At 46.3% G+C, this 288358-nt stretch overlaps 1 protein-coding gene across 9 annotated transcripts; it reads right to left on the reverse strand.

Moving 5' to 3' along the window:
- Positions 1 to 22592: 22592 nt before the first annotated feature.
- Positions 22593 to 140984, reverse strand: fgfr3 (fibroblast growth factor receptor 3). 9 transcript variants are annotated; one of them, XM_033034526.1, is made up of 18 exons: positions 140163 to 140951; positions 111909 to 112144; positions 89727 to 89999; positions 78214 to 78273; positions 62442 to 62611; positions 58362 to 58485; positions 57313 to 57503; positions 50041 to 50191; positions 45827 to 46014; positions 43485 to 43633; positions 42726 to 42847; positions 41383 to 41493; positions 39876 to 40066; positions 38431 to 38553; positions 36648 to 36718; positions 35913 to 36050; positions 35643 to 35796; positions 22593 to 25220 (listed from the first exon to the last, which is right to left on the reverse strand). In XM_033034526.1, exons 2-18 carry the CDS (start codon positions 112078 to 112080, stop codon positions 25056 to 25058), a joined length of 2553 nt encoding a protein of 850 aa, XP_032890417.1. In that variant the 5' UTR covers positions 112081 to 112144; positions 140163 to 140951; the 3' UTR covers positions 22593 to 25055. The 9 variants fall into 9 exon arrangements, with proteins under 9 accessions (XP_032890417.1, XP_032890423.1, XP_032890411.1 ...); XM_033034532.1 differs by having other exon boundaries at positions 43485 to 43630; positions 140152 to 140951; XM_033034520.1 differs by having other exon boundaries at positions 140152 to 140951.
- Positions 140985 to 288358: the final 147374 nt, after the last annotated feature.

Consider the following 288358-nt stretch of genomic DNA (forward strand, 5'->3'; position numbering starts at 1 on the left):
GGAGGTGTTGCATTGCTTATCAGGGAAGATATTACAGCAGTGCTTTGGCAGGATAGATTAGAGGGCTCGTCTAGGGAGGCTATTTGGGTGGAACTGAGAAATGGGAAAGGGGTAGCAACACTTATAGGGGTGTATTATAGACCGCCAAATGGGGAGCGAGAATTGGAAGAGCAAATATGTAAGGAGATTGCAGATATTAGTAGTAAGCACAAGGTAGTGATTGTGGGAGATTTCAATTTTCCACACATAGACTGGGAAACACATTCTGTAAATGGGCTGGATGGGTTGGAGTTTGTAAAATGTGTGCAGGATAGTTTTTTGCAACAATACATAGAAGTACCTACTAGAGAAGGGGCGGTACTGGACCTCCTGTTAGGAAATGAGATGGGTCAGGTGGCAGAGGTATGCGTTGGGGAACAGTTCGGGTCCAGTGATCACAATACCATTAGTTTCAATATAATTATGGAGCGGGACAAAACTGGACCTAGGGTTGAGATTTTTGATTGGAGAAAGGCTAACTTTGAGGAGATGCGAAAGGATTTAAAAGGAGTAAATTGGGACAGTTTGTTTTATGGGAAAGATGTGGAAGAGAAATGGAGTACATTTAAAGGTGAAATTTTAAGAGTACAGAATCTTTATGTCCCTGTTCGGTTGAAAGGAAATCGTAAAAATTGTAAAGAGCCATGGTTTTCAAGGGAAATTGGACACTTGGTTCGGAAAAAGAGGGATAACTACAATAGTTATAGGCAGCATGGAGTAAATGAGGTGCTTGAGGAGTATAAAGAATGTAAAAAGAATCTTAAGAAAGAAATTAGAAAAGCTAAAAGAAGATATGAGGTTGCTTTGGCAAGTAAGGTAAAAGTAAATCCGAAGGGTTTCTACCGCTATATTAATAGCAAAAGGATAACGAGGGATAAAATTGGTCCATTAGAGAGTCAGAGTGGCCAACTATCTGCAGAGCCAAAAGAGATGGGGGAGATATTGAACAGTTTCTTTTCATCGGTATTCACCAAGGAGAAGGATATTGAATTATGTGAAGTAAGGGAAACAAGTAGAGTAGCTATGGAAACTATGAGGATCAAAGAAGAGGAAGTACTGACACTTTTGAGAAATATAAAAGTGGATAAGTCTCCAGGTCCGGACAGGATATTCCCTAGGACATTGAGGGAAGTTAGTGTAGAAATAGCAGGGGCTATGGCAGAAATATTTCAAATGTCATTAGAAACGGGAATAGTGCCGGAGGATTGGCGTACTGCGCATGTTGTTCCATTGTTTAAAAAGGGGTCTAAGAGTAAACCTAGCAATTATAGACCTATTAGTTTGACGTCAGTGGTGGGCAAATTAATGGAAAGAATACTTAGAGAATATATATAAGCATCTGGATAAACAGGGTCTGATTAGGAACAGTCAACATGGATTTGTGCCTGGAAGGTCATGTTTAACTAATCTTCTTGAATTTTTTGAAGATGTTACTCGGGAAATTGATGAGGGTAAAGCAGTGGATGTTGTGTATATGGACTTCAGTAAGGCCTTTGACAAGGTTCCTCATGGAAGGTTGGTTAAGAAGGTTCAATGGTTGGGTATTAATGGTGGAGTAGCAAGATGGATTCAACAGTGGCTGAATGGGAGATGCCAGAGAGTAATGGTGGATGGTTGTTTGTCAGGTTGGAGGCCAGTGACGAGTGGGGTGCCACAGGGATCTGTGTTGGGTCCACTGTTGTTTGTCATGTACATCAATGATCTGGACGATGGTGTGGTAAATTGGATTAGTAAGTATGCAGATGATACTAAGATAGGTGGGGTTGCGGGTAATGAAGAAGAGTTTCAAAGTCTACAGAGAGATTTATGCCAGTTGGAAGAGTGGGCTGAAAGATGGCAGATGGAGTTTAATGCTGATAAGTGTGAGGTGCTACATCTTGGCAGGACAAATCAAAATAGGACGTACATGGTAAATGGTAGGGAATTGAAGAATGTAGGTGAACAGAGGGATCTGGGAATAACTGTGCACAGTTCCATGAAAGTGGAATCTCATGTAGATAGGGTGGTAAAGAAAGCTTTTGGTGTGCTGGCCTTTATAAATCAGAGCATTGAGTATAGAAGTTGGGATGTAATGTTAAAATTGTACAAGGCATTGGTGAGGCCAATTCTGGAGTATGGTGTACAATTTTGGTCGCCTAATTATAGGAAGGATGTCAACAAAATAGAGAGAGTACAGAGGAGATTTACTAGAATGTTGCCTGGGTTTCAGCAACTAAGTTACAGAGAAAGGTTGAACAAGTTAGGGCTTTATTCTTTGGAGCGCAGAAGGTTAAGGGGGGACTTGATAGAGGTTTTTAAAATGATGAGAGGGATAGACAGAGTTGACGTGGAAAAGCTTTTCCCACTGAGAGTAGGGAAGATTCAAACAAGGGGACATGACTTGAGAATTAAGGGACTGAAGTTTAGGGGTAACATGAGGGGGAACTTCTTTACTCAGAGAGTGGTAGCTGTGTGGAATGAGCTTCCAGTGAAGGTGGTGGAGGCAGGTTCGTTTTTATCATTTAAAAATAAATTGGATAGTTATATGGATGGGAAAGGAATGGAGGGTTATGGTCTGAGCGCAGGTATATGGGACTAGGGGAGATTATGTGTTCGGCACGGACTAGAGGGGTCGAGATGGCCTGTTTCCGTGCTGTAATTGTTATATGGTTATTATATGGTTAAAATGTTTTTTGAGGCTAACGATAGCCCTGAAATCTCTGCCTCGCTTCTTTGGGAAACATTTAAAGCATTTGTACGAGGAGCATTAATTTCTTCCAAATCATTTTTTAATAAAGAGAATAGGGCCAAACAAAAGAAACTGGAAATGGAAATAAAGCAATTAGACACAGAAAATGCAGCAGCACCATCCACGATAAAACACAATAAAATTGCAGTATTGAAATATAAATTAAACAAGATTTAGTCAGACCAAGTTATAAAACTTTATCAACATACAAAACAATTAAATTTTGAATTTGGTGACAAACCACAAAAACTATTAGCGCGTCAACTTCGCAAATTGGACGGGGAAAAAACAATATACAAAATTAGAACAGATAAGGGAGAAACATTAACATTGCCTAAAGATATTAATGATAGATTTCTACAATACTATCAAAAATTGTATTCATCTAAAATAACAGAACAATCAACGGGAATGGAAACATTTTTACAGAATTGTAAGTTTGCGGGTCTAGATCAGAAAGAGAGAGAATTGCTAGGGGCTGAAATTACGATAAAAGACATTGAAGAATCAATAAAGTCCTTAAAAAACGGAAAGTCGGCAGGACCCGATGGTCTAAATTCGGAATTTTATAAAAAAATTTATGACTTGCTTTCCCCACGCCTACAGACAATGTACAAATATGCTTATACTCAACTGAAACTCCCAGAAACTCTAAATGAATCAACAATCATACTTATACCAAAAACGGACAAGGATCTTGAAGACCCAGGTTCATACAGAGCTATAGCCCTCTTAAATACTGATCAGAAAATATTAACTAAGATTCTATCTAATAGATTGAGCTTAGTGATCAGTAAATTAATACATCCTGACCAAACAGGGTTTATCCCCAAACGGTATTCATTTTTTAATCTGAGAAGATTATTTAATATTATATACTCCAATAGAATCCCCAACGCAGAGCTAGCAATTATCTCGTTAGATGCTGAAAAAGCATTTGACCAGGTAGAATGGCCATATTTATTTTCGGTGATGGAAACATTTCAACTAGGAGAGAAGTACTGTACATGGGTTAAATTGTTATATTCTAACCCAACAGCTAGAATATTAACAAACAAAATGTTATCAACTAAATTTAATCTCTCTAGAGGCTGTAGACAAGGATGCTCACTATCCCCACTATTATTTGCTCTTGCAATCGAACCCCTAGCAGAAAGCGTTAGAAACCATCCAGGAATATTTGGATACAATACTAGAGACACAAGGAATAAAATCTCCTTATATGCAGATGATATACTAATATATATTACAAAATTAGAAACTAGTATTCCAAACCTATTAAATCTAATAACTCAATTTGGTCAGTTTTCGGGATATAGAATCAATTGGAATAAAAGTGAAATCATGCCAATAACAAAATTCAATTTACATACAATACAACAATCCCCTTTTAAAATTGTTAAAGATAAATTTAAATACTTAGGAATCTATGTAACTAAGACATATACCTCTTTATTTAAACTAAATTTCCCACCCTTAATGAATAAACTACATAAGAATATTCAATACTGGAAAACACTCCCCATTTCAATGCTTGGGAGAATTACTGCTATAAAAATGATTTTTTTACCGCAACTACTGTACCTACTTCAATTAATTCCGATATATATCCCAAAAACTTTTTTCAAAAAAGTCGACTCCATTGTTACAAGTTTTGTCTGGGATTATAAGAATCATAGAATAAGTCAAAAACATTTATGTAAATCAAAGATAAATGGAGGTCTGGCTTTGCCAAATTTCTTATTTTATTTTTGGGCAGTCCATATTAAAAACATGAATTTTTGGCTGGAAGAAATGGACCAACAACCAGATTGGCTAATGATGGAAAAGGAAGACTGTCTACCTTTTGAAATTGGACCGATCATATTTGCCCCCACAAAACAGCACAAAAAAACCTATAAAGAAAACCCCATAATACATAGTGGAATACGAATTTGGAAACAAATAAAAAAAGATTTAAAATTGAATAATATACCACTCTGCCTTCCCATTGTAAATAATCCTTTGTTCAAATCATCCTTTATGGACAAAGGTTTCACACAATGGAAAAATCATGGAATCAAAAATATAGGACATCTTTATGGGAAAGGTACTTTTCTTTCATTTCAAGAGCTACAACTGAATTATGGACTGCACTCAAATAATTTTTTCAGATATCTACAAATTAGAGATTATGTTAAATCTAATACACAAGTTTACAGGAATAGGGAATCAGAAATTCTTGATGAGTGTCTGAACAAGCATCCTAATACTGAAAAACTAATAGCTTATATTTATAACACCCTACTAAATAACGAGGTACCACCGACCGAACCACATAGATACAAATGGGAAATTGAAATAGGTCATCCTATCACGAAAGATATGTGGGACGAAAGTTTACAACAAATACATCAATGTTCATTAAATGCCAGACATACTTTAATACAATTCAAGGTCTTACATAGACTACACTTCTCTAAAATAAAACTAAATAGAATCTTCCCACAAATCTCTCCTATTTGTGATAAATGTCTACATTTAGAGGCTAATTTAACACATACGTTTGCAAACTGTATAAAACTTAAACATTTCTGGACAGATATTTTTGAAATAACTTCAAAAGTTATTAATACAAAACTGGACCCAGACACAAAATTAATAATACTTGGAATATCAGAACAAAGCCTAACACTCACAACAAACCAAAGAAACTTCCTCAATTACAGTATAATAACCGGAAAAAAATTAATATTAAAATTTTGGAAAGGCCCTACAACCCCCACAATCAAAATGTGGATTACGGAAATGTCGGAGACCCTATACTTAGAAAGAATTAGACTTGTCTTAATGGACAAACAAGATCTTTTCCATAAAATTTGGGCTCCATTCATTAACTATCTGAAGGGATAGACTGGCACAGCACGAGGACCCAGCTGAAACTTGAACTCAGGAACAGATGAAAAACTATACTCTATACTTTATAACCTACGAACCTATCTCCATTGATGTATCACAGGTAACCCATTCCACCTCCATTGTTTTTCTGTTGTGTTTTTTTTTGCTTTCTTTTTTATTTGTAACTTTCTACCCTCTCTTTTTCTCGCTTTCTATAAAAAATAAAAATACTAGAAGCAGAAGTAATTGATAATGGAAAATTTTAATAATGTATGACTGATGTATATGAAAAGTTGTATACTACATTGTATAATATGTCTACTTCTAATAAATACATTTAAAAAAAACCAAAAAAAAAACCAAATTGATAAATACTACGGTGATGGCTTATATTAACCATATGGGTGGCGTAAAATCATTATCATGCGACAAATTGGTCAACATGATTTGGCAATGGTGTGTCGAAAGACATATTTGGCTATCAGCTACTTACCTACCAGGTAAGCTAAACACCCATGCCATAAGAAAATTAAACGCCTGGGTTGCAAGTTTGAACAGACCTTACCTGGAACTGGGATTGTCCAAACAAACCATCACCACCATGTCGGCATCCCTTCGAACATCCACCAAGAGGCAGTACTTAACCAGCATCAAAAAAGGGAGAAGTACTGCCAGGAAACAGGGACAACATACGCAACAGCTACAGCCACCAACATACTGGAGTTCCTGGCCTATCTACACCACGATGTAGGGATCAGCTACAGTGCCATCAACACAGCGCAGAGTTCTCTTTCTGCTTATCTCAAACCAGCGCCAGGACAACAGGCGATGGGATCCCATCCACTGGTGGTAAAACTGATGAAGGGCATTTACAATATCAAGCCCTAAGCCCAGGTATACCCATATTTGGGATATCAGTGTGGTCCTGACATATCGCAGGGAATGGCCACCAGCCAGATCCCCCGGCCTCGAGCAAGCTACACTAAAGACGCTCATGTTGATGGCACTTGTATCCGCTCAGAGGGTCCAGTCACTACACCTATTGCGACTGGACAACATGATCACAGCTCCAGACCAGATCTGTCGTTATCCAGCGACTGGTCAAACAGAGCAGACCAGGAACACCTAATCCAGTCGTGGCTTACCCACCAGAACCACGGTTATGTGCCATGACCCACCTACTATCCTACATAGACACAACCAGAATATTTGAGGGAGATGAAAAGCCTTGTGGGTCAGTCACAAAAACCTTATGGTGGGGTACGAGCCAAACCATTGCGAGATGGCTCAAGCAGGTGCTAGAAACTGCTGGGATAAACACTAACATGTACAAATTTTATTCCACCAGGGTAGCATCCATGTCGACGGCTAAAGAATGGACATGCCTATAGACCACATCCTGGCTACAGCAGGATGGTGGGAAGGGAAAAGACCGTTCAGAAATTTTATAATAAGCCGTTGGCAAAACCTGGTTTATTTGCAGTAAAGATTTACGAACTGCAAATATTTAATTTAAGCCCAGGGGAGCAACTTAATTCTTTGTTGTTATTGTTTAAAAAATACCATTGTGTTTTTCTACAAATAGACTCATTGGTTCATTACGATAACACTTCCTCCCTCAAGAACTTCGGCAGTGAGTGAAATGAAACTGTTACACGGTTTGAAATCACAGAGCTTTGAAATCTTCACGTAGTCACTCACGTGACTCCGAAGTAAAATAGTAAGATTAAACGAGAACTTACCAGTTTGAAGTTTGATCTGTATTTTATGAGGAGTTACGATGAGGGTATTACGTGCCCTCCGCGCCCACCCTCATTATATGGATCAAACTAATAAATTGATGTCTCCTTATCTTTACTATGTTTACTTCAAAATAACTGTGTCTATCTGTGATTCCACACCGCTGCTTGGAAGTATGCCGCGCCTGCGCACTGAGCGGGTTCTTCACGTAATCCCTCATCGTAACTCCTCATAAAATACAGATCAAACTTCAAACTGGTAAGTTCTCGTTTAATCTTACTATTATTTGTCGTTAACAATTGATGGATCAAATTCCTGAATGGCTTGACTTTAACTCTCGGGCTACTTCTGCTAACAGAAATAATATCTTTCCATCCATTCTATCCATTTCTATTGATATCTTGGAAACTGAAATGATACTTAATCATCCGAGTGCAGAGGAATACATCTATGGGTTCTGTATATCCTTGGGGTCCAAGTATCATTTATTTCATACCGTAGAAGGGTGTTGACCTGAAACACCTATTCCTGTCCCCAGAGATGCTGCCTGACCTGCTGAGTTACTCCAGCACTTTGAGTCTCTCATTTATTTTATCCAATGCACCAAACCTTCCACTGAACATTATATAATCATGGAGTAACATAGCATGGAAACAGGCACTTCAGCCCACTGAGCCTATCTCATCTATCACGCACCGATTTGCATTGATCCTACACTAATCCAATTTTATTTTTCCCAAATGCCAATCAAGATCTCTCAGATCCTATACTCATCCACACAACAGGGTCAGTTTACAGGAGCCAATTCACCAACCAATCTATAAGTGTTCAGTAAACCCGGAGCACCTGGAGGAAACCCACACTGTTACAGGGAGAACGTGCAAACTCTGCACAGATAGCACTAAAGCCGGTGTTGTGAGGCAACAACTCAGTTAGCGCCTCCACTTTGCTGTACATGGTGTCCAGAACTGGTCTTAGCCCGATGGCTTCAGATTGGCCTCAATGAGAGACCGTGTGGATGTGGCATGTCTTATTTTCCCTCACACCCCAGTTCTCCAGATATAATAAGGCCTATTATTCCATTGATCCTCTGATTCATTTTTGTATACAAGAGCATAAGGTCATAAAGAATATTAGAATTAAGCCATTCGTCCCATCAAGTCTATTCTGCCATTCAATCATGGCTGATCTATCTCTCCCTCCTAACCCCATTCTCCTGCCTTCTCCCCATAACATCTGACATTCGTACTAATCAAGAATCTATCTATCACTGCCTTAAAAATATCCACTGACTTGGTCTCAACAGCCTTCTGTGGCAAAGAATTCCACCCTCTGACTAAAGAAATTCCTCCTCATCTCCTTCCTTTAATTCTGAGGCTTTGATGTCTAGTCCTAGACTCTCCCACTAGTGGAAACATCTTCTCCATACGTCAGTGGCAGCACGGTGGCGCAGAGGTAGAGTTGCTGCCTTACAGCGCCAGAGACCCAGGTTCGATCCTGACCTCGGGCACTGTCTGTACGGAGTTTGCACTTTCTCTCTGTGGCAGCATGGGTTTTCTCCAAGGGCTGCGGTTTCCTCCCACATTCCAACGTTGTGCAGGTTTGTAGATTAATTGGCTTCTGTAAATTGTCCCTGGCGTGTAGGATAGAACTAATGTACGGGTGGGTGATCGCTGGTCGACGTGGACTCGGTGGGCCAAAGAGCCAGTTTATAAGCTGTATCTCTAAAACTAATTATATAATAATCTAACTATTATATCCGCAACATTATAATGATCCACCTCCATGAGTCTCCAGGTCTGTAGGTCATCAATACTGCGAGCTGATCATTATTTAGAACGTTTTATCCATCTTGTTTCCAAAGTGGATGACCTAACCTTTGCTTACATTGAAATCCAGTTCAGCATATCCTGCCCTTTCCTGACAGCCATATTGTCAGTGTTAGGCCCAGTGCAAATTGGAGGAACTGCACCTCATATATCGCTTGGGCAGCTTACACCCCAGCGGTATGAACATTGATTTCTCTAACTTCAGGTAACCCTTGCTTTCCCTCTCTCTCGTCCCTCCCCCACCCTAGTTCACGGATTAGTTTCAGTGTACTTCTGATTAATTTAGCTGAGGGGAAGGTGACAATCAGATTGTATGCCTCCTTGTCACCTTCCCCTCAGCTAACAATGAACCATTTTACATCTCCGTACCCTCATCTGCTTTGATCTGGCATTTTCACACCTTACCCTTCCATATCTCTAGCTTCCCGCTCCCCTGACTTTCAGTCTGAAGAAGGGTCTCGACCCATTCCTTCTCTCCAGAGATGCTGCCTGTCCCGCTGAGTTACTCCAGCATTTTGTGTCTATCTTTGGTATAAACCAACGTCTGCAGTTCCTTCCTGCAGCCTATCCATTTAACTGATCTTGGCACAAATCAACTCCTACCTCGACAAAAACCTGGACCCACTGCAGTTCGCGTACCGCCACAACAGATCAACGGTGGATGCGATCTCACTGGCTCTCCACCCCACTCTGGACCACTTGGACAACAAGAACTCATATGTCAGGCTGTTATTCATTGACTACAGCTCGGCATTCAACACAATCATCCCCTCCAAGCTGGTTACCAAACTCGCAGAACTGGGTCTCTGCGCATCCCTCTGCAATTGGATCCTCGACTTCCTCATTCACAGACCACAGTCTGTCCGTATTGGTGGAAATGTGTCATCCTCGATAACAATCAGCACAGGGGCGCCTCAAGACTGCGTGCTCAGCCCCCTGCTGTACTCACTCTATACCCATGACTGCGTAGCCGGACAGAATGCGAACTCCATCATCAAATTGTATCCATCAACTTCCATTCCGGACAGCTCTATACTGTTGACAGCTGCGGCTCACCTGCAGTCTGTCTGTTTTTACTTTTTATGTTGATTTTTTTGTCCTGTTTTAATTACATTTTAGTTTATTAGGCTGTGTATGTGTGTGTGGGGGGGGGGGGGGGGGGGGTGAAACATGTTTTTTTGTCTCTTCCTTCGGGGGAATGCGACTCTTTTTGTCGTATCCCCCTTTTCTGCCTCCGTCTGCGCTGAGGCCTAATGGCGGAGCTGGCGGCCTCCGACTGAGACCGACCTCGAGGCTCCGGAGGCAGAGCCAGGACTTACCAACGCGAGGCTGGCCGACCTCGGGCTGTGGCGGCGTTCCGGCGTTCCAATGGTGGTGGCCCGGCTTCGGGGCTTTGGGGCTGCAGCGGTGTTCCGGCGGCGGCGACCTGAATTCGGGGCTCGACCGCGGGCCCAGTGGACGACATCGTCGGGAGCTCGCAGGTCACAGGTTGGTGACCTGTTTTTCCGGAGCTCCCGCAACTACACTTGCGTCCGCTGGACTTTAGGGCGGCAACTTCGGCAGCTTCGACCACCCCGGGCCACTGAGCTTGAACCGGCCCGTTCGCGGAGCTCGGTTGAGCCGCGAGACTTACCTTCCATCATCCGGCGGTGTCACAACATTGGAGGCCTGGATCGCTTCAACGCAGAGGGAGAACAAGGAGGGAAGAGACTGAGACTTTAAGACTTTTGCCTCCATCACAGTGAGGATGTGCTTGGTGAACTCACTGTGGTGGATGTTAATTTGTGTTTATTGTGTGTTTTGTTATTTATTACTGCAGGCAACGAAATTTTGTCTGAATGACAATAAAGGAATCTAATCTAATCAAGTTCGCCGATGACACCACTGTTGTGGGACGTATCACTGATGGGGACGAGTCAGAGTATAGAAGCGAGATCGACCGATTGACCAAATGGTGCCAGCATAACAACCTGGCCCTCAACACCAGCAAAACCAAGGAACTGATTGCGGACTTAGGAAGGGGTAGGATGGGGACCCACAGTCCTGTTTATATCAACGGGATGATGGTGGAAAGGGTCAAGAACTTCAAATTCCTGGGCGTGCATATTTCCAAAGATCTCTCTTGGTCCCAGAACACTGATGCAATCATAAAAAAGCACATAAGCACCTCTACTTCCTGAAAAGATTACGGAGAGTCAGTATGTCAAGGAGGACTCTCTCGAACATCTACAGGAGCACAGTAGAGAGCATGTTGACTAGTTGCATCGTGGCTTGTTACGCAACTTGAGCGTCCAGGAGCAGAAAAGGCTGCAAAAAGTTGTAACCACTGCCCAGTCCATCATCGTCTCTGACCTCCCTACCATCTAGGGGATCTATCACAGTCGCTGCCTCAAAAAGGCTGCCAACATCATCAAGGACCCACACCATCCTGGCCACACACTCATCTCTCCGCTACAATTAGGTAGAAGGTACAGGAGCCTGAAATCTGCAACATCCAGATTCAGGAACAGTTTCTTCCCACAGTCATCAGGCTATTAAACACAACTTAAACTATGAACTATAACAACCTATTGCACTTTATCTGTTTACTGATGTGTGTGTATATATATATTCTATGGTATATGGACACACTGATCTGATGTGTATTTATGACCACAATATTCTGTTGTGCTGCAGCAATGCAAGAATTTCATTGTCTTATCTGGGACACATGACAATAAACTTTCTTGACTTGACTTGATTAATTCATTAATCACTCTTTAGAAGTTAATACATTCATCCATACAGCCTACGGTACTGGTATCCTGAGACGGTTATGGGCCTGTCCAACTTACGTGGCCTTGGCACGCAAATTACGCGACCTTGTGGCCGCGTTGAGGCGCACGGGCATCATATGGCCGCGCGGGGCCAGTCCCACTTAGAAGCGCAGAGGGGTATGTAGATGTGTGTGACATCGCGCGGGGCTCTGAAATTTTTGTAGTGAACAAAATCGGCCTGTCGCGGAACTGATGGCCAAAGTGGGACAGGTCCAAGACCCTGGCGCGACGCAACGTCTCACCTCCAACAGCAGCAGAAGCAGGCAAACGATCGTCGAACTCGGCCTGGGGCTCACGGCCATTGCGGATCCGGATCCGCCCCCACTTCAACTCCCAGAGCGGGGCCAAGAAAATTGAAGATAGACACAAAATGCAGGAGTAACTCAGCGGGACCGGCAGCATCTCTGGAGAGAAGCAATGGGTGACGTTTCGGGTCACGACCCTTCTTTTCAGACTGAAGAAGAGTCTTGACACGAAACGTCACCCATTCCTTATCTCCAGAGATGCTGCCGGTCCCGCTGAGCTACTCCAGCTTTGTGTCCATCTACAAATGACTTCACGCGCTCCAGACGGCTGTGCGGTCGAATGAAATCGCGTGCGACCTTCGCGGGACCGTCGCGGCTCAACGCGACCACGAGGTTGCGTAATTTGCTTGCCAAGGACACGTAAGTGGGACAGGCCCTTAACACTTGGTTTTAGCTAAGTGACATGGTGTCTCACTCACTAAGGCATCTGTGAATTTTACTTCGGAGTCACGTGAGTGACTACGTGAAGAACCCGCTCAGTGCGCAGGCGCGGCATTACGCCAGCAGTGCAACAGCGGCTGCCACGGGAGCTAGGCTGTCCCGTTACAGCATGAACCGGACCGTCAGGTGAGTATCCTGAGGTCGGGTTTTCTTTACAGGTGAGCCTTTTTCTGCTTGTGTTTTACAGGCAGAGAAAAAGTCTCTGGATAAAACTGTCCCCCGTTTTCCCGTTGGGGAGGGGGGCAGCAACGGCGGTAGGAGCGTTACCCGGTGTTCCGTAATTCCCCGACACCGTGCCGAGGCCAGCCCGCTAGTACCTGAAGCAGCGGGCTGGACGCATAGCCACTCGAGAGGCATCCGGCAGGTGTTTCCCGATGTCAGACGGGACGTCTCTCCACCCGCACGGGGGGAGAGAGAGCCGCCTGAGCCGCTGGAGCGGCTCACGGAGCAGGTGCCTGCGAGACGCGCTACTTGAGGGGCGCTCTCGCTACACAAGGCACAAAAGCTCCAGAAGAACCTGTCCCCCGCTCGACTCCAGCGGAAGATCGTTCCATTGCAAGGGGGACAGCAACAGGCGGTAGGAACAAATACCGGTCGCCCCGCTATCCCCATCACCACGCCGAGCCCAGTCCCGCTAGTGCCTGAACTGCGGGCTGGATGTCTAGCCATCCGAACAGGCATCCGGCCGGTGGCGTCCGATTCGTCGGACGGGGACATGTCTCAACCTAAATGGAGGAGAGACAGCCGCCTGAGCTGCATCCAACAGCAATTGGAGCAGCTCCAGCGAGATGCGCAGAAAGAGCGCTCTCGCGGAGGGAGGTCAGGCACCCCCTCCACAGTGCCTCATGCACTGCCCTTTGCTCCCTCATTACTGGAGGCTAGCATTGGTGACCAGGGCTGGGCTGGTCTGGAACAGGGGCAGGCGGACGAATTCGGGAGTATGCCAGGGGTGCAGGAACATGAAGAGCTGTTGGGTGTGATGGACCGCTTGTAGCAACCCCACGGGCTGGAGCACCGCTGGAACCAAGAATGGCGGCCAGCATCAACCATTACTGGAAAAGGTGCTCGCTGAGGTGCTGAAACAACACAGCACCAGAAAACGGTGAGGCCCTCAAAGTAAAAAGTGTCAACAGCCAAATCTGGGGGCATGTGGGTCACACATCCAGACCCAAGAACTCAAGCTACAGCGGATCCTAAGGCTCCTGACGTCAGCCATCACAGCCTTTGCTCGTTCCGTGGAGACCACGGAGATGGATACCTGCCAGCAGGATGTGCTGGCATTAATGTGTACCACACAATTTGAGATCAACAATCTACGGAGGGAAACATAAGACCTGCCCTCAATCCCAAATTTGCTGGCTTGTGTAAAGCCCCAGCTGCGGAGACGGACGCGCTGCTATTTGGGAAAGATTTCAATAAAAACTGAAGGAGATGCAGGAAGCATCAAAAACCTTCGGCCTAATGAGGGCAGGCCCCGGGACGAGCAAACCAAGACCTCCGATACCCAAGTGGCAGCACCCCACGGCATCCACCAGTCGACGTCCGCAATATGGGACTGGTGAACGCTTGGGGTCCGCACATTATCCCCAAAGATCTTTCAGATCAGGGCCCGCAGCGGACCCTCTGGAAAATGCGCCTCCCCCCAACATCGCCAGCACGTCAGAACAAAATCTTCAGGAAAATGAAGAAACAGAATCGCCAATAACCATGGAGGTAGGTGGGTCTGGTCGCTACCAGCATATAGAGAATAAGGGTGCTTTATTAACAAGGGGGAGAATACACTTGTTTAAAGAAGCATGGGGTATAGTCACGAGTGACAAGTATATACTCAACAACATTACAGGATATAAAATACAATTCATGTCAGAAAAAACGCCGCCAGTTCAACAATGGCCCCAAAGGGTATTTCTCCCTCCGTCAAAGAGAAACGTGAGGGACAAGCTGAACTGGTGAGACTTATCACAAAGGGGGTCATCGAAAAGACCAAACATGAACCTTTGGAAATTGTATCGAATATATTCACTAAAACCAAAAAAGATGGTGTCTGTCGCATCATCATTGACTTAACATCACTAAACAAATTTGTTAAGTATATACATTTCAAAATGGAGACATATGTTACTGCCAAACAACTGAATTCCAAAGGACACTTCATGGCAAGCATTTATCTTAAAGATGCTTACTATCTAGTACCCATATACAAGGATCATCGCAGATACCTAAAATTTATCTGGATGGTACAAAGCATTGCCCTATGGGCGAACTTCAGCCCAAGATTATTCACCAAAATATTGAACCCAGCCATGGCAATACTAAGAAAACAAAAACATATTGTCATGGCATATCTGGAGGATATTCTCATAGTAGGTAAAACGATGGAATTGGCTGTGGCAGCAGTATCAGCTACAAAACAGCTCCTCGAAACTCTGGGGTTCATCCTACATCCAGATAAATCTAAGTTGAAGCCATCCACTACCATGGACTACCTGGGCTTCACAATTAACTCAGTCCATATGACTGTTACCTTGCCAAAGGCAAAAATGGTTGAATTAACACAATCATGCAACAAATTAATGGTCAACGAACGACCAACTATTCGACAAGTAGCAAGAGTAATTGGGGAAATGGTAGCAGCATTTCCGGCTACACAATTCGGACCTTTGCACTATCAAAAAATTTACAGAGAGCAAAGGTACGGGCAATAAAACGACATACAGGTCACTATGATCGTGTCATGAACTTACCCACTGAAGCAATATCAGAGCTACAGTGGTGGGCAGAAAACGTTTGGCATAGTTTCAGCCCTATCTTTATCACTAACCCTGCTTTAGTTATTCAAACAGATGCCAGTGCTCAAGGCTGGGGAGCGACTAACTCCATATCCAGCACAAGTGGTAGATGGACTAAACTAGAGTCATCATTACTACTTACACTGGGCATTAACTATCTAGAGATGTTGGGCGCCTTTTATGGTTTAAAAGCATATGTATCTAATATGCAGCACTTGCATGTTCGGTTACAAATTGATAAATACTACGGTGATGGCTTATATTAACCATATGGGTGGCATAAAATCATTATCATGCGACAAATTGGTCAACATGATTTGGCAATGGTATGTCGAAAGACATATTTGGCTATCAGCTACTTACCTACCAGGTAAGCTAAACACCCATGCCATGAGAAAATTAAACGTCTGGGTTGCAAGTTTGAACAGACCTTACCTGGAACTGGGATTGTCCAAACAAACCATCACCACCATGTCGGCATCCCTTCGAACATCCACCAAGAGGCAGTACTTAACCAGCATCAAAAAAGGGAGAAGTACTTCCAGGAAACATGGACAACATACGCAACAGCTACAGCCACCAACATACTGGAGTTCCTGGCCATCTACACCACGATGTAGGGATCAGCTACAGTGCCATCAACACAGCGCAGTGCTCTTTCTGCTTATCTCAAACCAGCGGCAGGACAACAGGCGATGGGATCCCATCCACTGGTGGTAAAACTGATGAAGGGCATTTACAATATCAAGCCCTAAACCCAGGTATACCCATATTTGGGATATCAGTGTGGTCCTGACATATCTCAGGGAATGGCCACCAGCCAGATCCCCCGGCCTCGAGCAAGCTACACTAAAGACGCTTAGGTTGATGGCACTTGTATCCGCTCAGAGGGTCCAGTCACTACACCTATTGCGACTGGACAACATGATCACAGCTCCAGACCAGATCTGTCGTTATCCAGCGACTGGTCAAACAGAGCAGACCAGGAACACCTAATCCAGTCGTGGCTTACCCACCAGAACCACGGTTATGTGCCATGACCTACCTACTATCCTACATAGACACAACCAGAATATTCGAGGGAGATGAAAAGCCTTGTGGGTCAGTCACAAAAACCTTATGGTGGGGTACGAGCCAAACCATTGCGAGATGGCTCAAGCAGGTGCTAGAAACTGCTGGGATAAACACTAACATGTACAAATTTTATTCCACCAGGGCAGCATCCATGTCGACGGCTAAAGAATGGACATGCCTATACACCACATCCTGGCTACAGCAGGATGGTGGGAAGGGAAAAGACCGTTCAGAAATTTTATAATAAGCCGTTGGCAAAACCTGGTTTATTTGCAGTAAAGATTTACGAACTGCAAATATTTAATTTAAGCCCAGGGGAGCAACTTAATTCTTTGTTGTTATTGTTTAAAAAATACCATTGTGTTTTTCTACAAATAGACTCATTGGTTCATTACGATAACACTTCCTCCCTCAAGAACTTCGGCAGTGAGTGAAATGAAACTGTTACACGGTTTGAAATCACAGAGCTTTGAAATCTTCACGTAGTCACTCACGTGACTCCGAAGTAAAATAGTAAGATTAAACGAGAACTTACCAGTTTGAAGTTTGATCTGTATTTTATGAGGAGTTACGATGAGGGATTACGTGCCCTCCGCTCCCACCCTCATTATATGGATCAAACTAATAAATTGATGTCTCCTTATCTTTACTATGTTTACTTCAAAATAACTGTGTCTATCTGTGATTCCACACCGCTGCTTGGAAGTATGCCGCGCCTGCGCACTGAGCGGGTTCTTCACGTAATCCCTCATCGTAACTCCTCATAAAATACAGATCAAACTTCAAACTGGTAAGTTCTCATTTAATCTTACTATTTTACATCTTACATCTGTCTTTGTTTGACTGAAATTCAGAAAATATTGGCCCATTCTCCTCATTCTCTCCTTGTAAGTTCATTAGTGAGGAATAGCCCATTGCTGATACGGAAAATACATATGTGTTTTACAATATACAAACACTTTCAATAAGACTATAGTCTTTGAGTGTAAAACACATGACTGATTTCAGAAACCTGCTTCTGTTAAACCTCCATTCCATAGAGAAACAGAAGATTGTTTGTCTCTGAACAGTCGCAACTTATTTTTTTAATTTAACACAGTCGCTCTCAATACCTGGATATAGTTCCTCTTCAACCAACACCTGCAAGATTCACCTCAAGGTGAAACCTATTCTGTTTAAAAAGGACATGTACTTGGCATATATGGAATTAAAGTCAAATATTTACATATATCACAAAGAAAAATATTTAACACCTTCTGCTTGACCTTTATACTATGTTTCTTCAACTTAATCACCCACATTATTTACCAGTCCTGTCACCAAAGAGCATTTCTGCTCACTTGTCAGCTCATTTTTCAGCAAACACGTTTGAAAAGGGGACCCATTGCCACACAGACTAAGTTCATGAATGGCCTCCACACATATCTACCCTTTAAAGTGCAATACCTACGTGATAAGGAAGTCACACGGAGACAGGAAATGGAGGTCAGAGCATTTCCCAGACAGGGTCAGGGATAGCCACTGGGACACCAGTTTAAAGCTGGCTACGTTACACCTAATCCCATGGGCTGACGATACCTTCGAAATGAAAACTGCATCTTGTTCGTTTTCTTGCCTCATCTCCAGAGGTTCCTGATTCTTTCTTCTTTGGGGTGAAGTGTGCAGGTGGTCTCCAGTCCTGAGCTTTGACAGTGGCTCGAATTAATTTAGAAACATAGAAACGTAGAAAATAGGTGCAGGAGTAGGTCATTCGGCCCTTCGAGCCTGCACCGCCATTCAATATGATCATTGCTGATCATCCAACTCAGTATCCCGTTCCTGCTTTTTCCCCATATCCCTTGGTTCCATTAGCCCTAAGAGCTAAATCGAATCCTCTCTTGAAAACAGTTTAGTTTAGTTAAATTTAGAGCTATAGCGTGGAAACAGGCCCTTTGGCCCAACAAGTCTACGCCGACCATTGCTCACGCATACACTAGTTCTATCCTACACACTTGGGACAATTTGCAGAAGCCAATTAACCTACAAACCTGTGTTGGAAGGAACTGCAGATGCTGGTTTACACCGAAGATTAGCTAAAAATGCTGGAGTAACTCAGCGGGACAAGCAACACCTCTAGAGAAAAGGAATAGGTGAACCTACAAACCTGCCTGTCTTTGGAGTGTAGGAGGGAACCGGAGCACCTGGAGAAAACCCACGCAGGTCACAGGGAGAACATGCAAACTCTGTACAGGCAGCACCCGTAGTCAGGATTGAACCCGGGTCCCTGGCGCTCTAAAGCAGCAACTCTACCGCTGAGCCACTGTGCTGCCTTAATTGGGGAGGGAGAGGGAGGGTTTGGGGGGTGAGGGTAGTAGAAGTCCACGTACAACTTGCACACAGAGAGAGATATGCATGTATATCATCCTAAACTGCCTGCAATCTGTGCACGGCAAGCTCTGGGAAGTGGCATTTCGACTGGATTTAGGAATGTGGGGGGATGGAAAAGAAGGACTGCAGAGGTGATTTACCAGAATGATGTGCAGGAAGGAACTGCAGATGCTGGTTTATATTGAAAAAAGACACAAAAAGCTGGAGTAACTCAGCGGGTTAGGCAGCATCTCTGGAGAAACGGAATAGGTGATCTTTCAGGTCTTTCAGAGGGTAACTAGAGGTATTAAAAGGATCAGAACAAACCAGAGACAGCACCGATGACCAACGAAGGGTCGAGCCCACAATGGTCCATTGTTGGCTGAGGAAGAGGTGATAACGAAGGGATATATGGATGTGCACAATAGAACTAGCAGAATGACTATGGTGGGGGAGGGGGCGGAGAGAGAGGGAATGCAAGGGTTACTTGAAGTTAGAGCAATCAATGTTCATACCGCTGGGGTGTAAGTTGCCCAAGTGAAATATGAGGTGCTGTTCCTCCAATTTGCGTGTGGCCTCACTCTGACAGTGGGAGGCCCAGGACAGAAAGGTCAGTCAAGGGGATTTTAAATGTTTGGCAAATGATTGGCAATGGGGGCATTGTAAATGTTAAAGTGGGGAGAAGGATGAACTTAGCCACAGCAATAGTCGGTGGTGCTTTTGGATAGAGTAATGTTGGAGAAAATCACCACTAGCATGTGACCATATGAATGCAGTGCCCATTTGTAAGGAACAATATTAACAATTTTAATCGTTTATTTTGATGAGGCAATAGAAATGTGCTCATACTATGTCATACTCATACTAATTTAGAAGATTGATGGGGGATCTTATAGAAACTTACAAAATTCTTAAGGGGTTGGACAGGCTAGATGCAGGAAGATTGTTCCCGATGTTGGGGAAGTCCAGAACAAGGGGTCACAGTTTAAAGATAAGGGGGAAATCTTTTAGGACCGAGATGAGAAAAACATTTTTCACACAGAGAGTGGTGAATCTCTGGAATTCTCTGCCACAGAAGGTAGTTGAGGCCAGTTCATTGGCTATATTTAAGAGGGAGTTAGATGTGGCCCTTGTGGCTAAAGGGATCAGGTGGTATGGAGAGAAGGCAGGTACAGGATACTGAGTTGGATGATCAGCCATGATCATATTGAATGGCGGTGCAGGCTCGAAGGGCCGAATGGCCTACTCCTGCACCTATTTTCTATGTTCTATGTTCTATGTCCTCTCGTCTGAAGAAGGGTCTCGACCCGAAATGCCACCCATTCGTTCTCTCCAGGGATGCTGCCTGCCCCGCTGAGTTACTCCAGCTTTTTGTGTCTATCTTTGGTTTTTCTACCTTGGGAAAAGGGTTCTGAAGGTCGACTGTATCGATGCATCTCATATACTTCTATCAGCTCATCCCTCAACCTCCGTCATTCCAGAGAAAACAATGCAAACTCTCTCTGTAGACCACACCCTCTAATCCAGGAATCATCCTGGTAAAGGTGACGTTTCGGGTCGGAATCCTTTCAATATGAAACGTCACCTATTCCTTTTCTCCTGAGAAGCTGCCTGTCCTGCTGAGTTAAGGGCCTGTCCCACTGTACGAGGTAATTCAAGTTCTCCCGAGTTCTCCCCCGATTCAAGCTCGTGTAATGTACGTAGTGGGTACGTAGGGGCCCGTCTGAGTAAAAAGTAACAATTTTTTTCATCACGAGTATTTTTTTACTCGTGGACACTTTTCAGTGTTGAAAAAACGTCACGAGTTACCGGATTTCCCGAGCATCTACCGTTACCCGTACGAGCCGCTACGTGACATCCATGAGCTCCTTCGTCCCCTTTGCCCTCTCATTTTCACACCATACCTTTCCATATCTCTGTGTCCCACTCCCCTGACTCTCAGTCTGAAGAAGGGTCTCGGCACGAAAAGTCACCCATTGCTTCTATCGCGAGATGCTGCCTGACCCGCTGAGTTACTCCAGTATTTTGTGTCTATCCCCGGCGAATTAGTGTTTTGCATTTAGTTCATAAATTCGTCATAGGAGTAGAATTAGGCTATTCAGCCCATCAGGGAAACAGTCCTTTCGATCCAACTTGTCAATGCCGACCAAAGTGCCCTATCCACTGGCCCTTGTTTGGTCCCTATGATATCCCTCTAAACCTTTCCTATCCATATTCCTGTCCAAATATTGTTTATAGTACCTGCCTCATCTACATATTCTGGCAGCTCGTTCAATATACCCACCACCTTCCATTAACCATTCCTCAGCCTACATGCCCAATTGATCAAGGTACTGCTGTCATTTTTGATATCCTCCTTCGCTACAACCCACTTGAGTGTCACCTGCAAACTTCCTAATCATGCCTTGTACGTTCTCATTCAAATCATTGATATAGATCACAAACAGCAATGGGACCTGCACTGATCCCTGAGGCACGCCTTTAGTCCACAGGCCTTCAGTTCAAGAAACCAACCTTCGACCATAACCTTCTGCTTCCTTCCTTGAAGCTAAACTTCTATCCAGTCGGCTAACTCATGCCAGGATCGCATGTCATCTAACCTTCAATTGCAGACTACAATGTCGAACCTTACTCTCCACACACTCTCCAAGTCCTGTGAAGGTCATAAAGAATAGGACTAGCATTAGGCCATTCGGCCCATCATGACTTCTTGACTCTTCTAATCAGTGCCTCAACCAATGAAGGCAAGCATAAAATATGCCTTCTCTACCACTTTATATACCTGCATTGCCATTTTCAGGGAATTATGGACGGACCCCAATATCCCTCTGTACATCAATGCTGTTAAGGGTTTTGCCCGTAGATGTTTCCTTACATTTGACCTCCCAAAGAGCAACACCTCACACTTGCTCGGAATAAACTCTATCTGCCATTTCTCTGCCCATTTCCGCAGCTGATTTATATCATTACAGTCCACGACCCCAGCAATCTTGGTGTTATCTGCAAACATACTAACCAACCCATCTACATTTCCATCCAAGCGATTTGTATATATATATATATATCACAAGAGGTCCCAGCACAGATCCCAAAGGGAATACAGCCCTTTGTCTTCTACCAGTAAGCCAGTTTTGAATCTATAGGACCAAGTTACTGTTAATCCTGTGCATCTTACTCTTCTGGATCAGCCTACCATGGGAGACTTTATCAAATGCTTTGCTAAATTCCATGTAGACAACATTGATCATCTTTGTCACCTCCTCAAGTTAGTAAGACACGACATGCTGTGTACAAAAACCATGCCGACTCTCCCTAATGAACCCATTCTTCTCCAAATGGGAGTAAATCCTATCACGAAGTATCCTTTCCAATAGATCTGCAGTGAGGGTGGAGTGGATTGGTTCCCCAACCACTGATGTGAGGGCTTCAGAATGGATTTGATGCCTTTTAAAAATACAAACCTGCTTCCAACCCTTGTTTAGGGACTGAACTTTCTCCTGAAGTTCATTGGCTGCAATGTACAGTGCTCATAACCAGTAGTGGCACTGTAGAAAACTATAAGGCACATCAATAACAAGGTATCGGAAGGAAAGGAATGGACACTCTTGCATTTTAAAACAATATCTTTTTATTTTTGTGGAATGGAACAGTTCCATGTTAATAACAAAGCTTCGTAAAGGCAGACAGATATTGTTCAGTGCTAGTTATTATTTAATTCCAACAAGACCACCTGTGGCCTTTTACAGGCTTCAGACGGGCAAATTGGCTTAAGGGGTTGTTCCTTGTATTGGGAGCTCACCTCCGACCACCGTGAGTGTGGAATGAGACAGGCAATGGTCCAATTGAACCTGGAACATAAATCAAGAACCTCGCCTATTGCCAGTATTGCTTGACATCATTAAACCTACAGAAAGGGAACTGAATATCAAATGTTAAGTTCGGTCGAAGCTACATATGTATATTTTGTAAAAAACTCAATAAATTAGATATATATCTAAGTTCTTTTTTTTTGTAAATCATGCACAAATTTCAAATATTGGAAAAGTATTTTTATGCATTAGGGTACCTGGAATGTTCACATCAACAGCAATCGGTAAGAAAATAATGAAGTGTCTTCTCATTTTTACACCAAAATTACACCACTATAAATCTCCTACATCTGTATTAAAGAGTTAACAGATAACTTCAATCTATTAAATTAACTTTTCTACTGAATAAGAGCTTGATGGTCAAAAGAAAGATTAAAGGCGACAAGCAGAATTTTGAGTTGATTTCAATAGGATTCCCCAGCCTCATTTCCTATTTGCAATTTAGCTGCAGAATCCTATTTAAAATCAAACTGAACTTTATGTCCAATTCTGGATTACACAGTGTTATTCTGCTTCACAGACAACTGCCAGCTACACATTTGGCCATCTGTTTCAGCTCTTTGTGTTTTGGCCTTTTAACAAAATGGGGTTTTACCTCAAATGAGTTCTCTGCAAAATTGCAGGTAACATTTAAATTGCACCAGGTGAGTTGTGCTTGTGGCACGGACTTGCATAAAGTGAATGGAGCGACCGGGAGAAGGCAGGAGAATGGGGTTAGGAGGGGGGAGATAGGTCAGCCATGATTGAATGGCAGAGTAGACTTGATGGGCCAAATGGCCTAATTCTGCTCCTATCGCTTATGACGCTATGAACTGTATTCTGTGTCTTGGTGCCAGTAAGCCAGGGGAAGGGATAAGAATGAAAGGGATTACGCTAACCCAATGTGCTTTATAACATTGTGCGATGTGCTGCTTGAGCGCGCCGCACTTGATTCACAATCTGACGTTTTCCCAGGTGTGACCAGCACCTGAACCCGACCCTGCATTTGTGGCCGAGCTGGATAACGTTGTCTTGGAAACAACCCAGCTTCAGGCGACCGAAGTTTGTCACTGTGTCCCGCTGCGATGGGGCACGCTGCTAGAATGGCACCCTTAGCCATAGCCGCAAAACCCAGTGTTCTTTCACTGGGCCAATACTGTTGTGGCATCTCCGGGCAAGGCACAGTACCCATACAGCAGGCCCACTGTGATCACACACACGCAGTACCCTTGCTCTCTTGTGCTCTCATCAAAGGCAAAGCACAAACCTCCACTGGTTAAGAAAAGTCAAGATAATTCTCGGATCTGATTACCGAACATTGGGGGAAAAAAATCATTGCAATCTAAAATAAGAAGACAGTGTTCATTTTACACAATGTTGCTATTTTTTTTCCTCATTAACCTTAATGTCTAATCAATGGGTAATAAATTAAAAATTATAAACATGTATAACCAAAAATTAAAGAACCTAGGTAACTAAAGCTGTGTACAGTAATTAGTAAATAAGCTATATACTTATAAATCTCTTAACCAAAATGATATGTTAAAGTCTATGAACAACTTTACAAATATACAATATGCTAATCAGATTGCAAATAATTATTGATTTTTGAACTATTTTACCCCTCGTCTGCTACAGAATGAGTTTTCTTTAATAACTTCCGATTTAATACTGAATATCCTAGACTGCAATGATTTTAGGATTTTGCTTCCTCATTCATACTTGTAATTATGCTTGTTTTTTTCCCCCCCCTAATCATAAGTATACAACAGTTTTTTTTAAAACATTATCATACAATATTCATATTTATATATTTACAACTCTTCTGAAAACTGCAGCTTCACACAAATAAAAGTATTTAAATGCTCTCTTGTAAAGAAAAATAATTGTCTTTTGTGTTACTTCCTTTTCTTATCACGAGTTAGGCACAGAATGGTTGCTATAGCAGTCACAATACCAGAGGTCATAGGTTATCACCTCCAGATCGCTTTTTTTATTGCAGAACTTTCCATTTCGGGTTTTCCACATCACAAAGTCTCTTCTTGCCAAGCAGTACATTTTTTTTTTGTTTGTTTTTCGATGAGTACAGCACTTGAGAGATAAAGGCTCAAAAATGGTGGGAAGTTAAAATTGCGGGAACGAGATCCCGGCAGCTGGTTCAGTGTATTTCCTTCAGTGTGAGTTCTCCATAGTTCAGCACTCTGGACTCTTCTGTTCTCTCTCTCATGTCCTGATGGCACCGTTGCACTGCTGGTGTTTTGGGAGGCACGGCTCATCAGGCAGAGCGTCATGGGCAAAGACCGAGTCGTCCCCGGAAGAACAGGTACTGTGGGTGTCTTGGCAAGCTGGCGAATACTGCTCAAAAGGTGCTGACAGATCAAGGTACTCCTGGAATACAAAGGACAAGAAAATCGTTACAACAATGAAATGTACGAGAGTCAGGGGTTACATGGGGAGAAGGCAGGAGAATGGGCTTAAGAATGAGGGACCGATCAGCCATGATTGAATGGCGGAGCGGACGTGAAGGGCCGAATGGCCTAATTCTACACCTATCACTTATGACCTAATCTCTGCGCCTTGGAGTGCATGTGGCTTGATCTCCTGCCTCTGAGATAGAAGGTGCAGAGGCAATTTCTTCCCAGCTGTTATCAGGCATTTCATTCATCCTACCACAACCAAAGAGAGCAGTCCTGAACTACTATCTACCTCATTGGTGACCCTCGGACTACCTTTGCTGGCTTCACCTTGCACTAAAAGTTATTCCCTTATCATGTACCTGTACATAGTGAATGGCTCGACGGTAATCACTTATTGTCTTTCCGCTGACTGGTTAGCACGCAACAAAAGCTTTTCACTGTACCTCGGTACACGTGACAGTAAACTAAACTGAAAACTGAAGGTTGACAGGACAGGACTGCACCCGAGGTCTAGGAACAAAATCAAGGCTGATACAACACTGTGTTACTGAATGTGGATGGTGTATTGTGGAGACACCAACACAAAGTTAGTTTCGTGCCCATAAACAGGCAGGTTGCGTAGTCAAATTACCAGACTCTATCATTTAACAACTCAAGGAATGACAGACCTGCACTTTCTCTTTTTAATCCAGACACTCTGATACGAGTCTTACCAATTTAGATTAATGATAGTAATTACAGGAGTACAGCCGTTCTCCACCATCAGTGCATGGCGTGTACCTTTGGACAATGAGCTGTACAATGAACATTCAGTGAGTTCTGTAATATATTTTCCACAGGCACCAGTTTGAACAGTGACAATGATTTGCATTGTACAAAATCAGGAAATTGCTTTAAAAAAAAACTAAAGCTGAAGCAAATCCCCCAAGGTAACCACTTACTTTCCAAATTACAGCAATTAATGGATTCCTTATGAGAACCATAATGTTAAAGAGTTAAGTGTGCTGACTATAGTTCTCACATTTTATTGCTGTGTGTACGCTCTCCTCTCCAGCCCTCCCTCCCCACCGCCACCCCCCCCGTCACATGATAGGGGGCAACAGCATCGTAAAAAGACAGCGCCTCTGGCTGCAAACGGAGCGAGCACTTCCCCTTTCCCGCGAGATGGCAGTGAAAATCTGACCGCCTTTCAGCTCCGGACTTGGCAACATTCCATCTCGGTTTCTGAGGTCGCAGGTTAACTATCCAGTCGAGGGCAGGTTATTGGGCAGGAGGGACACTGCATAAATCCCGGCGATAATGTTTTATGATCGCTAGCCCGGAGATTTGGTACTGTCGATCATTTTCAATAATTATCTGTCAAGAATTTGAACAGCACACTAAATCAGCCTGGCCTGTTGAATGCCCCTCTGTGTGTGTGTGTGTGTGTGAGAACCATTTTTTAAAATTACGATTTACAGTAGACAATGTGTCGGGTGTACTGAGGTGAAGGTCTGTGCACAGATTTAAAACGACTGCAAATGTTGGAATCCGATAGGAGCAAAAAGCTGGATCTCTGCAGCAGGTCCAAGGATGGCGGCCAAGAGGGAAGAGATCAAAGTTTGGCTCCGTCTCTGCTATGGCAGCAGTCAGAGGCCGAGCAACCCGCGGTGAGAAAATAGCTCACACCCTCCCAAACCTCTCCATCATCTACAAGGCCAAGCCAGGAGTATAAGACAAAGTGCTGGAGCAACTCAGCAGATCAGGCAGTATCTCTGGAGGGAATAGATAGTTCATAGGTGATAGGAGCAGAATTAGGCCATTCAGCCCATCAAGTCTACTCCGCGAGAGATAGATTATGGCTGATCTATCTCTCCCTCCTAACCCCATTCTCCTGCATTCTCCCCGTACTAATCAAGAATCTATCTATCTCTGCCTTAAACATATCCATTGACTTGGCCACCACAGCCTTCTGTGGCAATGAATTCCACAGATTCACCACCCTGTGACGAAATAAATTGCTTTCCTAAAGGAACGTCCTTTAATTATGAGGTTATGACCTCTGGTCCTGGACTCTTTCACTATTGGGAATATCCTCTCCACATCCACTCTATCCAGGCCTAACACTACTCGCTAAGTTTCAATGAGGTCCACATCGGGAACACCAGATGCAGTAGATGAGGTTAGAGGAGGTGCACGTGCAGGTGAACCTCTGTCTCACCTGGAAGGACTGCTGGGGGTCTCTGGATGGAGGTGAGGGAGGAGGTGTAGGAACAGGCGTTACATCTCCCGTGGTTGCAGGGGAAAGCACCTGGGGAATGGGGAGCGAACAAAAGGGTTGTGGAGGGAGCAGTCTCCAAAGGAAAGAGGAGAAGGGGTGGAGATGGGAAGATGCGAGTGTTGGTGGGACCATGTTGAAGGCGGCTGCAGTGTCTGGGAATGATGTGTTGGATGCGGACGCTGGTCAGATGTCAGCAGAATGATGGGGTCATCATGGCCTGGGTGAGCATAGCTCCCTAGAAGGGTATCTCCGTCGGTCCAGGACAAAGCAGCCAACAACGGCCCTAACCATTCATTAACTCAACCACTTAACTCAACGCACGGTGCTTATACTGTGTACAATCTGCAAGATGATCACGAGAATGATCCCAGGATTGGATCTGAAGAAGGGTCTCGACCCGAAACATCACCTATTCCTTTGCTCCATAGATGCTGCTTCACCCGCTGAGTTTCTCCAGCATTTTTGTCTACCCAGGATTGGAACATATGATGAGTATTTGACGTCACTGGGCCTGTACTAGCTGGAGTTTAGAAGAATGAGTGGGGGGGGGGGGGTCCTCATTGAAACGTACTGAATAGTGAAAGGTTTGGATAGAGTGGATGTGGAGAGGATGTTTCACTAGTGGGAGAGTCTAGGACCAGAGAGCATAGCCTCCGAATAAAAGGATGTACCTTCAGGAAGGAGATGGGGAGGGATTTCTTTAGACAGAGGGTGGTGAATCTGTGGAATACATTGCCACGGTCGGCTGTCGGTGGGTATTTCTAAGGCAGAGATTGGCAGATTCTTGATTACTCAGGGGTTATGGGGAGAAGACAGGAGAATGGGGTGGAGAGGGAAAGATAGATCGGCCATGATTGAATGGCGAAGTGGACTTGATGGGCCGAATGGTCTAATTCTGCTCCTAGCACATGAAAAACGCAGGCACTGGGCTGGGTCCGAGACCTCCCCAACCAGCAGTTGGACTGCAGTGGTGCAGAAAGGTAACTCGGGCTGTTTCAGGGATAATGACTGATGGGGAGTGAAAGCTGGCCGTTCCAGCATCAGCCAGATTCTGACCAATGAGTAGAAAACAAAGGGGGTCACCCTGTGGCCCATGCACCATTTTAACATTCAATTAACATTTAACAACACTATAACATTCTATTCTGCACTCTGGTGCCGAAGAGATTTACGAGGATGTTTGCAGGACTCGAGTGGCCTGAGCTATTGGGGGAGGTTGAGCAGGCTACGACCCTATTCCTTGCAGCGCCAGAGGATGAGGGGTGATCATACAATGGTGTACAAAATCATGAGAGGAATAGATCGGGAGTAGGGAAATCGAAAGTCAGGAGACATAGGTTTAAGGTGGGGGTGGGGGAAAGATTTAATAGGAACCTGAAGGGTAACCTTTTCACACAAAGGGTGGTGGGTGTATGGAACGAGGTGCCGGGGGAGGTAGTTGCGGCTGGGACTATCTCAGCGTTTAAGAAATATTAAGATGGATTTAGAGGGATATGGGCCAAATGCAGGCAGGTGGGACTAGTGTAGATGGGACAAGTTGGTCGGTGTGAGCAATTTGGGCTGAAGGGCCCGTTTCCACGCTGTATCACTCTATGGTATGTTTCCCTTTGCACTGCCTGTTGTACTTGTGTACCACTTGATTGTACTCTTATAGCATGAAGTGACTGGATAGCAGGCAAACAAAAGTTTAACTGTCTCTCGAAACATGCAACAATACTAATAAACAAGCCAAAAATTAACATGTACTGATGGACAACATCCAGGTCTTCTCTTACGAGCAGCTCATTGTAGCTGCCCCGTTTCCACAATTTACCAAACATCCACGTATATTCTGGCAATGGCCATCAGATGCGATTATACGGAGAGGTTTATACACAAGGCAGCTCGGATCAGTTTACAGAGGTAGTGACACGGTGTGTGGAGGGAAAGCTGTGCTCCTCTGAACTGTAATAAAACCCTGCGGAGTATTGATTTGTTGGCAGCTTTCCCGCAGTTTCCTGCACCAGGTTTACTGGGCTGGGTGCTATTGTGCTCTGGGGGGTAGTCTGCTGCCGTCTCCGTGCAGCAGAGGTCACCACAGGTCGATGGCGGCCACTCTCCTGATGTTTCAATGAGTTCATCTGGTGTGCAGCTGGGCTGAGCGAGTGAGTGAGTGGAGCCCGGGTCCTGTCACATTCAAATCCCAAGCTCTGCCGATTCCCTTGGCCTGGCTGGAAGTGCAGGAGCTGGAAACAGAAGCATCCCACCCCTGTCTGGTGCCCTGGGCTGGAGGTTCAACCATATGCAGTGGAGGGGGGGGGGGGGGGGGGGGGGGGCTGAGGTGGCTTAATGGGTTACTCCTGCTGTTGTAGTGAGGGCTCCAGGACATCCCAGTCAGATGTGAACCACTAACCAAGTGAGATGGGCGGGCAGCAGTAGAGTTGCTGCTTTACTGCGCCAGAGACCCAGGTTCGATCCCGACTATGGGCGCTGTCTGTACGGAGTTTGTGCGTTCTCCCTGTGACCGCGTAGGTTTTCTCCAGGTGTTGCGGTTTCCTCCCGCATCCCAAAGACGTACACAAAAGGGATGTAATGCTGAGGCTCTATAAGGCGCTGGTCAGACCGCATTGCGAGTATTGTGAGCAATTTTGGGCACCATATCTGAGGAAGGATGTGCTGACATTGGAGAGGGTCCAGAGGAGGTTTACTAGAATGATCCCAGGAATGATTGGGTTAACATATGGTCAGCGTTTGACGGCACTGGGCCTGTAGTCGCTGGAGTTTAGAAGATCTTCGGTTTCCTCCCACACTCCAAAGACCTGCAGGTTTGTAGGTTAATTGGCTTGGTTTAAGTGTAAATTGTCCCTAGTGCGTGTAGGATAGTGTTAAGGAGCGGGGATCGCTGGTGGACCTGTTTCCGCGCTGTGTCTCTAAGCTACAACGTGAGAGGCATTGGGACAGGCTGGTAAACAGGCGGGTAATAGAGGGATATGAACCTTGTGTAGGCAGACGGAATTAACTTATTTTAGAATAATGGCTGGCACAGACAAGGTGGGCTGAAGGGCCTGTTCCTGCTGTTTGTTCCATGTTCTACAGTGGGTGTCAGGAAGCACCCATTAACACAGCTGGAAGTGGAAATCTACAACAGTGGAGGAGCTCTGGAGAGGCAAGGTGGAGGAGGATGGTGGCCAACGGCTGCTAGCCAGCAGCCGTCCGTTTTAAATCCGTTTTTTTAATAGTTTTTAGTGAGTCCTGTTTTTTTGTTTGTAGGGGATATGGTCTTTTAATGTGGGGGGTAGGTGTATCTTTATTTCTAGGTCCCTACCTGGTCGGTGTGGCAGCTTTTTCTCCGGGCTGCCCGTCGACCCGTCCTCGTGGCCTACCTGCGGGCTTGGAGCACCGTTTCCTGGCGGGGACAGCCCAGCACCTCCGCCTCGGCGGCGGCACAGCGTTGGAGCGCTGAAGCGGGCGACGCCTTGCCTGGGTCGCCGCGCTGGAGCGACGCGCTAGAGCTCTGGCGAGCTGGACCGCCGAGAGCAACATCTCTGGGCTGCGGGTCTGCGGAGCGGAGAGGCGGCAGTGCGGAGAGGTGGCGCCGACTTTATCATCGGGAGCCTGGGAGCTCCAAACCGGCGCGGCCTTGTCGGCTTCGGCAGCCGCGGGCTCCAACCAGGAAGCGGCCGTTCCAGGTGGCTCAGCTGCCGAGAGGACTCTCCCGACGCCGGGGCAAGACCACCCGGTGAGAACGGCCAGGAACATCGGGCCTCCGTAGAGGCAATTGCGGTGGCCCCAATAGGCCTGACTTTGGGGTGAACATGGGGTGGGGACTGGACATTGTGCCTTCCTCCACAGTGCTATCCATTGTGGGGGGATGATTTTTTTGTCTAATTGTAGTCCTGTAGGTCTGTGTCCAAGATGGCTGCCGTGAAGAGAGAGTGGACGCTGGCGCGCTTTGGCTGCCGCTGCTCTCTCTTCACACTGTGTTTTTGATTTTCTGTTTTTGGATTGAATTCTGTTTTAAATTTTTGTCTCTGTGATGTATTTTTTACCTGTTCTATTCCGATTATATGTTTTTATTCCGATTACTATGTAAGGTGTGCTTGAGATGTCTGAAAGGCGCCCATTAAATAAAATTTATTATTATTATTATTATTTGTTAAGACACAAAAAGCTGCAGTAGCTCAGCGGGAGGGGCAGGGAGCATCTTATTCAGACCAGTGAATTGACCCCTAGTCTGAAGAAGGGTCTCGACCCGAAACGTCAACCATTCCTTCTCTCCAGAGATGCAGCCTGCCCCTCTCGCTGAGTTACTGCATTTTTTTGTGTCTGTCTTCCGGTTAAACCAGCATCTGCAGTTCCTTCCTACACAGCACTGACCTTTAATGAACTCCGAGCCGTGAATTTGTTGGATGAGAGATTTATGGAGAGCAGGAGAAGGTTGAGGTGTGTGTTACAATTGCCAGGTTAGTTATAGAGTGCTACAGCACGGAAACAGGCCCTTCGGGCCAACTTCCTCATGCCATCTATACTAGAAACACCTGCCTGTGTATGGCCCATATCCCTCTAAACCTTTCCTATCCATGTGCCTGTCCAAATGTATTTTAAATGTTGTTATAGTACCAGCCTAAACTACCCTCTCTGGCAGCTCGTTCCATACACCCACCACCCTCTGAGTAAAGATGTTGCCCCTCAGGTTTCCACCTTTCCCCCTCCCACTTCATGTCGTCTGCTTCTTGATTCCCCTGCTCTGGGCAAACGACTCAGGGTTGGGGAAGCAAAACTCAGATCATGGGATCAAATCACCAAAACAGTATTCTGGTTGCAGGTCAGATAATCACTTCAATGCTGAAGTTGGTAGATTTCGAGTTCAGGGATACCACGTTGAACCAGGCTCTTCGGCCCACCGAGCCCACGCTGACCACGGCCACCTGCACACAAGTTCTATCTTATCCCACTTTATGTATCCACTCCCAACACACCAGGGGCAATTTACCAAAGCCAATTAACCTACAAACTCGCACGCCTTTGGAGTGTGGGAGGAAACCTGAAGAAAACCCATGCGGTCACAGGGATAACATGCAAACTCCGCACAGACAGCACCCGTAGTCAGAATCGAACCTGGATCTCTGGCTCTCATCAGAAGCTCGACCGCAGCGCAACCAAACCAGCAGATATTTATTTGGAAAGATGCGCAGGTTTAAAAAAAAATTTTAGTTTAGTTTAGTTGACGTGTACCGAGGTACAGTGAAAAGTAATTTGTTGTGTGCTAACCATTCAACGGAAAGGCTATACATGATTACAACTGATCTGTGCGCAGTGTACAGATAAAGGGAATAAGAAATGCTGCTTAGTTTAATTTAGATACAGCGCTGAAACAGGTCATTCGGCCCACCGAGTCCGCGCCGACCAGCGATCCCTGCATATTAACACTATCCTACACGCACTGGGCACAATTTGTACATTAACCAAGCCAATTAACCTACAAACCTCTATGTCTTTGGAGTGTGGGAGGAAACCGAAGATCTCAGAGAAAAACCCACGAAGGTAACGGGGAGAACGTACAAACTCAGCACAGACAGGACCCGTAGTCGGGATCGAACCCGGGTCTCCGGCGCTGCACCGCTGCGCCACCGTGACTGCTGTTGGAGTAGGGGTTTTTAAAGAGTGGAGTGATTGCAGATCCACTCTGGGACAAGCACGCAGAATCGCCGGGCTTTTGGCCGCCATCTTCAATACAATAGTGGGTGGCACGGTGGCGCAGCGGCAGAGTTGCTGCCTTTCAGCACCGGAGACCTGGGTTAGATCCCGGAGACGAGCGCTGTTTGTACGTTCTCCCCGTGACCGCGCGGGTTTTCACTGAGATCTTCGGTTTCCTCCCACTGCACTCCAAAGTCACACAGGTTGATAGGATAATTGACTGGGTTCAAGTATAAAGTGTCCCTAATGTGTGTAGGATAGTGTTCATGTGCAGGGATCGCTGGTCGGTACGCACACGGTGGGCCGAAGGGCCTGTTTCCGTGCTGTATCTCTAAACTAAACATCAGAATGCATCTAGGAATATTAGCAGAGTATTATCAGGGGTCTGAGGTGGTTTTAATGGGTTGCTCCTGTTCCAGGCGTGAAGTTCCGGGAACAGGAACTAGCAGATGTGAAACCACTACCCCAGTGAGAAGTCAACAGCTTCAGGGGAGGGTGATGACACAAGCAGACAGGAAGCAGAGGAGCACATTTAACCCAGTCCTTTCACCGATGGACCCAAGCTGACCTTGTGAGGCTCAGTGCAGAGGAGGTCTAACGGGCAGCACGGTGGCGCAGCGGTAGAGTTGCTGCCTTACAGCGCCAGAGACCCGGGTTCCATTCTGACTACGGGCGCTGTCTGTATGGAGTTTGTACATTCTCCCTGTGACCTGCGTGGGTTTTCTCCGGGATCTCCCGTTTCCCCCAACACTCCAGGTTTGTAGGTTAATTGGCTTCAATACAAAATTGTAAATTGCCTCCAGTGTGTGTAGGATAGTGCTAGTGTGCAGGGGTCATTGGGGGTCGGCGCAGACTCACTGGGCCGAACAGCCTGTTTACGCGCTGTATCTCTAAACTAAACTAAGCTGCCTCAAGCTGTAAAGAGAACTGCTTTAGAGACAGGAGCTGGCCATTCCACTCCTGCTGCTCCACCAGTAAATGACAGCTTCATTTCTGTAGCACCCATGACATGCTCAACCTGCAAGGTTAATCTGACCCTACGTAAGGAGTTATTAGGTCATTGGAAGCTTGAGCACCTGGTGGATGTCACAGCCGGTAGAGCTGCTGCCTCATAGCGCCAGAGACCCAGGTTCGATCCTGTCCCCGGTTTGATGTCTGTGTGGAGTTTGCACGTTCTCCCTGTGACCACGTGGCTTTCCTTCAGGTGCTTTGGTTTCCTCCCACGTCCCAAAATGTCTGGAGCATGTTTGTGGGTTGATTGGCCTCTATAAATTACCCCCTAGTGTGTCGGGAGTGGATGCTTCATTTAAGACCCTCAGACTATCTTTGATCGGACTTTATCTTGCTCTAAACATTATTCCCATTATGTCCTTTATCATGTATCCGTACCCTATGGATGGCTCGATTGTAATCATGTATTGGGGCCACAGTTTAAGAATAAGGGCTAAGCCATTTAGAACGGAGATGAGGAAAAACTTTTTCACACAGTTGTGAGTCTGTGGAATTCTCTGCCTCAGAAGGCGGTGGAGGCCAGTTCTCTGGAAACTTTCAAGAGAGTTAGATGGAGCTCTTAAAGATAGCGGAGTTAGGGGATATGGGGAGAAGGCAGGAATGAGGTACTGATTGTGGATGATCAGTCATGATTACATTGAATGGCGGTGCTGGCTCGAAGGGCCGAATGGCCTCCTCCTGCACCTATTGTCTATTGTATTGTCTTTCCGCTAACATTTTTAGCACGTAGCAAAAGCTTTTCACGCGACAATAAAACGAAACTGAAACTCAAGTGGATGACATAGAACTAGTGTGAACAGATGACAAAAGGTTGACACGGGCCAAGGGCTGTATCTTGGAAGAGAAAGTAGAAAAGCGAGGTACAAGGCAGAGGGGTTTTGGCACAACAGATGTCCACAGCTTTCAGATTGTTGCAGCTGAGAGCGAGGATGAAGCTTTTAAAATCAGGGTTGGAATTTGAGGAGCCTAGATGCAAGTCTAGTGCAAGGGTTCCAGGAGGTTAAAGGAGAATGAAGAGGTGAGACAACAGAGATTCGGGTAAACAAGATAGATAAGAGGGGGGACCACAGTGAAACTTACTGAATAGTGAAAGGTCTGGATAGAGTGAGTGTGGAGAGGATGTTTCCACTAGTGGGAGAGTCTAGGACCTTCTACATTCCAAAGACGCACAGGTTTGTAGATTAATTGGCTTTGGTAAAAAATTGTAAATTGTCCCTAGCGTGTAGGATAGTGTTAGCGTACGGGGTGATCGCTGGTCAGTGTGGACTCAGTGGACTGTTTCTGCGCTGTGTTTCTAAAGTAAAGTTAGATACAGTAAAGAATCTTGGCTGTTTTGTCAGTAGCTGGAATCTAAGGAGTACACAGTACTCTGATACATGTGTGATCGATCCGAGTTTGAATCTGAATTGTGGATATTGCAATGCTACTGAATCGTCTAAAACTCACTGTAGTTAATGTCCAGCCACCCTCCCAGTTCCTGTAAGGTGAACTGACCTCAGTCGACGTGACAGTGAGGACCCGGTCGAGATCCTCGACCAGCTGTTTGAACATTGGCCTCTGTGATGGGATTGCGTGCCAGCACTCTCGCATTATCATATACCTGAAAGGAAGATGACAAAGCAATAATTAAACCAAGTGTCTTCAATACAAGACTGCCTTAGATATCTGGCCACATCAGGCAACAATACGAGGAGGTGGGAGGGTGACGTTGCTTACAGCTCGTGCGTGCAATTGGCGGGCTTGTCCATTCGATGGCCTTCCTTCAGCAACTTGAAGAGCTCCTCCACGGGGATGCCAGGGTAGGGTGATCCCCCCAGCGTGAAGATCTCCCACAGCAGCACACCGTACGACCAGCTGCAAGGGCAGGACACAGAATGGAGATCTCATTCACTGACGGCCTTTTCAAAAACCACCCCATTCTTCCGGTGCTGCCACCCGCGTCTAACATAGTTATCAACAGCGTGACTTCGTTGAATTAACCCCCCCCCCCCCCTTTTTTTCCCCCTTCCCTTCCGGCTGGAAGTAAGTTGCTGATCCCCTCAATGGCAGCAAACGCCAGCACAGGCCAGCGCTGGAATGAAAACGGCCAGTTAATCAGATCACTGACAGGCCCCTTTCTAACCAGCCACTATTCTGCCAATCCTCTGGAGCAGAACTAATGACTTTGTTTTCTCTCTGCATTCTTTCTCCCTACTTAGGAAGCGAGTCAGAGTTCTGCTGTCGCCGGCCCCTTGTTTAGAATCTCGGCTCCTGGCAGAGTTGAGAGAGTGTGTAGGGAGGAACTGCAGGTGCTGGTTTAAGCCAAAGGTAGACACGAAAAGCTGGAGTAACCCAGCGGGACGGGCAGCTTCTCTGGGGAGAAGGAATGGGTGGACGTTTCAGGTCGAGACCCCTTCTTCAGACTCAACGTAAGAGTTGAGAGATGGCCACGGCACAACGGGTCGTACTTACACGTCACTCTGGTGGGTGTAGACCCTGTCGAACAAGGCCTCCGGTGCCATCCACTTCACTGGCAGCCGACCCTGTGGGCAACAAGCAGGAGAAAGTGAGGTTCATCCCATCTTCAACGTTCAAAAACCAATCCCAATAACCATCTACATATCACACACACATCCCACTGCTTCTACATCTGGCAATACACAGTTCACATTATTCCCTTCGTCATGTGGATGGCGGTTATAATCATGTCATGTTTAGTTCAGTTTAGAGATAGAGTGTGGAAACAGGCCCCTTTGGCACACTGAGTCCACACCCACCCATGATCACCCGTACACTAGTTCTATCTACACACACACACACACACACATAGGGACAATTTTACAGAAGCCAATTCACCTGCAAACCTGCACGGCTTTGGAACGTGGGAGGTAACCGGAGCATACAGAGAAAACCCACGTGGTCACAGGGAGAACGTACAAACCTTGTACAGACAACACCCAAGGTCTGGATCAAACCTGGGTCTCTGGTGCTGTAATGGGCCTGTCCCACTTAGGTGATTTTCCAGTGGACTGTCAGCGACTGACAAGTTGCCAGCAGTCGCCTGAAAAACCGGCAACTGGAACGGTGACTGTCAGAGTGGAACACACATACACACACACATCGCTTTTTTCACCAGCCTGTTATGCAGGCGGGGTACAGGGCAAGTGGGGGGAGCGCTATCTGAGTGAAATTCACACGGTGCAAAGCCAAGGTGAAACAGACACACACCGCGATGAACTGGAAGGTTGGCGCTGTAAAAAGATGGCTAAATCACAGTGTACGGTAAGTCCTTTAAAAGGGGGGGGGGGGAGAAGGAGTGGAGAAAACTTTAAAGAAGCCAGAGATACACGGCTGTGAAGCTCGGCGGACATTTAACATTACCGGTCGGTTATCCTTGGTTCTGAAAGCTAATGCTTACGTTTTTTCCCCCCAATTAGCCAATGAAATTCACCGGTCAGCACCGGCTACAACCTACGAGAACCTCTGAGAACCTTCGACCTCCTTGCGACCCACCTACGGTACGAGAATTCTCACTGCTCCCCACGGCGGCGACATTTTAGTCGCCACTAATGTTTCAACATGTTGAAAAATTCACGGCGACCATAATGAGGCCGCGACTAGTTCCCAGAATGCAGGAACTCCTCACGACCGTGAAGGCGACTCCCAGGCAACCACCCGCGAACATGTGGAGACCATGTGGCGACTGCATAGTCTCCTGTAGTCCCCTAAAAGGTCGCCTAAGTGGGACAGGCCCATTAGGCAGCAACTCTACTGCTGCGCCACTGTGCCGCCCTTGTTTGGGAGGGGGGGGGGGGGGAACGGGTTACGGAATCTCTTTAATTGGTCACCCTGTGGGTTGGGCTCTGGCTAATTTACTTCTTGAGTTGACGAGTTTAGTTTATTGTCACGTGCGTCGAGGTAGTGAAAAGCTTTGTTGATGCGTGCTAACCAGCCAGCGGGAAGACAGTATATGATTACAATCGAGCCGCCTACAGTGTACAGATACACGATGAAGGGAATAACATGAATAACGTTTATTCCCTCATGTCCAGCCTTCGCCACGAACCACAGCAGAGAGTGGAGATCGAGGAACGTCATGTCCACCCCTCCCCCGTGCATGGTGATCGTAGCCTGCGCCCCAAAGCCATCGACTGGAGTTCAGGCTGAAGGTCCCCGGAGAGCTGCTCGCTCGCTCCCTGCTGCGCCCCTGAACCCCCCCTCCCCCACCGCCTGCCCGAGATGCCCAGACACTTACGTTGGTCGTTTTCTTGTAGTAGTCGATGTTGTGCACGTCCCTGGCCAGGCCAAAGTCAGCAATCTTCATCACGTTGTCCTCGGTCACCAGCACGTTCCTGGCTGCCAGGTCTCGGTGGATGCACTGGCCGGGAACAAAACACATCGGGACAATTAAACCCCTGGCCAGAGGACGGGTGCAAACCCCATCAGGACAATGATACCATTGGGCGGAGGGAACAACTCGGCCTTTTCTATCGCTATTCCCCATTCCGTCAAATAATGTGGCAATGATTATTAATATTCTGCTATATTCACCAGATTACTTGATCTTTCAGAGGGTATTTAATGCGGTTCCACGTTCAAAGTTACTGCAGCAAATACAAGACTGGTTTTGGTATTGGTATAAGTAAGGTATTGGCATTGCTTGACGCAGTTGGTGAATGTGGCGCCATTTAAATGTTTACAATGAAAGACACAAAGTGCTGGAGTAACTCAACGGGCCAGGCAGCAACTCTGGAGAACATGTGTTCATGGCAACTCCACATAGACAGTGTCTGAAGTCAGGATCGAACCCGGGACTCATGAAGCGTTCTCCAGAGATGCAGCCTGACCTGTCGAGTTACTCCAGCATTTGGAGTCCTTGCTGTGTGGCAGTAGCTCTACCACTGTGCTGCCCTGTGGGTCACCTTTGATTGAAGTCAAATTAAACCATCTCCCAGCAAAACTGTTTAGAGAGACTTTAGAGAGACAATGTGGAATCAGGCCCTTCGGCCCACCGTGTCTGTGCTGACCAGCGATCACTCTGTACACTCGCACCATCACCAGGGACAAGCATTACAATGTTACCGTGCCAATTAACCTACAAACCCGTATGTCTTTGGAGCGTGAGAGGAAACCGAAGCTCCCGGGTAAAACCCACGTGGTCACAAGGCGAATGTACAAACTCCGTACAGGCAAGCACCCTCAGTCAGTATTGAACCCGGATTCTTGGGGCTGTGAGACAGCAACTCCACCAGCTGCACCACTGTACCATTCTGTGGATCACCTTTGGTTAAAGTCTAATTGATCCATCCCCCAGCAGGAGTAACTCAGCGGGACAGGCAGCATCCCAGGAGAGAAGGAATGGGTGATGTTTCGGGTCAGGACCCTTTTTCTGCTTATTTATTCATGTGTGTATATATTTATATAACAGACACACTGATCTGTTCTGTATTCATGCCTACTATATTCTGTTGTGCTGAAGCAAAGTAAGAATTTCATTGTCCTATCTGGGACAATAAACTCTCTTGAATCTTGAATCAATCTGAAGGGTCTTGACTAAACGTCACCCATTCCTTCTATCCAGAGTCCCGCTGAGTTACTCCAGCATTTTGAGTCTACCTTTGATTTAAACCAGCATTTGCATTTCTTTCCTACGCATATACTGGTGCACAGATGAAGCCTGCAGTAACACACGGGGCTCACCTTTTGGGAGGCCAGGTACTCCATACCGCGTGCCACCTGGTAGGCACATGACACGAGATCCTTGAAGGTTAACTGCTCATCGGGCACCTTGCAGGTGTCGAAGGAGTAATCCATGCCCGGGGGTCTCCGGGCTTTCAGGTATTCCCGCAGGTTGCCCTTCGATGCAAATTCAACAATGACGTAGAGTGGACCTGGAGCAGAAGGAAAGGCCACAAACTGCGTCACGGGAGGTGTGAGCGGAGGGACAAAGTCCATCGCTAGCTCCAAACCCCGCCAGCCCTCAGGGTCGGTGGGCATCACAATGTGGTTCTTTGCTGACAGAGAGGATTGTGGGAGGGAACGACCAGGAATGAAGAGCCAAAGCAGATCGCAAGCTCGGCTGCAGAAGCCAGACTGGGCCAATATTCTCCAGCACCCAGATTGATAGCTGATCTGGGGATATGGGGAGCTGGGGGTGTGGAGACTAGTGATTGAGAAGCTGGGATGTGAGGAAACGACCAGCCATGATCGCAATCACAGAAACATAGAAACATAGACAATAGGTGCAGGAGGAGGCCATTCGGCCCTTCGAGCCAGCACCGCCATTCATTGCGATCATGGCTGATCGTCCCCAATCAATAACCCGTGCCTGCCTTCTCCCCATATCCCTTGACTCCACTAGCCCCTAGAGCTCTATCTAACTCTCTCTTAAACCCATCCAGTGACTTGGCCTCCACTGCCCACTGTGGCAGGGAATTCCACAAATTCACAACTCTCTTGGTGAAAAAATATTTTCTCACCTCAGTCTTAAATGGCCTCCCCTTTATTCTAAGACTGTGGCCCCTGGTTCTGGACTCGCCCATCATTGGGAACATTTTTCCTGCATCTAGCTTGTCCAGTCCTTTTATAATCGTATATGTTTCTATAAGGTTCCTCCTCATCCTTCTAAACTCCAGTGAATACAAGCCTAGTCTTTTCAATCTTTCCTCATATGACAGGCCCACCATCCCAGGGATCAATCTCGTGAACCTACTGCCTCAATCACAAGGATTTCCGTCCTCAAATTAGGAGACCAAAACTGTACGCAATACTCCAGATGTGGTCTCACCAGAGCCCTATACAACTGCAGAAGAACCTCTTTACTCCTATACTGAAATCCCCTTGTTATGAAGGCCAACATTCCATTAGTGGGAGTGGGAGGGTGGTGGGAGGTGAGAGCACTGGGAGCTGGGGGGTGGGGGTGGGGGGCTGGTGTGTGCGGGCACCTGTGTGGGGAGCTGATGTTTGCAGAGCTGAGGAGTGGGGTGTTGGTAATTTGTGTTGTGGTGGGGAGAATGGGATCTAGCATATGAGCTGTGGTGTGGAGGCCTGAACTACGAGCAGCTGGGTAAAGGGAGTTGGGTTATTGGGAGCAGGGCTGTAGGTCCTGGGCTGCTGGGTGATAGCGTGCTTGGGTTGGGGGTACTGGGAGCTGGGTGTGCAGACACCTTCCGAGACCCACTCTGAAGATATGACCCCGCATACTCACCATCCTGTGTGCAGGCTCCCAGTAAATTAATAATATTTTTATGTTTCCCAATCATCTTCATCATTTCCATTTCCGAGACCAGGTCAGACAAGTCTTTATCAGTCGCGTCGTCTGCAAGGACAAAACATTAAATAGACACAAAAAGCTGGAGTAAGTCAGCGGGACAGGCAGCATCTCTGTAGAGAAGGAATGGGTGACGTTTTGGGTCGAGACCCTTCTTCAGACTAGTCAGGGAAAAGGGAAACGAGAGATATAGAAGAAGATGTAGAGAGATGGAAAACATTTCTGCTTAAGGAGCACTGAAGTGGGCAGAGGGAGAACATCATTTTATTTTATTTTATTTTATTTAACCAGGAGAAATCTCATAGGTCCAGATGCATTGCTGGACACTGTTTGCAGGTTCTATCTTTATATGTTCTAGGAACATATTAGGCCATTCAGTCCATCAAGTCCACTCCGCCATTCAATCATGGCTCATCTATCTTTCCCTCTCAACCCCATTCTCCTGCCTTCTCCCCATAACCCCTGACACCCGTACTAATCAAGAATCCGTCAATCCTCCTGTTTGCATGCGTCCTCACTCTGGCAATAGAGGAGCTTTCTTAGATTACAGTCTGATCTTTAAACCAGTTTACTGCTCAGCAAAATGAGCCAAAAGCCTGGCCACTCATATAAACTGTCTCAGTAAACTATTTCTATACACTTTGCACTTAATCCGGGATTGTGTTTATGTATATTAATACGTCATACGGAATAGGAGTAAAATTAGGCCAATAGGCCCATCAAGTCTACTCCACCGGTACACAAAATTGCTGGGGAAACTCAGCGGGTGCAGCAGCATCTATGGAGCGAAGGAAATAGGCGACGTTTCGGGCCGAAACCCTTCATTGTCTCACATACAGAGGTATGTGAGACAACTCCACCATTCATTAATGGCTGACCTACCTCTCCCCCCTAACCCCATTCTCCTGCCTTCTCCCCATAACCTCTAACCCTGTACTAATCCAGAATCTATCTATTTCTCCCTTAAAAATATCCACTGACTAGGCCTCCTGAGCCTTCTGTGGCAAACGTCACTGTAACTAAAGGTCAATGTAACTAAAGGATTTCACTGTACCTCTGTACGTGAGACAATGAAGAACCATTGAACCAGGCGGTCACTCTTAGGCTTCTAGTGTTTAGGTTTATTATTGTCATGTGTATCGAGGTACACATTATTTTATTTGTGTGCTATCCAGGCAAATTAGATAGGATATACATCAATATAATCAAGCCAGAATCAAATACAAAAGGTGAAGAGACAGATACCAGAGTGGAGAATATCGTTTCTCAGTATATCTTACCTTTTAGCATTTTCACTGCGACAGTGGCTGGCTTGTTTGCTTTGTCTTTCTCGATGCCGATGGCCTCAGCCATTACGACCTGCCCGAAGCAGCCCTCACCCAGGGGTTTCCCCATAGTCAGCCTAACGAAGAGAAAAGATTAGTTTAGCCTATTGTCACGTGTAGCCGAGGTACAGTGAAAAACTTGTGTTGCACGCTAACCAGTCAGCGGAAAGACCATACGTATATTACAATCGAGCCGTTCAAAGTGTACAGAGATATAGGAGAAGGGAATAACGTTTAGTGCAAGATAAAGCCAGAAAAGTCTAATCAAAGACAGTCCAAGGATCTCCAATGAGGTTTAGTATTAGCTTAGAGATGCAGTGCGGAAACAGGCCCTTCGGCCCACTGAGTCTACACCGACCAGCGATCCCCGCACATTAACACTATCCTACACCCACTAATGACAATTTACATTTGTACCAAGCCGATTAACGTCTTTGGAGTGTGGGAGAAAGCTAAAGATCCCGGAGAAAGCCCACACAAGTCACGGGGAGAACGTACAAACTCCGTACCGACAGGCACCCGTAGTCAGGATGGAACCCGGGTCTCCAGTGCTGTGAGGCAGCAACTCTACCGCTGCTAGGTAGATAGTAGTTTAGGACTGCTCTCTAGTTGTGGTAGGATGGTTCTGTTGCCTGATAGCAGCTGGGAAGAGTTTGAAACAGAGATAGCAGAAGGGGTAGTCGTGGGTAGACACAGCCCGCCACTGGAGGTTACCTTGGCCGCTGGAACTCCCACTTGGGGTCGGCAGGGAGCTCCAACTCAGACACGTTGGCCAACATGGGGGAATCACTGGAGGACAGGCGGGCGATTCTCACCAACGGCGTGTTGGAATTCATGGAGGAATTCGACTCCAAGGACACCTGCTTGAATGAAAAATTATTCAAATTTGTTACCGAGCACCATATGTTGCTGTGAAGTCTGAATGTAAACAGTTTGAGGATGCAGACAACATCAAAGGCTGTCAAACATACTGTGCGGCTTGTTTTCATTCCTTATATTATTCTATTCCTTGCGTTGTCACTTGGAATTCTACCAATACGGGATTCCATCAGGGACAGAGATAAAAGGCCGACGCAGGAAGCCAGGTTATATGTATTGTTTTACAGAATAACCCATCATTGTTATTCAGTGCAGATTCTGTCTCTCTGAAACAGTGGCCTCGTGCCCTGGTTATCTCCAGCTGCCAAACATATCAACCAGCAGGTAGACAAAATTGCTGAAGAAACTCAGCGGGTGCGGTAGCATCTATTGAGCGAAGGAAATAGTAGGCAACGTTTAGGGCCGAAACCCTTCTTCAGACAACGCTCAACCCGAAACGTTGCCTATTTCCTTCACTCCATAGATGCTGCCACACCCGCTGAGTTTCTCCATCAATTTTGTCTACCTTCGATTTTCCATCATCTGCAGTTCCTTCTTGAACATATCAACCAGCAGGCTGGGACAGTAAAGAGGGTACTGGTATCATAGAGTCGTACAGTGTGGAAACAGGCCCGGCCCAACTTGCCAACATGTCCCAGCTACACTAGTCCCACCTGCCTGCGCTTGGTCCATATCCCTCCAAACCTGTCCTATCCATGTACCTGTAACTGTTTCTTAAATGTTGGGATAGTCCCGGCCTCAACTACCTCCTCTGGCAGCTTGTTCCATACACCCTACCACCCTTTGTGTGAGGGTCACACAGCACGGAAACAGGCCCTTCGGCTCAATATGCCCATGCCGACCAGATGCCCCATCTACGCTAGTCTCATTTGCCCGCATTTGGCCCATAACCCCTCGTAACCTGAACCGTTCCTCTCCATAAACCTCCCCTATCTTCAACGCACGTGATATATCCAGCACGTAATCAATCAGACTGCTGCATCTCTGCCCAACAGACAGGTGCATGGAGGTAAAGCAGGGCCCAGAAGCTTGATAAAGTGAGTACAGTGGACTGTTGGACATCTTCTACTGCCCTTGGTAGCCCAGGCATGATTACTACATGTCAGCTGGGGGCTGCCTCTAGCTTCATGCTCCCTCTGATAAAGTGCAGCAAAACCTCAAGAGTGTAAGATCATAAGTGGCAGGAGCAGAATTTGGCCATTCGGCCCATCAAATCCCCTCCACCATTCAATCATGGCTGATCTATCTTTCCCTCTGAAACCCATTCTCCTGCCTTCTCCCATTACCCCTGACACCCTTAAAAATCTAGAATCCATCTTTCACTGCCTTAACAATATTCATTGACTTGGCCTGGATAGCAACCAAGTGGTCACAGGAGTGGAAGGCAACCTCATCTCCATTACACAGCTACATCTCTTCACCAGATAAAAGCTGTCCAGGATCTGACCTCCCCAGGGGAGCATGGGTGAAGCTCAACAGACTTGGTACTGGAGTTGGGCGTTTCAATGCCAGCATGTGGAGATGGGGACTCTGCCAGAGCCCAGCCTGTGAATGCGGAGCAGAACAACAGACAGCCAACCATGTCATCTCTGGGTGCCCGCTCTACCACCCACCAAATGGAGCTCAGGGCCTGGCAGACATTGACCCAGAGACAACAACCTGGCTGCTCAACACCCGGCTTGAGATCTAACTACTCCTTTGCTTTATTTATATTTCATTCGCAAGAAGAAGAAGATTTGGCCTCCACCACCATAGTCATGGAGCTGTGGCAATGAATTCCACGGATTCACCACCGTCTCCAACTAAAGAAATTCCTCCTCATCTCCTTCCTATAAGAACATCCTTTAATTCCGAGGCTATGGCCTCTGGTCCTAGACTCTCCCACTACTGGAAACATCCTCTCCACATCCACCCTATTCAGGCCTTTCACTATTCGGTAAGTTCAATGAGGTACCCCTTCATCCTTCTAAACTCCAGTGAGTACAGGCCCAGTGCCGTCAAACGCTCATCATATCTTAACCCACTCATTCTCAATACCGAAAACAGAAAATGCTGGAAAAAACTCAGCAGGTCAGGCAATGAGATACAGTTCATGTTTAATGTCCTCCCGACTCAGTTCACCTTTAATTGCCCCGTGCTACAATACGTTCTAAACTCTTGTATCTACTTTCTGTTACCTGTCTCTTCAGTGGGAACTTGGAGAGTTTCTGCACCGGAGGTGGGTTGAGGGTTTTCTTAGAGGACGTTCTCATTCTGCACATGATCACTATAATAACAGTCAGAATGATAAGGACACAACCCGTCACGTAGATGAGGACGTCTGCATAGACCGAGCCAGAGTCGTCCTCCTTGACCAAGTCTTCAACTGCAGGGAGAACATGGTGAGAAACAAGTTACAAGACCACACCATGGACCTTCTGTGCATCAACTCGTCGATGCCCAGGCACGAAAATCTCATTTACTCAGTGTATCATTGCACTGCACACACAAGGGATTTTATTATACAAAATAACATTTAAAAAAACAATAAAAGATAATTACAGCCCAAAATACAATTGCTCCTGCGGTCATAACCAAAGGGATTTACTCTAAATATTGTCAAGAGACTTTAAAAAAACCACTCTTCTGGGACTGGATCTTCAGTCATCTGCTCCCTGCTCTCTTATTTTGGTTTTAATTCCTTGGGATTGTGGAAGAGAGGGTGTGGTTTGCCTGGGGTAAGAGCAGAGACATTGGTGCTTGTTATCCACTAGTCATAAGGTGGTAAGAGTGGCAGTGGAAGAACTTGACTTGAGGGCATCATGGCTGCCTTGCGACACTGCCCTTATCGAACAGACAGACATTACACAAGGCACGTGGCACAGCGATGGTTGTCTGGAATGCAGGGAATGGGCCTCAAGGAAAGGTTGGACAGACTTGGATTGTTTTCACTGGAAATGTTGCTTCTACTAGTGGAGGAGGAGCAAGGGGGTGAGGGGGTACTTCACCGAATAGTGAAAGGCTTGGATAGAGTGGATGTGGAGAGGACGTTTACACTAGTGGGAGATTCCAGGACCAGAGGGCACAGCCTCAGAATAAAAGAACGAACCTTTAGAAAGGAGATGAGGAGGAATTTCTTTAAGTCAGAGGGTGGTGAATCTGTGGAATTCATTGCCGCAGACGGCTGTGGAGATCGTCAATGAATATTTTAAAGGCGGAGATTGACAGATTCTTGATTAGTACGGGTGTCAGGGCTTATGGGGTGAAGGCAGGAGATTGGGGTTGAGAGTGAAAGATAGATCAGCCATGATTGAATGGCGGCGTAGACTTGATGGGTCGAATGGCCTAATTCTGCTCCTAAAACTTATGAAAGCCGGAGGTTAAGGGGAGACCTGAAAGAAGTATATATATTTGTGAGAGGCATAGATATGGTAGACAGAGGTTTTTTTCCCCCTAGGGTGGAAATGTTAAAGACTAGAAGGCTTAGTTTTAAGGTGCGAGAGGCAAGGATTGGTGTAGATGGCCATGGCAAGTTTTCTTTCACACAGAAGGTAGTGGGAGTCTGGAACGCGATGACTAAGGTGCTGGTGGAGGCAGATGTGATAATGGCGTTTAAGAGGCTTTTAGATAGATGTACAGATATGCAGGGAATGGAGGGATATGGATCACATTTCCCTTCTTTAGACAGAGGTTAATCCGTAGAACTCATTGCCACACAGGGCTGTGGTGGTCAAGTCAGTGGATATTTTCAAGGCTGTGATAGACAAATTCTTGATTAGAACGGGTGCCAAGGGTTATGGGGAGAAGGCAGGAAAATGGGATTCGGAGGCAGAGATCAGCCGTGATTGAATGGTGGGGTGGACTCGGTGGGCCGAATGGCCTAATTCTACTCCTATGACTTGTGAACATGCAGGCGTAGGAGATTCACAGAGAGTGGTGAGTCTGTGGAATTCTCTGCCTCAGAGTGCAGTAGAGGCGGGTTCTCTGGATGCTTTCAAGAGAGAGCTAGATAGGGCTCTTAAAAATAGCGGAGTCAGGGGATATGGGGAGAAGGCAGGAACTGATTGGGGATGATCAGCCATGATCACATTGAATGGCGGTGCTGGCTCGAAGGGCCGAATGGTCTACTCCTGCACCTATTGTCTATTATTTTAACCTGACATCATGTTTAGCACAGACATTGTGGGCTGAAGTGTCTGTTCCTGTCCTGTTCTACGTTAATAAATCCGGAGACTGGTCTATTCTCACATTGACCGGGTACTTGCCACCACATCTGTGCCAGAGGCACTGCCGAGCAAAGAGGAAGGTTTGGCCCTCTTATAATAAGGCAACCCATCCAATGTGCCAGCTCTCTGCCGTTTCACATTTCGTGTAGATCAGAGAGCAATTACTGAAATCGAACGGCTTGTAAACATGACATTATTCCATATGTATTACATTATTCCATTACATTATTCTACAACCATCCATAATCCAATTGAAATATTCATATTCCGGCATTCACCAGGCAGGTGAGGAGAATTGGCTTTATTATGCAATAATCAATCAGCCTTCAATTAATTAATTATTAAAAACAAGCTGACAAAATCATTCTACTTGAGAAGCATAATCTTGATTTTTATCAATTAGTTTGCATTCAAACAGGAAATGTTCACCATCTGGTCCCTCTCTATATTCAGCCGTTTGGTTTATGTAGAGTTTAAAGGAGAAGCCTTAGTATCGCAATGTTTAAGAAACATTTGGACAGGTTCATGGATAGGGCAGGTTTAGAGGGATATGGGCCAAACGCAGGCAGGTGGGACTGGTCCAGTTGGGCCATGTTGGTCGGTGTGGGCGAGTTGAGCTGAAGGGCCTGTTTCCACGCTGTATAAGCCAGGTTGTGGCAGTCAAGAGTCAAGCGTGCCCTGTGTTGATGGAATGCCAAGTGCACCAGGCAAGGCAATGCTCTCTCCTCCTGCCCTTTGTACCTGGTGCTGCCCAGTGTATGTGGCTCAGGTCAGAGCCTGGCCAAGGTCCGGGCTTCCAGCCCAAGACGTTGCGTGGGTGGAGTTGCTCAGGTTGGTGGGGATGAACCTGGTTCCCTGAGGGAACCTCTCGCCTCAGTCTGTCGTGACCATGCCGGGTCCCCCGATGAACGGACCTACCCGCCCCCCCTCTGCCTCTATTTTCCTGTCTTTAAGAGGGAAATGGGACATATTGGTTGGTGTGGGCAAGTCAGGAGGAAGGGGCCCGTCTCCACACTGTGCGTGCGGGTCAGAGAGGCCCATGTTGTTGGAACGACCAAGTGCACCAGGCAGGCAGGTCAGGTGGAACGCATTTTTAACAAGGTCGAGGTCGCAGATGGTGAGACTCCCTGTTTGAAGTCATTGCAATTGAAAGAGCACACAGTCTTCCACCCCTTATCGTGGGAAGAGACACCAAACAATAATCACAAGAGAGAAGCAGAAGTACCTGGAAAAACGGACAGCCATGCAGAATGATGCGAATACCCAATAGAATTACCAGCCAAGCAGGTATACTCCCCTGCATCCTCAAAAGTAACATTTCGCAAGTACAGAATTTCTATTTCCTTATCCGTTGTGTTAATACCAGCAGTCTACAAAAACAAAACAGAAAGCAAACAGGATAGGAGGAAGTGAAGAGAAGAGGGATACAACAACCAGGTCCAAGTATTGACCGGAGCACCGCAGTTAAAGTCCCCGCACACCGCACACCTGAGAGCAAGTAGAAGCACATGTAAGAGGGTCCACCCTTCTCCAGGGTGGGGAGGGAACGAACGGCACATTGATAAGACATTCCTACCTCCGCAACCAGCACACTGAGTCAAAAGTTCCCTTCACCAGGCTTTCACTCTCTCTGTCCCATCATTAGACATGCAAAAGCAGGAGTGCAGAAGTGTTTGATCCTGAATTTATTTATTTTGGTCTAAAAAAAAAAAAAAATGGACCCACAATCGGCCGGGATTGCTTCACGTCAGGGCCTGAAGAAGGCGCTGAGAGGAACTGGAGGATTAGGTGGAGAGGAAAGGTGAAGATAAACGGTTAGGCACAGGAGCAGCGGGAAGCGTTTTGAGAGCAGATCAGCCAACTGTTATTCCATCCTGCAGACAGCCAGATATTGGCAGAAAAGGGGGAAACTGATGGAAGAGAGTTCAACGACGGAAGGCAATCCTCTCGTATTGTGGCCATTTTTTTTTTCCCTCAGCAAAGGGCAGCTTTTTTATTTACAGGCAAAGCAAGTAAGGAGTAAAGGTGACCAGTGACCGACTGGCAGGCTTCAGCAGTTTCAGAGTTCAGCAACATAGACAGTACGTTCCCGGGCCCGGAGTCGAGCAGCCGGAGCTGGTGGGGAGGTTAGAGGTGGAGTGCACAGCCACTCGAGACCTGGCCTGGGACAGAGGCTAGTGTTTTACCTGGTTTGGGTTGGTTGACGTACAGCCAGTGCAGTTTCTCGGCCACGCCAACGAAGTTGGTGGCCCTACACAGATATTCGCCCGCGTCCTGCTCTGTCACATTGTAAAGAATGAGTTTAACGTTTGCTTCAGCGCTCTTACTTATGCACGACTGCGGGAATAAACAGATCAGCGTGTCAGGCCGGCACCAAAGACAAGGCTGCGGACAGCAGCAGCAGCAGCAGCACACCCCCCCTGAATACACACCTCGCAACGGGCTGGGGCCGAGCGGAAGGGACTGAGATTCACACTGTTTAGTTTAGAGATACAGCACGAAAACAGGCCCTTCGGCCCACCCAGTCTGTGCCATCCAGCGATCCTAACCATTGTTTAGGAAGAAACTGCAGATGCTGGTTTATACTGTACTGGATTGTAAACTGTTATACTGCAGTATATTGTACAGTCTATTATACTGAGTACACTGTAAATGGCTCGATTGTAATCATGTATTGTCTTTCCGCTGAATGGTTAGCAGGCAGCAAAACGTTTTTCACTGTACCTCAGTACATGTGACAATAAACTAAACTAAACTGAACTAACTTATGCCGAAGGTAAGACACAAAATGTTGGAGCAACTCAGCGGGTCAGGCAGCATCTCTGGTGAAAGAGAATAGGTGACGTTTCGGGCTGGAACCCTTCTTCAGACTGAAAATAGAGGCGGTGGGGGGGGGGTTATAAATTGGAGGCAAGAAAAGATCAGAATAAACCTGGGCTGCAGAAGGAGTGGAGCCCATAATGGTCCATTGTTGCCTGGGGAAGTGGTGATAATGGGAAGGATACTGAGATGGAACTGCAGATGCTGGAAAATCGAAGGAACACAAAACACATAGACGCTGAGAAACTCAGCGTCTATGGAGCGAAGGAAATGGGCAACGTTACAGGCCAAAACCCTTCTTCAGACCCTGGTTCGATCCTGACCACAGGCGCGGTGCGTATGAAGTTTGTACGTTCTCCCCGTGTCTGCGTGGGTTTTCTCCGGGATCCCCAGTTTCCTCCCCCATCCCAAAGACGTACAGGTTTGTAGGTTAATTGGCTTCAGTAAATTTGTAAATTGTCCCCAGTGTGTGTAGGATAGTGTTAGTGTGCAGGGATTGCTGGTCGGCATCGACTCGGTGGGCCGAAGGGCCTGTTTCCACCCACACTATATCTCTAAACTAGACTAAACTAAACTGCTGATATGGTTGAAAGTTCATACTGTTCCTTTGTGAACTTTGGCTGCTCCCATTGTTAGACGGGCTGGGCTGGTGAAAGGGTAGACATATTTTATTTGTGATTTTTGATCACAGAGTAGATTGCAACATATTTACTTACAGGCACAATACACAAAGTATTTCTAATAATATTTTGGTTTTGCCTTGTTCCTATTTAAGGCCTGGTGATTCCAAACCAATAACGTGTGTAAAAACGCTTTCCACTGCCGATCGCTGAGCATGGTGTTGTGGAGGCAACCGTACAGGCGGGAGATCACTCAGCTGTAAATGTGAGCCACAGCTCTCTTCTTTCTTTTGCCATCTGCCACGTTCTACCCAGGATCATTGCAGGCCCAAGCAATAGACAATGGGTGCAGGAGTAGGCCATTCGGCCCTTCAAGCCAGCACCGCCATTCAATGAGATCATCCACAATCAGTACCCCGTTCCTGCCTTCTCTCCAGGTGGTCCAGGCAAGATCGAACAAGTGTCCATCTTCCAGGCACACCCTAACCCTTGCTGCCACCTCCCCTCCACCCCGCCACCACTGCCCCCTCCCTCTTCCCCTCTGCCCTGGCTCCCACTTAGTAATATAGCGTGGAAACAGGCCTTTCGGCCCAACTAGCCCACACCAGCCAATGTGTCCCAGCTACATTAGTCCCACCTGCCAGCATTTGGTCCAATACCCTCCAAACCTACCTTATCCATGTACCTGTTTCACTGCTTCTTAAACGTTGGGATAGTCCCAGCCTCAACTACCTTCTCTGGCAGCTTGTTCCATACACCCACCACCCTTTGTGTGAAAAAGTTACCCCTCAGATTCCTATTAAATCTTTTCCCCTTCACCATTTAAACCCATGTCCCCTGGTCCTCGATTCACTTTGTTTCCCCTTCGTTGGAGCACTAAATGCAAGTGAATTTGTTGATCCACAGTTTGCAGCGACTGGTCCGTCGACCTGGTGCTTCTCGGGCCCCGACCCTGGTGTCACGTCAACCAGGGCCAACAGGCCTCCAGTTTCCTCCCACACTCTAAAGACGTACAATTCTGTAGGTTAATTGGCTTCGGTAAAAATTATTCCTATTTTGTAGGACATTGCTAGCATATGCGGATCGCTGGTCGGTGGGCCGAAGGGCCTGTTTCGGCGCTGTATCTCTAAACTAAACTAAACTAAACTAAGATGCCCTGATTAGGCCAAGCCATGATTCAGGACAGGAAAGATGTGGGAAAGGAGTCACGTGTCATGAGTGTTTTAATGTCATATGTCCCAAAACAGAACCACAAAATACTTACATGTGAGGCAGGAGTTACACACAGACCAGATCAGGGGCAGAGGCAGGTACTCTACACTAACGGAACACTAAAGTAATGATTTTCCTGTTTACCAAATACGATTGCTTCAAGGTCATTGAAGCTGGGACCCAGGTCACAAAGAAGACAAATTACTTTCCTTATTTCTAAACAAACCTGCAATAGTACACCAACGCTCTTGTTTTAATCACCTCAAAGTGAATGACGACCAAATGGAGTAACTGCGAAGATCATTGACTGTAATTTGTACACGGCATGTCGCTGTGACCAGCTCGATAATCTATTTTAATTACGTTAATTGCGGGAATTGTTGGCTTGGGCATTGGGGGTAATACTCCTGTTATTTTTCAATATTGTTATAGCATTGTTGAAATCCACTGGTGATAGCAGTCGTGACCTTGTTTTAATGTCTCTTCTCTCAGTCTAGAGTTTCACAAGATCATAAGTGATTGGATTAGAATTAGGCCATTCGGCCCATCAAGTCTATTCCGCCTTTCAATCATGGCAGAGTTAGGCCATTCAGACCATCGTGCTTGACATACAGTGATCTGTGCCACTTTGACGTTTGTGGTGGCACAGTGGTGCAGCTGGGGAAGGCCCGGGTTCAATCCCGACTTCGCGCTGTCTCTGTGGAGTGTGCGAGTTCCTGGGGTTAATTGGCCTAGAAACCCGCACGTCTTGCTTTTGAAACCGGAGGACCAGGAGGAAACCCACGTGATCACAGGGAGAATGAGCAAACTCCACACAGAGAGCACCCGAAATCAGGATCGGACCCCTGGTCCCTGGTGCTGTGCGGCAACAGCTCCACCAGCTGCGCCACAGTGCCGCCGTAAACATCAAAGTAGCACGGATCACTGTACATCTTCTCACAAAGATGCTGCATTTTGAAGCAAGCATTGGCCTATTTACAGAGCTGATGGACTGATTCCTGAATAACAACACCTCCTTCTAAAATGGCGGCCAACCCAGGCGACTATTTGCGTGCTGGCCACAGAAACAGATCTACAATCACATATTACAATCGCTCTTAAATCCCCACTCCCACAGCAACATTTATTACTTTAACAGTGATCTTCTTAAACTCCTCTCAGCCACCCTTGGACTATCTTTGATCGGACTTTACTGGCTTTACCTTGCACAAAGCATCATACCCTTATTATGTACACTGTACACTTATACACTGTAAATGGGTCGATTGTAATCATCTATAATCTTTCTGCTCTACACTGTAGCTTGGTACACGTGACAATAAACTAAACTAAACTAAACTAAACTGAATAATAAAGTGCCCGACTTGGGAAGAGACATCACCTCCTGAATTCCCACAGTATCCGGAGCCAGTATTTCCGCTCCGATGCTGTAGTGATCTCAAGAAGCAGACTGATGTTTTATTCTCACAGGCAAAGTTGTCTTCCATTCATTTCGATGCCTCATCAAGAGAAAGGTCATTAGTTTCAATGCAGTGGTCCTTCCCTCCTGATAGTGATGCTGAGGCGCCATTGTTTGGTCGGGACTGTTTGGGAAAATCCTCTCTCTGCGCTCACCGTGCACATTCCATGCACGTTCTGCTCATTAACCTCCCCTCCCCTCCCCCCTCCCTCGTGCCCCAACCCCATTGTCTTTCCTGATCCCGGATTTAAATCAAACTCGGTAAGAAGCAACAGCGGCTGCCTGGAATCCGCTGATGTCAGCAAATCTCCGGGACGCCCAAACAGAAGTGGACAAACAGAGGCTTAAAGTCTTTCCTGTGGCATGTTTTGCTTCAACAAAGATGTAAGAATCCAGGACCTGGCGTCAGTCAGCCTTGCTGTGAACACGGTGGCACAGCGGTAGAGTTGCTGCCTTACAGCACCGGGGACCCAGGTTCGATCCTGACCCTGGGTGCTGTCTGTACGGAGTTTGTACGTTCTCCCAGTGACCCGCATAGGTTTTCAAGAACCAGGGGCCACACTTTAAGAATTAGGGGTTAGCCATTTAGAATGGAGATGAGGAAAACCTTTTTCACACAGTGGGTTGTGAGTCTGTGGAATTCCCGGCCTCAGAAGGCAGTGGAGACCAATTCTCTGAATGCTTTCACGAGAGAGTTAGATAGAGCTCTTAAAGATAGCAGAGTCAGGGGATATGGTGAGAAGGCAGGAACGGGGTACTGAATGTGGATGATCAGCCATGATCACATTGAATGGCGGTGCTGGCTCGAAGGGCCGAATGGCCTACTCCTGCACCCATTGTCAATTGTCCCCGGGATTTCCGTTTTTTCCTCCCACACTCCAAAGGCGTAATGGTTCGTACGTTAATTGGCTGTGGTAGAGTTGTAAATTGTCCCTAGTGTATGTCAGATAGTGTTAGTGTTCGGGGATCGCTGGACAGTGCGGACTCGGTGGGCCGAAGGGCCTGTTTCTACGCTGTATCTCCAGAGTCTAAAGTCTAAATGCACAGCTCTTCTCACTGGGCATGGCAGCAAATTTAGAATCCGGCTTCTCCAAGGACAGCTGGATAGTTTAGTTTAGTTCAGTTCAGTTCATTGTCATGTGTACCAAGGCACAGTAAAAAACTTTTTTGTTGCGTGCTAACCAGTCAGCGAAAAGACTATACATGATTAAAGTGTGCAGCGCCGGTCAGTGTAGCGCCCATCTGAGTCCGCACCGACCAATGATCACCCGTACACCAGTTTTATCCTACACACTGGGGACAATTTACAGAAGCCAATTAACCTACAAACCTGCAAGTCTTTGGAATGTGGGGGGAAATCAGCGCACCCGGAGAAAACCCACGCAGGTCACGGGGAGAACATACAAACCCCGTACATTCAACACCTGTACTGAGGATTGAACCCGGATTGAGGGTTGAGGCGTCAACTCTGCCGCTGCACCTTCGTACCGCTGCGCTGCGGTCTCTGACTACCTCACACACCAGCGAACTCATAGAAACATAGAAAATAGGTGCAGGAGGAGGCCATTCGCCAGCACAGCCATTAATTGTGATTATGGCTGATCGTCCCAAATCAATAACCCGTGCCTGCCTTCTCCCCATATCCCTTGATTCCACTAGCCCCTAGAGCTCTATCTAACTCTCTCTTAAATCCATCCAGTGATTTGGCCTCCACTGCCCTCTCACTGCAACCAAACATCACCAGGGGCTTCTAGCTGGGCTCTTTCCCACAAATCTGGCCTATCTTGATTCCTGGCCTCAGGAGCTTTCATAGGAATATATGTGTGGGGTGCGGAGGAGTGTGGGGTGCGGAGCAGTGGGTTGGAGGAATGGGGTGGGGGTGGCAGGTGTAGTGGGATGTGTGGTGAAGGGTAAGGGGTGGGTAACAATGCCATTGTTTCTTTGCGGCTGCATATTACAATTAAAAACGACAGCGCCGAGACCCGTGTTCGATCAAGGCTACGCGTGCTGTTTGTTCGGAGATCTCCCCGTGACCTGTGTTTTCTCCCAGATCTTCGGTTTCCTCCCGCACTCCAAACACATTGAGGAATGCAGGTAAATTTGCTTGGTATAAATGTAAAAACTGTCCCTAGTGTGTGTAAGATAGTGTGCGGGGATCGCTGGTCGGCACGGACCCAGTGGGCCGAAAGGCTTGTTTCCGCGCTGTACCTCTAAAACTAAAACAATAAAAACTTGCCGGTCGCAAGCGGGACTCCCTGCTGCTGTCCACAAATATCCGTTTCCTGTGCGGGGTGGAGTCTGCACGCACTCGTACGCACAGACAAGATGCTCCCTGATGGGGGAGTCCAGAACCGGGGGTCACAGTTTAAGAATAAGGGGTAGGCCATTTATAACTGAGATGAGGAAAAACTTTTCCACCTAGAGAGTTGTGAATCTGTGGAATTCTCTGCCACAGAAAGCAGTGGAGGCCAATTCACTGGATGCTTTCAAGAGAGAGTTAGATTTAGCTCTTAGGGCTAAAGGAATCAAGGGATATGGGGAGAAAGCAGGAACGGGGTACTGATTTTAGATGATCAGCCATGAATGGCGCTGTTGGCTCGAAGGGTCGAATGGCCTACCCCTGCAACTATTTTTCTATGTTTCTATGCTCATTTCCTACCTGTGTTGTAAACACTAGGAACTGCAGATGCTGGTTTACAAAAACAGATTGTCATCTGTGTAGATCTGGCCACAACTGGCAGCAGGGGATTGCCAGAAAGGGTGGGGGGGGATTAAACCCCCCCCTCACCCCTGCTTATTATTCGCAAACTGTCCTAGTGTGGACGGAAGTCAGTGCTTAGTGGATATTGTCCCTGGGGCCTTGGGATCAGCATGACAATGGCTGGTTCATTCACTCATTCACTAACACTCTGATAAGCATTTCAATTTCAAAGCATTTGTTGACCTGATTGCATCACCTTTGACTTTAGATGTTAGAGATACAGAGCGAAAACAGGCTGTTTGGCCCACCGAGTCCATGTCGACCAGCGATTCACGAGTACACCCAGGGCCAATTAACCTGCAAACCTGCACGTCTTTGGAATGTAAGTGGAAACGGGAGCACCCGTGAGGAGAACTCACGTGGAGAACTCCGTACAGACGGTGCCCGTGGTCAGGTTCGAACCTGGGTCTCTGGCACTGTAAGGCAGCAAGTCTACCGCTGTGCCACTGTGCAGCCAATGGAGATGGGAGGAAGCACAGCCTGCAGCTGCATCTACCGTACGGTGGGCGTGAGGGAGTTCTACCGAGGCCACGGCGAGCCCGTGCCGCAGGGTCACGCGAGGTCGGGCCACCGCCCTGCTCCTTACCTTCAGCACGGTGACGTAGGGAGCTCCGTCCGGGCCCAACTTGCTCCCGTTAACCTCCACGTGCCTGAGCCACTGGATGTGGGGCTGCGCGTCACTGAAGACCTTGCAGTGGAATTCCACATCGCTGCCCACCACCACCGACTGGTTTGCGGGCAACCCTGCCTGGAGAATAGGCCGGTGTGGAGACCGTTCTGAAAAACAAAGGAACCAGTTCCCCGGGTTAATCGAAGCCCACTCCCAGGAACAACAGTGTAAAATCATGAGAGGAATAGATCAGGTAGATGCACAGAGTCCCTTGCACAGAAATGGCTGGTGTGGACTTTGCATTAGACAGGCCCAATTTCACTCAGGCCATGATTTCACTCAGAAGTGATCACCGGTGCAAATTACAGGGGGTGCAACACCTGTTCCTACGTCACCACCATCCAAGGACCACAACAGTCCTAGAGGCATTCAACATGAAAACAGGCCATTTGCCCACCGAGTCCATGCTGACCATCGATCCATACACGCTGGTTCTATGTGTAAGAAAGAACTGCAGATGCTGGATTAAATCGAAGACAGCCAAAAATTGTTGTTGTAACTCAGTGGGACAGGCAGCATCTTTTGAGAGAAGGAATGGGCGATATTTTGGGTTGAGACCCTTCTTCAGACTGAATTAGATCTGAAGAAGGGTCTTGACCTGAAACTTCATTCGTTCCTTCTCTCCAGAGATGTTGCCTGTCCCACTGAGTTACTACAGCAATTTGTGTCTATCTTCCGCCCACCTCTGGATGTCCCCCTGAAAATGTGGTGCCTAGGCCGGGTGAGGTGGCCTGCTCTCAACCTCATTGTGACGTCCGTGCCGATCAGGGCTCTGGAACTCTGGCCCAGTCAGAGCTGGCAGATCCGTTCCCACAGCCGACTTCCACGGCCAACTTTGCAGGCCGGTGTCACACCCCTGAGGCCGCAGCCTCTGTTGGTCCGGCAAAAGGGATAATACGGCAGGGCTCTGGAAGCAAAATCGGCAGTGGACCTGTCCAACCCACACTGGTTAGGTGTTTACTCACCGAGCACATCGAGCTGGTACGTGTGGGTGATGCTGCCGTACTTGTTCTCCACCACACACGTATAGTTGCCACGGTCTGAGGGCACCACACTCTCCATCACCAAACTCCACTGCTGATGTCGCAACTAGACACAAACACAAGCCACGTTATTCACCAGCTGCTGCCAATCCAGATTCAGGGACAGTTTCTTCCCAGCTCTTATCAGGCGACGGAACCATCAGACTTTACTGGCTTTATCTTGCACTAAACATTATTCCTTTATCATGTATCTGTATATCTGTGAATGGCTTGATTGTAATCTGCATTGTCTTTCCGCTGACTGGTTAGCACGCAACAAAAGCTTTTCCCTATGCACGAGACAATAAACTAAACTGAGCTGATTAATACACGCGATGATTCATTAGTAATGAATGAAATTCAATAAAGTGTACAGCAGGCACTAGAGGTTGACCAGCTTCCTCCGACCTCAGAGCCATTCCTGGGCCAGTCGAGATGGTTGGTAACACAGTCTTTAAATTGACCAGGGATACCACTGCTGCCTTCCGGATCTTCACATGGGAAAGAGATAGAGACCCATGTTTCCACTAGTGGGAGTGTCTAGGGCTAGAGGTCATGGCCTCAAAGGATGCTCTTTTAGCAAGGAGATGAGGAGAAATGTATTTAGTCAGTAGTTGGTGAATCTGTGGAATTCCTTGGCACAGAAGGCTGTGGAGGCCAAGTCAGTGGATACTTTTAGGGCAGAGATAGATAGATTTTTGATTAGTACAGGTGTTAGAAGTTATGGGGAGAAGGTAGGAGAATGGAGCTAGGAGGGAGAGATAGATCAGCCATGATTGAACGGCAGAGTAGACTTGTTGGTCCTATCACATCACCTTATGGTGTCAGGAAAACAACCTAGCCCTTAACGTCAGCAAGACAAAAGAGTCGGTTGTTGACCTAAGGAAACAGGGGCTAAACACAAACCTGTCCGCAATAACCCACTCAGATTCCTATCTTTTCCTATGCCTGATGTCGCAACTAGACACAAACACAAGCCACGTTATTCACCAGCTGCTGCCAATCCAGATTCAAGGACAGTTTCCTATGCATTTCGTTGTCTCTGTACTGTACACTGACAATGACAATTAAAATTGAATCTGAATCTTTTCCCCTTCACCTTAAACCTAGGTCCTCTGGTTCTCGATTCCCCAATCTGGGCAAGAGACTCTATGCATCTACCCGATCTATTCCTCTTGTGATGTTGTCAGAGGTTATGGGGAGAAGGCAGGAGAATGGGGATTGGAGGGAGAGATAGATCAGCCATGATTGAATGGCAGAGTATACCTGATGGGCCGAATGGCCTAATTCTGCTCCTATCACTTATGATCTTATGATTATATATACACCTCAAAAAGATCACCCCTCATACTCCCAGCCTACTCAACCTCGAGGAGCGCACGGTGGCACCAATTTGGCAGAGGAAGGGTGCAAATGTAGCATCTAATGTCAACCTGTGTCTGGAAGGGGCAGGGCAACAAAAAAGCGAAACATTTAGCGACTTTTGCAGCAGCGTTGGAGACAATTCCTGGCTTGCGTGGTTGGTAACGGATTAAAGCCAGCGCTGCATTCATGCGGTTAAGCATGCGATGTCACATGGGCTTTAGAGGATTAGAAAATACTGCAGATTCCACAAAGGAATTGAAAGCTGCTTTAAAGTAGGATTTCAGACCAAAAAGCCAACTTGTCACTTCTGGTTAGTGTATAATTCCAAGTTGGAGACAACAGGTTGAGATGAGTTGAACAAAAGTAAACGGGCAAACACATGTTTTATGCTTGTTCAGTCGGTTTATGGCCGTCATTAAAGGCAAGTTTAGAAACATAAAACATTCTTAAGGGATTGGACAGGCTAGATGCAGGAAACATGTTCCCCATGTTGGGGGGGGGGGGGGGGGGGGAGTCCAGAATCAGGGGTCACAGTTTAAGAATAAGGGGTAGGCCATTTAGGACTGAGATGAGGAAACACTTTTTTCACCCAGAGAGTTGTGAATCTGTGGAATTCTCTGCCACAGAAGGTAGTGGAGGCCAATTCACTGGATGCTTTCAAGAGAGAGATAGATATAGTTCTTGAGGCTAAATTAAGGGATATGGGGGAAAAGCAGGAACGGGGTACTGATTCTGGATGATCAGCCATGATTATATGAATGGCAGTGTTGGCTCGAAGGACCGAATGGCCTACTCCTGCATCTATTTTCTATGTTTCTAAGTTGTTTGTAGCTTGAAGCTGCTGTTTTTTGTCAAGAGATTTCAGCTCGTTCTTTATGACAGTGCATTGCCTGACGATCCCATGGTGATTCATGTCTCCCTGTGGATGTGGGGCAGGGTAGAACATTATGGACAAAATCTCTGGCAGATAAGGTGAGGAGGCACGGTCTGATGGAGCCATGGTCTGGTCAGCTTCATCTCCCAGGCTGGTCTACGCTGAACTCCCTTGCTGGGAGTCCCGTCAACATAAAGCTCCACCATCATCCCTCGTCCTGTGCAAGAGGCCTGTACTTGCTGGGGTTTAGCAGGATGGGGGGGACCTCATTGAAACTTACCGAACAGTGAAAGGCCTGGAGTGGATGTGGAGAGGATGTTTCCATTAGTGGGCAAGTCTAGGACTAGAGGTCATAGCCTCAGAATTAAAAGATATTCTTTAAGGAAGGAGGTGAGGAGAAATGTCTTTAGTCAAAGGGTGGCGAATCTGTGGAATTCATTACCACTGAAGGCTCTGGAGGCCAAGTCAGTGGATATTTTTAAGACAGAGATTTTCAGATGTTTGATTAGTGCGGGTGTCAGGGGTTATGGGGAGAAGACAGGAGAATGGGGTTGAGAGGGAAAGATAGATCAGCCATGATTGAATGGCGGAGTAGACTTGATGGGCCGAATGGCCCAATTCTACTCCTATTCCTTATGACCTAGTGGGATAGTCTAGCACCAGTGGCCATAGGCTCAGAATTAAAGGACGTACCTTTAGAAAGGAGATGAGGAGGAATTTGTTTAGTCAGAGGGTGATGAATCAGTGGAATTCTTTGCCACAGACGGCTGTGGAAGCCAAGTCAATGGATATTTTTAAGCTAGAGATTTTCAGATGTTTGATTAGTACGGGTGTCAGGGGTTATGGGGAGAAGGCAGGAGAATGGGGTTGAGAGGGAAAGATAGATCAGCCATGATTGAATGGCGGAATAGACTTGATGGGCCAAATGGCCTAATTCTGCTCCTGGAACCAATGAATGTATAAAGGGACTGTCCCACTGCGACGACCTAATCCGCGAGTTAAGAAGAGTGTCTTCGACCTTCAAGCTCGAGGGCACTCGCCTGGAAAACTTCGAGCTGGATCGACCGTCCGCGTTGAAACCGCGAGCTGGATCCACTGACCGCACACACACACGCACACATCACACAGGCAGGGGGCCAGGGAAAGTGGGGGAGCGCTGTCTGAAATTCACACCCGTGATGAAGAGGAAGGTAAACGGCTGCACTGTAATGGTAAGTCCTTTAGAGAGCGCGGAGGGGGAGGGGGGGGGGTGGGGGGTAGGGAAGGGGAGAGAGGGGGAGAGAAGGAGAGAGAAGGGGAGAGAAGGGGGGGGGGGGAGAGAGAAGGAGTGGAGACACTTTTAAGAAGTATAATAAAGTTTAGCGGGCATTTTACCCACTGGTCGGTTTTTCCTCGTCCTGAAAACTCCAATGAACCAATCAAAATGCCCGGTCAGCGAAGGAGATTGCCTACGGCTGCCCTCGACTGCCTGTAACTAAATAGCGACTCCACTCCACTGCACTACGAGTTACAAAGAACCATGCCGACCAATTTTTACTCGCGGAAAAGTTTTCAACATGCTGAAAATGTTTCCACGATCTAGCTGAGGCACGATCAAGAATATTCAGGAACTCCCTTGAGCATGAAGGAGAGTTCCAGCAACCTCATAGGACCTCGTGTCGCCAATGCTGTGAGTTTGAAGGCTGAAGACACTCTTCTAAACTCGCAGATTAGGTCGCCCCTTAAGGCTGGTGAGCAGCGGCTGGGCTCAGACAGGCCAGGGACGGCGCGGAGTAACTGCTCACCTTGATGCCACCGATCCGGTGCTCTCCCCGAAACTCTTTACTGTTCTTCAGCCAGTGGATGGTGGGGGTTGGGTTCCCGGCAGCTGGGCAGCGGAAGCGGACGGTGTTGGCCGCGGGGACCGCGTGCAGCTTCTTCTCCATGCGGTCGGGGCGGGCCCAGTACGGAGCTCCTGCAAACGACAGGCAGAACAAGCGTAAAACATTTAACCAGGGACTCATCTCAAAGTGCTATCACACCTACTGATGATTCAGGGTCCTGATAACAGCTGAGCAATTGAATCATCCCACCACAACCAGAGAGCAATGCTGAACCACTATCTACCTCTTTGATGTCCCTCCGACTATCCTTGATCAGACTTTTCAGAAAAGATTTACGACGATGTTGCCAGGACTAGAGGGTGTGAGCTATAGGGAGAGGTTGAGTAGGCTGGGTCTCTATTCCTTGGAGCACAGGAGGATGAGGGGTGATCTTATAGAGGTGTATAAAATCATGAGAGGAATAGATCGGGTGGATGCACAGAGTCTCTTGCCCAGAGTAGGGGAATCGAGGACCAGAGGACATAGGTTCAAGGTGAAGGGGAAAAATTTAATAGGAATCTGAGGGGTAACTTTTTCACACAAAGGTGGTGGGTGTATGGAACAAGCTACCAGAGGAGGTAGTTGAAGTTGGGACTATCACATTGTTTAAGAGACAGTTGGACAGGTACATGGATGGATAGGACAGGTTTGGAGGCATATAGACCAAGCGCAGGCAAGTGGGACCAGTGTTGCTGGGACATTGTTGGCCGGTGTGGGCGAGTTGGGCCGAAGGGCCTGTTTCCACACTGTATCACTACGACTCTCTATTTGCTTTGCACTAAACATTATTTCCTTATCATGTATCTGTACACTGTAAATGGCTCGATTGCAATCATGTATTGTTATTCTGCTGACTGGATAGCACGTAACAAAATCTTTTCACTGTACCACGGTACACGTGACAATAAACTAAAATGAATGAATGAAATTAATCCATTATGTTTAGTTTAGTTTAGAGGTACAGCGTGGAAACAGGCTCTGTCATCCATCAACATGGATAGGACAGGTTTGGAGGGATACGGACCAAACGCAGCAGGTGCAACTAGTGTAGCCAGATCAGGATGAAGAAGGGTCTCGACCCGAAATGCCATCCAATCCTTCTCTCCAGAGATGCTACCTGTCCCACTGAGTTACTCCAGCATTTTGTAGTTAGGATATGTTGGTCGGTGTGAGCAAGTTGAGCCGAAGGGCCTGTTTCCACACTGTATCACTCCATGACTCAATGTGTCCGCACTGACTATCGGTCACTCCACACACTAGCTCTATCCTACACACTAGAGACAATTTACAAAGGCCAATTAACCTGCAACACTGCGGAGAAAGGAAATGCAGATGCTGGTTTATATTGAAGATGGATACAAAGTGCAGGAGTAACTCTGCGGCTCAGGCAGCATCTCTGGAGGAAAAGGATGGGTAACATTACGGGCCGGGATCCCTTTTCAGTCTGAATGTGCAAACTCCGCACAGGCAGCATCCAAAGTCAGGATCGAAGCCGGGCCTCTGGAGTTGTGAGGCAGCAGATCCACTGCTGTATTACCGTGCCCACCCACACCCACATCCCAAATACATTACCTCCAGCGTTCCCAAGCTCCACTCTGTTTCAGCTGCAACGGCCTCATAAAGGGTAGGGAGAGGGGTGGGGGATGGGAGAGGGGTGGGGGTGGGGAGGGAGAGGGGTGGGGGGGGGAGGATTGGGGAGGAAGAGGGGAGGGGTGGGGGATGGGAGAGGGGTGGGGAGGAAGAGGGGTGGGGGAGGGGAGAGGATTGGGGAGGAGGAGAGGAGGGGTGGGGGAGGGTAGGGAGAGGGGTGGGGGTGGGGAGGGAGAGGGGTGGGGATGGGGAGGGAGTGGGGGAGGAGGGGAGAGGATGGGGAGGAAGAGGGGAGGGGTGGGGGAGGGGGAGGATTGGGGAGGAGGAGAGGAGGGGTGGGGGAGGGTAGGGAGAGGGGTGGGGGTGGGGAGGGAGAGGGGTGGGGGAGGGGAGAGGATTGGGGAGGAAGAGAGGAGGGGTGGGGGAGGGTAGGGAGAGGGGTGGGGGTGGGGAGGGAGAGGGGTGGGGATGGGGAGGGAGTGGGGTGGAGGAGGGGAGAGGATTGGGGAGGAAGAGGGGAGGGGTGGGGGAGGGGAGGGAGATGGGTGGGGGAGGGAGGGAGCGGGGTGGAGAGGGCAGGGAGAGGGGTGGGGTGGGGAGGAAGAGGGGTGGGGGATGGGAGGGGGGTGGGGAGGAAGAGGGGTGGGGGATGGGAGGGGTGGGGTGGGGGAGGGGAGGGAGTGGGGTGGGGAGGGGAGGGAGAGGGCTGTCGTTAGGGCTGTGGGTGAGGGAGGGAGAGGAGAGGATTGCTGTCTGTCTATCGGCCCGGGCAAGGCTTCAGGCACTGTCATATATGGCTGCGCTATGTCACTGCTCACCCAGCATGGAGCAGCAATGTCAGACTAATTTACTTTCCCAGCATGGAGAGCTTAATCAAAGCTCGCTGCTCTGGGGCAACGCGGGGTCACAGCAGTTCTCACTGTTAACCATCACAAGCGAGGCAAACCAATAATGCAAGCCATTTATTTCACTCTGGCACCAGGCAGATATTGGCTGACAGATTTGCAGTGAGGGAGATGTTTCTGTGCAGACAGATATGGCCAAGAACATTGGTTCCCTGACCTTAAACGCTGACAAGAGAGCTCACTGCCTGCCAACACAACGTGATTTAATTTCGCTGCACAAAACTATTTATGAGGCAGTGGAGGACAAGGTTATGGGCTGTGGGAAAAGACGACATCAGCCTTGGGTCGGAGGTGTGCTCATGGCTAAATCAAACACTCACTATGAGGATGGGAATGAAGGTAAACTACTGAAAATAACTCCTCCAACGAACAATTACTGCTCCCCAACTCTCAGCTGTTGTTATCAGGGTTCCAACGATGAGCAAGAGAAATGGGCAATGTGGGACCAATCTGATGCTCACCGCCTCTTGCAGGCTCACAGGGTGCCACACTCAAAAACTCTTAGTTTTACTTTAGTTTAGAGATACAGCGCGGAAATAGGCCCTTCGGCCTAGCGATTCCGCACCGACCAGCAATCCTCACACATTAACTCTATAGGGACAATTTACACTTATAACAAGCCAATAAAGCTACAAACCTATACGTCTTTGGAATGTGGGAGGAAACTGAAGATCTGAGGGAGAAAACCCACGCAGGTCACGGGGAGAGCGTACACACTCCGTACAGGCAGCACCGGTAGTCGGGATCGAACCCGGGTCTCCAGCGCTGCAAGCGCTGGAAGGCAACAACTCTACCGCTGCGCCACCGTGGCCGCCCTTGTCTTCTCAAAACAAATGGTCATAGTCATTCAGTATGGAAACCGGCCCTTCGGCCTAGCTTGCCCATACCGACCAAGAGGTCCCATCTCCGCACGTCCCACCTGGCCACGTTTGGCCCATGTCCCTCTAAACCTTCCCCATCGATGTACCTGAAGCAATGTCTTTTACATGTTGTTATAGTACCTGCCTCAACTACGTCCTCTGGCGGCTCATTCCATGTGCCCACCACCCTCGGTGTGAAAAAGCTGCCCCTGAGATTCCTATTAATTAGTGTAGTTTAGAGTTTAAAGATACAACACGGAACCAGGTCCTTCGGCCAACCGAGTCCGCATCGACCCCCCAAGATAGGAAATTGCCACAGAGAGTAAGTATTAGCACAATTATTAAACTGCAGGGAATCTCAGAAGCAAACCAATAACATGATTTTCAATCAGGCAGGGAAGTCTTAGTTAAGTCAGACACCGAGTGCTGGAGTAACTCAGCGGGTCAGGCAGCATCGCTGGAGAACACAGATAGATGATGTTTCAGGTCGGGATCCTTAACTTCAGACTGACAATAAGGGGCAGGGGAATTTTAAATCATACTTCTCCATAATTACCTCCTGATTAGTTTAGTTTAGAGATACAGCACGGGAACAAGCTCCACCACCCACCGCATCCACGCCGACCAGCGATCCTCATTATATTAGCTATCCAACACACTAGGGATAATTTACAATTTTTACCGAACCTACAAACCTGTACGTCTTTGGAGTGTGGGAGGAAACCAGAGCACCCGGCGAAAACCTACACGGTCACAAGGGGAACGTACAAACTCTGTACAGACAGCACCCGTCGTCAGGTTCGAGAATCCGGGTAGCGCTGTAAGGCAGCAATTCTATCACGTTCTTAAAAGTCCCTGCCCCTGATCACCTCGCCAATGACACGCCTGTATGCCTGGCCAGTTCACACAGAGGAACAGTAGACATGGATTAACTGCCTGGGGATGGGCACTCCCTTCCTTAGCCAGGCCTTGCTCCATCCTGCGTATCGGCATTGACTCGCTGGTATTTCTGGACACCCGCCAGCAGGCCGCTCGACTGGGTCTCAATTCGCTATTGCTAACAGATGTGATGATTATGCAAGTGGGATAACATAGCGACGAAAAAAGTAAACAGCCGAGATTGCAACATCGGAATCAATGGCATTCATAAAATAATGCGTGAAGTGTGCAGGCTGCCAACAGTGTTGGAAAATGTGATGTGAATGCGATGTGAATCCCTGGCGAGTTACTGCAGCAGATTCCACGCATTCCCTTGCAGTGCTTTTTCACATGTAGGCTCCACGGCCAAACTGCCTCCAGGACTCATTCACCCGCGCCACCACTCCCCGGCTCCGCGCGTTCCCCGCAGCCGAACGCTAAACCCGCCGCGCTCCGGACCTGATGATCCTCAGTACTGCCGGGGCAAAGTGCTGGGCGGGGAGCAGGGAAGAGGCCAAGGAATACAGGTTGGAGGCTGGGCCCGGGCCTAGGGAGGGGCTGTAGGACAGAAGCCAATTGAGAGCAGGGCTTTAGTCTTCGGTTTGTGCTTTGGAGATGCAGCGTGGAAACAGGCCCTTTGGCCCCTCCGAGTCCCTGCCGACCAGCGATCACCTGTTCACAGTCATTCTATCCTACAAACACTGAGGACAATTTACAGAAGCCAATTAACCTACAAATCTGCTCGTATGTGGGAGTATGTTTGGAATGGGGGAGGAAACCGGAGCGGCCACAGGGAGAACGTACAAACTCCGAACAGTCAGTGCCCGTGGTCAGGCTCGAAGGCGGTGCAGGCTCGAAGGGCCGAATGGCCTACTCCTGCACCTAATTTCTATGTTTCTATGAACCAGGGTCTCTGGCGCTGTTAGGCAGCAACTCTACCGCTGCGCCACCGTGCAGTCCTGGTGGCACAGTGGTAGAGCTGCTGCCTTACAATGCCAGAGGGCCCGATCTAACAAGGGATGGTGGCATTGCGAGTGGAGGCATATAAAAATCAGGGATGTGCATAGAACTTAGAACTGTACTGCACAGGAACAAGCCCTTCGGTCCACAATGTCAAGACCAACTTTTATCTGCCTGTATATATCCACCACCCTCCATATCTAGGTGCTTCTCTAAAAGTCTCCCAAATGCCACCATCGTACCTGCCTCCACCACCAGCACATTCCAGGTATTACACCACTCTGTGTAATAGTTGCAGGCCTTACAGCACTTGAATTGCCAGAGATCCGGGCGATCCCGACTACGGGTTCTGTCTGTATGGAGTTTGTACGTTCTCCCCGTGACCTGCGTGGGTTTTCTCCGAGATCTATGTTTTCTCCCACTCCAGGTTTGTAGGTGAATTGGTTTGGTATAAGTGTAAATTGTCCCTAGTGTGTGTAGGGCAGGGTTATGTGTGGGGATCGCTGGTCGGTGCAGACTCGGTAGGCCGAGGGGCCTGTTTCCGCCCTGTTTCTTAACTACCCATATCCGCTAGCCGGATAGCACACACAACAAAGGCTTTTCACTGTACCTCGGTACACGTGACAATGAACTAAACTGTAACTGAACCTCTGGTGTGCTTAAATTTGCCTTGGCCCTGTCACCATTCTTTGTTTACAGTGTACTATGTTTATATATTCTGTTGTGCTGCAGCAAGTAAGATTGTTCTATCTGGGACATATGACAATAAAACACTTGACTCTCTTTGGGAGGTTGTTAAACTCTTCGCAGCCAATGAAAGTAATGCCGTTCTTGCTCCCACAATGGGAAACAAGGTGGCAGATTTGGACAGAGTGAACAGTGCGAGATTAATGACCAGTTAAACTGTTCCTTTGTACGACTTGTCAAGACATAGGCTTTGGCCGGGAGCGCTGGAAACATTCCTGTTCCTCTTCACATCCAGGCAAGGGTTCAAATGGGACCTCTTCTCGTGTACAAAGTGATGCCCTGTGAATTAGAGCAAACCCTCGCCACAGAACCAAGGGCTTCGGAGAATAAAATAAAGTGCTCAAGGCTTGAGAATTTAATCCACAGTCCTTTCACTTTGAGGCAAGTGAGCCAAGCCCAACACTTAATTAGGATTAACAATGTTTTAATCAACAGAGAGTGAAAGCAGGAGTAATTTTTAGGTTTCGTTTTTAGGTTGAGAGATACAGCGTGTAAACAGGCCATTCGGCCCACCGAATCCGCACCTATCAGCATTCCCCGGACGACAGATGGCACAAGGGGCTAAGTGTTCGGCTGGCAACCGGAAGGTAGCTGGTTCGAATCCCGCTTGGAGTGCATACTGTCGTTGTGTCCTTGGGCAAGACACTTCACCCACCTTTGCCTGTGTGTGAATGTGTGTGAGTGATTGGCCAGCGTGCCACCCATGGTCACAGTTACGGTTATGGCCACATAACTACAGACACGTCTTATATCACTCTGTGGCACCAAGTGCTACACTACAGGCCGGCACAGTGGCGCAACGGTAGTGCCGGAGACCCGGGTTCGATCCTGACTACCGGTGCTGTCTGTACGGAGTTAGTACATTCTCCCCATGACCACCTCTGGGTGCTCCGGCTTACTCCCACACTCCAAAGACGTGCAGGTTTGTAGGTTAATTGGCTTCGGTAAAATTATCAATTGTCCCTGATATGTAGGATAGTGCAAGTGTACTATCGCTGGTCGGGCCGAAGGGCCTGTTTCTTCGCTGTATCTCTAAACTAAATTAAAGTAAGACACTGCTGTATTATTGTGACTACCGTATCATTGGTATAAACAGTATGAACACTGAATTCACCAACTTTAAGTAACACCACCACTTTCCTCCCTCCCCACAGAATAGTGAAAGGCTTGGATAGAGTGGATGTGGAGAGGATGTTTCCACTAGTGGGAGAGTCTAGGACTAGAAGCCATAGTCTCAGAATTAAAGGACGTCCTTTTAGGAAGGAGATGAGGAGGAATTTCTTTAGTCTGGTCTTTAGGTGAATCTGTGGCGGAGGTCAAGTCAGTGGATATTTTTACGGCAGAGATAGATTCTTAATTCGTACGGGTTTCAGAGGTTATGGGGAGAAGGCAGGAGAGTGCGGTTCAGAGGGAGAGATAGATCAGCCATGATTGAACGGCGGAGTAGACTTGATGGGCCAAATGGTCTAATTCTACTATTCCTTATGACCTTATCTGTGCACACCATTTCTCATCCCTCCTCCCCTTCCACCTATATCCCTCCCTCTGGCTAGACATTTCACTCATCTTCTCTCCTAACCCTATACTCCATAGTCTCCTTTACATCTCAGGTCTTTGTCTACCCATCTGCCAACCAAGCCCAGCTCCTGTATCCACCTATCACTTACCAAACTTTATCCCACTCTCAAATGATATCTACCTGACTGTACTCTAATACAATCACTGAAGATAGGTCCCTAATTTGAGGATGGACATTCTTGCTATTGAGGGAGTGCAGCGTAGGTTCACAAGCTTAATTCCCGGGATGTTGGGACCGACATATGATGAAAGAATGGAGCGACTGGGCTTGTATTCACTGGAATTTAGATGAGAGGGGATCTTATAGAAACATATAAAATTATTAAGGGATTGGACAAGCTAGATGCAGGAAAAATGTTCCCGATGTTGGGAGAGTCCAGATTCAGGGCCACAGTTTAAAAATAAGGGGTCGGCCATTTAGAACTGAGATGAGGAAAAACGTTTACACCCAGAGAGCTGTGAATTTGTGGAATTCTCTGCCTCAGAAGGCAGTGGAGGCCGATTCGCTCGATGCATTCAAAAGAGAGTTACATGGAGCTTTTAGGGCTAGCGGAATCAAGGGGATACGGGGAGAAGGCAGGAACGGGGTACTGATTGTGGATGATCAGCCATGATCACATTGAATGGTCGTGCTGGCTCGATGGGCCGAATGGCCTACTCCTGCACCTATTGTTTATGTATCTATGTATCTATGACCCCAATCGCCTTTACTTCTACTATCAACCCCCTGCTTTCCGTTACGGAAGACTGGTTAAATATCCAGTAAATGATCATGTATTCATTTTGGTTAAAAAGACAGGGACCCCATTTAATAAATTGGTGCCGGCCACCAATTGTGTTCTAAATGGAATCAGAGCTAATTACATAATGTGTCTGTCCGATGCCTGAGAATGCATGGGCAGATTTAATTAAAGATCAAATAGCCTCTCAATACTTAAAAGACGCATTGCTGAAGGTCCACAGGGAACATGTATAAATGGACTGATTTACTAAAGTGATGCATCGTCTTTTATTTGACTTAAGTCTGATTGCCAGAAAACATCATTGTTTTTCAGCTGATGGGAAAATTGAAGCACTAGCCAGGTTTTCATTATCACTAACCCCTAGGGTGTGTGTTACGTGTGACGACAGAAATGAAAGAACAAAGCTTAAGCATAGTCATAGAGCGATACAGCGTGGAAACAGGCCCTTCAGCCCAACTTACCCACACCGACTCACATATCCCAGCTACACTAGTCCTACCTGCCTGCATTTGGCCCATATCCCTCCAAACCTGTCCTATCCATGTACCTGTCCAAATGTTTCTTAAACATTGTGATAGCACCTGCCTCAATGACCTCTTCCAGCAGCTCATTCCATGCACCCACCACCCTTTATGTGAAAAAGTTACCCCTCGCGTTCCAATTAAACCCCCCCCCCCCCCCTCCCACCGTCACCTTAGACTGTTGTCCTCTGGTTCTCGATTCCCCTACTCTGGGCAAGAGACTCTGTGCGTTCAGGAAAGAACACCAAGAAATCTTTCTGTGAAGGTGACGACTGCTTTACTGACAAACAGGTACTTAAGTGAAGATTAATGACAAGTCTGCTGCCCCTGTGGGAAGGAACTACAGATGCTAGTTTAAAGCAAAGATAGACACAAAAAGCTGGAGTAACAGCGGGACAGGCAGCATCTCTGGAGAGTAGGAATGGGTGATGTTTCGGGTCGAGGCCCCTCTTCAGACTGGTTAGGGAGAAGGGAAACGAGAGATATAGACGATGATGTAGAGAGATAACGAACAACGAATGAAAGCTTTTTGTTTTACTCTGTCTCTGCCATTCCTCGGCTGTGATACAGTTTTAAGCCATTTTACACAACCCAGAACCGAGTCTACAATTGGATTTCTTTTTTCCAGCATGCACAAAGAGAAATTGTTGATGTGCATTCAAGTGAATGCCTAACAGGCTTAGAGCTGCGGCATGTTTTGTTGCAAAGTGGTGGACATATTTGGACTGGATAAGCCGTCGTCTAATTTCCTAAAGCAACAAATTGGCTCCAATTTATACTAATCCCTTCTTTAAAATGCCGATATCCTGTGACGGGCCCAATGATGATCACTGGCTAGATTTGTACATGTTTGCGTTACACTGCAGGTAGCAGCAGCAACACATTTCACCCCCCCCCCCCCCCCCCTCCCCACACTGCTCTCGATATCAGGCGTCTTATTACCTTCCTGCCAACCTCGACCCACTCGGTTACCCTGTACTCTGGCTGCCTACTAACGTGGTGAACTAACCGCCTCCACGCTGGCTCTTTACTCCAGCTGTCCAAAAATACAGAGCTCTATACTTTGTGGCCACCTTCTTCCAGCTAACATTGATCTATTCCTCATTTTCCTTGCTCCGCATCCCCTTTAATGTCTCGTTCTCACGCCTTGCACTTCCTTATCTCTGTGCCTCCCTCTCGCCTGGCTCTCAGTCTGAAGAAGGGCCTCGACCAGAAATGGTGCCCATTCATTCCTTCTCTCCGGAGATGCTGCCTGTCCCGCTGAGTTACTCCAGCATCTTGTGTCTATCCGTCCATAACGAATCCTCGCTGCACTGCTTGGTACTGTTTAGTTTAGAGATTCAGCGAGGAAACAGGCCCTTTGGCCCACCGAGCCCGCGCCGACCAGCGATCAGCCGTACACTAGTTCTATGTTATCCCAGTTTTGCACACTACACACAAGGGGCAATTTATAGTCCAATTAACCTACAAACCTGCATGTCTTTTGGAGTGTGGAGGGAAATTGGAGCACCCGGAGAAAATCCACGTGATCACGGGGAGAACGTACAGACTCCGAACAAACAGCACCCAGAGTCAGCATGGAACCCGGAGCTCAGTCACTGTAAGGCAGCAACTCTACCGCTGCGCCTCCCCACTGTTTCTTTCTGCCTCAGAACCCATCAGACTTTTAAACACCACAACCTCCAAATAAGCTCCGAACTATATAGATCTGGGGCGTTGGTTTTGTCGAGGCACTATTGTTGTTTGTTTTTTACATCCTGAACATTTTTGTTGTTTATTATGGTGTTTACAGAGTACTATGCTTACATGTCCGTTGTGTTGCTGCAAGTAAGAATGCCATGTTTATGTTTTGGGACACATGACATTAAAGGGCGGCATGGTGGTGCAGCGGTAGAAGGGTTGCTGCCTTACAGCGCCAGAGACCCGGGTTCGATCCTAACTGCGGGTGCTGTCTGTACGGCGTTTGTACGTTCTCCTGGCAACCGTGTGGGTTTTCACCGGGTGCTCTGGTTTCCTCCCACACTCCAAAGATGTACAGATTTGTAGGTTAATTGGCTTTGGTAAACATTGTAAATTGTCCCTAGTGTGTGTGGAATATTGTTAGTGTGCGGGGATCTCTGGTCGGCGCGGACCCGGTGGGCTGAAGGGCCCGTTTTCGCGCTGTATCTCTAAACTGTATCACTAAACTAAAGCACTCTTGACTTGACTCCAGCTTGGATTCACTCTGGCAAGCAGCAGGCCAAGGCCAACGCAAGGGTATGGAACTCCTCATCGCATTTTAATGCCGATTCGGAAGTGGCGTAAACTTCTGGTCCTCCACCCTTCCCCTCTCCTCCAAAAAGACATTGACTTAAAGCTCATGTTTAAGAAAGAACCGTAGATGCTGAAAAAATCGGTAGACAAAAAATGCTGGAGAAACTCAAGCGGTGAGGCAGCATCTATGGAGAGAAGGAATGGGTGGCGTTTCGGGTCAAGATCCTTCTTCAGACCCTTGCCCCTAAAGCTCATGGTGGGCAGACATAGGCCTGGAGCTTGAGTCTGCAGATGGCCTCCAGCCTGCCTGTGGAGTACCACCCGCTTGCTGGGACAACTCCCAGGAGGCTCCGTGTGAGGCTAGGCCAGAGTTCCTGGCTAAAACACACGGCGCACCAGTGCTGGCCGCTGCATTCAGCACATTGAAAATTCAAAACACATTCCCCATGGCCACATCTCGAGCTGCAGCCCTGGAAGCTTTCTCGGTTGCAGGAACAATGCTTCTTTGTAATTACTCGCATGTGATCTCATCTCGTCCCGATTAATCAGTGGAGCTGGCTGTTGCTAGGTGGGCCAAAACAAATACTGTAGCAGGACGATTCCTGCTCCGGTTTACCTGATCGCGGGGCCACACAGGTGGCCATGACGTTACCTGTAAACTACTGCAGAGTGCCTTGTATGTCTCGCTGTCACCTTCCCCTCCGCCAACATAGTAAATAGGTGCAGGAGTAGGCCATTCGGCCCTTCGAGCCTGTACCGCCAGTCAATAGGATCATGGCTGATCAGCATTAAAATCAGTACCCCGTTCCTGCTTTTTCCCCATATCCCTTGATTCTTTTAGCCCTAAAAGATAAATCTAACTCTCTCGTGAAAAAGTCCAGTGAATTGGCCTCCACTGCCTTCTGTGGCAGAGAATTACACAGATTCACAACTCTTCGGGTGAAAAAGTTTTCCTGATCTCAGTTCTAAATGGCCTACCCCTTATTCCTTATTCCTAAACTATGGCCCCTGGTTCTGGACTCCACCAACATCGGGAACATTTTGCTTTCATCTAGCCTGTCTAATCCCTTTAGAATTTTACATGTTTCTATAAGAGATCCTCTCATCCTTCTAAACTCCAGTGAACACAAGCCCAGTCAACCCATTCTTTCATCGTATGTCAGTCCCGCCATCCCAGGAATTAACCTGGTGAACCTACGCTGCACTCCCACAATAGCAAGAATGTCCTTCCTCAAATTAGGAGACCAAAACTGCAAACAATACTCCAGGCACAGTCTCACCAGGACCCTGTACAACTGCTGTAGGGCCTCTTTGCTCCTAAACTCAAATCCTCTCGCAATGAAGGCCAACATGCCATTAGCTTTCTTCACTACCTGCTGTACCTGCATGCTTACTGTCAGTGAGTGATGTACAGGTACACCCAGGTCTTGTTGCATCTCCCCTTCTCCTAATCTGGCATCATTCAGATAATAATCTGCCTCCTGTTCTTGGATAACCTAACATTTATCCACATTATACTGCATCTTCCATGCATCTGCCCACTCACCCAACCTATCCAAGTCAACCTGCAGCCTCATAGCATCCTCCTCGCAGCTCACATTGCCACCTAGCTTTATGTCATCTGCAAACTTGGAGATGTTACATTTAGTTTCCTCGTCTAAATCGTTAATATATATTGTAAATAACAGGGCTCCCAGCGTTGAGCCTTGTGGCACCCCACTAGTCACTGCCTGCATTCTGAAAAGGACCCGTTAATTCCTATTCTTTGCTTCCTGTCTGCCAACCAGTTCTCTATCCATGTCAATACCCTACCTCCAATACCATGTGCTCTAACTTTGCACTCTAATCTCTTGTGTGGGCCTTGTCGAAGGTTTATTGAAAGTCCAAAATGTGCCATTCTACATTTCCTTGTTCATCGTCCCCATTTATCTGTATTTTTTTTACACCTTACCCTTCCATTTCTCTGTCTCCCTCTGCCCTGACTATCAGTCTGAAGGGTCTCGACCCAATACGTCACCCATTCCTTCTCTCCAGAGATGCTGCCTGTCCCGTTGAGTTACTCCAGCATTTTGTGTCTATCATCTGCAAACTTGGCCACAAAGCCTTCAATCCCCTCATCCAAATCATTGATATACAACGTAAAGAGTAGCGGCCCAGCGTCGACCCCGCGGCACTCCGCTAGTCACCAGCAGATGCTGCCCGACTCGCCGAATTCCTCCAGCACTTTGTGTTTTACTCAAGATTCCAGCATCAGCAGTTCTTTGTCTGAGTGAGGCCCAGCGTAAATTGGAGGAACAGCACCTCATATTTCACTTGGGCAGCTTACACCCCAGCTGTATGAATATTGAATTCTCCACCTTCAAGTAACCCTAGCTTTCCCTCTCTTTCCATCCCTCCGACCAGTCTGAGTGTCCCTGATTACATTTTATCTCTGTTTGCTTTGTTGTTACCTTCTCCTCGCTAACAACGATCTATTCTACATTTTCCTTGGTCTCCACCCCCTTTGATGTTTCGTTCTCACACCTCACACTTCCTTATCTCTGTATCTCCCCCTCCCCCTCCCCTGACTCTCCAGAGATGCTGCCTGTCCCGCTGAGTTTTTTGTGCCTATCTGCAATTCCTGGTTTCCTTATCTCTCAGCCTTTTCCAGCTCCTCTGCATCGGTTCAAGAAATAATCCTGACAAACCCACTCCCCCCATAGTATTCTTGCAATTGTAGAGCATAATACAACACAGCACAGGAACAGGCCCTTGGGCCCACAGGGTTTGTGCCGAAAATAATGCCAAGTTAAACTGATATCCCCTCCCTGCACGCGATCCAAATCCCTCCACAGAATATAATAACACTACAGCATGGGAACACGGCTGCTAGGTGGGCGGGCAAATAAAGAGACATTTTAATAGATGTTGAGTGAAGTTTCATGCACAACCCCGACTGCTGAAGAAATAAACAAGATGGCATGTTCCAGAGAGCCGGATGAATACAGAGACTCATTTAAAGGCAGGAATAATTCTTTAACTGGTGCTCGACTTCTGGTGTGGAGCAGGAGTAGAAGTAGGCCAACGGGCCTATCGAGTCTGCTCCACCATTCAATCATGGCTGATGACCAATCTTTCCTTCTCACCCCATTCTCCTGCCTTCTCCCCGTAACCTGTGATGCTCTTACTACTCAGGAAAGAATTCTGGTGCTTCAGGTGGATTTTTACCAACCCATGGCCTCTACTAGTGGGGACCCTGGCACCACCTCTGTCTGTCATATCTCGGCAGTTGCAGATTTCTGCCCTATTTTTCTGCAGAATAAATGTGATACACAGTTGTAACTTCAGCTGAGATGCACGGGTTATCTGTGAAATATGTCATGAATATAAAAGCATGCAATTTTCATAAAGTTTATCAAATCTGTTTACATGGAATCCTTGGAGAGAAGGAATGCGCGATGTTTTGGGTCGAGACCCTTTTCAGTCTGAAGAAGGGTCTTGACCTGAAACGTCACCCATTCCTTCTCTCCAGAGATGCTGCCTGTCCCGCTGAGTTACTCCATGCTGCCTGTCCCGCTGAGTTACTCCAGCTGTTTGTGTCTTTCTTCGGTTTAAACCAGCATCTGCAGTTCCTTCTTACACACACATGGAATCCTTGATCTGTAACTCATGACTTGATATCTTTCCACTCCTTGAATCACTCCTTCTTCCATCAGGCAAGAGGTACTAGGAGTGTGAAAACTCACTCCTCCAGATTCAGGGGCAGTGTCTTCCCAGCTGCTATCACCAACCAGAGAGCGGTTCTGACCTACCATCTACCTCATTGAAGACCCTTAGACTATCTTTTATCGGAATTTACTTTGCACTAAATGGTGTATCATGTACCATGTATTCAACAGATACCTTAATCATGTACCTGTACACTGTGGATGGTGTGATTGTAATCATGGATGTTTAAGAAAGAACTGCAGATGCTGGAAAAATCGAAGGTAGACAAAAATGTTGGAGAAACTCAGCGGGTGAGGCAGCATCTATGGGGCGAAGGAATAGGTGACGTTTCGGGTCGAGACCCTTCTTCAGTCTGAACGCCACCTATTCCTTCGCTCCATAGATGCTGCCTCACCCGCTGAGTTTCTCCAGCATTTTTGTCTACCTTTGTAATCATGGACAGTCTGTTCACTGTCTGGATAGCATGCAATAGAAATGCTGTTCATATTTCACCTCAATACAGATGATAATAATAAACTAAACTAAAATTGGGTGGTGGAATGCGGAGATTTTCACTACATTTCAGTATACTACATACCAAAATAACACAGCGAATAAAAAATGCAAAGTGCTGGAGTAACTCAGCGAGTCAGGCATCATCTCATGGAGAGGTGACATTTTGGGTCGAGACCCTTCTTCAGATTCAGATTCAGACGGAGATGCTGCCTGTTATTCCAGCACTTTGTGTCTTTTTTTGTAGACCAGCACCTGCAGTTCCTCGTAGCTACAGCAAAGCAAATGACCATCTTCCACTGTATTCAGCGGGAAGCGGATTGCCAGCCAGATCTCTGCTTGCCTTGTAGATAGGGCAGCATGATTCTTAACGTATGTATGTATGGGGAGAAAGAGCTTCTATGGCATTGGTACATTACCTGTATCCTCACTTCCATCATCATCATCATCATCTTCATCATCACCCGAAGACACAGAATCTGAAAGATAAATTAAAACTCTTATTAGCGTAACACCAGAGGGAACGTGTAAGGTGGAACACTTCAGTGTGCCAAGATTTCTACAACTGCACCAAGGAAAGAAGGTCGTGTCGTGGGCAGCAGCAGCATGAGAATCTGACACACTATCCACTCATGGCAACCTTAGCACCCTTCACTGTCACTGGGACCAAGTCCTGGGACATTCCAGCTACATTTAGGTGGCACAGAGGCGCATCTGGTCGAGCTGCTGCCTCACAGCGCCAGAGACCACGGTTCGATCCCGACTACGGGTGCTGTCGGTTTAGAGTTTGTACGTTCTCCCCATGGCCGTCTGGGTTTTCTCCAACACTCCAAAGATGTACAGGTTTGTAGGTTAATTGGCTTTAGGTAATGACTGTAAATTGTCCCTAGTGTGTGTAGGATAGTGTGCGGGGACTCGGTGGGCTGAAGGGCCTGTTCCCGCGCTGTATCTCTGAACTAAACATGGTAATGCAGAACCGCTGAAGAGGCTTCTTTCTTGTGCACGGGGCCTCTGATAGGCCTCCAGGGGTCCAGTCAGACTGACCAATAATGCCAGCTGTCCATTCCCTCCTCAGATGCTGCCTGACCCACTGAGTTCATTCAACACTTCGTGTTTTGCTCAAGATTCCAGCATCTGCAGTTTCTCGTGCGTCAATTTATTGCATTCACTTTACTTCAGAAACAGTGCAAAGTTCCCTACCTGCAGATAAATGGCCTCAGAGTACAGAATGGAGGCGATACAAATAAAGGCAATAAGGAACCAGGGCAGTGTTTGTCGAACACTTGACCTTTTGTCATGAGCTCCCAAAGTACTTCATAGCATAAGGATTACTCTCGAACTGTTGGCCAGTCTGGGTACAGTAAGTTCTCACACACAGAGCGATGAACAAAGATGCAGTTAATCAGCCCCGTCACAGTAGGTTCAGTGTGAAATGTTGGCCAGGAAACTGGGAGAATAGCTTTGCTCTTTGCTAAAGGGTGCCGTGGGATCCAATGCATTTACTGCACCTCCTCAGTTTATCTCCCTCAGTGATGCACTGGGTGGCAGCTTGCATTACGGCTTCATGCTTCTGCAGTGATAGGCTCCGACCTGGGTGTCAGCTCGTGGGGGGGGGGGGAGACAGTCATACAGCACGGAAACTGGGCCTTCGGACCAACACCCACGCTGATCAACATGCCCATTTTAGATAGGGCCATTTGCCCGCATAAGGCCCATACCCCTCCCAGCTTTTCCTATCCATGTACCTTCTGCAGTTGTACAGGGCCATAGTGAGACCACACCTGGAATATTGTGTGCAGTTTTGATCTCCAAATTTGAGGAAGGACATTCTTGCTATTGAGGGAGTGCAGCGTAGGTTTACAAGGTTAATTCCCAGGATGGCGGGACTGTCATATGCTGAGAGAATGGAGCGGCTTGGGCTTGTACACTCTGGAGTTTAGAAGGATGACAGGGAATCTTATTGAAACATATGTTTATTAAGGGTTTCGACACGCTAGAGGCAGGAAACAAGTTCCCGAATTTGGGGGAGTCCAGAACCAGGGGCCACAGTTTAAGAATACCAGGTAAGCCATTTAGAACGGAGATGAGGAAACACTTTTTCTCACAGAGAGTTGTGAGTGTGTGGAATTCTCTGCCTCAGAGGGCGGTGGAGGCCGGTTCTCTGGAAACTTTCAAGAGAGAGCTAGATAGGGCCTTTGAAGATAGCAGTCAGGAGATATGGGGAGAAGGCAGGAACGGGGTACTGATTGTGGATGATCAGCCATGATCACATTGAATGGCGGTGTTGACTCGAAGGGCCGAACGGCCTACTCCTACACCTAGTGTCTATTGTCCAAATGTCATTATTGTTTTGTTTAGTTTATTACTGTCACGTGTGCTGAGGTACCGTGAAAAGCTTTTTGTCGCCTGCTATCCAGTCAGTGAAAATACTGACCGCCCACAGTGTAGTCAGGCCGTCCATGGTGTACAGATACAGGATAAAGTGAATAAGGTTTCATGCAAGATAAAGTCCAGTAAAGTGCGATTAAAGATAGTCTGCGGGTCTCTAGTGATGTAGATGGTATGTCAGGGCCACTCTCTAGTTTGTATTGTACCTGCTTCAACTACTTTCTCCAGCAGATCAATCCATATGCCCACCATCCTCTTTGTGAAAAGGTTGGCCCTCAGGTTCCGTATAAATCTTTACCCTCACATCATAAATCAATGCTGTCCCCATCCCCATCCCTGGGAAAAGGCTTGTGTGCACTCATTTTTTAACTGCCTAATAATTATGTACACCTCTATAAAGTCACCCCCCCCCCATCAGTCTGAAGAAGGGTTTCGGCCCGAAACGTTGCCCATTTCCTTCGCTCCATAGATGCTGCTGCACCCGCTGAGTTTCTCCAGCATTTTTGTGTACCTTCTATAAAGTCACCTCATTCCCTTACATTCCACGGAATAAACTCCCAGCCTGCTCAAATTCTCCTTAGAACTCTGGCCCCCGAGTCCCAGCAACATTCTTCTAAATCTTCTTTGTACTCTTTTCAGATTAATGGAGTCTTTCCTATCGCAGGGTAATCAAGTGTACACAATACTCCAAGTTTGGCCTCACCAACATCTTGTATAACCACAACATATCGTTCCAAGTCTTGTATTCAATGCCTTAACTAAAGAAGGCATGCATGCTATAAGTCTTCTTCACCACCCTGTCTACCTGTGATGCCACTTTCAGGGAACTACGTACTTGCACTCTGAGTAGGAAAGAACCACACACCTGTAACACCTGTGGCAGAGCTCACAGATTTGGGAGATGTTATGGGGGAGTAACTACGTTCTGTACACCAGCCACGGAGGGAATGAATGATTAGGCCTCTGTGACTTGGTCCTTTTCTGCAAGAGTTTTCAAGCGAGAGTTGGATGTTGCTCTTACGGCTAAAGGAACCAAGGGATATGGGGAGAAAGCAGGAATGGGGTAGTGATTTTAGATGATCAGCCATGATCATATTGACTGGCAGTGCAGGCTCGAAGGGCCGAATGGCCTACTCCTGCACCTATTTCCTATGTTTCTACGTTTCTAAGAGTTAATGGACTCCTTATCTGAAGTATGTCGAGTATTTTTATTTATAATTTTTACGGCAGTTTTTATGAGCATAGGAACCATGGATGTTAGACACGACCCTTTTAAGAGAAAGGTCTGGCCGTTTCCACACAGTGAGTCAGTGTGCAGGTCCAGGGCACCTAAACAGAAACTGCATTTAGCTGCAGTCTCACAGATCACTTCAATCAGGCCCTGGCATGTTTCCCACCTCCTGTTCCCAGACTGATTCCACATGAATTGGAGTCTCAAGCCATTCAGCTCATGTTTTTGCTGAATGGAACCTGTACAGGAAAGTACATTATTGGATTTGATCGCCGCTCCCTATCGGCGCAGCTGAACGGGAAAACTGAACTATCAGCTCCTCTGCCATCGGCAGCGAAACTTGACTTTAGAGTTGGTGGCACAGCGGTAGAGTTGCTGCCTCACAGCGCCAGAGACCCGGGTTCGATCTTGACTATGCTAAAAGCGGTCTGTATGGAGCTTGTTAGATCTCCCTGTGCTCTGGTTCCCCCCCACACTCCAAAGACGTACAGGTTTGTAGGTCAATTGGCTTCGGTAAAGTAGTAAATCGGCCCTAATGTGTAACGGAGTACTAGTGTATGGGTGATTGCTGGTTGGTGCGGACTTGGTGGGCCAAATGGCCGTGCCGTATCTCTAAAGTCTAAAGACTTCAGAGACACAGCGTGGAAACAGGCCCTTCGGCCCAATTAATCTGTGCCGACCCATACAAGCATCCTATACACTAATTCTATCACACACTCTAGCGACAATTTACCAAAGCCAATTAACCTACAGATTTGCACGTCTTTGGAGTGTGGAAGGAAACCGGAGCACCCGGAGAAAACCCATGCAGTCACAGGGAGAACGTGCAAACTCCGTACAGACAGCACCCGTAGTCAGGATCGAATCCGGGTTTCTGGTGCTGTAAGGCTGCAACTCTACCGATGCGCCACAGTGCCGCCTCATGATTGGGGTTGCCTGGCAACCCTTATTGGAATCGAACGGCAGCTGGGGGTCTTTGTCAGTCCTCACACATCTACTTAGTGAAGAGAGGCCTAGATAATTGGATCAGAAATACGAGTTTGCATCCCCATCCCAGCTAATTCAAATACAGCAAATTCGATAAATTAGGAATAAAAAGTAAGTACAAATGACAATTGAAAATAACCATCTGGTCTATTAATGCCCTTCAGGAAAGGAAATCCTCCATCCTGACCCAGTCTCTCCTCCATGTGACATCACATCCACTCAATGAAATGGCCTAATAAGCCACCAAACTTAGAGGAAATTGGAGATAGGCAGTGACAACAGCTTCCTGCGACCCAATAAGTAAGGAACAACATTCTGGATTTCTGGAATTCCTAAAAGGGCACATAGTGCTGGAGTAATCCAGAGAGTCAGGCAGCATCTCTGGAGAACATGGATAGGTGATGTTTCTTCTCTGAGACCTGAGAGATACTGCCTGACCTGCCGAGTTACTCCAGCATTTTGTGTCCCAAATGCTCCCAATGGCCTAGTAGCAAATAAAAGTGCATCTATAAAGAATAGTAATAAAATAACTTGAAAATATATACCAGTTTCAACTTCAGGATGTTTTCAAATAATTCACAGCCAATGAACCATCCTTGAAATGTAGACAATATGTCCAACATTACAGCAGTCCCCGAGTTCTGCATTGCAGCACAGCCTTACACAACATGGAAAATTCCTTCCAATGGGCCACAAACCCCAACATTGGGACGCACAAGCAAATCTGTGATCAACTGAATGTTGACTCCATCTTTCAAATTAATACAGTTTCCTTTCTTGCTTTAGACAATAGACAATAGGTGCAGGAGTAGGCCATTCGGCCCTTCGAGCCAGCACCGCCATTCAATGTGATCATGGCTGATCATCCCCAATCAGTGCCCCTTTCCTGCCTTCGCCCCATAATCCCCTGACTCCGCTGTCTTTAAGAGCCCTATCTAGCTCTCTCTTGAAAGTATCCAGAGAACCTGCCTCCACCGCCCTCTGAGGCAGAGAATTCCACAGACATAACTCTCTGTGAGGAAAAGTGTTTCCTCGTCTCCGTTCTAAATGGCTTACCCCTTATTCATAAACTGTGGCCCCTGGTTCTGGACTCCTCCAACATCGGGAACATGTTTCCTGTCTCTAGCGTCCAAACCCTTAACAATCTTATATGTTTCAATAAGATACTCTCTCATCCTTCTAAACTCCAGAGTGTACAAGCCCAGCCGCTCCATTCTCTCAGCATATGACTGTCCCGCCATCCCGGGAATTAACCTTGTAAACCTACGCTGCAATCCCTCAATAGCAAGAATGTCCTTCCTCAAATTAGGGGACCAAAACTGCACACAATACTACAGGTGTGGTCTCACTAGGGCCCTGTACAACTGCAGAAGGACCTCTCTGCTCCTATACTCCAATATCAAGACCTATTCTAGTTCCGATCCTTCCCGGCTCACAAGCTTGCTGATCCTCCTTGCAAGTTCATAAGAATAACGAGCTACATCAGGCAATCCAGCCATCGAATCTACTCTGCCATTCAATCATGGATGATCTATCTTTCCCTCTCAACCCCATTCTCCCCAGAACCCCTGACACCCTTAATAATCAAGAATCTGTCAAAACTCTGGTTTAAAACTACCCAATGACTTGGCCTCCACAACTGTCTCTGGCAATGAATTCCACAGATTCACCACCCTCTGACAAAATAAATTCCTCCTCATCTCCTTCCTAAAGGTACGCCCTTTAATTTTGAGGCTATGACCTCTGGTCCAAGACTCTTCCACTAGTGGAAACATCCTCTCCACATCCACTCTATCCAGGCCTTTCACTATTTGGTAAGTTTCAATGAAGTCCCCCACCATCCTTCTATGCTCCAGCGAGTACAGGCCCAGTGCCGTCAAACGCTCATCATATGTTACACCATGCCTTGAGGTTGTGATAATGCATATTGACTGTATTTGCCTGACAGGTGTACATTTAAATGGAGCGCAAAGTGGGTGAAATATCTTTCACACCGAGAGCTCTCTTTCATCAGCCACTTGATCAAAACCAGAAATCACCACCGATGCCATGCACAGTGCTTCAATTGAAAACAGCTGCTGGAGTCACTTAGTAAGTCAAGATGCAGCGTAACATAGTGCAGCAGAGTTTATGTTTGGGCTCTTGTTCGGTGGAGTATGTTGCTTTAAACCTGGTGGGAATGGAGAGAGGCGGCATTGAACCCACTCACATCGATCTGCCTGCAGATTTTTAGTTTAGTTTAGATTTAGAGACACAGCGCGGAAACAGGACCATCGGCCCGCCGGGTGCGTACCGGCCAGCGATCTCCGCACCATAACACTATCCTAAACACACTAGAGCCAATTTATATTTATACCGAACCCAATTAACCTACAAACCTGTACGTCTTTGGAGCGTGGGAGGAAATCGAAGATCTCGGAGAAAACCCACGTGGAGAACGTTAAAAAAAAACTCTGTACAGACAGCACCCGTAGTCAGGATTGAACCCAGGTTTCTGGCGCAGTGGGTCAGCAACTCTACCGCGGAGGAGAGAAATACGGTCTGCCAAAGGAGGGGAAAAGGGAAACTTTCGCCAAGTCTGGGAAGCGAGGGTTTGGGAAGGAGGGGGGAAGAAAGAAAACCTGGGAAGGACAGGAACGTGGTGTCAGACGGGAGCTGTGAGATCTGGGAAAGGGGGCAAGGTATTCAGGAGGATGTTTGATTCACACGTGATCCAGAAATGAGAATTACGAGCGAGCGAGCCCTAATTTGCTCCAGCGGGATTCCAAATAAAGGATTAATCAGAGCACGTAAAACACCAGCGGCCCAGCTGCTTCCAATATTCACACACTACAGTTAATTACCTTTCAATCAGTCATCAACAAATGGAGGCCCAGGGCCCCTCCAAACACGTTGTAATAAATTGGCCATTAGAGCACTTGGTCAGGATAAGCAAGTCATCGCCCTCTGCAGGAAGCAGCCATTTCCCTCAGATCTCCCGTACTGGTACAGTAGGATTGCAGGTGCTTTAACAGCGAGGCACGCTGGCAAGCAGTCAGCACTCTCCCTGGGCCGAGTGGTACTCCTTCCTGTCACTGCCCCAGTGATCGACAGACTGGCGGTACCTCCTGCCTGTGCAATTCTCTGCCACAGAAGGCAGTGGAGGCCAATTCACTGGATATTTTCAAGAAAGAGTTAGATTTGGCTCTTAGAGCTAAAGGAATCAAGGGATATGGGGAAAAAAAGCAGGAGCGGGGTACTGATTTTAGATGATCAGCCATGATAATTTTGAATGGCGGTGCTGGCTCGAAGGGCCGAATGGCCTGCTCCTTCACCTTATTTTATTTCATGTCACATCCAATTCTGTTATCCAGCAACTGAACCTACCTTTCACCACGTTTACGGGACAGCTTCTTCCCAGCTGTTATCAGGCAACTGAATCATCCTACCACAACCAGAGAGCAGTGCTGAACTACTATCTACCTGATTGATGAAACTCGGACTGTCCTTGATCGGGCTTTGCTGGCTTTACCTTGCACAAAACGTTATTCTCTCATCATGCATCGATACACTGTAAATTGCTCGATTGTAATCATGTATTGTCTTTCTGCAACAAAAGCTTTTCACTGTACCTCAGTATGCGTGACAATACACTAAAGAGTGGCCCTCACGTAACATCTATCTCACTGGACACCTTTGGAATATCTTTAATTGGACTAGACAGGACTTTATCTTGCATTAAAATTTATTCCATTCATCCTGTATCTGAACACTGTGTACATTTTGATTGTATAATGTATAGTCTATCCACCGACTGGATAGCAGGCAAGTAAAAAGCTTCTCAAGGTACTTCAGTACATGTGTTATGTTTAGTTTCATTTAGAGATACAGTGTGGAAACAAGTCCTTCCGTCCACCGAGTCCACGCTGACCAGCGATCCCCGCACACTAACACTGTCCTACACACACTAGGGACAATATTCAATTTTTGCAGACCCAATTAACCTACAAACCTGTACGTCTTTCGAGTGTGGGAGTAAACCAGAGAAACCGGAGAAAACCCATGCAGGTCACAGGGAGAACATACAAACTCCATACAGACAGCACCCATAGTCAGGATCGAACTCGAGTCCCTGCGCTGTAAGGCAGCAACTTTATCGCTGTTACTCCAACAACTTTTGTTTTTCTTTCCTTGCAGCTCAAACCTTAAGGCACAGGGTGGTGTACGAAACTCTTTGTGATTTGTCCAAATTAACTCTCTGGAGGTCGAATGTCTCCCTTGTCCCTCACTGACTATCATGAATGCAGCATTTCTTATCATGCTGGAATGCAGGTATTTGGTTACAATAGGAATTCCTAGCTTGCATACTGCAAATTCCTAAAGATATCCTCTTAAGCCTAATGAAGCCCGCATTGATTCCCTACAATCTAATATCGCTCAATGTATTTGTCCACAGATTTGTTATATTAGTCTGGAATGTCCTTGTTCCCTGCTGGCATAGATCAGCGGCTTTGGATCAGGGAGATTGGATCGTATCCCCAACGTGTGCTATTGTTAGATGCTGTCAGATTTGAGCAGATTACATCTTTGTTAGGGGCAGTGCAGCGGTAGAATTGTGCCAAAGAGCCGGGTTTGATCCCGACTACGGGTGCTTGTCAGTACGTAGTCTGTACGTTCTCCCCGCGACCTATGTGCGTTTTCTCCGAGATCTTCCGTTTCCTCACACACTCTAAAGACGTACAGGTTTGTAGGTTAATTGGCTTGGCATGAAAATGTAAATCGTCCCTAGTCTGTGTGGGAATAGTGTTAATGTGCGGAGATCATTGGTCAGTGCGGACTGGGCATCATTCTGCCAACACTCAATCGTAACGATGGCCACCATGTACACGAGCTACAGCAAGGCAACGGGCAACCAACAAAGACTCAAAAAGGAACACCAATTGTCCCTAATGTGTGTAGGGTAGTGTTAGTTTACGTGGATCGCTGGTCAGCGTGGACTTGGTGGGCCAAAGGGCCTGTTTCAGCGTTATATCTCTACCAATTCCACACTGGATCTCAGTGATACCAGTTCTTCCCACTGTCCCCACAGGAGAACCTTTCTTGATGATCAACTGGTTAAGACCTTCCGTTGCCTGGGCTGGGTGCCATCTTGGATGTCAGTGTGGAGGACTGTGCTGAAATTTCTTGCTGATTTAAGCAGAGCTGTTCCCAAATCAAGATGTGGTGCTTTCTATGTGTGTTTGGACTAACGGAATCAAGGGATATGGGGAAAAAGCACGAACAGGGGACTGATTTTGGATGATCAGCCATGATCATATTGAATGGCGGTACCGGATCGAAGGGCCGAACGGCCTACTCCTGCACCTTATTGTCTATGTTTCTATTTACAGAAGTATGCTTTCCAAGGTGCATGTGCAAAAGTTTGTAAGCGTCATTGGGGTCGTGCCAAATTTCCTCAGTTTCCTGAAGCAGTAGAGGGGTTGATGTGCCTTCTTGGCTGTCGTTTCAATGTGGCTGGTCCACGACGGTTCAATGGCAATATTTACGCCAAGGACCTTTAAGTACTCAACCATTTCCACTTTGGCACCATTGACGCTGATTAGGGCATGTTCTCCACCACGTCTCTCGAGGTCGATAACTAGCTCCCTTGCCTAGCTGACATTGACAGAGGTTGTTGTCCTGACCCAATGTTACTGAGTTCAGTATCTCCCACCTGTACTCTCTCTTATCATTGTTCAAGATCCGGATCATCACAGTGGTGTCATCGGCAAACTTGTAGATGGAGTTGGAGCCTTTTTATGCCCCTGTCCCACTTAAGAAACCTGAACGGAAACCTCTGGCGCCCCACCCAAGGTTTCCGTGCGGTTCCCGGAGGTTGCAGGTGGTTGCAGGTAGTGGAAGCAGGTAGGGAGACTGACAAAAACCTGCTGGAACCTCCGGGAACCGCACGGAAACCTTGGGCGGGGTGCAAAGTCTCCAGAGGTTTCCGTTCAGCTTTCCTAAGTGGGACAGGGGCATTACTTGGCGGCAAAGTCGTGTGTTTGCAGGGAGTAGAGTTGGGAGAATGCATTCTGTAGGGCACCAATGTCAAGGAATTATTGAGAAGGTGTTGTCAGCTATCTCCACTGATAGTGGTCTGTGGGTCAGAAAGCCCAAGGATCCAGTGGCAGAGGGGGGATGCTGACTCCTAGATCTAGGAGTTTCGCATTCAGAAGTCTGGGAATCCATGGCTCTCAGCAGCTGAACTCAAGACCCGGTAGATCGGGGCTTCAGGCGGAGTCCACCAAGCCGGTTTCCCGCGGCTGAATGGAAGACCCACTGGATGACGGCCTGCAGGAAGAAGCCCTCGTGCCGGCCCTCTGCTCGTTGGACCTAGCGGACCGCAGGCCTTGGAGGAGGAAGCCCCCCGTGCCGGTCTCCTGCTCGACCCCAGGAGACCAGAGCCGGAGCCCACGACAAACGTGGCGCGGGAGGAGCGAGGCCGGTGGGAGAGGAGAGGGAACCGGGGTCTGGCCTACCGTTCCCTCGTGGTCAGCTGCGGGAGGCACCCTTGAGGAACAAAGGTGGACGGGGGAGGAGAGGGACGCGGCGTCCAAGGAAGATGACGTCTGCAGGCCCCGCAACAGCCTGGGACTCTCCTGGGACAGGCAACGCTCAGAAGAACTGGAGCGTTGACTTTGTAAATGGAGTCAAAACATGGCGTATCTTGCAGGCGGGCACACTAAACTATTTCCGAGGGGGAATGGCAATACCCCACTGCACTGTTTGTAAGAAAAATAATTTCACTATGTTTGGGCGGTCACGGTGGTCCAGCGGTAGAGTTGCTGCCTTACAGGTGCTGTCTGTACGGAGTTTCTACGTTCTCCCCGTGACCTGCGTGGGTTTTCTTCGAGATCTTCGGTTTCCTCCCACACAGGTTTGTTGGTTAATTGGCTTGGTAAATGTAAAAATTGTCCCTAGGATAGTGTTAATGCGCGTGGGATCGCTGGTCAGCGCGGACCCGGTGGGCCGAAGGGCCTGTATCTCTGAACTAAACTAAACTAAACTTTTTGCACGTGTGACAATAAAAAAACAGTTGAACCATTGGGTCTTTGAAACAATGGCCTGACATTTATCCGCTTCCCAACAATGTGAGTATACTCTTCCCAACAAAGTGAGTATACTCTTCCCAACAAAGTGAGTATACTCTTCCCAACAAAGTGAGTATACTCTTCCCAACAAAGCGAAGGGGAGGCTATCTGTCATCACTACAGAGGTGAGCCAATTCACCACAGCATTGTTCATGGACATCATGTGGAACACATTTAGCCACCGCACGGTCAAACAGCGGTGACAATCAACACTCACCTGCAACCTTGATGGTGAAGTTGCTTAGAATCTGGTTGGTCCCCCAGAGTTTGCAGGAGTAGACACCGGAATCATCGTAGGAAACGTTGATGATCTTCAGCCACTTCTGGCCGACTTGGGTGGTGTTGTTGGGCAGGATTCTGAGCCCGTCTTTCAACCACACCAGTGGCGCCAGCGTGGAGCCTCGGGGATTGCAAGACAGGTCCAGGGTGTCGCCGCTGCCAAGAACGATCTCCTCCAGAACAGTTCGCTGGCTTCCCGATGTCACCGTTCCTGAGGAGAAAACAATGACACTTTATATAGCATTTTTGTCTACCTTCGATTTTCCAGCATCTGCAGTTCCTTCTTAATCATCAGTCTGAAGAAAGGGTTCGACTCGAAACATTGCCTATTTCCTTCGCTCCAGAGATGCTGCCTCACCCGCTGAGTTTCTCCAGCATTTCTGTCTACTTTAAATAAATGCTTGTCTCGTCAGACATTCTCGGAGCAAAATTAGGCCATTCGGCCCATCAGGTGTACTCTGCCATTCAATCATCTTTCCCTCTCAATCCCATTTTCATGCCTTCTCCCCATATCCCCCGACACCCATGCTAATCAAATCTGTCAATCTTCACCTTAAAAATAACCACTGACGGCCTCCGCAGCCCTTGGCAATGAATTCAATGAATTAAACTCTGAAGTCCCTTTCATTAAGCATGAATCACTTTCAAACACTCTAACCCACACCACCTACACGATGAGTGTCGGAAGTAACCACAGATGCTGGTTTACACCGAAGATAGACACAAATAACTCAGCGGGTCAGGCAGCATCTCTGGAGAGAAGGAGTTTCGGGTTACTCCAGCTTTGTGTGTCTACCTACACAATGACATGAGCTGACTGATGTGATTCACTCTGTGATGGATGCATCAAGCCACCGCGCTTGGCTGCCATGCGGGCTGCAATGATGCCCCACGATCAACGCCTCATCCACTGTCTGGCAGTTGCGGCCCTTTGGACTCAAGAATGAACTGGCCAATTTTATCCGTAGACTGCGGGTGGCTAATGTATTCACGTGTTCCCCTCTAAACCTTTCGTATCCATGTACCTGCCAAATGTCTTTCAAAGGTACACGAAAAAGCTGGAGAAACTCAGCGGGTGCAGCAGCATCTATGGAGCAAAGGAAATAGGCAACGTTTCGGGCCGAAACCCTTCTTCAGACTGATGGGGGGGTGGCGGGGAGAAGAAAGGAAAAAGGTAGGAGGAGGAATATGAGGTGCTGTTCCACCAATAGTCTCCAAAGTCTTTCAAATGTTGTTATAGTACCTTCCTCAACTACCACCTCTGGCAGCTCGTTCCATACACCCACCACCTATCTGCACCCTACACCAGCCTCCGCGGAATGAGTGAGACATTTGCCAGTCCCAGTTGAACAACAATGGGGTTAGCCTGAGAGATTTAGCTTGGCCGTGGAGATTGGCTTCATTTTAAATGAATATCAATTTGCTTCAACAGTGCAGGAGGCCAGTCGGTGCACACCTCACGAACCTGGAAGGCCAACGGGTCACATTTTCCTAATACGCTGTTATTGTACACCGTGGTAAGAGACTGTACATTGCTAAACAGATCTCGAGTGGACACCAACCAGAGCAAGCAAAGGCAAGCACCTCACTTGTGAAGGGAAGGGAAGCCACCGCATCGATTGGCACCAGTGTGTACAACTTTACCTCGGGCCAATATGCAAGTGTGGTGGGGAATGGGGGGGGGGGCGTTAGTAAGACGCAAGGAAGAAACCTAGGCCATTATACGAGCTTTAGTAACACTAAACAGTTCGAAGGAAAACAGCTAAAAGCACATCTGTCAACATGTAATCACCGAGCTGTATATTTTGGCCCATATGTCCGTACAGTCCAACAAGTCAGGAATACGCCTAGACAAAGGAAAACAAATAAAACAGAGGGGTAACATAAAGCAGCCTTTCATTCAGGCACAATTTCCCCATACATAGCAAACACAGCGTCGTAGCATTTTGTATGTGTTTTCCTAACACCAGTAAGTGCCGCCTTGAAAGGGTGCAATTCTGTTTGGCGAGGTATGCTCAAATATTTTTTATTTACCAGAATACCAGTGCATAAGAAAAACAATTTTAATTTCGAACGAGTCCTCTTAATTCGAGCATGCAGCTGAAACAGCCCAGCAGGCCGGACGGACGGAGCTCAGTGTCATTAGTCATTCTAACAGCGATCGGCAGCAGCAACAGCCTGACAGCACTGGGCCTCTACTCGCTGGGGTTTAGAAGGTCGAGGGGGAACCTCATTAAAACTTACAGAATAGTGAAAGGCATAGATCGAGTGGATGTGGAGAAGATGTTTCCACTGGTGGGAGAGTCTAGGACCAGAGATCATAGCCTCAGAATTAAAGGGTACTCTTTTAGAAAGGAGGTGAGGAGGAACTTCTTTAGTCAGAGGGTAGTTAATCTGTGGAACTCATTGCCACAGGAGGCCATCAGTGGATATTTTAAAGGCAAAGTTAGACAAATTCTTGATTAAAATGGGTGTCAAGGGTTATGGGGAGAAGGCAGGAAAATGGGAGAGATTTGTCTAGGGCAGAGATCAGCCATGATTGAATGGCGGAGTAGGCTCGATGGGCCGAATGGCCAAATTCTACTCTGATAACTTATGAACTTGTGAGAAAGCGCAAATGATTCTGACCCGCACCATCCGAGCGTGTACAATCACACACACAGGGGAAAGCAGGGAGCTTATGTAGGAAGGAACTGCAGATGCTGATTTGCACCGAAGATAGACACTGAAAGCTGGAGTAACTCGGTGGCAGAGGCAGCACCTCTGGAGAGAAGGAATGGGTGACAAGCAGGGAGCTGCTGATCTGCCCAGTGGCCACATTTTCCTTGTGCCTGTTCCAGTTTCTTCAGCTGTTTAGATGTACAGTGTGTACTTTCTGCTTGTTTTGTTCTGTACATACAAAGGTTCATTGATTCATAAACTCACCACACCCCCCCCAACTCCTTCATCAGCACCATCCACCCACTCCCTTCAACCCTGACTTTGATAAATGCAATTGTTATGTTAGCCATACAACTCCAGGGCTAAGGTAGACTCAAAAAGGCCGGAATAAGGCAGCGGGTCAGCCAGCATCCCTGGAGAAAAGGAATAGGTGACGTTTCGGGTCGAGATCTGAAATGTCACCTATTCCTTTCTCTCCAGAGATGCTGCCTGACTCGCAAAGTTACTCCCGCATTTTGTGACTATCTTTGGTGGAAACCAGCATCTGCATCTGCGGTTCCTTCCAACACACAAGTGATGTGATACATGGGTTTAAGAAAGAACTGCAGATGCTGGAAAAATCGAAGGTAGACAAAAATGCTGGAGAAACTCAGCGGGTGAGGCAGCATCTATGGAGCGAAGGAATAGGCAACGTTTCGGGTCGAGACCCTTCTTCTTCTTCAATGATACATAAGTTCGTAAGTTCTATGAGTAGGCCATTCGGCCCATCAAGTTCACTCTGTCATTCAATCATGGCTGACCTATCTTTCCCTCTCAATCACGCTCTCCTGCCTTCTCCCCATAACCCCTGACACCATATATTCATCAAGAACTTGTCAATCTCCAGCTTACAAATATCCATTGACAGCCTCCACAACCATCGATGGCAATGGATTCCACTGATTCACCACCCTCTGACGAAGGAAATTCCTTCTCATCGCCATTTCTAAAGGTATGTCCTTTTATTCTGAGGCTATGGCCTCTGCTCCTAGACTCTCCCCCCAAGTGGAAACATCATCTTCGCATCAAACCTGGGTCTCCGGCGCTGCCTCCTGTGAGACAGTAACTCTACCGCTGCGCCACCATGCCAGATGCTTGCTGTCCAGCGGGCCCAGCTACAGGGGTACAGCTGTGCGTGTCAGATAGGCACAGCTGTTGGGCTGGGGAGAAGGGAGATTATCAGCACCTGTGGGAAGCGTTCTGTCACATGAAGCGCGACCTTCCAGTGGGCGAAGGGGATAGAAACAGAAACATCGAAAATAGATGCAGGAGTGGGCCATTCGACCCTTCGAGCCTGCACCGCCATTCAATATGATCAAGGCTGATCATCCAACTCAGTATCCCGTACCTGCCTTCTTTCCATACCCCCTGATCCCCCTAGCCACAAGGGCCACATCCAGCTCCCTCTTAAATATAGCCAATGACTGGCCTCAACTACCTTCTGTGGCAGACAGTTCCAGAGATTCACCACTCTCTGTGTGAATTTTTTTTTTCTCATCTCGGTCCTAAAGGATTTCCCCCTTATCCTTAAGCTGTGACCCCTTGTTCTGGACTTCCCCAACATCGGGAACAATCTTCCTGCATCTAGCCTGTCCAACCCCTAAAGAATTTTGTGAGTTTCTATAAGATTCCCCCTCAATCTTCTAAATTCTAGCGAGTACAAGCCGAGTCTATCCAGTCTTTCTTCATATGAAAGGATAACGGAAAACAACACGGTAGTGAAGATGCAGAGAGACGAGCTCTCCATGGGCACTGGAGGTCAAGGTGACGGACCACATCTGGAGTATTGTGAGAACTTTGGGCCCCATATGAGAAGGGACTTCTTTAGTCAGAGGGTGGAGAAACTGTGACTGAATGGTGGAATAGACTTGGTGGGCCGAATGGCCTAATTCTGATCCTATAACATATGAACATGACAGCCAGTCTGGCATCAGGGTTCTCAGACATGCCAAGGCAGAGAGGGCCCAAGGCTTGGACAATCCGTGTTACGCTGATGTGGGGGAAATACAACATAGAACAGTGCAGCACAGGAACAGGCCCTTCGGCCCTCAATGCCTGTGCAGAACATGATGCCAAGACTTATTCTTATCTACCTACATATAGATAAGAATCAGGGTGGTCGTGGTGGCGCGACGGTTGAGTTGCTGCCTTGCAGCAAATGCAGCACCATAGACCCTGGTTCGATGCCGACTAGGAGTGCTGTCCGTACAGAGTTTGTACGATCCCCCCCCCGTGACCTGCGTGGGTTTTCTCCCACACTCCTAAGACGTAAAGATTTGTAAGTTAATTGGCTTGGTAAATGTAAAAATTGTGCAGGATAGTGTTAATGTGCGGGGATCACTGGTCGGCGCGGACTCGGTGGGCCGAAGGGCCTGTTTCCGCGCTGTATCTCTAAACTAAACTAAAAAAAATAAATCCATACTCTTCCATTCCCTGCATATCCAAATTTAACTGGCAGAGTTAAAACAAAGACTTGCAGAGTAACTCCAGTCTGAGCGCAGAGTGGAGACCGGGCGTTGCAGGGTCACTGAGCTGAAGGTAGCGAAACTGCCACTTGTTCCAAAGCCCTGTTGAAGCCTGGTGGTGGCGGCATACAGAGCTGACTACACCCACTCAGAACCTACAGCACACTTATCTTTCACAAGCTGTGCTTTGAAAGGCCGTCAAACACTGAGAGGCCAAATGCACTTTACCGTGGCAGGGGGCGTCCATTTAAAACCGCTGTGCAGGCACTTCAAGCATCTAGTCACACCCCGTCCACTCTCTATCTCCGTCACCTCTCCATATCTGTGTCTACTTCAGAGAGAATGGCAGATTCCACCAACGGTGAAGAGAAATGCTCTCATTTCTCGATAGCGTTGAGTGCTACAGGCGTTGAACTCTAGTACTTACATGGAGTTGTAGACAGATGCAGTGCAGAAAAAGATCCTTCAGCCCACCAAACGTGCGCCAGCCATCAACCACCCATTTACACAAATCATGCATTCATCCGATTTTCAATTCTCTTAATGATGGTCTGTCAAACCTGGGCAGGACTTCGACAGTAACGGCTACAGCCCTGGGGAGAGTAGCAGATCAGAGAGGTCGGGGAGTGCAGGTGTACGTTTCCCCCTACGATTGCTGAGTCAGGTGGTCTGCTTAGTTCACTTTAGTTTATTGTCACGTGTACCGAGGGACAGCGGAAAGCTTTTGTTGCATGCTAACCAGTCAGCAGAACGACTATAGATGATTACAATCCAGCCGTCCACTGTGTACAGATGCATGATAAAGGGAATGACATTTAGTACAGGATGAAGTCCAGTAAGTCCAGTACCATTAGGGATCGTGCCAGGGTCTCCAGTGTAGTAGATAGTAGCTCTGGTCTGCTATCCAGTTGTTGTTAGAGGTGAGTGAGGTGAAGAAGGCGCTTGGCACACTTGCCTTCTTCATTGGGTATTGAGTACAAAGGTTGGAGCTGTTGGTGAGGCCACACTTGGAGCACTGTGGGCAGTTTTGGTCGCCCAGCTAAAGGAAGGATGTCATTAACTTAGAAAGGGTGCAGAAGAGATTCACTGGGTTGGGATGTTATCAGGACCTGAGTTATAGGGAGAGGTTTGGTAGGCTGGGACCTTTTTCTTTGGAGCATAGGATGCTGAGGGTGTCCTCATTGGGGATGTTTGTGTCTAATTTCCTAACCTCCTGAAGGCAGTGACTTACCAGGTAAAAAAAATCACTGCTGCATTCACCACATCCTGGTTCAAGAACAGCTCACAGAGGGAGTGAGGTTCTGATCCTATGGGTCGGATCCCAATGCCCTACAGCTACAGGCTGCTTCATTGTCCAAGCAGGTCTACAAACTGTGGCAGCGGGGTGACTAGACGCAGTGCGGATGAAAGGCATAGATAGGGTGGATGTGGAAAGGATGTTTCCACTGGTGGGAGAGTTTAGGACCAGAGGTCGAAGCCTCAGAATTAAAGGGAGCTCTTTTGGAAAGGATGTGAGGAGGAACTTTAGTCAGAGGGTAAAGTGGAGGCCAAGTTCAGACATCACTGGAGTTTATCTTGCACTAAACTTTATTCCCTTCATCCTGTATCTGTACACTGTGGATGGCTCGATTGTAACCACGTATAGTCTTTCCGCTGACTGGATAGCACGGCACAAAAAGGTTTTTCACTCTACTTCGGTGCGCGTGACACTAAACTAAATACGAAAGAGAAATTGAAGGGAAAATCAAATGAAAGATGTGACCTTGACTTAGATATTTCAGAGAGCCACACATGCACCTCATAAGCTGTCTACAGTGAGACAGATAATCACGAGACACTCTGGCTAATGAAACATGAGGTTAAGTACAGACACCGGTGTTCGCTTCCATGTTCCTAATAAAGTTGCTGTTGTACTGTCTCCCCCCTCCCCCGATTCATGTTCCTGAGGTGCGTATGTTGTTAAATCACATTCTGTGGCCCACGACCCACACTCCTCTCCCAGAGAACCACAAATCTATGCTGACCATCAAGCACTCACTTACACTGGTCCCACACTAATCCCATTTTTTATTCATCCCACATTCCCATCAGCTATTCCCAGGTTTATTTTTATTATTTCTTTTAGAGATACAGGATGGAAACAGGCCCTTCAGCCCAAGCCGACCATCAGCATACACTAGTTCTGTGTTATTCAATTTATGCATCCTACACACTAGAAGCTAATTAACCTACAAACCTGCACATCTTTAGGGCGGCTCGGTGGCGCAGCGGTAGAGTTGCTGCCTTACACCAGCTTGAAGAGCCGGAGACCCTGGTTCGATCCCGACTACAGGTGCTGTCTGTACGGAGTTTGTACGTTCTCCCCATGACCCGCGTGGGTTTTCTCCGAGATCTTCGGTTTCCTCCACAGATGTACAGGTTTGTAGGTTGATTGGCTTGGTGTATGTGTAAATTGTCCCTAGTTTATGTAGGATAGTGTTAATGTGCGGAGATCGCTGGTCGGCGAGGTCTCGGTGGGCCGAAGGGCCTGTTTCCGTGCTGTATCTCTAAACTAAACAAAATCTTCGTAATGTGCGAGAAATCCCGCACGGTCACGGGGAGAATTGCAAACTCCACACAGTCAGCATCTGGGGTCAGGATCAAACCAAAGGCTGTGGCTCCCACCCGCAGGCTGTGGCAATTTACATCAGCCAATTCATCTACCAATTCACACATCTTTGAGATCTGGAAACCTTAGCACCACGAGGAAACCCAAGCAACCAGTGTGAATGTGCAAACGCCGCATAGACAGCACCCGAGGTGAGGATCGAACCGGAGTCTCTTGGAGTGGTGTGTTAGTAACGTTACTAGCAGAACCACTGTGCATTCCAAGCCCAGCAGGGTTGATACCAATGGGTTTGTTCCTCTATTCTTGAATTCCTGCTATCAGCATCATTTGAGTTCATCGTGGGTAAAAAGGATGTACTTCCACAGCACCCTACACTGTCTCCGGCCCTTGCAAAAGAAGCACTTTCAAAAGTGTGGGCACTGCAGAAAAGCTGCAGCTGCTGCAGTAAAGATAGGCACAAAGTGCTGTAGTGACCCAGCGGGTCAGGCTGCATCCCTGTGACGTTTCAGGTCGGGACCCTTCTTCAGACCCGACCCTAAATGTCACCAATCCGTTTTCTCCAGAGATGCTGCCTGACCCGCTGAGTTACTCCAGCACTTTGTGTCTATCTTCGGTATAAACTAGCATCTGCAGTTCCATTCTACACAGCGAATGTTACATCCTGCACAACAACTGTTGGGCAACATAAACATATCACGGCTCCACTGGGTGACATCCAGCTGGAGTAAGAAGCTGAATCTGGTCTCTGTTGTGTGGTTACCAGGCAGTCTACAGCCTTTCCCTTGAAATGCACTTAACCCAAAGTAGCTGCAGCTTCAGACGGGATTTTTATTTTAGTTACAGAAACCCACTAAATACTCCAGCGCCGACTGTTAAACGGTTAGATACAACCTCTCAATCGTTCAATGCTTGTGACTGGTGTTTAACTGACACCAATTAGAATAACAGGATTTATTGTCACGTGTACTGAGGTACAATGAAAAGCTTTTGTTGTGTGCAAACCAGTTAGCGGAAAGACAATATATGGATACAATCGAGCCATTCACAGTGTACATATACACATGATAAGGGAATAAAGTTTAGTGCAAGATAAAGCCAGTGAAGTCCGATCAAAGATAGTCCGAGGTAGATAGTAGTTCAGGACTGCTCTCTAAGATCATAAGTGATAGGAGCAGCATTAGGCCATTCGGCCCATTAAGTCTACTCCGCCATTCAATCGTGGCTGATCTATCTCTCGTGTCTCTAGTCAGTGATAGGATGGTTCAGTTGCCTGATGACAGCTTGGGAAGAAACTGTCCCTGACACTGGAGGTGTGGGTTGGTTGCAAGGAGATAATCAGATCTGTGCAAAGGGACACAGCCTATTGATCGGGTTGCTTCCCGAGAGAGGACATCATGTTATTTTTGTTTAGATTGCACGGAGAATCAATAATCAGTAAGAATGAAAGCCACCGTTTAATTAAATGCTACCGACTGACTTCAAGCAGAAGTGAAAGGCAAAAATATAATTGTTGCTCTCTGCGTGTAACTGGTTTGCTTGGACGGAGTTTTAGGATCCAAGACACAAAGTTGGGAGGGCCTTAGCTTCGTGGAACTGCAGCGTTCCCAACACCCCCCCCTCCCCACCACCCCTCCCGCACAAACTCCTCTCTAACCTGCACCACTTACGCCAGGTTAGTCCTTCTGATCCTTATCCAGCAGCATCTTGGCTACAAGACCAGAGGTTCTACTGGCCATGGGTTTGGAGTGGATCTGCAAGTAATGCCAGAGGAACACGCAACACAGAAGTTAGGTCATAAGGTCATAAGGGATAGGAGCAGAATTAGGCCATTCGGACCATCAAGTCCACTCCGCCATTCAATCATGACTGATCTATCTCTCCTTCCTTCTCCCCATAACCTCTGACAGCTCTGTACTAATCAAGAATCTATCTCTGCCTTAAAAACATCCACTGACTTGGCCTCCACAGCCTCCTGTGGCAAAGGAATTCCACATATTCACCACCCTCGAGTGAAGTCTGCGTCTCAGACACCACGAGACACCGGCATCCATTCTGGATCTCACTGCCAGCGAAAGGGAAAGTCTGACTCAGCTGTGGCGTGCGTGTGCGTGTGCATGCCAGGCGGGGAGAGAGTACAACATCCGACACAGTAAACAAATCAGGTTCCAGCAGGAGGTTTGGTTGCCGCAAGATTGTGCATGTGTGTGGTGCTTTTTAACATGGCACAAGGTTCCAAGAGAAGGCAGTCACGGTGGCGCAGCGGTAGAGTTGCTGCCTTACAGCAAATGCAGCGCCGGAGACCCCGGGTTCGATCCCGACTACGGGTGCTGTCTGTACGGAGTTTGTACGTTCCCCCCGTGACGTGCGTGGGTTTTCTCAGAGATCTTCGCTTTCCTCCCACATTCCAAGGACGTACAGGTTTGGCTTGGTAATTGGCTTGGAAGAACGCCACGCCCACAAGCTGTTTCCCCACGTCAGTGAAATACAGCACACCCCCTCCTTGTCAGTCAGTGCGAGAGGTAGCAGGGACTCGGGCAATTGCTGCTGATGCAGTACCGTTGCCAAGGACCAGAGGATCAAGGTATCAACCCAGTGATTCTGTTGTTATTCTCTGGCACCGCGGTGGACACCCCATAGTCTGGGGTCTGGTGCAGAGGCACATGCGGACTGTGCACCCTCAATGAACGCCGTGTACAGTATTGGAAAATCCATGACAAAGCAGAGCGTTAAACTCCTGTTTCGCAGATACACCGAATCTAAATCCTGTCCCATTCACTGCTTTGTGATTTGAACAGTCCCTGCCTAATCTGTTTAATAGAGGTCCACCCGGATGTAAATAACTCAAACAATGCCTTTAATCTAACAGTATGCTACAAAAACTTGAGGGAGGGGAGGAAACTAATCTCACTATAGATACATAAAAAATAACCCTCGAACATCCAGTGAGACTCGGTGAGGGGAGGGGGTGCAGGAAAGTGAAGGTTAGCTGAATGCACTGCTCTAGTTTATCTTTGCTTGTTGACTGCGCCACGGTGTGATGCAATTTCTCGTTCACATAAAGTTCACAAAGTGAAGTGTATGCAGATGTAATGATAAATGCAACAATAAGAATACAACAATTAGTGCAAAGCAGCAGAATGAAGCAAGATTCCAGTTCAAAAATCCTAGGCAGCGCAATATTTAAAAAATCACAGAACAATAATGGAGTAACTAAATGTGGAGTTAAGAGGCAGCTCCGTTGGGAAGGGATGAGAAAGAGGTGATTAGATCAGAAGAACATTAGATGTCCTTAAGATAGGCACAAACAGCTGGAGTAACTCAGCGGGTCAGGCAGCATCTCGAGAGAAGGAATAGGGGATCATTTGGGTCAAGACATAGAAACATAGAAACTGGGTGCAGGAGTAGGCCATTCGGCCCTTCGAGCCAGCACAACCATTCAATATGATCATGGCTGATCATCCAAAATCAGTACCCCATTACTGCTTTCTCCCCATATCCCTTGATTCCATTAGCCCCAAGAGCTAAATCTAACTTGAAAACATCCAGTGAATTGGCCTCCACTGCCTTCTGTGGCAGAGAATTCCACAGATTCACAACTCTCTGGGTGAAAAGCTTTTTCCTCATCTCATTCCTAAATGGCCTAACCCTTATTCTTAAACTGTGACCTGGTTCTAAACTCCCCAACATGGGGACCATTTTTCCTGCACCTAGCCTGTCCAATCCCATAAGAATTTTATATTTCAACAAGATTCCCTCTCATCCTTCTAAACTCCAGTGAATACAAGCCCAGGCAAACTACATGGTGAATATGGGGAGGGCACCCGTAAATGGGGATTAGGGGAGGGCACCAGTAAATGTGGAATTAGGGGAGGGCACCAGTAAATGGGGAATTAGGGGAGGGCACCAGTAAATGGGGAATTAGGGGAGGGCACCAGTAAATGGTGAATTAGGGGAGGGCACTAGTAAACATTGGCGTAGTGGTGGTTGCTGCCTATGTTTAGGCAATGAGACCCGGTTTCGATTCCGACCACGGGATCGTGAACGCAAAGTCCGCACCCCATCCAACTCGTGAACTGATAATCGGCCATGAGAAGGACGGGTGGTGGTGTCGGCGGTAAGCGAAGGACCGATAGTTTGCCGGGCTACCGAACGACAGGGTCACGGGCAACACGCTGCAGCTGTACTCCATGAGCTGCGCTATGTCGGGTCAGGTGAGGTGGGGCCGGACGCGGCGCTCTGACCCGACAGTCCCCTCGACACGATTAGTAGCAGTCAAATACGGGGCAAGGGCGGTCCCGTACGGTCCCCAATTTACGGGATGTCCCGGCTAATACGGGACAGTTGGCAACCCTAACGCTGCCTGACCCGCTGAATTACTCCAGCACTTTGTGTGTCAACCTGCAATATTTGGCCTGCACCCTGGTGATGTTTAGACACACAGCACCCACTGACAGACAGCATGTTGCAAATTGCACAGCTCTGGAATTAATTTAGCAATTGAGTTAAGCAGCATCATTTGAACTTCCTTACGACTTCCGAAAGGAAGTGACCTTTTCAGTGAGAGTCATTTCCTGTGTGGCGGGTGTTGCTGGTTTCGAGCATTCTTTTCCTCAAGAATGTGTCGACTCTCCCAGGACACACGCCTATTGGATGTTAAAACATTATGGATATAATTACACCGGCTTTGAGATGAATACAAACAGAAGCTTCATGCCAAAGTATTCCTCTTCTTCCCGCCTTCATTATTTCTTCCCTCAAATTCACTGCATTCATTGACAACTCCGAGTTTGGTTTAGAGATACAGCGCGGAGATAAGCCCTTCGAGTCCTTGCCGACCAGCGATTCCCGCACACGAACACTATCCTACACACACGACGGACAATTTACAATTAAGCCAAGCCAATTTACCTACAATTTAGAGCGTGGGGGGAAACCGGAGCACCTGGAGGAAACCCACACAGTCCACAGGAGAGCGTAAAACTCCGTAGGGACAGCATATGTAGTCAGGATCGAACCCGGGTCTCTGGCGCTGTAAGGCAGCAACTCTACAGCTGCGTCATTCATCATGCTGCCCAAAGTTGCCCTGAAGGTTATAACGGGTCATGGAGAGAAGGCAGGAAAATGGGATTAGGGGGACAGAGATCAGCAATGACAGAGTAGACTCGATGGGCAGAATGGCCTAATTCTACTCCTATAACCTGTCAGCCTTGGAGTGTGGGTGTGGAATTAGAAGTAGTCTGGACCATGCTGTGGGAGCAGCAAGTTTAGGCCCCTGAGGTAAACTGGTAAGGCAGCTGGGTTTTACACCAGTCCAGCAACGCGTTTATTTTAGTCTGGTGTCCAACAAATCAACTTTTGGATGGCCAGTTCAATCCCAGAACCCATGCGGTGCCACAAACCTCGACATCTAATGTAGTCATTTGTTCACTGTGCAAAGTTTTACACAGAACTGACACAGTGACAATTATTTCCAGGTACAATCTCACTGCTTATAAAACTGCACCGGGCACTTTGAATGTGATTCCCATTAAGGTACCTGACATAGTGTATTTGTGTCATTGAAGAAGATGGAGTAACTCAGCGGGTCAGGCAGCATCTCTGGGGAAAAGGAATAGGTGGCGTTTCGGGGCGAGACCCTTATTTGTGTTATTGGTGAATAACTAATAGTCTATTTAGTTTTGTTTCGGTTAGAGACACAGCGTGGAAACGTGTCCTTCGGCCCACCTAGCCCACGCCGACCAACAATCACCCACACAGTAGTTCTATGTTACCCCACTTTCGCATCCTACACACAAGGGGCAATTTACAGAAGCCAATTAACTGCACGTCTTTGGAATGTGGGAGGAAACCAGAGCACCCGGAGAAACCCCACACAGTCACAGCGCCCACAGCCAGTCTCTGGCGGCGTAAGACAGCAAGTCCACCGCTGCGCCACTGTGCCGTTTGTTAACATTACTATTCATGTAACATATGTTTTTTGCCTGCACCGATATAAATTGGAAATCAAAACTTCAAACTACAGCCATCAAGGAAAAAGTTTCACTTGAATTAGCTTTATTGGAAATTTACAGGGAGTCTCTACCGACATCAGGCAACCTGAGGCACAGACTCAGCACTGACGGCAGGCTGTTTAAATGCCTTCCAAACTCCAGAGTGTTTCAGCTAACACACAGTTTTTGCTGGTGAGTTTGGCTGCTGAGATGCTCGTTAAATGGATGCCTCAGCAGTGACCCCGCTGGTGACTCGGTATTACTGCAAGCTTCTTTATGACCACTACTTGGCAACACGGTGGCACAGCAGTAGAGTTGCCGCTACACAATGCCAGAGACTCGGGATCAGTCCTGATAATGGGCGCTTGTCTGTACAGAATTTGTACGTTCTCCCTGTGACCGCGTGAGTTTTCTCCAGGGTGCTCCCACATTCCAAAGATGTGTAGGTTTGTAGGTTAATTGGCCTGTAAATTGTCTGATAGAACTAGTGTGTATGGGTTCATAAATTTATATGGGATAGGAGCAGAATTAGGTCATTCGGTCCATCAATACTCCACCATTCAATCATGGCTGATCTATCTTTCCCTCTTAACCCAATTCTCCTGCCTTCTCCCCATAACCCCTGACACCCGTACTAGTCAAGAATCTATCTATCTCTGCCTTAAAAATATCCATTGACTTGGCCTCCACAGCTTTCTGTGGCATTGAATTCCACTTGATTGCTGGTCGGCACAGACTTGATGGGCCGAAGCACCTGCTTCTACACTGTATCTACAAATCTAAACTACACTAACCTGTGGTGTGACAACTGAATGGACTAGCCCTGGCACAGCTGGATTCAGGCTTACTCTACAACATCTGTAAATCTCTTATCTGAAGCACTTGGATCCAAAACTGATAATTAGCCTCCTCCCTCTACAATGGTGACTGACCATATCCTTTAACAGCTGGATTGGCTTTGTCCAACGAAAATTACAGCTGTCTGACTCTGGCAGCTGGAGCTACCTTACCGCACATCTGGATTTCTGTAATTCCACAACAGCTGTAATCAATTTAATCCATAACAGCTTGGGGTCAGCTAACTTTGCATTAAGCCAAAAGAGTCATTTTCTGCTCGGGTTACAATGGTTTGGTTTTAATTATCAAACAGGGACAACAGCAGCTTGTTGAATGGAGACACCTTGTTGAAAAGGCAGCTTGTTTAAGCGTAGGAAAATGTCTCACCCGCTTTAATCAGACACAGATGGATGATGAACTCAGGAATGGGGGAAGACCATACGTTTAGGAAACAATGGGGATTCTATGAGGGAAGTAAACAGCTAGAACATTTTAGGGAGGATATTCCAGTCCAGGTAACAACACGGTGCTGCCTGAGAACGCAAGAGGCCCAGGTTCGATCCTGACTACGGGTGCTTGTCTGTATGAGGTTTGTACGGTCTCCCTGTGACCGCGTGGGTTTTCTCTGGGTGCTCCGGGTTTCCTCCCACATTCCAGGCAGGTTAAATTGAAAATCGTCCCTAGTGTGTGTGGGACAGTGTGAATGTGCGGAGATTGCTGGTCGGCGCGGACTCGGTGGACCGAAGGGCCTGCTTCCGAGCTGAAACTCTAAACTAAACTCAACTAAACTGCAGTCCTGGCAAAGGTGCTCACATAACGCTGTTGGCTTGGGAGTTTCGGGATGCAGTCTCGGTGACACTGAAGGAACAGCAATGCAGTTTCTTCGTGAGCATAGTGTGCGAATCCAGAGCGTGGAAACAGGTCCGTTGGCACAACTTTCCCAGGCTTACCAACATGCCCCATCTTGACTAGTCCCCGCCCCCACATGCCTGCATTTAGCCCATATCTTTCTAAACCTGTCCTATCCATGTACCTGGTACACAAAAATGCTGGAGAAACTCTGCAGGTCCTATCCATGTACCTGTCTGAATGTTTCTTACATGTTGCCACAGTACCTGCTTCAACCACCTACTCGTTCAACATACCTACTGCCCTTTGTGTAAAAAAAGTTGCCCCTCGGGTTCCTATTAAATCTTTTCCCCCCTCATCTTAAACCAATGCCTTCTGGTTCTTGATTCCTCCATTCTGGGCAAAAGACTCCTGCTCCTCAAGCGCCTAATTTAATGCCAGCTATCCATACTGTTATACATAGTGAATTGTTAGCCATAAATACTTCCTGTATAAAGGGGAATTTTCCTCCTTCCTCCCCTTGCATCTTCCACCACATATTTTAAACCCATGCCCCTAGTCCTAGAACATACAAATGCACTAATTAAGAGCAGGAGTAGGCCATTCAGCCCATCAAACTAGCTCCACCATTTAACACCATCATAGCCGATCTGATCAACCCCACCATTCCGCATTTACTTGTGGTAACTCTGTTCACCCTCTATATTATCTGGAATCTACTGACTCTTGTCTTAAAGATATTCAATGATTGCGGTTCCACTAAACATTTAAGGAAGAATGGCCTAAAGATTCATGGCACTCTGAGTGAACAAAATCAACTCATCTCTGTATTAAATGGCAAGCCCTTATTCTAAACTGATGTATTCAAGAGAGAGTTAGATAGAGCTCTTAGGGCTAACGGAATCAAGAGATATGGAGGAACGGGGTACCGATTCTGGATGACCAACCATGATCATATTGAATGGCGTTGCAGGCTCGAAGGGCCGAATGGCCTACTCCTGCTCCTATTGTCTATGTTTCTATGTTGAACGTGACCTTGCTCTCGGACCACAGCCACTTTGTCACGGTCCTTCGGGAATCTTTTATATTTAAATCAAGTCACTTCTCATTCTGCTAAAGTACGGTATAAATGCGTTAACAATCTGGCGGTTTCATGGTCATCATTCCTGAGATTAGTTGTTTTGTTTTTTTTAACATAAATTCCAGATCATTAACTGAATTTAAATTCCACAGATACCACAGAAGGATTTGAACTCAGATTTCTGTGTTGCTGGTCCTCTGCGTAACTTCAGAGAAAGTACTGCACAACCACTATGGTTATGAAACATTGGGACTAATGAGAGCAGTATAACTTTTCAAGTAACCCTTGCTTTCCCTTTCTCTCCTGCCCTCCCCGATTCCTACTTCTCCGATCAGTCCGACTTCCCTCCTGCTTAAATTATACATTGCATGCCTCGTTGTCACCTTCCCCGATCTAACAATGATCTATTCTACATTTTCCTTGAACTTCGCCCCTTTGATCTCTTGTTTTCACACCTTACCCTTCCATATCTCTCGTTTCCCTCTCCCCTGACTCTCAGTCTGAAGATAGGTCTCAACCCAAAACGTCACCCATTCCTTCTCTCCAGAGATGCTGCCTGTCCTGCTGAGTTACTCCAGCATTTTGTGTCTATCTTCAGTGTAAACTGCATTTGCAGTTCCATCCTACTAATTTCTTCTTTCTAAACATAGATGTATTAGGTGGAGTAGGCCATTTGGCCCTTCGAGCTTGTACCACCATTCAATATGATCATGGCTGATTATCCAAAATCAGTACTGTGTTTCTGCTTTCTCCCCATATCCCCTAATTCCGTTAGCCCGCAGAGCTAAATCTAACTCTGTCTTGAATACAGCATAAACCAGTCATGACCTTGTATACCTTCTTTAAATATCTTCTTTGTTGTAAAGGGCAGCAGACAGAAATGTCTCACAAAACGGCAAGGGAAAGAAGCTTGGCTTCTCATGGTACACGTGATAAAAAGGATACAATTCTGGCAAAGCCTAAATGTTGCAAAGCTTGAAGTAGTGGAGCTATGAAGATCCATGTAGAGAGTTCATTGAAACATTAAGGATAAGACATAGCAAATAATCATGAGTCCTATTTGGGGGTGGCACAGAGGCACAGTTAGTAGTTGTTTCTGCACAGCTCCAATGACCCAGATTCAACACTGACCTGCCTGTATGGAGTTTGCATGTTCTCCCTGTGATGGTGTGATATTGATAAAGTAATGTGTAGGAAGGAACTGCAGATGTTGGTTTAAACTGAAGATAGTCACAAAAAGCCGGAGAAACTCAGCGGGACAGGCAGCATCTCTGGAGAGAAGGAATGGGTGACGTTGTTGAGAGTAAATTGTTGATTGCATGGAGATGGGGATACGGGGGGTGGCGTTGAGGGGAATATGGGGAGAATGGAATGGGATTAGTGGAAATAGGTACTTGAAGGTCATAAGTGATAGGAGCAGAATTAGGCCATTCAGCATATCAAGTTACTTCTCTCCATACCCTCTGACACCTGTATTAATCAAGAATCTATCTATCTCCGTCTTAAAAAAAACAACTGACTTGGCCTCCACAGCCATCTGTAGCAAATCTTCTTGCGTATGGCCTGCATAGCCTAAAGTTGTAGGTCAACTTGTTCTATTTGATCTAATTGTTTGTACACGTCGGGTTGATTGCATTAGTCGAAACAGGATAGACCAGGTGAAAGTTGCAAAAAATTCCACAAATTCACCACCCTCTGACTAGACATTTCTCTTAATCTCCTTCCTCAAGGAACGTCCTTTAATTCTGAGGCTGTGACCTCTAGTCCTAGACTCTCCAATTAGTGGAAATATTCTTTCCACATCCACTATCAAAGCCAAGGTCAGCATGTACTTTAGACTTACCGTGCTGGAAACAGGCCCTTCGGCCCAGCAGGTCAGCGCCGACCAGTGGTCCCCCTGTACACTAGCACTATCCTACACACTAAGGGCGATTTATCATTTCCAGAAGCCAATTAACCTACAAACCTGTATGTCTTTGGACTGTGAGAGGAAACTGGAGCACCCTGAAGAAACCGAAAGTCACAGGAGGATGGTATAAATACAGTACAGATAGCCCCCGTAGTCAGCATCAAACCCGGATCTATGGCGCTGTAAGGTAACAACTCTACCGCTGCACTACTGTGCCACAAAATAATTGTTTAGTGTTCGATAGCAAACATGGTGAGTGTGTATTAACAATGTAAAGATTGAGGGAAGAGGAATGGATGAAAAGCATTCTGGATTTCAGATATGAGGGAACCGATTGTTTCTAATTGACTACAATTACTTGATGGGCTGAAGGGCCTGTTTCTATGCTGCATTATTCTGTAACTCGCTGGTCCCACAGGCTTGTGTGGTAGCTTTGCCAGTTTGGCACCTCGGTTTCAGGCCTGCCTGCTGGTGCTTCCAGCTGGCCATTCACACCCTTCACTGCGCCGGCGATGGGAGAGTGGAGAGGGAGACATGCCAGAAAGCAAGCTAATGCAGCGTTGTCCTGCACTGTTGCTGATGTACTTGCCCCCTGTGCCCCTTACCCCACCCCACCTCCCCATCCTTTCCAAGCTGGTAGATCAGTTCCAAATTCATCATATTCAGCACCACCCCACTAGACATGTTGGCTTTAGTGTGAACCGAGTGCAAGAGAAAGGCACGGGAGCCTCACTGCGATAAACAACTCAACTCACAGACACGGGTGCAAGGTAGGAACTGTGTACGTGTGACTGTGTGCGAGTGAGAGAGAGAGAGAGTGCGTGTAAGAGTGTGTGAAAGTGTATGTGCGAGTGACTGTATGTGTGTGAGTGTTTGATTGTGTGTGTGTGTGTGTGTGTGTGAGAAAGTTTGATGGGGTGCGTGTGTGAAAATGTATGTATGTGTGACTGTGTGTGTGTGTGTGCATGTGTGTGTGTGTGTGTGTGTGTGAGTTTGATAGAGTGTGTGTGTGAGAGTGTATGTGTGTGCGAGAGTGTATGTGTGTGAGAGTGTGGGTGGGAGTGTATGTGTGTAAGAGAGAGTGTGTGCGTGTGTGTGTGTCAGTATATATGTATGTGTGTGTGTGAGGGAGTGTGTGTGTGCAAGAGCTGTTTGGGTGTGAGAGTATGTGCATGCGCGAGAGAGTGCATGTGTGTGTGCAAGAGTGTGCGAGTGAGTGTGCGTGCAAGAGAGGTGTGCGAGTGGGAGAAAGTGTGTGTATGAGAGTGCGTGTGTGTGTGTGTAGAGTGGTGTACAGGCAAGCATGCACGTGCATGTGTGTGTGCGGATCTGTGTCTATGTGTCTGCAGCAGGCTCCCTTGAGAGGAACTGCTGCCCACACAAGAGAAACCTCAGCCACAGTCTGCATGCAGCACAATCAGCTCGCATTGAGCAACAGGACTCCAAAGCTCTTGGCAGGCAGAACCCACGGCTCCAGCCCTAATCAGCGCAGTCTTTATATATCCACCTCCAGCAAATTCATCGGTGACTTTTTGGGAGCTCCATAAATCAGCCCATTTAACTGCAGAAAATAAGTTGCGCTGTGTTTCATTTGGTAGATATTTTCACTGCGGCTTTCTTGCAGATTGAAAAAAAAACAACCTAGGTAACAATTTTTGGTATTAAATAAAGTCCCCGGCTGCGTATTGTGTGTTCTTTCTCATTGTATCGCTGCTGACATATTCATTTCACTTGCACTTTATGTGCAATGTGATGAATAAACCGTATTGTATTGTATTGTATTGTAAATCAAGCTGGGGGCACACAGTGGAGGGACGTCAACGGTGGTGAGGGGGAACATTTTGGGGGGGAGAAGAGGTGGGGGGGGAAGGGCATCTTCCCAAGGACCACCATCCCTTATCCTTCTGCGTGGATGGTGAGCAGATGAGGGAGGTGGGCAAGCAGAAGGGGATGCTTGCTCTGGCTTCCTCGCCAGCCTGTTATCCATTGCTGGGAGCGTGGGGATGGGAGGCAAAGCAACGCCGGTGGGGTAGAATCCATCAGAACCCACTTTGTAACAACCACTGCCACTTAAAGCAAGCATGGAGTCATACAGTCAGACAGCGTGGAAACAGGCCCTTCAGCCCAACTTGCCCACACCGGCCAAGCAGCAAAGTCCAGCATATTAAATCAGACCATCTACTGTAACTGGCCTGATTCTTAGTCTCAGACTAGAGGATGTGAGTTGTGGATATAAACTCCACTTAGATTAATGGATTTATAAGGCAAATTATTTTTAAGCCATTCATATTCCTTTTCCCATGGGAATCAAATTATTAACAGCCTGATGGAAATTGCAGAAATATTTAATCAGCCGAGATAATGATCAGCTATAAATATCACCGATTCTTTTCATGTTAATTCCAACTTTCTGTAGCAGTGTTAATGTACCAGTGCAATGTGATGCTTCACAGGAACCTCAAAATAAAATGTGAAACCGGAAAGGGTGTCAGGGGTTATGGGGCAAAGGCAGGAGAATGGGGTTGAGGGGGCAAGATAGATCAGCCATGATTGAATGGTAGTAGACTTGATGGGACAAATGGCCTAATTCTGCTCCTATCACTAATAAACTTCACATGATGGATTGCTCAGCAGAAACACAGGTTTCACTATAAAGGACAAAAGGTTCCTATGTGAGTCAATATCCTGGGCTACCTGAGCAAGCAGCACAGACTGAGCACAATACCTTCAACACAAAGACTGCTGCAATTCAAGAAAAGGACCTTCTCAAACACCATACACACCAGAAACACTGAACTTGTTTACAATGCACAGATCAATCATTTAAAAGAACGGTGAATGCAAGAATCATACGCATTCTGACTCTTGTGTAGGAAGGAACTGCAGATGCGGCTTTACACCGAAGATAGCCGCTGCACCACAGAGAGCATATTAACGCTGTGTGTGGTACCTCAGCCGCACGGAGGCGGAGAGGAGAGCTCTTCAGCGCGTCGTCCACAGAGCGCAGAGGATTATTGGGACACAGCTACCAGCCTTGGAGGGCATCTACCACACACGGTGCCTCCGGAAGGCCGTCAGCATCCAAAGACTCCTCACACCCTTGTAATGGACTGTTCGAACTACTTCCCTCCGGCAGGCGTTACAAGGCCTTCTACGCCCAAACCTCCAGACTCAGGAACGGCTTCATTCCCAGAGCTATAGCGGCTCTGAACCGGCCCTGCTGAGTGCCCCCCACCCCCCCATGGGCTGTCTCCCTCAGATGGTCACGTCGCACAGTTTATTTATTTATTTTACTTTGACATCAGTTGGAAGCTGCATACTAAATCTCGTTGCACTGATGTGCAATGACAATAAAAGATATTATTATTATTATTATTATTATTATAAAATGCTGGAGTAACTCAGCGGGTCAGGCAGCATCTCTGGAGAAAAGGAATAGGTGGCGTTTAAGGTCGGAGCCCTACTCAGCCCACAACCTCTAATCTGCAGTCTGAAGAAGGGCCCTGAACCCAAATGTCACTATTAATTTCCTCTGCAGATGCTGCCTGACCCGCTGAGTTACTCCAGCATGTTGTGTCTACATTCCGACTCTTCTTTACATTCCACCACCCCCCCCTCCCCCCAAACCCCCAACATGTACGGACGAACTGAAGACGGAAATAAATCCATGGCGATGCTTACTTGGTGGAGTGCGCGTGCTGGCCTTCGTTTCATGGTCGGAGATGCGGAGCCTGGCTGCTGGGATGCTGGCGGCGGTGGCAACGCAGACACAGAGCGCGTACCACAGGGCGATCATTCCTCCGCAGCTGCTGTCCGCCCGACTGCCAACGCCCTGCCCAGCCTTGGACATCATCTGCGTGCCTCCCTCACAGTCATGGGCGCAGTGCTGGCACTGCCCACCTCCGTCGCTCTGTGCCCTGCAGGAGAAAAAGAGACGTCAGCACAACAACCAGGTCTGCATCTCTCAGCTTTCAAAGCGTTTCTTTTAGTTTAGTTTAGTTTAGTTTAGTGATGTAGCGCGGAAACAGGCCCTTCGGCCCACCGAGTCCGCACCGACCAGCGATCCCCGCACATTAACACTATCCTATGCACACTATGGACAATTTACACATACACCAAGCCAATTAACCTACAAACCTGTACGTCTTTGGAGTGTGTGAGGAAACCGAAGATCTCAGAGAAAACCCACGCAGGTCACATGGAGAACGTACAAACTCCATACAGACATCACCATTAGTCGGGATTGAACCCAGGTCTCCGGCGCTGCAAGCGCTGTAAGGCAGCAACTCTACCGCTACGCCACCGTGGCTGTCCAACTAATCAATTCTTGAGTAATTCTTGATTAGTAAAGGGGAATTTCTTATGTCAGTGGGTGGTGAATCTGTGGAATTCATTGCCACAGATTACTATGGAGGCCAAATCATTGGGTATTTTTAAACCAGAGATTGATAGGTTCTCGATTAGTACAGGTGTTAGGGGTTAAAAGGCAGGAGAATGGGGTTGAGAGGGAAAGGTAGATAGGCCATGTTTGAATAGCAGAGTAGACTCGATGGGTCGAATGGCCTATCCCTAAGGGGATCGCTGATCGGTACGAACTCGGCTGAAGGGCCTATTTCCATGCTGTATCTAAATTAAACCAAGCATTAGAAAATTAACTGACATAGATGTAGAAAAAAGATTGACTAACTTAAACTTGAACAATGTGACTGAGGTATTGATAATGGAATATAAAAAAATGGCAGATATATTAAATGGCTATTTTGGATTGGTCTTTACAGTGAAGACATTAAAAACATCCCAATAATATTAGATAATCAGAGGGCTACAGAGAGTGAAGAATTTGATATGAATTCTTCAGAAAAAGTGCCCGTTTTTCAGAAAAAACATGGTGGTTCTTCAGAGATGCTGCCTGACCTACTGAGTCACTCCATCACGTTGTGTCTTTGGTTGTGATTGATTGTCATATTGTCAATAACGGAACAATGAAATTCTAACAGGCCTGAAACACAATTCACGCACATAATATGTACTAAACCAAAAAAAAACCCTAATAAATTAATCACCACAATACGAGTGCCAAAAAACTCCCATCGTCCTTAGTGCAACCAAAGAGAGTTCATGGAAGTTGATAATTGACGTTAGTGATGTGTAGTGTTCAAACGGCTGATGGCTGTTTGGAAGAAGCTATTGTGGGTCACGGTTTTTAACGCATAAAGTCATAATTGATAAGAGCAGAGTTAGGCCATTTGGCCCATCAAGTCTACCCCGCCATGCAATCATGGATGATCTATCTCTCCCTCCTAACCCCATTCTCCTGCCTTCTCCCCATAACCCCCGACACCCGTACTAATCATAGCTTGGCTTCAATGTCTCTCTCCCCATGCCCATGAATTCCATGTATATACATTGACGTGGAACAGCACAGCACTGGAACAGGCCCTTCGGCCCACGATATTCGTGCCGAATACAATGTCAGCTAATCTCCTCTGCCCGCGCGTGATCCATAACCCTCCATTCCCTGCTTGGCACGTGCCTATCCAAAACTCTCCAAAACCCCACTATCGTATCTGCCTCCACCACCAACCCTGGCAGGGCGTTCTTGACACTCCCCGCCCTCTGTGTAAAGAACTTGTCTTGCACAAATCCTCTAAATTTTGCCCCTCTCACTATTAAATGTATGTCAGTTGTGGCCTTGAAATGACTCTGGCTCCACAACTCTCTTGGCAAGAGAATTTAAAGGTTGCCGACTGTGTCACGGAAGAAGTTCCTTCTCATCACAAACTGAAAAAGCGCAACTCATATTTTGAAAGTATCCCCGCTATTTCAAGGTAACTACACGAGAGAAATATTTTATCAGCATCCTCCTTACCCGTCTCTCAAAATGTTAGATGTTTCCATAATATCTTCAACAACCAGAGACCCAGTCTTCTCAGCCTCCCTCCAGCTGTTATCAGGCAACTGAACCATCCTACCACAACTAGAGAGCAGTCCTGAACTACTTTCTACCTTATTGGAGACCCCTGGACTCCTTTGAGGTTTAATTGGACGTTACTGACTTTACCTGGCACTAAACGTTATTCCCTTATCATGTATCTGTATAGGGATGGCTCGATTGTAATCGTGTTTTGTCTTTCCGCTGACTGGATAGCACGCAACAAAAGCTTTTCACTGTACACGTGACAATAAACTAGACTGAACAGAACATCAATCCTATGAATGACTCCAATGAATCATCTCTGCACTATGACACAGCGTTAGAGCTGCTAACTTACACCTGGGTTCAACCCTGACCACGGGTGCTGTCTGCACGGAGTTTGTACGTTCTCCCCGTGACCATGTTGGTTTCCACACTGGGCATGTTTCCATGCTGTTTCTTCAAAACTAAAACCGGCTCCAATGCCAGCACATCCATCCTTACGTATGGAGATCAAAACTGAACAAAGAAATATAGGTGCGGCCTCATTATTAAAAGATTTTAAAATATTTTTATAACATAGAAACATAGAAAATAGGTGCAGAAGTAGGCCATTCGGCCCTTCGAGCATGGCTGATCATCCAACTCAGTATCCCATACCTGCCTTCTCTCCATACCCCCTGATCCCTTTAGCCACAAGGGCCACATCTAACTCCCTCTTAAATATAGCCAATGAACTGGCCTCAACTACCTTCTGTGGCAGAGAATTCCACAGAATCACCACTCTCTGTGTAAAAAATGATTTTCTCATCTCGGTCCTAAAAAACTTCCCTCTTATCCTTAAACTGTGACCCCCTAGTTCTGGACTTCCCCAACATCGGGAATAATCTTCCTGCATGTAGCCTGTCCAAACCCCCTCAATCTTCTGAATTCTAGCGTGTACAAGCCGAGTCTATCCAGTCTTTCTTCATATGAAAGTCCTGCCATCCCAGGAATCAGTCTGGTGAACCTTCTCTGTACTCCCTCTATGGCAAGAATGTCTTTCCTCAGATTGGGAGACTAAAACTGTACGCAATACTCCAGGTGTGGTCTCACCAAGACCCTGTACAACTGCAGTAGAACCACACTGCTCTTATACTCAAAACCTTTTGCTATGAATCAAACATCTTGCAATTGAGGCTCCAGCACTGATTTGAAAGGCACAGTCTTGATTGCCAATCCGATATCCCTGCCTTATCACCATATCAATGCCAATATAATCAACCTCAATTGTATATATTCTGATCTCATGCAATAATCTTTTATGTAGCACCTTATCACAAGTCTATTGTCTTATCTGGAGTTAAAATCTAGAACTGACTATCCAAACTTACTGGTGAGAATTTGTCATTACAGGACAGCACGGTGGTGCAGCGGTAGAGTGGCTGCCTTACAGCACCAGGGACCCGGGTTCAATCCTGACTACAGGTGCTTATCTGTACGGAGTTTGTACGTTTGTACCCCGTGACCTGCGTGGGGATCTCCCACACTCCAACGAGGTGGGGTGAAGGGCCTATTTCCGCACTGTCTTTCTAAGCATTTTCAGTTCTGTTATCAGTCCAATTCAATTTGAGAATCAAACTGCAGGAGTGGGAAGTTCATTAGTTTTAGGAGCAGAATTAGGCCATTTGGCCCATCAGGTTTACTCCGCCATTCAATCGTGGCTGGTCTATCTTTCCCTCTCACCCCCATTCTCCTGCCTTCACCCCATAACCCCTGACACCCTTACTAATCAAGAAAATGTTAATCCCCGCCTTAAAAATTCCATTGACTTGGCCTCCACAGCCGTCTGCGGCAATGAATTCCACAGATTCACCACCCGCTGACTAGAGAAACTCCTCTTCAATTCCTTTCTAAAGGTACGTCCATTTATTCTGAGGCTATGGCATCTGGTCCAAGACTCTCCCACTAGTGGAAACATCCTCTTCACATCCACTCTATCCAGACCTATCCCGATTCGGTAAGTTTCAATGAGGCCCCCCCCCCCCCCCCCCCCCACCTCATCCTAGGATTATAGATTTTTTTGGGGAGGGGAGGAATCTTAAAATATTGCATCTGCAACAATACCCAGGGTATGCATTCTATTTCCATTAGAACCATTAAGAAATGAGGCACCCCATATAAGTCTGACAAGGCCTGCAGCCCCCTATACTGTTCAACAACTCATCAGCAGGTGTTGCCTTCAAGGCAAGGGCCTCTGCCTTTCAACGTCAACAATGGCAGGCTGCTAATAATGGCTGGAGGCAAGCAAGACCTGAATGAATAACATTTTCTGGAATACGGCCTTACAAAGGCATGATTGATGACACTTGATACCTGCAACCCCTAGGAGTTAGGTTAGACAAATCCGCCCTTGTAGAATTCACAAATTCCTACCCAAAAATAGGGATGAAATTCACTCTCATGAAACTTATGAGGAAAAGTGTACATCGACAATTGAGAAAAAGGGCGGCACGGTGGTGCAGCGGTAGAGTTGCTGCCTTACAGCGCCAGAGACCCGGGTTCGAACAGACAATAGACGCAGGAGAAGGCCATTCGGCCCTTCGTGCCAGCACCACCATTCACTGTGATCATGGCTGATCATAATGGCAGTTTCACCCTGAATACAGATGCTGTCTGTGCGGAGTTTGTACGTTCTTCCCGTGACCCCGTGGGTTTTCCCTGCATGCTCTGGTTTCCTCCCACATTCCGAATGCGTGCAGGTTTGTAGGCTAAGGGTGGTCGTGGTCGCCGATGTTTCCTGTTTCTGCGTCGTTTCTCTAAACAATATCTATTAGAATACTTTCATGACATAGAAACATAGACGAAAGGTGCAGGAGGAGGCCATTCAGCCCTTCGAGCCAGCACCGCCATTCATTGCGATCATGGCTGATCGTCCCCAATCAATAACCCGTGCCTGCCTGCTCCTCATATCCCTTGACTCCACTAGCCCTTGACTCTACTAGGCCCTAGAGCTGTATCTAACTCTCTCAGAGTTAATACGAATAAACTAAAATGTACTTTTCTTCAACTCGTGTTTATTGAAGGGCGTGTAGATGCTGCGGATTTTGTCCTACGGAAAACCATGGGGAATGCGGAGCCAGTTTTCAGGAAATGTAGACCACTCCTCTCTCTTCTCCCCCCCCATCCCATCCTTAAGGCGGGATCTGCCTGTAAAGGTTTGCAGACCAAAGAGTCTCTTTCAGTCAACTTCCCTCCAGCCTCCTTTTGCACTTCAAAGTTCCTACCCATAGAAGGAATCTGCACCCTAGGCTGAATGTCAGCAGGATCAGTGGCGCTCGCATACCAGATCGGCAACTCACCCTCGGGCTCTGTGGTAACCATGCCAGGGTGCCACCAGGGTGGGGGTGCTCTCCACACACTAGTGTTTGACATGCGACACCCACTAATGGACACGGGGACCCAGACTTCTTACTCTACAGGAGTGAAGCGATGAAGAATTGATCAGGGCACTCCTCTGAACTATCTACCTCTTTGGTGACCCTCGGACTATCCTTGATCAGACTTTGCTGGCTTTACCTTGCACTGAACGTTATTCCCTTATCATGGATCTATACACTGTTAATGGTTCGATTGCAATCAATTCTTGCCTTTCCGCTGACTGGCTAGCACGCAACAAAAGCTTTTCACTGTACCTCGGTACACGTGACAATAAACTAAACTGAAACCAACTGCTGGTTGAAGTAGTGCAAGGATTATTTAAGAAGGGTCTCGACCCGAAACGTCACCCATTCCTTCTCTCCAGAGAGGCTGCCTGTCCCGCTGAGTTACTCCAGCATTTTGTGTCGATCTGAGGATTATTTAATGCTACTCTTGTCACGTGCACCGAGGTACAGTGAAAAGCTTTGACAAACACAAAGTGCTGGAGTAACTCAGCAGGCCAGGCAGCATCTCTGGAGAACAAGGAAAGGTGATGAAAGTCACCGGTCTATTTTTTTCCACAGATGTTGCCTGACTCATTGCATTACTCCAGCACTTTGTGCCTGTCTTTTGCTACAAACCAACATCTACAGTTGTTCGTTATTGAGAAATTGTCATTATAGGGAGCTCTTAGGCCCCCTTTGGTCGTGGCTGACCATGGGTGACTCCAGGGTGCTATTCCCTATATGGAGGACGCCTGTGCGTGACTTTGTTTAGCCTGGGGAGACTGGTGCCACAGACAGTCCTTGACAGATCTGGGCCAGGATCCAGTGGCATGGAGTCCAAGACGACCGGAGACCCTTTTCTGCTGCAGCCTTCATCCGCCTTCCCAGCCCGTTGTGACGCTCCACTAAGGTCAGCCATCGCCCTCCGCCTGTTCTACCGTGGAGGTCTTGGTTGGATTGCTCTTTGTCAGAGACCTCCCCTTCCACCTTACCGCCATGGGTGGCCCTACCAGGAGCATAGCTCCAGACGGCATCGCTCTCAGGTCCACACAAGCTTCTCCACCACGACAAGGTGACAATCCACTGTCATCAATCCAATTCAAGTCGAGAATCAACACATAGGGGTGGAAAAGAGAATTTAGGGGAGAGGGAAATCTTAAATATTGTATCTTCAACAATACCCAGGCTGTGCCCGCGTGCCTTATTACAGTGAAAAGTTTTGCTTTGCATGCAATCCAAACAGATTTAAAATATACCATACATAGATATACAAACAACTCAACTACAATAGATAAAGGAAAGGGGAAGATACAGAATGCAGTTCTCAGCATTGTCGTGCATCAATTCCAAAGATATAGAGAGCAAGGGACGCCGATTTCAATCCGTTTGTTTAGTTCAGTTTAGTGTATTATCAGGTGTACCGAGGTACAGTGAAAAGCTTTTGTTGCGTGCTAACCAGTTAGTGGAAAGATAGTATGTAATTACAATCGATCTATCCACAGTGTACATACACATGATATGTTCCCGATGTTGGGGGAGTCCAGAACCAGGGGTCACAGTTTAAGAATAAGGTGTCGGCCATTTAGCACGGAGACGAGGAAAAACGTCTTCACCCAGAGAGTTGTGGATCTGTGGAATTCTCTGCCACAGAATGCAGTGGAGGCCAATTCACTGGATGCTTTCAAGAGAGAGAGTAAGATATAGCTCTTAGGGCTAAAGGAATCGAGGGATATGGGGATAAAGCAGGATCGAAGTACTGATTGGGGATGATCAGCCATGATCACATTGAATGGCGGTGCTGGCTTGAAGGGCGAATGGCCTACTCCTGCACCTATTGTCTATGTTTCTATGATAGATTTAAAAGAGTGGAGCGATGGTAATGCATGATTGCAGATCCACTTCTGTGACTAGCACTGAGAGTCACCTGGGTTGGACGCCATCTTGGATCAAAAGTAAACTTAATCTCAATAGCAGAAACAGCTAAGCAGGTCACTGCCATCTCTGAGACAGTCCTGGTGCAGCCCTGCCACCATTATTTCCTGTACAATACTTCAAGCCACGATTCATCTAGTGTGCACTTTAAAATTATCCATACAGTGTGCACTTTAAATTATACTCTTTTCAGTATTACGCTCGCTCATAATTACAGGCTACTTTTTTTCTGGTGCATAATCTAAGAGCGACTGATATTTTTTAGCAGACGTGTTCAGTTTTCTAACAGCAACTGTTCCTAAATTGTTGCAGTTCACTGTAACCTAGTGTACAGTACACAAAGTTCTGTGTCCAATTTAATAAGATACCAGATGAGGCTTTTTCAATGTAGCCTGATTAAGAGTGAACCAATGGAGCGAGTCTGGGGAATTGTGGCCACGTCTGGAAGTACGGTTAACACAGAGACGACAAAACCACCAAGGCCTTGAGCAGGGACATGTGGTGCTCATTTGTATGTGGTTGGATGGGGAGAAGAAAAAAGAATGTTACACTCGCAGATAGACACAAAATGCTGCAGTAACTCAGCTGGACAGGCAGCATCTCTGGACAGAAGGAATGGGCAACGTTTCGGGTCGAGACCCTTTTTCAGACTGAAGGGTCTCGACCCTAAACGTCACCCTTTCCCTCCCCCCAGAGATGCTGCCTGTCCAGCTGAGTTACTCCAGCATTTTGTGTCTATCTTCGATTTAAACCAGCATCCGCAGTTCTTTCTGATACATGAACGTCACACTGTTTAATTTGGGAGAAGTTCATCTCTGCAGGGACATATTGGTCGACGTGGGCCGAAGGGCCTGCTTCCATGCTGTGTATCTCTACGGCTCTATCCTGAGTGCTTGCCGTTGGATGCCCATCCACGGAGAGCAGAAGGCTCTCAGGCTTGATCCCTGGTCAGCATAAAGCTTTCAGCAGATCAGTTAGCCCAAGCACTGGAGGTCAGTGGATGAGCAATTAGGTGGCTTGGACTCCAGATCCAGAGATGCAAATGGAAAATCAGCTCTCATACAGAAAGATGCTGATAGGAGCAGAATTAGGCCATTCGACCCATCGATTGTACTCTGCCATTCAATAATGGCTAATCTATCTTTCCCTCTCAACCCCATTCTCCTGCTTTCTCCCCATAACCTCTGATACCCATACTAATCAAGAATATCTATCTCGGCCTTAAAAATATCCATTGACTTGGCCTCCACAGCCTTCTGTGGGAATGAATACCATAGATTCACCACCCTCTGACTAAAGAAATACCTCCTCATCCCTTTCTTAAGGGAACGCCCTTTAATTCTGAGTGTGACTTCTGATCCTAGACTCTCTCACTAGTGGCCAATCCACTCCGCATCCACTCCATCCAGGCCTTTCACTGAAGTTGTTTGAAGTCTATCACAGCCACACAATTTCACTGCAGGAGTTCTTCAGAACAGGTCCAACTGCTTACTGATGCTTCATCAATGACCTTTCTCCCATCAGAGGATCAGAAGAGGGAGGATCGTTTGCTGAGAGTCGCATAATGTTCAAATTATCTGGCACAAAGGAGTCATCGCCTGCACTGCATCGATGACATTCAGACAAGGCTAATGGGCAGTGAAGACATTCGCCAACAATGTTCCAACTATATAAGATGCATTTAGAGTATTGTGTGTAGGAAAGAACTGCAGATGCTGGTATTGTGCTCAGATCTGGGCAGCATGTTACAGCAAAGATGTTGTCAAGTTGGAACGGGTACAGAGAAGATTTACGAGGATGTTGCTAGAACTCGAGGGGCTGAGCTACAGGTAGAGGTTGAGCAGGCTGGGACTCTATTCCTTGGAGCGCAGCAGGATGAAGGGGTGATCTTATAGAGGTGTATAAAATCATGAGAGGAATTGATGGGGTAGATCCTGTGCCGCCTCATTCATTTCCAGACAACCTGAAGTCTTTCCTTCATCCCGTCACCAGCTTAAAATAAATGATTGTTTAAAAAGTGATTCCCCAAATTCTGAAAGTCAAGCCAGGAGGTGGAAACAAAGGCCGTGTGTCCAGATACGGGCTTAACTGTGGGGTTGGACAGTCATAAAAGGAATAGGAGTAGAATTAGGCCATTCGGCCCATCAGGTATTCAATCATGGCTGATCTATCTTTCTCCTAACCCCATTCTCCTGCCTTCTCCTCATAATCAAGAATCTCTCTATCCCGCCTTAAAAATATGCACTGACTTGGCTTCCACAGCCTTCTGTGGCAAATAATTCCACAGATTCACCACCTTCTGACTAACGACATTTCACTTCATCTCCTTCCTAAAAGAACGTCCTTCAACTCTGACAGTGGCAGATGGGGAAAGGGTTCTCTCTATCAACAGCCACAGGCCAGGTATGCGGTCGGATGGCAGGTGGCAGGGCCAGGAGTGACCCAGAGACTGCAGGAGTGGTCCATAGACTCCAGGAGTGGCCCAGATGAGGGTGAAGACATTGAAAATGGTCCAGAAATATCAGTTGTGGCCCCAAGACGCCAGATGTGGTCTGGGGAGGGGGCAGGGGTGAGGGAAGGAGGAGAAGCCACTCCCTTTCCTAAAGGAACGTCCTTTAATTCTGAGGAAGAGGTCAGAATATCCAACCCACTGTGGAATCTATAATTTCCGCCAACATTGCACCATCGGACGGCACTCGGTGTTGTGGGGATTTGCTGAATCTGCTATCAATAGACAATAGGTGCAGGAGGAGGCCATTTGGCCCTTCGAGCCAGTGCCGCCATTCAATGTGATCATGGCTGATCATCCCCAATCAGTACCCCGTTCCTGCCTTCTCCCCATATCCCCTGACTCCACTATTTTAAAAGCCCCATCTAGCTCTCTCTTGAAAACATCCAGAGAACCGGCCTCCACCGCCCTCTGAGGCAGAGAATTCCACAGACTCACCACTCTCTGTGAGAAAAAATGTTTCCTCTTCTCCGTTCTAAATGGCTTACTCCTTATTCTTAAACTGTGGCCCCTGGTTCTGGACTCCCTCGACATCGGGAACATGTTTCCTGCCTCTAGCCTGTCCAAGCCCTTGACAATCTTATATGTTTCAATGAGATATCCTTGCAGCGCAGAGAGCCAGGGGAAGGGTCCCGACCCGAAACGTCACCCATCTTCTTTCCTCCAGAGATGCTGCCTTTCCCGCTGAGTTACTCCAGCACTTTGTGCCTGTCGGATTTGAAAGGCATGGAAACCGGAATGTTGTGGTTAGACCAACCCCAACAGCTTATTGACAGCAGAATGTGCCTTTTCAAGTGTGCAATCAGAAGCAGGGTGAGTGTAAGTGTGAGTGTGTGAGTGTGTGAGTGAGTGAATGAGTGAGTAAGTGAGGGAGGGAGGGCGGGAGGGAAGAATCGAGCAGTAATTAGCCCAGTGGCAGTGGAAGGTGCTACAGTTAATTCTCTCGCAGTAATCTGCCTATTTTGCATCAGATTTACTGCAGGTTGCGACAGGACTGATCCACCATGTCACGTGTCACAGTTTGCGAATCGGGAATCATTCACAATGGCGATGAGAACGTACTTTTGAGATGCAGCCCAGAAACAGACCCATCGGCCCACCGAGTCCACGCCGACCAGCGATCCCCGTACACTAAGCACTATCCTACACACTAGGGACAATTTTAACCAAAGCCAAATTAACCTACAAACATGGACGCCTTTGAAGTGTGGGAGGAAACCTGAGCACCCGGGGAAAACCTACGCAGGTCACGGGGAGAACGTACAAACTCCGTATTGACGGCACCCGCAGTCAGGATCGACCCCGGGTTTCTGACGCTGTAAGGCAGCAACACTACCGCTGCGTCACTGTGCCACCCCCTGAAAATAAATAGATTAACGAAGTGCTGAGGACTTGTTGGGGAAACAGTGTGAAGGATTTAGCCGTATCTCTCTGCGTAAAGAAACTGTGCATTGAAGGCACCGCAGAGAGCTGAGCGTTTCAGAATCGAGGACTGGTTTGTGCTGGCAGGTGAGGTTGTTACTGTTAAACTCAGCACCCTGAGGCTAGGGAGGGATAAATAAAGTTTACCGCTCCGCTCCCAATTACTAAGCAGTTACACTTGCCGGAAAGCACAGTATGCATGTGGGCATGCTGAATAATGACATGTGTCAGAAGGAAGGAACGGCAGATGCTGGTTTAAATTGAAGAAAGACACAAAAAGCTGGAGTAACTCAGCTGGACAGGCAGCATCTCTGGAGGGACGGAATGGGTTGAGTCTTTAGAAGGATCTCGACCCGAAACGTCACCCATTCCTTCTCTCCAGAAACACTGCCTGACTCGTTGACTCTTATAGAAACTTACAAAATTCTTAAGGGGTTGGACAGGCTAGATGCAGGAAGATTGCTCCCGATGTTGGGGAAGTCCAGGACAAGGGGTCACAGCTTAAGGATAAGGGGGAAATCCTTTAAAACCGAGATGAGAAGAACTTTTTTCACACAGAGAGTGATGAATCTCTGGAACTCTCTGCCACAGAGGGTAGTCGAGGCCAGTTCATTGGCTATATTTAAGAGGGAGTTAGATGTGGCCCTTGTGGCTAAGGGGATCAGAGGGTATGGCGAGAAGGCAGGTACGGGATACTGAGTTGGATGATCAGCCATGATCATATTGAATGGCGGCGCAGGCTCGAAGGGCCGAATGGCCTACTCCTGCACCTAATTTCTATGTTTCTATTTTGAGTCACTCCAGCATTTTGGGCCAAAAAATGACGTGATGTGTTGTGATATCTCGTGTGCCCTCACCATCTATCCCATCAAATGGCCTGCCCCCAGCAATTCTGGTTTCCTCATCAACCAACTACTTGTAGAGAGTCATTGGAAAAAGCAGGAACGGGGTCCTGATGTTGAATGATCAGCTTTGATCAAACGGCCGAATGGCCTACTCCTGCTACTATTTTCTATGTTTCTAAATTTACAATTAGAATTGTAATACTTAAAATACCACTACTCCACAAGATCGACACAAAGTGCTGGAGTAACTCAGCGTATCTGGAGAAAATGGATAGGTGACGATAGAGAAGATCCTTAGGACTAATTGTAGTAAGGGGAGGAGGGAAGATTTTTCTTGCCCGCTCCCCCTACCACTATCAGTCTGAAGAAGGGTCTTGACCTGAAACGCGATCTATCCATTTTCTCCAGAGACGCTGAGTTACTCCAGCACTTGCTGAGTTACTCCAGCACTTGCTGAGTTACGGCAACATACTATGCCTCCCTTTGGTATAAACCAGCATCTGCAGTTACTTCTTATTACTCCATAAAGCACCTCACAGGAGCTTATTCAAACAGCACTCTTGACAGAGGAACCTTGAGGTTCAAGTTCATAGGTCCCTGAAAATAGCAGTACAAGTAGATAAAATGGTAAAGAAGGCATGTAGTATGCCTGCCTTCATCGGACAGGGTATTGAGTATAGGATGTGTAGGAAAGAACTGCAGATGCTGGTTTAAATTGAAGGTAGACACAAAATGCTGGAGTAACTCAGCCGGACAGGCAGCATCTCTGGAGCAAAGGAATGGGTGACGTTTCGGGTGGAGAACCTTCTTCAGTCTGAAGGGTCTCTGGAATTCCTTCTCCTCAGAGATGCTGCCTGTCCCGCTGAGTTCATCATTATTGACTATTGGAGTCTATTATAGTAACATAGAATATAGGTTCAGGAGTAGGCCATTCGGCCCTTCGAGCCTGCGCCGCCATTCAATATGATCATGGCTGATCATCCAACTCAGTATCCCATACCTGCCTTCTCTCCATACCCCCTGATCCCTTTAGCCACAAGGGCCACATCTAACTCCCTCTTAAATATAGCCAATGAACTGGCCTCAACTACCTTCTGTGGCAGAGTTCCAGAGATTCACCACTCTCTGTGTGAAAAATGTTTTTCTCATCTCGGTCCTAAAGGATTTCCCCCTTATCCTTAAGCTGTGACCCCTTGTCTTGGACTTCCCCAACATCGGGAACAATCTTCCTGCATCTAGCCTGTCCAACCCCTTAAGAATGTTGTAAGTTTCTATAAGATCCCCCCTCAATCTCCTAAATTCTAGCGAGTACAAGCAGAGTCTATCCAGTCTTTCCTCATATGAAAGTCCTGACATCCCAGGAATCAGTCTGGTGAACCTTCTCTGCACTCCCTCTATGGCAATAATGTCCTTCCTCAGATTAGGAGACCAAAACTGTACGCAATACTCCAGGTGTGGTCTCACCAAGACTCTGTACAACTGCAGTAGAACCTCCCTGCTCCTATACTCAAATCCTTTTGCTATGAATGCTAACATACCATTCGCTTTCTTCACTGCCTGCTGCAGTAGGTAGTGAAGAGTATAGGAGTCAGAAAGTCATGTTGCAGTTGCGTAAAACATTGGTTAGGCCGCAGCTGGTGTAATGTGTGCAGTTCTGGTCGCCCCATTACCGGAAGAATGTGCAGACGAGGTTTACCAGGGTGCTGTCTCGATTAGAGGGTTTTAGCTACAAGGAGAGGTTGGACAAACATGGATTGCTTTCTCTGGAACGTCGAAGGCTGAGAGAAAACTTGATAGAAACAGAGAAAATAGGTGTAGGAGTAGGCCATTTGGCCGTTCGAGCCAGCACCGCCATTCAATATGATCATGGCTGATCATCTAAAATTAGTAGGTACACAAAAATGCTGGAGAAACTCAGCGGGTGCAGCAGCATCTATGGAGAGAAGGAAATAGGCGACGTTTCGGGCCGAAACCCTTCTTCAGACTGATGGGGGGTGGGGGGGGAGAAGGAAGGAAAAAGGGAGGAGGAGCCCGAGGGCGGGGGGATGGGAGGAGACAGCTCGAGGGTTAAGGAAGGGGAGGAGACAGCAAGGGCTAGCAAAATTGGGAGAATTCAATGTTCATGCCATCCAGACGCAAGCAACCCAGGCGGAATATGAGGTGCTGTAATTTGCGTCCGGATGGCATGAACATTGAATTCTCCCAATTTTGCTAGCCCTTGCTGTCTCCTCCCCTTCCTTAACCCTCGAGCTGTCTTCTCCCACCCCCCGCCCTCGGGCTCCTCCTCCTCCCCTTTTCCTTCCTTCTCCACCCCACCCCCCATCAGTCTGAAGAAGGGCTTCGGCCCGAAACGTCGCCTATTTCCTTCGCTCCATAGATGCTGCTGCACCCGCTGAGTTTCTCCAGCATTTTTGTGTACCTTCGATCTTCCAGCATCTGCAGTTCCTTCTTGAACATCTAAAATTAGTATCCCGTTCCTGCTTTTCCACCCATATCCCTTGATTCTTTTAGCCCTAAGAATTATATCTAACTCTCTTGCAAATATCTAGTGAATTGGCCTCCACTGCCTTCTGTGGCAGAGAATTCCAGATTCACAACTCTCTGGGTGAAAACGTTTTTGCTCATCTCAGTCCAAAATGGCCGACCCCTTATTCTTAAACTGTGACCCCTGGTTCTGGACTCCCCCAACACCGGGATCATTTTTCCTGCATTCAGCCTGTCCAATCCCTTAAGAATTTTTTATGTTTATACGTAGATGTATATGAAATTATGAGCGACACAGTCAGAACCTTTTTCCCCAGGATGAAGAGGGCATAGGATTAATGTGAATGGGGCAAAGTTTAACTGGGATGTGTGGTACAGGTTTTGTTTTACAGAGAGTGGTGGGTGCCTGGAATGTGCGGCTAGTGGTGGAAGTGAGGCAGATACAATAGTGGCATTTTAGAGGCTTATATTTAAGCACATAGATATGCAGGGAATGGAGGGATATGGATCACAAGCAGGCAGTGGAGATTAGTTTAACTTGTAAACATCTTTGCACGGAGATTGTGGGCCGAAGGGCCTGTTTCCGCGCTGTATCTCTAAACACATTGGTCGGCCCACCGAACATTGATCCCGCGTTACATACAGTCGTACGGGAATTCTGCCTGATTGCGAGCGATGTTTGCACTTACACATGCAAAGTACTTCATTGGGGGAGCGTGTTTGCGGGGTGTTCCGAACAGTATGTGTCAGTTGCTATAGATACTCAGATAAAACATAGAACAGTACCGCACAGGACTGGGCGGCACGGTGGCGCCGCGCTACAGTTGCTGCCTTACAGCGCCAGAGACCCGGGTTCGATCCTTACTACGGGTGCTGTCCGTACAGAGTTTGTACGTTCCCCACGTGGGTTTTCTCTGGGTGCTCCAGTTTCCTCCCACACTCCCAATAAGTACTGGTTTGTAGGTTAATTGCCTTGGTAAAACTGTAAAAATTGTCCCCAGTGTGTGTAGGATAGTGTTAGTGTACGGGTGATCGCTGGTCGGCGCGGACTTGGTGAGCAGAAGGGCCCGTTTCCATGCTGGCAGAAACTGAACAAACAGGCCCTTCGGCCCACAATCTCCATGCTCAAATTAAACTAATCTTCACTGCCTGCTTGAGATCTATATCCCTCCATTCCCTGCATATTCATGTACTCACCAGCGACCCCCGCACATTAACACTATCCTACACCCACTAGGGACAATATTTACATTGACCAAGCCAAGTAACCTACATACCTGTACGCCTTTGGAGTGTGGGAGGAAAACGAAGATCCCGGAGAAAACCCATGCAGGTCACAGGGAAAATGTACAAACTCCGTACAGACAGCACCCGTAGTCGGGATCGAACTCGGGTCTCCGGCGCTGCATTCGCTGTAAGGCAGCAACTCTACCGCTGTGCCACCGTGACCACCCTGGATGGAAATGGTGTGACCTTATTTCTTAAAACATTTGATCCAAGAAATCCAATGAGCAAAATATTTCGCTTCGGCAGCTTGGATCCAATTGAGTACAAGGGTCAGGAAGTCACTTTGCAGTTGCGTAAAACATTGGTTAGGCCGCATTTGGAGTAATGTGTGCAGTTCTGGTCGCCCCATTACACTGACTTCTCTAACTTCAAGTAACCCTTGCTTTCCCTCTTTCTCTATCCCTCCCCTTCCCAGTTCTCCGACCAGTCTTACTTCTCCGACTACATATTATCTCTGTTTTCTTTGATGTGAACTTTTCCCAGCTAACAATGATCTATTCTACATTTTCCTGGATCTCCATTCCCTTTGTCCTATTTTCACACCCAACACTTCCTTATCAATCTATCTCCCTCTCCCCTGACATCAGTCTGAAGAAGGGCCTCGACCCAAAACGTCACCCATTCCTTCTCTCCAGAGATGCTGCCTGTCCCGCTGAGTTACTCCAGCATTTTGTGTCTATCTCCGGTTTAAACCAGCATCTGCAGTTCATTCCTACAGAGGATATATATCTATCTATCTATCTATCTATCTAAGGCTGACTCTGCTCACTGTCATTAAAGCAAACAAAACCCTTGTGCTCCAGTTGGCATTTATTCAGAGAATAAATGATCCCAATCTGCACATCAAAGATTCCTCTGCTGCATGTGAAACGTGGCCTTTGCATTTCTGTGAAAAAGGCCACACAGCCTTCGGTCGCTTTGGCTTGTGGCTGTTTGCATAGAGTGGGGAAGAGGGCCCTGCCTCGCCCAGCAAGAAGCATTATCTGTCTTGCCTTGTTCTGGCCATCTGCTCATTTCAGTGACCTGGCCTACACTCGAGGTCAGTGACATGCCTTCTTTGTCCTGGGATTGATTTCCTGCCGTGATCTCCACTACAGACTACTTCGGAGCAGAGATCTGGCAATGTAATGAGAATGACGAGAACTCTCTTCCAGGAACTTCCAGCCAAACACTATTACAATAGGCCATTCGGCCCATCGAGTCTACTCTGCCATTCAATCATGGCTGATCTCTGCTTCCTAATCCCATTTTCCTGCCTTCTCCTCATAACCCTTGAGACCTGGTCTAATCAAGAATTATATTATATTATACTTTCCAGGAATTCCAAGAATTCAGGAATGAGTGGGTTAGTGGATAATGAATGTTTGACGGCACTGGGCCTCAACTCGCTGGAGTTTAGAAGGTTGAGGAGGAACCTCATTGAAGCTTACAGAATAATGAAAGGCACAGAGTGGATGTGGACAGGATGTTTCCACTGGTGGGAGAGTCTAGGACCAGGGCTCATAGCCTCAGAATTAAAGGACGTTCTTTTAAAAAGGAGACGAGGAGGAACTTCTTTAGTCAGAAGGTAGTTAATCTGTGGAATTTACTGCCACAGAGAGCTGTGGAGGCCAAGTCAGTGAATATTTTTTAGGCAGAGATAGGCAAATTCTTGAGCAGAACGGGTGTCAAAGGTTATGGGGAGAGGGCAGGAAAATGGGATTAGGAGGCAGAGATCAGGCATGATTGAATGGTGGAGTAGACTCGATGGGCCGAATGGCCTAATTTTACCCCCATAAATTGTGAAATTTACTTTACTTTAGAGATACTTCGTGGAAACAGTCCCTTCAGTCCACCAAGTCCGGCCGACCAGCAATTGTCCCGTACTCCAGTATACTACTACAGTACACTACACAGTAGTACACTACACAGTAGCACACTACTCACTAGCGACAATTTACTATTTTTACAGTAGCCAACTAACAACAAACCGGTACATCTTTGGAGTGTGGGGGGGGGGGGGGGGGTGGGGGGGAATGGAACACCCGGAGAAAACCCATGCAGGTCACAGGGAAAAAGTATAAAACTCTGCACAGGCAGCATCCATAGTCAGGATCGAAGCCGGATCTCTGGCGCTGTAAGGCAGCAACTCTACTGTGCCTCAGGGTTCCTTTCCCAAAACCACCTGCAAGACGTCTTATCTAAAAAACCCAGTGACTGTATCCTCGCACAGCAGATATTTGAAATACCTTCTATACGGTTTCATCAAACGCATAGTGGATTACACAAGGTTTCTTGTTTTATAAACTTCTTATTGAATGTAATCTGATCTTTATAGCCAAAGATACAACCCCCAGGATTCACAGCATGAGATTATTACCAATTAACAAACCCAGGCGAAAAACTCTCCTAATCTAAACAGACTTTTGTGTGAAGTGGGTTTCACAGAGTCTCTCAAGTGTTCTAGTTGAGCAGATTAGTTTAGTTTAATAGTTGATGTAAATCTTAAATATTGGCACTTAATGTAAAGCAACTATCACTGAATGTCACTGGAATGCCCAGAGCCACATGGTAAACCCTGAAGTGTGTGTGTGTGTGTTTGAGAGAGTGAGAGAGTGAGTGAGAGAGAGAGAGAGAGAGAGAGAGAGAGAGAGAGAGAGAGAGAGACGGAGAGAGAGAGTGTGTGTGGTGTGTATATGTAAGAGAGAGAGTGAGGGAGAGAGAGAAAGGAGGGAGAGAGAGCAAGACGCTCCAGAATAGGGAGCGCTGAGCCTTTTGAGCCGCACGAGAGTGCGAAAAGCTTACTCTCTCTCCCGTTCCTATCTCTCCAACGGAGTGATATATCAGAAGATCGTCAACATAGTGATGTGAGATAAAAAGTGATTTCCACAACTTGAGTGACTGAGATACTCTTCACTCTTTGCACCCTTCTGCATTTCTAAAAGCAGAATCTAGCTCGACGTCTATGATTAACAATAACCCGATGCTGTTGCTTGATGATAAAGATTTATCACCACCCTGCTCATCCAAGCCTTTACAGGCGGTGGCTAAACATTAGCCGCTGTGGTGAGCCTCTGCAAATTGGCTAATTTTTAGACCCAAAATACCACAATACATTACCTTGCTGTTAAATAAAATCAGGCGGTGAAGCTGCCTCCACTGAAGGCTATCGGCTTCCTGAAATAACTCCAGAATGCGCAAATACTTTCCAAGGATGCCACACAGATAATCCTAAACATCGTGATAAGTCTTAGATATACGACTTTTAGGTAGGCAGATGGAAGTGTAAGGAATAGAGGGATATGAATTATGTACAGGCAGATGAGATTGGTTTAACTTGGCATCATGTTCAACACGAACATGATGGGCCGAAGGGCCTGTTCCTGTGCTGTACTTTTCTATGTTCTATGATAGGGTGAGTTCCACGTAAAAATCTCCGAGCTCTTTACATATGAGAGAGGAAGATATCTCCTTTAAGTTGACAAGAGAAGAAGGCAGTGGCAACACCAAGCACACGATTAGAGTTTGCGTTCAGTTTATTGTCACGTGTACCAAGGTACAGTGAAAAGCTTCTGTTGTGTGCTAACCAGTGCTATAATGAGAGATGGGGTTTTGAAAAGACATGGATGCTTAACTTCCAATTGTGATTGGGCAAAGAGCCAGAGCGACATGAGAAATAACCTTCGCTAAGAGGTTGTCACGACCTGGAATATGGTGGACGAAGAGTAAATCGTTGCTTCCAAAAGAGATCGTTGCTGGGGAGGATTAAAAATCTATTTACAGGGCCTGACGGGCTGGTCCGAGATGGGAGCAGCACCGGTTTGATGGGCCGAATGGTCTCTTTCCATGCTGTGAGGATTCTTGCGTTCCGCTAGCGCCTTATGACATAATTGGCCATTTCAATCCACCTCATTCTCAATGCACTGAATGCACCGACCTAAAACGTCACCCACCCCTTCTCTCCAGAGATGCTGCCTGACCCGCTGAGTTACTCCAGCATTTTGTGTATGTCTTTGGTATAAGCCAGCATCTGTAGGTCTTTGTTTCTGCACTGAATACGAAGTGTATTCACTGTTTTAATGGGGGCAAACATGCCCGTTGACTTAGTCATCAAGAAGTCTATGAAATGAGATGATTGTTCGGCAACTTTTTCTGAGGGCAGTGGTTGAAATAATGTTTGTGACCATGACACCAGGACAACCCCAGACTAGTTTGCATCGTCATGTTACCCCCCCTCCTCGTGAGCGGTAACAAGCCACACAACAAGGGCAGCACGGTGACGCAGCGGTAGAGTTATTGCCTTACTACGCCAGAGAGCATGGTTCGATCCTGACTATGGTTGCTGTCTGTATGGAGTTCGTACGTGTATGAGGCAACTACAGATGCTGGTTTAAACCGAAGATAGACACAAAATGCTGGAGTAACTTTGGAGAGAAGGAATGGGTGACGTTCTCTCCAGAGATGCTGTCGGTCCTGCTGAGTTACTCCAACATTTTGTGTCTATGTGGAGTTTGTACGTTCTCCCCGTGACCGCGTGGGTTTTCTCTGGGTGCTCTGGTTTCCTCCCACATGCCAAAGACGTACAGGAATGTAGGATAATTGGCTTGGTGTCGTTGTAAATTGTCCCTAGTGTGTGTAGGATAGTGTTAGTGTGCAGGGATCGCTGGTTGGCACGGACTTGGTGGGCTGAAGGGCTTGTTTCCTCGCTGTATGTCTAAACTAAACTACACTCTGAAGGGTAGGGTGAACTGGAGGGAGAGCTTGCAAGAATTGGATTCCCCTGAATAAGTCCATTTGTAAAAGACTGGATGGATTCAATGTTAAGTAAATAGCCAGAAGATGAAAGATTTAAGGACTGAGCCCCACGCAATTTTTCTCTCCAAATCAGAGCCTTTGGAAGCAAGCCAATAGATGAAAAGAAAGCCCAGATAGGGAGAAAAAACAAAGATCTTGCGAGACCAGAACTGAAAATAAATCGCATTCTTATCTATCGCATAACCTTACATGGAGCAGAGATACAACCTTGTATCAGCTTTGTAATAAAAATGGCAAGAACTTGGAATTGAGATTTGGTTTGAGTTCCAATCAACAGGCAGGTGAAAATGCCCAGAAGAAATGAATATTCCCTTTCAATCTTCCCTCATCCAATGATGTAGGAATTGCTGGTACACAAAAGTGCTGGAGAAACTCAGCGGGTGCAGCAGCATCTATGGAGCGAAGGAAATAGGCGACGTTTCGGGCCGAAGCCCTTCTTCAGTAGGAATTGCTTCCTCGTTAGAGGAAGGGTTCCAAACGACAGAGGCGTTTGGTGTGTTGCAGAAGCAATTATTCTTCACACAGCGAGCTGAGGGGGGAACACTTTGATGTCAGCTGCAGCCTTATCTAATGCTGACGGTACATTAAATCATTGCCGAAAGAGAGAAATGTTAAAGGGCACAGTGAACGAGCCATGTTTGCTCCTGTGTCACTGATTGCAGACCCGTTGAGATAAGACCACTTGCCACCAAAGACATAATGCTGGAGTAACTCAGTGGGTCAGGCAGCATCTCCTGCTGCCAATGCGTGGCAATACTTGATTGCAAGTTTCCACTCGTTCAGTTCAGTTGGTTATGAATTCAGGTTGTCAGAGGTTATGGGGAGAAGGCAGGAGAATGGGGTTAGGAGGGAGAGATAGATCAGCCATGATTGAATGGCGGTGTAGACTTAATGGGCCAAATGGCCTAATTCTACAACCCATCACTTATGAGTTCAGCTTAGTCTTATTGTCACGTGTACCGAGGTCCAGTGAAAGGTTTTTGTCACGTGCTAGCCAGTCAGCGGAAAGACAACACATGATGCAAGGTAAAGCCAGTAAAGTCATATCAAAGACAGTCCGAGGGTCACCAATGTGGTGGATGGTAGTTCAGGACTGCTCTCTAGTTGTGCTCTCTAACACCCTCCAGCAGGGGTCGCTAGACAGCTATCAGGAAACGGGAACTCAAAGGCTGCAGATGCAAGAAGCTGTTTAAAGGCGCTACATAAATGCATGTTTCTGTTGTTGGCTTCTCCTTCTCTAGCCCTGCAACATTTATGTTGTGATGGCTGCTATCACAGCCCTGGCGGCTAAGGTCAGATGGAGGAGCACAAACCAGTAAGTGGAACCCAGGGCAGCTGCAAGCTTCTGCTACATTCAAGTCATTGGGAAAAGTTTTCCCAGTTCTTACATTTTAATGATGCTATTTGACGAGAATTCAACAAATCATTCCACATCGCATGGTAACATAATTGTAAATTGACTTAAACGATCAAAAAAAAAAGTGAAATTGTCAAAATGTAAACTGCCAAATCGGATTGACAATTAGCATCACCTAAAGCTGTGGACTGAGACATGTAGAAGCTAGAACAGAACAGCACTGGAACAGACCCTTCAGCCCACAATGCCTGTGCCAAACAGGATGCCAAGTTGAACACATTTTCTCTGCCTGTATGCGATCCATATTCATCTATTCATTAGCCTATCCAAAAGCCTCTTAAGTGCCACTATCATATCTGCCTCTGACACCCCAAGAAAACGGTGGTTGCCTGGATGTGTATGATCTTAAATGATCCTTGTGTGTGAGAGGGCAACTATGCCAATGTACCACTTCAGTGTCTGGCTATTAAGTGCTCCTGGACTGCCCACGACCACAATGGGTCAAAATCAAAGTTTTCCCCCTATTGATAGCTCACTTCCATGTTGAATCTACCAAATCAATGCACACAGCCTCTCATCCGAATTAAATTATTTTCTTCCTGCCTCACCTCTACTGGGTATTGATCCACTGCTCGCCAAAGATACCATTATTACAAGTGCCTGAAGGTGGTGCGGTGAGATGGCATCCCAGCTGAACCCAATCTTACATCCACTTAATATCCAAACACACATGCTTGGCCCCGTTCCGCACACCCCTCCATGGCACCAGTACAGCCAGATAGACACAAAATGCTGGAGTAACTCAGCGGGACAGGCAGCATCTCTGGAGAGAAGGAATGGGTGACGTTTCGGGTCGAGGCCCTTCTTCAGACTGAGTTACTCCAGCAACTGCACACACACACACACATCAGGACAGCAAGCGTTTTTGCCCATCCCCTCCCATCCAATATCAGCTAACTCAGTGAAACCCAGGGCCTTCTCCCAAGCCTCTACAGATCTGTGCACATCTGAAATGTAGACAAAAGTGCTGGAGAAACTCAGCGGGTGCAGCAGCATCTATGGAGCGAAGGAAATAGGCAACGTTTCGGCCCGAAACATTGCCTATTTCCTTCGCTCCATAGATGCTGCTGCACCCGCTGAGTTTCTCCAGCACTTTTGTTTATCTTCGATTTTCCAGCATCTGCACTTCCTTCTTAAACACATCTGAAATGTGTTTGGTACTGTGTTTACTCAGCACAATGAGGGAAACTAAAGAGCAAACACTACACAAATATAGTGGCCCCTCTGCCACAAAGGTGTGCCTGAAAGAATCAAACCCTGTTGGTGTGATTCAAGGAGAAACTGCCATGATGTAAGATCACTTTTGAGATCCCAGTGTTCTCTCCCTGCATCCGTGTATCCCTTTATTATCACCACCTCTTCCCCAGCCAACAATGGGCCATTATAGGCTCCACCCTTCCTTGGTCATCTGTTGCTGGCCCAGATTTGTTCTGGCCTTTTCCCACCTCCAGTTCTCTCTCCCCTACACTCTCATTATACAGAAGGATCCCGACCCGAAATGCCATTCTTCCATCCTTTTTCTCCATAGATGCTGCCTGACCCGCTGAGCTACTCCGGCACTTTGTGTCTATCCTCCTACCTTCACCGGATGTTCCCGCCGTTGTGATGAGGTGTTGCGGCTCTCTATGGCATCTCGTGCTTTGTTGAAATGGCCGCTGAGCGCCAACGGGCTGTCTTTCCCACAAGCACGTCAGACTCAGCCCCCTCCGTCCACCATTTAAACACACAATCGCCCAAAAGGTGGACCAAGGGACGGCTGCCCGACATATTTTTATCTGATAAAGTAGATGGAACTACAATATTCACAGCCATTCGTTACAGCATTGGTTGGTGTCCTACATAACGGTCAAGGGAATTCCGCGAGTGGCTTTAAAAATTGAGAAAAGGAAGATGTGACTATTGACAGTTAAATTCTGAGCCAGATTAACCAACCCAGATTAATTCAATCTCATGGTAATAACTTGTCACTTGGCCATCCTCGCATACAGAATTGCCTTCTGGCATTTTGGTTTTGTTCTTTCCTGGCTTCTCTCTCCTACATGTTACATATTAACCCTTTCAGGACTAATGGCGGTAATGCAGCTGGCTATGCGGGTACAAGGAACTGCAGACGCTGGTTTGCACAAAAGGACAGAGTGCTGGAGTAACGCAGCGGGTCAGCGGGAAGTTGCTGCCTGACCCCTTGAGTTACTCCAGCACTTTCTGTCCTTTTGCACAGAATATTCTTTTGTTCCAAAAGCCCCTAATAAAGGATGTCGGCAGTTGCCATATATTTTCTTCCAATGATCATCCACTGTTTAATACTGAAAAAGCATTTACAAAGTGACAAACCATATTGCAAAGACTTATCTAATAAAAACGTTAAAATATCCTGCAGATAGACACCAAATGCTAGAGTAACTCAGTGCGGACAGGCAGCATCTCTGGATAAAATACCATTCATCATACATAGTTAGATTTTCTCTAAATAAAACTCGTTATTCAGCCTCTGGAAGGCTGCTTTCAACTAACTGTACACTAACAAGGGTCGTTTTCTTTTCTGAGGTGCGTCACTCTCCGATTCTGTGATTCCTCAGCCACTTTCCAAACACACACACACACACACTGTGTAAGCTGTTACCCGGTTAATTATTCATTTACCAGCTCAGCTCAAAGCAGCACATGCCATTAATCTCGGCTGCCCCAAACTGTCGCGTTTTTGTGACTACCACGGCAGTATTTTTCTTCCACACACACACATGCCTTTTTTTTTTCCTGCTTACACTGCACAACATTCACTTCTCTGCACTGCCTGTAAATGTGTACAATATTGCAGAAAGAGTCTCACAGGAGTGCACTGTACATCAGGAAGAATGGCATTCTGTGTAATCAGGAGGTTGAATACTACACTGGGGAGTTGAAATATGCTGAGCAGAGTAAATAGGTCTCCTCCAACACTGAGCTGCCTTTTTACCAGTTGCTTAACATATATTTTCCAGCACATAATGCATGAATGATGCCGCTTTTGAAATTTTAACAAGGTATATAGGTGCAAACGAAAAAACCCCCCAGAATATTTTAGCATCAATTGGTAGGCCATTTCATTATTCCATTGAAAATACTAGCCCCTTTTAATAAACTCTATATTTTCCACTTGATTTTCACAGTTCTGCTGTTAACTTTGTATTATTTTTAACTTTCATTCAATATTTAAACTGCGTTTTTAAAATTCAATGAAAAGAACAGTGAACATCACATAGCATACCACCCTCTATTAACTCCAAACGCGTACACTGAAACCTATGCTCTATATACCCCCTTTCCAGGTATTTAAGGTGATTTATTGAGCATTTGTAGCGGTTCGCGACCCTTGCAACATCTGCATTTTCTCTTGCTTTGCAACACATGAAAGCCAAAGCGCTGAAAAGCGTGCAGTTCCCGTTCAGTCTACCCGCGATGAGACATCGCCAAGTGCCCGCCTGTGAAGCTAATTTGCAGCCCCCAACCCGGGCTGGTTAGACCGAGGGCTCTCAGTGCGTTGGCCAGCAGTACCCCAACGGGTGACTATTAGAAAGAGGCTATGTTGCCTATTGCTATATGGTGGCAAAGTTACACACAACCAATTGACGTTCAAAGCAGCGGGTTTTCCCCAACAGTGTTCCGCACTTTTGCCCAGCACAAGACTGTTAATACCAAAGATTATGGTTAATACATTCCTCCTCTACAACTAAGGGCACAGCCGAAACAGCGTTAACTTGATCACTGCGCGAACAGCAGGCCGTGGGGGAGGAAGAGACTCAGCGAGATGTTTGCTTAATTCAATGCATCTAATGATTTAATGCTATTGACGGGATATGCATTATATCCAGAGATTTGGAAATGCTTATTTTTTAAAATAAAGACAATCAAACAGTTTGCAATAGATTCCCCAAACGGATGCATTCATTAAAGGGCATGGCTTCAAGAGGCCGACGATGAGCAAGTGTTCTTTGCAAAGACAGGTATTAATTTGTTCTTTATATCTCTCTATCACCTCTTGTTTCCCTCTCCCCCGACTCTCAGTCTGCAGAAGGGTCTCGGCTCGAAACGGTACCCATTCCTTCTCCCCAGAGGTGCTGCCTGACCCGCTGAGTTGCTCCAGCATTTTGTTTTGGTCTATCCTCGGTGTAAACCAGCATCTATCTGCAGTTTCTTTCCTACACACTGCTTTCTCTCCACCGCTGCCTGTCTGCGACTTTAAAAATAAACAACGACTTGGCACAATGTTGCCGCTGGAAGGGCAAAACAAACGCGACTAACATTTTGTCAAGTGGCCGTGGTATTTACTGGGGGAATGCAAAACGACATGAAAATTAAGTACATTCCCAGAATGTTTCTTCCCTTTTGCTCACAACGTTAAATCCTTTTCAACCCTGCAAGTCGGCGACGTGGGGACCGAGGGACTCTAGATAACTAACGTTGGACACAAAATGCTGGAGTAACTCAACGGGACAGCCTGAAGAAGGGTCTCGACCCGAAACGTCACATATTCCTTTCCCCTCCCCAGAGATGATGCCTGTCCCGCTGAGTTACTCCAGCATTTTGTGTCCATCTTCGGTGTAAACCAGCATCTGCAGCTCCGTCCTTCCTACACGGCTCAGATGACCAGTTGTGTAGATGGTGTTTTAAGCGTTCGCTGCAACGTGACAGGCATACATACTAATGCTGCAAGCTATTGGATGGGAAGGCAAATCCTAGTGGCAAAGTCATATTCACTTAATGCCTAAGACAGCCACAAAATGCTGGAGTAACTGAGCGGGTCAGGCAGCATCTTTGGAGTAAATGGAATAGGTGACGTTTCGGGTCGAGACCCTTCTTCAGACTACTCCAGTCAGGGCAAAGGGAAACGAGAGATAAAGACTGTGATGTAGAGGGGTATGCAAAACCCGACAGGGCAGGCATATCTCACATTGTCAGGGTTGTGGGAGTCACGGATGGAGGGTCGCTTTCAGTTGAAAACTTACTTTTTTGCCAAAAATAAACTGGAAATTGCCAGTCGGTTTCCAGTTTCCAATGCGAACTGCCTTCTCTAACGTTCAGCAAACAGATCAATGGGGGGTGGGAGGTGGGGGGGCTCCAGCCCCCGTGTGGGCACGGATCATGCGAGAGCCGCTCACACATTAAAGTTAATTATTGCCCAGTGCTTGTGTGCAGCGCTGGCCAGCCACACTCTCTGCAAGGTATCCGGGTTTGTTTGCACGGCAGAGGTGCATGGGGTGACGCCAACAAAATAAATACCAAACGCGGCTCCAAAAAAAAAAAAAGCCCATTGCTGCTGCTGTCCAGCCTAAAAAAAATATCGGCTCTCCGATTACTGAAGGGCTTGGATCAAATGGAGGGGGAAAAAATGATGCACACTTAAAGTTTCGACCGCCGGTGGTAACTTTATATTCCAGGGCCTTTGCTGAACTATTTTTTCTGCGTGTTGGTTTGCGACCAGTAGGATTCAGCTAGGTCTGGGGAACTCGACCCATTAGAACACGATTTGTATGTATGTGTGTGTGTGTGTGTGTGTGTGAGAGAGAGATCTATATAACTCATATAATATATATATAGAGCTATAAAACGTTTATGTACACACACAATCCCCTCCTCGCCTTAGTCAGGGGGACCATGAAACAACATCTATCTCTGCCTTTTTCTTTGCAATCTACCCTTTCCTCCCGGGTGCAGGAAACGTGCTGTAATTTCGCAGCTCCCAACCTCCTCCACACGCCAATCTGTCTCCATATATTATACCTCCCTAATTGGCTGATAGCTCCCACCTCAAGGAAACACTTCACAGACCCTTGCTCCAATGCTAAGCAAACGGCTGATCTTTTGCATCTCACCCCCACCCCACTTTGCTAAAACTAAACCGGACAGGGAGAAAGAAAGTGATAATTAAAAAAAACGAACCTTTTACTGACCGAAAAGGAGGCAACAAAAACTTGTTTTCAAGTCTTTTTAAAAGTGCCAATTCCGACTCGCTCAGCAATGCCTTGCTTGTGTCCTCGCTGTAGAGTTGAAGGGGGGTTTCTCCAGCGGTTTCAAGAAGCGATGAAAAAACAGCTCGGAATATTCAAGTCATTTGTAAATCCAGCATGAAACCCAGAAATGAAAACTCGCGGCTGATTGTCAACGACTGCAGAAACTGCAACACTCCTGAATTCAGTTCAGGAGCCGGTCCTGTGCCTGTAGTAAACAATCCTTCGCTTACCAGTTTATGCACCTTTTCTTTACCATTTTGTTTTGGGCTTTTAGTTTTGCATTCACTCTACTTGGTTTCTTCACAGGGCTCGCGGTTTTTTTTTTTAGCAGAATGAATCCTCCCCGTTTGCCCAGCGCTGTTTCTTGTCTTCAGAGTGTCTGTCCCTGGGCAGTCAGTCGCGAGTATCAGGAGTATATTTCTTCCAGTGTCTGTGTGTGGTGGGGGGTGTACGCTGTTTCTCCAGAGGTGCTGCTTTGGCTCCCTCGCTCGCTCGCTCCCATGTGCCGTCTCAGTGCTTTCAGTTTGCTGACTGCTGTGTACGAACGAGTGTGTGAAGGTTTGGCTCCGAGACCTGAACTGCCAGCGAAGAGCCAGTGGCAGAACTGGAGTGAGAGAGGGGGAGAGAGAGAAAGAGAGAAAATTAAGGGGGATCAGATTTCAGTCTCCGGAGCTCTCCGCAATGACGCTCAGAGTGAGCAGTGTTGTGGGAGGGAAACGCGATTCAAACCACCAACTACATCCAGCGCCCAGCTCCTCCCTCCCTCCCTCTGTGCTGTCGGCGCTGCTACTCGTTGAGAACAACTGATACAATCACTTACACTATCTTTTCTCCGAAAGAAAGTTCCACTTTGTCCAGTGTCTCCCCGTAATCTCCATCTGCGCAGATTCCAATCGCATTCAAAGCAACGTGGCTTCCAGTTAATGTATCAGCAAAACGTTGATTTAAGAGAAACACTCAACAAAAAAAAAACACAGGAATATTTGTCAAACTTGTTCAAAAGTCCACGCAGAAAGCCTGGAATATCTACTACAGTTAAGAAAGTTACACTGAACTAAAATAAAGCTTCCAAGATCAGTGGACCTTGAAATCGGGCCAGGGTTTCCACACTGGGCGCGATTGCGGTCAAAATCCACTCGAAATTGCACCCATTGCTTCACAGTTCAAGTCTCCGCTAAGATTCATCTGCACGGTCACACACACACACACACGTCAAAGCGGCCGCGAACCAGCGCCGAGCGCAAACGTGTCCTTTTCAGTTCCTTCTCTGTATTTAAGAATGGCTAGAAGCGGCTCCAAGCACCAACAATCAAGTCGTTTTAATTAAAGTGGCAACAACTCGACTTCACATCACTTGAAATGAACAAACTTATCAACCACTATAGGGTGGACTGGACTTGATTCTGTACGATGCTTCACTGAAAACTGGTGTCAGCGTTTAAAACCCCCTGATTTTTGTTTGGCCGCTGTTTCTAGGCGAATGGCAACAATATTACTGTCTACAATGAATGTAAAACTGGCACAGCCTGCTGCTTCAGGAGTCCCTACGCCTGTTTAGTGTTCAAAATATGCACGGATTTCGAGCAGATTGCGACGATTGATAATTGCATTAACAATTATAATTTGGAATTAGCTTTCCAGTTTAACTGGAAGGGAGTTGGCCGGCGACAGAAATTATGTTGCAACCACCTTCGGTAAAAATACTGCTGCTGACAAAATATAGCAAGCAGCGTAGAGGGCAGCACAGTCAGTGTATGTTGATAATGTGTTCCACACCCACTCTTAATACAATACCTACTAAATGAGACTCGTGTGGACGTATCTCCTGATGTGTCACCGCTGATGACTCTCTTCTAAGTGCTTGTCCAAGAAACATCTGCTGAAACAACAGGGGGTTTTGATCCCACATTGACCCGGTCCTCCTGTTCCCGCAGCCCACCCGCTGATAACACATCAGCTGATATCATACCTGCTGATGTGGTGTCCATTGTATGCCTTCCACCATAGAAAAACGTTCACAGGTTCTAAGAGCAGAATGAGGCCATTCGGCCCCCATCAAGTCTACTCCACCATTCAATCATGGCTGATCTCCCTTTCCCTCTCTACCCCATTCTTCTGCCTTCTCCCCATGACCCCTGACACCCGTACTCATCACCAATCTATCAATCTCACCTTAAAAATATCCATTAACAAAAAGCCAGTCCCTTCTAGGATATCCCACCTGATGTGACAAACCCCCCACAGACCACAATGTGACAGTAAACATGATTTAAAAATAATAATTTAGGTTGATTAAGTCAAGATGTTGTCAAACTGGAAAGAGCGCAGAGATGATTTACGAGGATGTTGCCAGGACTCGAGGGCCTGAGCTATAGGGAGAGGTTGAGCAGGCAATGATTTTATTCCTTGGAGCGCAGGAGGATAAGGGATGATCTTACAGAGGCGTACAAAATCTTGAGAGGAATAGATCGGGTAGACGCACAGGATCTTTTGCCCGGAGTAGGGGAATCGAGAACCAGAGGACATAGGTTTAAGGTGACGGGGAAAGATTTAATAGTTACCCTATAGGAATAGGGTAACTTTTTAATACAAAGGGTGGTGGGTGTATGGAACGAGCTGCCAGAGGAGGTAGTTGAGGCGGGTACCATCGCAACGTTTAGGAAACATTTAGACAGATACGTGGATAGGACAGATTTAGAGAGATGTAGGTCAAACGCAGGTAGGTGGGACATGTTGGTTGGTGTGGGCAAGTTGGGCTGAAGGGCTCTACCAGTCTGTGACTAGTCAAGGAGGGAGTTCTCTACCAACCTATTCAACTAGAAAATGGTGCACATATACAAGAAAACAGGGTATGGAAGGGAGGGACCAAAAGTCTGTAACAGTCCATGATGTTTTAAACAACTTAAAGATTTTATTTTAACACTTTGCCAAAGAATACCACTTTTTTTTTTAAGAGCTTTAAGTGAACATTGCAGATTTTTTCATTGCATTCCAGATTCCTGTGCTAATGAAGGACAATAAATGATAGAGCGTTGAATTTCATGAATCATATCTGTCACAGGCATTGTTTCACAGAACAAAGGACATAGAACAGTACAGCACAGGTACAGGCCCTTCAGCCCAACATGATGCCAAGATCAACTGAGCTCATCTGCCTGCAGATGGTCCATATCTCTCCATTCCCTGCGTATCTATGTGCCTTTCTAAAAGATTCATCAATGTTATTATCATACCTGCCCCTGGCAAAACGTTCCAGGCACCTCCGTGTAAAGAAAGATTGCCCCGCACTTCTTTAAACTTTCACCTTAAAGCCACACCCTCTAGTCTTGGGCGTTGCCACCCTGAGAAATGGTTCTGACTGTCTTCCCTATTTATACTTCTCATAATTTTATATACTTCTATCAGGGATCATGAATTATTAAAGCAATAAATAATTCATGTCAATTCCACGCGGCACAGCATTAGAGTTGCTGCCTTATGCTTCTGTTATAGAAACATAGAAACATAGAAATTAGGTGCAGGAGTAGGCCATTCGGCCCTTCGAGCCTGCACCGCCATTCAATATGATCATGGCTGATCATCCAACTGAGTATCCCGTACCTGCCTTCTCTCCATACCCTCTGATCCCCTTAGCCACAAGGGCCACATCTAACTCCCTCTTAAATATAGCCAATGAACTGGCCTCGACTACCCTCTGTGGCAGAGAGTTCCAGAGATTCACCACTCTCTGTGAAAAAAGTTCTTCTCATCTCGGTTTTAAAGGATTTCCCCCTTATCCTTAAGCTGTGACCCCTTGTCCTGGACTTCCCCAACATCGGGAGCAATCTTCCTGCATCTAGCCTGTCCAACCCCTTAAGAATTTTATAAGTTTCTATAAGATCCCCTCTCAATCTCCTAAATTCTAGAGAGTATAAACCAAGTCTATCCAGTCTTTCTTCATAAGACAGTCCTGACATCCCAGGAATCAGTCTGGTGAACCTTCTCTGCACTCCCTCTATGGCAATAATGTCCTTCCTCAGATTTGGAGACCAAAACTGTACGCAATACTCCAGGTGTGGTCTCACCAAGACCCTGTACAACTGCAGTAGAACCTCCCTGCTCCTATACTCAAATCCTTTTGCTATGAAAGCTAACATACCATTCGCTTTCTTCACTGCCTGCTGCACCTGCATGCCCACTTTCAATGACTGGTGTACCATGACACCCAGGTCTCGCTGCATCTCCCCTTTTCCTAGTCGGCCACCATTTAGATAATAGTCTGCTTTCCTGTTTTTGCCACCAAAATGGATAACCTCACATTTATCCACATTATACTGCATCTGCCAAACATTTGCCCACTCACCCAGCCTATCCAAGTCACCTTACACTCCTAGCATCCTCCTCACAGCTAACACTGCCTCCCAGCTTAGTGTCATCTGCAAACTTGGAGATATTGCCTTCAATTCCCTCATCCAGATCATTAATATATATTGTAAATAGCTGGGGTCCCAGCACTGAGCCTTGCGGTACCCCACTAGTCACTGCCTGCCATTGTGAAAAGGACCCGTTTACTCCTACTCTTTGCTTCCTGTTTGCCAGCCAGTTCTCTATCCACATCAATACTGAACCCCCAATGCCGTGTGCTTTAAGTTTGTACCACTTAGGAAACCTGAACGGAACCCTCTGGAGACTTTGCGCCCCACCCAAGGTTTCCGTGCGGTTCCTGGAGGTTTTTATCAGTCTCCCTACCTGCTTCCACTACCTGCAACCTCCGGCAACCACCTGCAACCTCCGGGAACCGCACGGAAACCTTGGGTGGGGCGCAAAGTCTCCAGAGGTTTCCGTTCAGGTTTCCTAAGTGGGACAGGGGCATTTACGGCACCAGAGACCTAGGTTCGATCCTGACTACAGGTGCTGTCTGTACGTTCTGTTGTGCGTTCTCCCTGTGACCACGTGGGTTTTCTCCGGGTACTCCGGTTCCTTCCCACACTCCACAGGCGTACAGGTTTGTGGGTTAATTGACTTCGGTAGAGATTGTAAATTATCCCTAGTGTGTAGGGTAGTGCTAGTGTGCGGGGATCGCTGGTCAGCGTGGACTCAGTGGGTCGAAGGGCCTGTCTCTCTAAATCAAACTGGTCATACTAATGCCACAGTAATCAAATTGTATTAAAATAGTCTGATGAACTGTGAATACTTTCCTTGATCGTAAGTGTTAAGAGTGGTGGCCGTACCCAGGATGAATATAAGAGACAGTTTTGAAATGATCCACCAATGATCCAAGTTATGAGCTTGATATGCAACTGGAGAATTCACCCGGCAGAGTGTAGCCACAATGTGCAATGGTCAAACAGCTTGGGGCAAAACAGATTGTAAATAACAGTTCACTGTTCCTCAAAATCAATGCAGATGGCCCCTGCCACCACGCAAATCAAACACTCCTCCGCTGAGGTTGTTTGCAACATCAGGCAAAGGACGAAAGGCATTCAAGCCACTGCCGTCGTTCAAACGACTCATTCCTCTTCTCACTAAAATAAAGTCGTCCCAGTGAATGGATCGAGACCCAATCTTACCTCGACAAAAAAAAATTAACGGACAATTAAAAAATTAAAACCAGATAGCACTGGGTTTTTTTTGGGGAGGATGAATGGGAATGGGGGGGGTGGAAAAATAATGAATGAATGCGGTTTAATTTGCCCGTACTTTTTCTTTGTCTGAGCACACAATGGGTAAAGCCTAATTAGCCAGACTACTGTGAGCAGACAGTGTCTCTGCCTGCAGATGAAGGGGGTGCGTGAGATGGCAATACCATCAACAGAGAGGGAATGAGAGGGGAGAGTGTCACAAACAGCTTGGCATTAAAACTCCGAGCTGCCATCAAATGACAGCTTTACAGGCTCCCCGACAATGAAGAGAGGCTTTGCATTAATGGACAGATTGATGAGCCTAATTCAGGCAGCTCCGCTTCCCTGACCCCCCCCTCCCCGCCCCCTGCCGCTCCACCGAGCATTGGCCCATGTCTTTCTTTCCCCCCTTCCACATTATTCCGGCGGGCTGAATAAACTTATCAGCCACAGTAACTCCATTCTGAGGACTGAGGAACACCTTTGTGACACCCGCAGAAGAAAGGCGCTGCTTTGCAAGACAAAGGCTCCCCATAATCTCCTCATTGTCCCTCATTAGGATGGCAGAAGCTGCCTAATTGGAAAGTTATAAGATCCAACTAATACTCCTTAAATTAACCTGCTGAGTAATAAAGAAATCTCTCTCAACCCAAATACATATGTGACAGGGTTAACACATAGCCTTTGTTTGTAAACTCCACACACCCCTATCCTCTCCACCCCTGCTTTCTCCCTGCCTGAAGACATAGTGATTGAATGTTTAGGTGTTTTTACATTGCAGCGGGACTGCCGGTGACTCACAAGTATAAATTAAGTGGCCTCCACCGGATCCAGGGCGCAGGACAAAAAGGACAACATTGTCTTGTGCTTATCGTGTGATGAATTAATCGGGACATCGCACCCTGCTTTGTGTCTATTTTTCGGAGCCAAACCTTCCACACGCACAGCAGCCACAAGTTGCACAGCAAAGTTCCACAAATGAAAGTCAATTAACCTGCTTGCGTTCGATTACCATGGCACTAGAATGCCAGGCAACAGGTTTTGACAATCCAATTTAACAGTCCAATTTTAATACGTCAGGCAAATGACAGCATCGTTCTCCCTCATTACTCTGCCGATCGGTCGGCATAGATTTCATTCTGATATCCTGGAATGGGGTGATAAAGGGCGTTCGTTTGGGAAGGAGATGAGGAGAAATCTCTTTAGTGAATCTGTGGAATTCTTTGCCACAAAATGCTGTGGAGATGAGGTCAAGTCAGTGGATATTTTTAAGGCAGAGATAGATAGATTCTTGATTACTACGGGTGTCAGAGGTTATGGGGAGAAGGCAGGAGGATGGGGTTAGAAGGGAGAGATAGATCAGCCATGATTTAATACAGAAAAGTGTGAGGTGTTGCATTTTGGGATGTCGAACTAGGGCTGGGACCTACATAGTAAATGGTAGGCCTCTGGGTAGTGTTGTAGAGCAGAGGGATCTAGGAGTACAGGTGCATGGTTCCTTGAAGGTTGAGTCGCAGGTAAATAAGGTGATCAAAAAAGCTTTGGGACTTTGGCCGTCATCAGTATTGAGTGTAGAGGTTGGGAGGTCATGCTGCAGTTGTATAACACGTTGGTGAGACCCCATTTAGAATATTAGAGATAGACACAAAATGCTGGAGTTACTCAGTGGTCTAGGCAGCATCTCTCGAGAGAAGGAATAGATGACGTTTCGGAACGAGACCCTGCTTCAGAATATTGTGTTCAGTTCTGGGCACCATGTAATAGGAAAGATATTTTCAAGCTTGAAAGGGTTGAGAAAAGATTTACGAGGATGTTGCCAGGACTAGAGGGTGTGAGCTATAGGGAGAGCTTGAGTGGCTGGGTCTCTATTCCATGGAGCGCAGGAGGATGAGGGGAGATCTTATAGAGGTGTATAAAATCATGAGAGGAATAGATCGGGTAGATGCACAGAATCGAGGGCCGGGGGACGTAGATTCAAGGTGAAGGGGAAAAGATTAAATAGGAATCCGAGGGGTAACTTTTTCACACAAAGGGTGGTGGGTGTATGGAACAAGCTGCCAGAGGAGGTAGTTGAGGCTGGGGGACTATCCCAATATTTAAGAAACAGTTAGACATGTACATGGATAGGACAGGTTTGGAGGGATATGGACCAAGCGCAGGCAGGTGGGACTAGTGTAGCTGGGACATTGTTGGCCGGTGTGGGCGAGTTGGGCTGAAGGGCCTGTTTCCATATCACTCTATGACTATGATTGAATGGCAGAGTAGACTTGATGTGCCGAATGGCCTGATTCTACCCCCTAATCATTTGACCTTAAGACGTTCATGATTCAGGGGAAGGGGCTCCCAATGAGGTGAAGCTGACCAGCAAGCTTCTTGAAACCTCTCGGTTGATGTCTCAACGTTCATTCAGCAACAAATCTTCAGGATCAATTACCCAGATTAGTGCTGAACACCTGTCATAGATAGATGGATACAGAGTCAGCACAGTGGCGCAGCCAGCGGTAGAGGTGCTGCCTTACAGCCGCCTAGCCCCGAGTTCCATCCTGACCACGGGTGCTGTCTGTTCGGAGTTTGCACATTCTCCCCGTGACTGAGCGGGTTGTCTCCGGGTGTTCTGGTTTCCTCCCACAATCCAAAGACATACAGGTTTGTAGGTTAATTGGCTTTGGTAAAAATCGTAAATCGTCCCATGTGTGTAGGATGGTGCGAGTGTACGGAGTGGGGGGGGGGGGGAGGGGGACAGGGGAAAATCGCAGGTCGGTGCAGGCACGGTGGGCTGAAGGGCCTGATTCTGTCTGGATCTCTAAACTAAAAGACGTGCAGGTTTGTTGCTTAATTGGCTTCTGCAAACTGTTCCTAGTCTGGAGGATAGAACTAGTGTATGGGGATTGTTGGTCGGCACGGACTCGGTAGGTTTGAAGGACTGTTTCCACGCTGTATCTCCAAACTAAATGCAGCAGAGACAGGCCCTTTGGCACACCGAGTTCATGGTGACACTATGCCTGTACTCATTGGAGTTTAGAAGGATGAGTGGGCGGTTTCACATTGAAACTTACCGAATAGTGAAAGGCCAGGATAGAGTGGATGTGGAGAGGATGTTCCCACGAATGGGAGAGTCTAGGACCAGAGGCCATAGGCTCAAAATAAAAGGACATGCCTTTAGAAAGGAGATGAGGAGGAATTTCTTTAGTCAGAGGGTGGTGAATCTGTGGAATTCATTGTCACAGAAGGCTGTGGAGGCCGTCAATGGATATTTTTAAGGCGGAGATTGATAGACTATTGATTAATAAAGGTGTCAGAGGTTATGGGGAGAAGGCAAGAGAATGGGGTTGAGGGAAAGACAGATCAGCCATGATTGAATGGCGGGGTGGACTAGATGGGCCAAATGCTCCTTGAACTTACAAACCCACAGTCAGGATCGAACTTGTGACTCCATTGCACTGTTGGCAATTGAGCTAAGACAAGGGTTAGGGGAGGGGGGGTGATGGGTTGCTCTATGCAGGGACTGGGGGAGGGGTGAGAGAGGCGAATGCTGGATCCTTGATGATGTAGCGAATCACAAATGGAATTATCTCTGCAAATTGACAGCATCGAGCGAGAGTCTTTGATGAAGATATGTGGAACTGGTTGAGCAGGTTCGAACTTCTTACTCAGTGAGTTTCCAGTGCAGCAGGTTTAAGTGAGCATGCAGCCCTGACAGAAGGCAGCAATCCATTGACATTTGTCAAACAAAATGCATTTATGAAATTTCTTGGGAGTTTCACAGAGCACAACAGCTAAAAGAAGGCTTAGCACCACACGACTAGTTAAAGAGACCCAGTAACAGGGAACCACAGATGCTGGTTTACCAAAGAAATACTCAAGATGGCGGGGTAACTCAGCATCTCTGGAGAACAGGGGTAGGTGACATTTCAGGTCGGGACCCTTGTTCAGACTGATTGCATGGGAGGAGGGGAAGAGAGGAGGGGGGAGGGAAAAGTGAACACAGCTGAGGGGGATATTGATAGGCAGATGGCTAGACGATGTCCAGAGATGAAACTCAAGATTTCAAGACATAATAACTCTTGAACTCAAGATTTCAAGACAGAACTCAACATAGACACAAAGTGCTGGGGTAACTCAACGGGCCAGGCAGCCTCTCTGGAGAACATGAATAGGTGACGTTTCGGGTAGGGACCCTTCTTCAGACTGATGAAAAGCCAGGTGTGAGCCCAAAAGGATAAAGAGCTGTGAATTACCTGCCCTCAGTAAGAAGGTACAGGAGCCTGTAAAACCATAACACCCAGGGTCAGAAGCAGCTTCTCCCCTACAACCATCAACTAAACTCCAAACCACATAGACTTTGGAGCATTGTTTTAGTCTTTGCACTATTATTGTTACTCATATATACTCATACACACAAATATATATTTATATAAAATTTAGATATATAATATATTAAATTTAGATATATACACACACACACACACCAATATATATATCATGTATAATTATATATATATATTGTGTTGGAAAGAACTGCAGATGCTGGTTTAAATTGAAGGTAGACACAAAATGCTGGAGTAACACAGCGGGACAGGCAGCATCTCTGGAGAGAAGGAATGGGTGACGTTTGGGGTCGAGACCCTTCTTCAGACTGAAGATGCTGTCTGTCACTCTGAGTTACTCCAGAATTTTGTGCCTGCCTTTAATTATATATGTGTGTATATATATATATATATATGCATGTATGTATTCGTGTGTGTGTGTGTGTGCGCGTGTGCATGTGTTTGTGTGTGTATATATAATTATATATATTATATCTATATTTGTGTGTATGTATATATATATATATATAGATTTAATATTATATAATACAAAACATATATATATATATACAAAACAAAAACTTTATATATATATTTATAAAAAAGTTAAATATATATTACTTTTTTGTTTGCTCTGGTGTTTATGGATATTTACATATCTGTTGTGCTGCTGCAATTATGAAGTTTATTTGTTTTGTGACATATGACAATAAAACTCTCTCTCCCTCTCACCACAAACTCACCTGGATCTGATTCCCACCCTCCCCCTGGAACTGACCGAGCCCCTGTCACTGCTCTCACCACGGCCCTGGCTCCCGTATTATCCTGAAACCCACTGGGGTCCGATTCACAAGTCCACGTCATAGGAGTAGAATTAGGCCATTCGGCCCATCGAGTCTTTTACGCCATTCAATCATGGCTGATCTCTGCCTCCTAATCCCATTTTCCTGCCTTCTCCCCATAACCCTTGACACCCGTTCTAATCAAGAATTTGCCTATCTCTGCCTTAAAAATATCCACTGAATTGGCCTCCACAGCCCTCCAACGAGCTTCACAGATTAACTACTCTTTGACTAAAGAAGTTGCTCCTCCTCCTTTCTAATAGTGCACCCTTTAATTCTGAGGCTATGACCTAGACTCTCCCACCAGTGGAAACCAAAGACGCCGGTTATGGAAATGGGGCCTTAAATTGCCCAATGAATCTGCCCATGACCGTACTAGGTCTTTTTCGTCGAGTGGACCATCTTGCTCGCTATAGGATCTTTGGTGGAAACATCCTTTCCACATCCACTCCATCTGTGCCCGAGGTCCCGCTTTTTCCGCAGCCTTAGATTCACTGGCACCCACCCCCCATGCACTCCAGAAACACACGAGGACCCTGGTTCCTGTACACAATTTTAAGGCAAATCTCATATTTCGCTTGGGCAGCTTACAGCCCAGTGGTATGAATTTTGATTCCTCTCATTTCAGTTAGCCCCGGCATTCCCTCTTTCTCTATCCGTTCCCCACCTAAGTTGCACTAGCTTCTCGTTTTCACCCAACAAACAGCTAACAATGGCCTGTTTCCTTTATCATTGTTGCTTTTTTGCATATATTTTATTAATTGTTCTTTATCTCTCTACATCATCCTCTATATCGCTCGTTTCCCTAACCAGTCTGAAGAAGGGTCTCGACCCGAAACATCACCCATTTCTTCTCTCCAGAGATGCTGCCTGTCCTGCTGAGTTACTCCAGCTTTTTGTGTCAATCACCATTTTAAGTAACTCTGCTGACTGGGTAATATATTACAATGGTGCGCAACGTTTTTTTTAAAAAGCGTAAGGATACCAAATGGAAGAACTTCCATTTGTTTGGAAAGTCTGAAAGATAGACACAAAATGCAAGAGTAACTCAGCGGGTCCGGCGGCATCTCTGGAGAAAACGGGTGGGTGACTTTTTGAGTCGAGACCCTTCTTCAGACTGAGGAAGACTCAGATAATCTGCCAGACCAGCCTAAACCGAATCGTGACTGTGGCAGATTTGTGTGGTTTTATTGTTTATCCTCTCTTAAGTAAGGAGACAAAAACAGTACACAGTACTCTGGGTGTGACCTCTTCGATCGCAGATGTTTCTCTACTTTTAAACCCCACTCCTTAGCAATAAATGCCCATATGCCATCTGCCTTCTTAATTACCTGCTGCACCTGAGAGCTAATGTTAATGTTTGCATTTAGTGCATAAGAACACCTACAGTATGTGTACTCCACTCAATTGCAACTTTTCTTCATTTAGGTCGGTTGTTTAGTTCATTGTCACGAGTACCCTAAGTACAGTGAAAAGCTTTTTGTCGCGTGCTAAGCAGTCAGCGGAAAGACAATACATGATTACAATCCAACCATTTACAGTGTACAGATACATGATAAGAGAATAAAGTAATAATATGATCAGATAATAATCTACCCGCATTAATTTTTTACCCAAGTGCATGACTTCACACTTTAAACTTGCGCCAGGTTTTATCCTCTCTTCACCCCATCTGGATTCATTTGCCGAATGCAAATATCCTCACTGCACCAAGTTTTCATATTCATCAGCAAACATCATTACCTCAACACCTCTCCTCCACGTCCTTGCCCACAAAACCATTTGTAATGATGGAGGGTTATGGTCTGAGTGCAGGTAGATGGGACAAGGGGAGAATAAGTGTTCAGCACGGACTAGAAGGGCCGAGATGGCCTGTTTCCGTGCTGTAATTGTTATATGGTTATATGGTTAATGACGGACTGTGGGGATGGTTCAGTTTAGTTTAATGCCACGTGTACAGAGGTACAGTGAACAAGCGTTTTGCTAACCATACACGATCACAATCAAGCTGCTTACAGGATGGGAACTGGAGACAGTGAGAGCTGGAAATCAGGTCTTAGCTTGAGTCACCACTTTCGGAAACTGAATCACAATCGCGTGGAAAAACATGAGGGCAAAACAAAAGGAGAAAAAACGATTTAATCCTGGAATTGAGATACAACAGTGCCCAACTCTTTAGCAGCCTCCGTGACTCACTTTGGCCATCAATACAGCTGCCTGACACATTCACTTTCTAACACAGTTTACATTGGGCAGGGGCTCTGGTGTGTGTCCTTCACTTGAAAGGGAGATTTTTTTTTATCACCTTAAACAAAAGGCTCCACTGTCGCGCTTCTGTGGCGGCAGCTCCTTTGCCTTCAAACCCTGCTCCTGCAGAGAGAGGCCTTGGCTAAAAAAAATAACCTCCGGGCCATTTCCATCACTAACCAAACTCTCAGAGTGCATCTCGGAGCTCAGCGGAGAGAAGCTGCAGGTAATCTCTCCTGCTACCACAACAAGAGAGCAGTGCTGCACTACTAGAGTCATAGAGTGATACAGTGTGGAAACAGGCCCTTCGGCCCAACTTGCCCACACTGGCCAATAATGTCCCAGCTACACTAGTTCCACCCTGCCTGCGTTTGGTCCATATCCCTCCAAACCTGTCCTATCCATGTACCTGTCCAACTGCTTCTTAAACGCTGAGATAGTCCCAGCCTCAACTACCTCCTCTGGCACCTTGCTCCATACACCCACCACCCTTTTTGTGAAAAAGTTACCCCTCAGATTCCTATTAAATCTTTTCCCCTTCACCTTGACCCTATGTCCTCTGGTCCTCGATTCCCCTACTCTGTGCAAGAGACTCTGTGCATCTACCCGATCTATTCCTCTCATGATTTTATACAACCACTATCTACCTCATTGGTGACCCTCGGACTATCCTCGATCAGACTTTGCTGGCTTTACATTGCACTAAACGTTATTCCCTTATCATGTATCTGTACACTGTTAATGGCCCGATTGTAATCACTTATTGTCTTTCAGCAGGCTGGTTAGCACGCAACAAAAGCTTTTCACTGTACCTCAATACACTAAATAATATAAACCAAACAGCCACACCCTGTCTAGTTGCCAAAGGATAGTGTTAATGTGCTGGGCCAAAGGGCCTGTTTCAGCGCTGTATCTCTAAACTAAACAAAACATGACGCCAATGAATGGGGGGGCACAGTTTAAGGATAAGAGGGAAGTCTTTTAGGACCGAGATGAGAAAATCATTTTTTACACAGAGAGTGGTGAATCTGTGGAATTCTCTGCCACAGAAGGTAGTTGAGGCCAGTTAATTGGCTATATTTAAGAGGGAGTTAGATGTGGCCCTTGTGGCTAAAGGGATCAGGGGGTATGGAGAGAAGGCAGGGATGGGATACTGAGTTGGATGATCAGCCATGGTCATATTGAATGGCGGTGCAGGCTCGAAGGGCCGAATGGCCTACTCCTTTGATTGAATCCTTTATTTGTCATTCAGACCTTTCGGTCCTGCACCTATTTTCTATGTTTCTATGTATGTATAGCCTCTGAAAATATTGGAATATTTTTTGCACAGTACTTGTTTCATATGGGGTTTTTTTCTGAAGTTTATTTTTATTTTTTATTTTTAAGTTGCTGTCTCCTGTGTCCCCTTTTGTGATAGAAAAGTTCAATGTTTCGAAAGTGCTTTATTTGCCAAGCATGCAAGTGTGCAGTGAAATTATTTTTGCCTGTTTACACATGCGGGTGCTGCCATGTTCTGGTGCCATTTCCAACGTTGCCATAAGTTCCAGGAGCAGAATTAGGTCATTCAGCCCATCCACTCTACTCCCCCATTCGATCTTAACTGATCTATCTTTCCCTCTCAACCCCATTCTCCTGCTGCTCAAGCTCCTTTTAAGCCAAACAATGAAGTGCGTTTGAAAGGTAAACACTTGTGATGTGTGCGGGTCCCTTCCCACACACACACTTGGTGAGAACACTAGCTCCCATTCCTCGTGGAGCACAGATTGGATCAGTTTGTAAAGTCCTAGTGCTGGAGGAACTCAGCGAGTCAGGCAGCATCTGTGGAAGGAACGGATAGACGCCATTTCGGGTTGGGACCCTTTATGGCGGCACGGTGGTGCAGCGGTAGAGCTACTGCCTGACAGAGCTGGAGACCCGAGTTCGATCCTGACTACGGGTGCTAGTCTGTACGTTCTCCCCATGACCTGCATGGGTTTTCTCCAAGATCTTCGGTTTCCTCCCACACTCAGAAGACGTACAGGTTTGTAGGTTAGTTGGCTTGCTATAAATGTAAAATTAGCCTTAGTGTTTGTAGGGTAGTGTTAATGTACGGGGACCGCTGGTCGGTGCGGGCTCTTACCGTGGTGTATCACTAAAGCAAACTAAACCCTTCTTCAGACTCGTAAAGGCAGCCAGCATCATCAAGGACCCATACCACCTTGGCTATGCTCTCATTTCACTCCTGCCATTGGGAAGAAGGTATAGGAGTCTGAAAACCTTGACCTCCAGGTTCAACAGACTCTTCCCAACAACCAAGAACAGACTCTTCCCAACTTGAACACTACAAACATCAACTCAACTATGAACCACAAACTCTCTTGGTTGCACTAAGGACTTTGGGCTCTTTGCCCTAATTTGGGGCTTTTTAATGAATTGAATTTATTTTTGTTCATAATGTTATCTCTGAGTACCGTGTTTATAGACCTGTAAACTGCTGCCAGTAAGAATTTCACTGTTCTATTCCGAGTACATATGATAATTTAACACGTGTAGGAATGAGCTTCAAGAAAGGGGAGGGAGGGAGGTGTCTGGGATAGTCCAGGTGAATATGAAGTTAGTGGTGAATTCAAGAAAGGAGAGGAAGGAGTAAGCGCAGTTTAGTTTGGTTTAGTTTAGAGATACAGCGCGGAAACAGGCCCTTCGTCCCACGGAGTCCTCACCGACCAGCGATCCCCGCACACTGTCACTATCCTACCCACGCTAGGGACAATTTTACCAAGCCAATTAAACCTACAAACCTGTAGGTCTTTGGAAGTGGGAGGAACCCAGGAGATCCCGGAGAAAACCCGCGCAGGTCACGGGGAGAACGTACGAACTCCTTACAGCCAAACAGCCATAGTCAGTATCGAACCTGGGTCTCTGGCGCTGTAAGGCAGCAACTCTACCGTTGCGCCACCGTGCCGCCTTTGACGTGACTGTTGGCAGTTGTGATCGGGTCAATGCGAGCCTGGATTCTGTGTTGGAATTACTGGAGTGGAGCACAGACTGATTCATAGGCAACAAGCTGCCAAGGCGGGACACAAAATGCTGGAGTATCTCAGCGGGACCCAGCTACCAAGGTTGACATTATTAGCTGACATAATTAAGGAGCTATTGCCTGGTGCAGCAACAGAGGGGGCAGGGGCTTGAGTTGACCTCTTTGGTTTATCTAATTGGAGCATCTCTGGTCCTGGAGCCTGGCTAGGCTGCATTTTCATGCGTTTTCACACAAAAGGACCCTCTTTTGTCTCATAATCTCGAGCTGCTAATGGCCTAATGATGGCTTCAGCCTCCGTCAGTAACCGCTCACATTCTTGTCCTCCTCCCAGTGCTGCTATTTCACTTGATAAGCTCCTGATCCAGAGACGTAAATGCAACCATAGGAATGTGCACCTGACCCACTCACAAACATTCTTATCCGGGATGTTAGCAGCACACCTACAGTCATTCGGCTATTAAACACTACAACCTCAAATAAGATCTGAACTATGAACTATTATTGTTATAATTGCACTATCATTGTTTTGTCTTTTGTGTGTATGCATGTGTATGCGTATGCTTATGTGTATATATATATATACACACGCAAAAAAAAATGTACTACTTAACTCTGCATTACTTAACTCTGAACCCTACTTAACTCTGCACCTTGGTGATTGCCAGTCACCCCCCCACCCCCCCCCGAAAATTGAATTACTGCTACTGCATATACATATATATATTTTACTGTTCCATTGTTCTGTGTTCGCACTTCTGGGTGAGATGCTAACTGCATTTCGTTGTCTCTGTACTTGTACACTGCACAATAACAATAAAGTTTGAATCTGAATCTGAATCTGGTGTGTGTATGAATGGACTGCAGCTGCTAGTTTAAACCGAAGATAGACGCAAAAAGCTGGAGTTACGCAGCGGGACAGGCAGCATCTCTGGAGAGAAGGAATGGGTGACCTTTCAGGTCGAGACCCTTCTTCCAATCTGAAGAAGGGTCTCGACCCGAAACATCACCCATTCCTTCTCTCCAGAGATGCTGCCTGTCCCGCTGCGTAACTCCAGCTTTTTGTTTCTATCTTCTATATATATGTGCATTTGTGAGTATGTGTATATATACACACACACACTGAACCTTTTTTTCTCTCTCTTGTTTATCATATTGTTCACTGTCTACTATGTTTACATATTCTGTTGTGCTGCAGCAACTAAGAATGGCATTGTTGTATCTGGGACACATGACAATAAAACACTCTTGACCCTCCCTTGACGAGGTGTGTTCTGATGTAACCACCGGGAGAGGAGCCGCAATCAGGGTGCAATGGGTTTGTGAGAGGGGAGGAAAAATTTACCAGTGCTTCTGCTCCTGACTGCGATCAAGCGACCCTGATTCTTAGGGCAGATACATACACGTGAGCACTGCAGCAAGAAACAGGTGGACAGGTACATGGATAGGACAGGTTTGCAGGGTTATAGACCAAGCGCAGGCAAGTGGGACTAGGGTAGCTGGGACATTGTTCAGGTCTCGACCCGAAACGCCACCCATTCCTTCTCTCCAGAGATGTTGCTTGTCCCACTGAATTACTCCAGCATTTTGTGTCTATCTTCGGTGTAAACCAACATCTGCAGTTCCTTCCTACACATTCACTAATCTAAGTGTGAAGAAGGGTCCCGACCCGAAACGCCACCCGTAGGTACAGTTTCTTCCCAGCTGTCATCAAGCAACTGAACCATCCTATCAACAACTAGAGAGCAGTCCTGACCTCCCACCTACCTCACTGCTGACCCTTGGACTATCTTTAATCGGACTTTATCTTGTACTAAACGTTATTCACTTTATCATGTATCTGAACACTGTGGATGGCTCGATTGTTATCAAGGGTCAAGAGTGTTTTATTGTCATATGTCCCAGATAGAACAATGAAATTCTTGCTTGCCATAGCACAACAGAATATGTAAATCATGTGTAGTCTTTCCGCTGACTGGTTAGCACGCAACAAAAGGTTTTCACTGTACGTCGGTAGAAGTGTCAATAACCTATAGTTTTAGTTGATAGTTTTTTAGTTTTACAGATACAGTGCGGAAACAGTCCCTTCGGCTCACCGAGTCCGCACCGACCAGCGATCTCTGCACATTAACACTATCCTACACACATTACGGACAATTTATTTTACATTTATACCAACCCAATTAACATACAAACCTGTACATCTTTGGAGTGTGGAAGGAAACCGGAGATCGGGAAAAACCCTACGCAGGTCACAGGGCGAATGCACAGACTTCTGTACGGACATGCACTCGTAAGTCAGGATTGAATCTGGGTCTCTGGCGCTGTAACCACATCACACAGCCCAGAAGCCGCCTGACAATGGTACACTTTCACAACGTAATTCACGAATTCTCCCGAGTTTTCCCCTTGATTCAAACTCGCAGAATGTTCGTAACGGGTCCGTAGGAGGTGGTAGGAGTTTGTAGATATATCGTAGCGGCTCGTTATGCTAGCCGTAGGTACTCAGGGCATCAGGTATGTCGGGACTTTTTTTCCAGCCCGATAAAAAATGTCCGCGAGTAAAAAATGGCCAGGATGAAAGAAATGGCAACTTTTTACTCGTAAGGAGGGCATCGAAATAGTCGTGAGAATTCGTAGACATACTTGTAGGAGTTTGTGAACTTAGTTGTGGAAGGTCGTGGGAGGTCGTAGATTACCACGATATTGATTTTTTTTTTAAGGTACTTTAAACTCGGCAGAGGTTTTGAATTAAGTCGTGAAAGTGGGACAGGCCCTTAAGTCAGCAGCTCTAGCGCTCCTCCACCACCCAGCCCAAACTAAAAACTAAAACATCCACCTGCAAACTCTGTGACAAATTTGTCAAACATAATTGCACAGTGCCTCTGTCGGATCATATCCCCATGTTGCGACTGGTATCCGTGGAGCTGTCTGGAGTTGCCTGCTTTCACTCTCCCTTTTCCCCCCGGAGATTACCTTCTACCTTCCAATCTGCGCCGCCCATTGGAAAGTCAGTGGCCAGATCCGCAGTGTTTGCAGATGTCATAAACCTGCACAAGTGGGAATGATTTATGCCGAGCAATGAACCAAGAGAAAACCCAAACGACCAGTGACAGCAGAGAGAGAGAGAGAGAGAAATACTCGCTGTGTTTCTATTAGCGTGTGGATCCCACCCGGCCAGCACAAGGTGGAACACGAGCAATGCTCAGCCCCACGAACGCCCCATTCACACACCAAACACTGGCAGCCTCGGAGCGAGGGGCCATTCTGTGGCTAGGGCAGCAGAGCATGCTGATTAAGATGTTACCAACCCATCCAAACCACATCACACAGCCCAGGAGCCGCCTGACAATGGTACACGCACACACACGCACACACAAAACTGGGAGAGGGGCGGAGAGAGAGGGAGGGGGGAGACAGACGGGGAGGGGGGGGAGTGAGAGAGTGAGAGAGAGGAAGAGGGAGGAAGAGGAAGAGGGAGGAAGAGAGGTGAAGAGAGGGGGAGAGAGAGAGGGGAAGACAGAGGTGGGAGAGAGAGGGGAGAGAGAGGGAGAAAGGGGGGAGAGAGAGGGGGAGAGAGAGGGGGGAGAGAGAGGGAGAGAGGGGGAGAGAGGGAAAGAGGGAGAGAAGGAGAGGGAGAGGGCGAGTGGGAGAGGAGAGAGAGGAAGAGAGAGAAGAGGGAGGGAGAGAGAGGAAGGTAGAGGAAGGTAGAGAGAAAGGAGCGAGAGAGGGGAAGAAGGTGAGGGGAAGACAGATGGGGAAATTCCACTAAGTTAATACTGTCCAAAGTTAAATCCCACCATTGAAGAAATGAAAGTGAAGAAAATGAAATGTCAGATGTTGCTCATAATTATAATCATACTTTATTAGCCAAGTATGATTAGAGCTTAAACCATCAAGAGAATAAATTGAAGAATGTCAGGAATATCTAGCAGCCCCATTGAAACCTGATTAATATTCTAGATGTAAATTAAAAAAAATCATAATCTGTGCCAGTGCTTACGGTTAGCAGGTTCTCTATTTCTTTTCACGCATGCCAAAAAACCTGTTGCGTATTTCCTGCATTTTGCCTTTTTATTAAAATTTGGATTCACAGTTGCGTTTCATTCTCTTTCTGTCACTGAAATGACCTGGGCCATCTGATTTAATGAAATGCTCCCTAGCTGTCAGGATTTTAATCTTTGGATAAACAGGAATTGAACTTTGTAAAGAAAGGAGCGGCTGGTGAAAACCAAACATGGAGGCTTAAAAATAGCCTGAAGAAAATTCCAGAAGAGGTGACAAAAAATAAATAAATTACGGCACGAAGATCTGTTTACCAGAAAACTGCTGAAAAATTGCAAAAGAGAAATCTCCCTGTGGGAATGGCAATGCTCTCTCTGTCCCAGAGAGGGATACTGGAAGGAGAAATAAGGACACAAATTAAGGCCAATCGGACTTAAATGGGAAGATTTCAGAGCGGTAACAAGAACAGGGAACCCTGTGTACAACACTTTTTTTTAAGACTACTGATGGAGTTGATAAATCTGTAAAAATAAAAAGGCACACAAGATCCTCGACTACATAAATGCTCAACGTTAAACACAAACGTATGCATTTAATGTGCGTGGCAAGGAACTGCAGATGCTGGTTTATACCGAAGACAGACATAAAGTGCAGGAGTAACTCAGCGGGTCAGGCAGCATCTCTGGAGAAAATGAATTTGGTGACGCCTCGACCCGAAACGCCACCCGTACTGTTTTTCTCCAGAGATGCTGCCTGACCCCCTGAGTTATTCCAGCACATTGTGTCCGTCTTCAGTATTTATTTAATGCCTCCATTTCAGGCCACACCAAAGTGCTTGATTGCCACCGATTACAATGTTACTGCTGTCCACTGGCGACCATGCCTTCTTCTAACTGGGCAAAAACACAAAATGCTGCAGTAACTCAGCGAGTCAGGCCGCATCAAAAGGATTTGAGTATAGGAGCAGGGAGGTTCTACTGCAGTTGTACAGGGTCTTGGTGAGACCACACCTGGAGTATTGCGTACAGTTTTGGTCTCCAAATCTGAGGAAGGACATTATTGCCATAGAGGGAGTGCAGAGAAGGTTCACCAGACTGATTCCTGGGATGTCAGGACTGTCTTATGAAGAAAGACTGGATAGACTTGGTTTATACTCTCTAGAATTTAGGAGATTGAGAGGGGATCTTATAGAAACTTACAAAATTCTTAAGGGGTTGGACAGGCTAGATGCAGGAAGATTGCTCCCGATGTTGGGGAAGTCCAGGACAAGGGGTCACAGCTTAAGGATAAGGGGGAAATCCTTTAAAACCGAGATGAGAAGAACTTTTTTCACACAGAGAGTGGTGAATCTCTGGAACTCCCTGCCACAGAGGGTAGTCGAGGCCAGTTCATTGGCTATATTTAAGAGGGAGTTAGATGTGGCCCTTGTGGCTAAGGGGATCAGAGGGTATGGAGAGAAGGCAGGTACGGGATACTGAGTTGGATGATCAGCCATGATCATATTGAATGGCGGTGCAGGCTCGAAGGGCCGAATGGCCTACTCCTGCACCTAATTTCTATGTTTCTATGTTTCTATCTGTGGAAGGAATGAATAGACATAGAAACATAGAAACATAGAAACATAGAAAATAGATGCAGGAGTAGGCCATTCGGCCCTTCGAGCCTGCACCGCCATTCAATATGATCATGGCTGAGCATCCAACTCAGTATCCTGTACCTGCCTTCTCTCCATACCCCCTGATCCCTTTAGCCACAAGGGCCACATCTAACTCCCTCTTAAATATAGCCAATGAACTGGCCTCAACTACCTTCTGTGGCAGAGAATTGCACAGATAGGCGACCCTTTGGGATGGGACCTTTCCTCAGAAAGCACCCGTGCAGAACTCGATGATTTAATCAACTTTACGACTGACGCCCTGCCCTAAAATTCACTTGGACTATCTCCGACACCTCTCTCCCCTTTCTCGATCCCTCTGTCTCCATCAGATGGGACCGAACATCACAAAGCTGTATCATCTGCACGCATTAAAAAAAAAAGCGATTTGAAATAAATTACTAAACACTCCAAGAAACTCGGACAAATCCACTGCAGAAAGTAAGAAATAGCAAGGAACTGCAGATGCTGGTTTATTCCAAACTGAGACACAAAATGCCGGGGTGGCTCAGCGGGTCAGACAGCATCTCTGGAGAAAATGGATAGGTGACAATGGAATGGTTGCTGAGTTACTGCAGCATTTTGAGTCCATCACTGTAGAAATTTACACTGAAGAAATTCCACAGATTCACCACCCTCTGACTAAAGAACTTCCCCCTTACTAATCACAAAGCACTTTGAAACTTGGGTGATGCAGACCTGGGTCTCATGCTGACATCTTCTTTTTCTCCTGCTGATTCACCACCCTCTGACTCAAGACATTCCTTCTCACCTCCTTTCTAAAGGTACATCCTTTAATTCTGAGGCTATGGCCTCGGGTTCTAGACTCTCCCACTAGTGCTGCGGATTTATTTACCATCGCGGAGCTGGCCGAGTTCGGAGCGGGAGGAGCGGTGGTGGTGCGCTGCTGCGGCCCGACCCCCGGGATTCGGAGACTCCAACTGCCGGCCCGGTGGACAGTGACACCGGGAGCTCGCGGGTCCCTGCTGGTAGACCGCTTTTCGGGGCTTCCGCAATGGCGACTTCTCCCGCCCGAGTTGCGGGGTTGAAAATTACCTGGAGCGAGGCCTTACATCGCCCGGCGCGGCTTTAACGGCCGTGGGACTTGCTAGCGCCCGTCGGGGGCTCCAACACCAAGACCCGGAGCGCGGCCTTGCATCACCCGGCGTGGTTTAAATGGCCGCGGGACACTTACCATCGCCCGCCGGGGGCTTTGACTCTGACATCGGGAGGAGAATGAGGAGTGCAGGGGAGAGATAAGACTTTGCCTTCCATCACAGTGAGGAGGAGATTCACTGTGATGGATGTTTGTGTAAATTGTGTTGTGTCTTGGTTCTTTTTCTTGTGTGTATGACTGCAGAAACCAAATTTTGTTTGAACCTCAATGAGGTTCAAATTTCACAAATAAATCGTATTGTATTGTATTGTATTGTATTGTATTGTATTGTATTGTATTGTATTGTAGTGGAAACATCCTCTCCACATCCACTCTATCCAAGCCTTTCACAATTCGGTAAGTTTCAATGAGGACCCCCCCTCATCCATCTAAACTCCAGCGAATACAGGCCCAGTACCATCAAACGCTCATAATATGTTAACCAATTGTCCCATGTCACCTTGCCTCATTCCCAGCCCCTTCAATCCCAGGCAAAGCTGCCGAGGTAAAACGAGAAAATGAAACGGGCTAATATAACAAACTGCTTGAATCTTTTCCTCTGGTCCCAGCTGGTCTGACATGGAGGGAGGCGTATTGAAGGAGAGAAGTGTAGCAAGGAACTGCAGATGCTGATTTACACCGAAGATAGACACAAAGTGTTGGAGACAAAGTGCTGCTTTACACTGAAGATAGACACAAAGTGTGACAGGCAGCATCTCTGGAGAGGAATGGGTGACATTTCGGTTCAAGACCCTTCTTTAGATTGAGAGTGAGGGAAGAATGTGGCGTAGAGATATGGAAGGGTAGGGTGTGAAAATGAGAGATCAAAGGGGATGTAGATCAAGGACAATGTGGAATTGAGAGTCAGCGGAGAGGGAGTCAAGAGATATGGGGTAGGGTGTGAAAACATCTGATCAAAGCAGACCATTACACCTCCATATATTAACCATTCTAAGTGTAAGAAGGAACTGCAGATGCTGGTTCAAACCGAAGAGACCCTTCTTCAAGAAGGGTCTCAACCCGAAACGTCACCCATTCCTTCTCTCCAGAGATACTGCCTGTCCCGCTGAGTTACTCCAGCTTTTTGTGTCTATCTTATGAACCATTCTACATTTCCTTATCGTCGTCTGCTTTGATCTGTCATTTTCACACCTTACCCTTCCATATCTCTAGTCTCCCTCTCCCCCGACTCTCATTCTGAAGAAGGGTCTCAACCCAAAACGTCACCCATTCCTTCTATCCAGAGATTCTGCCTGTCCCGCTGAGTTACTCCAGCTTTTTATATCTATATTCAGAGTAAACCAGCATCTGCAGTTCCTTCCTCTGCATGTTGTTCTCTAGACTGGTCATCTTCTGAGAGACTAATTGTTGACATTTGGTGCCAATTTTATGGAGATCCCAGTTTTAGATCAAAGAGAAAAAAACTAACTTTCATACAATCATAGAATCATACAGTGTAGAAACAGGCCCTTCAGCCCAACTTGCCCACACCAGCCAACATGTCAGACCCACACTAGTCCCACCTGCCTGCGCTTTGCCTATAGGCCTCCAAACCTGTCCTATCCATGTACCGGTCTAACTTTTTCTTAAATGTTGTAATAGTCTCTTCCTCAACTACCTCCTCTGGCAGCTCGTTCCATGCACCCACCGCCCTTTGTGTGAAAAAGTTACCCCTCAGATACCCCTCACCTTAAACCTATGTCCTCTGGTCCTCGATTCCCCTACTCTGGGCAAGGGACTCTACCCGATCTAAGGTGCATCTACCCGATCTATTCCCCTCATGATTTTATACCGCTCTATAAGATTACCCCTCATTCTCCTGAGCTCCAAGGAATAGAGCCCCAGCCTGCCGAACCTCTCCCTAGAGCCTAGACCATCAAGTCCTTGTATATCTTCTCTGTACCCTTTCCAACTTGACAACTTTGAAAAGAGGGTGATGGAAGGGAAATCAAGTGGTCGATGTAGCTGAACAAGTTTGTCTTCGTTGGCTCGCTGAGATACCCACGGCACATTTCCCTGATCACCAATTGCAGCTGTTATTGTGAACTCCACTCTCCAACCAACAATTCTCCACAACAAAATAGAGATATGACTCGTCAAAAACAAAACACTTCAGATGCACAAAAAAATCTGAAATAAGAACAGAAAATAACACACATGCTTCAAGATCAGTCAGTATCCGTGGAGGGAGAAAGAGCTTTTCACTGTACCTCAGTACACGTGACAATAAACTAAACTAAACTACGATTCATGACCTTCCATTAAGATTTTATCAACAATAACTCTCTCAGCAGATGCTGCCCGACCTGTGGAGTCTGAAGAAGGGTCTCGACCCGAAACGTCGCCCATTCCTTCTACCTAGAGATGCTGCCTGTCTCGCTGAGTTACTCCAGCATTTTGTGTCTGTCTTCTGTGGAGATAAAACTTGTCCATCTGCCGTTTCAAGGGTGGCACGGTGGAGTTGCTGCCTTATAGCGCCAGAGACCCAGGTTCGATCCCAACTACGGGTGCTGTCTGCTGGTTCTCCCTGTGACCGTGTGGGCTTTCATTATGTGCTCCAGTTTCCCCCTACATTCCAAAGACGTGCGGAGTTGTAGGTTCTGTGAATTGCCCTGGTGTGCAGGACAGAACTAGTGTACGGGTGATTGTTGGTCGGCGCGGACTCAGTGAGCCGAAGGGCCTGTTTCCACTCTGTTTCTCTAAACTAAACAGTTTTTCGGTGATTCCCCTGTCGACATCATGGAAGATGTAATTTTTTCCTTTAAGAAGGAACTGCAGATGCTGGAAAATCGAAGGTAGACAAAAATGCTGGAGAAACTCAGCGGGTGAGGCAGCATCTATGGAGCGACGGAAACAGGCAACGTTTCGGGTCGAAACCCTTCTTCAGTAATTTTCTCGTTTAGTGCCAGCTTTCACAGTCAAAGAGCACGGAAACCCATCAGCCCAACTTGTCCAAGATACCCCATCTAAGCTAATCCCATTTACCCGCTTTGGGCCCAAATCCCTCTAAACCTTTCCTCTCCACACACCACATTGAAATTCTATTTGGTTTCAGTTGACAGGCAGCATACTTCACATAACTATATAAAAAAAAAAAATCCTGTTCCACTGCTTGTAGAGGAGGTGATCGCCTTGGGATGGGAGAATCATAAGTTTGCTAAGTGAAATATTAAGAGCTGGGTAACTAAGTCATTTCGAAAACGAGCAGCTAGTGTGACTCCTGCCAATACTGTGTCAAAAATATCCCGAACTGCCAACTAATCAGTAACTAAAGTGGCACTAATGACGGCCACAAAGCATTGCTTCCAAAATTGAAACGTTGCCAACAAAAGGCAAACTGTCTGCGACTGGCCAGGGTCTCAGATTAATCAGATAACTGCAGGACAGGGCTATGAAGTACGCCGCCCACCCCCCCCCCCACCCTCCGCCCCACCGTAAATTACATGGGGGAAGCCGCTCTTCTTTACATTTTTAAGTCGGGGGACAAAAGGCATACCTCTCCCAGGGAAGCCCTCTCCGGAGGATTAAAGCTGCCATTGTTGGCTAAACATAAATTAGACGTCCTTTACAAACCCATCCCACCCTCTCAGCTGGGACCCTGATCCTCGGGGGCTGCTGGCCCGCTCGCTCGGTCCCTACCACTGGATAAAGAGCTCAGGCTCCAGTCCCAGAGGCAGATGGAATTCTGAGCACTTCATCAGCGCCTGCCTCTCGGAAAGGGAATTGTCTGAAGGGACCAGGTTCCAACAAAGCAAATAGACGCCGGGCGACACGACATGGCGTGGCAGATAAACTTGAAGGGATCGTTTCTGTCTGTGCAAAGTCACACCTAAGTGACCCCCGTTTAGGAGTGATCTGTGGTGGGGATAAATTCCCATCGGGCCACTAGAGGGCAGTTCAGTCAACAAGCTGCCTGACAGCACTAGCAGCACTTTGACGGGTGTTCGACCTTTAGAGATACGGCACGGAAACAGGCCCTTCGGCCCACCGAGTCAGTGCCGACCAGCGATCCCCGCACACTAACACTGTCCTACACACAATTTACAATCTTTAGCGAAGCCAATTAATGTGCGATTTTGGGGAACTGCTGTTGTGAAGGCCTGGATGGAGTGGATGTGGGGAGGATGTTTCCACCAGTTGGAGTGTCTAGGACCAGAGGCCATAGCTTCAGAATAAAAGAACGTTCCTTTAGCAAGGAGATGTGGAGGAATTTCTTTAGTCAGAGGGTGGTGAATCTGTGGAATCCATTGCCACAGACGGCTGTGGAGGCTGTCGATGGATATTTTTAAGCTCGAGATTGACAGATTGTTGATTAGTACGGGTGTCAGGGGTTATGAGGGAAAGATAGATCAGCCATGATTGAAAAACAAAGTGGACTTGATGGGCCAAATGGTCTAATCACAATCACAATAATATTTTATGAGCCTAGTATGTTTAGCAACATACGAGGAATTTCATTTGCCAAGTCAGTCATAATTCTGCTCCTGTAAACTTATGAATTGTGAACTTCACGCTATGGCATGAACGACCTCAATGCTTGAATGGAGCACTTGAATGGCACACACCGTCCCTCACCAGAAATATAATGGCTTTTGTCAGAGTGCACGAGGTAATCACGAGAACACATTTTTCAGAAATCATTGGCAGCTCATTTTATCTTCTGCATTCTTTCGAAGGACTAGACTTTATTTAATCTTATCCAGTTGTTGGGTAAACACTCTGGCAGCAAACAATGGGAATGTAGTCAGGGGGAACGTTAATCTCCAGCTATTGCCGTATTGTTTCAATGAAATACCAATCTACTCTAATCCAGGTATTATTGTGAAGACCCGACCGACCATCGCAGCGGAAAGGTCAACTGAAGTCGGCTCATAGTCACAAGTTATAGGAATTAGGCCATTCGGCCCATCGTGCCTACTCTGCCATTCAATCATGGCTGATCTCTGCCTCCTAATCCAATTTTCCTGCCTTCTCCCCATAACATAGAAACATAGAAAACAGGTGCAGGAGTGGGCTATTCGAACCCTTCCAGCCAGCACCGCCATTCAATACGATCATGGCTGATCATCCAGAATCAATACCCTGTTCCTGCATTTTCCCCATATCCCTTGATTCTGTTAGTCCTATATCTAACTCTCTCTTGCATACGCCCAATAACCATTGACACCTATTCTAATCAAGAAATTATCTATCTATAAAGCCTTCAAAATATCCACTGACTTGGCTTCCACAGCCCTCTGTGGCAATGAGTTCCACAGATTAACGACCCTCTGAATAAAAACGTTCCTCCTCACCTCCTTTCTAAAAGAGCGTCCTTTAATTCTGAGGCTCTGACCTCTGGTCCTGGACTCTCCCACCAGTGACACCAACCTCTCCACATCCACTCTATCTATGCCTTTCCACCCTAGTTCTGTACACTTCTGCACTGCTCAGGAGCCAGGCACTGACATGGTTGTTGTGTGAATGTTATGATTTTGGATTTCATTTCATTATGAAGTTAGATTTAATATATTTTTCCTGCCACCTCCACAGACCTCGTCCCCTCTTTAAACTGGTCCCCTAGCAACAGGAGAGAGGATATTTCTGAGTAAGAAAGAACTGCAGATGCTGGTTAAACTCGAAGGTAGACACAAAATGCTGGAGTAACTCAGCGGGTGAGGCAGCATCTGGAGAGAAGGAATGGCTGATGCTGCGGGCGAAACCCTTCTACAAACTGATGTCAGGGGAGAGGGAGGTACCTAATTAAGGAAGTGTTGGGTGTGACAATAGGACAAAGGGAATGAAGGTCTAGGAAAATGTAGAAACTCCACCATCAATAGTGTCACCTCCCTCAAACGGGTGACCATATTCCCGAATCAGAAGCCATGGATGAACAGCGAGGTCAGGCTACTGCTGAAAGCACGGGACACCGCTTTCAGGTCAGGCGATGCTCGAGCCTACAGCTCATCCAGGGCTAACCTGAAGAGGGGCATCAAGAAGGCCAAGCACTGCCATAAGCTCAGGATTGAGGAGCACTTCATCAACAACTCCGACCTCCGACGCATGTGGCAAGGCATCCAGGCCATCACGGTCTATAGACCCTCCAACACCACCCCCACATCCAGCGACGCCTCCTTCCTTGAGGAGCTTAACCACTTCTATGGCCGCTTCGACAGGGACAATCTAGAGACAGCCATCAAGGCTGTGCTCCCTGCTGATCACCAAACCCTCACACTCACCCCCTACGACGTGTAAGTGGCACTGAGTAGGACTAATGCACGTAAGGCTGCTGGCCCTGACGGCATCCCCGGGCGCGTGCTCAGGGCCTGTGCTGCGCAGCTGACAGACGTCTGGACTGACATCTTCAACCTGTCACTTGCCCAAGTAGTTGTCCCCACGTGCCTTAAAACCACCTCCATCGTGCCAGTGCCAAAACACTCCACTGCGGCAAGCCTCAACGACTTCCGCCCAGTTGCACTTACCCCCATCATCACCAAGTGCTTCGAGAGGCTGGTCCTGGCACACCTCAAAAGCTGCCTACCCCCCACACTGGATCCCTATCAGTTTGCCTACCGCAAGAACAGGAGTACCGAGGATGCCATCTCAACGGCACTTCACTCCGCCCTCTCCCACCTCGACAACAGAGACACTTACGTAAGAATGCTGTTCATCGATTACAGCTCAGCATTCAACACCATTATACCCTCTAAACTGATCACCAAACTCGGTAACCTGGGCATCGACCCCTCCCTCTGCAACTGGATACTGGACTTTCTAACCAACAGACCCCAGTCTGTTAGGTTAGACAAGCACACCTCTTCAACCCTCACCCTGAACACCGGCGTTCCACAGGGCGGTGTGCTGAGCCCCCTCCTCTACTCCTTCTTCACCTACGACTGCACACCTGTACATGGTACTAACACCATCATCAAGTATGCAGATGATACAACGGTGATTGGCCTCATCAACAACAACGATGAGTCGGCCTATAGGGAGGAGGTCCAGCTCCTAGCAGCATGGTGCGCTGACAACAACCTGGCCCTTAACTCCAAGAAGACCAAGGAGCTCATTGTAGACTTCAGGAAGTCTAGGGGCGGCACGCACACCCCCATCCACATCAACGGGACGGAGATGGAACGTGTTTCCAGCTTCAGGTTCCTGGGGGTCAACATCTCCGATGACCTCTCTTGGACCCACAATACCTCAACTCTGGTCAAGAAGGCTCACCAGCATCTCTTCTTCCTGAGGAGACTGAAGAAGGTCCATCTGTCTCCTCAAATTCTGGTGAACTTCTACCGCTGCACCATCGAGAGCATCCTTACCAACTGTTTCACAGTATGGTATGGCAACTGCTCTGTCTCCGACCAGAAAGCACTGCAGAGGGTGGTGAAAATTGCCCAACGCATCACCAGTTCCTCGCTCCCCTCCATTGAGTCTGTCCAAAGCAAGCGTTGTCTGCGGAGGGCGCTCAGCATCGCCAAGGACTGCTCTCACCCCAACCATGGACTGTTTACCCTCCTACCATCCGGGAGGCGCTACAGGTCTCTCCGTTGCCGGACCAGCAGGTCCAGGAACAGCTTCTTCCCTGCAGCTGTCACTCTACTCAACAACGTACCTCGCTGACTGCCAATCACCCCCCCCCCCCCCGGACACTCCTCCCACAGGAAAAACACTATGACTGTATGCATGTAAATAGATTTATTTATTGAAATCATATTCTATGTCGCTCTTCCAGGGAGATGCTAACTGCATTTCATTGTCTCTGTACTGTACACTGACAATGACAATTAAAGTTGAATCTGAATCTGAATAGACCCGAAACGTCACCCATTTCTTCTCTCCATAGATGCTGCCTCACCCGCTGAGTTACTCCAGCATTTTGTGTCTATTTCTGTTGTGAAAGACAATTTCCCAATTTCACAACAGAAATTGCTTTTGTTGGCTTTTTCCTGCCACTGCCGACACTCTTTGCTTGCCGATTCCCCCTTCACTATCCCGGGCCACCTCTCTTTCATTTCCTCTTGATTTAAGCGAGAGTTGAACCACTTATCCTTGAAATTCAATGGTTTTACCATCACCTAATCCATCACCATCAACACCCCAGATCACCATTGATCAGAAACTCAAGTGGACAAGCCACATGCAGAGTGTGCTGCTACAAGAGGCTGGGTAAACTGCAGCAAGTGACTTTACCTCTTGACGGCCTTCCCGTCATCTACAAGGCCAAAGTGTCATGGGCGGGACGGAATCCTCCCTTGTTCAGACGAGTGCAGGACCCCAACAACATGCAAGAAGCTCGACACCAGTCAGGATAAGACAAAACGCGTGGGAAGGAACTGCAGATACTGGTTTAAATCGAAGATAGACACAAAATGCTGGAGGAGCTCAGCGGGACAGGCAATATCTCTGCAGAGAAAGAATGGGTGACGTTTCGGGTCGAGTCTGAGGAAATGGTCTCGACCCGAAACGTTACCCAGTCCTTCTCTCCAGAGATGCTGCCTGACCCGCTGAGTTACTCTAGCATTTTGTGTCTATCAGCCAGGATAAAGCAGCCCATTTGACTGGTAGCTCATCTACCACTCGAATAATTCATTCCCACCAGCATATTGTTACCACAGTGGCCACAGTCTATGGCATATTCTGCAGTTACTTGTCCTGGCTACCCCAACTGCACCTCCCACAAGCGTGCAGCACGGTGGCGCAGCGGTAGAGTTGCTGCCTTACAGCGCCAGAGTCCCGGGTTCAATCCCGACTACGGGTGCTGTCTGTAGGGAGTTTGTACGTTCTCCCGGTGACCTGCTTGGGTTTTCTCCGAGAGCTTCGGTTTCCTCCCACACTCAAAGACGTACAGGTTTGTTGGTTAATTGGCTTGGTTGAGGCGTAAATTGTTCCCAGTGTGCGTAGGATCGTGTTAATGTGCGGGGATCGCTGGTCGGTGCGGACTCGGTGGGCCGAAGGGCCTGTTTCCATGCTGTATCTCTACACTAAACTAAGACATCTAACACCAAGAAGGACTAAGTGAAACGGGAACACCATTACCCGAAGGTCCATCTTCCAGTTGCACACCCGCGCGCCACCTTCACTTGGAAACAAATCACTGTTAAGGGTCTGTCCCACTTTGTGATTTTTTCGGTGACTGTGGGCGTCAGTGACTGATGCCTGCTGCCGCTGAAAAAAGGTCAAGTTGTACGACAATCTACAACAGGCTACGACAGAGCTGACGTCAAGCTGCGACAATCTGCGTCAGCCGACGTCACAATCTCCAGTACCTCAACAGCGACAACATACGTCAGCCTACGACAGCGCCTACGATATCCTGCGGCCGCACAGACTGCGTCAAACAGCGACAGCCAAAGTCAACATACGTCCACCCGCGACAGGCTGCGTCACTGTCTATGACATCTGAGGACAACAGATTGACGCATGGTGATGCAGTCTGTTGCAAAATGAATTAGCCCAGGTCATGACCCTGCGTCACCGGGCATCACCCGCAGGACAGCCTACGTTAGCATGCGACAGAGCGCACGACATGATAAGACACGTAGGTGTCGCGGAAAGATTTTGAACATTCCAAAATCCAGCGGCGGCAAGGAGACACCGCGTGTCATTACATGCGTCACCCCACGTCACGCCGTGACCTCACCGCGGCAACCTCTTTCAGGCTGTCGCCGAAAACATCGCCCAAGTGGGTCAGGCCCTTTACTGAGTCTACATCCTGGAACTCCCTCCCCGATAGCGTTGTGGGGAATGCAGAAGGTCAGAGCAGTTTAGGACAGTGACTCATCACCTCCTGTCAATGGTAACAAAGATATTGGCCTAACGCTGGCCTTGCCAGAGATGTCCAGTATTGAAAGAGGAAAGGAATTAAATAACCAAAGGTGCAGTTTACACATGTAAACTGCAGGGGTTAATTCTATGAATTTTACCACAAGAATGATTGGCGAGGAGTTACGAGGATGTTGCCAGGAATCGAGGGCTTGAGTTATAGGGAGAGATTGAGTAGGCTGGTACTCTATTCCTTGGGGCGCAGGATGATCTTATAGAGGTGTATAAAATCGTGTGGGGAATAGATCGGGTATACGCACAGTCTTTTGCCCAGAGTCACGGAATCGAGAAGCAGAGGACATAGGTTTAAGGTGAGGGGGGAAAAGTTTTCATCAGAAACTGCGGGGTCACTTTTTTTACACAAAGGGTGGTCTAGTCAAGTCAAGAGAGTTTATTGTCATGTGTCCCAGATAGAACAATGAGATTCTAGCTTGCTGTAGCACAACAGAATATTGTAGGCATAAATACAGATCAGTTCAGTGTGTCTATATAGCATAGACCATATATACACACATAAATAAACAGATAAAGTGCAATAGGCTGTTATAGTTCAGAGTTTGTTTGATGGCAAGTTTAATAGCCTGATGGCTGTGGGGAAGAAGCTGTTCCTGAACCTGGATGTTGCAGATTTCAGGCTCCTGTACCTTCTACCTGATGGCAGCGGAGAGATGAGTGTGTGGCCAGGATGGTGTGGGTCCTTGATGATGCTGGCAGCCTTTTTGAGGCAGCGACTGCGATAGATCCCTTCGATGGTGGGGAGGTCAGAGCCGATGATGGACTGGGCAGTGGTCACAACTTTCGGCATTCTTTTCCGCTCCTGGATGCTCAGGTTGCCGAACCAAGCCACGATGCAACCGGTCAGCGTGCTCTCTACTGTGCACCTGTAGAAGTTCGAGAGAGTCCTCTTTGACATACCGACACTCCGTAATCTTCTCAGGAAGTAGAGGCGCTGATGTGCTTTCTTTATAATTGCATCCGTGTGCTGGGACCAGGAAAGATCTTCGGAAATATGCACGCCCAGGAATTTGAAGTTCTTGACCCTTTGTCCCGTTGATGTAAACGGGATTGTTGGCCCCTATCCTACACCTTCCGAAGTCCCCAATCAGTTCCTTGGTTTTGCTGTTGTTGAGAGCCAGGTTATTGTGCTGGCACCATTTGGTCAATCGGTCGATCTCACTTCTACACTTGTCACCATGTATGCGGGTATGGAACAAGTTGCCAGATGAGGTAGTTAAGGCAGGTACTATCGCAACATTTAGGAAGCATTTAGACAGGTACATGGATAGGACAGGTTTAGAAGGATATAGGCCAAATGTAGGCAGGTGGGACTAGTGTAGATGAGGCATGTCGGTTGGCATGGGCAATTTCCATTCTTTTCATTGATGCTGCCTGACCCACAGAGTGACTCCAGCACTTTGTGTTTTTCTTGCAGTACGAGTCTGGAACGAGGTTTAATTGCCGTTTCCCTCAGAACGCAAACACACACTGCCACGCAATGGACTCAAAGTTTAAAGCATGAAGAGAAATACAACTAATGGCGGCAAGGCGGTGCAGTGGCAGAGTTGCTCCCTTACTGCGCCAGAGACCCGGGTTCCATCCTGACTACGGGTGCTGTCTGTATGGAGTTTGCACGTTCGCTCCTTGACCGCATGGATTTTCTCCAGGAGTTTCTCCGGTTTCCTCCAACATTCCGAAGACAAAGACAGGTTTGAAGGTTAATTGGCTAAGGTTAAAATTGTAAATTGACCCCAGCGAGTAGGATAGTGCTAGCAAACTTGGTGGGCCGAAGGGCCTGTTCCCGCGCTACATCTCCAAAGTCTAAAGTAAAGTCTAATCATAGCCACCTCAGTGTCAATGGTGTGATTCTTATCATCACAGCGTTTAGTAATCACTGCTACCCATTTCAGAAGACAAATGCCCAATGCACTCAATTACTTTGACCAAGGTTTCAAAGGTTTCAAAGGTCTTTTATTGTCACATGTACTAATTAAGGTACAGTGATATTCGAATTACCATACAGCCACCTCTTTATCTACAGTGGATTATTTCCTCGTGCCCCAGTGGTGACACATCATCAGCTGATGGGCCCTGTAGCTGTACCCAGGCGCGAGATTTTTTTTTTAGCTCAACAACCCACATGTTTTTAAAAACATAATTGAGCACCGGTTCACCTCAGGCACAACTCATGTGAAAATCTGTCACAAATAACTACTCCAAAGGAGAGCTTGTTATTTCACTCCACCCATCGGCAAGAAGCTACAAGGGTCTGAAAACTGTAACGTCCAGGTTCAGGAGCAGCTTCTTCCCAACGACCATCAGGTTATTAAATAACATGATGGCTGCATGTGTTGACATGTAGTCTCCTGGGGAGCAGAAATATCAAAACTGGCAGATTTAATCTCCTGCAAGAAACAAAACAAATGCTGGAAGTAAAAACAAATTGCTGCAGGGACTCAGTGGGTCGGGCAGCATCTGGTGAGGAAATGGACAGGTACTTTCCACTAGAAACATAGAAACATAGAAAATAGGTGCAGGAGGCGCCATACGGCCCTTCGAGCCAGCACCTCCATTCATTGTGATCATGGCTAATCGTCCCCAATAAATAACCCGTGCCTGCCTTCTCCCCATATCCCCTGACTCCACTAGCCCCTAGAGCTCAATCTAACTCTCTCTTAAAACCATCCAGTGACTTGGCCTCCACTGCCCTCTGTGGCAGGGAATTCCATAAATTCACAACTCTCTGGGTGAAAAGTTTTTTCTCACCTCAGTCTTAAATGGCTTCCCCTTTATTCTAAGACTGTGGCCCCTGGTTCTGGACTCACCCAACATTGGGAACATTTTTCCTGCATCTAGCTTGTCCAGTCCTTTTATAATTGTATATGTTTCTATAAGACCCGGCCTCATCCTTCTAAACTCCAGTGAATACAAGCCTAGTCTTTTCAATCTTTCCTCATATGACAGTCCCGCCATCCCAGGGATCAATCTCGTGAACCTACGCTGCACTGCACTGCCTCAATCACAAGGATGTCCTTCCTCAGATTAGGAAACCAAAACTGTACACAATACTCCAGATGTGGTCTCACCAGAGCCCTATACAACTGCAGAAGAACCTCCTTTGCCCCTATACTGAAATCCTCTTGTAACGAAGGCCAACATTCCATTAGCTTTCTTCACTGCCTGCTGTACCTGCACGCCAACTTTCAGTGACTGGTGTACAAGGACGCCCAGGTCTCGCTGAACCTCCCCCTTACCTAACCTAACCCCATTGAGTTAATAATCTGCCCCCTTGTTTTTGCCGCCAAAGTGGAGAGTCTATGACCTCTCGTCATAGCCTCAGAATTAAAGGACATTCTTTTAGGAATGAGATGAGGAGACATTTCTTTAGTCAGAGGGTGGTGATTCTGTGGAATTATTTGCCACAGAAGGCAGTAGAGGCCGTCAGTGGATATTTTTAGGGCAGAGATAGGTAGATTGTTGATTAGTACAGGTGTCAGAGGTTATGGGGAGAAGGCAGGAGAATTGGATTAGGAGGGAGAGATAGATCAGCCATCTTTATGGGCTGAGAGACTTGATGGGCCGAATGACCTAATTCTACTACTATCACTTATGACCTTATGACTTGATCCCATCACGGGTACTGACCTCCTCAACATAGAAGGGATCTACCGGAGCCGCTGCCTCAAAGAGAGAGCCAGCATATCAGAGACATGCACCACCCTGGCCACGCTCTCATTTTACACCCCTGAGAACGGGAAGAAGGCAAAGGAGCCTGAAAACTGTAGTGTCCAGGCTCAAGGGGCAGCTTCTTCCCAACAATCATCAGGCTATTAAACACTGCAACCTCAAAAATAAACTCTGAACTACATAGACGGCTGTGGCCAAGTCAATTGATATTTTTAAGGCAGAGATAGATAAATTCTTGATTAGAACCGGTGTCAAGGGTTATGGGGAGAAGGCAGGAAAATCGGATTAGAAGGCAGAAATCAGACATGATTGAATGGCGGAGTAGATTACGGGGGGCCTAATGGCCTAATTCTACTCCTATAACCTGTGAACGTGACTTGGGTGGGCACTGTTTTTGCCTTTGCACAATTATTGTTTGTTTTTTATATATATATATACTGAACATGATTTTTAGCTGTTTATTATGGTGTTTACATACGAGTACAATGTTTACATATCTGTCGTGCTGCCGCAAGTAAGAATGTCATAGTTCCGGTTTGGGACATGTGACAATTAAACACTCTTGACTCTTGACCCGCTGAGTTCTTCCAGCAGATTGTGTGTTGCTCAGATAAGTATACGAGAGAGAAAGCAAGGAGTAGAAGATGTCACGAGGATGTTAGTGATGAACTCACCGAGAGAGTTTAGTTTATTTTATTTTATTGTCACATGTACCAAGGTACAGTGAAAAGCTTTTGTTGCATGCTATCTGGTCAACAGAAAGACAATACATGATTACAATCGATCCATTTACAGTGTATGGATAGATGATAAGGGAATAGCGTTGAGTGCAAGGTAAAGCCAGTAAAGCCCAATCAAGGATAGTCCGAGGGTCACCAATGAGGTAGATAGTAGTTCAGGACTGCTCCCTGGTTGTGATAGGATGGTTCAGTTGCCTGATAACAGCTGGGAAGAAACTGTCCCTGAATCTGGTGGTGTGAGTTTTCACACTTCTATACCTTTTGCCCGATGGGAGAGGGGAGAAGAGGGAGAGGCCAGGGTGCGACTCGTCCTTTATTATACTGCTGGCCTTGCCAAGGCAGCTTGTGGTATAAATGGAGTCAATAGAAGGGAGGCTGGTTTATGTGATGGTCTGGGCTGCCTCCACTATTCGACAGGCCAGGATGGTGTCTCCAATCGTGAACTCAGATCGTGCATGGACCGTTGCCACAGAAGGCTGTGGAGGCCAAGTCAATGGATATTTCAGTACGGCAGAAATAGATAAGATTCTTGATCAGTATGGGTGTCAGGGGTTATGGGGAGAAGGCCGAAGAATGGTGTTAAGAGGGAAAGATAGATCAGCCATGATTGAATGGCGGTGTCGACTTGATGGGCCGAATGGCCTAATTCTGCTCCTATCACTTATTAACTTATGAACTTATGACCAGCTAGGCCAATCTGTGGTTCCAACTAGCTTCAAGAGCACTATAATCCCAGAGCCTTAAAAACGACAAGGTAGCAACATGCCTTAATCACTACCATCACATGCGTCTGACATCCACTGTCATGAAGTGATACGAGAGGCTGGTTATGGCGCATGTTAACTCTGGCCTCCCACAAAGCTTTGGTCCACAGCAGTTCATCTGCCATCGCAACACGTCCACAGCAAACGGCATCTCTCTGACGCTACGCTCATCCCTGGAATATGTGGATAATAAGGATACTGTTTAGGATCATAAAGATACTGGAATTTAGGAGATTGAGGGGAGGATCTTATAGAGACTTACAAAATTCTTCAGGTGTTGGACAGGCTAGATGCAGGAAGATTGTTCCCGATGTTGGGGAAGTCCAGAACAAGGGGTCACAGTTTAAGGATAAGGGGGAAATCTTTTAGGACCGAGATGAGAAAAATATTTTTCACACAGAGAGTGGTGAATCTCTGGAACTCTCTGCCACAGAAGGTAGTTGAGGCCAGTTCATTGGCTATATTTAAGAGGGAGTTAGATGTGGCCCTTGTGGCTAAAGGGATCAGGTGGTATGGAGAGAAGGCAGGTACGGGATACTGAATTGGTGGTGCAGGCTCGGAGGGCCCTATTTTCTATGTTTCTATGTTTCTATGTTTACAGACTCCACCTTCAACACCATAATTCCAACCAAACTCATGGATCTGACACATTCCGCTTCCCCCCCCCCCCCCCCCCCCCCCCCCCTTCCCCCCCCCCCCCCTCTGTATTGGACCCTTGACTCCTACCCAACACACAGCAATCGCTATGGCGTCAAAACAGCCTCCAGCATACTTGGCAACACCAGGCCTGGCTCGCCCGCTAGGGAACTGCCGGCCAGAGAGGAGGATGGAGAGAGACGATGGCGGTCACTGGACAAATAACCTGGTAAGAAGAACCTGGTGGGGTCTGACCTTCTGCACCCTGAAGGTTGGCTGTGGGAGGTGCCCCCTGGTGATCAAGGGGTCATAAGGTCATAGGTGAGGATAGGAACAGAATTAGGCCATTCGGCCCATCAAGTCTACCCTGGCATTCAACCATGGCTGATCCATCTCTCCCCCACAACCCCATTCTCTTGCTTTCTCGCCATAACCCCTGAAACCCGTACTAAAGGGCCTACGTACCAAAGGTTGAAAGGGCCGTGCAAACAGAGGACAATGGTTCATGGGACAACCGGAGAAGAGGCGACAGCTGTAACGGGCATGTGTGGCCAGCTGCAGGTGAGACTGAAAAATGGCATCAAAATGGCGACTCTTGCATACAGACAGTTTGAGGTATAAAGCCAGCTTTTACCAGGTGTTCGGAAGTAGTTAGGTCAGGCTACTCAATTGAAGGCAGCATCCCTTTGCCTCATAAAATGGATGAGATTCAGAGCAGAATCTGGGTCACAAGTAATTAGATTCAGGACTGGGAAGAAAATCAAATGTGTTCCTTTTTATAGTCTCTCCAGTGACAAGTTAGGTCCTTCGGTTTTTTAATATTATAATGCAACAAAAGGTCAAACTCACTTCTACTATTTGGTGTGGCTCTGTTGTAATTAATTTTATTCTTTGGAGAGGATTGCACTGCTGAAGTACATCAGCACAAGTAGGCTATATTATTTCCAGTGTTCAACAGTATGGTAATTCTCTGTCCCCCTTAATCAATTAGTTTGAAAAGTGACGTGCAGGATTTCTTTATGAAAAAAATGTCAAACTGTTATTTATCTGTACGGATTGTTATTTATTAACTGCCCAATACTCAAGTTAAACCCTTAAGCAGGTCAACAATGCAACAACACATCACTTTAACTTTGTTGTTATGGCAACAGCAGCTGAGAGATTTGTTAGATCTTTCATTTTGTCTTTCGTTTTTGCCCTTCACAGTGGAGAGATATTACATAACGCAAGCACAATAAATAAGAGTCAAAGAGATTATAAACGGCCATCAAGCAGCATGCTAAGAAGAAAAGAAGTGGAAGTTAGTCAGTAACTTAAAGATCATTCAGTTTTCTACATTTCCTCTCGAACTCACTCCTGAACACACACCACACACACACATGTACACACTCACAGACACTCCTCCAATAACGTATCTAGTTTTTAAGAAGGAACTGCAGATGCTGGAAAATCGAAGGTACACAAAAATGCTGGAGAAACTCAGCGGGTGCAACAGCATCTATGGAGCGAAGGAAATAGGCAACGTTTCGGGTCTGAAGAAGGGTTTCGGCCCGAAACGTTGCCTATTTCCTTCGCTCCATAGATGCTGCTGCACCCGCTGAGTTTCTCCAGCATTTTTGTGTAACTTATCTAGTTTATCAGTTTATCTTGTAAAATGGACAAGCTTCATGCCAGTGTTTGTGACAGGGTTTGAGTACAAGAGTAATGTCCCACTTATGCCCCTGTCCCACTTAGGAAACCTGAACTGAAACATCTGGAGACTTTGTGCCCCGCCCAAGGTTTCCGTGCGGTTCCCGGAGGTTCCCGGAGGTTTTTGTCAGTCTCCCTACCTGCTTCCACTACCTGCAATCTCCGGCAACCACCTGCAACCTCCGGGAACCGCACAGAAACCTTGGGTGGGGCGCAAAGTCTCCAGAGGTTTCCGTTCAGGTTTCCTAAGTGGGACAGGGGCATTAGAATGCCTTATTGCAACAATACAAGAACACGACCACAAGCTGGCCTCAGTCAGTGTAGATCATTATCAGTAGCAACATTGCTCCTCAACACACGTGCACCTCTGGGCAGCGTGCTTAGCCCTCCCCCTGCTTCCCTCTCTTTGTCCCCCGAGACTACAAAGTGCTGGCCAAGTCAGAGAACGATAAAAGACGCAAAGCACTGGCCAAGTCATTGGCTATTTTTAAGGCAGAGATGAACAGATTCTTGATTAGCAGTTAGAGGCTCCATTATCCCTTGCATTCAAAGCAGAGCTAGATGGATTTCTGAATACTGAAAGGACTTGGGAAGCTGGCAAGGTAATAGTGATGAGGTGAAATAAGTTCAGGTCCCACCGAACTTATTTCCACATACCTCGACTCCATCCTATCCCCCCTGGTCCAATCCCTCCCCAGCTATGTACAAGACACCTGACACGCTCTTCGTCTCCTTCATGATTTTCTTTTGCCAGGCCCCCACTCCCTCATCTTCACCATGGATGTCCAGTCACCCCCATCCCCCACAAGGAGGATCTTAAAGCCCTCCGTTTCTTCATCGACCATAGAACCAACCAATTTCCGTCCACTAATACTCTCCTCTGCCTAGCGGAGCTGGTCCCTACCCTCAACAACTTTTCGTTTGACTCCCCCCATTTCCTCCAAATCCAAGGCATAGCCATGGGCACACGCATGGGCTGCAGCTATGCCTGCCTCTTTGTAGGGTACGTCGAACAATCCTTGTTCGAGGAGTACCATGGCCCTATCCCCAAATTCTACATTGATGACTGCATTGGTGCTACATCCTGCATCCATACACAACTCACTGACTTCATCCATTTCACCGCTAATTTCCATCTGGCACTCAAATACACCTGGACCATTTCTGACATCTCCCTACTGTTTCTAGAACTCACTATCTCCATCGCAGGTAACAGATTACTGACCGACATCTACTACAAACCCATTGACTCCCTTAGCTATCTTGACTACACTTCTTCCCACCCTGCTTCCTGTAAGGCCTCTATCCCCTACTCCAAATTCCTCCGTCTACACCGTATCTGCACCCAGGATGAGGTGTTCCATACCAGGGCATCGAAGATGTCCTCATTCTTTAGGGAACGGGTGTTCTCCTCTTCTCTTATAGATGAGGCTCTCACCATGGTCTCCTCCATATCCCGCAGCTTTACTCTTACTCCCCATCCCCCCCACTCGTAACAAGGACAGTCTCCCCCTTGTCCTCATCTTCCACCCCACCAGCCGTCACATACAACATATAATCCTCACATGTTTTTGCCACCTCCAGCGGGATCCCACCACTGGCCATATCTTCCCATCTCCACCCCGTTCTGATTTCCGCAGAGACCGCACCCTCCGTAACTCCCTGGTCAATTTGTCCATTCCTACCCAAACCACCCCCTCTCCTGGTACTTTCCCTTGCAACTGCAGGAAATGCTACACTTGTCGCTTTACCTCCCCCCTAGACTGCATCCGAGGACCCAAGCAGTCTTTCCAGGTGAGGCAGAGATTCACCTACACATCCTCCAAAATCATCTATTAAATCCGCTGTTCTAGGTGTCAACTGCTCTACATCGGTGAGACCAAGCGCGGGCTCGGTGATCGCTTCGCCCAACACCTCCGCTCAGTTCGTACTAACCAACCTGATCTCCCGGTGGCTCAGCACTTCAACTCCCTCTCCCATTCCCAATCTGACCTTTCTGTCCTGGACCTCCTCCATTGTTAGAGTGAGGCCCAGCACAAATTGGAGGAACAGCACCTCATATTTTGCTTGGTTAGTTTACACCCCAGCGGTATGAACATTGACTTCTCTAATTTTAGATAGCCCTTGCTTTCTCCCTCATTCCCCTCCCCGTTCCCAGCTCTCCCACAAAGCCTACTGTCTCCGCCTCTTCCTTTCTTTTTCCCGCACCCCCTCCCTTCCCCGACATCAGTCTGAAGAAGGTCGCCTATTTCCTTCTCTCTAAAGATGCTGCCTCACCCGCTGAGTTTCTCCAGCATTTTTCGTCTACCGTGATGAGATGGAAGATCAGTCACCCATCTTGGTTCATGCCAGGATAGGCTTGAAGGGCCAAATGGCCTACTCTTGCTCCAATGTCTTATGTCATCACACAAACCAACCTCCCTTCTGTTGATTCAATGTATACCTCACACTGCCACGGCAAGGCCAGCAACACAATCAAGGACGAGTTGCATCCCGGTCACCCACTTCTCCTCTCTCCCATCAGGCAAAACGTACAGAAGTGTGAAAACGCACACCTCCAGATTCACGGGCAGTTTCTTCCCAGCTGTTATCAGGCAACTGAATCATCCTACCACAACTAGAGAGCAGTGCTGAACTACTATCCACCTCATTGGTGACCCTCAGACTACCCTTGATCGGGCTTCACTGGATTTGCCTTGTACTAAACGCTATTCCCTTTATCATGTATCTATACGCGGTAAATGGCTCGATTGTAATTATGAACTGTATAGTCTTTCCGCTGACTGGATAGCACACAACAAAAGCTTTTCACTGTACCTCGGTACACGTGACAATAAACTAAACGTTCTCATATGAGTTCATATTTACTCGCTCTATACCGGGGCACTCGTCCACTCGACAAAGCCAGCAGTGTCATCGGCTTTCCACGTCGCAATCTGCAAAACGCACCCAAAGAAGTTAAGATCCAAGCATAGAAAAGCTTTGTATGTCCATATGTTGAATATTGCTGCTCCGTGTGGGATCCTTTCACTCAAGGGAACATCAATAAGATCCAGGCAGTGCAAAACAGAGCAGCATGTTTCATATCTAACAACTACCAGTGGCAGAGCTCAGTCTCCAGCATGATAAAGGACTTTAAACTTCATCCACCTACCACTCGTCACATGTTCATCAGACTGACAACATTCCACAAGATCAAGAATACTACTATTGATTTAAGGATGGCGGACCACATCCAGTTAACCCAAGCGCCCATAGGCAGGTCAACCAGAAGCTACCAACCTGGAAATTATTTCATTCCGCACGCCACTTCATTAGCACTTTCTAACACGTTTTTCTTCAAGACAGCAAGGGATTGGAATACCCTACCAGCCAGCATCAGAGATCTCCAAAACATCAACACATACAAAGATGCACTGCAAAAGCATCTCCTTCTCGACTAGCACATCCACCATCATCATAGTGCTGAGTGATGCTCTACTTAGAGCTTTTCAAGGTATTACATCCAGATCCAGATCCAAAACAATTTCCGAACAATTCTATCACAAAATTTAAACGCACATTCTTTAAGCAGAAGTACCTTTTCTACAATGACGTTTAATTACTATCGGAATATCGCTTTCTTTTAATCACCTGTCACGACTACACCGTTTTCAGACAAGGGGTATCAGCAATACAAAATGCACAAATGATTAGATGCAAAAGATAATTTTGATACAAGTTAGAGGGATTGGGTTTCACCTGCCTGCACTGTGTGGTCTAAAATTGCCTCATAGGTGCTAATCCCCCGGATAATTCAGGAGTCAAGTGAGGGTAACCCGACTCTGGCAATTAAATCTTCCCTTTCTCCTTCCCAGCTCGGCATCGCTCCCTTCTCCAGCCCGCCCCACACGAGGAACTCGCTTGCAGTCAGTGGCTCACAGTGTTGTGACCTGCAGGACGGGCTGGGCTCCTGCACACACAGCGGTCTACACTTCCTCCAGCTTGGTTCTTGGTTTCTTGGTCCTCCAAAATATTCCAAATGGAATTTAAACTGGAGGTGGTGAAGGGAGGGTTTAAGCCAGAAAGGGTTATTGGGAAGAAAGAGCTACTTTAAATTTAGTTGCATCTGGTTGGGTAACTATAGTTGGGTGGAGATTATTCCATGCTTTAATTGTGCGGGGGAAGAACGAATTGCTGTACACATCTGTCTTTGTAGCTGGGATCGTTTTGCCCGTTTCGAGAGAGGTCCGAATGAAAGAACCTCTCTCCAACTGGACCCTGCTGACCAGCCACTTACCCTCCAGTTAGAGGAGGTAAAGCGGGCCCTGAGAACTGTTAATGCTAGTAAGGCTGCTGTCCCGGATGAGATCCCAGGCAGGGTGCTCCGGGACTGTGCTCACCAGCTCGCTGGGGTATTCACAGACATTTTTAACATTTCCCTAGCACACTCCTCCGTGCCAGCGTGCCTGAAAACCACCACTATCATCCCGGTGCCCAAGCAGACAAGCATCAACTCCCTCAATGACTACAGGGCCATTGCTCTTACATCTGTAGTCTCCAAGTGCTTTAAAAGGCTGGTCCTAGGTCACCTTAAATTATCTCTCCTCCCCTCACTCGACCCACACCAGTATGCATATAGGGCTAATAGATCTACAGAGGATGCCATAAACACTGTCCTCCATGCTGCACTACAACACCTAGAGGAGAAGGGGTCATATGTCAGGATGCTTTTTGTTGATTACAGCTCAGCTTTTAATACAATCATACCCAGCAAGCTGATTACAAAAATGCTAGACCTTGGCCTCAGCAGTCAACTGTGTCGGTGGATATTGAACTTTCTCAGTGAATGCCCACAGACGGTGAGACTTGGACCCTACACCTCGACATCCCTGACCCTCAGCACAGGAGCACTGCAGGGCTGTGTGCTCAGTCCGCTCCTCTACGCCCTATACACACATGACTGCTTGTGCCCCATCACCCCGCAAATAGCTCAGGCCACTGGAGATAGGGGGCGAGGAGGTGGAGAGGGTGCCTAGTTTTAAATTTCTGGGGATCAACATCAGTGAGGATCTTAAATGGTCTGTGAACTCTGCTGTAGTTGTAAAAAAGGCGCAACAGAGACTTTACTTCCTCAGAACACTGAGGAAGGCCCATCTGTCTGGTAAACTGCTGGAGTCTTTCTACCGCTGTTCGGTAGAAAGCATACTGACTTACTGCATAACTGCCTGGTTTGGGAACTGTTCAGCAGCTGACAGAGCAGCTCTCCAGAGGGTGATAAAAGCTGCCCAGGGTATCATTGGACTCCCCCTGCCCCCTCTGGAGGACATTTACCACTCCAGGTGCCGCAGCAGGACCTGTAATATCGTGAAAGACATTACACATCCTTGTCACCACCTTTTCACACTGCTGCCCTCAGGAAAAAGGTACAGGTCGCTAAAGTCACGCACTGCCAGACTCAAGAACAGCTTTTACCCATCAGCAATCTTGGAACTGAACTCTGTCTCGGGAGCGGGTTATGGGGAAGGAGGGGGGGGGTGGGAGACAGTGTTAATTTATGTAAATGTGAATCCATGGGTGGGTTTGGGGAGGGAGGGAGTGTAAAAAGTATGAGTATGCGAATGTTTGAAGTTCTTTTAAATGGAGAGACACAGTAATCTCGTTGTATGTGACACATGCAATGACAATAAAGCATTCTGATTCTGATCGCAAATTGGATCGAATGCCCTCGTCTGCTCCTAATTGGTTTGGGTTTGGTGTAGGTCTTGTAATCTATGTCGAGTTGACCATTTAACATTTTGTAAAAACAGGTCAAACGGTGAGGTTCACGTCTGTCTTGGAGAGGGTTCCACCCCAGAGAATTCAGAAGTTTGGTGATAATCGCTTCTCTCTCATAGGTGTTGGTAACAAATCGAGCTGCCTGTCTTTGGACACGTTCGATGGAAGAATTGTTTTTATTTGTGTATGGGTCCCATGCTGCAACTGCGTAGTCCAAATGAGGTCTAACGAGGGTGAAGTATAGCTTCTCCTTGACAGAAGCTTGTGCAAGGGTCGCAAGCAAAGATACTAGAAGTGGGGAGAAGCTGGGGGGGGGGGGGGGTCATATTTTGCATTCAATGCACCTTGTGCCGCGGTGTGCAAACAGCCAGTTGCCTGCCCCGAATGAACAGTGTTTCTCTTTTGACGGCGACTGTTACATTTCTCCCACCACTTTCACTTTGCAAAGAGGGAATCGGTGCTGTTGATTACATTCCCCTCTCTCACAAGCAGCAAGCTGCATTAATGCAGATAAGATAATCTACCGGCAGCAAAACTCAGACCTTCTTAAAAAAACTAACAAATACCAACAGACAGGCATGGGTTGCTGCTAGTGCCAACTCGCTTATAATGTTTTTAGTTTTTATTTAATCTGCCCTTTTTTCACTTCCTCCTACCGGTGTTGCTGGTAGACAGTGCAACTGATTACAGAGAGTGGCGGACACAACTCAGTCCATCACAGGTACTGACCTCCCCCACCATTGAAGGGATGGATCTACAGGAGGCACTGCCTCAATAAAAGCAGCCAACATTGTCATAGAGTGATGCAGCGTGGAAACAGGCTCTTCGGCCCAACATGCCCACACCGGCTAAAATGTCCCAGCTACACTAGTTCCACCTGCCTGCGCCTGGGTCCATATCCCATCAAACCTGTCCTATCCATGTACCTGTCTAACTTAAAAGATTGGATAGTCCCAGCCTCAACTACCTCATCCGGCAGCTTGTTCCATACACCCACCATCCTTTGTGTGAAAAAGTTACCCCTTGGATTCCAATTAAATATTTTCCCCTTCACCTTGAACCGATGTCCTCTGGTCACCTAATCTGGGCAAGAGACTCTGTGCATCATCAAAGACTCACACCACCCTGGCCACACTCTCATTTCACTGCTACCATCGGAATGAAAGTTACAGGAGCCTGTAACGTGTGATCACCAGGTTCAAGAACAGCTTCTTCCCTGCAAATGTTTAAAAAAAACATTTGGACAGGTTCATGGATAGGATAGGGTTAAAGTGGTATGAGCCAAACACAGGCAGGTGGGACTAGTGTAGATGTGGCATGTTGGCCGGTGTGGGCAAGTTGGGCAAAAGGGCGTGTTTCCGCAACTCTAACCATCAAACACACTCATGAAACGTTCGAAAAGCCCTGAAGTTTTACATTACGGTCCTCAGGTAGCTTCTTTAAGGGTTGACGATGTCAGCATCATTTTCATTTTATTTCCTGACTTTCTGGGACATCCCCCTCAAAAGGTAAATAAATGCACTGCACAAGTAAGACTCAATGATACTTTGTTGCCACGTGTACCTAGGTAGAGTGAACTGCTTTGTTTTGTCTGAAGAAGGGTCTCGACCCAAAACGTTGCCTATTTCCTTCGCTCCATAGATGCTGCGGCACCCGCTGAGTTTCTCCAGCTTTTTTGTGTACCTTTGTTTTGCATACAACCAAATTCATGGAGCAGATCTCACCCAGGCAGTACACAGGTATCGCCACATTATGTCGCCGACAGTTATAAAAGTTCATCAAACAGTCCTGCCTACTGCACGTGGCAACAGCCCCATCCCACCCTGGGTCCCCTTCGTTCTTGCTAGCCCCCCACTAATTGTAGAGTGTCATTAAAAGTGTAATTACTCCAGCTTGCAAAGACAATCACAGACCCAACATGTAATCAGTTTGCAATGTATAAACACCATTCGACTGGCCACAAGGCCCTTTACTCTTTCAACTTACAAAGTTTTGTTTAGTTTGCTTTGGAGACATAGCGCGGAAACAGGACCTTGGGCCCGCTGAGTCCACGGCGCCCATTGATCACCCGTTCACACCAGTTCTATGTGTTATCCCACTTTCAAATCCACTCCCCACACACTCGGGGCAATTCACAGAGGCCAATTAACCTACAAACCCGCACGTCTTTGGGATGTGGGAGGAAACCACTGCACCCGGAGGAAACCCACATGGTCACAGGGAGAACTTGCAAACTCCTGCCTGTATAGGACTATCTATATTGGAATCATGGTGTGATACAGTGTGGAAATAGGCCCAACTCGCCCACAACGGCCAAAATGTCCCAGCTACACTAGTCCCACCTGCCTGCACTTGGTCCATATCCCTCCAAACCTGTTCTATCCATGTACCTGTCTAAATGTTTCTCAGAAGTTGGGATAGTCCCTGCCTCAACTACCTCCTCTGGCAGCTTGTTCCATACACCCACCACCCTTTGTGTGAAAAAGTTACCCCTCAGATTCCTATTAAATCTTTTCCCTTTCACCTTGTACCTATGTCTTTGTGTCCTCGATTCCCCTACTCTGAGCAAGAGACTCTGTGCATCGATCCGATCTATTCCTCTCATTGTTTTATACACATATCATGAGTTTGTACGTTTTCTCTGTCTTCCCCATCATATCCATCTCAGCACTACTTTTAATCTTTCATTGGATGGGGATATCGGAGATGAGGTAGACATCAGTAACCGTTATTTGAGTTGGATAATAATAATAATAATAAATTTTATTTAATGGGCGCCTTTCAGACATCTCAAGGACACCTTACATAGTAATCGGAATAAAAACATATAATCGGAATATAACAAGTAATAAAGACATCACAGAGACACAAATTAAAAACAGAATTCCATCCAAAAACAGAAAATCAAAAACACAGTGTGAAGAGAGACCCGCAGCCCGGAGATGTTGCTCTCGGCGGTCCAGCTCGCCAGAGCTCCAGCGCGTCGCTCCAGCGCGGCGACCCAGGCAAGGCATCGCCCGCTCCACTCCGCTCCGCTCCAGCGCTCCAATGCTGTGCCGCCGCCGAGGCCGAGGTGCTGGGCGGTCCCCGCCAGGAAACGGCGCTCCAAGCCCGCTGGTACGCCACGAGGACGGGTCGACGGGCAGCCCGGAGAAAAGGCTGCCACACCGACCAGGTAGGGACCTAGAAATAAAGTTTACACCTACCCCCCACATTAAAAAGACCATATCCCCTACAAACAAAAAACAGGACTCACTAAAAACTATAAAAAAACGAATTTAAAACGGACGGCTGCTGGCTAGCAGCCGTTCACCAAGATGGTTCCTCCTCCAATGGGTTGGCAGCCATTGTAAAGCAAGGATAGGATTCAACCACATCAGTGGGTTTGAAGTCACAAGTAGGCTTGAACCCAGGAAGCATGCCTGATTTCCCTGACTGAAGGATATTAGCAAATCAGGTAGGTTTTTGCAACATGTGTAGGAAGAGACCTGGGTTCGAACCTGACTATGGGTGCTATCAGTACGGAGTTTACTGTACGAAGTGCAGACGTTACAAGGCCTTCTACGCCCGAACCTCCAGACTCAGGAACAGCTTCATTCCCAGAGCTATAGCGGCTCTGAACCGGCCCTGCTGAGTGCCCCCCACCCCCCTGGACTGTCTCCCTCGGATGGTCACGTCGCACAGACACATCTGCACTTTAGTCTGTTTGAACTGTTTTGACTATTTACTGTTGTAATGTTCTTTTTATAACCATGTTCTCGGGATATCTAAATCTAAATTTTATTAGTTATTTAAGTTATGACATCGGATGGAAGCTGCATACCAAATCTCGTTGCACTTATGTGCAATGACAATAAAATATATTATTATTATTATTATTATTATTATTATTATTATTATTATTGTTTATACGTTCTCCCTGTGACCATGTGGGTTTTCTCCAGGTGCTCCAGTTTCTTCCCACACTCCAAACACATGCAGGTTTGTAGGTTAATTGGCTTCGGTAAAATTATAAATAGTCCCTAATGTGTCGGATATTGCTAGCGTGTGGAAGGATCGCTGGTCAGCGTGGACTCGGTGGGCCAAAGGGCCCGTTTCTGCGCTGTATCTCTCAAGTCAATGTTTAAACTATGCTTTTTGCAATCCTTTATGTTAGAGATTGTTTTGGAATTATATTCCCAGTGGTCACGAAGTTAAGAAAGAAAGGCATCTACTTACAAAGTGCCTTTAATTTCAAGGAATTTTATAAGCAACAAAATATTTTTGAAATGTGGTAAGTATTATAATGTAGGAAATGAGGAGCTGCTTTTCACATAGTGAGGACCACACAGAACATTGTGACGATGAGCGATAATTGAAGATGTTGATCGAGTTAAATGTTAAGCAAGATACGGAGGGGAAAATATCCTTGTTCTTCAAAATGGTGCCATTGTCAATTTTATGTCTACTTGCGAGAGCATTCGTGACCTCAGTTTAACAATGCATCAAAAACATAGAACATAAAAGATAGAATAGCACACTGCAGGATCAGGCCCTTTGGCCCACAATGTGCTCTCTAGACATGTTGCCAAGTTAAACTTGTCTCTGTCTACACCTGATGCATATGCTTCCATCCGCTGCACATAAATTTTCAAAAGCCTCCTCTACAGGCTGTGCACGCCATACGCAAGAAGAAGAAGAAGAAGAAGTAAAGCCTCCTAAATGCATCTATTGCATCTTGATCCACCACCACCTCTGGAGGCGCGTTTCAGACATCCACTTGGAAGTGTAGAGGATGTTCCCACTGGTGGGAGAGTCTAGGTCTAGGACCAGAGGGCACAGCCTCAGAATAAAAGGACGTACCTTTAGAAAGGAGATGAGGAGGAATTTCTGTAGCCAGGTGGTGAATCCGTATAATTGATTGCCACAGACAGTTGTGGAAGCCAAGTCATTGGGAACTTCTAAAGCGAAGATTGATAGGTTTTTGATTAGTAAGGGCGTCAAAGGTTACGGAGAGAATGCAGGAAAATGGTGTTGAGAGGGAAAGATAGTTCAGTCATGATTGAATGACAGTCCCGATGGACCGAATGGCCTAATTTTCCTCCTACATCTTATGAACATGAATTTATCAAAAACCTGTCCTGCACATCTCCTTTAAACTTTGCCCCTCTCACCTGAAAGCTTTGCCCTCTACATAGAAATATAGAAACATAGAAAATAGGTGCAGGAGTAGGCCATTCGGCCCTTCGAGCCTGCACCGCCATTCAATATGATCATGGCTGATCATCCAACTCAGTATCCTGTACCTGCCTTCTCTCCATACCCCCTGATCCCTTTAGCCACAAGGGCCACATCTAACTCCCTATTAAATATAGCCAATGAACTGGCCTCAACTATATTCTGTGGCAGAGAATTCCAGAGATTCACCACTCTCTGTGTGAAAAATGTTTTTCTCATCTCGGTCCTAAAAGATTTCCCCCTTATCCTTAAACTGTGACCCCTTGTTCTGGACTTCCCAACAATCGGGAACAATCTTCCTGCATTTATCTTTCCCTCTCAACACCATTTTCCTGCATTCTCTCCGTAACCTTTGACGCCCTTACTAATCAAAAACCTATCAATCTCCGCTTCAGAAGTTCCCAAAGACGGTCCAATCCCTTAAGAATTTTGTAAGTTTCTATAAGATCCCCTCTCAACCTTCTAAATTCTAGCGAGTACAAGCCAAGTCTATCCAGTCTTTCTTCATATGAAAGTCCTGACATCCCAGGAATCAGTCTGGTGAACCTTCTCTGTACTCCCTCTAATCTTTGATATTTCCACCCTGGGAAAAATGTTCTGCCCACCTCCTCTATGCCTGCATCTAATCTATCTATATTACTAAAAGTCTGTTCTTGACCGGTTTTGGCCATCTGTGCTGCGATTTCCGAGAGAATGCCGCCACCTACGGTCGTCATTTTTGGCCACCTTGCTCAGAGCCCCCCTCCGCCGCATGTGTGCCGAGGATTTTTCCCGTCGATTAAAAATGACAGAGATATTAATGTTTTTACAAAATTCCCCATTCTCTCTGCTGCCCCCGCTGGCGGCAGGGGGGGAGGGACTATAAAACCAGGAAGTGGTGTGCCTCACTCACTCTTCAAGATGGAGGAAGGCAGAGGGTCACGTTTCTCTGAGCTGTGAATAACACTGAACACATGTCGACTCAAATGTAAGTGCCCTTAGTGGTTCTAAAATGCTTGCAGAATGTGTCTATTGGTTCTAAAGCTTGCAAAAAGTGTCTCTATTGGTTCTAAAGCTTGCAAAAAATGTCTATTGGTTCTAAAGCTTGCAAAAAAAGTGTCTATTGGTTCTAAATCTTGCAAAAAAATGTCTATTGGTTCTAAAGCTTGCAAAAAGTGAGTCTAGTGGTTCTAAAGCTGGCAAAAAGTGAGTCTATTGGTTCTAAAGCTGGCAAAAAGTGTCTCTATTGGTTCTAAAGCTTGCAACAAAATGTCTATTGGTTCTAAAGCTTGCAAAAAAATGTCTATTGGTTATAAAGCTTGCAAAAAAATGTCTATTGGTTCTAAAGCTTGCAAAAAAATGTCTATTGGTTCTAAAGCTTGCAAAAAAATGTCTATTGGTTCTAAAGCTTGCAAAAAAATGTCTATTGGTTCTAAAGCTTGCAAAAAAATGTCTATTGGTTCTAAAGCTTGCAAAATGTGTCTCTATTGGTTCTAAAGCTTGCAAAAAAAATGTGTATTGTTTCTAAAGCTTGCAAAATGTGTCTCTATTGGTTCTAAAGCTTGCAAAAAAATGTCTATTGGTTCTAAAGCTTGGAAAAAAATGTCTATGGTTCTAAAGCTTGCAAAAAAATGTCTATTGGTTCTAAAGCTTGCAAAAAAATGTCTATTGGTTCTAAAGCTTGCAGAAAATGTCTATTGGTTCTAAAGCTTGCAAAAAAAGTGTCTATTGGTTCTAAAACTTGCAAAACAATGTCTATTGGTTCTAAAGCTAGCAAAACAATGTCTATTGGTTCTAAAGCTTGCAAAACAATGTCTATTGGTTCTAAAGCTTGCAAAAAAATGTCTATTGGTTCTAAAGCTTGCAAAAAATGTCTATTGGTTTTAAAAATGTCTATTGGTTCTAAAGCTTGCAAAAAGTGTCTCTATTGGTTCTAAAGCTTGCAAAAAGTGTCTCTATTGGTTCTAAAGCTTGCAAAAAAAAGTCTATTGGTTCTAAAGCTTGCAAAAAGTGTCTCTATTGGTTCTGAAGCTTGCACGTTTTTGAAGTTGAAAAGCACTACTTACTGCAAATGGTGGCTTGGGAGCTTTGGCTTGAAGTTGAAAGGCACTATTACTGCAAATGGTGGCTTGGTTGCTTTGGCTTGACGTTGAAAGGCACTAACTGCAAATGGTGGCTTGGTTGCTTTGGCTTGAAGTTGAAAGGCACTACTTACTGCAAATGGTGGCTTGGTTGCTTTGGCTTGAAGTTGAAAGGCACTACATTGCAAATGGTGGCTTGGGAGCTTTGACTTGAAGTTGAAAGGCACTACTTACTGCAAATGGTGGCTTGGGTGTTTTGGCTTGAAGTTGAAAGCACTACTTACTGCAAATTGTGGCTTGGGTGCTTTGGTTTGCAGTTGAAAGGCAGTACTTACTGCAAATGGTGGCTTGGGTGCAATGGCTTGAAGTTGAAAGGCATTACTTACTGCAAATGGTGGCATGAAGTTGAAAGGCACTACTTACTGCAAATAGTGGCTTGGGTGCTTTGGCTTGAAGTTGAAAGCACTACTTACTGCAAATGGTGGCTTGGGAGCTTTGGTTTGAAGTTGAAAGGCACTATTACTGCAAATGGTGGCTTGGTTGCTTTGGCTTGAAGTTGAAAGGCACTACTTACTGCAAATGGTGGCTTGGATGTGGCTTGAAGTTGAAAGGCACTACTTACTGCAAATGGTGGCTTGGGTGTGGCTTGAAGTTGAAAGACACCACTTACTGCAAATGGTGGCTTGGGAGCTTTGAAGTTGAAAGGCACTACTTACTACAAATGATGGCTTGGGTGTGGCTTGAAGTTGAAAGACACCACTTACTGCAAATGGTGGCATGAAGTTGAAAGGCACTACTTACTGCAAATGGAGGCTTGGGAGCTTTGGCTTGAAGTTGAAAGGCACTATTACTGCAAATGGTGGCTTGGGTGTGGCTTGAAGTTGAAAGGCACTACTTACTGCAGATGGTGGCTTGGGTGCAATGTCTTGAAGTTAAAATGCATTACTTACTGCAAATGGGGGCGTGGGTGCATTGGCTTGAAGTTGAAAGGCACTACTTACTGCAAATGGTGGCTTGGGAGCTTTGGCTTGAAGTAGAAAAGGCACTATTACTGCAAATTGTGGCTTGAAGTTGAAAGACACTACTTACTGCAAATGGTGGCTTGGGTGCTTTGGCTTGAAGTTGAAAGGCACTACTTACTGCAAATGGTGGCATGAGGTTGACAGACACTACTTACTGCAAATGGTGGCTTGGGAGCTTTGAAGTTCAAAGGCACTACTTCCTGCAAATGGTGGCTTGGGTGTGGCTTGAAGTTGAAAGCCACTACTTACTGCAAATGGTGGCTTAGATGCATTGGCTTGAAGTTGAAAGGCACCACTTACCGCAAATGGTGGCATGAAGTTAAAATGCATTACTTACTGCAAATGGTGGCTTGGGTGCTTTGGCTTGAAGTTAAAGGCACTACTGTAAATGCACTTACTTCCTGTTTGCACTGTATATTGATTTTAGATAAAACGCTACCACATACGGCTGTGATTTTTGGCCATCTTACTCAGTCCCCCTCCGCTGAGCAGGTGCAGAGAATTCTTCCCATCAATGAAAAATAAAAGTGTTATTAGTTTTAAAAAAAATGTTGAGAATCTCTCTCCTGTCAATCACTCCATGAAAGCCACACCTTTTCCGGTGGGTGGGGGGAGGGGTTATAAAACCCGAAAATGTGGGTGTGGCTCAGTCTCTGCAAGATGGAGGAGGGAGAGGTCACGACTCACTGTCTTTAGTGGCTTTGCACCCTACTTCAAATGGTATGAAACTGCAGTTGAGTTTGGTGGCCTTGCACCCTGCTAGAAGTGGTAAGAAACTGCACTTGAATTTGGTGGCCTTATACACTGCTTGAAATAGAATTTCAAGGATTAGCCGTGAGTCAACTACGAGCCCACCAGCCGTGAGTAAGTTGCCAGCACAACAGGCTTGATTGACTGAGACGCCAGCCCAAGAATCCATTTGGCGCACAATTTGCATACTAGCCCTCTGGAAACCAGTCCCTTCAGCCCACAACACCCATACTAGCGCTCCAGAAAGCCCCCCCCCAACTGGCCACCAATATTAGAATTGGTGGAGAGGTGGAATATTGCGTTGGATGACCAGCCCTCCTGTGTGATGCTGGGACCCAACGGGTCCCACTTAGTCTTGTATTTTATATACTTCTGTCAGGTCTCCCCTCAGCCTCTGAAGCTCCAGAGAAAAAAGTCCAAGTTTCTCCACCCTCTCCACCATCCTCTCCATTTAGCTAACACCCTCTGACCCAGACAGTATTCTGGTAAACGTCTTCTGCACCCTTTCCAAAGCCTTCACATGCTTTCCAAGAGCTTTGATGGTGGATCACTCCCTTGGTACCACACTGTAAAGGCAAGCTGGATTTTGTGCTCTGGTCTCTCGAATGAACACAGAACATAGCAAAATGGTTGTGAATGCTTTGGGGCACCTTATACTTGGAACATTTCCAGAACAAATGCAAGTTATTTATTTCTCTACAGCTTATTTTTATTTTTAAATAGAATTTTTACAAATTAAATTTCATTGAAGTTTCAATTGAAAGAAATCTCAGGCTGCATGACGCTTCCGTGAGGACCAACATTTATTTAGTTTAGTTTCAGTTTAGAGATACAGCATGGAAACAGGCCCTTTGGCCCACCGAGCCTGCGCCGATCAGCGATCCCCACAGGGCCGGATTTAGATGAAGAGAGGCCCTAGGCTATTCCACTTGTGAGGCCCTTCCCAATCCCCCACCCCCACGACGAGAGGAAGATGGAAGAGTCCAGCAGATTGACACCGATGTGCAGCCGAGCGTGGCCAATGAGATAAGGGCTGGAAAGCTGAGCTTATCATTTATTGCCAGTGCTAGTGTCGAGTTATCGGCTTAAAACACTATTATTATGAAATGGAGGGCAAGGAAAATTACTGAAGTGTTGTTTAGAGACTACAATGCGTTGTGACAGCATATGTAAGAAAGGCCTACGACAGTGTCAAAAATATTATACACCAGGCCCGTATGAAGCTTTTCAAAAAGGGGGTGGCATAGCAGAATTACAAACATTTTATGTGAAATAGGTGCATGCTGCGCATATCACAAGCGCGAAACTGAAAGACCCTGGCAGCCGGGGTCCAATGGCCCTGGAAGCTCTGAGGTTTTAGGTGCTCTGGTGAATTTTGAGCCTTATTTTGCAGCATTTTCGCACCAAATTTATGACCAATATTTCAGAAATAATTTTGGTTGCGTCAAGAGTAATGAGTGGTTGGAATGGGATGATTGGGGTCATTGTTGTATACATTTTTATTAAATCAAGAATTGAAGCTGTCTTTGTTTTAATAATTAAGTTGTAAACTAAAATTTTATGTAAAATGTTATAAAGAAACATGCAAACACTGCAAATAAAATACTGTAAGTTTTTGCAGTAAATAAAACCTTTTTTTAGAAAATGTTTTGTGTATTGATTTGATTGCCTGTTACTGTTCGACTGTGTTAGATTAAAATTAAAAATATGATGCAAAATGAAAGTTGTAAACTATGGAATACAGTATTGTTTTTCAGTATTGTTATAGAAAAGAAAGCAGTTCCAATTGTTTGATATTATTCATATGGAAGAGAAAATATAATTGCTCTAAAACCTACCTTAATTTTGCAATCCCACTAAAGATAATCCCCATTTCCCTCTCCACCCACCTCCTTCCCCCTCCCTCTCCCTCCACTTCTCTCTCCCTCCCCATCTCTCTCTCCCCCCTGCCACTCCTTCCCCTCTCCCTCTCCCCCTCCGCTCTCTCTCTCTCTCCCCCTCCCCACCCTCACTCTCCCCCCTCTGTCTCAACTCCCCCTTTCCCCCTCTCACATCCCCCCTCTCTCTCTCCCTCCCTCCCCCTCTCTCTCCCTCCTGTGGCACGAAGACACGACTCCGCGCCGCAGACACCATAGCCCGGCGAAACGGTCACTCCCGCAACGCAATATTCGACTACTTACCTGGAGTAGCCACCAAGGATCTTTGGTAGACACGAGGCATCGAGGTGATTGTGTGGAGTGCAAATGGAGATCTGAACCCGCCCAGTCCCACTGCGCACGCGCAGAGAGACAGGGTCATTTTGCGTCGCTACTGCGTCACCGGCTTCCCCCAACTGCGCAGGCGCGGATGGTCGCAATTTTTTTCCCCAAAACTTCCAGCGGGCCGGAACCAGAATTTCGGGTAATTTCCGTCAAAGTGGAAACGCTGATAGCGTTCCAATTTTTTTTTTCTCAGGGTTTTTTTTACTCAGGGAAAAAAACACCTTGGCCGGAGGCCCCCTAGATTTTGCGGCCCTAGGCTTCAGTCTATGAAGCCTGTAGGTAAATCCAGCCCTGCCAAAGCCCCCCTAGATCCCGAGGCCCTAAGCTTAAGCTTGTGAAGCTTATACGTAAACCCGGCCCTGGATCCCCGCACACTAGCGCTGTCCTACACACACTTGGGACAATTTACAATTTTACCGAAGGCAATTAACCTATAAACCTGTACCTCTTTGGAGTGTGGGAGAAATCCAGAGATCCCGAAGAAACCCCATGCAGGTCACGGGGAGAACGTACAAACTCTGGAACACACAGCATCCCTAGTCAGGATCAAACCAGGACTCTGGCGCTGTAAGGCAGCAACTCTACCGCTGTGCTACCAGTTTTGTTATCTTTACTTATTTGTTATCTTTACGCAAATGTTTTATCTTTCCTCACTCCAAGCCGCGGAGTGCGTTCTGATCCTTCCCGACGTCGGAAGAGTTCTTGTACATCGCGCCGTCTGTAACGGCGACTGCGGAGGGTTCAAGGCCCCGACCAAGGGTGAGCAAAGGAGGAAGAGTGACTGAACTTTATTGCCTTCCATCACAGTGAAGAATGCTGATTCCACTGTGGTGGATGTTTATGTTAAACTCTATCATGTATTGTGTTCTTTCTACTTGTATGGCTGTATGGCAACTCAAATATCACTGTACCTTAATTTGTGCATGTGACAATAAATGTGAACTTGAACTTGGACTTGGACTTGAATGTAGTGAATCATGTTCTCAAACCAATGACAATAACTCCTGGGTAGGGAGTTCCAGAATCTGACCCAAATGCCAATATATGTCCAAACAGGTGAGGAGTGTGTGACTAAGAACCTTGGAGATAGTTGGTCTTCCAATTCCTGTGCTTCTGGTGGCCTTCCGGCTAGTAGAGGTTTGTTTAGTTTAATTTAATTTAGAGATACAACATGGAAACACTTCATTCGGCCCACCGAGTCCACACCGACCATTGATCACTCAACTGGTTCACACTAGTTCTATGTTACTCACTTTATCATCCACTTCCTACACACTAAGGGCAATTTACAGAGGCCAATTAACCTACAAACCCAAACGTCTTTAGAATGTGGGAGAAAACCGGAGCACCCAGAGCAAACCCACATGGTCACAGGGGTAATGTGCAAACTCCACACAGTCAGCACCCGAGGTCAGGATCGCACCCTGGTCTCTGATGCGGTGAGGCAAAAGCTCTACCAGTTGCGCCGTTGTGCCACCCAGTTGTGCCATTATGCTGTCCTTTCATCCAAGAAGCTTTTTGGTTATCTAGTCGGTACTTTCACATGGAATCAGAACTGATGTAATTTACTCTTGAATGTAAAACTGTGCTGAAATAATTGGCCCCTGTGACCATCCCTGTTGATGTAGAAGCCACAAGAAACACACCTGGGACCGACAGTTTAGCAGACACTAAGCAAAAGCTGAGCCCCACTAGTAAAGGACTGTCACAACTCTGAATGTAAACGTTTGAAAAGTAGGAACAGGAAGTCCTGCAGTTACAGAATTCTTGCAATTCTATGGATGTGCCCAAGACTTAAAGCAAAGGAAAAAAACAGTGTTTACAATGATTCCAAAAGACCAACAGGAAATGTGAACAGAAATGGAACAGGATTTATTTTCCTGCTCTCCAGAGATGCTGCCTGTTGCGTTGAGTTACCCCAGCATTTTGTGTCTACCTTCGATTTAAACCAGCATCTGCAGTTCTTTCCTAAATTTTATCGTGGAGACTTGAGTATATTTCAGTCCAGCAAATATTTAATATTCACGTTGTTAACTTTATCTTGGTGCTTTTTTCAGCGCTTTGGAATCTCCTGTTATGTTGCCTTGCCAGCCAAAAATAATTTTCACGGAAGAGGTAGATGTCGTAGAAACACACATCAAGTAGTGTGTAAACCACAACCCTCTCCTGCAGCATTTCTGCCGCATGGTAAAATTAAACCTATGTTTTAATCGTGAATCAATAACTTTTGTGCCACTGTGCTATCAACTAAACTCTGCCGGGTTACATTGTAATTGATTCCCGTTCATCGGGTGGCACGGTGGCGCAATGGGAGAGTTGCTGCCCCACAGCGCCAGAGACCCCGGTTCGATCCTGACCACGGGCGCTGTCTGTATGGAGTTTGTACGTTCTCCACAGCACCACATGAATTTTTCCTGGATGCTCTGATTTCCTCCTACATTTGAAAAGTGTGCAGGTTTGCAGCTTAATTTGGCTTCGGTAAAAATTGTAAATTGTCCCTAGTATGTAGGATAGTGTACAGGGATCGCTGGTCGGTGCGGACTCAGTGGGCCGAAGGGCCTGTTTCCCCGCCGTATCTCGAAACTAAACAATACTAAACCCTTCTTCTTATCCCTCCCAGGGGCCCAGGTTAAATTTGGAGGGGAGCATGGATTATTTAGATTGAGAATATATTTTAAAGTGAAAAATGTCAAACAAACAATATTTTATATGTAAGGTTCCAGTAAGTTTAAAAATGACTCAAGATCAGTTACAAACAGAGTTTTGATGAAACACCCCACTAAAATAACAATTTTCTCCTTTTAGACGTTGGTTAATGCAAGCTGGGGAAGTATTTTCCATGTTAAAAAACTTTTAAACACAAAGTTAGACGCTGTGTATGCAATAGCTATGTTTTGAAAAAGAAAGGTCAGATTCTGGTGATGAGAGAGTAGTGTATCAAACCTGTAGTTCAAATCAACAGTAGCAGGATATCAATAACACCAAGAATTCAACAGTACATTTTCACATTTTAATTATATCTGTTTAAAAAAAAATTACAATTCAAGAATAATGCAAAACCAGAGGACATGTTTATGGTAGGGAATTGAAGAATGCAGTTGAACAGAGGGATCTGGGAATAACCGTGCATAGTTCCTTGAAGGTGGAATCTCATATAGACAGGGTGGTAAAGAAAGCTTTTGGTATGCTAGCCTTTATAAATCAGAGCATTGAGTATAGAAGCTGGGATGTAATGTTAAAATTGTACAAGGCATTGGTGAGGCCAATTCTGGAGTATGGTGTACAATTTTGGTCGCCCAATTATAGGAAGGATGTCAACAAAATAGAGAGAGTACAGAGGAGATTTACTAGAATGTTGCCTGGGTTTCAACAACTAAGTTACAGAGAAAGGTTGAATAAGTTAGGTCTTTAATCTCTGGAGCGCAGAAGGTTAAGGGGGGACTTGATAGAGGTCTTTAAAATGATGAGAGGGATAGACAGAGTTGATGTGGACAAGCTTTTCCCTTTGAGAATAGGGAAGATTCAAACAAGAGGACATGACTTCAGAATGAAGGGACAGAAGTTTAGGGGTAACATGAGGGGAAACTTCTTTACTCAGAGAGTGGTAGCGGTGTGGAATGAGCTTCCAGTGGAAATGGTGGAGGCAGGTTCGTTGGTATCATTTAAAAATAAATTGGATAGGCATATGGATGAGAAGGGAATGGAGGGTTATGGTATGAGTGCAGGCAGGTGGGACTAAGGGAAAATAATTGTTCGGCACGGACTTGTAGGGCCGAGATGGCCTGTTTCCGTGCTGTAATTGTTATATGGTTATATGGTTCATAAGTGATAGGAGCAGAATTAGGCCATTTGGCCCATCAAGTTTAAGTTTACTCCGCCATTCTTATTATTATCATGAATTATTATTATTATTATTATTATTATTATTATTATTATTATTATTATTATTATTATTATTATTATTATTATTATTATTATTATTATTATTATTATTATTATTGCCATGATGTTTAGGCACTAAAAAACTCTGAAATGGGCAGGCAAAAAGGCATAATAAAATTAAAAGGCGCTTATTGACAAAAAAGGCATTACAAGGCATGTATTTCCACCACCAAAATATGGTCAAAGATGATAATTATAAATGTATTCTACATTAAATGACCAAAGTTGCCTGATTGCACGTAATTACTAGCATTTTTTACAAATTATCTGGTGTTAAATTATGCCGTCTGTCAGACCGAATATGCTTCAGTTGTGAAAAACGTCTTTCTACCTCAGCTGAGGTCACTGGTGCATACCCAAAACAAGCTACAGACATTATATTCATATCGATATCTTGTGCATTACAACTACCTTTGAGAAGTTTCACTATGTTTTGTATTTCTTCCCCAGTTTCGCCCCAGTGGTAGAAATTTTCTTGTAATTTATACTATGTTAACACATTAATAATAACATTAATATTAATGTTAACATAGAAAACGACATTGTGATCACGGTACAACTAGAGAAAATAGCACGACTTTTTAGGAAAACGGCAAACAAAGGCTGATTTAGGCACTCGATCGTGTAAAAGGCATTATCTTTGTGGTCATCAAAAAAGGCATGAAAAGGCACGGCATTTATGGCAAAATCCGGTCTAATTATTATATTATTATTATTATTATTATTATTATTATTATTATTATTATTATTATTATTATTATTATTATTATTATTATTATTATTATTATTATTATTATTATCATGTCTGATGTATCTTTCCCTCTTAATCCCATTCTCCTCTCCATAACCCCTGACAAGTGTTTTGCTACAGTTTCAAATATTTTGCTACTTGGAGAATTCAAACTTTAGTTACCTAAAATAGTTACCTATCTTTTAGTTTAATCTGGGGATTCATTTTAGTAAAATAATGAGCACCTCTCATTATTTGCCCATTTAATGCCTGTGTAGCATTGTAATGTTTGAGGGTTGCACCCTCAAACATCAAGATCAAGATCCACTTGCATTGTATTTATTGAATGGGTTTAACCTGCTCCAGTCATTATCTATACAATAAAACAAAACGGTTTTAATGCAACTAATGAACCAGAACACTCTTCTCATTAAAACATGTAAAATGAAAGATCATTGGTTTAATGATAAATGGTACAACTCCAACTGTGTGAGACTGAAGTTTTAACTAAGATTGCATTAATTTTAATCTTTCTTGGACTGAAGAGTGATTTTTGCAACATCAGTGAGGAAGATGAACATCATTATTTCCACCAATCTGCAACTGGGGACGTTCTGTACCAAAACTAATTTAGGGGCGATCTCTGACCTCAATCATCTCAGTTGTTGAATCATAGAAATTCAGAGCATGGAGAAAAGACATTCAGTTCAGATAGATGGATAGAGAGATACAGCATGGAAACAGGTCATCTTGACTCAGTTAGTCCACGCTGACCATAAACCACTCATTTACAACACAGAACACAGTATGGCACAGGAACACATCCTGGTTATGGGGAGAAGGCAGGAGAATGGGGTTAGGAAGGAGAGATAGATCAGCCATGATTGAATGGCGGAATACATTTGATGGGCCGAATGGCCTAATTCTACTCCTATTCCTTATGATCCCTCAGCCCCCACTGTTTGTGCCCAACATAAACTAATCTCATCTTTCTTCATATAATCCATGTCCCTCCATTCCCTCCATGTGCCTATCTAAAAGCCTCTTGCACACCACTACATGCCAGTCCACTTATCCTACCCTAATGTCGTCCAATTTTATTCTTCAATTTGTTATCAATTCCCCCCAGATTCTACCATCACCTGCACACTACGGGCAATTTACAGTGACCAATTAACTTACCACCAATAAGATGGATACAAAATGCTGGAGTAACTCAGCAACTCAGGCAGCATCGCTGGATGGAAGGAACGGGTGACTTTTTAGGTTGAGACCCTTCTTCAGACTGAGAGACCAACACCATGCCTTTGGGACGTGGAGGAAACCGGAGGACCAGAAAGTGACCAGACTCACCCCGGGCACTCCCCCATCTCCCCTCCCCCATTTGGCAGAAGGTACGGAAAACACATATATTTTGAAAAGACATACCTCCTGATTGGACAGTTTATTCCCAGATGTTATCGGGCAACTGAACAGTCCACTCACCAGTACGGTCCTAGCTTCCCATCTCCCTCATTGGAGACCTTTCAACTATTTTTAATCGGACTTTATCTTGGCCTAAATGTTGTATTCTTTATCCTTTACCCGTGCACTGTGGACGACTTGATGTATCGTCTTTTCTTTGACTGGATAATCACAATCACAATCACAATAATACTTTATTAACCAAGTTTGTTTTGCAACATACGAGGAATTTCATTTGCCAAGTCGGTCGTAAAAAAGAAGAAATGGTACACACAAAACACATTTTAACATAAACATCCACCACAGAGACTCCTCCACATTCCTCTCTGTGATGGGAGGCGAAAAAAAGTTTAATTCCTTCCCTTTGCTCTCCCGCGGTCGGTGGCATTGAGCCCTCCGTTGAGGGGGCGATCTTGACACCCACAGTCGGCGGTGGGCCCTCTGCGTCGTGGCGATCAGCTCCTACATCGGGGGGGTGTCAGCTCCCCCTCGTCGGACGATCGAATCCCGTGTTAGGGCTGGTCGAAACATCCGCGACGTTGGTGCTCCCGACATCCATGAGAGCTCCCGATGTAAAGTCCGCAGGCCGCGGTTGCACGCAAACAAAAGTTTTTCACTGTGCCTCAGGACATGTGACAAGAATAAACTAAACTAAACTAGACCAGAAGGAAACCCACGCGGTCACAGAGAGGATCTGCAAACAGCTCCCGTGATCAGGATTGAATTTGAGTCTCTGACATGGTGAGGCAGAGGATTTACAAACTGCGTTACTATGCCGCCATGCCTGTTCTAAACATGCCGGCTTCTGGGGCTTACAACGTACTTCTTGGGGTACTGGAGTAACTTGGTGGGTCAGGCAGCATCTCTGGAGAACATGGATAGGTCACGTTTTGGTTCTTTGGTGGCCGATTAGGAAAAGGGGAGATGCAACGAGACATGGGTGTCATGGGACACCAGTCGTTGAAAGTGGGCATGCAGGTGCAGCAGGCAGTGAAGAAAGCAAATGGTATGTTAGTATTCATAGCAAAAGGATTTGAGTATAGGAGCAGGGAGGTTCTACTGCAGTTGTACAGGGTCTTGGTGAGACCACACCTGGAGTATTGCGTACAGTTTTGGTCTCCTAATTTGAGAAAGACATTCTTGCCATAGAGGGAGTACAGAGAAGGTTCACCAGACTGATTCCTGGGATGTCAGCACTTTCAGATGAAGAAAGACTGGATAGACTTGGCTTGTACTCGCTAGAATTTAGAAAATCAGGGGGATCTTATAGAAACTTACAAAATTCTTAAGGGGTTGGACAGGCTAGATGCAGGAAGATTGTTCCCGATGTTGGGGAAGTCCAGAAAAAGGGGTCACAGTTTAAGGATAAGGGGGAAATTTTTAGGACCGAGATGAGAAAAACATTTTTCACACAGAGAGTGGTGAATCTCTGGAATTCTCTGCCACAGAAGGTAGTTGAGGCCAGATCGTTGGCTATATTTAAGAGGGAGTTAGATGTGGCCCTTGTGGCTAAAGGGATCAGTGGGTATGGAGAGAAGGCAGGTACAGGATACTGAGTTGGATGATCAGCCATGATCATATTGAATAGCGGTACAGGCTCGAAGGGCTGAATGGCCTACTCCTGCACCTAATTTCTATGTTTCTATGTCTATGTTTCTGTCTGGTGGTGGTGGGAGGGGGGGGGGGGGGGGGGGGGGAGAAAGCTGGAAGAGAGCAGGGTGGGTTTGTGATCAGTGAGTGGTATGTCGTTAGAATGTTAGTTACGGACTAAAACGGTCAGCGTTCACCTCCATCTCTCTAGTGTCGGACAACTTGGCCAGAGAATTCTGAGTCAGAAGATGGGCCATAAGGTCATAGAAACATAGAAAGTAGGCGTTGGCGTAGGCCATTCGGCCTTTCGAGCCAGCACCGCCATTCAATTTGATCATGGCTGATCATCCAAAATCAATACCCCGTTCCTGCATTCTCCTCATATTCCTTGATTCCATTAGCCCTAAGAGCTATATCTAACTATCTTTTGAAAACATCCAGTGAATTGGCCTCCACTGCCTTCCACAGATTCACAACCCACAGATTCCATATCCCTCCTAAACCTTTTGGGGGTAGGGTATTGACATTGGGGGTAGGGTGTTCACATTGGGGGTAGGGTGTTGACATGGATAGAAAATTGGTTGGCAGACCGGAAGCAAAGAGTAGTGGAGTGCCGCAAGGCTCGGTATTGGGGCCGCAACTGTTTACCATATATATTAATGATTTGGAATAGGGAATTAGGAGCAACTCTAGCAGGTTTGCGGATGACACAAAGCTCGGTGGCAGTGTGAACTGTGAAGAGGATGTTAAGAGGTTGCAGGGTGACCTGGACAGGTTGAGTGAGTGGGCAGATGCGTGGCAGATGCAGTATAATATAGATAAATGTGAGGTTATCCACTTTGACGGCAAAAACAAGGGGGCAGATTATTATAATAATAATAATAATAATATCTTTTATTGTCATTGCACGTCAGTGCAACGAGATTTAGTATGCAGCTCCAACCGATGAAAAAGAAAAGTAAAATAAATAAATAAGCTGTGTGGCATGACCATCCGAGGGAGACAGTCCAGGGGGGATGGGGGGCACTCAGCAGGGCCGGTTCAGAGCTGCTATAGCTCTTGGAATAAAGCTGTTTCTGAGTCTGGAGGTTCGGGCGTAGAAGGCCTTGTAACGTCTGCCGGAGGGAAGTAGTTCAAACAGTCCGTTACAGGGGTGTGATGAGTCTTTATGGATGCTGACGGCCTTCCTGAGGCACCGTGTGTGGTAGATGCCCTCCAAGGCTGGTAGCTGTGTCCCAATGATCCTCTGTGCTCTGTGGACGACACGCTGAAGAGCTCTCCTCTCCACCTCAATGCAGCTGAGATACCACACAGAGATGCCATACGTTAATATGCTCTCTGTGGTGCAGCGGTAGAACGTTGTCAGCAGCTGTTGGGGCAGACCAGTCTTTTTTAATGTCCTCAGGAAGAACAGTCGTTGCTGTGCCTTCTTGACCAGCGCAGCGGTGTTGGTGGACCATGTGAGGTCCTCTGAAATGTGAGTGCCCAGAAACTTAAAGCTGGACACTCTCTCCACACTTTCTCCGTAAATGGAGATTGGGGCGTATTCTCCATTATGGGACCTCCTGAAGTCAATAATCAGCTCCTTGGTCTTGGAGGTGTTTAGTGACAAGTTGTTGCGTGTGCACCAGTCCGCCAGGTGCTGCACCTCCGCCCTGTATTTTGTTTCATCACCGTTGGTGATCAACCCAATCACTGTAGTGTCGTCTGCAAACTTCACGATGGTGTTGGTGTCGAATGCAGGAACATAGTCGTGAGTGAAGAGGGAGTAGAGCATGGGGCTTAGTACACAGCCCTGTGGTGTGCCAGTGCTCAGGGTGATAGTGGAGGACAGGTGCGGGCCCAGTCTCACTGCCTGCGGTCGCTCCGTCAGAAAGTACAGGATCCAATCGCATATCGGCGAGCTGAGGCCTAGCTGGTGGTATCTCAACGGGGTTAGGTTAGGTAAGGGGGAGGTACAGCGAGACCTGGGTGTCCTTGTCACTGAAAGTTGGCATGCAGGTACAGCAGGCAGTGGAGAAAGCTAATGGAATGCTGGCCTTCATAACAAGAGGATTTCAGTATAGGAGTAAAGAGGTTCTTCTGCAGTTGTATAGAGCTCTGGTGAGACCACATCTGGAGTATTGTGTACAGTTTTGGTCTCCTAATTTGAGGAAGGACATCCTTGTGATTGAGGCAGTGCAGCTTCGGTTCACGAGATTGATCCCTGGGATGGCGGGACTGTCATATGAGAAAAGATTGAAAAGACTGGGCTTGTATTCACTGGAGTTTAGAAGGATGAGGGGGAATCTTATAGAAACATATGAAATTTTAAACGGACTGGACAAGCTAGATGCAGGAAAAATGTTCCCAATGTTGGGCGAGTCCAGAACCAGGGGCCACAGTCTTAGAATAAAGGGGAGGTCATTTAAGACTGAGGTGAGAAAAAACTTTTTCTCCCAGAGAGTTGTGAATTTGTGGAATTCCCTGCCACAGAGGGCAGTGGAGTCCAAATCACTGGATGGATTTAAGAGAGAGTTAGATAGAGCTCTAGGGACTAGTGGAATCAAGGGATATGGGGAGAAGGCAGGACGGGTTATTGATAGTGGACGATCAGCCATGATCACAATGAATGGCGGTGCTGGCTCGAAAGGCCGAATGGCCTCCTCATGCACTCATTTTCTATGTTTCTATTTTTCTATCCATGTACCACATTGAAATTTGGTTTTAGCTGATAGGCAACATACTTTATTAAAAAACAAAACATCAAGTCTACGCCATTCAATCATGGCTGATCTATCTCTCCCTCCTAACCCCATTCTCCTGCCTTCTGCAACTGGATCCTTGACTTCCTCATCCACAGACCACAGTCTGTTCGTATTGGTGGAAATGTGTCAGCCTCAATAACAATCAGCACGGGAGCACCTCAAGGCTGCGTTCTCAGCCCCCTGCTGTACTCACTCTATACCCATGACTGCGTAGCGAACCACAGTGCGAACTCCATCATCAAGTTCGCTGACGACACCACTATTGTGGGGCGTATCACTGATGGGGATGAGTCAGAGTACAGAAGAGAGATCAAGCAACTGTCCATATGGTGCCAGCGCAATAACCTGGCCCTCAACACCAGCAAAACCAAGGAACTGATTGTGGACTTTGGAAGGAGTAGGAGGGGGACCCACAGCCCCATTTATATCAACGGGTCGATGGTTGAAAGGGTCAAGAGCTTCAAATTCCTGGGCGTGCACATCTCTGAAGATCTTTCCTGGTCCGAGAACACTAATGCAATCATCAAAAAAGCACATCAGCGCCTCTACTTCCTGAGAAGATTACGGAGAGTCGGATTGTCAAGGAAGACTCTCTCTAACTTCTACAGGTGCACAGTCGAGAGCATGCTGACCGGTTGCATCGTGGCTTGGTTCGGCAATTTGAGCGCCCTGGAAAGGAAAAGACTACAAAAAGTAGTAAACACTGCCCAGTCCATCATCGGCTCTGACCTTCCTTCCATCGAGGGGATTTATCGCAGTCGCTGCCTCAAAAAGGCTGGCAATATCATCAAAGACCCACACCATCCTGGCCACACACTCATCTCCCTGCTACCTTCAGGTAGAAGGTACAGGAGCCTGAAGAATGCAACAACCAGGTTCAGGAATAGTTACTTCCCCTCAGCCATCAGGCTATTAAACCTGGCTCGGACAAAACTCTGATTATTACCAACCACTTTCTGTTATTTGCACTATCAGTTTATTTATTCATGTGTGTATATATTTATATCATGGTATATGGACACATTTATCTGTTTTGTAGTAAATGCCTACTATTTTCTGTGTGCTTAAGCAAAGCAAGAATTTCATTGTCCTATACAGGGACACATGACAATAAACTCACTTGAACTTGAACACTTGAACTTCTTCCCATAACCCCTGACACCGTAATCATCAAGAATCTATCTCTTTGACCCAATGCTGACTACGGGTGCTGTCTGTACGGAGTTTGTACATTCTCTCTGTGTTTTCACTGGGTGTTCCAGTCTCTCCCCACACTCCAAAGTCGTATAGGCTTGTACACTAATTGGCTTGGTAAAATTGTAAATTGTCCCTAGTATGTGTAGGATAATGTTAGTGTATGGGGATCGCTGGTGAGTGCGGGCTCGGTGGGCCGAAGGGCCTGTTTCCACGCTGTATCTCGAAACTAAACTAAACTATTGACCATTGAGAAGACATTTCATTTATTAATGAGGACACAAGGAACTGCAGATGCTGGAATCTTGAGCGACAACAAAGTGCTGAAGTAAGACACAAAATGCTGGAGTAACTCAACGGGACAGGCAGCATCTCTGGAGAGAAGGAATGGGTGACGATTTAGGTCGAGACCCTTCTTCAGACTGATTCAGTCTGAAGAGGGATCTCGGGCCGAAATGTCAACCATTCCTTCTCTCCAGAGATGTTGCTTGTCCCGTTGAGTTACTCCAGCCATTTTTGTCTACCTTCGATTTAAACCAGCATCTGCAGTTCTTTCCTACATAAAGGTCTGAAGTAACTCCACAGGTCAGGCAGCATCTTTGGATGGAATGGAATGGATAGGCGATGTTTCAGGTTGGGACCCTTTGTCAGACTTTGTTAATGTATTGCACTGGAGTTTCATCTAAATTTTTCAATTCATGTCACTGCAGTGGGACTTGAAACACAAAACATCCTGGGCCAGTGTTGAGAGTGCAAGAGGTGAGGACCGAGAGGGGACCCGGTGGAGGGGGAGGAGAAAGGGGGAGGGGGGGGGGGCGCAAGAGAACGATGGAGGGGATCTGGTGGAGGGAGGAATGCAAGTGAATGATGGAGGGGACCTGGTGGAGGTCGCTGAGAACAAAAGGGGGGACCCGGTGAGGTGGCGGTCTGCTGCAATGTGTGGTGGCAGGAGAAAGATAGGACTGTTCAGTGAACGTTTGTAACCGTGTTGGTGCAAGCAACATGGCAACACGTGATGGACCTCAAAAAGCTGGAGTAACTCAGCAGTTCAGGGAGCATTTCTGGGGAAAATGAGTAGGTGACGTTTCGGGTCGAGACCCTTCTTCAAACTTTATGTACTGACCATGTGAGGTCTGTTACTTTGTTGTGTACAAAACAAAACATTTCACTGTACCTAGGTACCTGTGACAATAAAGTTTCATTGAATCATTGAAGAGTGTTACATAGTAAATTTACAGAAAACTCTGCTTTAAATGTCGAATGGGTCAGGAGGACACATTATTGGCATGCTGAATACAAGATTCAATTGCCCGTTTACCCACTAAACAAAAATCAGATTAATTTCTGGTTTCTGGAGGGAGAGAAAAGGGGCTGTCCCACTGCGGCGACCTAATCTGTGAGTTTACACAAGTTTGCCCTCGACTCAAACTCACAGCATGGTCGACACGTGGTCCTAGGAGGTCCTATGAGGTCACTGGAACTCTCCTTCATGCTCGAGGGAGGTTCCCGAATACTCGCGGCCTCAGCTTAGTTGTGGAAAATTTTTCAGCATGTTCAATTTCCGCAAGTAAAATTTGGTTGACATGGTTCTTTTTAACACGTAGTAACTCGAGTGGGGACGCTATTTACTTACAGGCAGTCGAGGGCAGCCGTAGGCATTTTCCTTCAGCGACCGGGCATTTTGATTGGCTCATTGGAGTTTTCAGGACCCAGGAAAACCGACCGGTAGGTAAAATGCCCGCTAAACTTTATTATAAGTTGGTACACAAAAATGCTGGAGAAACTCAGCGGGTGCAGCAGCATCTATGGAGCGAAGGAAATAGGCAACGTTTCGGGCCGAAACCCTTCTTCAGACTGTCTGGCTTCTTAAAAGTGTCTCCACTCCTTCTCCTCCCCTTCTCTCCCCTTCTCTCCCCTTCTCTCCTTCTCTCTCCTTCTCTCCCCTTCTCTCCCCTTCTCTCCCCTTCTATTCCCCTCCCCCCCCTCCGCGCTCTCTAAAGGACTTACCTTTACCGTGCAGCCGTTTTACCTTCCTCTTCATCGCGGGTGTGAATTTCAGACAGCGTTCCCACGCTTTCCCTGGTCCCCGCCTTTGCGATCTGTTTGTGTGTGTGTGTGTGTGTGTGCGGTCGGTCGATCCAGCTCGCTGTTTCAACGCGGATGGTCGATCCAGCTCAAGGTTTTCCAGGCGAGTGCACTCGAGCTTGAAGGTCGAAGGCACTCTTCTTAACTGGCGGATGAGGTCGCCGCAGTGGGACAGCCCCTAACGATTGCATTTTGTCATGATCTTTGCCAAAGATTTTCTCCTATCCCCTCACAAGTCTGACATGGCTGATTATTATCATGTCATAAGGTCATAAGGAATAGGAGTAGAATTGGGCCATCCGGCCGATCAAGTCTACCACCATTTAATCATGGCTGGTCTACCTCTCCCTCCTAATCCCTCCATCATGGTCATCATGGATCTCTTTCACACTACGGTTTATAACCCTTTGTCACCTTCTCGTCATGCCCAGCACTTGGGAGTCATTCACTTTGGAAATGCGGGAGTGAGCTGTAGCAAACAATCAGCTCCTACTCCAACAGACATGGATCGTTTTGTATTCATCCGGGGCAGTCTTTAGACTTTAGACTTTAAAGATACTGCCCGGAAACAGATCCTACGTCGGCCTACTGAGTCCGCACCGACCAGTGATCATTCCGTACACCAGCACTATCCCACACACTTGGGACAATTGACAATTTTACCGTAGCCAATTAACCTACAAACCTGTATGTCTTTGGAACGTGGGAGAAAACTGGAGCATTAGACAATAGACAATAGGTGCAGGAGTAGGCCATTCGGCCCTTCGAGCCAGTACCGCCATTCAATGTGATCATGGCTGATCATCCCCAATCAGTACCCCGTTCCTGCCTTCTCCCCATATCCCCTGACTCCGCTATCTTTAAGAGCCCTATCTAGCTCTGTCTTGAAAGTATCCAGAGAACCAGCCTCCACCAGACTCACAACTCTCTGTGTGAAAAGGTTTCCTCATCTGCGTTCTAAATGGCTTACCCCTTATTCTTATTTTCAAACTGTGGGAAAACCCAAACTGGGGGGAAACCCACGCGGGTCACGGAGAGAACGTACAAACTCCGTACAGACAGCACCCGTGGTCCGGATCGAACCCGGGACCCAGGTGCTGTAAGGCAACAACTCTACCGCAGCACCAACGCGCCACCCTCATGATCAATTGATTGCATTTTGCTATTTTCAAATCTTGCATCTATTAAACCAAACAGAATTATTTGGGAGTTTTTATTTGTCTTCCAGGAGCTCATTTACGTTAATGAAGCATCTGGAAAGTATTTGGTTTTTATGATTGGCTGACCTTTGTGTAATACTGTAGCTACACATTGTAAATGTCCCGTGTCACATTTCCTTTGCTGCATATGGATGTTAAAAATGATCCCCGGCAGTGTAAGGCCTTGCAGTGTAGTGTTTCACACACCTACAACATGGACTTAAACACTAGCACTTTGTGCTCTCCACCACACAAAGCCCTGCTAGTCAAATATATTAGGAGAAAATGCTATGTTACTATATTATTTATGCTCATACCTCTGGGGGAAGCTTTACACTCAAGTCAAAACATTTAATTCATGGCACGGGCCACGTCACGGAAGGCTTTTGTAGTGTACTTTTCAGTAGACACTAGAGTAGTCAGTATTATGTCTTTCTGGGCCCCCAGGCTGCTTTTGTAATTCCCTATGGAACACTCTATTAGACATTATTCCCTATTAAACTCTACATGGATTTCCCTACCAAAGAGTTAGGACGTTCACAATGCCCAGTCTAGTTATGCTTTACCAGACTGCTCTTTCACTATTTTTTCTGCTAATATAGATTTTGTTTTGTTTTGTTCAGTTTGGAGATACGGCGTGGAAACAGGCCCTTCGGCCCACCGGATCCGCGCCGACCAGCGATCCCCCGCACGCCGGCACGATCCAACACACATCAGGGACAATTTACTATCTTTACCAAAGTCAATTAACTTACAAACCTGGACGTCTTTGGAGTGTGGGAGGAAACCACGGGGTGAACGTACATACTCTGTACAGACGGTGCCCGTGGTCAGGATCAAACCCGGGTCTATGCCGCTATAAGGCAGCAACTCTACACACGCCCCCACTATGCCACCCCTGCTGCACCATGGTGCTGCCCATTGATTTAAAAAAAATAGTCCAAAGCCTACAGACATTTTAATTGTAGACACAAGATGCTAAAATCTTAAGCCAAAAACAAAGTGCTGGAGGAACTCAATGGGTCAGGCAGTATCCGCTTAGAGGCATCAGTCACCAACTTCTACAGATGCGCTGTAGAAAATATTTTATTAGGATGCATCACAGCATGGTTTGGGAACAGCTCCATCCAAGACCGCAATAAATTGCAGAGAATTGTGGCAGCAGATCAGACCATCAAACCAACCTCCCTTCCATTGACTCCATTTACACCTCACGCTGCCTCGGCAAGTCCAGCAGCATAATCAAGGATCAGTTTCACCACGGTCACTTCCACTTCTCCCACTTGTTCAACTGGCACGCACGAGGTAAAGAAGCATGAAAATGCACACCTCCAGATTCAGGGACCGTTTCTTCCCAGCTGTTATCAGGCAACTGAACCACCCCATCAACAACAAGAGAGCTGTCCTGAGATACTATCTACCTCTTTGGAAATCCTCAGACTATTTTTCATCAGACTTTAATGAACTTTATCTTGCACTAGACATTATTCCCTATATTACTGTGGGCAGCTTGATTGTATCATGTATTGTCTTTCCGCTGACTGGTTAGCACGCAACAAAAGCTTTTCACTGTACCTCGGTACATGTGACAATAAACTAAACTAAACTGATCTGCGGCAGGAATGGGCAAGAGATGTTTCAGGTCAAGCTAATTCAGGCATTTTAATTGTAATGCTTACATTCAACAAAACACACAACAAGCAATGAAGTGTACCATGAAGGGAGGTCGGAAGATGACTAGAAAGAGCAAAACATGGGATTGTAGAGCTTGATCTCCAATCAAAGAAAGTAGCTGATACAGCGCTGAATGGATGTGCTGATGGATGAAACTAGACAGGAATATTCAGGGGGGATAATAGAACTAGGGAGAGTCACAGCCTCTGAGGATTTCAAAATGCCAATGAGAATCTTAGAGGGGTATTGCTCTATTAGAAGCGTCAAGGCATTTGTCAGAGACATTACAGATGGGTGGGTATATGGAACAAGCTACTGGAGGAGGTAGTTGAGGCAGGTACTATCATAACTATTTGGGCAGGCACATGGATAAGATAGGTTTAGAGGGTAATGGCCCAAGTGCGGGCAGGTGTGACTAGTGTGGTTTGGGCATGGTGGTCAGCATGGGCAAGTTGGGCTGAAGAGCCTGTTTCTGTGCAAGTATGTAGAAACATAGAAACATAGAAATTAGGTGCAGGAGTAGGCCATTCGGCCCTTCGAGCCTGCACCGCCATTCAATATGATCATGGCTGATCATCCAACTCAGTATCCCGTACCTGCCTTCTCTCCATACCCTCTGATCCCCTTAGCCACAAGGGCCACATCTAACTCCCTCTTAAATATAGCCAATGAACTGGCCTCGACTACCCTCTGTGGCAGGGAGTTCCAGAGATTCACCACTCTCTGTGTGAAAAAAGTTCTTCTCATCTCAGTTTTAAAGGATTTCCCCCTTATCCTTAAGCTGTGACCCCTTGTCCTGGACTTCCCCAACATCGGGAGCAATCTTCCTGCATCTAGCCTGTCCAACCCCTTAAGAATTTTGTAAGTTTCTATAAGATCCCCTCTCAATCTCCTAAATTCTAGAGAGTATAAACCAAGTCTATCCAGTCTTTCTTCATAAGACAGTCCTGACATCCCAGGAATCAGTCTGGTGAACCTTCTCTGCACTCCCTCTATGGCAATAATGTCCTTCCTCAGATTTGGAGACCAAAACTGTACGCAATACTCCAGGTGTGGTCTCACCAAGACCCTGTACAACTGCAGTAGAACCTCCCTGCTCCTATACTCAAATCCTTTTGCTATGAAAGCTAACATACCATTCGCTTTCTTCACTGCCTGCTGCACCTGCATGCCCACTTTCAATGACTGGTGTACCATGACACCCAGGTCTCGCTGCATCTCCCCTTTTCCTAGTCGGCCACCATACACGCAAGAAATGTACCTCTCTATGATTAAAAAATACTAACTCAATGGCTCAGGCAACATCTCTGAAGGACATGGATAAGAGATGTTTGGAGTTGGGACCCTGAAACATTGTATATCTATATCCTCCAGAGCTGCTGCCTGACCCATTGAGTTACTCCAGCACTTTGTGCTGTTTTTTGAAGCTGCAGTTCCCTGTGGCTCCACAGTAACATAGACACAAAGTGCTGGAGTAACTCAATGGGTCAGGCAGCATCTCCGGGAACACGTGGACAGGTGGCATTTCAGGTTGAAACCCTTCTTCAGTGCAGAAGGTCTAGAATAAAGTAAAATTGAGGTCCATGGCAGGTGCGGGTGAGCGAGGGCAGCAACAGCGAGAGAGATACAGTGAGGGTTTGCTGGTGCGGAGAGTGAGGAACACAGAGCATGGACGGAGAACTGTTGTGAGTGAAGGGAAATTGAGTGCAGGTACCTGTAATCCTGGTTGGCCCCTAACTGGAACCAGAGCCACGACATGCAAGAAATGTTTTCCAGCGATGCTGCCTGACCCGTCGAATCACTTCAGCATTTTGTAGCTTTTTTCCCCAAACCAGCATCTGCAGGCCCTTGTATGCCATAGTAATATTGATATATAGAAACATAGAAAATAGGTGTAGGCCATTTGGCCCTTTGAGCCAGCACTGCCATTAAATATGATCATGGCTGATCATCCAGAATCAGTACCCCGTTCCTGCTTTCTCCCCCATATCCCTTGACTCCATTAGCCTGAAGAGCCACATCCAACTCTCTCTTGAATACATCCAGTGAATTGGCCTCCACTGCCTTCTGTGGCAGAGAACTACACAGATTCACAACTCTCTGGGTGAAGAGGTTTTTCCTCATCTCAGTCCTAAATGGCCTACCCCTTTTTTTAAACTGTGACCCCTGGTTCTGGACTCCCCCAACATGGGGAACATTTTTTCTGCATCTAGCGTGTCCAACCTCTTACATGCATGATTCCACAATGTATGGAAGACGGTTGAAAATTAGTGTCATGCAAGTTTGGGCTTTATCATGAAATGGTATGTTGAAGAACAGATGATGGCTAAAGAGGGCACAGGTCTCTCAGCAACTCATCAGTGATGACGGCATGCACTGATTCTTCAGCAAGGCATTCGATAATAATGAGGGGCGATCTTATAAAGGTGTATAAAATCATGACAGGAATAGATTGGGTAGGCGCACAGAGTTCCTTGCCCAGAGTAGGGGAATCGAGAACTAAAGGTTTAAGGTGAGGGGGGGGGGGGAAAGATTTAATAGGAATCTGAGGGGTAACCTTTTCACACAAAGGGTGGCGGGTGTATGGAACGAGCTGGCAGAGGAGGTAGTTGGGGCAGGGACTATCATAATGTTTAAGAAACATTGAGACAGGCACATGGATACAGGTACAGGCACAGGTTTAGAGGGATATGGGCTAAACGCAGGCAGGTGGAACTAGTGTAGATGGTGCATGTTGGTCGGCGTGGGCAAGTTGGACCGAATGGTCTGTGTCCTATGACACTGTCAACCTCACCTGCAGCCCAAATACCCCAACAATAGACAATAGGTGCAGGAGTAGGCCATTCGGCCTTTGAGCCAGCACCACCATTCAATGTGATCATGGCTGATCATCCCCAATCAGTACCCCGTTCCTGCCTTCTCCCCATATCCCCTGACTCCGCTATCTTGAAGAGCCCTATCTAGCTCTCTCTTGAAAGTATCCAGAGAACCGGCCTCCACTGCCCTCTGAGGCAGAGAATTCCACACTCACAACTCTCTGTATGAAAAAAAGTGTTTCCTCGTCTCCGTTCTAAATGGCTTACCCCTTATTCTTAAACTGTGGCCCCCGGGTCTGGGGCTGATAATAAACAGCTGATAAGGGAAGGGGACTAATCAGGGACACAGGGTTAATCATCCTTTGCTTTGATTAAATGTTCTCTGCCTAATGGGCGTGTCCTTGACTAGACCAGCTACTCTGCTCCCCAGGCTGACAAAGAGGTGAAAATGCCAAATAAGCTGAAATTATGACTATTATGACTGAGCAGGTGTGATTCAAGGGGATCACTCAGGTCACTGTGGTCTTGTGATCCAGTGACCATTTGGCCCTCAAAAGGACACAAAAGTGCTGGAGTAACTCAGCAGGTCAGGCCGTGTCTCTGGAGAACATGGATAGGTGACGTTTGCAGGTTGAGACCCTTCTTCAGCCCTTCTTAATGCTTGTGACTATGTAATTCTTAAATCCAGATGTGTTACACCAACCTCAGCCTCTTAGCAAATCTAATCTCAAAGTGGATCGATGTGAGCCCAGCGTATCGAGGTTGCATTATATTGGGAAACAGCACAGTCCATTGCCATTTAACGAAATCACCCAGATTTTTAGACTTTTACTAATGTAAGAACTGTTCACCTCACCATGGTCATTCAGAGCATGTAAGTTAGCTTAGAGTCATAGAGAGTTATACAATGTGGAAGGTAGACAAAAGTGCTGGAGAAACTTAGCGGGGTGCGGCAGCATCGATGGAGTGAAGGAAATAGGCAACGTTTCGGGCCGAAACCCTTCTTCAGACTGAATTCTATCTCCATTCTATGTATGCATTCAGACTGACTCCATTCTATACAGTGTGGAAACAGGCCCTTCGGCCCAACTTGTCCAGTCCAACCAACAATGTCCCATCTACACTCGTCCCAGCATAAAATCTCCAGCGAGGGTGTTATAGATATGAAGGAAAGGTTTTAGGTACTGGGCTGGTTCTACTGCAGCAGAGGAGGGAGAAATGCAGATTTTATTTTAAGTTATGGAGAGTTTCCATGAAGGGAACAGTGAATGATTGTTTCCTCTGTTTGGGAGTCAGTGGAGTGGCTTGTTGGGAGCCTTTGGGATCAGGAATGAGAGTTTGTTTGATAGCTGGACGGACCTTGGGCCGAGCAGTTTCAAGAGACCAAGGTGGGTTGGACAGGAGTCACCGTGACTTACATTATGGTTCAAAATGGTTTCCAACTTTCTCAGGTATCTGTGTCACTCAGTGTCTGTGACTCCACTATGAAGGAATGTTCCTGTATTCTAGAGTTAGAAGTAATTATTTTTATTGGCGAGCACCTCGTAGGTTTCCAGACCACAAGTGCCTAAAGCTGTGAATGAAGCACCATCCATTCTAAATGAATACACTCACAGAACGGGTTCAGAGTTATAGCAACACGATCAGACTTCATAATCTTTGTGGTCATATTCAGGTCTGCCTGGTAACTTTAGACAGAAGATTTGTTGTGCAACTCAAAGACTGCGACCAAATTTAAAACCACAACCCCCTCAAGCTGGCCTGCTTCAGATTTGTTTATAAGTATCTCAATTGTTTTTATCAAATGCAGCCGTTTATGATCCTTGAAAGGCCTAACCCCTTTCCTACAATCTTTCAGCACAGTCTGAGGCCATTCAGCCCATTGCTCCTGATGCTAGCTCAAGCAAAAACATATCCAATGACATGCATGTTTTTAAGAAGGAACTGCAGATGCTGGAAAATCGAAGGTAGACAAAAGTGCTGGAGAAACTCAGCGGGTGCAGCAGCATCTATGGAGCGAAGGAAATAGGCAACGTTTCGGGCCGAAACCCTTCTTCAGACAATGACATGCATTCTCATTGCTCTTTCAATAAACCACTGAAATTGTTTCCTTATCTACTATATATATCCAATTGCTTGTTAAAATTAAAATTATTAAAATTATTATTGAATTATTTCTCACTCTGCATTCAGGCCAGAGATAGTTGAGAAATGTACGAAACGTTTAAAAGATATTTGGACAGGTACATGAATAGTTTAGTTTAGTTTAGTTTATTATTGTCACGTGCACTGAGGTAAAGTGAAATACTTTTTTGTTGCGCGCTATTCAGTCAGTGAAAATACTATGCATGATTACAAATGTGTATGAAGGAACTGCAGATGCTGGTTTAACCCGAAGATAGACACAAAAAGCTGGAGTAACTCTGGAGTGGGGACAGGGAGCATCTCTGGAGAGAAGGAATGGGTGACATTTCGGGTCGAGACCTTTCTTCAGACTGGGCCTCGATCCGAGACGTCACCCATTCCTTCTCTCCAGAGATGCTGCCTGTCCCCACTGAGTTACTCCAACTTTTTGTGTCAATACATGATTACAATCAAGTTGTCCACAGTGTACAGATAGGGGATAAAGGGAATAACATCAAGTGCAAGATAAAGTCAAGTAACATTCGATTAAAGATAGTCCGACATACAGGTTTGTAGGTTAATCGGCTTGGTAAATCTAAAAAAACCTGTCCCACAAACCTGACTCTGAGAATCTATTTTGCCCTTGAGCCCTTAGTTTATTTAGTTTGGAGATACAGTGAGGAAACAGGCTCATCCGCCCACGGAGTCCACGCCGACCAACAATCCCCGTACACTAACACTATCCTATACCGCACTATTTTTACCTCAGCCAATTAATCTACGTACCTGTACATCTTTGGAGTGTGGGAGGAAACCGGAGCACCCGGAGAAAACCCGTGCTTTTCACGGGAGAATGAACAAACTCCGTACAGACAGCACCCTTAATCAGGATCGAACCCGGGTATTTGACGCTGTGAGGCAGTAACTCTACCGCTGCGCCACCGTGCCGCCCGCCTACCTTTCCAGGCCTTTCCACCAAGGTCATGCCACTGATGAATACTTTCAGCAGAGGAGGTTGGGCAACAGTCTATAAAACTGCTTGAAATCTGCATGCTACTACGCTTGGAAAACATTGAATGGAAATGTACATGCAGCATGTTTGACATTTATTACCAGCAGGTGAAAAAGAATAAGGTGCCGGTTGATTCTGCGTGGGTGTTCCTTGTTTCACAATTTAAACCACAAGGATTCAAATTTAGTTTAGTTTAGTTTACAGGGTGGAAACAGGCCCATCGGCCTACCGAGTCCTCGTCGACCAGCGATCCCTGTACACCACTCTAACCTACACACACCAGGGACATTTACAATTTTACGCTACAAACCTGTACGTCTTTGGAGTGCGGGAGGAAACCTGAGATTCCGGAGAAAACCCACGTAGGTCACGGGGAGAATGTACAAACTCCGTGCAGACAGCTCCGGTAGTCAGGATCGAACCCGGGTCTCTAGCGCTCTGAGGCTGCAACTCTACCGCTGTGCCACCGTCGCCGCCCTTGTTGTATTAATTGTAGTTGGTTGTAATAACCGTGGTTTACCGACAGCAAGGCGGCAATGTCGTCAGGGGGCAAGATTGAATGGCTAAAGCCTTATTGTCGGAGCATCCTCAAGATGAGCATCTTTGGACCAGCTGACCAGCAGGATAACTGGTCCGCGCATGTCGTACAGTGGCAACATGAGCAGAGCGGAGACTGGGACTGGGACGGGGATGGCTGGTGAACAGGTTGTCTCTGCATGTGTTATTCACAATACACAATACACACAATAAAATTTATTTGTCACTTGAACCTCATAGAGGCTCACATGAAATGTTGTTTCTGCAGTCATACACACATGAAAAAAAGGCCCAAGACACAACACAATTTACACAGACATCCATCACAGCGCATCTCCTCCTCGCTGTGATGGAAGGCAAAAAAACTTATCTCTCCCCTGCACTCCCCATTCCCCTCCCGATGTCAGAGTCAAAGCCCCCGGAGGGCGATGGCAATTGTCCCGCGGCCATTAACGCCGCGCAGGGTGATGCAAGGCCACGCTCCGGGTCTTGTTGTTGGAGCCCCCGGCGGGCGCTAGCAAAGTACCGCAGCCGTTGAAGCCGCGCCGGGCGGTGATGTAAGGCCCCGCTCCAGGCACTCCTCGACCCCACGACTCGGGCGGGTGAAGTCGCCTTTGCGGAAGCCCCGAAAAGCGGTCTCCCAGCAGGGACCCGCGGGCTCCCGGTGTCACTATCCACTGGACCTGCGGTAAGCCTCCGAATCCCCGGGGTCGGGTCGCAGCAGCGCGCCACCACCGCTCCACCCGCTCCGAACTCGGCCAGCTCTACCATGGTGAATAGGTCCGCAGCTCCGCGACTGGAGCCCTAGGTCGTTCCTGCTGGAGGCCGCTCATGGTGCTAGGCCCAATGACAATGGAGACCCGACAGGGAAATGGTCGGGTTCTCCGTGCAGGGGAAAGATTTTAAAAGTTTCCCCCCCACCCCCCGCCCCACACACACACACACACACACACACACATATCCCATAAAAAAAAAAAAAAACTACATTAAAACGGGACAAAAAATAACAAAAAGACAGACGGACTGCAGAGGCCGCTGCGACGTGTGTCGCGCCGCCCACAACATCCAGCAACACAGCGGCACAGTGGTCTGCAGAAGGGTTCCGACCCTTTACATTGCCTATTCTTTTCTCTCCATAGATGCTGCATGACCCCCTGAGTTACTCCAGCGTCGTGTGCCTATATTTGGCCCAATGGCACAGCTTTGAGAAATGCTGCCAAACAGCCCACAGACTCGAGTTTGATCCTGACTGGCTTTGTGGAGCTCGCATGTTCTCCCTGTGACTGTGCTTTCCATGGTTTCTCTCTGGTTTCTCCAGTTTCCTCCCACGTCCCAAAGACGTGCGGTTTTGTAGGTTAATTGGCCACTGTACAATTGGGAGTTAGGAGTGGATATGAAAGTGGGATTACAGTGTGTAAGGGAGTAAATGTGAATGTAGGATAACATAGAACCAGTATGAAAGGCTGATCAAAAGTAAGCATGGATGGTGGGCCAAAGGGTCTGTTTCCATGCTCTATCTTTTAATCAATCAGGATCCCAAGCTATTTGTGGATGTAGTCAAGTCAGCCTCACCTCATGGTGGTGCAGCTGTAGAGTTGCTGCCTAACAGCCTCAGAGACCCGGGTTCAATTCTGACTATGGGTGCTGTCTGCTCGGAGTTTATACGTTCTCCCCGTGAACTGCGTGGGTTTTCCACGGGTGCTCCAGTTTCCTCCCACACTCCAAAGATGAACAGGTACGTCAATTGGCTTCGGTAAAAATTGTAAATTGCCCCTCCTGTGTAGGATGGTGCAAGTGGACAGGGTGATCGCGGGTCGGCGAGGTCTCGATGGGCCGAACGGCCCGTTACCCCACTCTGTATCTCGAAAGTCTAAAGATGGACAAGCGCAATAATGTCCTGCAAACGCAATTTCCTTCAAAGCGCGTGTCATTTCACGTCGACATTTATTCACGTTCCTGTGGTCGGTGGATGTTGCTTGAAGACCAATGTCCATCTTTGGAGTAGATGGTCTTGAGCCACCTTTTTGGACTACTACAGTTGGACAGGCCAAGAGTGCCTTGAGACTTTGCCTCAGCTACAAAACCTTTCCAAATCATGTTGGTGAATGACTTGGAGGGGAGTGGGGACTTGCTGGTGGTGGTGATCCTCTCACTTCTGAAGTCTGAGGTCCCCACCTGCTTTAAAAGGGCATCAATTATACCAGTGCCCAAGAAGAGCAAGGTGACATGCCTCAATGACTATTGACCAGTGGCACTAACGTCAGTGGTGATGAAGTGCTTTGAGGGGTTGATCATGGCGCAAATCTACTCATATCTCGACAAAAACCTGGACCCACTGCAGTTCACTTACCGCCACAATAGATCAACGGTGGATGCGATCTCGCTGGCTCTCCACTCCGCTCTGGACCACTTGCACAACAAAAACTCACATGTAAAACTGTTATTCATCGATTACAGCTCGGCATTTAACACAATCATCCCCTCCAAACTGGTTACCAAACTCGCAGAACTGGGTCTCTGCGCATCCCTCTGCAATTGGATCCTTGACTTCCTCATTCACAGGCCACAGTCTGTTCGTATTGGTGGAAATGTGTCAGCCTCGATAACAATCAGCACGGGAGCACCTCAAGGCTGCGTGCTCAGCCCCCTGCTGTACTCACTCTATACTCATGACTGCGTAGCCGGTCATAGTGCGAACTCCATCATCAAGTTCGCTGATGACACCACTGTTGTGGGACGTATCACTGATGGGGATGAGTCAGAGTATACAAGAGAGATCGAGCAACTGTCCATATGGTGCCAGCGCAATAACCTGGCCCTCAACACCAGCAAAACCAAGGAATGATTGTGGACTTTGGAAGGAGTAGGATGGGGACCCACAGTCCCGTTTATATCAACGGGTCGAAGGTTGAAAGGGTCAAGAGCTTTAAATTCCTGGGCGTGCACATCTCTGAAGATCTTTCCTGGTCCGAGAACACTGATGCAATTATTAAGAAAGCACATCAGATCCTCTACTTCCTGAGAAGATTACGGAGAGTCGGTTTGTCAAGGAGGACTCGCTCTAACTTCTACAGGTGCACAGTAGAGAGCATGCTGACCAGTTGCATCGTGGCTTGGTTCGGCAACTTGAGCGCTCTGGAGCAGAAAAGACTACAAAAAGTAGTAAACACTGCCCAGTCCATCATCGGCTCTGACCTCCCTTCCATCGAGGGGATCTATCGCAGTCGCTGCCTCAAAAACGCTGGCAGTATCATCAAGGACCCACACCATCCTGGCCACACACTCATCTCCCCGCTACCTTCAGGTAGAATGTACAGGAGCCTGAAGACTGCAACGACCAGGTTCAGGAATAGCTACTTCCCCACAGCCATCAGGCTATTAAACTTGGCTTGGACAAAACTCTGAACATTAATAGTAAGATTAAACGAGAATTTACCAGTTCGAAGTTTGATCGTTATTTTATGAGGAGTAACGTTGAGGGATTACGTGAAGAACCCGCCAGGACGCATGCGTGTCATTCTTCAAAGCAGCGGTGTGAAATCACAGATAACAGTAATGACTGAACATAGTAAGATTAGAGAAGAGGATACCAGTTGAACTTTATGATCAAGGGTGGGAGCGGAGGGCACATAATCCCTCAACGTTACTCCTCATAAAATAACGATCAAACTTCGAACTGCTAAGTTCTCGTTTAATCTTACTATTTTACTTCGGAGTCACGTGAGTGACTACGTGAAGATTTCAAAGCTCTGTGATTTCATGCCGTGGAAACGAGTCCATGCATCACATCTGCCTTAATTGACTAAGGGAGGAATTGTGTTAACATGTTTAAACATGAATCCGACATTGAAAATCCATGATAAATTTATTAACAACAAATTATAGCCCCTATTTCATGGGGTGAAATCATATTACAGAACTTAAAATTGATTCTGCAAAAGTTCCAGGTTTAACCACTGGTTTATGGTAGAATTGTTGGAACGTTTTTTCCCTTGACCATCCTGCTGTCTCCAGGATTTGGTCCATCGGTACGTCCAACTCCATAGCTGCCGATGTAGCTGCAGCCCTGATGGAATGAGATTTGAATATGTTAGTATCCACCCCAGCTGTTGTTAAAACCTGTTTCAGCCATCTGGAAATAGTTTGAACAGACACTTTTTTGTGGGGTTGCTTGTGGCTGATTAATAGTGCCATCTCATTGCCTCTGATGTTTTTGGTATTCTCCATATATAACAATAAATGTCTTATTATACAGAGGTGATCATCATTAGGGTAAGCCCTAAATTCTATTTTGAGGCCTGATGATCCCGGTCTGTTCTTTTTGACTAATTCGTGAATATAAAAAGTTATATTTCTTGTTGAAGAAGTCATATTGTCCAGCCTTAACTTATGTGAAGACTGTACCCTTTGTGCTGTGACCAAAGCCATCAGCATGACTGTTTTATGCATCAGTTTTTGCAGGGACAGAGCTGGCAGTGGATCCCATGGTACTGTCTCTGGAAATGTTCCGAAGGTTCAGGAGACCCTGATAGAAATCCCCGTTCGAGAGGCGGGTCTGTTCAAGCAGGTGCTTAGCGCTGCGGACCGCCCGTTCAGCTAGACCACTGCTCTGCGGGTACTCCGGGCTGCTGGTGAAATGATTAAAGTTCCACTTTGCAGCAAACGCTCGAAATTCGGCGCTGGTGAACTGGCGTCCGTTGTCTGTCTGCAGCCGGACAGGGGAACCAAACGTGGCAAAGTGACGGCGAAGTTTGCTGATCACCATCTAGGAGGTGATGGCAGGGAGGAGGTCCACCTCGAACCAATTCGAGTAAGAGTCTACTAGCACAAGGTATTGCCTCCCACGCCAGTCGAAAATATCGGCAGCCAGAGAAGACCAGGGCATGTCAGGGGCAGGCTGCTGCAAAAGCGGCTGTCTTTGCTGATGCGGGGCAAGAGAGTTACAGTCCGGACAGGAATCCACCCTGGCCTGGATGTACTTAGCCATGGCCGGCCAGTAGTACTGTTCCTGGGCATGCGAGATAGTGGCATCTGCCCCGGGATGCCCCATGTGGGCGGCGTCAAAATACAAGCCATGCAGCGAGGCAGGGACGACCACTTTGTGTCCTTTGATAATAATGCCGTCCCGGAGGACCAACTCATCGCGGACCAAAAAATAGGGGTGGACGCTGGCAGGCAACGAATTCCGTTTGGTGGGCCACCCGCGCTTGATGACAGCAGCAAGCTGCTGCAGGTCGGGGTCGTTTGCGGTATGTTCAACCAAGCACTGTAGTTGCTGAGAAGGGACGAAGTTAACGTTCAGTACCTGTAAGTCCGACTGCTCGAAGGGGTGCTGGTCGCAGGAGGCCCGGGGGGCCCGGGACAGTGCATCAGCCACATGCATCTTGGTGCCCCTCTTATATATGATTTTAAAGTCAAAACGCTGTAGCTGCAGCATCATCCGCTGTAGCCTGGCAGGAGCGCAGTGTATAGGCTTGTTCAGTATCGTTACCAGTGGCTGGTGATCCGTCTCAACGGTGAACCTGGTGCCAAATAGGAAGTCCTTAAACTTCGAACACGCGAAAACCACCGCCAGCAGCTCCTTCTCTATCTGAGCATAGCGCTGCTCTGTGTCCGTCATGGTCCTGGAGGCATAGGAGATGGGCAGCAGCGAGTCACCAGCGTGAGGTTGCAGGCAGGCAGCACCCAGTCCAAATCGAGAGGCGTCACAAGTGACCACGATCGGACGCAGTAGATCAAAGAACTTCAGGGTAGGTGTGCTGACCAGCCTCGTCTTTAGCAGATCAAAAGCCTGCTGGTGGTGTGGAAACCATGCCCAGGCAATGTCCTTTTTTGTGAGCTGTCTCAGGGGTGCGCTCAATTCGCTGAGGTCGGGGATAAACTTCCCCAGGTAATTCACCATACCCAGGAAACGCTGCAGACTGACAACGTCTGTCGGGGCGGGCAGCTCTGAGATGGCGCTGGTCTTTTGCGGGTCCGGCTTCAACCCTTGGGCCGTGAAAATGTGGCCAACATATGTGACCTCAGGCACCCGGAACTTGCACTTTGACCGATTAAGCTTCAAATATATCTGCCGAGCACGGTCCAAAATCCGTCGGAGGTTGCGGTCATGTTCGGCCACATCCCTCCCATAGACCAGTATGTCGTCTACAATGATCGCGCAGGGCAGACCTGCAAACAATTGTTCCATTGAACGCTGAAATACCTCGCTGGCGGAGTTGATGCCGAACGGCATCCGCAAAAACTTAAACCTGCCGAAGGGCATGCTGAACGTGGTCAGGTCCGTGGAGCGTTTGTCCAGGGGTATCTGCCAAAACAAACTTCTGGCATCGAGGACGGAGAACACTGTGGCTTGTCCCAACTGGGCGGCAACATCTTCGACAGTCCTCATGGGGTAGTGGGGCCGTTTAATCGCCATATTCAAGTCCTTGGGGTTGATGCATACCCGTATCTCATTTTTTCCTTTCTTCAACGTGGCGACCATGGTGGAGACCCATTCGGTTGGATCGCTGACAGCCTCCAGCACTCCCATGTTGACCATGTCTTTCAGCATACTCTCCACCTTGCCCTTCATGGCGAACGACACTCTATGGGGTGGACGAATCACAGGCACCACAGATGGGTCAGTCACGATCTTGTACACCAACGGCAGCTTCCCCAACTTGTCGTCAAACAGGTCTGGGTACTCGGATAGTGGATCCATCACAGCTTGCACCTCATGGACCGTACGGTCAAAAGACACCAGACCAAGATCCTGGCATGCCTGGTTGCTCAGCAACGTCACGCAGTCACTGTCCAGAATAAAGAAAGACAGGTCCTGGGAAGATTTCTGCAGCACGCAGTGGAAGGTCGCCCTCCCCACAGATGTTAGTTCCTCTCCCCCATAGGCACGCAAAACAGAGCGATCTGCAATCAGCAGCTCATTATTCCTTATCAGGTGGAACAGATTTGTTGACATTACGTTCACTTTCGCCCCCGTGTCCAGCTTAGCAGAGAAGGACTTATTGTTTACAGTTATATTCACAGAAGGATCAGGGAGGCGAGATCGGCAGTGGAGGAGAGTGTAAATACTTACATCTCCCGTGGAATAGCTGAGCTCAGAGTCGGGGGCAGCGTCAACAGAGGACTGAGAATCCATCTCGCTATCAACTTGCAAAAGGTTGTTTAGGAGTTGTCTGGGAGCTGAGGGCACTTTCCAACGGGACCGGCAGGCAGCTGCAAAATGGTTCCTTCTCCCGCAGAAATTGCAGGTCTTCCCAAGGGCTGGGCACTGTGACTCTGTGGAGTGGGATACTTTCGCCCTCCACCGCGGCCCGTTCGTACATCCCGGGTCCCGAGATCTCAAAAGTATCCCACTTCTGACACCATGTAAAGGTGTTTTATTGACACACTGTAACCTTTACTGAGAGTTTAATATAGCACATGGCACACACGTCCCAGCACTGACTGCATCCAGCCTTCAGGCGTACTGGGACCTAGTGGGAGGAACAAAGGGAGGATACTACAGTTATACTAATATGATGGGGCGTGGTTAGTGGTGATGAGGTAACTACCTTATAGGTTGCATGCATAACCCATCTACAGACAGGTTTCCCCCAAATAATAATATTGGTGGCTTTGTGTCTCCAGCTTTTGTACAGGCCTGCAAATTTTGGATTTAAGGCAGGTCGGATGGCACTCTTTTTGATACTATTGATTTCATACTGCTTATTGCAGAATAGTGCCAGTGCTTCCTGTTGTTCTTGCGACATTTCCTTCCCATCCACTGTGCGAGCGAATGCTGTGATCCCTGCTGTTAGTAGTTTTAGTATTCTCTGGAGCTTGACATCCAGGCTTCTAACTCCTGCTCCGATGTGTTTCCAGATACAATTATTCACGACTGGAACATTCAGGGATACGCAATTTCCTGGTGCCAGATATTTGGCAGTGGTGTCCATCACAGCCTGTTCCTGTAGTTGCTTGAATGACAGGAAATCAATGCTGGCAGCTAGTTTCTGTTCTAGGTTTCGTCCAGTCTGATCCGGCTGTATGTAGTTGGACACCATGTCCAGTAGATTTTCTCCTTCCTGCACCCCCTGCACACTTGTAGTTTGTTCGGCAAACCCCTCTTCGGGGTCAGCCCAGAATTGACCCCCAGTACTCCCCTCTGACGAGGGAGATGCACTGTGCAGCCCTACGTAAGGTGCTGCTGTGGGTGTTATGTATGACCCACGGTGACTAGACTCCATCTCCCGGAGTCTGTCACGTTGGAGCATTTGCTCCATAAGCCGCTCCATCCGGCTCCAGCGCGCACAGTCGCTGGCCGCTCGCGGCTCCTCAAAGTCGGACTCATCAGAGTCAACGGCTCTCTTTGTTTTTCGTTTTGCCTTCCCGCCCGGCCGCGGTGTTGATCTGGCCGGTGCGGGGGCTAAGTCGGGCACAGCTGATCCCATTACGGGTGATTCTTGTGCTGCCGGCCGCTGCTGGAGGCCCGCAACTCCGTGGTCCTCCCCCGCCAGCTTTGTCGCAGCTCTAGTTGACTTTTTCGATTTATCCATCGTTTCCCCACCTGTGAAACAGTATGGGAACAATAATGACCGCAGAGTAACCACTTACCTGTTGGTCCCGGCTTTTAAACTTGCCCCTGCCGGGGAACGTCGTTCCACCACGCCTGTCGTTTCGCAATGCGTGTAGCGATATGTCACGCATGCGTCCTGGCGGGTTCTTCACGTAGTCACTCACGTGACTCCGAAGTAAAATAGCCCATTATCTGTTTATTTGCACTTTATCAATTTATTTATTCATGTGTGTATATATTTATATAATGGTATATGGACACACTGATCTGTTCTGCAGTCATGGCTACTATGTTCTGTTGTGCTGAAGCAAAGCAAGAATCTCATTGCCCTATCAGGGACACATGACAATAAACTCTCTTGAATCTTGAATCCTGAATCTTGAATCCTATATCACTGTGGCCCTTGTTCTCGATGTTGTAGATTGAAGGTTTGGGAGACGGCAGAAAACTTTACTGCTATGTACCCTGCAAATAGTGTTTAAGTGAAACAAGTTACGGAGGGAGAGTGCTCAAGGCAGTGGAAAATATGACATCATGTGGAAATTCAACTCCCCAGTTCTCATTTAAACATAATTGCTCTCAGAAGTGACCATAGAAAGAATAGTGAACCTGGAAAAGGAAAGTGTGTGGAAAATGCAGATGCTGGTTTACGATACGATACGATACGATACGATACAATAGAACTTTATTCATCCCCGGAGGGAAATTGATCAACCAACAGTCATAACACACAACACAGTACACGAAAACCTGAAGTTAAATTTAAATTAAAAGTGAAAAAAAAAGAAAGAGACAAGCGACTGTTGTCTGGCTGCCGTGTGCACAAAGCTTTCACCAGAACAAATGAACAAACAAACAAACGAACGAACGCAGGCTTCTCCCCTGGGCAGAGGATTCTAAAACATACTGAAGATAGACAAAATATGCTGCAGTAACTCAGCGGGTCAGGCAGCATCTCAGGAGAAAAAGGACCGGTGACAAAGAAGGGTCCTGACCTAAAACGCCACCTATTCCTTTTCTCCAGAGATGCTGCCTGACCCGCTGAATTTCTTCAACACTTTGTGAATATCTTCTAGAAAAGAAAATAAGCAGAATTGGGCTCTGCGATATCTTCAGCCCTCTCAGGATCCATCGTATCAAATGGGTGGTAAGTAAAGGGCCTGTCCCACTTTCACGACCTAATTCACAACCTTTTTTACTCGTGGACATTTTTCATCAGGCTAGAAAACCCCCCGACCTACTTGATGCCACGAGTACCTACGACTAGCATCCCGACCTACCTACGACCTACCTACGACCTCCTACGACCTTGTGACGACCATGCTGCGAGTATGAGTCAAGGGCAAACTCGACAGAGGTCGTGAATTAGGTCGTGAAAGTGGGACTGGCCCTTTAATTTGCTTCCATTTACAGTTACAGTTTAGTTTATTGTCACATGTACCGAGGTACAGTGAAAAGCTTTTGTTGTGTGCTAACCAGTCAGTGGAAAGGCAATACATGATTACAATCGGGCAAATTACAGTGCATAGATACATGATAAGGAGTTAATGATTAGGTAATGCCAGCAAAGGCTGAACAAGGACAGTCCGAGGGTCTCCAATGAGGTCGTTAGTAGTTCAGAACTGCTCTCTGGTTGTGGTAAGATGATTTGAGTTATGGAGTCATAGAGTGATACAGTGTGGAAACAGGCCCATGATCCAACTCACCCACACCGGCTAACAATGTCCCAGCTACACTAGTCCCACCTGCCAGCTGGTCCATATCCCCCCAAACCTGTCCTATCCATGTACCTGTCTAACTGTCTTTTAAATGTTGGGATAGTCCCAGCCTCAACTACCTCCTCTGGCAGCTTGTTCCATACACCCACCCCCCTTTGTAAGAAAAAGTTACCCCAGTTACCCCCAAAAGTTACTGTAATCAGTTGCCTGATAACAGCTAGGAAGAAACTGTGTAAGTAAGTAAGTAAGTAAATTTATTGGCCAAGTATTCACATACAAGGAATTTGCCTTGGAGCTCCGCCCACAAGTAACTACATGGCATACAGTGACAGTTACGAATGACTCAGGAAACACTAAACATTAATAATAATAATAAAACATTAATGATAAAACACCATTGATCAAGCATGTGAACCAACAAAATACCAGATCGAAGGGAGGCTACAGATTTTTGGCCGAGGAAACTGCAGATGCTGGTTTAAAGTGGCGGTTCGGAGTGGCGGCGCGGCCCTGGCTGCAGCGGCTCACCGGCAGTCCCGTTTGTTTGTGTTTTTTGTGTTGTTTATTTTGTTTTGGTTAGTCTAGTTTTTGGTTCTTAGTTTGTGTTTTGGGGGGGGGGGTTGAAACGGGGTTTGCAGTCTCTCCCTGCGGGGGAATGCGACTTTTTTATCGTATTCCCCTTCTCTGCCCCCGTCTGCGCTGAGGCCTAATGGAGCTGATGACCTCGAGGCTCCGGAGGCAGAGCCCGTCAGGACTCGCCCTGAGCTCGCTCCCGTGAGGGTGGTCCGGCTCAGGGCTGGAACAGTGCTCCCGTGAGAGGCTGTGGCGCTCTCGTGAGGGCGGCCAGCCCGAGGGTGGAACGAGGCTCCCGTCGGAGTGGCCGAGCTCGGGGAGGTGCGGCGCTCGCAGCCCGAGGGAGGTTCGGCGCCCATGTCGGGGCGGCCCGGCCCGAGGGAGAAGCGACGCCCAAGTCGGGGCAGCCCGGCCCGGGGAAGAAGCGACGCCCAAGTCGGAGCAGCCCGGCCCGGGGGAGGTTCGGCGCCCATGTCGGGGCGGCCCGGCCCGGGGAAGAAGCGACGCCCATGTCGGGGCGGCCCGGCCTGAGGCTGAAGACGGTACGGTACTCACGCAAGGGTGGCTGGGACGGTGTTCTGGCGGTGGTGGCCTGAGTCCGGGGTTCGGCCGCGGGCCAGCGGCTGCATCTGCAGGACTGGTGGGCGGCAGCTTCGACCACCCCGGGCCACGGTGTTTGAGCCGTGGGACTGATTTATAACATCGCCCGGGGGGTATCGCCTCAGCACAGAGGGAGAAGAGGAGGGAAGAGACTGCAGACCTAAGACTTTTGCCTCCATCACAGTGAGAAGATGCTGGGTGGACTCACTGTGGTGGATGTTAATATGTGTTTATTGTTGTTTTTATTGTATTATATGTATGACTGCTGCAATTTCGTTCAGACTTCGGTCTGAATGACAATAAAGGCTGGCTATCTATCTATCTATCTATCTATCTATCTATCTATCTATCTATCTATCTATCTATCTATCTATCTATCTATCTATCTATCTATCTATCTATCTATCTAAACTGAAGACAGACACAAAAAGCTGGAGTAACTCAGCGGGACAGGCAGCATCTCTGGCGAGAAGGAGTGGGTGACGTTTTGGGTCGAGACCCTTCTTCAGACTCTGAAGAAGGGTCTCGACCTGAAAGGCATCACCAATTCCTTCTCCCCAGGGATGCTGCCTGTCCTGCTGAGTTACTCCAGCTTTTTGTGTCTATCTTGGGAAGAAAGTGTCCCTGGATCTGGAAGTGTGCATTTTGACACTTCTATACCTTTTTCCTAATGGGAGATGGGAGACGGGGCAACGGCCAGGGTGCGATCTAACAGTCGGTTTAAATCTTGCCGTCGATTGTTCTGCACTTCAACAAACCATTGTGTTGTAACACCAGAAGGCTGATGTGTTTATGGTGCTTGGATGCTCCAGTCATTAAGCAGATGATGATTGGATTTGCTTACAAGTCAATTAAACCAAATGGACCCAATCTACCTTGCTGTGCAAATGGGATTTCAATTGCTTATCTCTGCGGGAGACCCAAATAAACCATGGATCAACAATAAACAGCAGAATGACAAGTGAGGACTACTTATGTGGGAAGGAACTGCAGGTGCTGGTTTAAACCGAAGATAGACACAAAATGCTGGAGTAACTCAGCGGTAACTCAGGCAGCATCTCTGGAGGGAAGGAATGATGATATTTCGGGTCTTCAGACTGAAGGAGGGTCTCGACCCGAAACGTCACCCATTCCTTTTCTCCAGAAATGCTGCCTGTCCCGCTGAGTTACTCCAGCATTTTGTGTCTATCTTCAGTGCAGGCTACTTGTTCCATGCGGTCAAAAGGAAGGCATGAAATTATTGGAAGTAGCCTCCTTTTGTAAATGATAAACCAAGGGCAGAGAAGGGTTGAATGCGTAAGTGAGCAGTAGATTGTTTGTACCTGTATTTAGAAGCATTGCAAGGGGCTTTGGAATGTGTTCTGGCAGTGGTTCCCGACACCTGCCTGGAATGTTGGCACCACTCCAGAATAATCCAGCTGAAGGCTGGGGCCTTATTGCTCGGCCTGTTTGTGCAGTTTGATACATTTTACCTCCTGTCACCAAACTAATTATTCAAAGCCGAGAAGCAAAGAGTCTGTGTCAGCTCAATTTCTTCCACCTCAGACAAAATAACGCCTCTGGGTGTCTAATGTGGTCAATTGGCAAGATACATTACCAATGTGGGAGACTGTTCAACACACTCAGGCCACCCATGCACCACACGCACGTTTAGCTTAGTTTAGTTTAATTTAGGGTTACAGCGTGGAAACAGGCCCTTCAGCCCACCGAGTCCGCACCGACCAGCAATCCCCGCACACTAACGCTGTCCTATACACACTCGGGATAATTTTCAATTTACACAAGCCTTCAAACCTGTACTTATTTGGAGTGTGGGAGGGAACCGGAGATCCCGGAGAAAAACCAGGCAGTCACAGGGAGAACATTCAAACACTTTACAGACAGCACCCGTAGTCAGGATCGAACCCGGGTCTCTGGCTCTGTAAGGCAGCAACTCTGCCACTGTGCCACCGTGTCGCCCTAACGCCCCCTGATACTGGGGAGGTATGAACATAGCATACTGTCCCTCACTGCATCAGCCTAGTCTGGGTCTGTCTCAATTTTCATTGAATTATTTGTGTTTCTCACTGAACTACGTTTAAGGAAGTATTTCTCTAAAATAACATGATGAAAGGAATTACTACAGCAAGAAGAGGGCTGTGACCAATGAGGGATAAATATGTTGATGTATACCTGGGGGCAGAAGACACAGTTGGAGTACTAATTCGGTATATTGGACAGCACAGTGGCATACAAGCGCTCTTGAAATAAATGCTAGCATTGAGTTGTTTCTTTACCACCGATTTCTTTAGGTGCTGCCCACAATGGTCCATTGTTGGCTGTGGAAGAGGTGATAACGAAGGGATATGAACAGTGAAACTAGCAGGACGCCCAGGGTGGGGGAGGGATGGAGAGCGAGGGGGTGCAAGGGTTACTTGAAGTTAGAGAAGTCAATGTTCACACAGCTGGGTTGTAAGCTGCCCAAGCGAAATATGAGGTGCTGTTCCTCCAATTTGCGTGTGGCCTCAGACTGACAATGGAGGAGGCCCGGGACAGAAAGGTCAGCACAGGAATGGGAAGGGGAGTTAAAATATTTGGCAACCGGGAGGTCACATAGGCCAAGGAGGACTTTTCTGGTTTTCTTCGAGCTCCCAAAAACATGGCCCAAATGGCCACACCATCCAGGCCATGCCCTCTTCTCGCTGCTAACACCAGAGAGGCCTGAGGCTCCATACCACCAGGCTCAGGAGCTCTACTTTCCTACAATTATTAGGTTCTTGAACCAACATGCACAACCCTAATCCTACCTCAACCACAGAATACTCTAGTCCACCTTAGGAAGATGCTGACACCATCCATAAAGACTCCTCACACCCTTGTAATGGACTGTTCGAACTACTTCTCTCCGGCAGACGTTACAAGGCCTTCTACGCCCGAACCTCCAGACTCAGGAACAGCTTCATTCCCAGAGCTATAGCTGCTCTGAACCGGCCCTGCTGAGTGCCCCCCACCCCCCACCCCCCTGGACTGTCTCCCTCGGATGGTCACGTCGCACAGACACATCTGCACTTTAGTCTGTTTGACTGTTTTGACAATTTTACTGTTCTTTTTACAATCCATGTTCTCGGGATATCTAAATCTAAATTTTATTAGTTATTTAAGTTATGACATTGGATGGAAGCTGCATACCAAATCTCGCTGCGCTTATGTGCAATGAGAATAAAAGATATTATTATTATTATTATTATTATTATTCTGCAGTATACTGGACTTTTATTTCATTATTATGTTTTTGTTATCTTCTTTCTTTTAGAAATGTGTATGTAATTAATGTATGATGCATGTGTAATTTATTTTTGCGGGTGTGTCTGAGTTTCTTGTTTATCAGGATGTTGCCTGGACTCGAGGGCTTGAGCGAGAGGGAACTGCTGGGTAGGGCCAGGAATCTATTTCTTGGAGCGCAGGAGGCTAAGGGGTAAATGTATGGAGGTGTGTAAAATCATGAAGGGAATTGATAGGGTGAACGCACAGTCTTTTACAGAGTAGGGAAAATCAAGAACTAGACGACATCGGTTTAAGGTGAGAGGGGAAAGAATTAATAGAATTCAATAGAATTTATAGGGGCAACATTTTTGCTCAGAGACTGCTGGGTACGTGGAGTAAGTGGAGTAAGTTTTTGATGAGTCCAGAGAGAAGGTCGATGAAGGAAATATAATTGTGGATATTCAAAGAGTGTTTGATATAGTCCGACATGGCTTGGATAGTGGAATTACTGCTTATGCTTAAGAGCACCAACAATATAAATAGAAATTTGCCTAAAGTTTGAAAGCTGATGCCAGTAACATACGATGGGTTTTCACATTGGAGAACTGTAGACAATGGTATGCCCCAATTACCAGTGTTGGAATCACTGAGTTTTATGTTATGTGTCCATAATCTAAGTCATTGGCGTGGAGGTAAATAAATCCTCAAGTTTAATGATTGGAAAGTTGTGGTAAGCAGTGAGAAGGATAGTCACCACGACTGCAATAAATTAGTTTAGTTTAGAGATACAGAGTGGAAACAGACCCTTGGGCCCATCGAGACCGTGCGGACTAGCGATCTCCTTTCCACTAGTTCTAGTAGCACAATGCTAGGGACAATTTACAGAAGCCAATTAACTTACAAACCTGGACGTCTTTGGAATGTGGGAGGAAACCAGAACATCCGGAGAAAACCCACACAGTCACAGGGAGAACGTGCAAACTCCATACAGACTCCACCTGTAAGGCAGGATTGAACCCGGGTCTCTGGTGCCGTAAGGCAGCAACTCTACCGCTGCGCCACCGTGCCGCCTATTTGGGTGTACAGGATGTATTTTCATACAGAGAACTGATACTTCCCGAGGACATTAAAAAAGACTGGTCTGCCCCAACAGCTGCTGACAACGTTCTACCATTGCACCACAGAGAGCATATTAACGTATGGCATCTCTGTGTGGTATCTCAGCTGCACGGAGGCGGAGAGGAGAGCTCTTCAGCGCGTCGTCAACAGAGCGCAGCGGATCATCGGGACAGAGCTACCAGCCTTGGAGGGCATCTACCACACGCGGTGCCTCAGGAAGGCCCTCAGCATCCATAAGGACTCATCACACCCCTGCCACGGTCTGTTTCAACTACTTCCCTCCGGCAGACGTTACAAGGCCTTCTACGCCTAAACCTCTAGACTCAGCGAACAGTTTTATCCCAAGAGCTATAGCGGCTCTGAACCGGCCCTAATGAGTGCCCCCCCGCCCACTCCCTTTGGACAGTCTCCCTCAGATGGTCACGTCAATCAATTCAGCTTGCTTATTTATGTATTGTATTTATTTACCTTTCTTGTACATCAGTGGAGCTGCACACTAAATCTCGTTGCACTGACGTGCAATGACAATAAAAGATATATTATATTATTATTATTATTATTATAAACAACTGAGGTGAGAGAATCATTCAAATTCAATGTGTAATTCTAAAGAGCATGCAGGGACATGGGTGGAATAAAAACAGAAAATACTGAAACATTCAGCAGGTCAGGCTGCTTCTGCAGAAAGGGAAACAGTTCACTGGTTCAGCTTTGGGATTCAATTCAATTCAGAACTGGGAAAGACTGCAAAATCTCACAGTATGCCCACTTGGAAGAATGTGTAAGAAAGAACTGCAGATGCTGGTTTAAATCGAAGGTAGACACAAAATGCTGGAGTAACTCAGCGGGTGAGGCAGCATCTTTGGAGAGAAGGAATGGGCGACGTTTCTGGTCGAGACCCTTCTTCGGACTGACCTTCGTCAGTCTGAAGAAGGGTCTTGACCCAAAACGCCGCCCATTCCTTCTCTCCAGAGATGCTGTCTCACCCGCTGAGTTACTCCAGCATTTTGTGTCTACCCACTTTGAAGAAGCTCTCCTTCCCTTTCTGACGAGAGTTCTCCAGCATTTATTTGTTTATCTTTGAGAGAAAAACAAGTTGTTTTTCAGTGGGGGAGAAGATGGGAGGAGAGATGCGGGAGAACAAAGGAGCTGGGCGCGTCCAGATGGATTAATACGGGTGGTTACAAGCGTATTAAACTTCCTTGTGTAATGTTTTGGTAAATGGTGAGGGCGTGGAGCATGCCCAATGCGCCAGACTATACGAGTAGAGTCAGGAAAACTGAGCAAAATAATGAAACCAGAAATGGCCAGTACTGATACAGGCAGAGTAAAGACACAAAGTGCTGGAAGGATCCTTCCATCCAGAAATGTCACCTATCCGTGTTCTCCAGAGATGCTGCCTGACCTGCTGAGTTACTCCAGCACTTTGGGTCTTTTGTAAACCAACATCTGCGGCACCTGGTCACTACAGTCAGAGCGATTGAGCTATCTAAAGTTAAACCGGAGGGACGTCCTTGAAAGTGGAAGAGCACATGGAGAGAATGGTGCTTAAACGCCGTGGTGGGCTGAGGAATGGCAGAGGATATAGGTTTAAGGTGAAGGGGAAAAACGTAAATAGGAATCTGAGCGGTAACGTTTACACACAAAGGGTGGTGGGTGTATAGAACGAGCTGCCGGAGGAGGCAGTTGAGACAGAGACTATCGCAATGTTTAAGAAACATTTAGGATGGATAGGATAGGTTTGGAGGAATATGGTCCAAACACAGGCAGGTGGGACTAGTGTAGATGGGACATGTTGGTCGGCGTGTTGGGCCGAGGGGCATATTTCTACGCTGTATGACTTTATGACTCTAAACACAGCAGATCCTCAGGATCATAAATAGAGACAGAGTTGAAAAAGAAATTCAGTTGAAATCTAAAATACCGACAGTGGAAGTGAAAAACAGGAGGTGCTGGAAACACTCCGTAGGTCAGGCAGAATATGAAGAAGGAACTTTGACCAGAATCGTTTTCTCTGTTTCTGTTTTCATAGATGGTGCTCTCTTCTTCCTCGTGTCCGGCCATCTTCCATATCACATCTTTCCGGTCGGTCAGCGGCGGTTGACGGTCGGTGGTTGCAGAATTGGCTACTTCAGTCAGTCACTGTGGTACAGTTTCTGTCGTCAGCATTGCCCGGGATGCGCCACGTGGAGGCTTCTGCTTGCATCCCAGATGGTGCCCTGATGCAGCCTGTTCAGTTTTTATATTAGCTCTGTTAGAGATAGATAAGCTTGAAAGCATGTACCACCAGATTCAGGATTCCTCACTGGTATCAGCCTATTGAACAGACATCTCACAAGCTATGGATGCAGGCATGATCTCCCAATCATTGTGGACCTTGTACTCTTTGGAGTCAAAGAGTCATAGGGTCTTACAGCGCGGAAACAGGCCCTTTGGCTTACAGTAACTAGCCCATGCCGACCAACATGTCCCAGCTACACTAGTCCCACCTGCCCATCTAAACCTATCCTATCCTGTCCAATGAATTTATCCAAATCAATATATCTTTATATCTGTAGGTTCTCTGCAGCTATAACACTATGACGTTACAACACGACATTCTGCCCTATGTTTATTTTCTCTTTGCACTACCTGATGTACCTGTGTACGGTTTGATTATTACTCACACCTGGTATGATTTGCCTGGATCCCATGCGGAACAATCATTTTCCACGGTAGCTTGGTACACACGACAACAAAAACCCAATACCAAGCAAAAGACTGGTTGGGCCACAAATGGAATATTACGTCCAGTTCTTTCGGAAGGAGCTGAAGTTGTAGTGAACATTTACTAGAATTGTTTAGGTTAGTTTAGTTTGGAGGTACAACATGGAAACAGGCCCTTCGGCCCATCGTGTCCACGCTGACCATCGATCACCCGTGCATTAGTTCCATGTTATCCCACTTTCACATCCACTCCCGACAGACTTGGGGCAATTTATAGAGGGTCAATTATCCCATAAACCCGCACGTCTTTCGAGTGTGGGAGGAAAGCGGAGCACCCGGAGAAAATCCACGCGGTCACAGAGAGAACGTGCAGATTCCATACAGACAACACCCTGAGGTCAGGATCAAACCCGGGTCCCTGACGCTGTGAGGCAGCAACTCTACCAGCTGTGCCACTATGCTGCCCACAGTGGGCGAGCTGGCATGACAGTGGGGAAGGTATGGTTCCAGGGATGAAGGCATTCAGTAGCAAGGTAAGAGTGGGGAAGCTGGGTTTCGTCTCTCCAAACTAAGCAGGTTGACAAAACCTTTTATGGACATCTACAAGTTCATGCCTGATTTAGACGAGGCAAACTTGAGCAAAAGTAGAGGGTGACAAGGAAAAGCTTTTGTATGTACAGTGGGGTTAGGATCTGGAATTCACCGCCTGGAAGTGTAATGGAAGCACAATCAGGACTCGAGGGTCTGAGCTATTGGGAGAGGTAGAGCAGGCTTGGACTTTACCCCTTGGAGCGCAGGAGGATGAGGGCTGATCTTATAGAGGTGTAAAAAATGATGCGAGGAATAGGTAAACGCACAGAGTCTCTTGCCCAGAGTAAGGGGAATCGAGTACCAGAGGACATGGGTTAAAGGTTAGGGAGGAAAGATTCAAAATAAACCTGAGGGGTAACTTTTTTATGCAAAGGGCGGTGGATGTATGAAATGAGCTGCTGGAGGAGGTACGCGAGGCAGGTACGATCGCAATCATTAAGGAACATTTGGACAGGCAGGTTTAGAGGGATATGGGCCAAACTCAGGTAGGTGGAACTAGTGTAGATGGGATATGTTGGACGGTGTGGGCAAGTTGGGCCAAAGGGCTGTATGACTATGACAATCGACCAAAGTTTTCAAAGCAGAATTCTGCAGGTACAGGTGATCCAAAACAGAAAAAGTGAATGCTGGTGGTACTCAGAGGTTGAGGCGGGTGCATGGGAGAGAAGCAGTGGCAATTCTATTCCTCTCCCTATGGATGAGTGCCTCTAGGACACTCTGTTTTGTTTTTTATGAAAGGAAATTGCATAGACACAGATAGAATAGAAGGCAGGATGGTGGGGATAGAATGGAACCAATGGAGTACTGAATGAGGAGCTTCCATGGACTTGATGGGTTGAATGGCCTCCTCAATACTGTAACATTTCTATGATTATTATTCTACATAAACCTTGTCAATATATATGAGATGTAAAGTCCTTTAAATTGTCTAATCATGAACTGGGGAGATGAGCTGTGATCTAATTGGTTTGTTTGAAATGATTAAATAATCTTATGATTAAATAATAAGAGCAGCACGGTGGCGCAGCGGTAGAGTTGTTGCCATACAGCACTTGCAACGCTGGAGAGGCAGGTTCGATCCCGACTACAGGTGCTGTCTGTACGGAGTTTGTACGTTCTTCCCGTGACCGCGTGGGTTTTCTCCAAGATCTTTGGTTTCCTCCAAAGATGTACAGGTTTGTAGGTTAATTGGATTGGTGTTTGTATAAATTGTCCCTAGTTTGGTAGGATAGTGTTAATGTGCGGGGATCGCTGGTCGGCACAGACTCGGTGGGCTGAAGGGCCTATTTCCTCGCTGTATCTCTAAACTAAACTAAACTCAATTGACAAGGAACCCAATTCATCTGGTGGGAATCCACAGAATCAAAAGAGACTTTTAGATAGGCACATGAAAATGCAGGGAGTGGAGGGATATGGATTTTGTTCAGGCAGAGGACATTAGCTCAATTTAACATCATATTCTGCACGGACACTGTGGGTTGAAGGGCCTGCTCCTGTGCTGTTCTGTTCTATGTTCTATATGGAGGATATAAGATCTAACCCGTTACAGCTGAAAAAGTCTGATGAAGGGTCCCGACCCCAAATGTTGCCGATCCCTGTGATCCAAAGATGCTCCCTGACCCACTTTGTGTCTTTAAAAAAAAAAAACATGCAGTTGGAAGATAGACACAAAGTGCTGGAGTATCTCAGTGGGTCAGGCAGCATCTCTGGAGGAAAAGGATGGATGTCGTTTTGGGTCGAGACCCTTCTTCAGACTGACCCGACCACAAAATGTCATCCATCCTTTTTCTGCTGAGATGCCGCCTGACCCGCTGAGATACTCCAGCACATTGTGTCTATCTTCAAAAGGACACAAAGTGCTGGAATGCAGATGTGCAGATGTTCGGTATAAACCAACATCTGCAGTTCCATGTTTTCACAATCCTGTTCAGTGTTGCATGAAGTTTAGCAGAAATCCAGAATGCTCTTTGAAAGGGATGTTCTTGCTGTGTCAATTGAAAGGTAGTTAGATCAGTTAAGGGTATCGGGATATCTTGCATAAAGCATTGCGCTGAAATTGAAGTCTAGGTCAGCCATGATATAAGTAAATGGCAGAATAAGGTATTGGGGCTGCAACGTCCCCTGTTCCATTCTCTCAAGGGTCCCATGAAATAAAGCTGCCGGCTGGTACTACATTTTGGATGTATCCTGTGTTTGTTTTAATTATGGTTGAGACAAGTGATAATTAGAGAACAAAAGACATTTAAGTGGCAAAATTGAATTGCTGCTCTCTCTGTTTGTGGCAAATAGCAAACATTAAACTCACAACATGCAATTTACTTCACTGTCAAAGGGCTTTGAATCTGTTGCTGCCAAAAGAGCCAGTCTGATAAATCCTGCTTTCTCAGTCCACAGACTCATCGGCAGAGATCTATCAAGTGCTCATCCGAGTGCCTGACAAGCATATAAACTGCAGAACCCAAAAACATGTAATTAAATAAAAATGTTTAGTTAGTTCAGTTTAGTTTATTGTCACGTGCACCGGGGTACAATGCAAAGCTTTTGTTGCGTGCTAACCAGTCAGCAGAAAGACAATACATGATTACAATCGATCCATTTACAGTGTATAGATACATGATAAGGGAATAACTTTTTGTGCAAGTTAAACCCAGCAAAGTCCGATCGAGGATAGTCCGAGGGTCATCAAAGAGGTAGATAATAGTTTAACATTGCTCTCTGGTTGTGGTAGGATGATTCAGTTGCCTGATAACAGCTGGGAGGAACTTAGTGGTGGAACAGTTTATTTTAGTTTAGAGATACAGCATAGAAACAGGCTCTTCAGCCCACTGAGTTCATGCTACCCTTTGATCACCCGCTTACACTTGTTCTGTTATCCCACTTTCTCATCCACTCTTTACACACTAGGAGCAATTTTCAGGGGCCAATTAATCTACAAACCCGCATGTGAGAGGAAACCAGAGCACCCGAAGGAAACCCACAGTGAGAACGTGCAAACTCTACACAGACAGCACTCGAGGTCAGGATCAAACCCGAGGCAGCAGCTCTACCAGTTCCAGCACTGTTTTGCTCTGCTGGTCTGGCAGCAGCTCTGGAGATAGTTGTGGTAAAATGTCATTAATCTGAAAGATTCCCTTTGTTTCTCTCTGTGTGGATGCTGATTGACTCGCTGAATATTTTCAGCATTTTCTGTTTCCACTGCTCTCCACACCACTTCATGTTTACCTTTAACTGGATGCTGTTTGCTGTTTGCCCGCCCCAGTTATATCACCTCACATTTTTCCAGAATTATTTCTATTTTCCACTGATTTGCTCAGCTGACCATTCCAATTAACATACAGGTGAATTAGGAATGGGAGCAGGCCACTCGGCCCCTCATTCATAGTCCAATCTAACTACACGTCTTTTGTAAATGATTTAATTTTTCTACCAAAATTAACTTCACATTTTCTCAAATTACATTCCATTTACCAGAACTTTGCCCACTTATCTTTATTTCTTTATATCCTTTATATGTTATCATAAGTCATAAGATCATAAGTGATAGTAGAATTAGGCCATTCAGCCCATCAAGTCTGCTCCGCCATTTAATCATGGCTGATCGATCTCTTCCTCCTCACCCCATTCTCCTGTCTTCTCCCCATAGCCTCTGAGACCCATACTAATCAAGAATCTATCTACCTCTGCCTTAAAAATAGGTCTCCACAGCCTTCTGTGGCAAATAATTCCACAGATTCACATCCTCACATCTCTTCACATCTTAAGCTTCAGCGCCTTCATCCAATACATTTAAAATTGGAAAGAATTGAGACTACAGCACTATGTTGTGCATCATCCATGACCCCTTGACAACCAGGAGAAGATCCATTATCTACTTTCTTTTTCCTGCTCCCCAATCAATCTTCTATGCACCCCCGTGTGCTAACACCTGCACAATGAGTTGTTGTTCTCTGCAATAATTTTCCACAGACCATGTAATCAGATGCTTTCTGTAAATCTAAATGTGGCGGCGCTGGGAACGGCTGCGGCTCGCTTGCAGTCCGTTTGTTTTTACTTTTTTGTGTTGTTTTTTTTCCGTTTTGTCTAGTTGTGTTTTTGGTTTTTAGGTTGTGTTTATGTGGGGGGGGGGGGGGGTGGGGGGTTGAAATGGGGTTTGCTGTCTCTCCCTTGGGGGGAATACGACTTTTTCGTCGTATCCCCCCTCTCTGCCTCCGTCTGCGCTGAGGCCTAATGGCGGAGCTGGCGCCCTCGGGACTCCAGAGGCAGCCTGTCAGGACTCGCCCTGGGCTCGCTCCCATGAGGGCGGCCCAGCTCGGGGCTGGAACTGCGCTCCCGTGAGGACGGCCTGGCGAGGGGCCGAGACTCTCCCATGAGGGGTTGTGGCACTCCCATCGGAGTGGCCCAGCCCGAGGGAGGAACGGCACTCCCGTCGGAGTGGCCCAGCTCGAGGGAGGAACGGCACTCTCGTGAGGGCGATCTGGCTCGGGGCTGGAATGGTGCTCCGGTGGCTGGGACGGCGTTCTGGCGGCGGTGACCTGAGTCCTGGGTTCAGCTGCGGGCCAGTGGCTGCGTACGCTGGACTGGAGGGCGGCAGCTTCGACCGCCCCGGGCCGCGGTGTTTGAGCCGGCCTGTTGCGGGGTTCGGTGAGCCGCGGGACTGATTTACCATCGCCCAGTGGGGTATCGCCTCAGCGCAGAGGGAGAAGAGGAGGGAAGAGACTGCAGCCCTAAGATTTTTGCCTCCACCACAGTGAGGAGGTGCTTGGAGGACTCACTGTGGTGGATGTTAATTTGTGTTTATTGTTGTTATTATTGTATGATTGTATGTATGACTGCAGGCACGAAATTTCGTTCAGACCATAAGGTCTGAATGACAATAAAGGCATTCAATTCAATTCAATCTAGCAATTCTCCTGTATCCATATCACGTGATGCTTGGTGCCCCTTCTACAAGCTTCAATAAAGTGGTCAAGCACAAATTCCCTTTCACAAAATGTGTAGCAGGGAACTGCAGATGCTGGTTAACACCGAAGATAGACACAAAATATTTCATTAATGGGCCTGTCTCACTTAGGCGACTTTTTAGGCGACTACAGGAGACTATGCAGTCGCCACGTAGTTGCCACGTGTTCGCGGGTGGTTGCCGGGGAGTCGTCTTCATGGTCGTGAGGAGTTCCCGCATTCTGGGAACTAGTCGCGGCCTCATTATGGTTGTCGCAAATTTTTCAGCATGTTGAAAAATTAGCGGCGACCAGAATGAAGCTGCCATGGAGAGTAGCGAGAATTCTCGTGCCGTAGGTGGGGCGCCAGGAGGAACTAGTGGGTTGCCAGGAGGTCGAAGGTTCTCGTAGGTTGTAGCCGGTGCTGACCGGTGAATTTCATTGGCTCATTGGGGAAAAAAAACATAAGAGTAACTGACCGGTAATGTTAAATGTCCGCCGAGCTTCACAGCCGTGTATCTCTCGCTTCTTAAAAGTTGTCTCCACTATTCTCACTTCTTCTCCCTCCTTCTCCCTCCTTCTCCCCCCTCTCACCCCTCTCACCCCCCTCTTTTAAAAGACTTACCTTACACTGTGCTCTAGCTGTCTTAATAACAGCGTCAACTTTCCTGTTCATCACGGTGTGTGTCTGTATCACCTTGACTTTGCATCGTCTGAATTTCACTCAGACAGCGCTCCGCCCACTTGCCCTGTCCCCTGCCAGCATAATGGGCTGGTGAAGGAAGGGGGGGGGGGGGGTGTGGTGGTGGTGGTGGTGGTGGTGGTGGTGGTGTGTGTGTGTGTGTGTGTGTGTGTGTGTGTGTGTGTGTGTGTGTGTGTGTGTGTGTGTGTGTGTGTGTGTGTGTGTGTGTGTGTGTGTGTGTGTGTGTGTGTGTCCTCCTTGCCACCTTCCCCAGCTAACAATGATCTATTCTACATTTTCCATGTACTTCGTCTCCTTTGATCTCTCATTTTCACATCGTTCCCTTCCATATCTCTGTGTCTCCCTCTCCCCTGACTCTCAGTCTGAAGAAGAGTCTCAACCTGAAATGTCACCCATTCCTTCTATCCAGAAATGCTGCCTGTCCCGCTGAGTTACTCCAGCATTTTGTGTTTATCTTCCCTTTCACAAAGTCATATTAACTTTACTGATTACCTTGTTTTGTTTTTGTCCCCTGTTACAAACCATTTAATGACAACTTCTAACATTTTCTTTATGACAGATATTAGGTTAATTTTATGCTTTCTTGTTACTCTCCCTTGTTAAAGCAGTCTACAACTTTCTTTTTCACTTTGTTTTTAAACCACATTGGAGTTTTCGTATCATCTGCACATTTGTTAATCTTACCTCCTACGTTAAGTCTGACACAGTGATATTTATTACTGAGTCCTTTGATACCGCACTTTATTCAGCTTTCCATCAATTAGAAGGTCCACCTTTGCCCCGAGCTAATTTTTGATCCATTTTATGAAGTTAATTACCATCAGATCAGTCAATAGCATTTACTAGTTGTGTAGGAAGGAACTGCAGATGCTGGTTTACACTGAAGATAGACACAAAATGCTGAAGTAACTCAGCAGAACAGGCAGCATCTCTGGACAGAAGGAATGGATGACGTTCCGGGTCGTGACCTTTCTTCAGACAGAGAATCAGGGGAGAGGGTGACATGAGATCCTTGAACTTTCATTCCCCTTTGATCTCTCGTTTTCACCTTACACTTCCTTATCTCTGTGTCTCATTGACTCTCAGTCTGAAGAAGGGTCTCTCCCGAAACCTCACTCAATCCTATCCAGAAATGCCGCCTGTCTCGCTGAATTACTCCAGCATTTTGTGTCTATCTTCGGCATTTACTAATTCATGACCTCTGTGATCATCCTGTGACAACTCAGAGATCTGTTCTTTATTTGTTTATTCGTGGGGCGTGGAAGTCAATAAACAAGTTCAGCAATTATCCTCTTCGTCTGTAATTGCTTGCAAACAGAATTGCTTGTTAGGCCATTTCAAAGTTACGAGTTAAATTAATTGCTGTAACTTTGGAGTTAGACATAGGTTGGACCAGGTTAAGATATCGATCTAGAGGCACTGTCCTAATGTTTAAGAAACAGTTAGACGGGCACATGGATCGGACAAGTTTGGAGGGATATGGACCAAACGCAGGTAGGTGGGACTAGTGTAGCTGGGGCATGTTGGTTGGTGTGGGCAATTGGGCCGAAGGGCCTGTTTACACACTGTATCACTCTATGACTCTATGTCTCTATGACCTAGCTGTTTGTGGTTCCAGAATACTGAGCGGCGTAGTGGGGCAGCAGCAGAGTTGCTGCCTTACAGCGCCCGAGACCTGGGTTATATCCTGACCATGGGTGCTCTCTGTATGGAGTTCGTACGTTCCCGTGTGACCGCGTGGATTTTCTACGGGTTCTCCGGTTTCCTCAAACATTCCAAAGACGTGCAGGTTTGTCGGTTAATTGTCTTCTGCAACTTGTCCCTAGTCTATTGGATAGAACTAGTGTACAGGTGATCGCTGGTCGGCGTGGACTCGGTGGGCCGAAGGGCCTGTTCCCACGCTGTATCTCTAAACCAGACTATTCAGCATGGGGAAACTACTTGTTGCTTCCACCTTCTTTAGCATTGAAAGAATTTTGTATGTTTCAAGAAAATCCCTTGTTGTTCTTCTAAACTCTGGAGAATGTCGCCCTGTACGTGATCTCTTGCCACACAGTAACCCTGCTATTCCAGAAACCCATGCTGCACTTTCTCTAAGGCAAATATGTATATATTTTTAAATGTCAAAGTTTAAGACCATACTCCAGCTGCAGTCTATATAATTTCAACAAGACTCCTTCCCTTGTATCCTCAAGTATCAAAATTAACAGGGTAGGCCGACCCTGCAACGCCGCCAGGACAATGGGCCTTTATGGCCGGCTGCGCTTAAAGCAACCTGGCTTTTGAAAATGGCGCCAAAACCTGGCGACGCATCTATATTGTCTCAGTGGACTACTTAGGTTTAGTTTAGTTTAGTTTAGAGATGCAGCATGGAAACAGGCCCTTTGGCCCACCGAGTCCGTACCGACCAGCAATCCCCGTACACTCGCACTATCCTACACACACTAGGGACAATTTACAATTTTATCAAGCCAATTAACCTACAAACCTGTACGTTTTTCGAGTGTGGGAGGGAACCGGAGATACTGGAGAAAACCTACGCAGGTCACGGGGAGAACGTACAAACTCCGTACAGACAGAATTCTTAAGGGGTTGGACAGGCTAGATGCAGGAAGATTGTTCCCGATGTTGGGGAAGTCCAGAACAAGGGGTCACAGTTTAAGGATAAGGGGGAAATCAATTAGGACCGAGATGAGAAAAACATTTTTCACACAGAGAGTAGTGAATCTCTGGAATTCTCTGCCACAGAAGGTAGTTGAGGCCAGTTCATTGGCTATATTTAAGAGGGAGTTAGATGTGGCCCTTGTGGCTAAAGTATGGAGAGAAGGCAGGTACAGGATACTGAGTTGGATGATCAGCCATGATCATATTGAATGGCCGTGCAGGCTCGAAGGGCCGAATGTTCTATGTTTCTGACAGCGCCCGAGGTCAGGATCGAACTCAGGTCTCTGGCGCTGTAAGGCAGCAACTCTACCGCTCCTGCATCGTACCGCCCATTCTATACTGCTATACACTCTACACTTCTATACACTTCTATGTTATATACTTAATCTGGGGTTGTATTTATGTGAAGTGATAATTGACTGAACTGTACGCAAAAAATAATTTCACCGTAGCTCGGTACATGTGATAATAAAGAACCGTTGAACTATTAAACCATTAATAACATTAACAGCACGATAAACTTAGTGAGCGATTATGGGAAAGAAAGGTTGAGATAGTTTGAGATTATAGTTTGAGATTATACCAATTATGCCTCTGCCGAATGCACAAGGGTTGGGTAAAGTATGGTATTGGGCTAAATATATAGTTGTGGTTCCTACATTTTAAAACTGCTGTTTATGTATCTCAACCCTGACCTTGGGGCTTGGTGAATATGTAAGCCCAGGTTACATGAAACCAGGAAACATTCCTCAGCGGCAGGCTGTGTGAAACAGCACACAGCCTGATGCTGTTGGAATACCCCCAATCTCACAAAAGCAAAAGCAAACGTCGCAGAAAAATAAACAGCCACAGGCAGGCAGGCAGGCAGCGTTACATGAGAGCCCGGAGCCCCATCCAGAGCTCCATGTTTATGTGAGCAGCTCTGGAGCTGTTGCAAAGGTATCTTCACCTCCAGGCTTCGTTCTGGGTTACAATGCTTGCAGGCAGCTCAAACGGATAACTTTATAAGATCCTAAGTGATCGGAGAAGATTCACCTCTACCCCATTGCGGACATTGAACATTGTCTATGTAACTGGTGCGCTACAATGCTGGAAACTTTATTCTGCATTCTGTATCTTCCCCTTTGTTCTATCTATTGTACTTGAGTTTGACTTGATTGTATTTATGTCTAGTATTATCTGATCTGACTAGATAGCATGAAAAACTCAAGAATTGGAGGGCTTGGGTTCAAGGCGAGAGGGGAAAGGTTTACTCGAGGGCAGCTCGAGGGCAACGGTCACACAGAGAGTGGTATGTATATGAAACTAGCTGCCAGAAGTGTTTGAGGCACATACAATAACAATAATTCTAGGTCATAAGTGAATTAGGCCATTCGGCCCATCGAGTCTACTCCACCATTCAATCATAGCTGATCTATCTCTCCCCCCCCCAACCCCATTCTCCTGTCTTCTCCCCATAACCCCTGACACCCATACTAAACAAGAATATATCTATCTCTGCTTAATAATATCCACTGACTTGGCCTCCACAGCCTTCTGTGGCAATGAATTCCACAGATTCCCCACCCTCTGACTAAAGAAATTCCTCCTCATCTCCTTCCTAAAGGAACGTCCTTCTATTCTGAGGCTGTGACCTCTAGTCCTAGACTCTCCCACTAGTGGAAACATCCTCTCCACATCCACTCCATTCAGGCCTTTCACTATTCGCCACTCTATCCAATCATATTTGATTGATAATGAGACCACAACTGGAGTATTGTGTGCAGTTTTGGTCCCCTAATTTGAGGAAGGGCATTCTTGCTATTGAGGGAGTGCAGCGTAGGTTCACCAGATTAATTCCCGGGATGGCGAGACTGTCATATGCTGAGAGAATGAAGCGGCTGGGCTTGAATACTCTGGAATCTAGAAGGATGAGAGGGCATCTTATTGAAACACACAAGATTACTAAAGGTTTGGACATGCTGGAGGCAGGAAACATGTACCCGATGTTGGGGGAGTCCAGAACCAGGGGCCACTTTTTAAGAATAAGGGGTAAGCCATTTAGAACGGAGATGAGGAAACACTTTTTCACAGAGAGTGGTGAGTCTGTGGAATTCTCTGCCTCAGAGGGTGGTGGAGGCCGGTTCTCTGGATATTTTAAAGAGAGAGCTAGATAGGGCTCTTAAAGATAGCGGTCAGGGGATATGAGGAGAAGGCAGGAACGGGGTACTGATTGGGGAAGATCAGCCATGATCACATTGAATGGTGGTGCTGACTCGAAGGGCCGAATGGCCTACTCCTGCACCTATTGTCTACTGTCTATTGTCTATATAGTGTCCTGCTCCATCTTATCCAGAACACCTTCAGGAGTACCGGTGAGATAAACAGAAGAATTTATACATTTGTTTAGGGGGCATTTAGTGGGCAGTACAGTAGCGCAGCTGCAAGAGCTGCTGCCTCACAGCGCCAGAGATCCGGGTTCGATCCCGACTGTGGGTGCTGTCTGTGTGGAGTTTGCATGTTTTCCCTGTGACCACGTGGGTTTTCTCCGGGTGCTACATTCCCCACCCCATCCCAAAGACTTGTGCATTTGTAGGTTAATTGGCCTCTGAAATTTGACCCCAGTGGGTAGGGAGGGGCTTTGAATGTGGGATAACGTAGAACTAGTGTGAATGGGCAATCAATGGCCGACATGGGCCCGGTGGGCTGAAGGGCCTGTTTCCATGCTGTATTTCTGAGAAAAAAAAGCTATTGTCAAAGGATACCACAGGACAAGTAACATCTGGAGCTCAACAAGTGCTGCCTGGGGTGGTGGTGGTAGCTGACATGATAGTGACATTTAAGAAGCTTTTAGACACATGGATGAACGGAATGGAGGGGGAGGGATATGGATAGCGTGCAGGCACAGGAGATTAGTTTAACTTGGCATCAATACAATGGGCCAAAAGGCCTGTTTCTACCCTCTTTTGTTCTATGTATGTATAAATAAGATGATGAAGAAGACACAGGATAGGTTTAGGTCTATTATTGTCATTTACTGTACCTAGGTGCAGTGAAGAGCTTTGAATTGCATGTTATCCAAACAGATTGTGGCTCCATCGGGTGGTTAGGCCAGTGATAGATCGAACCCTCGTCAGTAGAACTGGAACGGGCGCGTGACTGCGTTTGGCGGGACGATGACGTCACGAGTCACGGGTGTGCCCAACTGCAACTGCAGAGACTCACTCTCAGCGTGCGAGTGTCTGACTGTATCTGTCAATAAAGATCACTTAGTTCTTAACATGTGTCTCGTCATAAGATCAGATATACCATATGTAGATACAATCAGTTCAAAGTCAAGTACAATAGGTAGATCAAAGGGGAAGATACAGTTTCAGAAGATAGTTGTCAGCATTGTAGCGTGTTAGAGTGCATCTGTTCCATAGACAAAGCCCAAAGTTCTCAATGCGGGAGAGGTGAATTGAACGCCACCACAGCTAATGGAAAAAACCAGGAGCAAAGGGCATGTGCCTTTAGTAGCGGCACTCCGAATTACAAGCGCATGGAAGTTGTGTAGCAACTTTATAAAATGTTGATTAGAAACACAAAAAGCTGGAGTAACTCAGCGGGACAGGCAGCATCTCTGGAGAGAAGGAATGGGTGACGATTCGGGTCGAGACCCTTCTGCAGACTCATTTATAAAAGACAGGTTCCGGTCACAACTCTGTAAGAAGGATAAGATAATTGCACTGGAGAGGATGTAGAGGAGATTCACCAGGGTGTTATAGCACGAGATTGGAAAGGATAGGATTGTTTTATTTAGAGTGGGGGAGACTGAGGAAGGACTTGATGGAGGTTTACAAAATCATGAAGGGCACAGATAGGATCGATAGTAGGAGATGATTCCCCATAGCAGAGCTATCAAAAGCTGGAGGGCACTGGTTCAGAGTAAGGGGATCTGTGGAAGAACTTTATCATCCAGAGAGTGTTTGGAATCTGGAATGCACTGTTTGAGTTAGTGATGGGGGGAAAGAATCTCACAATATTTAGGAAATATCTGGACATCAATAGACAATAGACAATAGGTGCAAGAGTAGGCCATTCGGCCCTTCAAGCCAGCACTGTAATTCACTGTGATCATGGCTGATCATCCACAATCAGCACCCTGTTCCTACCTTCTTCCCATATCTCCTGACTTTGCTATCTTTAAGAGCTCTATCTAACTCTTTCTTGAAAGCATCACTTGTTAAGGCACAAAAGGTGTAGAAAGGTTCTGCAGATGCCAATATATACTGAAGATAGACACAAAGTGCTGGAGTAACTCAGTAGGTCAGGAGAAAAAGGATGGGTGATGTTTTGGACTGGGATCTTTCTTCAGAGTCTGACCTGCTGAGTTACCTGCATGTGGAGTCTATTCAAGGCACGGAAGGCCATGGGCCAAGTGCTGGTAAATAAGATTAGTGTTGATATTTGCCTGATGGTCAGGAGGAACATGGCATTCAGAATGGACAGTTACTGTGCTGCAGGACTCTATGACTCTTTGATCTCTAAAACGACAGAGCCTGTCTGGAAGGAAAACATTTAAGATTCTTAGCACTGCGAGACTGCATGAGAAGAAGAATAAGATAAGGTGTTCAAAAGGGGAACTGCAGATGCTGGAATATCGAAGGTACACAAAATTGCTGGGGAAACTCAGCGGGTGCAGCAGCATCTATGGAGCGAAGGAAATAGGCGACGTTTCGGGCCGAAACCCTTCTTCAGACTCTCTGTCGATGGTCAATAACTTCAAGTTCCTGGGTGTCAGTTATGCCCCTGTCCCACTTAGGAAACCTGAACGGAAACCTCTGGAGACTTTGCACCCCACCCAAGGTTTCTGTGCGGTTCCCGGAGGTTCCCGGAGGTTTTTGTCAGTCTCCCAACCTGCTTCCACTACCTGCAACCTCCGGCAACCACCTGCAACCTCCGGGAACCGCACGGAAACCTTGGGTGGGGCGCAAAGTCTCCAGAGGTTTCCGTTCAGGTTTCCTAAGTGGGACAGGGGCATAACACCAACAATTTATCCTGGTCCAGCTACAATGACACTATGGTCACGAAAGCACACTGATGCTTCAATTGTCTGAAAAAAGGTATCGGCCCTAAACATCACCTATTCCTTTTCTCCAGAGATGCTGCCAGACCCGTTGAATTACTCCAGCACTTTGTGTCTTTTTTTGGTTTGATATATTAATCCACTGCCATTTTGGTTTCTATCTTTGGTGTGTCTGAGAAGGGTCTCAACACAAAACATTATCTATTCCTTTACTCCAGCGACGCTGCCCGACCCGCTGAGTTACTCCAGCATTTTGTGTCTATCTTCAGTGTAAATCAGCATCTACAGTTCCTTCCTACACAATGATGCCTCTACCGCTACATAGGCTGTCGTCCATCTCAATGTCATATTCCTGTCCTCACCTCATGCCCCTTGATGCCCATCACACTTAGAAAAGTTCCTTCATCCTTCCCAAATGTACTCAGCGTCCGTCCTCTAGGCTTTTTGTTCCCCCTTTGTGCTTCCTGTAAAAACCAGGTGCTCCTTTGCTGAAAATGTGAGAAACCAGAAAAGGCATACACTTCATGGATTAATAAAATACATTTGATTCAGTTTCACACCTGGTGGAGACCTTGCAGGTACCTGCAGAGAGTATCGCTGACACTAGGATCATTTGGGCGAGTAACGATTTCCTTACCACAGTTGCCTCTGGAGAAGAAACCTGTCTAAAAATAGAAACATAGAAACATAGGAAATAGGTGCAGGAGTAGGCCATTCGGCCCTTCGAGCCTGCACCGCCATTCAATATGATCATGGCTGATCATCCAATTCATTATCCTGTATCTGCCATCTCTCCATACCCCCTGATCCCTTTAGCCACAAGGGCCACATCTAACTATAGCCAATGAACTGGCCTCAACTACCTTCTGTGGCAGAGAGTTCCAGAGATTCACCACTCTCTGTGTGAAAAATGTTTTTCTCATCTTGGTCCCAAAGGATTTCCCCCTTATCCTTAAACTGTGACCCCTTGGCCTGGACTTCCCCAACATCGGGAACAATCTTCCTGCATCTAGCCTGTCCAATCCCTTAAGAATTTTGTAAGTTTCTATAAGATCCCTCTATTCTATAAGATATTCTATAAGATAATAGTGCTGTTAATTCTATAAGATAATAGTGCTATTCTATAAGATAATAGCGCTGTTGTTCACGAGAACGTTGCAGTCACATTACTCACATTACTCCAGCCACCACTGATTTTCAAAACCAATTCAGAAGAAGCTGGAAAAACTGATTACACCTATATAAGATGTTACAGAACAAAGTGTGGTTTCTACCCTGCCTGTGGGCCAACTTAGTAAGATCTTTTTTCTGGCACAGGTTCGTTAGTGACTCTCAAAGGGATGATCTAGAAACACGGCTGCTGTGAATTTTTTCACCGACTGGCAAAAGTACAGCTTCTTTCCCCGAATCTCAGTCTGAAGAAGGGTCTCCGCCCGAAAAGTCACCTGTTCCTTTTTTCCAGAGATTCTGCCTGACCCGCTGAGTATCTCCGGCTTTTTGTGTCAATCTACACAGCATCTTTCATGTTGATTTCAGGCCTTGCAAATTGCTTCACCGCCTATTAACAGATTTTGAAATATAGACACTCTTTGAAACGCAGCAGCCAATTTGCTAACAACAATGTGATAATAATAGAAACATAGAAACATAGAAATTAGGTGCAGGAGTAGGCCATTCGGCCCTTCGAGCCTGCACCGCCATTCAATATGATCATGGCTGATCATCCAACTCAGTATCCCGTACCTGCCTTCTCTCCATACCCTCTGATCCCCTTGGCCACAAGGGCCACATCTAACTCCCTCTTAAATATAGCCAATGAACTGGCCTCGACTACCCTCTGTGGCAGGGAGTTCCAGAGATTCACCACTCTGTGTGAAAAAAGTTCTTCTCATCTCGGTTTTAAAGGATTTCCCCCTTATCCTTAAGCTGTGACCCCTTGTCCTGGACTTCCCCAACATCAGGAGCAATCTTCCTGCATCGAGCCTGTCCAACCCCTTAAGAATTTTGTAAGTTTCTATAAGATCCCCTCTCAATCTCCTAAATTCTAGAGAGTATAAACCAAGTCTATCCAGTCTTTCTTCATAAGACAGTCCTGACATCCCAGGAATCAGTCTGGTGAACCTTCTCTGCACTCCCTCTATGGCAATAATGTCCTTCCTCAGATTTGGAATGTCCTTCCTCAGATTTGTGATTTGTCAGTGTTGAATAATGGTCAGCAAAATGGGACAACTTCCCTTCTTTCCTTAACTCAATCCCTGTGCTGATTAGTACCGGTGTCAGGGGTTATGGGGAGAAGGCAGGAAAATGGAGTTAGGAGGGAGAGATAGGTCAGCCATGATTGAATGGTTGTGTAGACTTGATGGGCCAAATGGCCTAATTCTGATCTTATCACTTCTGACCTTATGAGAGTGGACAGATTTAACACCGCAAATAAAAGCAGAACACATTGGAAAATAATTAGCAGGTCAGGTAGTTTCTGTGGAATGAAAGACAGAGGTAATGTTTCACGTTTGTGACCCTTTTCACTAGAACACTACACAAATGCGGGTGTCAGGGGTTATGGGGAGAAGGCAGGAGAATGGGTTTGAGAGGGAAAGATAGATCAGCCATGATTGAATGGCGGAATAGACTTGATGGGCCAAATGGCCTAATTCTGTTCCTATCACTTGTGACCTGGAAAAGAGAACAAAATGTTAGTATCCTGATGTAGAAAAGGTTGGTTGGATAAACGGAACAAAGGAAATATCTTTGATAGGGTGAGATCACAGAGGTTGGTGGAGGTTGCAATTTGAATAGAAACATAGAAAATAGGTGCAGGAGGAGGCCATTCGGCCCTTCGAGCCAGCACCGCCATTCATTGTGATCATGGCTGATCGTCCCCAATCAATAATCTGTGCCTGCCTTCTCCTCATATCCCATAGAAACATAGAAAAGCTTATACCTCTTTGTCAGGGTACTGTATTTGGAATAGCAGGGCTGTGGGACATGCACAGAAGGTCAGGCTATAAGAAGAATGTACAGGTTTATAGGTTAATTGGCTTCGGTAAAAATTGTAAATTGGCCCTAGTGTGTGTAGGAAGGTGTTAGCGAAGGGCCTGTTTCTGCATTGTATCTCTAAACTGAGCTAAATAAACTAGAATGGAACATGATCCATAGCCTGCTAACTCAGAATCAAGATTTCGGTTTAGTTTAGTTTAGAGATACAGTGTAGAAACAGGCCCTTCAGCCCACCGAGTCTGTGCGGACCAGCAATAACCTGTACATTAATTATATTCTACACAGTCGGAAAAATTTACAGTAGTCAATTAACCTGCAAATCTGCACATCTTGGGAATGTGGGAGGAAACTGGAGCACCCGGTGAAAACCCAGGCAGTCACTGGAAGAACGTACAAACTCCGTATAGACAGCACCCGTAGCCATGTAAGGCAGCAACTCTACCGCTGCGCCACCGTGCCGCCCAGACACACCACTGACACCATTAATGTGAAGATTGAGGCTCAAGCTCTTTGATTCAGCTGTTGAGTGAATGGGTGTTCAGTGTCTATGAAAGGGCAGAAAGTGGTGACTAATGTGTACCTTTTCTGGACCGAACTCTCCTTGCAATTGTTAACGTTTTTCTTAAAGGGAAAACAGTGAACAACAAATCTATTGAAAGTCAGCGACTCTGATTGGGCTCCATTTTCCCAGCTGACTACTTGTACTTAGCTCCAGCCATAATAGACTAAGACAAAAATAACTCCCATTGTTTTCAATGTCGTTGAATCAAGCCAAGAGTCTCTTTGCTCTTTGCGTTGGGGCATTAGTGTAACATGGCCAGTGACAAGGTATTTGAAGTGATCTACTTTCCACCAGTTACTGCCCCTGAATAGAATGAATGAAAATGTCCACTGGGCTTCAGTCAAAACACTCTCTCCAGCCACACAAACGTCTTTATACTTCTAGGACCATTATTTCCAGGCACAAGTGGTCAAGTCATTGTGAGTTAGCTCTTTCCTTGGGTGTGGCTACCATTTAGTTTCAATGTGGGTGGAGAGTCTGTTCTGCCCAGACTTTAGACTTTAGAGAAATGACAAGGAAATAGGCCCTATGGGCCACCGAGTCTGCACTGACCATAGAAACATAGAAACATAGAAAATAGGTGCAGGAGGAGGCCATTCGGTCCTTCGAGCCAGCACCGCCATTCATTATGATCATGGCTGATCGTCCCCTATCACTAACCCGTGCCTGCCTTCTCCCCATATCCCTTGACCCCACTAGCCCCTAGAGCTCTATCTAACTATATCTTAAATCCATCCAGTGACTTGGCCTCCACTGCCCTCTGTGGCAGAAAATTCCATAAATTCACAACACTCTGGGTGAAAAAGTTTTTTCTCACCTCAGTCTTAAATGACCTCCCCTTTATTCTAAGACTGTGGCCCCTGGTTCTGGACTTGCCCAACATTGAGAACATTTTTCCTGCATCTAGCTTGTCCAACCCTTTTATAATTTTATATGTTTCTATAAGATCCCCCTCATCCTTCTAAACTCCAGTGAATACCATCGATTGCCCCGTACACTAGCACTATCCTACACACTAGGGACAATTTACAATTTTACAGAAACCAATTAACCTGCAAACCGGTACGTCTTTGGAGTGTGGGAGGAAACCGGAGTAGCCGGAGAAAACCCACGCTGTAACGGGGAGAACGTACAAGCTCCGTACAGACAGCACCCGTAGTCAGGATCGAAACAGGGTCTCTGGTGCTGTAGGGCGCCACTGTGCCATCCCTGTACTTCAGTTAAAATTGTAATACCTTGCCTATGTTTACCATTCAGTGTTACAGTATTTACAGTAGGTGATCTTCAATGTGAGCAGCACAATGACTGAAGGTAGACAAAAGTGCTGGAGAAACTCAGCGGGTGCAGCAGCATCTATGGAGCAAAGGAAATAGGCAACGTTTCGGGCCGAAACCCTTCTTCAGACTGATCTGAATCAGACTGGACAGAGGGACATCAGTCTGAAGAAGGGTCTCGGCTCAAACGTTGCCTATTTCCTTCGCTCCATAGATGCTGCTGCAGCCGCTGAGTTTCTCCAGCACTTTTGTCAACCTTCGATTTTCCAGCATCTGCAGTTCCTTCTTAAGCACAATGACTGAGGCAGGCAGCAGTGGTTTTATGTAGCTACAAAGGGAAAATTATGTCCCTAAAGTTCAAACTCTGCACAGCTGATAACATTGCAGGGAAATATTATCCTTTGATCTCCAAGCTAGGAATAATACTCAAGTTTAAATGTTGAAGCCATTCATAACTCTTCTACCTGGGCAGCATGATGGTGGAGTGGTAGTGTTGTTGCTTTACAGTGCTAGGGACCCGGGTTCAATAACGTTAGTCCCTTATCATGTATCGAAACAGGGTAAATGGCTCGATTGTATTATGTTTTGTCTTTCAGCTGACTGGTTAGCATGCAACAAAAGCTTTTCACTGTACCTTGGTACACGTGACAGTAAACTAAACTAAATTGAACTGAATTGTCCCCAGTGTGTAGGATAGAACTCGTGTTTAAGAGGGAAATGCAGATGCTGGTTTACACTGAAGATAGACACAAAATGCTAGCGTAACTCAGCGGGGCAGGCAGCATCTCTGGATTGAAGGAATGGGTGATGTTTCGGGTCGAGACCCTTCTTCAGACCTCTACAGTCTCGTGTATGGGTGATCGCTGGTCAGGGCTCGGACTTGATGGGCTGAAGGGCCTGTTTCTCTGCTGCATCTCTAAAACTATCTGAGGCCGAAGAGGCGAATCCTGTCAGAACTCCCCTGATATCTGGAAGAGATTTATAAATGGCAAAGTACATCTGACCTATGTACGGACTAAAGGGCCTGTCCCACTGTACGAGCTAATTCAAGAGCCGGTAAGAGCCGCTCGTAGGTACTCGGGGCTCTCGTGGACATTTTTCAACATGTTGAGAGGGAATGTCAAATGTCTTAATCACGCAGGGCATTATAATCATATTTATTTTACAAACTGCAGAAGCAAAAGGGCTTCTGTTGAAAAACATGTTGAAAAATCTTCACGAGTCTTCCCGAGCTTACCGCGTTTCCCGAGTACCTGCCGTTAGCGTTACTAACCGCTAAGAGACATCCCGAGCTCCGACGTAGCCGCTACTAACATTCTACATGCTTACCACGAGTTTGATTTTTTTTTTAACTCGGGAGAGCTCTTGAATTAGCTCGTACAGTGGGACAGCCCCTTAAGCAATGGTTTTTCCAACAAGTAAGGCCCTTTTGCTTCTGCAGTTTGTAAAATAAATATGATTATAATGCCCTGCGTGATTAAGACATTTGACATTCCCTCTCAACAGAAGCTGAAGGTATTGTGTGGTGATCTATGCTGTTAATACCTAATATACCCCTTTGTCCTGTATCTGTACACTGAAGACGGCTGGATTGTAATTATGTGTTGACTTTTCGTTGACTGTATAGCTTGCACCAAAACTGTACATTGGTACACGTGACAATAATAAACCAAACCAAACCAAAATAAACTAAACTATTCCTGGAGCTGTTAATATATCAGACTGTGCTACATAGTGTATGCATTCTCTGTGGTGTTAATATATCAGATAGGACAGGATGGTACATTCCCATTGGTATTATCAGATTGCAAAGCTTTGCATATTCCCTGCTGTGACAATACATCAGAAAAGACTGCAGGTGCAAGTATATCAGATAGTGCCATAGTCTAAGACTAAAGCAGCACAGTGCATAGCAGTAGAACTGCTTTTTTTTTTAAATTGCTGTTTTTTTTCCCTTTTTCCTTCCGGCCACAAGATTTAATATGAAAAAGAATATGTGATTCTGGTCCATTCTGTTTGTAGTTTGTTTGGTTGTTTGTTTGCTTGTCTTTTTTTGCACAAAGTCCGTGAGCATTGCCACTTTCACTGCACATCTCGTATGTGTATGTGACGAATAAACTTGACTTGACTTGACTTGACTTGAGTTGCTGCCTGACAGCGCCAGAGACCCGGGCTGGATCCTGACTATGGATACTGTCTGTTCCAGAGTTCGTACGTTCTCTCTGTGACCCGGTGGGTTTTCTGCTGGAGCTCCAGGTTCCTCCCACACCCCAAAGACGTACAGGTTTGCAGCTTAACTGGCTTTTGTAAAATTGCAAATCGTCCCCACAAGATAGTGCTAGTGTAGTGGGTGATAGCTGCTCGGCTTGGACTCGAAGGGCCGAAGGGGCTGTTTCCATGCTGTGTCGCTAAAGTCTAAAGTGTAAATCAGGTGGACTGTTGTTGTGCATTTATAGTAATAATAATAATAATAATGGATGGGATTTATATAGCGCCTTTCTAATACTCAAGGCGCTTTACATCACATTATTCATTCACTCCTCAGTCACACTCGGTGGTGGTAAGCTACTTCTGTAGCCACAGCTGCCCTGGGGCAGACTGACGGAAGCGTGGCTGCCAATCTGCGCCAACGGCCCCTCCGACCACCACCAATCACTCACACACATTCACACACATTCACACACAGGCAAAGGTGGGTGAAGTGTCTTGCCCAAGGACACAACGACAGTATGCACTCCAAGCGGGATTCGAACCGGCTACCTTCCGGTTGCCAGCCGAACACTTAGCCCATTGTGCCATCTGTATCAGACTGAGGTATGGAGTGCAATGCCTCTGTTGTTAATGCTAGCACAATATAAAGTGGCAGATGACGTGCCTGCACTAAGCCACAAACAACATAGGTCATTGTCTTCCTGTCTTATAGTTAATGTTTATATAGTTGCAAAGGGAAACTAATGTCCCAAAGGTTCAAAGACTGCACAGCTGTAAAGTTGCTGGAGAGTATTTTCCCTTGATTTGCAATTCCAGGAACACTGCTCAATACTAACATTTGGAGCCATTCACATCTCTTCAAAGTCTGAGGCTGAGGAGACTAATACAATCAAAACTCGCTGGATATCTGGAAGAGACGAGAAACTGACCAACTACACCTGATCTATAAACACCCTGATCTATACACACACTAAGAAGTTCACACAAGAAAGGATACTCTGTAGATTCTTTAGGGCAGCACGGTGGCGCAGCAGTAGAGTTGCTGCTTTACAGCGCCAGAGTCCCAGGTTCGATCCTGACTACGGGTGCTGTCTGTATGGAGTTTGCACGTTCCCCCTGTGACCACGTGGGCTTTCTCCGGGTGCTCCGGTTTCCTCCCACTCTCAAAGATGTGCAGGTTTGTAGGTTAATTGGCTTTGGTACAATTGTAACTTGTCTCTAGTGTGTAGAATAATGCTAGTGTACGGGGTGATTGCTGGTTGGGGTGGACTCGGTGGGCCGAAGGGCCTGTTTCCACGATGTACCTCTAAAGTCTAAAACCCTAAAGATCTGGATCCTCTGAGGGACCCTCAGTCGCTGATTATATTCAAAACAGAGATGAATGTTTTGTTGGTATTAAGGAAATCAAGGAATGTGGACAAAACGGGTGAACAAATAACCTCAATCTTGTCAGATGGCAGAGCAGTCATGAAGGTACAAATTACCTTCTCCTGCTGTTATTTCAGGTTATTTGTTCACCCGTATTCCTTGATTTCCTTAATACCAACAAAACATTCATCTCTGTTTGTTTTGAATATAATCAGCGACTGAGGGTCCCTCAGAGGATCCAGATCTTTAGGGTTTTAGACTTTAGAGGTACATCGTGGAAATAGGCCCTTCGGCCCACCGAGTCCACCCCGACCAGCAATCACCCCATACACTAGCATTATTCTACACACTAGAGACAAGTTACAATTGTACCAAAGTCAATTAACCTACAAACCTGCACATCTTTTAGACCTCAGTGCTGCATTCGACACTGTTGATCACTCAATACTTTTGGACAGGTTGGAAAAATGGGTGGGGCTCTCAGGCACAGTCTTAAGTTGGTTCAGGTCATATTTACAAGATAGGAACTATTTTGTTTCCATTGGCGACTTTGTATCAGAACCAACCAACGTGACGTGTGGCGTACCGCAAGGTTCGATCTTAGGGCCCTCTTTATTCAATATCTACATGCTCCCACTAGGGCAAATCATGCAAAATAATAATATTGACCACCACTGCTATGCCGATGACACTCAAATCTATGTAGCGCTATCACCAAATGACTATCGCCCCATAGATCTGTTGTGCCAGTGCATTGAGCAAGTCAAAGACTGGATGTGCCAAAATTTTCTCCAACTAAATAAGGACAAAACGGAGATAATTGTTTTTGGTGCTAAAAAAGAAAGGCTTAAAGTAACCCAACACCTTCACTCTCTGTCCCTGAAAACTTCAAACAAAGCCAGAAATCTTGGGGTCATTATGGATTCAGATTTAAATTTCGACAGTCACATCAAATCAGTAACAAAATCGGCCTACTATCACCTCAAAAACATAGCAAGATTAAGAGGACTCATGTCAGCTCAAGACTTAGAAAAACTTGTACATGCCTTTATTACTAGTAGGCTAGATTATTGTAACGGTCTCCTTGCAGGTCTTCCAAAAAAAACTGTCAGGCAGCTACAGCTTGTTCAGAACGCTGTTGCTAGAGTTCTAACAAAGACCAAAAAATTTGAGCATATTACACCAATTCTTAAATCCTTACATTGGCTCCCTGTATGTCAGAGAATTGATTTTAAAATCCTGCTGCTCACCTATAAATCACTACATGGTTTAGGGCCAAAGTATATCACTGACATGCTTCCACTATATAAGCCTTCTAGACCGCTAAGATCTTCTGAAACCAATCTGCTAGTGATTCCCAGAGTAAATACAAAACATGGGAAAGCAGGATTTAGTTACTATGCAACAAATAGCTGGAATAAACTTCCTGAAGATTTAAGACTTGCCTCAACTTTGACCACTTTTAAAACAAGACTGAAAACTTTTATGTTTACTTTAGCTTTCAGCTAAATCTTAACTACATTGCACTTTTAACTTTTGCACTTTTTATAATGCATTTTTAATTTTGCTTTTCTTTTCTTTTAGTTCTTCTATTTTATTTCATTTTATTATTTCATTTATTGTATGACATGTTTTTATGTGAAGCACTTTGAGTCTGCCTCGTGTATGAAATGTGCTATATAAATAAAGTTGCCTTGCCTTGCCTTGCCTTGTTATGTTTCATGTTGTTATGTTCTAGTGGTGCATTATATCAGTCAGACTGAATGGTGCTTCCATCAGATTGTTAATATATCATTTAAGACAGCAGAGTGTATTCCTTGCAGTGTTACTATTGCAGATTGGACTTCATGTTCCCAACCATGTTGCATCAGAAAGGACTGTCTACTAAGAACATACAACCCAAGGATGAGGACAACCAGTCCATTCTTTATCTGATTCCATCTATTTCAAAACTCTTGGATGCATGCCTGCAGCCATGTGTATCTCATGCCTTTTAGTTCTATTCATTACTTTAATAGCAATTGTTTAAAATAAAAGCTAATTCCTTTGAGCTTCTCATTCTCTCTCGACCTATAGTTCTCTGCTATTTCCAGAATTGTTTTCCGTGCTGTTTTCCAAGAAGACGGATATTTGAATCCTCCGTCATTTCTTTATCCCCCATTATAATTTCTCCTGTTTCAGTCTGTTTAGACTTTGGAGACACAGCGCAGAAACTGGCCCTTCAACTCACTGAGTTTGCGCCGACCAATGATGCCTATACACTAGCAGTATCCTACATATTAGGTACAATTTACAACTTTTACCAAAGTCAGTTAACCTACAAACCTGTATGTTAGTGTATGGGGGATGTGGGAGGTCTCTGCACCCGGAGAAAACCCATGCAGTCACAGGGAGAACAACAGCATTCGTAGTCAGGATCGTAACTGTGTCTCTGGCGCTGTAAGAGCAGCAACTCTACCGAGGCGCCAACGGGCTGCCTTAATAAGGATCACATTTACAACAAGCCAAAGAAACTTCCTTGATTATAATATAATAACTGGGAAAAAATTAATATTAAAATTTTGGAAAAGTCCAACAACCCCCACAATTAAAATGTGGATTATGGAGATGTCGGAGACCTTACATTTGGAAAGAACTAGACTTCTCTTAATTGACAAACAAGAATGATTTGCTAGAATATGGTCTCCATTTATTGACTTTTTGAAAGGATAAATTGGTCCGGCAAGGAAGTCTGACTGAAGCTTGAACCCAGGATTAGATGAATAGTTATGTTTTATAATCTACGGACCTATCTCCAGAGTTCTATTTTTTTTAATTATGTTTTTTTTTCTCTTCTTTCTCACTATCTATAAATAAAAAAAATAAACAAATAGAAGCAGAGTTAATATATAATTGATAAATGAGGATCCCTATTACTCTGAAAGCTTGAATCCCATCTATTAACAATATGTAATTGATATACAACATGTGTTTTGATTATGATATGTACATGCTTTCAATAAAAATATTATTTAAAAAAAAAATAAGGATCACATTTACCAGCTAACTTTTTCCTCTATACAATATGACTGTTTATGACTGTTCGAAGATCAATTTCCCTCCTGGGATAACGCCCTCCAGGGCAGCACGATAGCGCAGTGGTAGAGTTGCTGCCTGACAGTGCTAACAGCGCCAGTAAACCCGCGTTCAATCCCGACTATGGATGAAAGATAGTCCGGAGGTCACCAATGAGGTAGATAGTAGTTTAGGACTGCACACTAGTTGTGGTAGCATGGTTTAGTTGCCTGATAACATTTTGGCCTGCAGGTAAGTAATTAACATTTACAGTTACAGTTTAGTTTATTGTCACATGTACCGAGGTACAGTGAAAGGCTTTTGTTGCGTGTAATCCAGTCAGCGAAGACAATACATGATTACAATCGATACATGAAAATTTTACCTGTCTCTTCTTCATGTTACTTATCTATTTCCATGTGCCTTCTCTTTAATTGACTAAATTTTCCTTCACCAAATTCCCAGCATTGTTAAACATTTAGTTTAATCTGTTCACTGCCGAGTTTATTTTGACACACTATTGGCCATGACCCAGATATACTCAGGAGTGGCACTGAACAGGTTAATTTACTACAATTCCTCCTGCGTTAACATAGTAGATAGATAGTGCGATCCTTGTGGTGTCAATATATCAGATAGGGTTGCACAGTGCATTCATTGTGGATTTAATGTATCAGATGCAGTTGTTTGGCACATTCCTGTAGTGTTTATCTATAAGATAGGACTATACGGTTAATTCTGTGGGAATGATCTATTTGATAGCATTGTACGATGCATTCCGTGCTGTTTATTCATCAGAGTTTTGGCGCATTCTGTGTTATTTATATATCAGATTGTCTGTACAAAGCATTCTGTTTTTGTAAACATATCAGATGGGACAGCAACCTGTATTCCACGTTATATGGGACTATATGATGCAGTCCTTGTGCTGTTGTTATATCAGATGGGACTACATGCGTTCTCTGTGGTGATCATATCTATGGAAGGATGTCATGGCTGTTACCACGTTGTTAATATCTACCTATCCCAGATCGATCTATCAGTTTAGTTTATTGTCACGTGTACTGAGGTTGCGTACTAACCAGTTAACGGAGAGACAATACATGATTACAATTGAGCCATTCACAGTGTATAAAACAAGGGGTCACAGTTTAAGGATAAGGGGAAATCTTTTAGGACCGAGATGAGAAAAACATTTTTCACACAGAGAGTGGTGAATCTCTGGAATTCTCTGCCACAGAAGGTAGTTGAGGCCAGTTCATTGGCTATATTTAAGAGGGAGTTAGATGTGGCCTTTGTGGCTAAAGGGATCAGGGGGTATGGAGAGAATGCAGTTACAGGATACTGAGTTGGATGATCAGCCATGATCATATTGAATGGCGGTGCAGGCTCGAAGGGCCGAAAGGCCTACTCCTGCACCTATTTTCTATGTTTCTATGTTTCAATGTTTCTATCGATACATGATAAGGGAATAACATTTAGTGCAAGGTAAAGCCAGCAAAGTCCGATCAAAGATAGTCCGAGGGTCACCACTGAGGTAGATAGTAGTTTAGGACTGCTCTCTAGTTGTGATAGGATGGTTCAATTGTCTGCAACCATTTTGCCCCGCAGGTCAATGATGAACATTTTACCTGTCTCTTCTTCAGGTTACTTATCTATTGCCATTTTCTATCACTTTAATTTACTGAACTTCCCTTCACCAAGCTCCCAGCATTGCTAAATATTTAGTTTAACATGTTCACTGCCGCGTTTTTTTTTTTGGTATTAGTATATCGGAGAAGAAACCCTGTTGTATTAATATATCAGAGAAGAAAGTGTGGGAAGAAATTCTCGATAGTGGCAATATATTAGAGAGCATTGTATGGGGTATTCCTTGGGATTTTAATACATCAAATAGCAAAGTGCAGTTTATTCTATGCAATATTAATATAGCAGATAGAGCAGTTTTTTTGGGAGGGTAGACAGTAGTTCAGGATTGCTCTCTGGTTGTGGTAGGATGACTCAGCAGGGAAGCAGGGAAATGAATCTAAAGGTGTGCTCGAATCTTGAACCCTGAATCTGAAGGTGTGCGTTTTCACACTTTTGCCTGATGAGAGAGGGGAGAAGAGGGAGAGGCCAGGGTGCGACTCGTCCTTGATTATGCATGCTGGCGTTGCCGAGGCAGCGTGAGGTTTAAATGGAGTCAATGGAAGGGAGGTTGGTTTGTGTGATGGTCTGAGCTGCGTCCACAATTCGCTACAATTTCTTGTGGTCTTGGATGCAACTGTTCCGAAACCAAGCTATGATCTCGGCTAGGTCGACCAGATTTAAACTAGCAACTGTTGTGCTTTCTTACACATCTAGGATAGGTCGATGGGCCCAATCCTGTGGATTGTTATAGGACAGGACAGTGCATTCCTGAAGGCATCATTACACCAGATAGGAGTGCTGGCTGCATTCATTGTAGTGTTAACATATCAGATGGGGCAGCTGGGTTTATTCCCTATACGGCTAATATGTATGATATGGGTACTAGCCATGGTATTATTAAGTCTTCACACTGTACACCCCACATTGTTAGAATGCCTGAGAGGGCACCATTGTTCAGATCTTAGGGTGCTGATACATCAAATGAGAGAGTAGAGTCTATTTCCTATGGTAGTAATATCCCAGATAGCATATCTCCGGCCCGACCCTGGAGATTCGGAGGTTCCAGCCGCGGGTCTGGTGGACGGTGACACCGGGAGCTCGGGGGTCCCTGGTGGGAGACCGCTTTTCGGAGCTTCCGCAACGGCGACTTCTCCCGCCCGAGTTGCAGGGTTGAGGATGACCTGGAGCATCACCCGGCGCGGCTTTAAATGGCCGCGGGACTTATTTACCATCGACCCGCCAGGGGCTTTGACTTTGACATCGGGAGGAGAATGAGGAGTGCAGGGGAGAGATAAGACTTTGCCTTCCATCACAGTGAGGAGGAGATTCGCTGTGATGGATGTTTGTGTAAATAGTGTGGTGTCTTGGTTCTTCTTCTTGCTTGTATGACTGCAGAAACTAAATTTCGTTGGAACTTCTGGGTTCAAATGACAACAAATAAAATCTAATCTAATCTAATCTAATCTATTGGTTCTATGTTTCAATGGTTCAATTGTGCTTTATTGTCACATGTACAAATGCACAGTGAAATTATTTTCTTAGAAACAGTCTAACAGAGTTTTATCTAAGCACAACCCCCCCCGATTAGTTAAGTGCACTGAAATAGTCCACTGAGACTGCATGCTAGAGGCGTTATGTTTTGGCGCCATTTTCAAAGTCCAGTCCGCGCTCTAGTTCTTATGAGCGGTGCTTGATCCAGGCAAGCCCAAGGCTGCTGTAGGGCCTCCAGCCAATGTATAAGAGTCAACATCGTGAACAACGGTACAGTAGATGAGGTTGGAGGAGGTGCGAGTGAACCCTTTGCCTAACCGAGACTGCGAGCCCTTGATGGTAAGTCCGCAGGAAGCGGTGGGAGCGATCCCAGGCAAGGGATCCGCTCTGATGTTAAGTCCGTGCCCCGCGGTGGGGCTCACGACAGTCCAAGAAGGCCTCCAGCTCCAGCGATGGTAGGCGGCAGAGCCCGGAGAATGTGATCCGAAAATTGATCACATCTCCGGGAAGGTAGGAACTTGAAAAAAGTTTCCCCCGATCCCCTCCCCCCACATAAAACAAACCGAAGTACATTAAAACAAACTTTTAACAAGTGCTAAAAATAACAAAAAGATGAAAAAACAGACTGCCGGCAGGGCTGCCATCTCCCCGGTGCCCCTGGTGGTATAACAATGTCACGTATATTGAGATATAGTGAAAAACATTGTTTTGTGTGCCTTCCAGCAAATCATAACAAATATGAGTACATCAGGTAGTGCACAAGAGAAAATAAACTAAGCCCACGAGGTGCAATAAAATAAGCACAAGAGAAAATAAGCAGGGAAAATGCTGGGAACTATAGGCCGGTGAGTTTAACATCTGTAGTGGGAAAGTTACTGGAGAGTATTCTGAGGGATAGGTTATACAGGAATTTGGATGGGCAAGGGCTGATTAGGGATAGTCAGCAGGGTTTTGTACGTGGGAGGTTGTGAATCTGATTTATTTTTTTGAAGACGTGACCAAAAAGGTCGATGGGGGCAGAGCTGTAGATGCTGTGTACATGGATTCAGTAAGGCATTCGACAAGGTTCCGCATGGTAGGCTGCTCTGGAATGTTAGATCGCATAGAGTTCCAAGGAGATAGCTGAATGGATAGCAAATTGGCTCCATGGAAGGAAGCAGAGGGTGATGGTGGAAGGTCGCTTCTCGGACTGGAGGCCTGTGACTAGTGTGCATCAGTGTTCGGGCCCATTACTGGGCTGGGCCCATTAGCTGGTCCCATTATTGTTTGTCATCAATGATTTGGATGAGAACATGCAGGGCAAGATTAGCAAGTTTGCTGATGATACAAAAGTGAGTGGTTTTGCAGATAGTGAAGATGGTTGTGAAAGATTGCAGCAGGATCTGGATCGATTGCCCAGGTGGGTTAATGGTTGATGGAATTTAATACAGAGAATTGTGCGGTGTTGCATTTTGGGACGTCGAACAAGGGCAGGATCTCTACAGTAAATGGTAGGCCTCTGGGTAGTGTTGTGGAGCAGAGGGATTTAGGAGTACAATTGCATGGTTCCTTGAATGTCGAGTCGCAGGTAGATAAGGTGATCAAAAAGGGTTTTGGTACATTGGCCTTCATCAGTCAGAGTATTGAGTATAGAAGATGGGAGGTCATGTTGCAGTTCTATAAGACATTGGTGAGACAGTTTTTAGAATATTCACTGGCCTGGGCACCATGTTAACGGAAAGATATTGTCAAGCTTGCAAGGGTTCTGACAAGATTTACGAAGATGTTGCCAGGACTAGAGGGTGTGAACTATTGGGAGAGGTTGAGTAGGCTGGGTCTCTATTCCTTGGAGCGCAGGAGGATGAGTGGGCATATTTTAGAGGTGTACAAATCATGAGAGGAATAGATCAGGTAGATGCATAGATTCTCTTGCCCAGAGTCTGGAAATCGAGGACCAGAGGACATAGGTTCAAGGTGAAGAGGAAAAGATTTAATAGGAATCCGTGGGTAATGTTTTCACACAGATGGTGGTGGGTGTATGGAACAAGCTACCAGAGGGGGTAGTTGAGGCTGGGACTATCCCATCGTTTAAGAAACAGTTAGACAGGTACATGGATAGGACAGGTTTAGAGAGATATGGACCAAGTGTAGGCAGGTGGGACTAGAGTAACTGGGACATTGTTGACCAGTGTGGGCAAGTTGGGCCGAAGGGCCTGTTTCCACACTGTATCACTCTATGACTCTATGGCTCTATGAATCTAAACAGAGTGCAGATTACAGAATTACAGCTACAGAGAAAATGCAGATTTAAAAAAGTGCACGAGCTGTAACAAGGTAGATTGGAAGGTTGGGAATTCATCCTTAGCCTTTGAGAGATCTGTCGAAGAGTCTGAGAAGATGGGGAAGAAGCTGTTCCTGAATCAGGCGGTGGGCACTTAAAAGCTTTTGTATTTTACTCGCGGAAAACTTTTCATCATGCTGAAAATTTTTTCGTGACCTAGCTGAGGCCGCGGGTAGACGGGAACCTCCCTCAAGCATGAAGGAGAGTTCCAGCCACCTTATACGACCTCCTAGGATCTCGTGTCGAACATGCTGCGAGTTTGAGTTCAGGGCAAACTCTTCTAAACTCGCAGATTCGGTCGCCCAAATGGGACAGGCCCTTAACTCAGTGGGATAAACATCATCTCTGGAGAGAAGGAATGGGTGGTGCTTTGGGTCGAGACCCTTCTTCACAGTGAAGAAGGGTCTTGATGCCAAATGTCTGATGCTGTCTAACCCGCTGAGTTACTCCAGCATTTTGTGTTTACCTTCAATTTAAACCAGCATCTATATTTATTTCCTATATATTCCTATATATTCTATGCGGTATTCATATAGCAGATGGATCAGTAATGATCTATTCCCTGTGGTATTAATATATCCCATTGCACAGTCTATTCACCAATGTGTTAATATAACTGATAGGATAGAAACACACCGGGGCGATGTTTTAAATTAGGTATCATAGTGTAGTCTATTCCCTGCGGTGATAATACTTTGAGAAATACCATTTTGATACTCCCATCTCATAGCTAAGAGAACGGTCGGTGCTTTCCCTGTTGTGGGAATACATCAGATATATTTGCATTTCCCATGTTGTATCTTCGAGGAACTATTACTACATCAGATTGAAGAAGAGACCCAACCCAAAACGTTGTTTGTGCATTCCCTCTACTGATACTGCCTGACCCGCTGAGTTCCTCCAGCACTTTGTTTTTTTTGCGTCAAGATTCGAGAATGTACAGTCCCTTGTGTCAGCACTTTAAAACAAATCTTTCTACCCTGTTAGACACAAAATGCTGGAGTAACTCAGCGGGTTAGACAGCATCTGTGGAGAAAAGGAATAGGTGACTTTTCGGGTTGTGACCCTTCTCCAGACTGAGAGTCAGGGGAGAGGGAAAGGAACGATATAGACAGTGATACAGAGAGATACAGCACAAATGAATGAAAAACATACAAAAAAGTAATGATGATAAGGGAACCAGCCCATTGTGAGCTGGGCTAGGTGAAAACGTGTTACAGACAATGAAACTCACCAGGACAATATTGAAATGTTCCCCATGTTGGGGGAGTACAGAACCAGGGGTCACAGTTTAAGAATAAGGGGTAGGCCATTTAGGACTGAGATGAGTAAAAACCTTTTCACCCAGAGAGTTGTGAATCTGTAGAATTCTCTGCCACAGGAGGCCAATTCACTGGATGTGTTCAAGAGAGAGTTAGATGTAACTCTTAGGGCTAACGGAATCAAGGGATATGGGGAGAAAGCAGCAACGGGGTACTGATTTTGGATGATCAGCCATGATCATATTGGATGGTGGTGCTGGCTCGAAGGGGCTACTCCTGCACCTATTTTCTATGTTTCTATGAAACTAGTCCACATTTCTACCCTGTTACTTTTTTCCTGACATTTAAAAACAAAAGGGAAATAACAGAACAAAATAGAATCTATTTCTCTTGAGCTGTAATGGGTCGCAGATGGTGGAGACATTATTCTGCTCGTCGGCACAGCTTGATGCTGTCCTTTCATTGTTTACGTTTCAGACAGAGCAGGACAGCATGGTGCATCTCAGCATGAGAGTGCAATGTAGCCACGGGGTGTGTGAGTGGGTGAGTGGGTGGGTGAGTGAGTGGTTGAGTGGGTGGGTGGGTGAGTGGGTGGGTGGGTGGGTGAGTGGGTGGGTGGGTGGGTGGGTGAGTGGGTGGGTGGGTGGGTGGGTGAGTGGGTGGGTGGGTGAGTGGGTGGGTGAGTGGGTGGGTGGGTGAGTGGGTGGGTGAGTGAGTGTGTGGGTGAGTGGGTGGGTGAGTGGGTGGGTTTGTGGTTGTGTGACTGAGTGGGTGAGTGGGTGAGTGGGTGAGTGAGTGAGTGGGTGAGTGGGTGGGTGAGTGGGTGAGTGAGTGGGTGAGTGAGTGAGTGGGTGGGTGAGTGGGTGAGTGGGTGGGTGAGTGGGTGGGTGAGTGGGTGGGTGAGTGAGTGGGTGAGTGGGTGGGTGGGTGTGTGACTGAGTGGGTGAGTGGGTGGGTGAGTGGGTGGGTGAGTGGGTGGGTGGGTGGGTTTGTGGTTGTGTGACTGAGCGGGTGAGTGGGTGGGTGGGTGGGTTTGTGGTTGTGTGACTGAGTGGGTGAGTGGGTGAGTGGGTGGGTGAGTGAGTGGGTGTGGGTGAGTGGGTGTGGGTGAGTGAGTGGGTGAGTGGGTGGGTGGGTGAGTGGGTGAGTGAGTGAGTGGGTGAGTGGGTGAGTGGGTGGGTTTGTGGTTGTGTGACTGAGTGGGTGAGTGGGTGGGTGACTGAGTGGGTGTGGGTGAGTGGGTGTGGGTGAGTGAGTGGGTGAGTGGGTGGGTGGGTGAGTGGGTGAGTGAGTGAGTGGGTGAGTGGGTGAGTGGGTGGGTTTGTGGTTGTGTGACTCAGTGGGTGAGTGGGTGGGTGAGTGAGTGGGTGTGGGTGAGTGGGTGGGTGGGTGAGTGGGTGGGTGAGTGGGTGGGTGAGTGGGTGGGTGGGTGAGTGGGTGAGTGAGTGGGTGGGTGTGTGACTGAGTGGGTGAGTGGGTGGGTGAGTGAGTGGGTGAGTGAGTGGGTGAGTGGGTGGGTGGGTGGGTGGGTGAGTGAGTGGGTGGGTGAGTGGGTGGGTGAGTGGGTGGGTGAGTGAGTGGGTGTGGGTGAGTGAGTGGGTGGGTGGGTGAGTGGGTGGGTGAGTGGGTGAGTGGGTGGGTGAGTGGGTGTGGGTGAGTGGGTGAGTGGGTGTGGGTGAGTGGGTGAGTGGGTGGGTGAGTGAGTGGGTGTGGGTGAGTGATTGGGTGGGTGGGTGAGTGTGTGAGTGGGTGGGTGGTGGGTTGGTGAGTGGGTGGGTGAGTGGGTGTGGGTGAGTGGGTGGGTGAGTGGGTGAGTGGGTGGGTGAGTGGGTGAGTGGGTGGGTGAGTGAGTGGGTGAGTGGGTGGGTGACCCCTCTACTCCACTCATTTTACTATTGGGTGCTGTGACATGTTGCAAACAGAGCAGAGATGGTAACCCTGCATCCTCCCCTTATATCAAAGATCAATGCTGTCATTCCCACATCCGTGGCCTCATCCCCCTTCCTGAAAGCTTCTCCATGTGGTTTTTAACAAATGCCAACTGGATATTTGGGAGAAGGGAATTGATTTAAAAAATCCTCTTGCGCAGTCATTTAATTCTGTTCCTTGCCTCGTTTCGGCTTCAGAGAGCCACTCTTGGCTTTCATGGTTACAACACATTCTTTCCCCGCTCCACCCACAGACTCCACATCTGGATGGATTATCTCAACTTATCAAGTTGCATTTATTATTGTAGAGCTGTTTGAAGATCTCTAACAGATGAGGCACCAACATATAAACAACTGCAAAAATGTGCCTATGGTTGAAAGGCAAGATTTCCATCATGGTTTTCAGCTCAGGCTTGATGGGGAGGGATTAGCCTTCATCACCGCTCATATGTCTTACTTTCTCCTTCCGTAAATGACTTGGTCTTGAATTCCCTCTTGCTGACAGTAATGCCCATTCTGATTAATACTACCTTCTCTCTATGTGCTGTGTCCTCAGTCCCCTCGCTCGACTCTGACTGCCGACCCTGGTTTGTTCTGCTTCTTCCTACTATTATTTATGTCTGAAGAGTTAAGCCCCTGTCCCACTTAGGAAACCTGAACGGAACCCTCTGGAGACTTTGCGCCCCACCCAAGGTTTCCGTGCGGTTCCCGGAGGTTTTTGTCAGTCTCCCTACCTGCTTCCACTACCTGCAACCTCCGGCAACCACCTGCAACCTCCGGGAACCGCACGGAAACCTTGGGTGGGGCGCAAAGTCTCCAGAGGTTTCCGTTCAGGTTTCCTAAGTAGGACAGGGGCATTAGATTTAGCTCTTCGGGCTAACGGAATCAAGGGATTATGGGGTGGAAGAAGGAACGGGGTACTGATTTTAGATGATCAGCCATGATCATATTGAATGGCGGCGCTGGCTCGAAGGGCCGAATGGCCCACTCTTGCACCTATTGTCTATGTTTCTATGCTTCTATGTTTATTCCCCACCCCTCTACTTTCAGTCTGACGAACGGTTCTGACCCAAAACGTCACCCATCCTTTTTCTCCAGAGATGCTGCTTGACCTGCAGCGTTACTGCAGCACATTGTGTCCATCCCTTGCTCCCCTCACTGTGCACTTGTGACCATGTATCCAGACACAGGCCCATTGCCATTTTTAACTTTGCCGAACCGGAAGGAGATTGAGAATAGAAACATAGAAACATAGAAAATAGGTGCAGGAGTAGGCCATTCGGCCCTTCGAGCCTGCACCGCCATTCAATATGATCATGGCTGATCATCCAACTCAGTATCCTGTACCTGCCTTCTCTCCATACCCTCTGATCCCCTTAGCCACAAGGGCCACATCTAACTCCCTCTTAAATATAGCCAATGAACTGGCCTCAACTACCCTCTGTGGCAGAGAGTTCCACAGATTCACCACTCTCTGTGTGAAAAAGGTTTTTGTCATCTCGGTTTTAAAGGATTTCCCCCTTATCCTTAAGCTGTGACCCCTTGTCCTGGACATCCCCAACATCGGGACCAATCTTCCTGCATCTAGCCTGTCCAACCCCTTAAGAATTTTGTAAGTTTCTATAAGATCCCCTCTCAATCTCCTAAATTCTAGAGAGTATAAACCAAGTCTATCCAGTCTTTCTTCATAAGACAGTCCTGACATCCCAGGAATCAGTCTGGTGAACCTTCTCTGCACTCCCTCTAGGGCAATAATGTCCTTCCTCAGATTTGGAGACCAAAACTGTACGCAATCTGATTGAATGCTGCCAGAACATCAACCTTGCTCTCGATGCCAGCAAGATCAAGGAGTTTGTTGAAGGGGAAAGCCAAGGATCCACCAACCTGTCTCATTGACGGGTTGGCGGTGAAGAGAGTCAACAACTTCAACTTCCTGGTCTTGCATATCTCTGAAGATCCACCCTGGAACCAGCACACTGATTCAATCATAACTAAAGCATTTCAAGTCCTCTATTTCCTTAGAAGATGTCGACAAATACTCCCTTGAACTTCTGCAGATGTACGGTAGATAGCGAGCATGTTGACTCGTTGCCTCACAACCTGGTCGGGCAACTCAAATGCCCAGGAATGAAGGAGATTACAAAAAGTGGTGGGCACTGATCTCCCCACCATTGAAAGGCACTGCCTTACAAAGACAGCCAGCATCATCAAAGACCCACACCAGCAGAGCCACACTCTCATTTCACTCCTAACATCGGGAAGAACTTATTGGATTCCGAATCCTTGGCCACCGAGTTCAAGTTTCTTCCCAAAGACCAAGTTCTTGAACAAGATTCAAGATTCAAGAGACATTTATTGTCACATGCACCAATTGGCACAGTGAAATTTGGGGTCACCATACAGCCATACCAATAAAAAAAGAACACAACGGGATAGTATTTTAACATAAACATCCCCAGCACAGAAGAATCAAAGTTTCCTACTGTGAGGGAAAGCCCAAAGTTCAGCCATCCTCCTCTTTGATGTTCTTTGATGACACTACACAGCATTAACATCACACTATGGACACTAACATCACACTGAAAATTAACTTCAAATATCAACTATGGGCTGTCTTGATGGCGCTAAAGACAGGGCAATTTTGCACTAATATAGTCATAGTGTGGAAACAGGCTCTTTGGCCCAACCTGTCCAACATATAAGAAACAGTTAGACAGGTACATGGATAGGACAGGTTTGGAGGGATATGGACCAAACGCGGGCAAGTGTAACTGGCCCATATCCCTCCAAACCTGTCCTATCCATGTACCTGTCTAACTGTTTCTTATATGTTGGAATAGTCCCTGCTTCAACTACCTCCTCTGGCAGCTTGTTCCATGCACCCACCAAATTTGTGGCCAAGCTGGCCATCCGCGAATCACGGCGCCAGGCGGAAGAGGGCTTTGCCCGAGTTGGCTGCCTGTCCCTTTTACGGGGGTATGTCCGCGCCCTGGGCGGGGGGGGGGGGGGTTAGAAAGGGACTACGCCCTGTCCACGGGCGCTGTGGGGGATTTCCGGGACCGCTGGGCACCGCAGGGGGTTGAATGCATCCTCAATAAGGATTGTAACATAGTTGATAGTAGTTTATTTAGGATATATGTTTGTATTGTATTATGGTAGTGGGTTCTGGTTTGTTTTATTGTAGTGTAATATTCTTTTTTAATAATTGAATACATTATTTGATAAATTAAAAAAAAACCTTTGTGTGAAACAGTTACCCCTCAGATTCCTATTAAATCTTTTCCCACTTCACTTTAAACCTATGTCCTCTGGTCCTCGATTCACATACTCTGGGAAAGAGACTGTGCATCTACCCGATCTATTCCTCTCATGTGTAGGAAGGAACTGCAGATGCTGGTTTAAACCAAAGATAGACACAAAAAACTGGAGTAACTCAATGGGACAGGCAGCATTTCTGGAGTGAAGGAATGGGTGACGTTTCGGGTCAAGACCCTTCTTATACACTTCAATAAGATCACCCCTCATCCTCCTGGCTCCAAGGAATAGAGTCCCAGCCCACTCAACCTCTCCCTATAGCTCAGACCCTCTAGTACTGGCAAACTGGTAGAGTGCTGATTTGGATAGAAAATTGGTTGGCAGACAGGAAACAAAGAGTAGGGATTAACGGGTCCCTTTCAGAATGGCAGGCAGTGACTAGTGGGGTACCGTAAGACTCGGTGCTGGGACCGCAGCTATTTACAATATACATCAATGATTTGGATGAAGGGATTCAAAGTAACATTAGCAAATTTGCAGATGGCATAAAGCTGGGTGGCAGTGTGAACTGTGAGGAGGATGCTATGAGAATGCAGGGTGACTTGGACAGGTTGGGTGTCCATCCATGGCGGATGCAGTTTAATGTGGATAAATGTGAGGTTATCCACTTTGGTAGCAAAAACAGGAAGACAAATTATTATCTAAATGGCGTCGTTGGGAAAAGGGGAAGTACAACGGGATCTGGGGGTCCTTGTTCATCAGTCAATGAAAATAAGCATGCAGGTACAGCAGGCAGTGAAGAAAGTAAATGGCATGTTGGCCTTCATAACAAGAGGAGTTGAGTATAGGAGCAAAGAGGTCCTTCTGCAGTTGTGTAGGGCCCTAGTAAGACCACACCTGGAGCATTGTGTGCAGTTTTGGTCTCCTAATTTGAGGAAGGACATTCTTGCTATTGAGTGCAGCGTAGGTTTACAAGGTTAATTCCCGGGATGGCAGAACTATCATATGCTGAGAGAATGGAGTGGCTGGGCTTGTATACTCTGGAGTTTAGAAGAACGAGAGGGGATCTTATTGAAACATATAAGATTATTAAGGGATTGGATTCGCTAGAAGCAGGAAACGTCCCCGATGTTGGGGGAGTCCAGAACCAGGGGCCACAGTTTAAGAATAAGGGGTAGGCCATTTAGAACGGAGACGAGGAAACACTTTTTCTCATAGAGAGTTGTGAGTCTGTGGAATTCTCTTTCTCAGAGAGCGGTGGAGGCCGGTTCTCTGGATACTTTCAAGAGAGAGCTAGATAGGGCTCTTAAAGATAGCCGAGTCAGGGGATATGGGGAGAAGGGAGGAACGGGGTACTGATTGGAATTGATCAGCCATGATCACATTGAATGGCGGTGCTGGCTCGAAGGGCCAAATGGCCTACTCTTGCACCTATTGTCTATTATCTATTGTCTATTATCCTCGTAAATCTTCTCTGTACCCTTTCCAGCTTGACACCATCTTTCCTATAGAACTGAACACAATACTCCAAATGCGGCCTCACCAAGGTCTTATATAACTGCAACATGACCTCCCAATTTCCATACTCAATATGTGAGAACAAACTGCAGATGCTGGTTTAAACCGAAGATAGACACAAAAAGCTGGAGTAACTCAGCAGGACAAGCAGCATCTTTGGTCGTTTCGGGTCAAGAGCCTTCTTCAGACTGGTTAGGGAGAAGGGAATCAAAAGATATAGATGGTGATGTGGAGAGATAAAGAACAATGAATGTTACAGCCCAGAGGTATGAATATTGATTTCTCTCACTTCAGGTAGCCTCGGCATTCCCTCTCTCTCTATCCCTCCTCCACCCAAGATGCACCAGCTTCTCATTTTCACCCTACAACCAACTTACAATGGCCTGTTGCCTTTATCATCGTTACTTTTTTGCATATCCTTCATTCATTGTTCTTCATCTCTCCACATCACCGTCTATATCTCTTGTTTCCCTTATCCCTATACTCAATGGCCGTTCAGATGATAGCCAATGTACGAAAAGCCTTCTTGACCACCCTATCGACATGTGACACTACTTTCAAGGAACTATGTGCAGTCATACATTCATACCACATGGAAACAAGCCCTTTGGCCCAACTCATCCAGATTCAGGGTACGTTTCTTCCCGGCTGTGGAGTCCTGACCCATCTACCTCACTGGAGATTGAACTATTGTTAATTGGATTTTATTGGATTTTATCTTGCACTTTCCTGTATCTGCCCACTGTGTACAGCTTTTAAAAAAAATATCATGTATAGTCTTTTCATTAAGTGGATAGTATGCCACAAAAAAGCTTTTCTTTGCACCTCCCTACACCTGACAATAATAAACGAAACTAAACGAAAACTTAAGAGGGTATGGACAAGAACAAACGTTTGTGAGTTTCATCAGAGTGCATTCATATATGTGTGTGGGCATCAGTGTGTGTGTGTCTGTGCACGAGAGTGTAAACTACATAAACAACAGAAACTCGTCTCCAATGTCATCAGATCTCTTTGCATTTAGACCAAAGCTTTGCTCTATCAAGACCACATGGTAACTGGTGGACAATGGCCAATCCTCATTAAAAATAATTCACTTACAGGCATCTTCTATTCCTCCGAACATGAGTGGAAGGAAGTCATTCTCAACCCTAAGGGAGCTCATCAGAAGAAGGGAAGAATTTATAATGCATTGCCAAAGGAAATGGCTGAGCCAAACAGCTTACATGGTTTCACAAAGATATTTGAGAAATTCATGGGAGAAAAGGAGTCAAGAAGTCCGAGTCCTGGCAGATAGATGGAGGGGAGGCTCATGTGAGGCAGGAATGGCAGCACACACAAGATGGGCTAAATGGTCTACCTCTGCTCTTTGTATACCATGTTTTTCTCCACGCATGCAGGCAAAAACCTTTGATTTGCAAATCCATAGTTCAAGCTGAGGAGATATTGCTGACAACTCAAATGAATTCCAGTTGTGTTGGTGGCTGGATCAGAGTACTTGCTGCAGATGGGAGACGCAGTGACTGAGCCACATGAGTTGTTTTATTTAAATATGGGCGTCTCCGTGCGATGACTTTAAATGATGTGGGAATGCAACTCAACCGGGACCATATCAATAGAATGAGACCTCCCAAGAGAAAATGCATGACTGCACTGATTGGAACAGTGTGCCCTTCCAAAGGGCGTTAAGATGGGAGGACCAGGCAGTGATTAAAGTATGATTCGCAGCTCTTGGTAAGCAACAGTAACAATGGCTTAATTGAGGCCAGTTGAAGCTGCCATTTTGAAAATCAATATAACTGCGAAGGTGGAAATGTAAAATAGAGGCAGAAAATGCTGGCAATGCTTAAGAGGTAAGGCCACAGTCATGGGAAGAGAAACAGAGTTAACATTTTAACATTTCATGTCGAAGACCCTTTATCATAAATGAGATGGAGAAAAAAGAATCTCGTTAAGCTGCAAGGAGGGCAGATGTCTCTGTTAGGTTAAGTCTGGTAAAAGCCACCATTTTATTCTGCTGGAGCTAAAGACTGGTATGAGTTAAAGATTCCTACACATTGACCACAAGACCATGTTGGTGCAATGATATAGATATATTATTGCAGTGTGGCACTTCTTCACTTCTGTGTAAACTCTTAACATTAGAAACGTTCTCAGTTTATTTGTTTTATGTGGCAATGATGTAAAGTATTTGCTGTTCTTGGGTGAGCTGGGGGCTAACGTGGGCCAACATGAAAAGAGTGACAATGCTCCCTTGTACAGGATTTTAAGTGACGGCCAAGGACTAGGATGGGAGTGGATGCATCGCTGGACGGATTCAGAGTCAGGCACTGAAACTGAGAGTAAAAAAACAGAAGAAAGAACCTTAAAACTGTTATAACCTTGCTTCTTCTCTTGTTGAGATTGATGATCTAGGATCTATCTAGGAGTGCACGTACATAGGTCCTTGAAAGTAGCATCGCAGGTAGATAAGGTGGTCAAAAATGCTTGGCGCCACGATGTGAGTGGAATCGCGCCATTACAGCTCCGCAAAAAACTGAATTTAAAACGGGGGTAAAAGGGTCAAACAAACGCACTTACCACAGGAGATCGATTGCGAACGGCTCCGGCAGCGTTTAAAAGGTGCGTGACGTCATCAGGCGCGCGATTTTAAGAAGAAATTATGACCCAGCGCTCCCCTCCCCCCACCACTGGAAAAAAATCTACGAGAAAGGAAACTGGCCTCAGCTCGGGTGCAGCTGCTGCTTCTCAAGAAGATGTCTCACAGAGGAAAGCTGAAATGGAGGAACTCAAGACTACCATTCTAGGTGAGATAAAGAAGCAGAGGAAGGAGTATATGGAGGAGATAAAGAAGCAGAGGAAGGAGTATATGGAGGAGATAAAAAGTTTAAAAGCGGATATGCTGGTGTCTCACGACAAAAATAAAGAAGATAAAGAAGACTTAATAAAACAAGTTATAACGACGGTAAAAAGTATGATGGATGAGTGGAAGGAAAAGGCTAATGCCGAGTTACAAACTCAAATTGAGGAGGTAAAGGATATAGCTGCTGGGATGGAAAGAAAGCTGGATGACAAGATAGATCCTACTATAATTTCGCTAGACCAACAAGGCGAAGCAATTAAAGAGCTAACTAAAATTGCTGAAGTGAATACTAAGGAGACCGAAAAACTCCGTGCCGAGAACAAACGCCTCTTAGAATTATTACGTAAAACAAACGAGAAATGTATTGATCTGGAGGGACGCCAACGCCGTAAAAATTTGCGTATAGTTGGTCTGAGCGAAGGTCGTGAGGGGAGTCAAGATCCTCGAAAATTTGTTGCAAAACTTTTAATGGATATTCTGAATTTGGATCATGAACCCCTGTTGAGCCGTGCACATAGGGCTCTAAGACGGGCCCCTGGGATAGGTTCATCGCCCAGACAAATGATTGTAAAAGTGGCCTTTGACCATGTCTTCGAAGAAATGATGAAGATAATAATAAAAAAGAGAAACCTGAAATACGAGGGAGACAACATCAGTATTTTTAGAGACTTCCCAGCAGAAGTGGCCAAGAAAAGAGCACTATTTAAAGAAACAAAAGGTATCCTGAGGAATTTACAGAATACTAAGAATCTGAGATATGGCTTGATGTACCCAGCAATACTGAGAGTAACTTATGATGACAAGGAATATCGTTTCGTTAAGCATACTGAAGCATTGAAATTCGCCCGAGGCATACAGCAGAAGCCAGAAGATGAAGAGAGAGAAGATGCGGAGGAAGAACCCGAGGGAGAAGGAGAGGACTGAACTTTTATCATCGACCTGTGGTTATGAAATACTCACTTAGAAGGAAGTGGAATAATGGGCATTTAGTAGTAGTTCTGTATTAATTATTAGAAAATATTTAATTATTCCATGATAATAGTATTACATATTATAGTATTAAATACAATTGATATTAGTAATTAGCAAATAGTAATATGAATAATAGAAATAATTACTAAGTACTAAGTATATAAAGTTAGTACCCCACCCCAATATATATAGCATTTGAGATAGGAGCTGGTATAATTAACATCTTTTTTTTTAATTAAAAAAACGGAAGTCTTTAGATTAATGGCCACGTTAGTGTGGCTTTCACCTTCACATACTACACACTATACAAGTGTAGTTTCTTTTTTTTCTGAGCACCCTATTAACACCCTTTACTTTTTTTTTATTATTGATATTTCTTATTGTTTTTGTTTTTTATTGATCTTATATTATATATTATTTGAATGTAGATGTGAAGGATATTGTGTATTTAGTTTAAGAAGACATAGATGCGGATTAAGGTGGATAGAAATTCTCATTGGATTGATGTCCGGGTGCAACGGGGAGCTGGGGGAGTCAAGAAGGCTACTCCAAAAAAAGCCGCCCTAATAGTAAAATGCATGATATAAAGGTGAAGACTGGGGGTGATGGAGTAACCTTCTGCAGTTGGAATGTAAAAGGAATTAATGAACCAATTAAAAGGGGAAAGGTGTTAGCTCAGTTGAACAGATTGAAGACAGATGTCATTTTCCTTCAAGAGACTCATCTTAAAAAAGATGCTCAACATAGATTAACAGCTAAATGGATTTCTAAGGTGTATCATTCTACATTTATTCATAAATCTAGAGGAGTTGCAATAATTATTCGCAAAGGTATACCTTTCATACAAAGTTCTATTATAGAGGATAAAGAAGGCAGATATGTAATAATTACAGGGGAATTATATTCAAAAAAGGTAATTTTAATGAATATATATGCCCCTAATTTTGATAATCCATTATTTTTTAAGAAAATATTTAATAATATTCCTATATCCACTCAACACAATTTAATAATTGGAGGTGATTTAAATTGTACTTTAGATAACTATCTAGATAGATCATCTGCAAAAAGGAAAGCTGCCTCGAAATCAAGTAAATTCATAAATGCTTTTATCAATACATCTAATATTAAAGACATCTGGAGGTTAGATAATCCATCCGGACGAGAATATTCTTTTTTCTCGCCCGTACATGGAACCTATTCGAGGATAGATTATTTTTTAATAGATTCTAAATTACTTCCTTTTACGTATGATGCAAAATATCATAATATTATCATCTCGGATCATGCGCCATTAACATTTAAGATAAAATTAAAAGATATATCTAATAAAACTACTACCTGGAGATTTAACCCTCAGATATTAAAGGACAATGACTGTTGTAAATATGTGATGGATCAGATTAAATTATTTTTTGAAACTAATGATAATCCTGAAACTTCTCCATCACTATTTTGGGACACATTTAAGGCATTCATGCGTGGCGCAATAATATCCGCACAAGCACATCTCAATAAAGAAAATCGAAAAATAGAACAAAATTTAGAAAATGAGATAAAACGTCTAGATAATGAAAATATAAAACAGCCTTCCAAAGAGTTAAGTAATAAAATTGCATCAGTAAAATATAGATTAAATAAAATATATTCTAATCAAGTGATTAAACTTTTTCAACAAACTAAGCAAGTGTATTTTGAATTTGGAGATAAGCCACAAAAATTACTAGCACGACAGCTTAGAAAATTAGAAGATGAGAAGATGATACACGGAATTAGATCTGAGTATGGAAATATATTAATTACTCCAAAAGATATTAATGATAGATTTTTACAATATTATAAAAATCTTTATTCGTCAAAACTAACAGGACAAACAGATAGTATGGAAATATTTTTACAAGAATGTCAAATCAATCGCTTAGATCAGGAAGGTAGAGAATTGTTAAATGCTGAAATAACAGTAAAAGACATTATAGAATCAATTAGTTCGCTAAAGAACGGAAAAGCAGCGGGCCCAGATGGCCTGAGTGCAGAATTTTATAAAAAATTTCAAGATCTGATTTCCCCAAGATTACAAATAATGTATAGATATGCATATGACCAAGGAAAATTACCAGAATCTTTAAATGAATCCACAATTACACTCATCCCTAAAGTAGATAAGGATTTGGAAGATCCTGGATCATATAGAGCGATTGCCCTTTTAAATACAGACCAAAAAATATTAACTAAGGTCTTATCTAGGAGATTAAGTTTAGTGATCTCTAAATTAATACATTATGATCAAACAGGTTTTATCCCAAAACGTTACTCATCCCATAATCTCAGACGTTTGTTTAATATTATATATTCAAAAAGAATACGAGATACGGAACTAGCGGTTATATCACTAGATGCAGAAAAAGCGTTTGATCAGGTGGAATGGATGTATTTATTTAATATAATGGAAAAGTTTCAATTGGGGGATAGATTTTGTAAATGGGTAAGAATTTTATACTCGAATCCTATGGCAAGAATTTTGACTAACCAAATTTTATCAGCCAAATTCAAACTCTCTAGGGGATGCAGACAGGGATGTCCGTTATCACCCTTATTGTTCGCATTGGTGATAGAACCATTGGCGGAAAAAATTAGATCTGAACCTGAAATATATGGCTATAATACTGATACAACAATTAATAAAATTTCTTTATATGCAGATGATGTTTTGATTTATATTACAAAACCGGAAATTAGTATTCCCAACCTGCTAAACATTATAACTAAGTTTGGTGCATTTTCTGGGTATAGGATTAATTGGGATAAAAGCGAGATTATGCCAATAACAGGAATAAATCTAAATACATTACAACAATACCCATTAAAAGTAGTTACAGACAAACTTAAATATTTAGGGATTAACGTAACTAAAACTCATAACTCATTAATAAAATCCAACTATCCTCAACTATTAGATAAATTTAGAAAAAATATTTTATATTGGAAAACACTTCCTATATCCATGATTGGTAGAATAAGTGCCATAAAGATGGTATTTCTACCGCAGTTGTTATATTTGTTTCAGGCTATTCCTTTTTTTCTTCCGAAAACTTTTTTTAAAAAAATTGATAATATTGTCAATAGTTTTATTTGGGATTATAAAAATCACAGAATAAATAAAAAAACATCTATGCAAAGCTAAGATAAATGGAGGATTAGCACTTCCAAACTTTTTATATTATTTTTGGGCTGTTCAGATTAAGAATATGAATTTCTGGTGGGTAAATATGGATCATGAACCGACATGGTTAAATATAGAAAAGGAAGACTGTCTACCTTTCAATGTAGGTTCGATAATTTTTGCACCAACGGAAGTACAAAAAAAATATTATAAAGACAACCTAATAATATATAATAATAGACGTATTTGGAAACAAATAGTTAAGACTCTACATTTGGATAATCTCTCATTTAGATTACCAATTATGAATAATCCATCGTTTAAACCTGCTATATTAGATGGGGGGTTTAAACAATGGGATGATTTAGGAATTACAAGGATAGAACACCTTTATAGAAAAGGAAAATGTCTTTTATTCCAGGAGTTACAAGATATTTATGGATTGTCTCCACAACATTTGTTTAGGTATTTACAAATTAGAGATTATATTAAATCCAATACACAAGATTATAAAAATAAAGAAGCAGGATTGTTAGACGAACTGTTTAATTTATATCCAAATACAGAAAAATTAATAGCCTATATATATAACATCATTTTGGATAAGGAGAATCCAATAACGGAAATATATCGTCAAGCATGGGAAAATGAAATGGGATTGGCTATAACAAAAGAAAACTGGGAAGAAAGTCTACAACGAATACACCGGTGTTCATTAAACGCCAGACATATACTGATACAATTTAAAGTATTATATAGGTTACATTATTCGAAAACTAAATTAAATAGTATTTTTCCGAATCTCTCCGCTATTTGTGATAAGTGCAAGAAAGCAGAGGCAAATTTAATACATAGTTTCGTTACATGTCCTAAATTGAATTATTACTGGACAGAAATTTTTAAAGTTATTTCTGAAGTCATCAAAGTTAAATTGGACCCTAACCCAAAGCTAATAATATTTGGAATTCCGGATTTACATCTATCACTTACAGTAAATCAAAGAAATTTCTTTGATTACTGTTTGATAATTGGGAAAAAAATCATATTGAAATTTTGGAAGGGAACATTATCCCCCACAACCAAAATGTGGGCAACAGAGATGATGGAGACGTTACATCTGGAAAGAATTAGATTTGTCCTATTGGACAAGTATAATTCTTTTGAACAGATATGGTCTCCATATATACAGTATTTAGAGAAGTAGCTGTTCTTGGCAACACAGCTCGGCGTGCACCCTGCGGGATTTGGTGAGAATAATTCATTTTTATATTGGAATTAACATATATGTCTTTATTGATACTATCACTTGTAGTAGTGTTATTAATAATACATATTGTGGTTACTCAAATTTTTTTATTTTTTTTAAATTTTTTTTTTCGTTTCTCTTTTCTTTCTTATATATAATCAAATTATTATTTAATCACTCTCTTAATGATTTATAACTGTTCTATTCTTTCTCTATCATTATTTCTAAAAAAATAGTAGATAAGTATTACTAGTGTTTTACTTAATGCAAATTGAATTAATTTGATATAAAGTTGTTTGAAGCATTGTAATTGATTACCTTTAATAAAAAGATATATTAAAATAAAATAAAATAAAATAAAATAAAAAAAATAAAATTTAAAAAAAAAAAAAAAAAAAAAAAAAAAAAAAAAAAAATGCTTTTGGCACATTGGCCTTCATCAGTCAGACTACTGTGTATAGAAGTGGGTCACTTTGCAGTTATATAAGACATTGGTGAGGATACATTGTGTTCGGCTTTGGCCACCATGTTGTAGGAAAGATGTTGTCAAGTTGGAAAGCGTGCAGAGAAAATTTACAAAGATTTTGCCAGGACTCGAGGGCCTAAGCTATAGGGAGAGGTTGAGCAGGATAGGATCTATTCCTTGGAGTGCAGGAGGATGAGATGTGCAAAAGATGTAACAGAGGTGTACAAAATCATAAAATGAATAGATTGGGTAAATGCACAGAGTCTCTTGCCCACAGAAGGGGAATCAAGAACCAGAGGACATAGGTGAGGGGGGAAAGATTTAATAGGAACCCGAGGGGTAACTTTTTTGCACAAAGGTGGTGGGTGTATGGAACGAGCTGCGAAAGAGGCAATTGAGGCGGTACTATCACAACATTTAAGAAAGATTTAGACAGATTGGACAGGTTTAGAGGGATATGGGCCATAGGGAGGCAGGTGGGACTGGTGTAGATGGGACATGTTTGATGTTCGGCAATGTGGGCACGTTAGGCCAATGAGGCTGTTTCCACTCCGTGTGACTCTATGAAATAATTGTGCACATATACCGTTTTTCGATATTATTTATAACTCTTGGAATAAATGAAAAGTTATTTGCAACTTTCATGATTTAGTTGATAAGAAACAGAAACTGCTTTAACCCAGCTTCTCCAGCAGATGGTTATTGTCGACTGAAGATAGTTTCTGATATGTTACCTCCCTTCAGCATGATAAGTAATACAACCCTTCCTGCCATCTGTCTATTCCAGCCCATTCCTAGGCCAGCAACCATTCTTGGGCAAATGATTATTATGCAGTTGTACAGGGCCCTGGTGAGACCACCACACCTGGAGTATTGTGTGCAGTGTAGGCCGATTCGCTGGATGCTTTCAAGAGAGAGTTAGATAGAACTCTTAAAGATAGCAGAGTCAAGGGATATGGGGAGAAGGCAGGAACGGGGTACTGATTGGGGAAGATCAGCCATGATTACGGTGGTGCTGGCTCGAAGGGCCGAATGGCCTACTCCTGCAACTATTGTCTATTGAAAGATATGCAAAAAAGTAACGATGATAAAGGAAACAGACCATTATTAGTTGTTTGTCGGGTGAAAACGAGAAGATGGTGCGACTTGGGTGGGGGAGGGATAGACAGATGGAATGCTGGTTATTGGGCCAAAGTCGGAATAATATGTCAAGCTCTATTGCCATGCAGGAAAGGGTTGTTTGCACTGAAGAGGAGGCCGATAAGATTCATTGGCTGAATTGGACCATTTCGGTTATGTGGAGAGACTGGGTAGACTGGATTTGTGTTCCTTGGAGCGAAGGCAGCTAAAGGAGGAACCTGCTTGAGGTGTACAAAATTGTGAAAGGCTTAGATAGGGTGGATAGTGAGAAACTTTTCCCCCTTAACAGAGATCTTCAGAACCAGAGGGCATAGGTTGAAAATGAGGAGTGGGCAAGTTAGAGGGGATCTGAGGAAAATTTTCACCCAGAGCATGGTTGCCAGCAGGAATGCACTGCCAGAGGAGGTGGTGGACGCAGAGACTCTCACAACATATAAAAAATATCTGGTTGATCACTTGCATTGTCACGGCATTGAAGGCTAAGGACCAAGTGCCAGTGAATGAGATTAGTATAGATGGGTACTTGATGTTCACCATGGGCATGTTCCTACATTTTTCAGAGAATAATGGTGCTTGCTGTAGCTTTTAATTAAAATTACGATGTTTGTGTTAAGATTGGTGCAAATTAACTCATGCACAA

Source organism: Amblyraja radiata, chromosome 1, assembly GCF_010909765.2.
Source record: "Amblyraja radiata isolate CabotCenter1 chromosome 1, sAmbRad1.1.pri, whole genome shotgun sequence".
Taxonomy (NCBI): Eukaryota; Metazoa; Chordata; class Chondrichthyes; order Rajiformes; family Rajidae; genus Amblyraja; species Amblyraja radiata.

Coding starts and splice junctions, on each gene's coding strand:
- fgfr3 (XM_033034526.1), bottom strand. CDS start 112,080: ATGATGTCCAAGGCTGGGCAGGGCGTTGGCAGTCGGGCGGACAGCAGC. Junction 43,634..45,826: donor AGTTCCCACTGAAGAGACAG/GTAACAGAAAGT, acceptor TTTTCATTCAAG/CAGGTGTCCTTGGAGTCGAA. Junction 35,797..35,912: donor GCCAATTGCACGCACGAGCT/GTAAGCAACGTC, acceptor TCTTCCTTTCAG/GTATATGATAATGCGAGAGT.